Below are 207529 nucleotides of genomic sequence, written 5' to 3'. Positions count from 1 at the left end.
ACCTTGAGCCCACCTGCCTTGGCCTCCCAAAGTGCTGGGACTATAGGCATGAGCCACTGCGCCAGACCCAGGGTGTTGTTTTAATCTGATAATTTATAGTAATTTGTTATTAGGAATTTTTGCTTGTTCGTTTTTGTTTAGAGTCTTGCTATGTTGCCCAGTCTGGTCTCAAATTTCTGACTTCAAGCAATCCTCCCACCACAGCCTTCCAAGTAGCCAGAATTACAGGCTCATGCCATTGTGCCCAGTTTATTAGTAATTTGATATGTAGTAATTTGATACTAGTGTAGCAGCAATAGAAATCTAATACAAAAAGGCTTTCAGAACTTTGAAAACTTTCCACTAGAGGCCACAGAGCATAGTTATGATCACCCGCTCTGGAGCCAGACTGCCTGAGTTTGAATCTAGCTCAGCCACTTTTTAGCTGGCTAATGTGTACTCTTAAGCAAGCTATTTAACCCCTCTGTGCCTCAGTTTCTTCAACTGTAAAATGGGCATGATAAGAGTACTCCTATCCCATAGGTTTGTTGTAAGGATAAAATAAGTTAATAAAGTGCTTATAATAGTGCTGATGGATGTAACAGCAACCATATATATATATAGATAGATATGCTTGCTATTTTTCCTTTTCCTTTTTCTTTTCTTTTTTTTTTTTTTTTTTTTTTTTTTTTTTTTTTTTTTTTGAGATGGAGTCTCACTCTGTCTCCCAGGCTGGAGTGCAGTTGTGCAATCTCAGCTCACTGCAACCTCCGCTTCCCAGGTTCAAGTGATTCTCCTGCCTCAGCCTCCCAAGTAGCTAGGATTACAGATGTGTGCCACCATGCCCGGATAATTTTTGTATTTTTAGTAGAGACAGGGTTTCACCATGTTGGCCAAGCTGTCTCGAACTCCCAACCTCAGGTGATCTGCCCGCCTTGGCCTCCCAAAGTGCTGGAATTACAGGCATGAGCCACTGTGCCCGACTCACTTGCTATTATTATTCCATTGCCTTTTAGCATCCTGTTTTAGATGAGAAGTCTATGAGCTGATTTGATGCTCATTCTTTGTAGTTTATCTGCTCTTTCTCCCCAGATGCTTTTAGAATTTTCTTTTTCTTTTTAAGGTTTAGAAATGTCACCAGGATGAGCCTAGTTAGGTATATGTCTTTGCATTATTTCCATTTGCCATTAAGCCCTGTAGACCTGAACACTCAGATCTTTATAGAGCTAATAATTATTTTGTGTGTGTGTGTGTGTGTGTGTATGTGTGTGTGTTTGACAAAGAATCTCGTTCTGTCACCGAGGTTGGAGTGCAGTGGTGTGATCACAGCTCACTGCAACCTCGACCTCCTGGGCTGAAGCAATTCTCCCGCCTCAGCCTCCTGAGTAGGTGGGAATACAGGTGTGCACCACCATACTCATCTAATTTTTAAAATTTTTTGGTAGAGACAGGGTTTTGCCACATCGCTCACGCTGGTCTTGAACTCCTGGGCTCAAGCGATCCACCCGCCTCAGCCTCCCAAGGTGCTGAGATTACAGGCGTGAGTCACCATGGCCAGCCTTTTGTCTCCTTAAAAAAAAAAAATTATCCCCTCTCCGTTTCTATGCACAGTCTCTGTAATGACTACTCTATTTATAATGGAACTCCTGGTTCACTTATTTATGTTTTCTTTCTTTCTTTCTTTCTTTTTTTTTTTTTTTTTGAGATGGAGTTTTGCTCTTGTTGCCCAGGCTGAAGTGCAGTGGTGTGATCTCGGCTCACTGCAACCTCCGCCTCCCGGGTTCAAGTGATTCTCCTGCCTCAGCCTCCCAAGTAGCTGGGACTACAGGCATGTGCCACCACACCTGGCTAATTTTGTATTTTTAGTAGAGACAGGGTTTCTCCATGTTGGTCAGGCTGGTCTCGAACTCCCAATCTCAGGTGATCCACCCGCCTCAGCCTCCTAAAGTGCTGGGATTACAAGTGTGAGCCACTGTGCACAGCCTTATGTTTTCTTAATTTTCCATTTAAAATTCACATTTCTTTTGATAGGAGATGGCAAGTGCCCATGGACTCTCATGGATGCTTCAAACAAACCTAATGTACTTCGTTTTGTTTTTTTTTTTTTTAAATCTGAACAATTTGATTTAAAATTTCGACTGAAGACTGAATATTTAGGAACAGGCATGAGATTTTTTTAAAAAGGATAGTATTGAACTGACATATGAAAGAATAATAAAAATGATTTAATATTGGTACCAAACAAATAGATTAAAAAGAGAGAATCCTAAAACACATTCATATATATTCAACTTTAATACCATGGTAGAATCAGTATTTCAGATTGGTGAATTTGTGCAAAAAGCAGATGAATTCCCAGATATCCTCCTAATCCAGACTGTGGAGCAATAGTAGTCTATTTTCTCTATCCTGACAGATAGAGTTTTCTAATAGCTCTTGATTTTCAGAATACAAATAGAGTAAAATTATAGTATGGCCACCCAATAGATTCATTTTGCCCACTGCCCATATACAGCCAATTTATCAAGACAGGGGAATTGCATCAGAGAAAAAGTTTAATTCACACAGAGATGACTGCATGAATTAAACCCTGTATGGGATACCAGAGTTTTCTTATGACTCAAATCAGCCTCTCTGAATTCAGAGGCTAGGGTTTTTAAACGGTAGTTTGGCAGGCAAGGGAATGAGTGCTGCTGACTGGTTGGGGACACAGTTGCAATGGTGTGGAAAATGGTTCTCATGTGGCTGAATCTACTTCTGGGTGGGACCACAAGGCCAGTTGGTAGATCCAGGTGGAGCCATCAGTTGTTAGAAATGCAAAAACCTAGCCAGGCGCGGTGGCTCACATCTGTAATTCCAGCAATTTGGGGGACTGAGCTGGGTGGATCACCTGAGGTCAGGAGTTCAAGACCACCCTGGCCAAAATGGCGAAGCCCTGTCTCCACTAAAAATAAAAAATTAGCTGGGCATGCTGGCGCACGCCTGTAGTCCCAGCTACTCAGGAGGTTAAGGAAGGAGAATTGCTTGATCCTGGGAGGCAGAGGTTGCAGTGAGCCGAGATCACGCCACTGCACTCCACTACAGCCTGGACAACAGAGCAAGATTCTGCCTCAAAAAAAAAAAAAAAAAAAAAAGGCAGCAAAACCCTGAAAATACATCCCAAAAGGCCAACGTTAAGTTTTATAATAGTGATGTTATCTGCAGGAGTAATGAGGGAAGTTGCGAATCTTGTGAGCTCTATAATAATGGCTGGTTGTTTGTGGCTACCCCTTAGCAGAATTCAGGCTCCTCTCATTCTGCTAGCCTGGTGGTCTTTCATCAGCTTTACAAAAGCAGTTTAGTTTGGGGAAAGAGCTATTATCATTTAAACTATAATCTAAATTTCTCCCAAAGTTAGTGAGCCGAAGCCCAGGAATAACTAAGGGCAGTTTGGAGGTTAAAATCAAGATGAGGGTTGATTAGATCAGATCTCTTTCACTGTCACAATTTTCTCACTGTTATAATTTTTACAAAGGCAGTTTCAATGGAGTACAAGTCTCTATGTTTCCCTTCTCTTCTCACTGCCAGCTCTGTTCTGCACCTTAAGGACCCTTGCCTGAATGTCACCTTGTCTGAATGTCACCTTGTCTGAATGTCACCTTGAATGAATGACACCTTGCATTGTGATCTTCCAGGAATGATGATCCTGTGAGGATCTTGCATGTCATCTTGCAAGAATGTTGCCTTGTGGGAATGACACCTTCCATGAGTGATGTCTTCAGTGAATGACACCTTGTCTGAATGTCACCTTGCCTGAATGTCACCTTGTCTGAATGTCACCTTGCCTGAATGTCACCTTGCCTGAATGTCACCTTGTCTGAATGTCACCTTGCATGAACATCCCCTTGCATGAATGTCACCTTCCATGAATTGCACCTGTGAATGACACTTTGCATGAATGTTGCTTTGCGAGAATGATGCCTTCCATGAATCACACCTTCCATGCATGTTGCCTTGCATTGATGTTGTCTTGCATGAATGTCCCAATTCTGTCCACACTCTTCAAAACAGCAGCCCCTTGGCCACTACTCGGGTGTTGACACCTGCAGAGAAATTCACCCTCAGAGAACAGATCCAGGGGAAGGAACCATATGGACCCTGAAAGTGGCCTCAGGGTTAATTGGGTAGGGAATTAGTGTCCAGGAAACTTGCAGCATGGTTAAGAAAGGGACTAGGGGGGAATGCGTGTGGAGTCAGTGAGCATGTTCCCTTGCCTGGCAGATACCCCATCCTGTGAGGACCTCTAAAGCACAAAGTCTAGGACAGGGGCCCCTCCTGGTTGGGGCTAAGGCAGCTCTGCCCATACGGTACAGTTTGCCCCAAACAGACTCTATTTATACCTACTGTCATGATGTACTTTTTAATAGAGCCTCCTTTCACTCATTAAAAATGTCCAAGTTTGGATGACAAATTGTATAGTCACTCCGCATGGAGACTTCAGTTCTATGAGGGCAGGAACCACATCTATCTGGCACCTACATAACATCTGGCACATAATAAAGGCTAAAAAAAAAACTGCTGAATGGATAGTTTATCTTTCATCCATATTACTGACAAAAAAAGTCAAACTCTCTCTGTAAAATATTTGAAGAGATTTATTCTGAGCCAAATATAAGTGAGGAATGGCCTGTAACACAGCCCTCAGGAGATCCTGAGAACATGTGCCCAAGGTGGTTGGCCTACAGCTTGGTTTTAAATATTTTGGGGAGACATGAGACATCAATCAATACAGGTAAGATATATGGTCTAGAAAGGAAGGACAACTCGAAGCAGGGGCTTCAGGTCATAGGTCAAAGATTTACTGCCTGGCAATTGGTTGAAAAAGTAAAGTTATTGTCTAAAGACCTAGAACCAATAGATGGGAATGTCTGGGTTAAGATAAGGGGTTGTGGAAACCAACTTCCCATGATGTAGAGGAAGCCTCTGGTAGCAGACTTTAGAGAGAATATGTTGTAAATACGTCTTGGGTGTTTTTTTTTTTTTTTTTTTTTTTTTTTTTTTGAGACAGAGTCTCACTGTGTCGCCAGGCTGGAGTGTGGTGGTGTGATCTCAGCTCACTGCAATCTCTGCCTCCTAGGTCCAAGCCATTCTCCTGCCTCAGCCTCCAGAGTAGCTGGGATTACAAGTGCATGCCACCACACCCAGCTAATTTTTGTATTTTTGCTAGAGACAGGTTTCACCATGTTGGCCAGGCTGGTGTCCATCTCCTGATCCTGTGATCTGCCCACCTTGGTCTCCCAAAGTGCTGGGATTACAGGCATGAGCCACCACCCCTGACCTTTTTTTTCAGACAAAGTTTTACTGTTATTGCCCAGCTGGAGTACAATGGCCTGATCTCAGCTCACTGCAACCTCTGCCTCCTGGGTTTAAGCTATTCTCCTGCCTCAGCCTCCCAAGTAGCTGGAATTACAGGCGTGTGCCACCACACCTGGCTAATTTTGTTTTTTGTATTTTTAGTAGAGACAGGGTTTCACCATGTTGGTCAGGCTGATCTTGAACTCCTGACCTCAGGTGATCCACCTGCCTCAGCCTCCCAAAGTGCTGGGATTATAGGCGTGAGCCACTGCGCCCAGTATAAACGTGTCTTATCAGAGCTGATTCTCTTTCAGATCAGGAAAAAGGCCTGGAAAAGAAACAGGATTCTCTTCAGAATGTGAATTTTCCCAAGAGACAGCTTTGCAAGACTACTTCAAGATACGGCGAAGAAACGTAATTTGGGGTAAAACACTTCAATTTCTTTCAGGACCTGTGATCTGTCATGTAATGCTATACTAAAGTCAGGCTGGAATTTGGTATCTTATTGTTACCAACAGTCTTCTTTGTCAGTCGTCACACCTGTTTTAATGTTAATGATGGTCAACTAGGCCTGACTTCCAAAAGGGAGGGGAGTGTAATGATGGGTGTCCGACTCCCGCTTCCCACCATGGCCTGAACTAGTTTTTCAGGTTATCTTTGGAATGCCCTTGGCCGAGAGGAGGGGTCCATTCAGATGGTTGGGAGTCTTGGAATTTTATTTTTGATTTACAATATGAAGTTATATTTGAATTTGTCATGAAGTAGGGATCTATCATTTTGTGTCCTCCAGCTGACCCAGTACCACGTGTAATCATTATTGTCTGTTACACAACGACAATATACAGGAAATACTGCCTATACCATGGTACAGAAGTTCAATAGATATGAATCTGTTTCGGGATTCTCTCCATTTGATTTATTTGTTCTGCACTAATATCATATTTTTTTTTGTTTAGCCCATTAGAGAATGTATGTTTAAACCATTATTATTTATATTATCTGTTTATATAACACATCTGTAGAATATTTTTCTTACCAGAAGTGTTGTTCCAGAAGGCAGTCGTGTCAACAGGGGATGCGGTGGAGGCCCTGGAGGAAAGAGTTTTCTAATAGCCACAGCTGTTCAGAAATAACAGGCTGGGCATAGTGGCACATGCCTATAGGCACGTTCCAGCGATTCAGGAGGCTGAGGTGAAAGAATCACTGGAGCCCAGGAGGTTGCTGCTGCAGTGAGCTGAGATCAGGCCGCTGCACTCCAGCCTGGGTGACAGGCTCTAACAACAAAACAAAACAAATTAAACCAAAAACCAAAAACCAAATGACTTAGAAAAGTGTACCTACAATGTAATGTATTAAAAGCAAAGTGTCAGATCTCCAACTCAGGAAGCCACGGGGGGAATTTAATTCTTATATAGCACCAGCAGCCATCAAGGAATTGGTGTGGGGGAAAATTTAGGTTTCCATTTAAATTTGGCAAAAACCAATCAACCAACCACATAAGTCTAGTTCCGTTCCCTTCTGTTACATTTACACAGTAACTCACTGGGCAAATTTATAATATATTTTTAGCTCACTTTTATTTTATAGAAGTGCTAAGTCAGCAGTTCTCAAAGTGTAGTCTACAGACTTTCTAATGAGAGGAAAACATTCTTTATTATTTGCAATTGTAACAGTGTTGCCATTTGTACCCAAACAATGGTACATGAAACTGTTGGTGACTTAGCACCAACTGAGGCTGCCGCAGCCAACTGTACCAGTAATTTTTGCATTCTCCACTGCCAAGCTCTCATTGTTGAAAGCAAAACCCAACCCCCACCCCACCAAAAAAACGCACCAAGTTAGCTGGGAGTGGTGGCACGCACCTGTAGTCCCAGCTGAGGTGGGAGGACTCGAAGAGTGGAAGAATACAAGGTTATAGTGAGCAGTGATTGTGACACTGCACTCCAGCCTGGGTAACAGAGCAAGATGCTGTCTTAAAAAAAAAAACAAAAACCAACCTTTTTTTTTTTTTTTTTTGAGACGTAGTTTCACCTTGTTGCCCAGGCTGGAGTGCAGTGGCGCAATCTTGGCTCACTGCAACCTCCACCTCTTGGGTTCAAGCAATTCTCCTGCCTCAGTCTCCCAAGTAGCCAGAATTACAGACATGTGCCACCACATCCCGCTAATTTTGTATTTTTAGTAGAGATGGGTTTCTCCATGTTGGTCAGGCTGCTCTCGAACTCCTGACCTCAGGTGATCTGCCAGCCTCGGCCTCCCAAACTGGTGAGATTACAGGCATGAACCACTGAGCCTGGCCAGAAAAGCCAGCTTTTTAATGTTGCTGATAAAACAGTAAAAATCATTGATTTTATTTAACCTCAACCCTTGGGTCCACATCTTTTTGTTACTCTGTTTTAAAAAATGGGAGAATGCATAAAATACTTTTGTTGCATACCAAAGTAAAGTGATTGGAGAAAAGTCCTTGACTGAGTTGCAAATCCAACTGCTTTTTCCATGAGACATCATTTTTACTTGAAAAAATGACTGACTGACAAACTGTGGCTATAGAACCGAATATCCCAGCCTTGAAAGGCATTTTGAAACCTTTGTCCCTTGGGCCAGGCGCGGTGGTTCACACCTGTAATCTCAGCACTTTGGGAGGCCGAGGCGGGTGGATCACCTGAGGTAAGGAGTTTGAGACCAACCTGACCAACATGGTGAAACCCTGTCTCTACCAAAAATATAAAAATTAGCCAGGCGTGATGGTGCACGCCTGTAATCCCAGCTACTCGGGAGACTGAAGCAAGAGAATCGCTTGAATCTTGAAGGCAGAGCTTGCAGTGAGCCGACGTAGTGCCATTGCACGCACTCCAGCCTGGGAGACAAGAGTGAGACTCCATCTCAAAAAAAAAAAAAAAAAAAAAAAGAAAAGAAAAAGAAACTTGTTCGTTTTCTTCCGAACCTCAGAATATAGCCTTGTATTTCAAAACTCTTTGTTTCTCTCCCTTTCCCACCAGGCAGTTTCCATGCACAGCACTTACTCGTCTAATTGCGTGTTTGCTTACAGATTCCAGGGGCCAATTTTAAAACAAACCAGGCAGTGTGACCTAGTTGCAGAATCCCTTCCCTAGAGGGAGTTATGAACAATTAGTCCCTCACCACAGGCCAAGTCAGTATGATGCAAACTGGATGTCCAGATAGGTGGTTCCTCAAGATAACCACGGGAAGGAGACAGGGAGTCCCCAAATCCCTTCACTCAGCCCAGAAGGTTGAGATGGCTTCTTTGAGGCAGAAACCTGGCCATCTCCCATCTGCTAGCATTTGATCAAAAAAGTTCCTTTCCTGCCAGGCGTGGTGGCTTACACCTATTAATACCAGCACTTTGGGAGGCCAAGGTGGGTGGGTCACTTGAGGCTAGGTCACTTGAGGCCTGGCCAACATGGCAAAACCCCATCTCTACTGAAAATACAAAAATTAGCTGGGTGTGGTGGCACACATCTGTAAACCCAGCTATTCGAGAGGCTAAGGCAGGAGAATCGTTTGAACCCGGGAAGCAGAGTTTGCAGTAAGCCAAGACTATGCCACTGCACTCCAGCCTGGGCAACAGAGTGAGACTCTGTTTCAAAGAAAAAAAAAGAAAAACTGTAATCCCAGCACTTTGGGAGACCAAGGTGGGCAGATCACGAGGTCAGGAGTTCGAGACCAGCGTGGCCAAAATAGTGAAACCCTGTCTCTACTTAAAAAAATATACAAAAATTAGCTGGACATTGTGGTGGCGGGCACCTGTAATTCCAGCTATTGGGGAGGCTGAGGCAGGAGAATTGTTTGAACCTAGGAGGCGGAGATTGCAATAAGCCAAGATCATACCATTGCACTCCAGCCTCAGCGACAAGGCAAGACTCTGTCTCAAAAAAAAAAAAAAAAAAAAAAGAAAAAAGAAAAAAAAATTGCTTTCCTTTCATCACACCTGGGTTCTCACGTTTGGCCTCTGTGTGGCGTGCAGCCAGACTTGAGCAGGTTGCAGTTATGCACACGTGGCTCCTTCACAGACATATTCTTGAAAATAAATGAAGTGAGCATGTCACTTTTTAAGGAAAACAATGGCAATCGTTTGTTGCCAATGAGAAAGCCTATGCCTTCAAGTGAAAACTGGAATTTTGGAAAACTTGTGTACGTCATGTTAGGCAGGAATCTAGACCCAACATGGTGGCATTACCCGGTGTAGCAGGCCTTTTGTTAAAGACTCCCTTCACCCTTGTACACACCCGCAGACTTACATGCGTCAGAGGTTCCGGCTGGGCAACCACACTCCCCCATGACCTGCGTTCCACAAGTTCGTAAATAGCAGTTTCGGTTAACAGTTTCCAAAGACCCCTTCCTCATGACCCTTACTCAACTCCTGCCCTAGTAGTTTCAAGACCCCCCAGGCCCTGTTTGCACAACCAGCTTCCCTACCTCTCGGGCTATAAAAAGCCCCTACCCTCCTCCCTCAGCGCGACTTCCTCGGCCCGCGCCTTTGGACCGAGGAACCTCGCCCGCGAATCCTAATAAAGGCTATTCTCACTGCCATTTGCCTTGTGTCTTCATTCCCGGTTCGACTCCAGCCTCAGTTTACCTTTACACATCATATAGAGTTTAAGAGCTTCCCACTACTTAGAAGCTTTTTCTGATGAGATCACTGGTGATAAAAATGTGAATTTCTTTTTCATATTGTATAACGAAAGGTGTCAGCATTTGGAAGATCTGAATACTTCAGTGAAACACTATTTTCCTAATGATGAAGGCATGATGGTACAAAATAATGCATTGGCAAAAGATCCATTCAAAGTACAAGATGGTCAAATGAATTTTAATGTAACAGAATTACGAAAAGTTCCTAAAAGCTCATGGATGTGGTTTCCGATTCCACAAGGCAACTAACCGTTTAGAAACTGCTTGTCATGTTTTGATGTGGAATTAAATAATAATGCCCTTAATTATCTAAAAATCTATTAAAGTATTTCTCTTTTCCTACTACATATTTGTGATGTCATGTTTTCTTTAACACCAAAAGAGCAAAACCAAAACAGATCCTGACACACTGAATGCAGATGCAGAAATGAAATTCCAGCTGTGGCCAGACACAGTGGCTCAGGCCTGTAATCCTAGCACTTTGGGAGGCTGAGGTGGGCGTATCACGAGGTCAGGAGCTCCAGACCATCCTTGCTAACACGGTGGAACCCCGTCTCTACTAAAAATACAAAAAAATTAGCCAGGTGTGGTGGTGGGCACCTGTAGTCCCAGCTACTCAGGAGGCTGAGGCAGGAGAATGGCGTGAGCCCGGGAGGCGGAGCTTGCAGTGAGCATCGCGCCATCGCGACAGAGACTCCATTAAAAAAAAAAAAAAAAAAAAATTCCAGCTATCTCCTATTAGGCTACGTATTAAGATGATTTGCCAAAATGTAAAATAATGTACTTTTCTGATTAACTTTGGGAATATATTTTTTATAAAAATAAACACAAAATGGGTTTACTGATCAATATTCTTTAAAATGGTTTTAATCTCTAATATAGTAAGTATCAAGAGATCTCACAGAGACAAAAGCTCTCAAAGTACTTTAGCAGTCCAGAGGGTACTATGACCAAAATGTTTGAGAACCGATGACCCAGGTAAATGCTGTGTAAATCCTCAAGTGATACAGACCCTGACACAGCCCATGGAGTCCTAAGTGTGTGCTGGTTGATTTCATGCATAGATGCATGTAAATCAGCAGGAGGGCTGGAAACTTGCTCACGTGACCCAGTTCACACGATTTATCTCCTTCCTAAAGTTCACTATGATATCGGGCTTTTTCATGACTATCCACCGTGTGCTTAAAAAACACACTGTATTAAGAACAACATAAATACTTGTTCTACAACCCAGGCAATATGGAAAGGGTGTCAAGAAGTAATAGGTTAATTCAGGAGGGGGTTTTGAAAACTCCTGAATGTAAAATACAAATGGCCTTAAAATGAATAGAGGTAGTGCTCCTAAGAGACCGACAGGTACTGTGTACCCATGTGGCCTCATGATCACTAGTTATTAAAGGGAAAAACTTGTTTTTTGGGGTGACTTACGATATCTACTAAATACTCTGGGAGGATCGTTATTAGTTTAAAGGAATGTTAAAAGGTGAGGAAACTAGTCGCTAAGAGAAATAGAAAGGCAAGCCACACACTGGGTAAAAACAGCCATGACAATTGTATCCGACAAAGGGCTTTTATGCGGCTTATAAAGGACTCCTACAAATGAATAATAAAAAGACAACCCAATTAAAAATAGGCAAAATAGGGTATTTCACAAAATAAGATGTATAAATGGCCAGTAAGCATATGAAAGGTATGCTCAATCTCTTCAATCACCAGAGAAACGTAAATTAAAACCACAGGATACCACTACACATCTAGGAGAATAGCTGAAATTGAAGACTGACAATACCAAATATTGATGGCGATTCCGAGTAACTGGGCCTCCTGCTGGTTGCTGGTAGGGGTATAAAATGATACAACTGCTATTGAGAACTGCTTTTTTTTTTTTTTTGAGACAGAGTCTTGTTCTGTTGCCCAGACTGGAGTGCAGTGGCACAATCCGATCTCGGCTCACTGCAACCTCTGCCTCCCAGGTTCAAGCGATTCTCCTGCCTCAGCCTCCCAAGTAGCTGGGACTACAGGCACGCACCACCATAACCAGCTAATTTTTGTATTGTAGTGACGGGGTTTCACCATGTTGATCAGGCTGTCCTGGAACCCTAGACCTCAAGTGATCCAACTGCCTTGGCTTCCCAAAGTGCTGGGATTACAGGCGTGAGCCACCATGCCCAGCCGATAACTGTCAGTTTCTAATAAAGTGAAACATGCACCTACTCTATGACCTAGTGTTTGTACTCTGTGGTAGGTGCCGAAGAGAAATGAAAAAATATGTCCACAAAACAGGCTTGCAGATTCACAGGTTTATTAACAATAGTCCCAAACTGGAAACAATCCAAATACCAACAAGAGAACGAATAAACACATTTGTACAACATACTACTACTCATTAATAAATTACGACTCATTACTGACAGGTGCAACACGGATGAATTTCCAAACGTCATGTTGAGAGAAACAAGGCAGACACGAGAAAGTATGTATGACTCCGTATCTATGAAGTTCAAGGCTAGGTACAACTACCGTATGGTGATGGGAAATCAGCACAGTGGCTGCCTCGGGGGTAGTGACTGGAGAGAGGCGTGAGTGAACTTTCTAGAGCAATGAAAATGTTTTACAATATCTTCATTTGGGTGATGGCAACATGAGTGTTTAGATTTGTCAGGATTTATCAAACTGCCTAGTTGAGATCTGGGTAATTTTGTTGAATATAGACTATAACAATGAAAAAAACCTGAGAAAGTGATTGATATTCTCAGTGATGGGTGCATAGGTGGTGCCTTTTAAACTTGTAAACACATGCTACATATGTGATAGACTTTTTTTTTGGAGACAGAGTTTCACTTTTGTTGCAACGGCGTGAGCTCACTGCAACCTCTGCCTCCAGGTTTCAAGCCATTCTCCTGTCTCAGCCTCCCAAGTAGCTGGGATTACAGGTGCCTGCCACCACCCTTGGCTAATTTTTGTATTTTTAATAGAGACAGGGTTTCACCATATTGGTCAGGCTGGTCTTGAACTTCTGACCTCAGGTGATCTGTCTGCCTTGGCCTCCCAAAGTGCTGGGATTACAGGCGTAAGCCACCTCACCTGGCCTGTAATATACTTTTTAAAAAAAAGGTGAGAAAAAAACATGGCTACCTAAAAGCTTCGTATCTAGTACTAGTCAGATATGTGGATATGGAATCCAATTTTTAAGAAATGCAATTAAAAGCTCATCAACAAAATAAATCAACGTACTTTATATATTTGTTCACTCCTCTGAGTAACTAACGGACCTAATAAAACTGAATCCCCATGCAAGCAGATTGCATTCATCTTTAGGTTAAAAATTTTAGGCTGGGCAGAGTATCTCATGTCTGTAATCCCAGGACTTTGGAAGGCCAGGGTGGGAGGATCACTTGAGCCCAAGTTTGAAACCAGCCATGATTGTGCCACTGCACTCCACCCTAGATGACAGAGTAAGACCCTGTCTCAGAAAAAAAAAAAAAAAAATTTATATATATATATTTTTTGGAGATGGAGTCTCACTCTGTCGTCCAGGCTGGAGTGCAGTGGCATGATCTCGGCTCACTGTAACCTCCACCTTCCAAGTTCAAGCAGTTCTCCTGCCTCACCTCCCAAGTAGCTAGGACTACAGGCAGGCACCATCACGCCTGCTAAGTTTTGTATTTTTAGTAGAGAAAGGGTTTCACCATGTTGACCTATTTTGTGAGGATGCCATCCATGCACAGAAAAACTATTATTTGCAATTATTATATAGGATTTAACCACTGGGAAAACCCAACCTTTTTTTTTTAGTTTTGCTATTTTTATGCTAATACTTAATTTGTTTAAAGCCATTTTGATTAATGGACTTGTTTAAATTTAATTTGCCTCAGTTTCTTCTATGAATTCTGCTTTTACTGACTGGAAATACTTTGGGTGACTATTTCTGCGGAGGCTTAAAAGAAAACTACATTTTAGGTACAAAGACGACTCCCAAGAAGCCACTTGAAGAATGATGAATTACAAGATATTTTAACCACTAAACTCACACAAGCTTTTCCATTACTAACAATTTTGCCCTAAATATTTAAAAATAATTTTTACAAATGGTGAAAATGCTTCCTTTAAACTTAAAAAGAGGACTATTTCATTGAGTTTTACAGAGTCAATTTCTTCTATATAAAAATTTGGGTTTTTATGTTTTAAGGTATCAGAGACAATAATTTTTCTTTTTGTAAATGTACTTAGGTCTGCACTCAATTTCTAGAATAACTGTCTAATTGTTAAGTCCCATTCAAATGAGCTTCATGGGGTCTTTGACATGTTTCCAGTTAAGAAGTTTGTAGCATGTCTGATACAGGCAATCCTGTTTTACTGTGCTTTGCTTTATTGTGCTTTGTATATATTGGCGCTTTTTACAAATTGAAGGTTTGTAGCAACCCTGCTTCAAGCGTCTATTGGTGCTCTTTTTCCAACAGTATGTGCTCACTTTGTTACCATTTTTTAGCAATATTTTTAAACTTATGTACATATTTTTAGACATAATGCTATTGCATACTTAATAAGACTATAGTATAAACAAAACTTTTATATACACTGGGAAACCAAAAAATTCCTCTCGACTCGCTTTGTTGTGGTATTTGCTTTACTGTGATGGTCTGGAACCTAAAGTATATCTGAGGTATGCCTGTACTTAAAAATTCACTTGTGAGACTTGTCATTATTAAACAGATTTGAACTTGAAAGGCTAATTCTTCAAAGCCTGTTTCTTTTCCCAGGATGAATATTTCTGCAATTTTGCTAGCTGCCCAAGTAAAGTTAAGTAAAAAACAGTTAGCACACATTTCACTCTTATTTTTTCTATAAAAATATAACTCTTTATTAAATAACATGCACAAATATCAACTAGTCATTAAACAGATATTTAGAACAAATCGTAAAGAAATACAAATCCTTAGGTACAATTTAGTATCTTGTTCATGATATTTGAAGAGTTTAAAAAGAATCACTGATTAAACTGACCATCCTTTATTTCTTTCTGAATCCAAAACCTTTTCAGGCATATACTCCATTCCAAATTTTTTGCTAGCATTTCAGAGCTTCAGAATATCTTTAATACCAAAAGCCCTTACCTACTTATTTGATGATACATTTCCAATGAGAAGGCATTAACTTTTCTTTTAAGCTATCATTAGCTTTGAGTCTCAGTACAAAGGAAATGTGTAGAAGCAGAATCATGGCAGAGAGCCTCCAGCTTTTTGAGGTACCATTGAAGAAAGTGAGAACTGTGGTTAAGACTAAAAAGCTGGGATGACTAAAATTCACCAGATTCCTTCTTGCTCGCTTTTATCTTCTAAAAGGTTATTCTGTTTGGTCCAACAGTGCTATTTCCCAGCCCTCTGGTTGAACCATCAGAACAAATGCCCTATAAACTTACCCCTCTCTGATTTTCTATAACTTCAAAGTTCAATTATCTGGTTTTTGATTTTTATGATTTGCCACAGTATCCCATCAAATTTCCTTTTTAGGCAAAAGTATAAACAAACTTTGCAGTAAGTTCTCATATTAAAAAGTATTGCTTTTATAAATTAGCTTTTTAATGTTCCCAGGCTTAATAAACTTAACTTCAACAGAACCAGTGCTTCGAAATCTACCCTGCCTTTCTGGCCCAATTTATGCAATAAAAAAGGCCAAAATCTCTCATCTAAATTTCTAAATAAAACTACATCCAACCTTCATAATAAAGTCCTTGCACTGTGTATTTGTTTTTTTTACATGTGCTGCATTATTGCGCATGCCAAGTACAGTAAGAATTAAAATATAAATTGACGTAAAAATTCAAAAATCCCTAAGCTTAATATGTACCTTTGCACTCAAAAACATTTACATTCTCTCCCATTAGCTGGAATTTCCAACTTCCACTAGATCACTTCATTCCGCACATATTTGCTTCACTTTTCTCTATTGGAACTGAAAACATTCAGTATTATAGTTCAAGAAAGTACTGTGGAAGATTTTGCAAATTTTACCTCATATACTTATGATAAATTGTACACTAACCTAATTTCCTTTCAAAAATGTCTAACAAGTTCAGCAGCAGATTTCAGACCTGAAATATTCCTGAATATTTAATTTACATCATGTTATAGGAGAAACTGGATTTTTTTCTAAGTATATTGCTAATTTATTATAAAACAGCATACCAAGTTTTATTTCAATTATAAAATTTTGCAAATTATGTTTTGCATCTTGATACAAGGAAAAAAATAGAACATATTAACCTGTTTTTCATAAACATTTCAGAGACTGACTGGAATATTCCTATATTTCTTTTACTTATTTTGACTACCAAATATCTTCTTTTGATTTGCATACTTGGTTTTTATTTTAAAAGTGCAAAGGCTATTAAGCTTAAAACATTAAGCAATGTAAAAAAGTTTTACAATGATTTAACATGACCAATAAAATTTATTAAACATATTTACATATATTCACAGATTCTTTCATAGTTGAATATTAAAATAGACATTTACAATTTCAGAATTTTCATTCAAAGGCATTTATTTTTTTTCCTGGGGAAACAGGCTCTACTGTGAGATGAAAAAAGAGCTAAGTTTCTTTGTATGACTAAGTCTAAATAATATGTCCAACACAGTAAGTCACAGGTCTACTAGAGGAGACTAGTATGAAACGCCTCACACTATTGCAGGCACCAATTATGAAGAGTTAAATTATAGGAAGCATGCAATACAACTAAGCCACATCTTTGCAGTTATGGTGATGAAAACAAGCTAACTGAAACACATGCATGCCGTATTTAAAAGTTTTCTACCTGTACACACTACTACTACACTCCATACAAACCACAACTTTGGTCCAATAAAACAGGAGACAAAACAGTTTTACAGGTATTTCTTTGTACATGTTTTGACTACCAATCCCTTTGTATACAGTTTGACCATTAATTACAAGATTTACATCTGCACAATATGTATAAAATAAGTTATTAAAAAGGAAGACAATATTAAAACTTTCAAAAAGAAAACTGTACAATTAATTTACAGATAATAAACTGAAGAAATTTTGTGCCAAGTTTTTCTCCCACATTAGAAATTATTTGGTAGGAACTGAACCTTTTAGTTTATTGATATTTTTTTAAATAAAACCTGAAAGAGATGTGAATACTAGTGGTTATTACTCAGAGTGCTAACAACTTCCAGCGCTGTTAGCAGATTCTCAACTTTTTAAATATCTACCAGTCTGCCAACATGCTCTAATGCAATAGTTACCTTTCCCAATATAAATAATAGTTTTCTATTAGAAACTGTGTTTGGATCTAAGATCCAAAATAATTCTCATTTTTTATAAAATGACAGTGTTTACTACATAACCAACTATAATCGAACTTTACTAACAATTGTAAAGGCATGAGTATTTTTGTCAAAAGGCAGTATTCCACAGTATAATGCCTGAGCATCACCAGTTTAGCACAAGATCATCAGGAAGTACTGACTGCTATATAGGAGTCAATTCAAAGTCGTCGTTAACATCAACAAGGGGAACATAAAACTCCTGGATTTCATAAATGCTGATAGATTTATAGGTGGCAGGATCAAGTTCCTGGAGTTTGAGCTGCCATTCTAATCTCTGGACAGCATTTAAAGCCGCAGCTTCATGTTGTTGCCTCATTAAAAGACAGGTCTATTTAAAAGAAGAGAAGAGTTACTTGATTATTCTGTTAACTTTGCTTTGTTTAAAAATTAATCTCATCCAGTTTCTTTAGGGACTAAGATGGACACATCAGGAGCATAAAAAGCATTTGAATTACAAGTCCATTTCTTTCTTTTTTTTTTTTTGAGACAGAGTCTCACTATCTCCCAGGCTGGAGTGCAGTGATGAGCTCTTGGGCTCACTGCAACCTCCGCCTCCTGGGTTCCAGCGATTCTCCTGCTTCAGCCTCTCAAGTAGATGAGACTATAGGCATGTGCCACTATTCCCAGCTCACTTTTGTTTTTGTTAAAGATGGGGTTTCACCACGTTGGCCGGGCTGGTTTTGAACTCCTGACCTCAGGTGATCTGCCCACGTGGGCCTTCCAAAGTGCTGGGATTACAAGTGCGAACCGCCACACCCGGGCTACAAGTCCATTTCTGTTTCATCCTGTTTGTACACACATACCAACTATTTGTGGGTCTGCAACTTCATTTTCATCTTATACAGCAGGGGTCCCCAACCCCCAGGCCATGAACTGGTACCAATCCATGGCCTGTTAGGAACTGGGCCACACTGCAGGAGGTGAGTGGCAGCGAGCAAGCATTACCACCTGAGCTCAGCCTCCTGTTAGATTGGCAGCGGCATCAGATTCTCATAGTAGCTCAAACCCTACTGTGAACTGCACATGCAAGGGTTCTAGGTTGCGTGCTCCTTATGAGAATCTAATGCCTGATGATCTGAGGTGCAAGTTGCATCCCCAAACAATCCTCCCAGCCCAATCCATGGAAAAATTGTCTTCCACCAATCTGGTCCCTGTTGCTAAAAAGGTTGGGACTGCTGTTAGAGATTTTAATTTGAAATTATTATTTCAAATTATGAGATTTCAAGTTATCAAAAGAAACATGAAAATCTAGGGGGAAAAGACTTCTGAAATGATTCAAAATCTCAAATAAAATAATTTATAGATTTGAAAATAATATTCCTTTTGTTACCATTCTCCTATTCTTTTATATGTTCAAACTATAACTAGACAGGTACACTGGATAATAAGCATGAAGACCCACACTGGAAACTGAATCTTCTGTGGTAATTTCCTCTCTCATACTACAGCTAGTCCTTAAAATGGACTTGTGGTCTTTATCTTTCCAGTTGTGACCCAGTGTGAGGATTCATGACTAACCGGTATTTCCCCTCCTAATTATTTCTTCCTTATACAGCTGTAGAGCTTTTTTTTTAAGAAGGGGGAAACATTCATTCAAACTGACTTCTAAACATACATACCTTTAATTTGTCAAATTTATCATCCACATCTTGTAACCAAGACATGAATTGTCTTGCATTAAAGCGATCCCTCACAGAAGTTTTACTGTCATCAGACTAAAAGAGAAAAGTTGAATATTATAAAATACAATAAACTACTTTAAAATCTATATGCCATTATAGTATTTTTATGGGATATGCCCCTTTCTTAGTAATGATGAAAATATATTTTGAAAAATATATAAATTGAATACTGTTGAAGTTTGGTAAAGCTTTTATTTCCACATTGTGTAGACAGATTGGCTATTAGAATTCTTGGGATGGTAGTTTAATTATTAACTAAAATAGATTCCTATTGCTCTAAGTTAAAGACGTTTCACAAAAAGGCATGTTACATTAAGTACTGTGCCTGTGACATTATTACTGTATAATCAATTACAGATTTAATTTTAATGTTATAGTTTACTATCTGTAGGGACAAAAAGTATCCAGTTGGGAGAGAGCTGCCTTTGAGGCCAAAATTTCTTCCAGGACCAATATCTGGGGTGCTTATGAAGAAATTCTTTATCAACACTTAAGAATACCAGTTTTGGAATTAACACACTATATTCAAATTTTAGCTCTGTATCTTATTATGTAATCTTGAACTAATTATACAGCTTGATTCTTCTACTCTGTAAAATGTAGTAACAGTACCTCTCTCCAGCTTGTTTTGGGAATGAGAAGTGTCTATAAAGCCCTCATCATAATGCTTAGGTACACAGGAAGCACTCAATGCGGCACTCACTCCCTCTATTACTACCACTACTAGCGCTGTCAGTCACTTCCAGGCAGCAGGTAGCCCCACGCTCACAATTTTTTTTTTTTTTTTTTTTTTTTTGAGACAGAGTCTTGCTCTGTACCCAGGCTGGAGTGCAATGGCGTGATCCTGACTCCACCTCCCAGGTTCAGGCGATTCTCCTGCCTCAGCCTCCCAGGTAGCTGGGATTACAGGCATCTGCCACCACACCTGGCTAATTTTTGTATTTTTAGTAGAGACGTGGTTTCGCCATATTGGCCAGGCTGGTCTCGAACTCCTGACCTTCTGATCTGCCCACCTCGGCCTCCCAAAGTGCTGGGATTACAGGTGTAAGCCACTGTGCCTGGCCACTACTCACATTTTTAGTCGTTATAATTTCTTCCTTGGTCTCCAGGTTAGATGTTTTGACTATTTAAAACGTATATTGTTGGCTCTTTTAAATATTACAAGTTTATTTATTTATTTTTCTTTACCACATTTCAGGTGCTCAAACAAGTTTATTTTGAAAAGGAAGAAAAGGTAAGAGAGTAGACTAATGGATGATCCAAGCCCCTACCCAAAGAAAAGTAGACTTTTTTCCCTTTAGTTCCTTCCAAGGCTATTCCCATAGGAAATACGCATGCTACCTGAGACCTTCTACTCTAAAGCCAGCTGTAAAAGGGTAGATAACAGCTCCATATTTAAGTAAGTCACCAAAAATGCAGAAATGTTTTTAGCCTAAGTTTCTCTCTGTCAAGAGAATACACTTCACATTTTGGTATCTCATCAAGCTAAATTTCTTACCCCATGTCAGACAGGTAATGTGTGCACGATGCAACAAGGTTTGAGAGAGGCCTGTCACACACAGTGTGAAAACCCAATCATCAGGCTTATGATCCACAAAAGGATCTCGGCAAGCTTAATTTAATCTAAAGTCAGGTGGTCTGGATCACTAAGAAAATCTGGGGCAGGGTAAAACGAATTACTCAAATTCTCAAAATCCCTTCATAGCTGAAAATTTATACTGTTCTAGGAAAACACATTTTTAAAAAAATTCTCTTTTTAATCTATATGATACTGGGCATTCCTCAACTCTGCTATATTTGATTACCAATATGTTTTCATCTATTTTAAATCTTATCAGAAATTCCTTAATGTTTTTGTCTAACAGTTAGTTTCCCACCTCAATTTCCAGGTCTGTTATGAATTTGTTTTTATTTTTAACGAATTTAATTAATTACTTTATTTTTAAGAAACAGGGTGTCGCTCTGTCACCCAGGCTGGAATGCAGCGGCGCAATCACACCTCACTGCAGGCTCCAACTCCTTGGCTTAATCCATCCTCCTATCTTAGCCACTGGGGGTAGCTGGGGCCACCGGCATGTGCCACCGTGCCAGGCTTTTAAATTTTTGCGTCTTTTGTCATTTCAATGAGTTTTGGGAGAAAGAAGAAAACAAGAGGTATGTATGTTTACTCAACCATTCTGAGCTAGAAATCTTCAAGAGACTTTTCATTGTAGCTTAATTATAAAGCTCAATTTATATTGCTCTAAAATTCATTTCATTACTCTATGCCTGCTCAAAACTTGAAAAGACCTCAAGATACCACTGTTTAGTCCAGCCTATAAGAACATGGTTAAACTGTTAATTGCAGTTATTAAAAACCATCCATTCTTCCCTTTAAACATCTTTAAATATGAAAGTTATAGAAAGTTCCTCAGTGGCCTCTCCAGTGCCTATTTCTTTAACACACAGTTCTTTCTGAAGAGATTCAATTATTCACGTTAATAGCGTCCTCAGATATCTCTGAACACTTTCATTTGAAATAAAAGTTGATGCCTTAAAGTTTTTTTTCTTTTTGTTTTTGTTTTTTTTTTGAGACAGGGTCTTACTCTGTTGCCCAGGCTCGACTGCAGTGGTGCAATCCAGCTCACTGCAGCCTTGACCTCCCAGGCTCAACAGATCCTCCTACCTCAGCCTCCTTGGTAGCTGGGACTACAGCTGTGCCCCACCACACCCGGTTAATTTTTGTATCTTTTTGTACAGACGGGGTTTCACCATGTTTCCCAGGCTGGTCCTGAACTCCTGAGCTCAAGTGATTGCCCACTTTGGCCTCCCAAAGTGCTGGGATTACAGGCATGAGACACCACGCCCATCCGGTGCCTTAAGTTTGAAACCTACCTATCTAGTTCAATCTTGATTTTTTCATAGATGAGAAAAATAAAGCTCAGAAGAGTCTAAAAATATTTTTCTGTGATATACCTTATTATCCCTTGTATTACTAGCTTATTTCCTTAACACAGCATTTCCTAGTCTGTTTTCAGGTGATAATCCTTCACTGTTTATTATAAAAATTTTAATCATTAAATTCTTTCTTTTCTGGTTTATGAGCCATAAAAAAATTCTGAAAACTAGTATGACTGGTTCTGAGTTCATGTAATTTATATGTAGCAGTAAACTTTATTGAAGGTATTTCTCCAGTCTTCCACCATTTATGTATTCCACCAACATTCAAAGTTAAACCAGAAGATTCGCTGTTTTTAGGACTGTCACAACCTAGAAGTACCATCTAGCTGCACTATTTTCAGTGTACAACAGCTTTCTAGCTGCCTGAAGGTCAGAACTAAAGGTATAAACACTCACTTTAGAAACAAATTACGTGTACCTATAAGGGCACTATCCTAAACGTACAGGTGTTTTGTGATCATCTGCTTTTATAATAGAAACCTAATGTTTACAGTGCTTTAGAAAATGGAGGACCAGTTGATCTGGAAGTACTCTGGCTTGAAAGAGTTTTTCTTCTTTGACCTTAATGATTGTTGAATTCAAGTTCTTTCCATGGAAATAGATTCTAAAAACAGCCAAGTTGCATTTTTTTCAGAGCATTCCTTCTAAATGTATCAACAAACATTTTACCTGAGAGTCCAATGGTACATTGTATACTTCAGCATCCAGCAAAACAGTACAAGCACTAAATGGCAGTGTTTGATTTGCCAATGTTCTTGCAGCTCTGTAATGAACTCGCAAAACTTCTTGTTCGTTGGATACAATGAGTTTTTCCTAGTTGAATAGAGAATTAAAAAAAATAAATTCTTGAACAGTTTTTTTTTTAAAGAACAATCTTACTCTCTCGCCTAGGCTGAAGTGCAGTGGTGTGATCACAGTTCACTGCAGCCTTGACCTCCTGGGCTCAAGTGATCCTCCCACCTCAGCCTCCCTAGTAGCTGGGACTACAGGGGTGTGTCATCAAGCCCAGCTAATTAAAAATATATATATATTTTTAGAGACGATGTCTCACTATGTGGCCCAGACTGGTTTCAAAATGCTGGGCTCAAGTGATCCTCCCACCTCAGCCTCTTAAAGTGCTGAGATTACAGGCGTGAGCCACTGTGCCTGGCCTCTTCTCACTCTGTCACCTAGGCTGGTGTGCAGGCATGATCATAGCTCACTGTAATCTTGAAATCCTGGGCTCAAGCAATCTTTCCACCTCAGCCTTCTGAGTAGCTAGTACTATAGGTGTGGACCACCACACTTGGCTAATTATTATTTTAAATTTTTTTTGTAGAAATGGGGGTCTATGTTGCCCAGGCTGGTCACCATCTCCTGAGCTCAAGTGATTCTCCTCTCTCAGCCTCCCAAAGTGCTGGGATTACAGGTGTGACCCACATACCTGGCCCGCATATTTTAAGTGATTTTATCTTATTTCAAAAACAATTTGTTAGGCCAGGCATAGTGGCAAGACCACATCTCTACAAACACACACACACACACACACACGCGCGCGTGCGCGCTAAAGAACCCAAATTTCAGAGTAGTCTTTTCTTCACAGCAGGCTTAAGAAATTTGAGAACTCCCAGTGTTTCAAAAGTAGAAATATATTCTCTCTCTCCGAAACTAGCAGTTTCTCTATTTTAAAATTATTTTTCAAAGTATGGTGGTATAAAATAGTGGCTTTTAGTGTATTGACCAAGATGTTCCACCATCACCAGAACATTTCCATCACTCCAAAAAGAAACCTGCTACCCATCAGCAGTCACTCCTCCTTCCCCGCACCCCTTCCTCTATGCTCCTAGTAACCACCAACCTAACTTTGGTCTCTATGAATTACCTATCTTGAACATTTAATATACATGGAATCATACAATATGCAATATGCGGTCTTTTATGATTGACTTCTTTCATTTGGCATAATGACTTCAAGGTTCATCCATGTTGTAGCATGCATCAATACTTTATCCCATTTTATGGCTGAAAAATACATTCTGCTGCATGGATATACCACATTTTATTTATTCATCAGTTGATAGACATTTGGGCTTGAAGGGTGGCAGAAAATGCTACCCCAAAATATGCCTCTTTGGCATAAGGATTATTTTGAGCTAAAGGCAATTTGAACTCAGCAGGTTCAAGAGTGCTCTGACCTCCCCTTTCTACCTGAAAGCCAGAGATAAAACTCCCATGGGAAAGATGGTCTCCTGAAACCAGGAGGAAAGAAACATTCTTATGACTAGTGACAGGGAGTCAAGGCCAAGAGAATTCTGTACAAACAGACCTTGTTAAAATAACTTTCATCTTCCTTTAGCCTTCCAGTGGATTTTAGTTACTTTTCCACAGCCGCCTTTCTTTCTTCAACCTAGCATAAAATCACTCAGGTTTTGCCAGTTCTTTGGCTCCTATGTGACATAAATCTTATATGAAATAAATCTGCACATTTTTCTCCTGTTAATCTACGTCAGATGAAGTAAGATAAAAATCACTTAAAACATGCTGGCCAGTCACGGTGGCTTCCGCCTGTAATCTCAATGCTTTGGGAGGCTGAGGTGACCTTAAGGCCCAGCTGGAGATCTTAAGATGGTGGAGGTCAACTTTTGCCTCCCCTACAGGCTGTTTACACTTTGAGGCTAATATAAAAAATGCTGCTATAAACATTCACACTCAAGTTTTTGTTTGGATGCATGTTTTCATTTCTCTTGGATAAATAAGTAGGAGTGGAACTGCTGGGTCATCTGGTGACTCTCTTCAACTTGTTGAGGAACTATCGAACTGTGCCACAGTAGCTGTGTCATTTCACATTCCTATCAGCAATGGGAGGGTTCTAATTTCTTCACATCCCCACCAGCACTTGTTACATCTGTCTTTTCGATTACAGCTATTCTACTGGGTGTGAAGTGGTATGCCTTTGTGTTGGTGGCTTTTTTATACTGAGTATTTTTATAGAAATAAACATACTGTATGATGACGTCAACTACTTGTAAACCTGACACACACAATAAAATCCTGCCTGAATGTATTCAGTGGGGCCCAAAACTAATTCTGTAATATGCAGAGTCACTCTACCACAAGATTCATAAAATGATCTAGGCAATCTTCCGCATTTAGCAAACTGAGAATTCCTGGGGTCCAGCTACAGATCCCAACCCATTCTAATCTTGGCTACAGATTGTGCCATCTGGTCCTAACTACATTCTTTGGCCTAAATATCAATGGGGATAACCCTGGGACCTGTGGCTAGCTAGAACTTCATGGAGAGGTAAAGTGACTCCAGGAACTTGCCAATTTCATAACAGATATCATTTTATTGGCCCTGTCTGGAAGGCTGGACTGGAGAATACAAAGAATGTGCCTAGTCTTCTCCTCCCCACCATGTTTCCCATTCTCTCCTCAACTCCAAGGAACTTTGGTCTTCTCCTGATGGAGAAAACAGGCCACAATATATCCAAATATGTGTTATTGCAGAGTTTTAATGTTTTCATAAATTCACGAAAAAAAGAAGCATGGTCCTAATTAACTTAATTCTTGTATGACAAACGATATTCAAAGAGGTAGGCCTAACACTTTTGATTTATTAAGTACAATTTAAAGTGCAACTTGAAGTAATACATATCCAAAACCTTGACTCAAAAGAAAAAATAGCTAGATGTGTCTTCCTAAAAAGTTGGCTGTAGTACTGTAGAGATTAAGAGCAATAACCAAAAATCCCTCAAAAGCAAACACCATGTGAGAAATACATTTTCTTTTTTTTGAGACGGAGTCCCACTCTGTCGTCCAGGCTGGAGTGCAATGGCGCGATCTCGGCTCACTGCAACCTCTGCCTCCCGGGTTCAAGTGATTCTCCTGCCTCAGTCTCCAGAGTAGCTGGGACTACAGGTGCCCACCACCACACCTGGCTAATTTTTGCATTTTTAGTAGAGATGCAATTTCACCAGGCTGAAATCAAGTTGGCCAGGCTGGTCTTGAACTCCTGACCTCAGGTGATCCACCCTTCCCGGTCTCCCAAAGTGCTGGGATAACAGGCATGCGCCACCGCGCCCGGCCAAGAAATACATTTTCTAAAGTCAGAGCCTCTCCCTCCTAAAATAATTGAGATGTTATTTTATTGTAAATGTTGTTTAACTGACAATCTAAATAGTACACTTTCGATCAGCATTCTTTTGTGTTTTTAAATCCCTAGAGCAAAGCCTCTCAAAGCAGCATCCTCTAAGGACAGGTTATGGGTGTGACAATGTATTGCTTCCTCTTAGTTTCTTGGGTGATAGAGTGCAGCATGGGGAAGTTCTGAGGAAATGGGCCAGGGACTCTGGCTGTAAACTTGGTTTGTTGATTTAGTACAGCATTCAAATGTTAGCATTTTCTGTGGTGAAAATGACCCTTGAACAGCGTAGCTCTTAACTTGAGGTCCTCAAACCCTCAAGAAACCTGAGGATAAAATGGGGGTAAGGTAGTCTTTAAACTTGGATTGGAAAAAATTATGTCTTTATTTTCACTCGCCTCCAATTGGCATTTCTTTCAATCATAAATATGTCTACAAACTACAGCAGAATCAGAGTATCTGTAGCTTTGTCATTCATAGAAATCACAAATATTTCTAAATTATTAATATATTATAGACATACTGATATTCTCCCAAATTTTTATTCTTCTTCAAAATTCCAGCAGTGGCTGGCCACGATGGCTCATGCCTATAATCCCAGCACTTTGGGAGGCTAAGGCAGGAGGATCACTTGAGCCCAGGAGTTTCAGACCAGCCTGGGTAACATAGTGGGACCCCATCTCTATAAATTTTTTTTTTTTTTTTTTTTTTTTAAAGAGACGGAGTCTCACGCTCTGTCGCCCAGGCTGGAGTGCAGTGGCATGATCTTGGCTCACTGCAACCTCTGCTTCCCAGGTTCACGCCATTCTCTTGCCTCAGCCTCCCGAGTAGCTGGGACTACGGGTGCCCGCCACCACACCAGGCTAATTTTTTGTAGTTTTAGTAGAGACGGGATTTCACTGTGTTAGCCAGGATGATCCCAAAGTGCTGGGATTACAGGCGTGAGCCCCACGCCTGGCAAAAAAAATTTTTTTTAAAATTAGCTGGGCGTGGTGGTGCATGCTTGTAGTCCCAGCTATTTGGGAGGCTGAGGCAAAATGATGGTTTGAGCCTGGAAGGTTGAGGCTGCAGTGAGCCATGATGATCACACCACTGCCAACCTGGGTGACAGTGAGACTGTCTCAAAAAACAGAACAAAACAAAATCCCTGCAGTTATGAGATTTGCTGCTACATGACACCTAACTGCAGTTCTGTGCAGAGATACTTGTATGACATAGCTGGCCAGGATCAAGCAATTTGGTAGTTAGTAGTTACTGAGCCACCAGACGGTGAAGTGGTTTGTTCTCACGTCGGTGAGACATTTAAAGTTGCCCTCGAGTATTCTGCAATTCTAAATTGTTTACTGGTCAAATACATGGAAGGTGTATCATTCTGTTATGTGTTAAAGTTCTACAAATTGCACAATTCAAATAAGAATTCTTAACTGTAAGGTGGCAAGACTTTCTGTAACCTGGACAGGTACACAGATGAATATACACCAGGTGACTTCAAACGTCTGATAGTTGAAATAGCTATTGATGTGTGTTATATTACCTAACTTCTTATTGCTGACAAATTGCTCATTGTCAATGGGTTATGCAGTGTTGTAAATTCTGTATTGTGCTTCTTTTATTTGTTGCTTCTCTTTGTAATCCTATGAATATTTTTTTATTTAAAAACATTCTGAGAAGAGGTTCCAAATTTCCCAGACTGTTACAGAAGTCCACAGTAGGAAAAAAGTTAAGAACCTGTGCCAAGAAAATCGATCATGTATGAATCAAAGAAATTATATACAAATTTTGTTTGCATATAAGTATGTATACATTTTTGTGAAGAAGGATCATAGTTTACACCACATTTTCAGAGGTCCTCAACCCTCCCCCAAAATTAAGAACATACTATATTTTGTAAATCCAAGTGAAATGACTTATAATTTCTACAAATACTCTGATAAAGGTTTTTCTTCCTGTAATTTCAAGCCAAGACTAACCACCAGAAGGCCGATAGTAAGGCAGACCTACGTGGACAAATAAGCATAGCCTTTATAAGTATTTTGCCCTTTTGCCCTGAAATAGCTGGAACCAAGCAACGATTCCAAAACTTGGAAATTCAAATACTCCACTAGGAATCCACTGTTATAATTCTACAAATTCAACAAATAACAAGATGACAGAGACTTACATATTAAAAATATATTCAACATAAATTATGGGAGCAGCAATCCTAAAATAGGCTTAAAATTTTTCCATCTAATTAAACACAAGATAAAACCAAACCATTTCTCAAAATGGTTCTAAATTTTAAAAATCCACTAATAAAAAATTAATGGCCATTTTAATGTATTGGTAAAAACCAGTTATTTTTAGCATAAGTACAAATTTAAACATTTCTTACCCTTTCAATACTGTGTTGCAAACGTAGTTTCATCCTTACAACTTCCTGTTGCCGAAAAAGCTCTTTAAGTGGATCTGATAGGGAAGGTGGTGGTGTAATCTAATTAAAAAGACATATATAGTTTAAAATACTAGGTTTTATTTACAATAATGGGCTATTCTTTTAAAATTAAACCCTTTTAGTGCATAAAAAAATCAAATTCCAATGTCCTGTGAATTAAATAATACAGCACTAATTATAGAACTAGTTGTTACTTCTGTCTGAAACATTGAGCACAGTTTAGATGTTTTGATTCTAAGGCCACAACAAATTTCAAACAGCAAATCAGAAGGACTACCAGACACATTTTAGATCATCAGTAAGTGTCAGCTCACAGACAAGGAGGGAAGGAGGGAGGAGTCGCAAAACCAGAAAAGCTGGTATAAACATGGAGGAAACACTCCTAAAGATTAAAGCAGTTCAACTGTATCTATATAGTGAGGTCTGTCTGCAGACGTAATATAATATCAAACACTAAAGTCCTGAGTGTTACACTTAATTCTTTTATAAAAGTAGATGAAATGGTCTAACGAATTTTTTTCAAACTTTATCCCACATGACTTTTGTCTATTCATACTCCAAAAAGCTTTTGGTTCATCTCCAATTTGATATTGTAGTGAACTGTGTTTTCTGGTAGATGCTGGAGGTTAAGGAAGCTGATTCAATCTATGCATGTAACTCCACTCTTAAAGTAAGATACACTGGCCAGGCACAGTGGTTCACACCTGTAATCCCAGCACTTTGGGAGGCTGAGGTGGGTGGATCATGAGCTTAGGAGTTCGAAACCAGCCTGATTAAATGGTGAAGTCCCGTCTCTACTAAAAATACAAAAATTAGCCAGGTGTGGTGGTGCATGCCTGTAATCCCAGCTTCTCAGGAGGCTGAGGCAGGAGAATAGCTTGAACTCAGAAGGCGGAGGTTGCAGTGAGTTGAGATCATGCCACTGCATTCGCATTCTAGCCTGGGTGACAGAGCAAGACTCTGTCTCAGAAAAAAAAAAAAAAACAAAAAAAGGGACATCTTGGCTGGGCATGGTGGTTGTCACCTGTAATCCCATCACTTTGGGAGGCTGAAGTAGGACTGCTTGAGACCAGTAGTTTGACACCAGCCTGGGCAACATATTGAGACACCATCAAAAAAAAAAAAAAATTAAAAGTTAGCTGGGTGTGGTGGCGTCCGCCTGTAGCCTCAGCAACTCAGGAAGCTGAGATGGGAGGATAGCTTGAGTCCAGGAGTTTGAGGCTGCAGTAAACTATGATTGTACCACTGCACTCCAGCCTGGGCAACACAGCGAAGCCCTGTCTCGTAAGTTAAAAACAAAACAAAACAAAAGATATCCAAGAGATGGCAAAAACCATCTGTGATCCCTAAATACTCTTTTTCTACCCCTTGGAGAATTTGTATTTTCCCCCTCTTATTCTTGCTTATAATTCCTGCCAGCACATTAGGGCAAAGGAAGGTATCTCAGTATGTTTTGGCAAGTTATAACACTTCTGGTTTAACAGTCAATTCTATATGAAAGTGGGACAACCAGGTATTTTCCACTTCTTGATGTAGTGCCACAGGAATTATAATACAACACCATATATGAAAAGCTCGACAAAAATCACACCTGGCTCTACAGACTCTACAATCAGCAGAGACTGAAAATATGTTAAATACAACCACAAAGACTCAATCAGCTGAATCACAATGTGGAAAATTCTACAGGACAAATAACTTACTGGAACTGATCATTTCTCAGGCCTCTAATAGAAGTAATCCATTTGTTTGATTTCTGCATCCTGTGAACTGCTTTAAATTTAGCATGAGTTATAGGTAGTTTGGTGCTGTTTTAGTTCTAGAAAACCATATAGGCCTCTAGTTATTTCAAGGAATGTAGAGGACGGATTATCTACTGTCTTAATACTGAGGTGCCAGAGAAAGCTTCCTCAAGAGAGTAAATGCCTGACCTGCATCTTATAGGAAGAGCCAGAGTTAAAGAGTTAGTGAAATGAGTCATGTGGGAAGAAAGGAAAAAGAGGGAGAGAGGTAATTCCCAGAAGAGAGGATGGCATGCAAAAACAAACAGAATGGTATCTGCAGACAACTCCAGGTTGGTGCAAAAGTAACTGGGTTTTGCCATTACTCTCGTCATCCTCATTTCACACCATTTTGTCCAACTTGATCTTCTAAGAACTTAAGATCGCAGAAGAGATGAGTGGGGGCAAAGTAATGCAGGCTACAGTCTACGCTGTAAATGTGCTTTTCTTAAAGTATGTTCCACAGAAGATTGGGCCCACAATTTCTCTTACAATTCTTTACAATCTTACAGTTCTGTAAAGATCCACAAAAATGCTTCCAAGAACAAGTTTGGAAAACACTGTATAAACGTACCCACTTAGAAAACTCCCAATACATCAAAGTTTCTGGTAAGTTCTGCAGTGAACCTATTTTTAGATTAATAGTGCTTCCCAAACTTACTTGACCATGAAAGCCTCCCCCATTTGCATAGGTGGTTTTTAAATAACATACTGTGGAAGAGGTATTACGTAGAACATGTTAAAGAGTTAAGTAATAGAGAACCATGAAAGGTCTGACAGCTTGCTGCTGTGTGTGAATATACACTATGGGGACAACACTGTAGGCAAGGAATTGAGGAAGCAGATTACTATTGTGTTAGTGTGAGATGGAGGAGGGAGTGAAGGAAATGGGTTGGTTCAAAAAATACTGGTGACTGGCCCAATAAACATAAACAAGAGGGAATACCTCAGAAGGACTTGAGGCTTAGTGTGAGAACTGGAGGGTGGTGAGAGAGGCCACAGGAGGGAACAGGAGAGGAGAAAGAGAAGCAGGTTATTGGGTAAGTTCAGCTCAGTGCTGACTTACTGAGTTTCTGAAGCTTATGGACATTCAGGGGGAGCTATGCAGTTACAAAAAAGAAGTCAAGGAGAGATATCTGGGCAGGATATTTAAATGTAGGAATCCTTAACATAGATCACATATAGCAGAAAGGGAAAATCACCAAAGAGATACGGAGGTTTTCTGAGGAAGCTTTCCCTCTGCTGTTTTCCTCCTCTATCTTTTAAGTAAATCATGCTTGGAGATTTTGTCTTTCAATATCCGGGTCCTAGGAGTCTTGACAATACTCCCTTGACAACTTCTCATGGATTCACTTTCATCATCCACTCTCGGAACCCCTTCGAGATTTCTGTAGTGTGTAATCAGTGGCCACAGCAGAGACTAGACTGTAACAAATCTCGTCTTCCTCCCTGTTCATTTGATTTTGGGGATTTGACCTGCAGTTTTACTCCCCTTGATTTCTTCTGGAAAAATGGCAGCATTTTGGTTAAATTATGATTAAAGTACTGGAAAGATAAACAAACCGACTCTGGGTATGTTTTACCATATTTGTTTCATTTTTTCATTTTTAGTTTTGCAGACATCTTGTTGGTCTTGAACTCCTGGCCTCAAGTGGTCTTTCCACCTTGGCCTCCTAACGTATTGGGATTACGGTTATCGTCATCAGGCCTGGCCTCCACTTTACAATCTCTAATGGGTTCTATAATTGGAGTACATAAATGTGAGGAAAGATTACTTTCAAAAATGGCAATTAGTTGGCTGGGAGGAAACAAATGGATAAAGCCATATTGGAAAGTAAGAAAAAGAATGTAGTGCCCACAAGATTTTTGTTACTCTGGTCTTTATTATTTTTCAAACTAAATGTTAAGTAAACGAGTTTCAGTCCAGTAAACTCAAACACACAGCATTTTATGTACAAGTCTGGAGTTCATATATTAGCTTGAATAAATACGACCCTTACAGTGATTTGCAGCTGTATAAAACAATGGTAACCACCTTAAATCTATATAGTGTTTTAAAGTTTTAATGGGCTTTGGCATATACTATTTCAACCTGCTGTGAAGTAGGGTAGACATTTATTCTTGTTTTACACATGTGAAAACTAAGGATCAGAGATGGGAAATGAATTATTTAAGATCACACACTGGGTCTGTAGCAAAATCCAGACTGCAGTAATATATGCGAATTGGAAATCTACAGCGCTTTCTATTATATTGTGCTGTGTTTTGCTACTTTAGTAATTCTCATTAAAAAATGAAAATTAAAAAAACCTTCCCACTACATCCAGGAATATTTCTCACCTCTGCTTATAGTCCCTTTTAGAACAATATTTGATACAGCTAAACTTCTAATATAACTAGACATATTCCAAGAATTGTTTCAAGGAAGTCAAACTTGAATTACATCACCTTTGCAAGAGTAAGAAAAGGTGACAGTACGAATATAACAAACACATTTAGGTGTTTACAATACATATGCAGATTCTATATAGTCTATGTGTATAAATCCCTGGATAAATTTATACAATAAATGTATACATAAATAAAGTCAACAGACTGATTTAAGGCAGCAACCTAATATGGTTCATCTGAAATGATTTTTACTGAAATTGTACAAAGTTCTAACTTAAATTTGTTTTTTATAGTTATACCTATATTTCAAGGCTATGTCACTACATATTATTTTGGCTAAAATTTCTTACTCTTTAAGGGAAAATAAAGTTGGGGAATGAAAGAAGAACGTTACTAGCTTTATATTTCTTGACTCATTAACAGACGGCTTTGCTGAAAGAATCTACCTACTAGAAAACTTCAAATTACCTATGTGGCTAGCGTTATACTTCTATTGGGCAGTGTTACAGGTGTATAGGAAGGGATGATGTTACTTACTGTGGGAATACAAATCTTGCTTAAGGGGTTTCCATCCAGGAGATATGATCCGTTAAATGTTACATATTCGTCATAATACTGAGGTGCTTGAGGAATCACACTACACAATAATTTGCGTTTTTCTTCTATTTTTTTCCTTATGTGCAAGTACTCAAAATATGGATTTGCTCTCTCTGAACTGTATGGCTGAATCTCATCTAGTTTCAGAGAATCTACAATGGCTGCCAGAGATTGCTGAGTTTTCTCTTTTGCTTGTAGTAAAGAGGGACTCACTTGCACAGGCTGAGGTACACGTGACACTTTCCTTTTCCGTGGATGGTGAATTTGTGGATCGTCATCTTCAGTTAATCTTATTCTTCCTCTAGGAGATGAGGATTCACTGTCTTTTTCTGATAATAGTGTACAGCTAGCAAGAATCTGTTTGCTTTGATTTGCCATTGTATTTGCTTTGTTTCTAGTCATTCTTTGAGGAATTTGGTTTTCAGTTTTATCATCTTCGGCATTTTCTTCTAATTCTACTTTAACTAACTGACCATATTTATGCATTTCTGGTTGAGCTGACTGTTGTGAATGGTTCTCCAGACTTGATAAAATGCTTTGTTGAGATTCTTCATCTTCTATGGAAAGCAAACACTTTTCACTTTCAGGACAATGTTTTGGATCTTGTTCATTTAGGTTTCCTTTTGGCATCCCTGCGTTCATTTCACATAAATCAGAATCACACCTATTCAAATGAGTTAAAACCAAACTCTCCAGTTTATTTTCTTTTTCATGTGAAATGACCTGAATATCAGTTGTGCTATTCTCAACTTCATGGCCACTGGAAGACTTGTAAGTTAGTTTGCTAAATGCATAATGTGTATTTAGCTGGGTAGAGGCATCATTTCCATTAAAGTCCTTTTCTGATGGTAACACAGGTAAAGTATAAGCCTTCTCAAAGTTTGGTGATGCTTCTTGAATAGTGCTGTCAGAGTACACTGGGACAAAGGCATCTGTTTTTTGAACATCTCCTAGGACAAAAGTATTTTCTGTATCTTTTGTAGATTCATTATCAGTATCTAAAACAGAACTACTAATCTGAACTGCATTTTTTTGCTGTAAAATACCTGGCTCTTGATTGGCAACATATGACAAAGGCATATGTTTAGAAATCGATTCAGCATCTGAAAGTGATTGGCTGGGGAAAGAGCAAGGCTGCTGTGAAGGCATAAAGGATGTTGGATCCTGAGCGCAAGAGTTTCCTGGCAGTTCAGTCTGGGGCAGGGATAAAAAATCAGCATTTTCTTTCAATATTTTATTTTCAGAATTACAAAAACTCTGAAGAGAGGATTCTTGATCGGGTATGTTAGAATTTGGGCAGATAAAGTCTCTAGTGCTTAATGTCTCTAGTCTATCAACAGGCATCTCCCATGACTTATTCTGGATCACACCAACCTGACTAGATGGCTCTAAATGCACTGGACTGTCCATTACAGTGCCCACTGGGGCAGTATTTTTGATGACATTTCTATCAGCTGAAACATATTTGCTGTTTGAAGCTCCAGTTGGAGAAATTGCAAAACCGGAATGTATGTTAGACACATTTGAAAGGTCTCTTTCAGGCACATTTGAGAATACCTCAGGTTTGGGAGAAGGACTAGTATCTCTTGGCACAGTTAATAAGCTACCTTGATTGCTCTCTTCTGATATTGTCTGGAATTGTTTTGTATGTTCACAAATGACAGAAGGCATGCTACATCTTCGAACTTCTACAGTAGGTCTCCCCTCGCTTATAATTAGTTTAACATCTTCTACAGAAGATGACCTAAGATGGGATGTTGAAAGTCTGTTTGCATACGGTGGTTTAATCCGCTCTGGCAAGTCAGCCAGGCTGTCCAATTCCCTTTCATGCAGGGCAGGAGATTTGGCAACTGACAAAAAAGGTGACTGGGAAAAGGACATTTGGGATTCTGAACTCTCTAACATAAAGTCAGAGTCATACTCAACTGGAGGCCTTGGGGTTGTCACTGTAGTATGGCAGGAATCTTCTGAACTAGCAACAGAAATCAAGGATACAGATCTGGAGCTGAGACCCGGCTTTTCATTTTCTGATCTAGGAGACCTGTTTAAGCTATTATCTGAAACAAAAGATGACTTCCCTAAAGTCATTACATTTTTGGTGTCAACAGATTGTGATCTGTTACTCACAGCATCTTTAGGTTGTTTCTCCTTGGTATATGCATCAGTCAATTCTGAACTCTTTGACCTAGTAAGTTCTTTATTTTTGGATTCAGTTGGTGTATGCTTTGTTTTTTCTTTATCTTTTATTTTAAGTTCTAAACAGTTACGGTTTCTCAACCGTTCCTTTTCTTTTTGTTTAATTTTTTCCTTATGTTTTTTGTGCCACTGCTCTATTTCTAGGTCTTTAAGGCTTAGCATCCGTTCAAAACTTGTCTGCATTAAATCATCATTCACTAACCTCTTTTCTTTAGGCCGCGTATCTTTTGACGCTGGTGATGACTTAGGTTTAGGCTTATCTGCTTCAGATTTTAGTCTGAGTAAGCTATTTAGTTGAATTTTATCTTTATGTTTGTCTCGTTCTTTGTATCTATCTATATCTTTCTTATCTTTTTCTTTTCCATCTGGAGTTTTCAAAGGTTCATCTTTTGTTTTTTCTTTAAGGGATAAGGGTTTTTCATGTTGTGCTTTATTACCGTCTACTATACTTGATTTTTTTTCTTCCTGTATGTGTTTGGAGTTAGTTATATTTACACTTTCTTTATCTCTAGATTTTTCCTTTTTATCTAGCTCCCTGTCTTTTTCTTTATTTTTGCCTTTTTCTGATTTAGTATACTCACTATTATCTGATGGTTTATTTTTTTTCTCCATCAAGTGCTTTTCTTTGCTTTCTGTTAGATGCCTCTCTTTTTCAGGCTTTTCTTTGTCATGTTTCCTATCCATCTTTTCTCTACTTTTCTCTCTGTCATCAGTTTTTTTAATAGCAGCAGTATTTTTGCTCTTCTCACTTTCTTTATGGCATTTTTCTGTGTGATGCGAATAGAGCTTGTCCTTTTCTTTTATTTTATCAACACATTCACTAAGATCTAATTTGTCTTTTTCTGACTTATGCTCATGTTTTATCTTCTTTTCTTTTTCAAAGTTTTTTCTTTCCATCTTCTCAATGTCCTTTTCTTTAGTTTGAGATCGCTTCTCAGGTTTTTCTTTACTTTCCTTTATATGCTTTTCTTGTTTTTCAATGTCTATTTCCTTTTCCACTAAATGAAGCCCCATGGATTCCTCAATGGCACTCATACCCAAAGTAAATTCTGAGTCTTTATCTGTGGGTATGTTTTCTCTCTCTTCTTTTAGATCTTTTATTTTTTCCTCCCTAAAGGATTTCTCGCTTTCCTTTTTAATCTTGTCTCGTTCCTCTTTAAAGTTCCTCTCTTTTGAGACATGCTTTTCCTTGGTTGATTTATCTTCTTTGATGTTTTTTTCCAATTTTGATTTTTTTTCTAATGTTAAGGATTCATGTTCCATATTTAAAAAGAGATCTTCAGTTTCATCACTTTTAAAAAAATTCTCTTTCCAAAATTCTCTATCAAATTCCACACTCCTCTGCAGTTCTTTGGCACTATCCTTATTTTTGTATTTTTCCTTTTCACCTTCAATTTCTTTTTTATGCTTTTCTTTTTCCCTCTCTTTATGCTTCAATTTATGTTTTTTTAATGTTTTACCTTCTTTATCCATTTTTTTCAGTGTGCAATCTGAATTTTCAAATGTTGGACTATGATCTTCATCCTTTATTTTGGCATTTGATTTTTCACCAAATTCTAAGTGGAAATCTTTCTGATGTTTGCTTTTTTCTTTATGCTTACAGGATTTTACACTTGAACTTTCTGGCAAGAATTCAGATTCTGTATTATCATACCGAACAAGATCAGGTTGTAATGACATTTCGGAACTTCCTGGTGATAAACATGTTTTAGTATGTTCTTGTTTTAGTGGTGTTGACTGTTTTTCACTTAATCCACAAGAATGTTTGGGAGATTTACCAGTCGAAATATGAAATAAATGTAATGAAGTATCATCTTTTGGGCTAAAAGATTTCCTAAAGTTCCCCTCCTCTCTGGTCTTTTCTGAACAATCTAGTCCAGTATTTACTGTCAAGTTTGTTATTCTTGTATTTTCTTTTCCTTCCTTTTCTTGCTTTAGCTCTTGGTTCTCTTTATTTTTATTCTGATTTTTCAATTTTCTTTTAACTTTGCCTTTCTGTTTGTGTTCACCTGAAACTACATATTCCTTTTTGGTCTGTATATCAGAATTTGATGTTTCAGGGATGACAGAACATGAAGTAGCAATCTTTTTATTCTGAAGAGCTTCTTCATCAGAACTTTCAGTACTTGAATATAAGACCCTAGATGGCTTTTGTTTTTTACTTTTAAATGATTTAGGATAGAAAGCTTTCTCCTGTTTTGCAAATAAATGAGTTTTTTCTGCTTCAGGTTCATTTTCTTTTCGTTGTTCTTTCCTAAGAATATGCCTATCATCAATCATCTTATTAATTTCTTCATCATCATCATCTTTGAACTCATACTCATCAAGGGCAGATGGAAGAGGTGCTTTACTGGGAAGTATTTGTTTACTTTCACAGATGAGAGAGTCTTTCTCTGTTTCAGAGTCAATATTTTCATCAACACTAGAAGGATTTACAGATTGAGCCTCTTCGGAATCTAGAATAAAAAAAGAAAATGTGGTGTTGGTCAACACACAACTGTCAGAAAAAAATTTTTTTTTTCTGAGAAAAAGATATAGCTTATACAATAAACACTTCAAATTCATAACCACTTCAGATTTATATGGAAATAATGTAATAGCAATATGTAAGAACTCTGATAGCGTTGTAGAACAGCTTTTCTAGAGAATATACTTTATGGTGAGGCTCCTTTTGACACTTCTAAAAGCACAGTGTATGTTAAAATCACAATATATAGTATAAACATATAGTCCTGCAGTCAACATAGAAGTGCATATCTCTTGTATATACTGATTTCCTTTCTTTTGGGTGTATACTCAGCAGTGGGATTGCTGAATCATACGGTAGCTCTATTTGTAGTTTTTTGAGGAACTTCCAAACTGTTCTCCAAAGCGGCTGCTTCCCACCAACAGTGTACAAGGGTTCCCCTTTTTCCACATTTATGCCAGCATTCATTACTGACTACCTTTTGGATAAAAGCCATTTCAAATGGGGTGAGAGGAAATTAGTATATGGAAGAGATAACTGCACTCCCATGTTTACTGCAACACTTTCACAATAGCCAAGATATGGAATCAATCTAAGTGTGTCCATCAACAGATGAAAGGATAAGGAAAATGTGGTTCATATACACAGTGGAATATTACTCATCCATAGAAAAGAATGAAATTCTATCATTTGCCACAACATGGATGGAACTGGAGGACAGTACTTTAAGAGAAACAAGTCACGCACACTAAGACAAATATAGCATGTTCTCACTCGTATGTGGGAGTGAAAAATTAAACTTATAGAAATAGAATGACAGCTGTCAAAGACTGGGAAGGGTTGTGGAAAGGGGGAGATGAGAGAGAGTTAATGGGTACAAAAATATAGTTAGATAGAATAAATTAGATCTAGTGTTCAGTAGCACAATAGGGCAACTATAGTTAATTATTTATTCCCTATTTCACCATAACTAAGAGAGGAATTAGAATGCCCCTATCACAAATAAATGATAAATGCTTGAGGTAAACCAATTACCTAGGTTTGATTTTTACACATTGTATACTTGTAGCAAAATATCACATGTACCCCACAAATTACATACAACTATTACGTATCCGTAATTAAAAATTAAATAACCAAAAACATACATATTTATATATACATTTATATACATACACATTTATATATATAACCCAGGGGTCTTGATTAAGGGGAAACATTAGCTAGTAAAATGTGTAAATTCTGCACATATGCACTTTTTTAGGAGAGAGAATATTTAACTTGAATAAGATCCTTTAATCCAAAACTGACTAAAAAACACTAACTTAAAGGGTTTAATTATATAAACATCACAAATTGTTTTACGTGTTTCAGAATATTTTTTGTATTTTTGGTAGAAATGGAGTTTCACAAATTGCTCAGGCTGGTCTTGAACTCCTGAGCTCAAGTGATCCACTCGCATTGGCCTCCCAAAGTGCTGGGAATACAGGCATGAGCCACTGCACCCATCACCCAGCCCTGTAAATTCTCTTAAGGGAGTTAAACATAAACTGAGAGATCCATGGTTTGTCATTTGTGTTCCTGATTTATCAACTTGAAGCAATGCATTTCAATTCAGATGTCTTTTTCTAAAGGTTTTTTTAAAAGATGCCTACTTTTTTTAAAACGAAAGAACGTAAATTCTAACATAAATAAGTTTTCCTGACACTAATGTCCATGATGAAAGCCGAGACATTTCTACAGCTGAATGACCCTCACATGGCTCTGGATCCTGGGACACACATGCCCATCAGACTCATCCCTCTGAACACTGGTTTCTCAGTGCCATCTGCAATGACCCTGTGTTGCTCAACCAGAGGCTGGCCAGCCTGTGGGCCTCAGCAAAGACCACTACACCTCCATGATGCCATTTCACTTGCAGACCACTTCCCTTTCTTTGCCTGAGCAGTCCCCAGTTTTTAAATTTACTCTAATCACTCAAGAACATAGCTCAACCTGGTCCTGGACTCTAGTGGGGCAGTAACTCTTCAAAAAAAAGTTTGTTCTGCCTTTCTTAGTAGATGACTACTATGGTGAGAAAATCACCTAAAATCTCCAAATCCTCAAATTCCCTTAAGTAAAAAATGGCTATGTTTATCATTACACTAGTTATTTTCCATTTTTCCAATTTTTAAAGTCTCTGCTATCTATAAATTTAAACCTGTATTTAATAAAACATTTTATACAATTATTTTTAACAAAACGCTCTTTAAAAATTTTTAATGTTGATCATCTCAATTTATTCTCAACAATTTTATTTGGCAAACTAGGAAAACAAGTGAGAAATAGGTTAAGCAACTGTTAAAACATTTTATTAAAATTTTTATTAAGACATTTTTTTTTTTCTTTTGAGATGGAGTCTCACTCAGCTGCCCAGGTGGAGTGCAGTGGCACAATCCTGGCTCACTGCAACCTCCACCTCCTGGGTTCAAGCAATTCTCCTGTTTCAGCCTCCCGAGTAGCTGGGATTACAGGCACCTGACACCATATCTGGCTAATTTTTGTATTTTCAGTAGAGACAAGGTTTCACCACGTTGGTAAGACTGGTCTCCAACTCCTGATCTCAGGTGATCCGCCCGCCTTGGCCTCCCAAAGTGCTGGAATTACAGGTGTGAGCCACCGCGCCCAGCCAGCATTTTTCTTCTCCGTGAAAAAAAATTAAGTTCTATCTCATTATTTAAATGCATTTAAATACATTCAAAAGTTCTTGTACATCTCAAGGCGGCTTCAGATATTTGCAACTAAAAGTGTAACATTTAAAGAATGGTGAAAATGTTATTTGAATTCTCTACTATCCTTAGGCTTAACTGTTCTCCTGAACCATCAATTTCCATCTTTTCTTGTATGGTATGCAAATGGAACTGCAACCAAACGAAGCAGATGTGGCTGATGTGGGGAGATAATAATATATAGTGTAAATCCCTCCCTCAAAATCTCTCAAAAAAATAATAGGCAGAGAGGTGCTGACACATGACATCTATTCTCATGTTGACATCTGACGAAGTAACTACATTTCACATGCCTAATAAGAGATGATTTAAAAACATTTGAATTGTACTAATTACATATTTTTAGAAAATATAATTATGACTGTCACATGTATTTCAGGGGTAGGTGATAATGATACAAAACTAAATATACCATAACTAAAACAACAACAACAAACAAACAAAAAAACTTATAGTCATAAGTTCCAGTCTTTACTTCCAATCTTTCCTCTGATATTCAACCTGGATATTCCTGGACTCCTTACAACTACCTCAAAAACAAGACTGAAAACATTCAACTCATTACTTTTCCTTCCACAACTGCTTTCTCTTACTGCTTAAAGTCAGTATTCCTCACCTCCGTGGCACACCAACCAATCCGGCTATTCAAATTTAAAAATCTCAAGAGTCATTTCAAACTCTCTCAATTCCTCAACTTCCAAATTCAACTGCTCAGAGTTTTCATTTCTGGACTCTCTTGTTTTTTGAGAGACAGGGTCTTGTTCTATTGCCCAGGCTGGAATGCAGTGGTACAATCGTGGCTCACTGCAGCCTGGGCTCAAATGATCTTCCTGCCTCAGCCTCCTCAGTAGCTAGAACTACGGGTGTGCGCCACCACACCCGACTAGCTTCTTTTTTGTGTGGAGATGGGGACTCACTATGTTGCCCAGGGTGGTCTTGAATTCCCGGCCTCAAGCAATCCTCTCACCTTAGCCTCCCAAAGTGCTGAGATTACAGGTATGAGCTACTGTGCCCAGCCTGGACTCTCTCTTAAATCCATTTTCTCTCTATTCCCACTACTATTATCTCAGCTCAGGGTCTCATCATTCCTTGGCTAGATCAGTAATCACCTTAAACAACAATGTGACCAACACTATCTATCATCTCTCTTCTCACCTGAGGGCTCCCCACTGTAGGATAACGTAAAAACTCTGACAACGATAAAGAACTCTCAAAATCTGGACCACCATCTCCACTATTACCACCATTTTCTTTTAAGGCTAGTCAAGTGAAGTAGTGGGAGTGGAGCAGCAACAAAGATATCTGTAACTAGTTGTAATCAATTAGCTGTAAATACCAGTGCACTCAGAATGGCCTCTACCACTATTTATTAAGCCCTATCATTAGCTGAGCAGATAATATATGGTCTTTACAACAGCTGTTATTATCCCCATTTAAGAGACGAACCGAGCTACTAAGTAGTTTTTCCAAGGTCACCTACAAAGCGATGCAGCCCAGAGTATTTTTGTCTGATTTCACAATGTGTTATACCATGACTCCCCTCTTTCATTGCTTCTTGCTATACATATTAGCCATAAAAGCGGAGTATACTTCCTCTTCCCCAAAATTCCATGCATATTTATGTGGGTTCTAATCAGTTTCTCTATTATTTTCCAACTTTTTAGGAGATATTTCAGATTAATGGTCAGGGAGAGGAGCAGTTCAGGAATTTATACCTATGTTAGTCCAAGTGCAATGGTGTTTAGAACTAACTGATCATAACCAGTTACAGATTTATTCTTTTTCTACTCCCACTGCTTCATCTGACTAGCCTTTTAAAAAAACGTACAGAGAGGAAGGGATTAGGGTAGTAATCTGTTGAGGGAAGGAAGATGGGAAGTAGACTTGTCTTGAGAGTGTATTCACATTGGAATTTACTTAGATTATGTTTATTTGAAGTGGTTTGGAAGGAGGTAAAGTTAACCTCCCAATCACTCCTTGGGAACATCACTGGTTTAGAATCATTTCAAAGGTATGCATTTCTACCACAATATCCCCAATGCATTCTATGTATTCTAGATGAGTAAGTGCTCACACACACACACATTATTTAGCTTTCTGTAAACTTATCAAAGCATCACTTTATTAAGAGCACCATTTATAGCACCCAGGGAATGAAACTTTCATATATGTTCAGTGAAGGATGAGAGGGGTGACAGTGTGGTTACTGAGGGAAAAAAGGCCCATTTATGGAATTTGGAAGTCTTCTGTAGAGAAGGTAACATCATTATGGTGGCTGTAAATTTCTCCTTTTGTTTTCCACATTATTCAAGCTACTTCCAATATAAGCCTGTGATCTACACAGAGAGACTTTCGTAATGTCTAGCACATAGTAGGTGCTTAATGTTAAATGTCCAATGAGTTTTAGAACTGTATGAAGACATGAAGAAATTAAGTGGGGGTGCTTATGGTGGGATAAGAGAGAAGTGTAGAAAGAGATACAAGCATCAAATACAAATTTATTTACCATATAATTTTGTGTAGTATCCAGGTGGCAACTACTGTCTGGATAATTCACTGCTGATGTTTCCTCTAAACTCAGCAATTTGAAGAGGTGCCAAATGTTTCATCCATATGCCATGATTTCCCATACTGCCATGTGGAGCACAGACACGCTATTTGATTTGCTTCCCATGCCATCCATAGCTATCATATAGCATGCGCTTTCACACGTGCACTGACTGGCCTGTCTTCCTACTTTTCTCAGTTGTTGAACATTTTTGCCAAACAAAATTTCTTATTTTATACAATGGAGCCACGTTTATATAGTGGTGTTCGTATAATTATTTGTACATGTACTTTATGAATATAAAAAAACTGCAGACACAGTAACACAATTAAGATAAAGGAGGAAATGATTAGGTAAAATGAATCTTTAGCCTCCTTCAGAAGCTCACTGAAAGACTGTTCAATTGTGAAGCAAAGGAAAATTAAAGAACGTATATGAAATACTTATGTCACTTAGAGAGACTGAGACACAGAGAGTCATTAAGTCTGTCAACATTTTGAGAAACATCAATGAAAAATAAGGTTTTAAAATCATGGCCAAGTCATTATGTAAATGATTTTAACAACTGTACAGCAAGTTAAGTCAATACTGAGTGCCAGAAATGTTTCAAAAGAAGTCCGATGTTCATTTCAGTCTTGACAAAAATTAAGAAAATCGATCAGAACCATTAAAATTATGATCTCATGTTAAGCCCCTGCAAAATCCCCACATGCAAGTTGTTCTTCCCAACGTTGAAATCACTACAGGTTGACTGTAAAAACTTGAAATAAGATAAGAAAACACTTGAATAAATGTGCTTTAAAAGAAGCTATGGGTTGGGCTCGGTGGCTCATGCCTGTAATCCCAGCACTTTGGGAGGTTGACATGGGCAGATCACTTGAGGTCAGAAGTTCGAGACCAGGCTGGCCAATATGGTGAAACGCTCTCTCTACTAAAAATACAAAAATTAGGTGGGCGAGGTGGTGGTGGTGGGCGCCTGTAATCCTTGCTACTTGGGTGGCTAAGGCAGGAGAATCACTTGAATCCGGGAGGTGGAGGTTGTACCATTGCACTCCAGCCTGGGCAACAAGAGTGAAACTCCATCTCAAGGAAAAAAAACAAGAACAAAAACAAACAAAAAAAAACTATGGAGATGCAATACTCAAAATCCTGACTCTGGGAAAACTTATCAGCGAGATTTATCACATTATTTCAACAGAAAATTGCAAGAACATAAGATAAAAAGGAGGGGGAGTATCTATAGATTAAAAGATACTCAGATATATCAACCAATTGCAATATACGAACTTTATTATTTCCAAAAAGCTTTTTAAAACACGTTTTTATGAGGCAATTAGAACAGTAACTGGGTATTTTAAGATAAAAATTGATTAGCCTAGATATAATATTGTAGTACACTTAATCACAATAACAAGCAGCTCTATAATTAAAAAAAATTTTTTTTTAGATAGGGTCTCTGTCCATTGCCCAGGCTGGAGTGCAGTGGCACGATCACAGCTCACTGTAACCTTGAGCTCCTGGGCTCATGCGATCCTCCTGCCTCAGCCTCTCAAGTAGCTAGGACTACAGGTACACATCACCACACCAAGGCCATTTTTTTTTTTTTTGGTAGAGACGGGGTTGGCTGTTGCCCAGGTTAGTCTCGAACTTGTGGCTCCAAGCGATCCTCCTGCCTCTGCCTACTAAAGTGTTGGGATTACAGGCACGAGCCCAAGGATTTTAAATTAGTTAATAGTAGGCTCTGTGGCAAAACAAACAAACAAAATCATTAATTTATTTCATTTTCAGCATCCTTTTTGCCCAACAGAAGGTGTAACAGTCAAACATAATGAAGAAATTGTCTTGGCACACTTCAAAATAGGTGTAATTAAATAAAATAAATATACACAAAATTCAAATTCCAGTTACATGCTAACAGCAGGATCATCTGACTCTGAACTTCTTATACTCAGTAACAATCAGCCTGGTGTAATGCAAAGTCACATTGGTTCTGGCATTAGCTCTAGGTTTGAATCTTTGTTCTTCCATGCAAAAGGTCAGTAATCTAGTATGAGGAATTAATACTCACAGGACTGTTGTAAGGATTAACTAATTTATGTAAAGTGCCTGACATACACCTGGCACATATACCATGCATATGGTAAGTAGTAACTCACTGCCTACAAAAAAGAGAAGAATGTATCATGTAAATTAAAAACTTTTAGGCCAGGTGCGGTGGCTCATGTGGTCAGGAGATTGAGACTCGAGACCATCCTGGCTAATATGGTGAAACCCCATCTCTACTAAAAATACAAAAAAATTAGCCAGGCATGGTGGCGTAAACCTGTAGCCCCAGGTACTCGGGAGGCTGAGGCAGAAGGATAGTGTGAACTCAGGAGGCGGAGCTTGCAGTGAGCCGGGATCACGCCACTGCACTCTACCCCGGGTGACAGAGCGAGACTCCATCTCAAAAAAAAAAAAAATTTAAATAACATACTTTTGACATCAAATACTACCAAATTCAATAAAGCACATATGTCAATGTTAAAAGGCCAAAGTCTAATCCCTTATTGGTTTAACACTGTACTATAAGATTGAAGACAGAAAAATTCAAGCTTGCTCTGGGCACTTATTTCACTTATTACAGGGCTACAATGGAAGTATGTGGTCCTTTAGAATAAGGGCAATGGAAACCATCAGTCTTTCAAATAAACAATGGAAATATGTAGATAGTAATTTTTCATGGGCAGGGAAGGAGAGGTACAGGGAGGCGTAAGGGGAAAGAAGAAGTAGAGTGAACCAAGAAACTTATTTTCTTATATCTAATATTTCATGTATTAGTGTTTGGTGGAATTTATACTATTATTATAAAAGTACTAGTCATAATTGACAGTTATTTGTGTAACATATTTTCCAGTACTCCTTAAAAGGGAAAGGAAAGGGAGTAGAGACAGCAAACAGGGGAGGGACACAATAATATCAACTTTGTTGCATTTGCTAACTACAATTTAATGCCAGTATATAATGTTTAAAAGTTTCTACAGCTAAGCAGAGAACTTTTCACTGAAAATAGGCCTTAGTAAAAGGTTAAAATGAATACTGTATTTATGCAAATCTATAAATTGTCTCATTCATCTAAGTCTATCTTATATGTCTAGAATACCACTATGTAATGTTAATAATACATCTGTCATGACCACAAAGCTAGTAAGTGGCAGAGCTATGTCTTCAAATCCAAGTTTCTCTGACTCTAAAACTGGTACAACCATTGTGCTATGTTACCTCCTAATATAGGTAAGACAAAAACCAAATATAGGTAAGACAACTGTATAAACATCCAAAAAAATGATGCCATACTTTGTAACCTTTCCATAAGTATTTGAATATTTTCTACTTCTATCTTGATGTCATGATTGAGTATACTGACAAAACAACCCTGCCACAAAAATCTAGGCTCTAGAACAAAGTCTTATTTTAAAGGAGATTTACTAATATTGATTTACATAAGAGTTCAATTAATGAGTTTTAAATTAAGAAAACAAAATGCTATGAAACATACTCACCTGAGATTAAAATTGAATTTCAAATATGAATTTTGTGTTTGTCTATTCTTTACCTGATTCTGAGATATTCACAACTCAGACATAAATATCTTGATTTACATATAAACTATTAATATAGTTTATAAAGAAAATAGTGATGCCTTGACCTTAAACAATTACAAACTAGTGATTATAAACTGGTCTTTTTATTTTTTTGAGACAGGGTCCACCTCTGTTGCCCCAGCTGGAGCATGGTGGTGTGACCAGTGTCCACAGCTCACTGCAGCCTCAACCTCCTGGGCTCTCCCACCTCAGTTCCCTACGTAGCTGGGACTACATGTGTGCCCCACCACACTTACCTAATTTTTCTTTTCTTTTTTTTTTTCTAGAAATGGGGTTTGGCATGTTTCCAGGCTGGTCTCGAACTCCTGGGCTCAAGTAATCTGCCTGCTTTGTCCTCCCAAAGTGCTGGGATCCCAGGTGTGAGCCACCACATCCAGCCAGGTATTCTTTTAACGGTAGAATTACTACTAAGAAAAACTACCTTTACATTGGGAATGGTATTTGTTTATATGGCCTTTTTTATTCAGATGGGCTAAGTGCATAAAAAAGTCCTAAGGTGTATTTTAGTGATTATTTTATTTTAAAATAACATTTATTGTGCTTCTGTTATAAAACTTCATATCAGAAAGTCACAAAAACAGAGAGATGGGTAAAAGAAAAGAATAAACACTACCTATAAAATAATCCCACCACCCAGGAGAAACATTTTTAAGCTTATTTTAAAGTATTATGCTTGATTTTATCTGAATTTAATTAACTTGGAAATAATAAACAGAACTTTTAAACCTTAGGCTTGTCCTCTTGGCCCTTTTAAATTACCTGATCTACTACTGTCATTTCAGAAAGCATGCTTATACTCCATGAGAAGTCCAAAATCATGCTATTATTTTAGCCTGCGTCATACTTACTGGAATTTTTGTATCTCTTCTTGTTCATCAGCACAAAAGGCCATCATATCATCAACAGCATGACACAATGAACTCTCAGAATCAAAATCACACAATACAAGTACTACGAGCTACTCTTTTCTTGATAACATTCTTCACAAAGTTCTCTGAAATTTTGTTATAAAATACATCGATTGCTTGTTGCTGTCATTCTGGAATTTTTTATCAAAATCTTGAGTTAGAGCTGGGCATGGTAGCACACATCTATAGTACTAGCTACTCAGGAGGCTTCAAGAGGAGGATCTCTTGAGCCCATCAGTTCAAGACCAGCCTGAGCAATACAGCAAGACTTCATCTCAAAAACAAACAAACAACAAACGGAGTTAAGCCTCCATGTCGTTTAGTTTTATATTTTGTGTCACTAAAACGCAGTATTTTTGAATAATTTTCCAGAAAAGGAATAGAAAGTATATCCAACGATGTTTTTAGCCTTTTTACCTGAGTGATGGTTGGCTGATGACAGCATTCTAGGTTTAAAATAACTCCCTTTGATCTAAAAGTCTGTCTTTCTTCAGTTGAGAGATACTTTCATTCATTCATTTTTTGAGACGGAATTTCGCTCTTGTTGTCCAGGCTGGAGTGCAGTGGTGCGATCTCGCCTCACTGTAACCTCCACCTCCTGGATTCAAATGATTCTCCTGCCTCAGCCTCCCGAGTAGCTGAGATTACATGAGCCTGGCTAATTTTTCTTTGTAATTTTAGTAGAGACGGAAACCGGTTTCACCATGTTTGTCAGGCTAGTCTTGAACTCCTGATCTCAGGTGATCCACCCTCCTCAGCCTCCCCAAAGTGCTGGGATTATAGGCGTGAGCCACTGCACCTGGTTCAGGACACTTTCTTCAATTTAAAAAACTATCTTCTTTCTAATATAAATAATGTATGTTTTGTGCATTTTCTTAAAAAACCATTTTCCTCATATTTCCAACATCTTTGTTTTCTATATGCTTCATATGTTATCAAATTAGATCTTCAGCAATGTCTAGTCTATTACTTAGTCCTCGACAGAATGTTTACTTTAGTAACCATGTATTATCTTGAATTCCAAGGACTTTCTTGGTCTCTGATTACCCTTTTTCACTGCAGCTTTTTGTTATAGTTGGTGGATCCACTGCCCTCTGTAACCTCCAAGGATACTAGCAACTTACCCTTTTGCTTCCTACATTATTTGTTTGAGGATCAACTGTTTTGTTTGTTCATGCTGTCCCTTCTTATCTGTAATCCACTTGATTTTCCTCAAATCTCTGGATTTCTTTTCATATTGATACAGGGAAAAATTCATTTTTCAGCGGTTTTGTGGAGAGTCTCCTCTGAGTGAGAGGCCTGTCAGTAGTGATCTCAGCTGAATCTGGTTCCCTGAACCAGCTGACTCTGAATTTCAGATTCTCTGGGGCATCACTGGGAGGAACATTTCACAACTGCAGCAGGACTCTTGTCTCCTATTGAGTGGTTCCTTTGTTACACAAACAGCTCACTAAAACTAATGTATTCAAGAATTATGTACATGTAACTGTTATTTATGTTGCCTAAACAAGTAACAGAAAAACGCACCTGCACTTTGGGAAACAAGTCTTTACAGCTTTCACATCCCCAAACTGATCGAGCAAGGTAGCTTCAAGACAGGAAAATAAAGCATGAGGTAATTTTACATAGTCTCTTCTAAATTTCCATTTCTAAATCTCAATTTTCTAAAGTAAAGGTTATGAATTTTAATTCTACTTTACAAAAGAAAAGTAGTCACAAACATCTGTTCAGAGATAAGTATGCCAGAAAAGAACTTATTTTCATTGTATTACTATAGTATTACATACTGGTAAAAGAATTACAGTTAGGACTTTAAGTGTGAGATGGGGAAGGAAGAGAATATAATCAATAGGTGAAAATACCTAAGTCTAAAAGCAAAATCTACATACAAAATAAAATCAAGTACCACAGCACTCTATGTACTCCCCTCAATCATACAATGCCTTTCGACTAAATTTTAACACAGAATCTGATTCTATAATTAATCAAGAATTTTTCCTCTGAAAATAAGACTTGTATCACTACAAAAATTTTGATGTTGCTAAAGGAAACTGACAAAATTACCCAGTCTCAGCTCTTCCATCATAAATATATACATTACATGAAGGTCCTTTTAACCCATGGCTAGACAAAACATTTTTCTGCAGACAGGATGAGATCACTAAAGCTGAACTCATTTTTTTGTATGCATGTATGATATTTTTAAGCCAAAGGTATTTTTTAGTGTTCTGCCCAAGTGTACCCTTTACGCAGAGTTTTAGTCTTAAATATTCAGCAATATCTCACTACTATAATTATGTGACAGACTCACTTTAAGTTGATAGGCACTGATAGAAATTCAGTTTCTAAGGAAAACACATCGCTAATATTTTAAACAAAAAAACTATTAGCTTTGGTATCCGCAATAAATAACTACATTTTTTGGGCAAATACATTTGAAATTTGTCTACTATATTTATATGAACTTCAAAGAAAGATATTTAATGTCTTATGTACCATAAAGTTTAAAGACTTACATTAATTTGCAGCCATCCAGAAAACACTGCAGCTGCAAGCACAATTTGCCATTTATTTTTCTGGTACGTCTGTGTGTGTGTGTGCGTGTGTATGTATACATATATACATGTGCAAGTCAAAGATGTTTCGATTTATAGACACTGCTAAAAGTGATTTCTTACAGTGTATGTTAATTCACGTATTCACAATTTCTTTCCTTTTTTCCTCTGCGTAACACTGACATGTATTTTTCTTTTGGGGAAAAAAAAAAAAAATCTACCTGGAATTTAAAACTCTTAGGCTTTGGAGCTAGCCTGATATAATTCATTTACATTTGTATGTGTTCTGTTTGCTTAAGACAGACGCAGAAGTTGGTGATATATACATTTAAAAAGTTTAAAAACTAAGATTCAGAAATCTGTGTGTAAAGCACACCACATACATTACAAAACAGAGCAGGAAAAATAAAGCATGCAAAACCCTTTAAGTGTTCGTTAAAGAATACCTCATTGCCCACCATGCTCTATGCTCAGCCCTCTGCACGTAATAGACACCTAAGTGCCTAATTTTTCTGAGCACTCGTATCACAGGGACACGTGACAAAGGTGCTGAATGCCAAACGATGCTTTGCTGCTATTCAACAGCCTCAGAAATAGGCTTAATCAGGGAGGCAGCTAATAGTCCTGGTTAAATAAAACAAGGTTCTTGGTTTACAAATGGATTGCAATTTTTTGTATGAAGCCTGAATTATTACCTAATACATACACTGGAAGCTACTAAGACGTCATTTAGAAAGGACAAAAATAAAATACTATTTACATTTTAACTACATGTTAAAAGAAAAATCTTGTATTCTAGGTATACTAATATACAAACTACTCTATAAAATGCTCTATCAAGTCTAGATTCCCAATGATCAAATTTGTTGATATACGTATTTGGACATACTAAAAACACCTAATGTAACCTCTTCTTGTAGTCTTTATGCTTCTAGGTTAAAAAAATTTACTTTAAAACTTCCTAATCTGACGCTTCTCCCAACTTATGGTTAACTGTTAACATCATATAATCCATTTGATAAAAAATTCTGGTATATTTTGACTTAAATAATTGGGTTTTTTTTTGATCTCTTGATTTATTAACTATTAAAACTCCATGTAAGTATGTACCAATAGTTGTATTTTCATAGTTCCTGAAATATAAAACTGACGAAATAAGTTGTACAAATTACAATATATTTATAATAATACAATTTACTGTTATAACACTGAGAAAAGTAGGCTTCAAAGGCCTGGTCATTTTTTTTTTTTTATTTTATGACACAGAAATGCACTCAGTAAACCAGTGGGTAACAACATATTACTGTAATTTCCAATCTCCTAATCTGTCTTCAGTAAGCTCGAAAAGTAGCTTGTCTATTTATTAATGAAGCATTTTCTTAAGTTGAAGTATGCAAGTGAGGAACATTTATAGGAGCCGCTTAATAAACAAAACCGGTTTAGACAAAGTAAGGTAGAAAATGGTGACTAGCTCTTTTGACAGTGACTGGCATTTTAAACTTTGTTCAGTAGACACTCTAAGTAATAAAACCAGTGTCTGGCAAAGTTGTTAACAAAATCTCTACTGGCAATTAACGAGTGTCAGAAAGTATGCGGGAGGGGTGTTATGTGACATAAGTTACCCACTTCTCCATTTCCACGATTATGGTTTATGAGCGAGATCTGGTTCTCTGAATATGACTGAGTTCTCACACAGTAGCAAGAAGCAATCATTTGTAGCAAACACTATTGCTGGACAGAATTTCTATACAGGAAGGTAACATGTACTTAGACTAAGGGAAAACGGCAGAAGTTAGGGGAAAAAAGACTAAATAATTGGCCGGGCGCGGTGGCTCAAGCCTGTAATCCCAGCACTGTGGGAGGCCGAGATGGGCGGATCACGAGATCAGGAGATCGAGACCATCCTGGCTAACACGGTGAAACTCCGTCTCTACTAAAAAATACAAAAAACTTAGCCAGGCGAGGTGGCGGGCACCTGTAGTTCCAGCTACTAGGGAGGCTGAGGCAGGAGAATGGCATAAACCCGGGAGGTGGAGCTTGCAGTGAGCTGAGATCCGGCCACTGCACTCCAGCCTGGGCGACAGAGCGAGACTCTGTCTCAAAAAGAAAAGACTAAATAATTACGTACATCTAAAAGTGCCAAACATTTATACACAAATAAGCTGTATTAACCAGGACATGTATTCCTGCAACAATATCATAAATGTCTGATATACATGATATAAAACTGCTACTCAAAGTGTGGTTCATAAAGATAGGCCAATCTGCAAATTATTACTGACCCATCATAAAGTAAGGAGCTGGTACCAAACATGGAAATCAATTATGTCACTAAGCACACTGCTTATTTTAGTGCACATTTTTTCCATAGTATTTTTTCCTTTCTGATGAAGGAAGCAATGCACTGACTGACATTCTGGCACAGGCTCCTTATCTTGAGGGCTGGTAACAAACAGTTAATGGAAAGGCTACTCTGAGTAGCACTGGCATAAAGCACAATGACTAATGGAATAAACCACATTTAGAATGCTACATACATGACACCCTCTTAGTTACTCCAAATTTATTAAGTTCTGAAATTCATAATTTTGGTTATTCTTTAACTTTCAACACTTAAAGTGTATCTGTCACATAGATGATGTGCTGTATTAGATTATGCTACTCGGCTTCATATATACAAACTTCTGTGGGCACTTACATGATTATACCCTCGTATGTTCTGAATTTAGATTGGATGAAGTTTGGTACAGTTAAATCTAATAAGGACCTCATGTAAATTAAGTAATAAATTTTGGGTATTTTCATCAGTCTTTTTCAGCAACTCCAAAATCTTTATATGATACTTACTGATGATTTTTGTATCATTCCTTGAGGGACTTTGACCAAGCAACAATTCAGGCACATTCACCATGTGGAAAATAAATATTCTGAAAAATCAATATATAGCTGATGAACACATGAAACAATCAAGATCAGTGAAAATCAAAAAGGTTCTAGAAGGTGTGTTCTGCACTAATTAAACATGTAAGTTCAAATAAAATACCTCCCTTCTTCCTTGGGAAAATTTGTTGCAGCACTTCTTTCTAAAAGCAAGTTTATAACAAAGCTGCTTTTCATAGCTACAATCTTCAGAAGTGACAGCAATAAAAGAATTAGCTGATTTTTGAGATTTCTTAATATCCAGAGGGCAGCCAAATATATAATATTTAGAAGAGCATAACAGTAAACATACCATATAAACATTTTTTACCTTTAAAATCTTATTTTCTTTCCTTTGAGACAGGGTCTCACTCTGTTGTCCAGGTTGGAGTACAGTGGTGCAAACACAGCTCATGGCAGCCTTGACCTCCCAGGCTCAAGTGAACCTCCTACCTCAGCTCCATCCCGAACAGCTGGGACTCCAGGTGTGTGCCACCATGCCTGGCTAATTTTTTATTTTCTGTAAAAATGGGGTTTCACCACGTTGCCTGGGATGGACTTGAACTCCTGGACTCAAGCGATTCATCCATCTCGTCCTCCCAAAGTGTTGGGATTACAGGCGTGAGCCACTGCATGCACCCAGTCTTAATATATTACTCTCTTACTTTCTCACAGAAGTTAATGCAATTCCAGCTATTATAATATTTATTCCAGTTTAGATTGGACGAAAACGTTCAAAGGACTCTTGGCTTTTAGCTGGAAGATGGATTTACAAATATTTTGAAAGCTGAAATTGACAGGAGTTACTGGATTATGTTTTCTCCATTTTCTTAATCAGCTGTATCCTCAGTACTTAAGCAATGCCTAACCTATAATGAGTGCTCAAAAACAGATGTTGAGTAATTGAAAGAAGGAAAAGGAAGGAGTTTAGATGACTCTCCAGTGTATGACTTATATGTGCAGATGAATGACGTTACACTAATTAAGTGAGAAAAAAACACGAAGAGGAGTGTAATGGTGGGGGTATGCTGATTTTTGAGATTTAGTTGAGGAAATCCAGGTGGAAATATTCAGAGAGCCGCCAAATATGTAAGTTTGAAGCTTAAGAGAAATGTCTGAGACAGATGTATTTGCAAATCATTATATAAATGGCAGTAAAAACTCTAAGTGTGGGTGAAATTTATTTGAGAGTATGCACCATGAGAAGAGGGGTCCAGAAAGTAAAAATGTTGGGAAAACCAACACAGGGGTGTTTATGGAAAGGAAATGAGGAAGCTATGAAGACCAGAATCTAGGAGGAAACTGAGAAGGAAGAGTCTGGGGAGCTGGATGAAAGCCAAGTTTGTCCCAGGAACCAAGGCAACAGAATTTTAGGAAGAATATGGTCAACGATGTCAAATTCTATGGAGAATTTCAAAGGATAAGGACTGAAATATGACTGCGGGATCTGGCAGTGACAGCAAGTGCAATCTCAGTAAAACTAGGTTCCATGCAGGAGAGTCAGTATACAATGTACCTTAAGAAGCTTAGTTGTAAAGGGAAGGGCATAAATGATTAAACAGCGATGCAGGGCAGAAGATTTTGCTGAGTCTTGTAAATATGTGTGTAAAAAAATTATCAATGATTGTGTTCGACTGTACTTCGACCCTTCTATCCATCCAAATCATCATCTCCTCTGCCACTAGCTCCCTAAGACATGTCTCCTTAATGGCCTGGTACACACCCTTACAGATTTTGCTCCATGCTAATTTTACACAAACATATGTACATAAACATACATACAGATTTTAAAAACAGTTCATCTTACAAAAATCAGACATAACTGTTCTTGATTTTTTGAACTCAACGATACTTTATAAAAATGTCTTCAAGTAACCTTACAACTCCAAGCACGGCACTGACATGTTTTTTTCATGGTTGTGCAATAGTTTATGGTGAGGCTATACACTGATTTAATCAACCAATCCCTTAGTGATGGCTATTATGTTTTGCCCCTAAAAAGAATGTTATAACAAACATAAGATACTCCCACAAGTTTGACTGCTAGATCAGGAAGCCTAAGTATTTTTAAGAGCATTTTTGTGATGGTAAATTTTTTACTTACACAAAAGTGAACAGAATGTTATAGAGACAATTTGTCTCAGCTCCAGTGACCATCAATCTTTGACCAGTTCACACCTCCATTCGCCCCATCCCTGTATCATTCTGAAGATCTTGTTCATATCCTATCATTTCATTGATATGTCAAGTATGTATCCCTAGGACTCCTGAGTTTTGTTAGCTGTTGTTAGACTCTTTTTCTAAAAGATGGTAAAATTTACATAACCTCCATTTTTACCCCTTTCCTTATTAGGTAACCATTTTATAAGTTGTTGGTTTATTCTCTCATTATTTCTTTTTTTAAAATGTGTAAGAAAATATATGTATTTATAGGCTTTTAAAATCTTTAAATGTTTGCAATTATCCTTTTACCCTGACAGATGAGTAATATCTCAGCCAGGGACAGGATTCTTATGTTGCAGTTCTTTTCTCTCGTAGTCTATCTTCCACTATTGCAAATCTGAAGTCCAGTGCCAACCTGACAGTATTTCTTTGCCCATAACTTGTCACTTCACAGCTAAAGAATTTGGCCAATGTATGTCAAGGGGTATGTATGTGTGTTTTCACCAAATCAATCTGAAGTCCACTGAACTTCAAAACTGATAGGCTTTTCTGGCTCAGAAAAATTTTCTTCTATTATTTGCATAAATATTATCTATCTTCCATCTGTTTTTCTCCTTTTTAAATTCCTATATTATTCACATTAGCTCTGTTATGTCTCCTGAATCTGTTCCTTAAGTCTTTTACCTTTTCTTTCATGATTCTCTTCCTATTTTTGCTCTACATTGTGAAGATTTATCTTACTTTAGTTTTCCAGTCTAATAATAGAAGTCTCCAGTTGAATAATTTGAAGTCTCCACAGTGACCATCCCCCATTTCATCGAGTTTTAAGCTCAGAAAAGTATTTGTATGCTGTACTTGAATTTTCTTAAGTGCCCATTTTTGTTGTTGTTTAAGCTGTTTCCTCTAGTAGTTTCACTTTGGTGGGTTAACATTCTGTTTGTTCAATTTTATCATTCTCTCACTTTTCTAGGCAATCTTGGAGGGTTGGTAAGCTCGTTTATTTTTACTGGATAGTGAAGAGGTGAAAATAGATATTAAAAGCAGAGTTGCCACCTTCACCATTTTTTCTATAGTTTTAGCTCCATTCATTATTTCCTTCAAATATCGATGTCAATCCTTTACCACTGCTATCTTTTTCTTCTTCATTCCCCACTTCCCCTGTCTCCTCTTCCTAAATTAGTTCCACTTTTGGATGGGTAGATAGTTTAGTGGAAGCCGTGATTGTTTCCTAAGCTAAACAAAAGAACTATCACTATTGCTGGTCTCTTCTCAAAAGCGTGGAAAACGTATCAGGCTTTTCCCTTAACATATAATCAAAAATTTCTCAGTACTAAAAAAAAAAGGTCCCTCAATATCTAGATATTATATATGCCATTTATCTTACCTGAGTTTTCTATAAGATTTTCCCAGAGAAGAATAAATCAACTATTAAACACATATTTCTCAGTCTTGCCCATTAAAAGTCTGATGTGCCTTTTAAATCATTTTTATTTTTTTCTACATGGTCTTCTTCTGTTTCTTTTCCACACATAATATCTGTTAAAGAACCAAGGCTGTTTGGCCTTCTCACAATCTGGAATTTGCTGATTGCATACTCTTGGTATAGTTCAACTTGCTCCGCTGAACTTGACATTTCCTGCAAATTGGTAGCTGGATCCTAAGGATGAAGAGACTAAGGTTTGATCCCTTTGATAAGGCTATAGCAGGAGTACAGTATATTCTTTCATCAGGTGTGCAAGAATATAGTATATTCTTTTTCTCTTTAGTGTTAGCAAGTGTTGATATTCAATGCTTAGATATATTAACTATGGCAAAATAGTCATATTTTAACTTTTTTTTTTAGCTGGATTAATATTATAAAGATACTTCTCCTTACCTATGATGAAATTATCCAGTGACAGAGTTCATATAATGAAGGCAAGATAAAGGAAATTTTTCTCCTCCTATTCCACTTTTGTTTTTGTTAACAGACATGATCTTTCTATGTTGCCCAGGTTGGCCTCAAGGGATCTTCCCACCTCAGTATCCTAAGTAACTAAGACTTCAGTTATGCATCATTAGGCCTAGCTATTGGCCTATTTTTTAAGATGACAAACTGGTTCTCTATCATCTTCTTGTGATGATGAATTAATTTTTAACTTATCATAAAGAACTAAGCAAGATGGCAGACTAGAGATAGCAGACACCCACCCTCTCCAGAGTGAGCTAAAATTACAAATAGGTAATCATACCTTGAATAGGTTATCTAGGAAGAGAACATTAAAGTCCAACAGAGAAGTCACAGGAAACACTTGAGGCAGAGAAAGGGAAGGAACCAAGCAGCCTACTTGTCTGAGATCTGCTGGCGGCCATGAGGGGCTCAATATTGGGCCAGGGGAAAGAGTAAGTGAGAACTTTAGTAGTCCACAACCCCATTACAAACGGCTGCAATCTGAACCACAGGAGAGCTCCTCTACCCACACCAACCCTGAAACTAGTGTGGGCAGTGATTTGGAGACCCTGCACAAGCACTGTACCAGACAGGGAACTTGCACTGGGTCACTACCCCATCTCCCTGCCCCTAGTACCTAAGCGGCTGGAGTTGGGCACCACCGCGAGAGCCCAGCTGTCATGGGACTTCATCATGTGCTGGGAACCATAGCCCCCGTATCTCCACATCCCAGGAGCTTCCACTGACACTCCCCCAGTCTCCACCCAGAGGGCTAGAGTGGCACAGTGCTGGCTGGACCCAAAGATGCTATGGGGTTTCTGGTACTCTAACTCAATAGAGTATTCTCCAGGGAAATAATGATGCACTGTACCAAAAGGGAAGCCCGTGGGACAAAGGAAACTAAAGCACCAGCTTTCTAGAGCCCAGAGCTCCCTGCATACAGCTGTGAAAAGTGACCCCACCACCAGCAGTGGCACAAACTCTGTGCTCAGCCTTGTGGGAGTGAGACCCCCCACCTCTCACTAGTGGAGCAGCTTCTGTGCCTGGGCTCACATGTAGAGTGGGACCCCTTCTCCCACTCCAAACACCAATGCAGGCACAGCTGCTGCTGCTACACTGGATGTTGGGGTGAGCGAAACAGAGAGCTGCCTGTCTAGGCCTGTGAGTGGTGATTGTGCCCCTACTGGTGGCACGGCCTTTGTGCTGGGGCTTGTGTACGAAGGCTCTATTCCCTTCTCCATTCTGTGCAGCTCTGCTGAAGAGAGTGAGAGAACCTGAGAGTTGTGTCTGGGGCTGTGTGGTGACCCTGCACCACAGCCACTGCCAACACCAGCATTCACTACTTAGAATCCAGGGGATCATCCCACCACTGGCACTGCCCATACCACACTGGGACCTGAGAATCTGCTCACCTGCCCAGTCCACTGTGCCATTACTGGCATCTAAGCAAGCTACCTGGACGTCTAAGAACTGACCCACCTGGTCCTGCTAACACCAGTGCCAGAATATACTGGGCTGGGGCTCAGAATAAGCCATGTTCAGCCCACCACTGGCACCACTGGGGCCAAAGACTGGCCCACCCGACATGTCTGTCCCTAGCAAAACTTCACCGTAAACTCCCCTAAGTGCACCCTAAACTACCAAGGAAATCACAGACACCAATGACACTGTTTACAGCCAAAGAAAATCATACAGAGTACACTGCACTATCATACGCACTCCGAACCAAAGCCAAAGGGCCCTATCAAACTAACACCATTGACACATCCTTGGGAAGAAGCTCTCCCCTATGAAAGCAAATTCGAAAAGCTGGAAGAAGTGACTATTACACCAGATACACAGGTATGAATGTAGGACACAGGAAACATGAAAAAAGAAGGACACATGACACCCCCACAGTAATTCCCGATCAACAGATCCCCAATCAAAAAGAAATTCAAGAAATCCTGGGGGGAAAATTTCAAAACCATGATACGAAGGAATCTCAGTGAGATATAAGAGAATTCCAAAGATAATACAAAGAAATCAGAAAAACCATTCAAGAGAAGAATGAGAAACTTACCAGAAAGAGATCATAAAAAAGAACCAAACAAAAATTCTGGAACTGAAGAATTCCTTAAATGAAATACAAAATACACTAAAAAACTTCAACAACAGACTAGACCCAGCAGAAGAAACAATCTCAGAACTTGGAAACAGGTCTTGGCCAGGCACGGTGGCTCATACCTGTAATCCCAGCACTTTGGGAGGCCGAGGTGGATGGATCACTTGAGGCCAGAAGTTTAAGACCAGCCTGGTCAACATGGTGAAACCCTCGTCTCTTTTAAAAATGCAAGAAATTATCCAGGTGTGGTGGTGCACACCAGTAATCCCAGCTACTTGGGAGGCTCAGGCACAAGAATTGCCTGGACCTGGGAGGCAGAGGTTGCAGTGAGGTGAGATCACACCACTGCACCCCAACCTGGGCAACAGAGCCAGATTCTGTCTCAAACAACAACAACAACAACAAATAATCAGGTCTTTTGAAACAACCCAGACAAAAATAAAGAAAGAAACAAAAAAAAAGAATGAGCAAAGTCTTTGTGATATATGGGATACTATAAGCAATCAAATATATGAATTACTGGTATCTCCAAAGGTGAGGTGAGAACAAAAGGGATGAAAAACCTATTTATCAAAATAGCAGATGAAAACTTCCCAAGTCTAGCAAGAGATTCAGACATCCAGATGCAGGAGGCCCAGTGATCCCCAATGCAAAAAGGTTTCCACAGCACATTATAGTCCAACTGTCTAAAGTCAGTAACACAGAGAAAATTCTAAAACACTAAGAGAAAAGTATCCAGTCACCTACAGAGAGGCCTCCCTGCACCACCGTGAGACTAACAGCAGACTTCTCAGCAGAAACCTTATAGGCCAGGATATAATAGGAAAATAAGTACTGAAAGAAAGAAACTGTCACTCAAAGATACTACATCCAACAAAATTATCCTTCATAAACGAAGGAGAAATAGAATCTTTCCCAGACAACTAAATACTGAGAATTCATCACCACTAGACCTGCCTTACCAGAGATGCTCAAGGGAGTCCTAAACCTGGCAGTGAAAGAACAACAGTTACAACCATGAAAACACCTGAAAATATAAAACTCACTGGTAAAGTAAATACACAAATGAGGAAGAGAAAATAACCAAATGGTAGTACCACAGAAAATCAGCAAACAGTAAGGACAACCAAGACAAAAAGGAACAAAGAATAATACACAAAATAACCTGAAAACAACAACAGAAACAAAACTTCACATATGAATAAAACTGAGTGTAAATGGGTTAAATTCTCCACTTAATAGATACAGACTGGCTGAATGGGTAAAAAAACATGATTCAACTATATGTTGCCTATAAGAAATGCATTTTACCTGTGAGGACATAGATTGAAAATAAGGGGATAGAAAAAGATATTCCATGCATATGGAAACCAAAAGCAAGCAAGAGTAGTTATAATTATATTGGATAAAAAATATATATATTTTTTGAGATGGAGTCTTGCTCTGTTACCCAGGCTGGAGTGCAGTGGCACAATCTCGGCTCACTGCAACCTCCGCCTCCCAGGTTTGCACTATCCTCCTGCCTCAGCCTCCCGAGTAGCTGGGACTACAGGCGCCTCCCACCACGCCAGGCTAATTTTTTGTATTTTTAGTAGAGATGGGGTTTCACCGTGTTAGCCAGGATGGTTTTGATCTCCTGACCTTGGGATCCGCCCATCTGGGCCTTCCAAAGTGCTGGGATTACAGGCTTGAGCCACTACGCCCGGCTCGGATAAAATATCTTTAAGTATAAAAAAGTTTAAAAAAAGACAAAGAAAGTAATCATATAATGATAAAGAGATCATTACAGCAAGATAATATAACAATTCAAAATAATATACGCACCCAACACTGCAGTACCCAGATTTACAAAGCAAATACTCCTAGATACAAAGAAAGACTCCAACACAGTAGTAGTGGGGGACTTCAACACACCACTCTCAGCATTAGACAGATCATCTAGATAGAAAATAAAGAAACACTGGACTTACACTGGACTTCAGACGAAAGGACCTAACAGACACTTTCAGAACGTTTTATCCAACAACTCTGGAACATACATTCTCATCAGCACATGGAACATATATGACTGACCATGTTAGGCCACAAAACAAGTCTCAACAAATTTTTAAAACTTGAAATCACACTGCATTCCACAATGGAATAAAACTAGAAATCAATACCAAGAGGAACTTTGAACACTACACAAATACACAAAAATTTAAAAATATGCTCATGAACGACCACTAGATCAATGAAGAAATTAGATGGAAATAAAAAAAATTCTTGAAACAAATGAAAGCAGAGGCTGGGCATGGTGGCTCATGCCTGTAATCCTAGCACTTTGTGAGGCCGAAGCGGGCTGATCACTTGAGGTCCGGAGTTCAAGACCATTCTGGCCAACATGGTGAAACCTCGTCTCCAGTAAAAAAAAAAAAAAAAAAAATACAAAATACAAAAATTAGCCAGGTGTGGAGGCACACATCTGTAGTCCCAGCTGCTTGGGAGGCTGAGGCAGAAGAATCTCTTGAGCCTGTGAGGCAATGGTTGCAATGAGCCGAGATCGTGCCACTGCACTCAAGCCTAGGCAACAGAGCTAGACTCTGTCTTGAAGAAGAAAAAAAAAAAAAAAAGAAGAAAGTAGAAACACAACATACCAAAACCTGGGGACACAGCAAAAGCAATGCTAAAAAAAGAGGTTTATAGCAATAAACACAAATAAATATTTCAAATAAACACTCTAGTGATACACACCTAAAGGTACTAAAAAAAAGCAAACACAATAAACCTCAAGCTAGCAGAAGAAATAATAAAGATCACAGCAGAACTAAACAAAATACAGAGACTTTAAAAAATGCAAAGGATATATGGAATGAAAAATCAGTTCTCTGAAAAGATAAACTGCTAACTAGACTAACCAAGAAGAGAGGAGATCCAAACAAAATCAGAAATAAAAAAGGGATATTACAACTGATATCACAGAAATACCAAAAATCACCACAGACTATTATGAACTAAACACAACGAACTGAAAAACCTAGAGGAAACGGATACAGTCCTGGAAATATACAACCTGCCAAAATCAAACCAGAAAGTAATAGAAAATCTCAACAGACCAATTCAGTAATAAAAAGTCTCCTAACAAAGAAAAGCTGGGGACCAGATGGACTCACTGCAGAATTCTACCAAAGAATTACTACAAAGAAGTACAAAGAATTACCAATTAGTACAAAGAAGAACTAACACCAATCCTCCTGCAACTATTCCAAAAAACTGAAGAGGAGGGGATTCTCCCTAACTCATTCTACAAAGCCAGCATCACCCTGATTCCAAAACCAGAAAAGGACACACCAAAAAAAGAAAACTATAGGCCAACATCCCTGATGAACAGATGTAAAAATCCTCAACAAAATATTAGCAAACTGAATCCAATGGCACATCAAAAAGATAATACAACATGATCAAATGGAATTTATATCAGGGATGCAAGGATGGTTCAAAACATGCAAGTCAATAAACATCATACATCACATAAACAGAACGAAGGGCAAAAAGCATATGATAATCTCAACACAAGCAGAAAACACATTTGACTAACAACTGATAATCAAATTCAGTAACGCTGCAGGATACAAAGTCAAAATACAAAAATCAGTAGCATTTTTATACACCAATAATGACACAGCTGAAAAAGAAATCAAGAAGGCAATCTCATTTACAATAGCTATCAAAACAAAACAAAACAGAAATAACTTTAACCAAGGAGGTGGAAGTTCTCTACAAGAAAAACTACAAAATGCTGATGAAAGAAACTGAAGCAGACATAAACAAATGGAAAAACCTCCCATGCTCATGGATCAGAAGAATTAATGTCATTACAATGACCAGGCTGCCCAAAGCAGTCTACAGACTCAATGTAATCCCTATCAAAATATCAATGTCACTTTTCACAGAAATAGAAAAAACAATCCATAAACATGTATGGAAACAAAAAAGAGCCTGAAAAGCCAAAGCAATCCTGAGCATACAGAACAAAGCTGGAGGCATCACTTCAAAATATATTACAGGGACTGAGAGAGCACAGCATTAGTATAAAAATAGACACAGAGACCAATGAAACAGAATAAAGAACCCAGAAATAAATCTGCATATTTACAGCCAAATGATCTTTGATAAAGCCACCAATAACATACATTGAGGGAAGCACACTCTCTTCAATAAATGGTGTTGGGAAGACTGGACAACCATATGCAGAAGAATGAAACTGGATTCCTATTTCTCACCACATATAAAAGTCAACTCAAAATGAATTAAAGACTTAAATGTCAGACTCAAAATTATAAAACTAGTAGAAGACAGCACGTGGACAACTCTTTAGGACACTGGTCTAGGCAAAGATTTTAGAGCTAAGACCTCAAACGCACAGGAAACAAAAACAAAAGTAGGCAAACGGGGCTATCAAACTAAAAAGCTTCTCCATAACAAAAAGAATCAAGAGGGTGAAGAGACCTCTTGAATGGGAGAAAATATTTGCAAATTACTCATCTGACAACAGACTAATATCCAGAATATACAAGAAATTCAAGTATCTCAACAGTAAAGAAAACTCCAAATAATACCATTAAAAAATGGGCAAAGGACTTGAAGACATTTCTCAAAAAAGATATACAAATGGCTAATATATGAAAAAATTCTCGACATCACTAATCATCAGGGAAAGGCATCAAAATCACAATGAGATAGCATCTCACCCCAGTTAGAATGGTTATTATCACAAAGACAAAAAATAACAGTTACTGGCGACGGTGTGGAGAAAAGGGAACCGTCAGTGGGAATGTAAATTAGTACAACTGCTATGGAAAACAGTTTGGAGATTTCTCAGAAAACGAAAAATAGAATACAATCCAGCAATCCCACTACCAAGTATCTATCCAAAAGAAAGGAAATCAGTACGTCAAAGGGATACCTGCACTTACACGTTTATCGCAGCACTGCTCCCGACAGCAAAGGTAAGGAATCAACCTAAATGCCCATCGATGGATGAATGGATAAAGAAAATGTGGTACATATATACACTAGGAAGGAAACCAGTCACACAAAGGAATGAAATAATGTCATTCGTGGCAACATGGATGTCATTTGCGGCAACATGGATGGAGTTAGTGAAGTCAGGCACAGAAAGACAAATACAGCATGTTCTCTCACTCTTACGTGGAAGCTAAGAAACTTAAGCTCATGGACATAGAGACTAGAATGACAGATACCAGACAATGGGAAGGGGATTGGTGGTGGAGAGTGGGGAAGCAGTGGATGTGGATACAAACATAGGGTTAGATGAAATAAGTTCTAATGTTTGATAGCAGATTAATGTGACTATACTTAGTAACAATATTATGTATATTTCAAAGTAACTAGAAGAGATGACTTGAAATGATACCAACACATAAAAATAACACTTAAGGTGATAGATACCCCAATTACCCTCCCCTGATCATTACACATTCTTTGCATGTAACAAACTCACATGTACCCCATAAATATGCAAATTATTATATAGCGATAAAAGGGGGAAATCATCATTATAAACTCATGGGTTTCAACGTATTTGATGGGTTTCAAACCATGGCAATTTACACTGTTCTTGAAGCTCACATTGTCCCATCTTTGGTCAACACAAAACTGCTCCAAATTGTCTCCTAACACCTTTCGGTAAGATCTTATATTAGTCTTTGATAGCTTCCCTGAAACCTGGAATTTTAAGATATTCCAAGCTCAGATATTTCCTGCCCCAGACCTGGAATCATCTTCTAAGAAATCTTGGTTTTCTTTTTGTAGAAAACATTTTTAGATCATAATCTGGGAGGTAGGAATGATAATTGCTATTTTAGTCATTCCTTTTAGTTATTTGTATATATATTTAATTTTATTCAGAAATAATTTCACACTCACAAAAAGTTAGAGAAATAAAAATACTGAACACTATATATCTGTAACCCAGATTTATCTAGTTAATGTTTTACCTCCTTGCTTTATAACTTGTTTTCTTTCTATATATATATGTATATATATTACATATCTTTTTCTGAAGTATATGAGTGTAAATTAAATGCATCATGGCCCTAAACCATATATACTTTAGTACTTCCTAAGACACAAGAATATTCTCTTGTCAGCACAGTAGTCAACTTCATAAATTTACACTGATATGACACCAATCTACTGTATATTTCCTTGTTAAATGATCTAATAATGTTCTTTATAATCATTTTTCCCCTCCAGGACAGGATCCAGTCTAGGAGCAGGTACTGCCTTTAATTACCATCTCGGGAGATAATCTGGCATATTTCTACTGCCTTTATTGGTCTCTTATGATAACTGCCATTTCTTAATCTTTCATTACATAAAACTGGCTTTATTTTTTTAAAAAAAGAACACTTCTCATGATGATGCATTCTCAGCTGTAATACTAATAAAGTGATGTTATATCCCTCTTAGGTATCCAATCTGGAGGCAGATACAGGCATATCTCCTTCCTTTGATGATGTACATAGAGATCACACAGTCTAGGTGTTGCTGGATTTCTCTACTATATAATCATTGGTCTATTTTTCCTCTACCCACCCTTTCTGATTTGAAAAGCGTATGTAAAAATCCACCTCCCAAGTTTATCGGCCATTAGTCATTATTGTCTAATCATGTTTACCATGATGGGTATAAAATGATCAGTGGAAGGGGCAGGAACTGACCAGGAAGGGGCATCAAGGAACTTTCAGGAGTGATGGAAATTTTTTTTTTTGAGATGGAGCATCGCTCTTGTTGCCCAGGCTGGAGTGTAATGGTGCGAACTCAGCTTACTGCAACTTCTCCCTCCCAGGTTTAAGTGATTTTCCTGCCTCAGCCTCCTGAGTAACTGGGACTACAGGCACGCACCACCACACCCGGCTGAATTTTTGTATTTTTAGTGCAGATGGGTTTTCACCATGTTGCCCAGGCTGGTCTTGAATTCCTGGCCTCAGGTGATCCACCCACCTCAGGCTCCCCAAGTGCTGGGATTACAGGCGTGAGCTACCACGCCCGGCCTTGGAAACAGTCTACATCTTGATGGTGTTGGATTACACAGGTGGAGGCATTTCAAAAACTCATACGTACATTATATTTAAGAATTGTATCATGAATATTGCAAAAAAATTTAAACTCTAGTTAATGAAATGCACGCTTAAGTACTTAGGAATGTCTTCAACTTATTACAAAATGTATCAAAAAATAATATGGATTGATGGATAGCTATGTGATAGTGTAATAAAGGAAACAGAGCAAAAGGTTAACAACTGTTAAATGTAGGTAGTGGGTGCAGGATGCTCATTATACAATTCTTGAGCTTTGCTACATGTTTGAATATTTTCGTAATAACATATGGAGATTTTTAAAAAAGTACTGTAAGTGGTTATGCTATAAAAAGCACAAATTTTAAGTGGGTAATCTGGGATAAATTTTCCTATGGCATCATATTTGGATTTCAAAAGTACTGAGTATCTAAGGTTGTGGACAGAGAAGTTAAGATGGAAAATCATTCGTGGCTAAAAGGTGGTTCTGCTGTTGATGAAAACATTGATTTCAAAATATGTGAACAGTTTTTACAAAATCATTTCAGGACAGAGTAGGGGAAAAATTAGTATTTCTACATTGATACATATGTTATCTCAAATGTATATATTTGAATACTTTTTTTTTTTTTAAAGATAGTCGGGCTCTGTCAACCAGGCTGCAGTGCAGTGGCACGACCTCAGCTCCTTGCAACCTCCACCTCCTGAGCTCAAGCCATTCTCCCACCTCAGCCTCCTGAGCAGCTGGTACTACAGACACACGCCACCAGGCCTGGCTAATTTTTGTATTTTTTGTAGAGATGGGGTCTCACCCTGCTGCCCAGGATGGTCTTGAACTCCTGGGCTCAAGTGATCTGTCCGCCTCAACTTCCCAAAAGTGCTGGGATTACAGGCATAAACCACCATACCCGGCCAAATTAATACTTTAAATAGATAACTATTTTATCCCTATATTGTTTATTTATTCAAATAGTTCACAAGCCTTTTGTGTTTTTAAAATCTTTATTTCCATCTGTTGTCTCTTAATTACTAAAGAGGTGTTCTTTTTTTTTTTTGGAGGCAGGAGCTTGCGCTAATGCCCAGGCTAGTCTCAAACTCCTGGGTTCAGCTCCTGGAATAGCTGGAATTGCAGGCACATGCCACCATGCCTAGCCCACAAGACTTTTTAATTTTTTAATTCTTACCGGAGGAAAATGTAGATTATCTTATACTTTGGTATATACGGTATATAGAAGAAACTTAACTATATCATTAGAAAAATTTACAAACACAATGACTACACAAGATACATAAACTTTAAAAATTATTTCTCTGCCCATTTTGGGGCATTTAAGTCATTCTAACTTTTTATTATAAGCACTAATATGTTAACAGCTTTACACACATATATATAGTCAGCACTTCTGTTTATATCTTTGCAGCACTTCTGGTTATATCTTTTTGAATTTTTCACACTTATTAACAAACGGTTTTCCAGAAAACACTCTCAACAACAGTGTATGACGCCAACTTCACTCCAAGCTCACCAACATCCGAATACTATTTTTTTAAATCTTTACCAATTTTATACGGCAGTTTTTATTCAAGCACTTCTGTATGTTAATTACTGTGTTAAACTGAAGACTGTTCTGCAGTTTTCTAGTTGTAGTCTTCCCTTCTCAAAGTATCAGGATTTTGCTGGCTTAAAAAAAAAGCTGCAGCTGTTTCTACTTTTATACCATTAGACCATTTAACAGTATGGCAACCTGAGTTTGCCTACACCTACCCCTCTCTCTGCCTTCCAATCTTTCTCCCTTCATATCCCTCTTTCTGTCTGTTACTGTCTGCTCTGTGTTGATCATTATTAAATTTTTTTGGTAACATCTATATACAGTATTCTGTTAAAGTCTGAAAAAATATTTTATACTTTTGTGGTTCTATCCATTTTCTTACTCATCAGTGACGTTTATGAATTTCCACTCATTTTTCCTTAACTAGACTTGCTAGATGTTGTAGTTAATCTTGTCAGAAAAGCAACTCCTGGTTTCATTCTGCTGTATCGTCTAGAAATATTAGGACATTTGTTTCTTTATATAATGCTTACAAAATTTGTTTTCCAGTCATTTAATTGTGCTCTTTATTATCTTGCTTTTCTCTGTGGATCTGCTTTTACTTCCTCCTCTTGATTTCTCAAGTTCATTTATTTTCATTCTTACCAAGTTTAATGAAGGTAACTATGAACTTTCACTGAACACAGAACAACTCTGGTCTCATCACATAAGTGCTAATGGTTATGTATACAATGTCTATAACTGAGACTTTCTACTTAATAAGAAACTGCATGTGCTGGGAAAAAACCACTTAAAAGTTTCCAACTAGTATTCTGTTTCTGGTCAATTTTATCTTGTATTTCTAACAACTTTTGCTTTATATATTTTGACAGTGTTATCTAGTGCTTAAGGCAGTACACTTTTCTTATTTTTTTCCCCAAACAAAAGCTACATTCAATTAAGAAGGCAACAATACATTTTTATCTTTGTTCATATGCTTTTATTATCACAAAATTATCTTTTGTCATGCGCTATTTTCTGACTTTAGTTCTTTGTCTAATGTCAATACTGAAATTCTTACTTTGTCTTCAAAAGCATTTTTATTTTTATTTTTTTTTGTATTTTTCATAGAGATGGGGTGAAAAACAATTAGCTGGGCATGGTGGCATGCCCCTGTAGTCCCAGCTACTCGGGGTAGGCTGAGGCAGGAGAATGGCATGAACCGGCGAGGCGGAGCTTGCAGTGAGCCGAGATCACGCCACTGCACTCCAGCCTGGGCAACAGAGCGAGACTCCATCTCAAAAAAAAAAAAAAAAGAGATGGGGTTTCACCATATTGGCCAGGCTGATTTTGAACTCCTGGCCTCATGTGATCTGCCCAGGTTGGCCTCCCGAAGTGCTGGGATTACAGGCATAAGCCACCACACCCAGCCCTGAGTTTACTATACTTTTATCATCACCTCTCAAACGTTGTTGTTGGTTTTAATTTTGTATTTAAATTTCAGATAATTAAATTTTTTCATTTTTCCCTTTTCAAGTATGATGATATTTACATTCAATTTGACAATATTTACCACAGTTATTTAAACATCTTGTTTGTAATCAGTGCTCACTGCCAAAAGTTTTAATTCCATGACTTCATTTTTTTTGTTTATAATTTGGCATCATCTCAATCAGTTGGAGTATATTTACAATTTGTGTTCAACAAGTAAAACGTTATATTCAGAAGGTGCGTTCTTTCAATTGCCTTTCCATGTGAAAGATAATTTAACTATATATCATGAAAATAAAGGGTAGAACTTTCTGCCTCAAAACTATAAATGATCCACTGCCTTCTGGCAATGGCTGACATTAAATGAGTAAAGTATGGTTTTTACTCCTTCATGCGTAATATAAAAGTAACATTACCTAATTGTTTATAGGAATAAACTTTATGAGGAAACAGAGACTGATGAAACTCTTTTTCATTGAATTTTGTCTGAAATATGGTAAACCCCTTCTATATAAAGACGACTTTCAACACAGTAAAGGTTTTTTTGTTATCTTCAAAACAAAAATTGTGTTTAAAAAAAAATTGTCCTTCCCGGCAACAATGATCAGAATTCAACCATCTAAATCACAAAAGTAAAACCACAGAGATGACTCGTTAACACAAGGACACCAGAAAAAGACATGAAGTGTTTGGTTAGTAGCTCTGTAATTTATAACAGAATGAAAAGAAGTTAGAGTAGCAGTGGTGGTAGCTACGCATGGGGAGAGGTTCTGCAGCAGGCTTAAAAGTAATAATGAGTACTTCAGCACTTTATAGAAAACAGAAATGGGGCAATGGCAATATGACTCCATTCACACAGGGTGTATGTAGTAAACACCTAGGTTACTAATTTCATCATTCTTAGCTAGTTAGCTGAGCATGATTCTAGCTGGCCAGCAATATTCTAAGGTATGCAAACATTTTGTATATTATAAATGAATCCAGAATGTTCTATCAAATATCATGTTAAATGAACGAGATGAATGTAGATTATCTGAAACAAACCTGTGTAACTTTCATCATCATCAGATAAAGGCACCTCTCTCTTTAGTAGCAACTCCAACTCCTCTGTTTCTGCTACATCCACTGGACGCTCCCCATGTTTATTAGCTTGAAATGGATTTCCACCATGACGAAGTAATAGCTTTACTATCTGCAACAATAAAAAGCAAGACGACTTAGTCCCTTCACAGACTGTATCACTGCACCCATTCTCTTGATAATACTCATAGTATCCTTCTGGGTGTTATCTCATTTACTCTGAATCCATTCCTCACCATCTACTCTAAATTTTTATTCTCTTCAAGATCCATTTTCACTGACACTCCCCTATCTGATGACCTCAACTACTACAAAAAAATTTCCTCCTTAAAATTTAAACTGGGTTACTTTAGCAATTAATCTCATCATTTTTTCATCCTGTTCCATCATAAAGTCAAATATTTATTGAGAACCTGTAATAACTACACTTCCGAGTTCTGCTAATAAACCAATGAACAAAAATAACAAGTTCCCTGGCCTCTTGAAATGTGTATCCTAGAAAAAGTTTCAAAGAAGTATTTCCCTTCTGCTTTAGGCTAATATCACTGTCAATGCTGTTAATCTTACTCTATTTCTCGTAGCCCAGGAACTGTAAGTATCATGAACTCCAAAGCTTAAACTTCAAGACCCTTCACTTTCATGGGTCCTTACAGGAGGATGCTGTATCTAATTTTGTAGTCATCACTTTGAAAGGACCTCTCTCCTTCTCTAACAAATTACATAAGCTTCAAGTTCCACATAACCAGGATCTGCCCTGTTAGTTATTATTTGTTTTTTCTTCATATCCTCTTCCTTTCATAGTTTTAACCTCTTTTTGGTTGGCTCCTTTTTAGAAGCCCATCTTTCCACAGTTCTTATTTCTTGCAACTTAAAAAAATAATGGCATTAAAGAAATGAAACATGGACAAAACAAGGAAACTTTGTTGAAACCTATATCCTCTTCCCCTAGCTAACCTTTCTTCTTCACTGTCAATCTCCTGAAAAGACATCTGCCCTTGCAGCTGTTACTTGTTGGTCCTTCACTCTTTCACCTACAACTCTGCTACCATCAATCTTATGGAATGGCTCTTTTAAGACCTGAAAAGATCTAAACCAATGATGGTTTCCCTATGATGCTGTCCTTGATATACTTTCTCACGTTCTAATATATATATCATCTCTTTGGAGAACTTATCCACTCTGAATGTGATGACAATTATGAGATCCACCCATTCATTCTCTTGTCTGTTTTCTCTCTCAGCCCTCTTGAGCTCCAAACCCAAACATTCAAATATTCATGGGATACACCCAACTGACTGTATGTGTATTTTAATACAAAAGCATAAATCCAACAGGATCTGAAAGGAGTTCACTAAACTTGTACTATTATCTTTTATCTATTTCCATTCTCAATAACTGCCACCAAAATTTACCCAGTCACTGAAGCCTTGAAGCCAGAATTTAGGAGTCATCATTAATTCTTTTTCACTCATACTCTACATCAAAGAGGTAGCCAGGTGTTATTGATTCTGCCTCCTTATCACCTCTTCTTGTTTTGATATTTTGTGTATTTCCATTAACACTGGTGTGTTCTATCATACATATAAATTCAAGTCTCTATTCTATCATACATAAACCCATACGACAATTCATTAACACATTTCTCCCCTTGGACTATAAGTTTCATATAAAATCAAGTCTCTATTCATCTCTGCATTCCGAGGACATAACTATGGTGTTTTCTGGTACTTAGAAAATATATCACACCTTTAAAAATACTTAAACGAATAACATGAAACAGATGAATATTGACTGCATTTACCATCAAAGGAACAATTTAAAACAAGATGCTGAAATCAGAAATTTGTAACGAATTAAGAATGATTCACAATGAATAAAGAAAAAAATTTTTCAAGATTACTGCAGAAAATGTGAAATGTAATAATGTGTAGAGAAAACAAATTACTCATACCAACTGTAACTGTTTAATTTTTATCAAATTACACATGCTTATGATTTTAAAAGATCAACTAGGTTTCCAAATCTGCTGGTGAAGAACAATTGTCCCTGATACTTATCTCCATATTCCAGTCATCTACCAGGGTGAGAGAGGTGCAATTACTGGGCTGTGTAAGATTGGGCAGAGGATGCGAGAGCTAAAAAAACCTTTATCTAATAGCTGTTCCCAGTCATATCTTAAGAAACACTTCCAGAGGTCATTGGTGCTACCAATTCCTAAGCTTTTTTTTTTTTTTCCTTTCTAGGATTCTGTGTTATAATGGCTTTGGTTTCAATTTTCTTGTCTCTTTTAAATCAGAGGTGGGCAAATTATGACCTACGGGCCAATCTGGTCTGCCAGTTAAGAATAGTTTTTGTATTTTTAAAGGACTGTTGAAGGAGAAGAGTTGAAGGAGACGGACGAGGTGAAGGAGGGAGTACGTAGCCTGCAAAGCCTAAAATATTTACTATTTGGTCCTTTATTGAAAAAAATTGTCAAACCCTGTTCTACATCAGTAACTGCTCATTTCTCCAATTTCCATCTTCCAAAATACTTGTTTCTTCTGTTCTTTGCCCTGGTGGGTCTACGTCCTTTGAAACTTCCCCTTACTGTCATTTTAGGGATTTGAGAAAGTAACTGAAAAAAAAAAATCTTCTAGTCATTATAAATAATACTGCAGTGGATATCTTTATGAGTTGAAATTTTTCCAATTTTAGGCTGATTTCCTTAGACTACAGCCCTAGATTGAGAAAACAGAATAAAGAATTTTGATATTGCTGAAAACTTTCTATCCCCATCAGGAATACATCAATAAATACTTATTACATGACTATGAAGAATCAGGTACAGCTGGTTCATTCATGTTACAAACACCCTAAATCAAATAATCAAGATTTTACAGATCATCCTCAAATGCAAGTAATTGTTCTTAAAGTTGCTTAAAACATAACAGTCAACAATTAGAAGTAGGTAAAAATGATGACAAAAGAAGATAGGTATCTAAAATAGAACTAGAAATAAGGCTAGTATTAAAATGTGTATTATGGTGAGGTGCGGTGGCTGACACCCATAATCCCAACACTTTGGGAGCCTGAGGCAGGAGGATCGCTTGAGCTCATGAGTTCAAGACCAGCCTGAACAACATAGGGTCTCCACAAAAAAAATTTAAAAATTAACCTAGCATGGTGGTGCATGCCTGTACTCCAGCTACTTGGGAAGCTAAAGCAGGAGGATCACTTGAGCCCAGGAGGTTGAGGCTGCAGTAATCTGTGACTGCACCACTACACCCTAGTGTGGGTGACACAGCAAGATGCTGTCTCCAAAAAAAAAAAAAAAAGGTGTTTTAGGAATTACTACACATTTACAAACAACAAGTCAAATATTGGGTTCTTAGTAAGCTATGTCAATCCTCTCTATAATAATTTAGACCTGGCTACAGAACTATTATATTTCTGCTTTTCCCATCTTAAAAACGCTTTATGGGCCGGGTGCGGTGGCTCAAGCCTGTAATCCCAGCACTTTGGGAGGCCGAGACGGGTGGATCACGAGGTCAGGAGATCGAGACCATCCTGGCTAACACGGTGAAACCCTGTCTCTACTAAAAAATACAAAAAACGAGCCGGGCGAGGTGGTGGGCGCCTGTAGTCCCAGCTACTCGGGAGGCTGAGGCAGGAGAATGGCGTGAACCCAGGAGGCGGAGCTTGCAGTGAGCTGAGATCCGGCCACTGCACTCCAGCCTGGGCGACAGAGCGAGACTCCGTCTCAAAAAAAACAAAAAAACAAAAAAAAAAAAACACGCTTTATGGATGGCTGAAGTTGTCATGACTACTACTGAAAGAAAGAAATCTAATTATTTGGGAGCAGCTCAGAAATACACATTATGGACATACAGAAATGAATTTTTCATGACTGTCATTCTTCCTCCTAAGGCACAAGTAAAAGGAACAAGGAGAAAATAGCTCTCAATAGCTCTTGAATGGTGACTCCTACTATCCTAGGCATGTTGGTAGGAGGAAAAGCCAAGGTCCCTCCCTCTGGGAAAAGACTGGAAATAGTGTGAGTCCTTGTAAGTACATGAGCTCAAAAGGTCAGCTTCTGGAAATATCTGCAGCTATGTGCATATTTAGAAACTTGTGTTCGCAGAAACCATGTCTTAGTCACAGGAACAATTCTTTAAAATTACACTTAGAAATCAGGAAACCTTCATTATCATATTCAAAGGAAAATCATTCATTCCTGGTAAACTATCAATAATATTTTTTAAAAGGGCAATATTTAAAATATCAAAGCGAGAAAATAAGTCAGTTTCCAATAAATTCAGAGGAAAGAGCAACGTACCCTACATGTTGTCAGGCCTGATGGATTAAGTTTTTGTCATTCTGCCTATCCTCGTTACCCATTCATCTACCTATCCATCTGTCTACAAGTGCATCCATGATGGATTTACTGAACATTTCTAGGTGACAAGCAGTTCCAGAGTAAATAACAGAAAACAACACAAAATGCCAGCATGCACGGTAGTATTTGCAGTCTAGTGCCAGAAACATGACACTAGACAAGAATACCACTAAAAAATAAGGTAGTAAATGCTATGACATGTTTGTACAAATCGCCAAAGCAGCACAGAGAAAAGAGTAGACCACTGGTAAGCAAGAATCAGTTTAGAAAAATTATTTATAGGCTACATTTTTCTTCATTCAAAGTAAGAGTTCTTTACTAAGAAACATGGAAAAATGCCTTATAAAAATGTAACTGAGAAAAATACCATTTTTAATTTTTGAATTTTAGGTGTATTTGACTGCACCCATAAAGGCAACTTTTTAATCTTTTACCCCTGATATTTCTAGACCATCTTAAATTTCAATGTGCATTTACATGTAGTGTCTTTTTTTTCCCTTCAAAGTATCAATTTTAGATAGGTATTATTTATCATATAATTTAAAGATGAGGAAATGGAAGTTCCGAGGAGGGAAGTAACCTGCTCAAGATTACAGAGTTAGTAAACTGGCCAGGCCAGAACTGCACTTGTATCTATCTTTACTCCAAATTCTATTTTTGTCTCAAAGTAAAATGCCTTTCAAAAGATAGGCAATTCAACACTGTACAATTTTTACTATATGTAATATAGTAAAATAAAGTATATATACACCCTTTAATACATCCAATTGTCTTATAAAAGAATGCCTTGAAATAAAAGTTTTGCCAAATTATTTAATCGACTATCAAATTAAATGGGTTTTATGAAAAGAAAATGCTAAATCTAAACCATGAACTAATAGTTAGAAAGTAGAAAAAAGGGTAAACAAAATATAGATGAGTTGATCAAGCAATGAGTGGAATATGACACAGATCATATGACTAAGAAGTAAATGAAATTACTTTGGGTTAAATTTATATTTTGAAAATGCGTATTATTGATTTTTTTCTATCATACTTACATCTCTGTGCCCACTACTAGCAGAATCATGGAGTGGAGTGTCATCATCTAATCCTTGTGTGTTAACATCTGCTCCAGCTGCTATAAGTATCTTAGCAACATCATAATATCCAACATTGCAAGCTTCATGCAGTGGTGTCCAACCTGAAGTTAGATTATTAATTTAATATGATTCACTTGCGCTACTTCAAAATAAATGCTTTTCATATACATACCTATGTGTGACATATCAATTCTAAAATTGCACATCATGCAAAAGAAAAAAGAAGTGATAAAGAAGCTACTAAAAATAAATATCTAAGAACAATACCAATTTACTGAAGGTTCATTCAAGATAATATTACAGTTGACCCCTTGAACAAGGTGAAGGTTAGGGGTGTTAACCCCCATGCAGTCAAAAATCCACATATAATTTTTGACTTCCCAAAATTTAACTACTAATAACTGACTGTTAATTGGAAGCCTTACCAGTAACATGAACAGTTTGACTAACACATATTTTGTATATATATTAAATATTGTACTGTTACAATAAAGCAAGAGAAAAATTATTTAACAAAATCGTAAGAAAAATCTATTATTAAGTAGAAGTAGATCATCAAAAAGGTCATCTTCATCATCTTCACGGTGAGCAGGTTGAGGAGAAGGGAGAAGAGGGGTTGGTGTTGCTGTCTCAGAGGTGGCAGACGGAGAAGAGATAAAAGTAAAGGTGGGAGAGGCAGGCACATTTGGTGTAACTTTACAAAAATACACTGTAATTTGTGTCTGACGTTTTTGCTTTTTCATTTCTCTAAAAATGTTTTAACACAGTACCACCGTCCTCCTTCCACTGTTTGCTTTAGTTTCAGTGCCTGGATCATACAAGCGCTCATGTTTTTTAAAAAAAAAAAAACTCAAAGCAACCTTAAATTATTGGAAACCTCTAAGGTCAATCTGTTTACTGGCATGGCTTCTTCTGTCTTCTTCCTCATCACCTGAAACTGGTTCAGAAGCACTCAGCTCCATCAAGTCACCTATTAATACCACTGATGTGCTATCTACTAGCTCCTCAATTTCTCCAAGATCCATATTTTGAAACTTCACCCCCTATCACCTTTTTTGCCATATCCACAATCTCTTTCATGATTTCCTTGACTGGTCCTGTGGTAAATCCTGCAACGTCATGTTCAACATCTGGACACAGTTTTCTCCAGGAGGAGAGCGCTTTCACAGCTTTTTCTTTAACAACGATGGCATCTTCAACGGTGTAATCCCTTCCAGACTTTCATGACATTCTATCGGAGTTCTCTTCTACAGCGTTGTGTAATGAGCCTTAAAGTGCCTTATGACCCTCTAATTAGAGGCTGGTTTAGAAACACTGGGTTTGCAACCCACTTCAATGCCTTTGGTGTTGAATTCATAGGGTTCTGGGAGGCCAGAGGACACTAAAAGATAGCCTCCTTCCCGGCAAAGTACTTCCTGACTTCGGGAAGAAATTAATGACATCAAACCAGAAAAGAGTTCTCATTGTCCAGGCCTTCTTGTTATATAACCAAAAGACTGGCAGCTGGGTTTATCTTTTCCCTTCAGGGTTCAGGGGGCAGTCCTGACCATAAACCCAGCTGTATTTACATAAAACAGGAGAGTTAGCTAATCCCTTCCTGCCCTAAATCTTGGTGCTTGCTTCTCTTCCTAATAAATGTCCTTTGTGGATTTTTCTTTTTCCCAGAATAGAGTACTTTTGTCCACATTAAAAAACTGTTCAGGCAGATATCCCTTCTCCTCACTGATTTTCTTAATGGTATCTGGGAATTCATCTGCTGCTTATCAATGGACAGAAGCCACTTCGCCTGTTATCTGGGCATTTTTTAAAAAACTAAACCTTGCTCTAAAATTATTAAACCATCCTTTTGCTGGCATTAAATTCCCCAGCTTTACAGATCCTTCACCTTCCTTAAAATTGTTGTATAAGATAACTTCACATTTTCTTCAATCTAACCTATAGGTACACCTTTTTTTTGTTTTTGTTTTTTTAGCAATCTTGCATCCACATAAAAGCTGCATGAGACAAAAGAATGTTTTACAAAAAAGTGCAAGGTTTTCAAACCCACTAGCATAGATGCAGCAATAGCTTCACAAATTTCCATTCCTTTTTTCCACTGGTCCTTATGCTGGATTCATTTATCTTCAAATGGCAGGTAACCACAGCTGTAGACCTCAATTTATTATTATCAAGTACATTATCAAGCAATTCAATTTTTTCTTTTAATGTCTTAACTTTTCTGTTTCTTAGGAGCACTTCTGGTATCACTAGGAGTACTTAAAATGGGTCCCCTGGTGTTATTCAAAGCTTACCGTATTCTACTAAACACGATGAAAAATATGCAAGAATCAGAAGTTTCACTGTGGCATGCAACTTACTAGAGAGATGAACTGCTTATGTGGAGATGATTTGTGTCAGTCACATGGTGTTTTAAGCAGATAGTCCCAACATTTGAGCTCACCACAAAGGCAACAGGAGGTAGCTATGCAATTATTACAAGAGTACAATATGTACTACGGTAAATTTTATGTAGTTATGATTTAATACTGTATCTTTATGTCAGCTTACAATTCTCCTGACTCTGAATGGTGCTATGTATAGCCTATGTTTGTATGCATATGTTTTAACTTTTTAGAACAGATTTGTTTATATTTTACGGTAGTAAGTGATAGAATAGTATCTAGGTATCTTTTATGCACTTATAATGTATTTAATTTTTTCCTATTTTCAACATTTCTAGGCTATGCAGTTCATCTGAGTTTTTCCAAGTTGTTCCAAATCTCGAAAAAATTTTCCAATATAATTACTGAAAAAAATCCACATATAAGTAGACTTACACAGTTCAAGGGTCAACAGTATTTCCACTGTGCTAAATTATTTGACAAAAGTATTAAATATTTAGGCTTCCAATAAATATAAGCTTGATATATTTTAAATAATTTAAACTATGAAAAAGAATATTAAAGGGGTGAAATATTAATAAGCTTGATTAGTGTCTTTCAGTAAACAAAACTCCTAATATCTTAAGGGCTTTATTCTGTTGATACAATGTTTTCTGGACTTAATACTTATTTTAACTAAAATTATTACTTTTGTAATTAAAAAGTTACATGTTCACAAAAGAAATATTAGATAAAAATACAAAGAAAAAAAAACTGTCCATAATCTTACCACCCAGATATAATAATTTCACGAATCCAACATAGTATCTACTAGCTCTCCCACATATTTATAAAACTTAGAAGAGTAACAACCTGCTTCCTCTACTTACTGAAGTGAAAATAATTACCTATGTCATTATACCTTCCTACAACATAGTATTGTACTAATCAAATATACTATAATTTCCTTCAACGAGTTCCTATTACTAAGGGTACAGATTATTGCTAGTTTTTAATTAGAAAAAATGCTGTAACAAGTATCATTACAACTAAACCTTCATGTTCATCCATGATTAACTATTTAAAATAAACCCTTGGAAGTGGAATTGTCAAATGAAAGAAGTATTTTTTAGGTTTTTGATAAATAATGTCAAGTTTTCCTCTAGAATAAATGCCATGCATTTTAAGTCTCATTATTTAAGGTAGATACTGTATATCACACCATTCCCCACTCACACCAAATAAAGACCTAAATTCCAGGTGTATTATAATAGGGCTACATGTAAAAACAAAAGAGAAACAAAATTTGAAAAAACAGAAAATATAAGAATAGTTTTATGATACAGAGAAAGAGAAGGCCTTCTTAAATAAAATACCAAACCAAGAACCCATAAAGTTCAATTGATATGATACATAAAAGATGAAAACTTTAGTACAATAAACACTGTAATGAGAGTGTATTCAATCTAAGACACAGACTGTGAAAATCTTTACATATTTGATAAAGAAAATCTAGACTAAATAAAGACTCTTGTAGGTTAAAAACAGTACTAAACCAAAAGAAAATGAGCAAAGGAGTGGATCCAACAATTCACAAAATACACATAAATTCAAAATAAACATAAGAAATGTTTACCATCACTACTGATCATGAAAATCCAAATTAAGATTTTTCATTCGTCAGACTGTTAATAATCAAAAGTTGATAATACCCAGTTTTAGTGAAGCTATGCGGAAAACGGCTCTTTCATATACTCTTGATGGTAGTATGAACCGATACAGAATTTTTGGGGGGACAATTTCCACTACTTCAGAAATTTAAAACATGTATCTCTTTTGATTTAGCAATTTCACTTCTACTGAAATACTTCCATAAATATACACAAAGATGTTTCTATATAGGTATTTACTACAGTATTGCCTTTGGAACGTATACCAGAAAATATTATGCAGCTATTAAAAATTAATGAAGGCCTACCTATCTATACTGACCGAAATATCTGTAAGACATTAAGGCAGACTGATACAGATGCAATAATTTCATTTTAAAAAGTTGATATGTAAGTAAATACTTTATATATATATAAAATAAAAATGAACTGAATGAGTAACCTCCTAGGTGTTAACAATAGTTCTATGGAAGAGAAAGAACCTGTGTGGGAGGGAGGGTAAGGCTGTGCAGTATGTGAAGTTAAAGAAAATTTTTGTATTGTTCTCTACATACTTTTACTGTTGAATTATTTACAGTAAGAATGTACTGGTATGCTACTTGAATACTGAAAATGAAAGTAACACCACACTCTTACAGTCCTCATGGTTCAAGCTAACAAATGTTCTTAAAATACTTGTGAATCAATCAACTACTTTGAAAACATATAACTCAATCTCATCTAGGGCAAAACCTAACTTGGATAAAGAACGATACAGCAAGTAATACGTTAACTAAAGTATAAGTTTAGTATGTAAAAATATGAGTAATTACTGACATGGAATTGCAGTAGAGATCAGGGGTTTTACGTGCAAACTCCAAAAGTTTTGTAATAAAGAATATTTTTAGAATGCTTTCATTTCAGCAAAAGGAATAAAAGAATATGGATTAAATTGTAATCAGGATCCGTTTAAATGTTAGTGCCTCAATAGTAGGTATTGAACTACTAGTCTTACCTGCAAAATCTTTCACATTCACATTTGCCCCTAAACTTATTAATTCTTTAACTTGTTTCACATCTCCTCGAATAGCAGCCATGTGTAAAGGAGTTTCACCACGTTCATTTCTTTTATTAACTTTATCTTTCTGTCGAGATGAAGAACTAGGAGTTTTCTTTTGGGCAGGTGTTGTTTGTGACGGATGATTTGGTGTGGAATCTGTAAGAAAGAAGAAAGTTAGCAGAAGTTCTAGGCTAAATATTTTGTATACTTACTTAAAGGTTTTTATTGGTAATATGCTAATCTCCTGAAACACAAGGAATACCTTCTCCCCCTAACAACCTAAACATTAACTTGGATGATACGTTTAGTGACCCAAATACACAGAGATCTTCCCTTAGGGCTATCAAATATCATGAGCCAATGAAAAAAAATGTTTTGTCAATTCATAAAATTGGTTTAAAATGATAAAGTATCAAATATGTACTCTAAAATGTTTGCTTAATGAATGATGTGATGAACTACGAAATATTTTTCCTAGGTATGTTATGCTATTATTCTAAGACCTACAGGAAGTGAAATTGAAGGCTGGAGTCCACACTTCTGACTCAGACAAAGCATTGGAGTTCTGTTCTTATATTATGTGTAAATCAAGGTCATGATGATTGTACTATGAAAATGAAAGAGAAAAGTTATAAAAAAATAAGGGCAGTCTGGAAAAGGGCCTTTAAAAACTGTACTTTGCCTTCTCATATTTTGATATTTGTTCTAGTTTCTATATTTAAAACAATAAGCTAAATTAGATGATGCCCAAAGTCTCCTCTCCAATTTCAAAACTACAAAAAAAACAAAAACCGGTTTCTTAATTAAGGATTCAAGACATACATACAGTGTTAATTAATTCTGAACATTTACAACTATCTAAAAGAAACTGCTCTAAGAGAAAAGAAATCTATGGAAAAGAAGTTTTTACCAGTTTAAAACCTAACATGATTAGAGCTCTAAGGCAATACCATCCTTTTCTCAATTTAAAAAAAAAAAAAGTGTTAAGATTCACCTTTTAGACTTTTTTTTTTTTTTTTTTTTTTTAGATGGAGTCTCGCTCTGTTGCCCAGGCTGGAGTGCGGTGGTTTGATCTCGGTTCACTGCAACCTCCGCCTCCCAGGTTCAAGAAATGAAATTCTCCCACCTCAGCCTCCCGAGTGGCTGGGATTACAGGCATGTGCCACCATGCCCAGCTGATTTCTGTCTCTTTTAGTAGAGACAGGGTTTCACCATGTTGGCCAGGCTGGTCTCAAACTCCTGGCCTCAAGAGATCCACCTGCCTCAGCCTCCCAAAGTGCTGGGATTACAGGTGTGAGCCACCATGCCCGGCCCTACCTTTTGGATTTTAAAGTACATTGTCTCAGTAATAGTTTCCTACGTAAGTTTTTCTAGAAATTTACACTCCCTAAGAGAAGGGCCTTATCTATCTTACTCATCACTGCTTAGAAGACTTTTTACATACCACAGTGGTATTCAAGAAATATTTGATGAATGAATAAATTTTAATATAATCCTTATAGTCAAATTATTTGTCAAGAGAATTTGCTTGCTGAATTTCTTAAAATCTAAAGACGTATCTAATGAATAAAACAATTAACCATAAACTTCAAGTATATCTGTATGATGGCAAACATCTTGATATTTCAAGTTTTCCACTTTAATTCTATACATATTAATACAGAGAGTTGACTAAGAATCACCCTTAAAAGGACCAACTGCAGAACAGTATAATAGTATACTCCTATTTATACTAAAAAAAATTAAAAATAAAAAAAATTAACCCATAACAAAAGATACATATTTGTATGTTTATGCCTAGAAAAGCCACACAAATAAAGATAAGGAACTGTTAACAGTGGTCACCTCTTGAGGGGAGGTGACTGGAGATGAAAGACTTTTACTTTTTATCTGTTGGTCTTTTAATTTATTCTAAGAAGGACAAAGGTTCACGTTATTTTAAAAAATCAGTTTTAACAAATGTCTTTCCATTTAACTATTAAATCAGACTTAAAGTCAAAGTCAAAATTTTACAGAAACAAAGTTTTTACATGGTAAAATGTCTTTAATTTGGTCACAGACTTTCCCACATTGGAGGTGGAAAAGGTAGGAGTAACCACAACGTACTCTATTTTTAAAAGCAGGAAGCCCTAAAACGTTTTTTTAGCAGTGACAGATATTAGATACACTTATGCTTTGAAATTATAATACTCAGAAACTCTTAAGAATTTAACCATGTCATCCCATTTTTTAAAAAGGGCAATACAGGAAAAACTCACTGAAAAAAAATATCTTTTTCAATACATTTCAGCATGATCTGTTATGTAACCCAGAGTCTTACATAAAATTGCTTTGAATTCAGGGCCAACAGAAATTTTCTCCAGACAAAAGTGATTTATTTTCTTGAATCAGTCAATGAGAACTATGTAACTCAAAATTTTTCCTCTGCACTTTTAGCTGCCAGGATGTGAATAGTAGTAACTGTCTCAGGCCAGCTGTCTGGATTTTATCTACCTTTTTCGCTCCCTTTTATAAATCAGCACGCTGTTTGGTTTGTTCCCTTTTTGTTTTTGTCCTGCTGGTAAGTCATCATCAATTATCTTTGGAGCACACAGTATATAAACAAACATACATACATGTGGTACAACACCTTAATTGGAAATGTGACATGAAATATGAAATAAACATAATATACTGCTGACATTTTTCCTTATAAAAGAATTCAGATCTTAATAAAATATGGCTTACACGTAGTGTAAAGAGCCCTACTCTTATATAGCTTCTACTTTAGCAGAGGATACAGATGATAAACTGTCACACAAATAATCATAAAATTACCACTGACTTACGAGTAATTCTGATTAAATCCAAGAAAGAATCAACATTGAAAGCAGTTAAAATAATTGTTTAGACTACAATTGTGTGAGGAAAACTAAGGATACACATTAACTCAATGATGGTAGGTATCACCTGGACTGTTGTCTCTTGCTGTCATCTGCATAAGAAGTGCCATCTGTTTTCGCTCAGAGAGTGGATAACCAAAAAGAATGCTAACTGGTGTGGATTTCTTATTTCCAGCTTCCTTTTTTGTTTTCTTCTTTTCTGGACCTTCTTTCTCTGGAATTATTAACACTATGTAAGAATTTGAAACAAATCCAAGTACTCAAAAGCAAGGGTAAGATGATCTTTTTGATAGATGCTGTACATATATATGAGAAATGTGTACAATATATGAACTAGTACTAGCCAGACAAAAGCACAATGGGTTTTATATTATATAAACAATTTTCTTCCTAACTGCTTTGAAAAACATATATTCTTAATTCTATTGTTTTCAGAAAATTAGTAATACTTGGAAATTTATTACTAGTAAAATTTTACCTTAATGACTTGTTCTAGTAAAATTTAATTCCTTGATTAACAGTGCAGACATTCTTTAGTATTACATCTTTGAAACCTCTTTTATTCAATTTTATTCATAATCGCTGATAAGCCTATATAGCAATGCTCCTTCAAATTACTTCCTTAATTCCAGCAATGATTTATACAATCTTCCAACGAGCTAAATATTTAAGACAAGTCTTATCACACAGAATAACTACTGAAAAAAAGTACTAAATCATTTTATTCCAGTCATAGGATAGCTGAACATGAAATAGTCAAAGCCAAGAATGTGCAAATTAAAGATTCTGTGTGGCTACGGGTTAACAGATCTTGCAAAGATCCAAAAATCTTCAAGGATCTTTTCAAAGAGATCTGACCCATCATCAAGTTAGCTCTCAGATTTAACTATCTGGAAAACCCATTAGCAATGCAGTCTGCATTCCCCATTAAGTGTCAGTACATTCAGACTGAACTGAATTCTGTAAGTAAGAGATCCATATGTTTGTCTTTTCTGTAAGACTCCTTTGGGAGTTAAGGCAGGTGCTCTGTGCAACCAAATGCAAAGGTCTGGCTATTACCTGTCCAGGCATCTATTTCTTGGGAAACCCTATACAAATATCTGGAATTTATTGATCCAGGATTGAGGGTACCTGCAAAGAGGAGCTGCAAAAATAAATAAGTAAAATAAAGAATATTTAAAAATAGCAAAAATGGGAGAAGGAAAGTCTTAGCAGTCAAAACAGTGCCTTTTTTCAAGCATATATGAAGAGCAGCTAAAAAACTCTAAAAGAAAAGCATGTTTTAAACTAGCAAGTTTAAAAAAACTAATTAAAACCTGATATTATTAGCAGGCATAAGAAATTAAAGTAATAATTCTTCCAGTGTGCCACTTAATCAGGATACTCTGTCACCTTTATGGCTGAGAAAAATCAGAGGTCCTAATTTTAAAAACTCTGCTGCCCACAAATCTTTCAAAATTAGACATTTCCTAAAAAGTTCATTTTCTTGAATATTTGATTTTGCATAAAAACAAAATTTCAAGACTTATTTAAATCGACTTTATTTTTTCCAGTATAATCTTTTCTTTTCATATTTATTTCATTATCATAAATGATCCAATTTAGTATAAATCCAATTTTAGCAGAGTACTTTTCCTAACTTACACTGTATTATAAAGCCCTAAACAGATCTTTGGAGAAGCCAATTTTTTTCCTGAAGCATATATGGATTTTTTCTCTTAATTTTCTGCATATCCTGGTTCTCTAGTATTTAGTAAGGAACCACAACTGTTGTTGTTTTAATGGTTTTCCATTTGAATAACAAATCTTTACCTATAATGAATGTATTTCTCTCCTAAAATAAATATATTTAACTTTGTGAAAATTTTATAGAAAATAGAAAAGATGTTTCAAAGACAAGAAATAAAATCTAGTAATAAGAGGAAACAAAAAATACTTAGCATCTATCCTCAAAATGTTTTCTAAATATTGGGGAAAATATCATATTTCTGTTTGTAAAACGAGTGCCTTTTTTTTGACTGCATTTTAACACAAGGTTTAAAAAAGCCAGTCAAACGTGAAAATGTAATATATATCCAGGCAACAGTAAAAAGATACTTATAAATGCATCATTAGAATGCCATGCTGCCAAATATTTAAAGATGCAATTATTTTGGAAAGAAATAAACAAATTGTATACATTCCAAATATTTACAACAAAAATTCGAATCAGATGCTAACATCCAATATAAACTCTATTTTCTTTGAGTTACCATAGTCATATGTCTGAGTTCATATTCTGCATGAGACAGGAAAGTAAGAAAACAGCAGCCAGTGTAAGGCAGCTAGGAGAGAGACAACTATACTGTTTGTCAAAACTGTGTTAGACTAGTATGTCCCAAAGTATGCGTTTTCAAGTTTAAAGCAGTCAACAAGACTATCTGGGATTTGTCCTAGAAATAATTTGTTCCCTCTGATCCATCGTAAGTAACAAATGATAATATACTATATATCTTATAAAGAGTTAGCTACTTCTCTTATCAGGAAGGTGATTCAATAATACTTAAAAAAAGAGCTACTTCTCAAGATTCAGTACCTGAAAAATGCATTTATTTGCCCTAAGAGACAAGAACTTTAAAGTTTAAATGCTAAGTATACTGACAAATGTGCTCGTTTAGCACAGTCTACTATAAACTTCCATTCAGACAGCCTAGGGATTTTTTTAAGAAAATATACATGAGATTCACTTAAGACTATTCAAAGCAAACAGAGAAATGGACTTTTCAGCGCTCCAACATTCTTTCAAGGTTTAGAGGATCTTCAGATATACAAAGATGTTCCAGTTTTATAATGCTGAAAATTAAGGCTTTCTTTTCAGGTCTTGTCAGAATAAATAGAAAGCTCAATGTCATCACATGCCAATTAAGTATTAAGTACCTATTAAGGAGAAGAGACAAAATTGTTTTTCTTAGGGAACTCGGTTCATAAACCTATTAGTGTCTCAGAAATTAAAGAATATAACATCTTCCCACAAAGCAGTCACTATAAGAATCAAACAATGGAATCACAACTCAAAGATGAACATAATTAAATCAATCCTGTTTACAATGTGCATACTTCAATTCTGAAAAAAAAATTGCCATTACTCTCTGGTTCTAAAATATCTACATGAATCTCTTAATTGAATGTCTGCATCTTTTGATTTCCAGCAATGATACTCAGATTTTGGATGGCTTCATATACATACAGCTCTTTCAGGGGCACTTTGGTGCTCAGAAGTCACCTTTTAGAAAAGCATGCATAATTCCACAGTAACTGACTGTAAATATGTGCCACCCCCCTCAATTTTGGTAACCAGGCACTACTGACTTATCAGCTCAATTAAAACTTTCAGGATAATTTGAAGAATAATTATTTGATTCTTCCACTGCCCCTACCCAACCCCACAAATGTATAAAATAAATAAAAAGTGTATAAAAACAGGTTTACTTTAGTTTTTATAGCTAAATGTCATATGCTGAAAACTAGACACTTAGACACCCCGGGACTAAAAAAATTAACATTTTTATTTAAATTCAGAGATAACAAAGTTAGTCAATTTAAAAAAAGATAATCAAAAAACATTTAACTAATTAGCTTTCACATACTAGAAAACACATTTACTCTTTAAGAGGACACAATACTTGTATATTCTCTTGTATTCTATCTGGAGCAATTCTATATGAATCAGTAACATATAACAACAGGTACCACAGCTTAACAGAGAGGTTGCAACACAGTTAGTGGTAATGCCATTTCTCTAGGTGACCTGGTATTTTAATTTAGTTATAGTTAAATTTAACCTAGGCAACAAAGTCAATAAAGGCTAATGAGTTCAAGGGAAAAAAATTGTATTAAACGTGTTTTTTAAAAAACATCACATGACTAAATGGTAAGATGACACTGTCTACTGAAATCAGTACACTTGGTATACCTTGTGAAGGGTATACAACAAAACACTTGGGTATCTTCCCATGGAGTCACTGCACTATGCAATACCAGGGGTTGACTTTCACACTGTCTTCTACATGAATGGTGTTCCCCACACCGTGCTGTAAAAAATCAGAGTGGAGGTATACAGCAGTCCTACCACAAGCTTCCCATAGCTTGTGTTGGATATGATACACTGAGTACCTCAGAGCAAAAATGGGAAAATGTGGTGTCACCCATGTAGTTCATTTATTTAACCAAAGATATCTATATACTGGTTTGAAAATAAGTTACTTATAGTACAATAATTAATTGTAAATGTGACAGAAACCACTGGCTAAACAGGAGCACCTGATAATCTAATTACCTGAGTATGTCCTGTAAGAAGATATAAGTCTCTCCCCCCAATTTTCACTTGTATGTCCTGGATCTGAATCTACAGAATGAGAAGAGACAGGAGAAGAGAAAAAAGCACACGGAGGGAAATGCAGAATTCAACAAACCAACATTTTTCAAAAGACCACCAGTTAATAAGCTGTCATTGTTTTGCCAAAAGATTATTTTTAAAGTAAAGCCAAAATTATATTTAAAACACAGGTTTGATCAACACCTAATATTTTAAATTCTTCAACAAAAATATCTTAAAGTTGGGAAATTCAATCATGCAGTTTCAATAACAGGTATTACTGATGTCATATATTAAAACATACTATCTTTTTTGAGGCTATGTATTTTTTCAACCTCTGAATAACAGTAAAAGCGCCAGTACTTTATCACTGGTTTTCTGTATAGAACTTGTCTTACGCTTTTTGTTCTATGAGTGCCAAAACTACTCTAGAGATAGTAGAACACTTTGGACTGCACTATCATCCTACACCACAGACCTTTCCACAAATATATACACTTCAAATGGTATAAATTACTACAGTGATTACTACTGAAGACCGCCTGGAAAGAAAGTAACCTAAATCAAAACAAAGTTTATCAGTTAAGAATATGGAATTCTGGCTGGGCGCAGTGACTCACACCTGTAATCCCAGCACTTTAGGAGGCCAAGGTGGGTGGATTACCTGAGGTCAGGAGTTCAAGACGAGTCTGGCCAACATGGTGAAAACCCATCTCTACTAAAAATACAAAAATTAGCCAGGTGTGGTGGCACATGCCTGTAATCCCAGCTACTTGGAGGCTGAGGCCGGAGAATCACTTGAACCCGGGAAGCAGGGATTGCAGTGAGCTGAGATCGTGCCATTGCACTCCAGCCTGGGTGACAGAGTGAGGAGACTCCGTATCAAAAAAAAAAAAAAAACAACAATTCATGACGGAGAAATATGAATATGGAGATCTGACTTTGGTAATATGGCCAGAGCAGATATTTTTACTTATAAATATATTTTGACTTACAAATGCCATTTCAACTCACAATATTATTGTGATCTTCATATCCTTAATTGACAAACTTTTTCCCAGGATCACTGTTACACAGTATTCATGATTTCAGTTAGGTATAAGTAACCAAGTGTTCAAAAAAAAAAACCAACTTAAGAGAACAAATAAACCCTAAGCATCGTATCTGAAAATTTTACAGATAAGCCTAAAAGTTTAGTGATGAGAAAGTTCACTCAACTGAAAGAGGAATCATCAGTAACATTTAGACCATCTCTAAAGTAAACAGGTAAATGGGCTGAATGGTAAAACTTTCAATGAACACATATTTCAAAATGGAATACATTGTTAGCAACTAAAAAATTTCATGAAAAATAGTACTTGACAAAGACAAGCAAAAAAATTTAAATAACCACCATAGATTGCAAAGCAAACCAGCAACCATTAAATTGTGCCAATAGGATTAAAAGAATTGTTGAAAGCAGATATTATTTTAATAGATTAAACCACAGTGAATAAACTAACCTTTCAATTATATTAACGTAGTTTAACAGTTCATCCAAATCTTCCTTTGGAAGTAAGCAACCACTCTGACCCCACATTGGCTTTTACTCAAACAACTATGTTTCTATTGGTGGCATTTGCATAGTCTACAAAGCTTTAACTCAGGAACTGGAAAATTAAAGCTTCTATTAACATATCCCTGTCCCCTTCCTCAACTACTTCCTTTTATGCTGTCCTAAGACTAAGCTGTATGAGATTACCACCGTTTATGAGACTGATACAAAATATTAAGTGCAAAGTAGAGCCACTCTCTTCCCCACACATGTTCTTCATAGCGAGGCAAAACAAGTGATACTTGCATTTTAAAACCAATCTTTTTAAGTTAGTATTTTGCTTGGGTTGCAAGGAAATAAGAGAAAAATACTAAAAATAATTTTAAAAGCCTGTACTGTATGTTTGAAACTTTCATAATGAAATATCAGGAAGGGGGCAGAGGTAAATGTATCATGAATAACTGCCAGGAAAAAAATCACCAAAGGTGATTATTCTTACTAAGCAAAGCACTAATTTTATCTATTTTAATATAGTTCCCAGAAAAATTGTATCTATCTGTTTTCTTTTCAAAAGAAGCTTCCTCTCCTCAAATTTGATTGAGTCACATTATAATACGGTAAACCCTTAAATGGCATCTAAAGTCTTAGGAAAACAGAACTAAGGCTGGCTGGCAGAGATTTTGTTAATAAAATTTCAACACATTCTACAACTGCCTCTATAGACTTAGTGAACACATCATACTGTGTTCTCTGAATTTTCTCATATTATCTTTTAAAAATGCCAAAAAAGGTTGGGCGCAGTTGCTCACGCCTGTAATCCCAGCACTTTGGGAGGCCGAGGTGGGTGGCTCAATTGAGGTCAGGAGTTTGAGACCAGCTTGGCCAACATGGTGAAACTCCACCTCTACTAAAAATACAAAAATCAGCCAGGTGTGGTGGCGCATGCCTGTAATCCCAGCTACCCACTCAGGAGGCTGAGATAGGAGAATTGCTTGAACCTGGGAGGCAGAGGTTGCAGTGCGCCAAGACTGTGCCACTGCACTCCAGCCTGGGTGAAACAGCGACACTCTGTATCACTAAAAAAAAAAAAAAAAAACCAAAAATATTAGTAAACTATTTGCCTACTAATAATGCTAAGAGGAAACAATTACTTAAAGAAAAAAGTGAAAGACATTCAATCTTTCTGATTATTTAAACATGCAAACTAAAATGACAAAGGACTACTGGTTTATCTCTATAGAACATCAGATTTATCAACCTAAAGAAAAGCATGTCCCCCAATGCTATCTGAGGTTAAAGAACATTCATACACTGCTGGAGGCTTTCTAACTAGGTATAATTATTTTGGAGAAACATGAAGAATCATAGAAATGTTTAACCCTTATAACACTGTAACCTTACTCCTGGGAATGAATAAAGAAACCACTCAGTGTATGACAAACATCACAATTTCCAAAGATGCTCTTGATGGCATTATTCACAACAAAAGAATTATAAATTTAGTTTGAGGGCCAAGAAGAGACTCTCTCATGTAGCCTCAAGACAGCTGTTTAACACTTTCACATTAAGAGAGTTTGGCTTTCCCTTGGACACCATAAGACTAGGAAAGAAATTAAGTATGATTTTGTGACTGATAATGCAGGAATAAAGTTCACTTAGGTGGAAACTGTATTAATTATTAAAGATAACAAAAGTTATCAGTTACTGGTTACACTATATATGGTGGCAGATATTATATGATACCTATACAACATTCATTCTCTTTTTCTTACCAGGAGTACCCCAGTTTTGATCAGAGAAACAATATGCCCGGCTGAAAGTATGATTTTTCAGACTCCCCTGCAACTAGAATAGCCTAACCAATCAGATGCAGAAACAAAAAGGCCAAATCTCACTGGGAAAAAAACACTTTTGTCCTTGGTCTTTTCCCTCCTACTTTCTACCCAGGAAGAAGCAATAATCTTGTGATTATAAGGCAAAATGATTAAGGATAAAGCCCATGTATGAGCTAAGAGTGGCACAGCATTAAGATGAAAAGAGATCAGAGCCTGAAGGCATTATTGAACTGCTATGCCAACCCTGTACTGCCTATGCTTGGCCTTCTTACCGCATTAAACTGTAAAATTCCTATGTAATTAAACCAGTGTTAGTTTTTGGTTATGTTTAATTTAGTTTTACAAGCTAAATTTACATGCTATGTCACTTGAAGGTCACAATTCTCTGAAACTGATACTATTATATGTACTTTTACAGATAAGGAAGCTGGGACTTACAAAGAAGTCAAATTACTGGGCCAACGCTTGTAGGGGTCTGAGGGGCAACACTAGTCAGATTCCAAAATCTTCAGTAATAAACAATGCCATGATTTACCTCTGCTACAACTAAAAAATTTATCCTGTCAATTCTAGAGTAGCAGAGAATGAAAGGAGAAGGTAAAAATTAGTGATAAAGCAATCTGATGTAGGTGTAAGAAATGTCTTTTAGATAAGCAGTTGCTTTTTACTTCCATAGGTTCAATGGGCCATTGTATATATTGGCTTAATGTTCCACAGGACAAAATTCATGGGAATTCTTTGACACAGTAAGACAATGCTAGTGATTTGTTGAAATAAATTAATTCAGAATGAACATAGTACTATGATAGAGCTACAAGGACCCACCGGCCTGATTTCAAATTATGTTGTAATTCATTCCCTAATTTTTTCTGTCTAGCCAAGCACTTACTTTTCTAGACAATGTTTTCTTTTTTAAAAAAATTAGTAAGTATTAAATAATTGAGAATTTAGGAAGTTTAAGACACATTATGATTGCCTCGCAAAATGGAGGCTAGGGATCTCTCATTCAGTAGACAGCATTGCTGCTAATCTGGGGTACCAGTGGGCTTTCCTTGGACAATGTTATGAATACCTCTTTTAAAAAGTAGTGACTTCATAAAAGTAACGTATGTCCATTATTTCAAGAATTCAAGCCATACGAAAAGGGCCAAGAAGAAAGTAACAGATACCCCACATCCAAGAAATAAAGTGTTAACCTCTGGCAAGCATCATTCCCAGCATCCATCTAAATAAATATTAATGACAAAGGAACTAGCAGAGACAGTAATAAATTTATGTAAGAACAAGAAAATAACACACATATGCTGTTTTGAAATAAAAGGCTTAAAGACTTATTTTAATCCAACATTTAAAAAAAAACTAAAGGCATTGCTTCTTCCTTATAAAAGATACTACTATAAAATATAAACAAAAATATAAAGAAATTTTAAATACAGGAACATTAAAAAGTTTATATAATCATTTTAAGAAACTATATACTTGTTTAGATAATATCAGTTAATCCCTTGCTTAGAGATAAGATGATATGCTTTCTCTTTATTCCCTACCCCTTGTTCTATTATTTCCTTAAGTCAAGGTTTAAAACATTTATATTTTGTTCTGTACCCAAAACACATTCAACAGGTATAGTTCCTACAGTGAAAAAAGTCTTATATTTAGACAGTCTTAATCTTTCCATGTGTTAATATACGTGTGCACATATATACACACAATAAATGTAAATACACAAATTACAATTTTAATGCAAATACCACATCCTGTTTCATAATCTAATTTTTTACTTCCAATATCATGATCATCTTCCCATATTATGTATTCTTCTACAGCTGGAGTACCGTGGCATGATCACAGCTCACTGTAGCCTCAACCTACCAGGCCAAGCAATACCCATGCATCAACATCTCAAGTAGCTGGGATTACAGGCGCACACCACCAAGCCTGGCTCAGTTTTTAATTTTCTTGTAGATACAGGGTCTCACTCTGTTGGCCAGTCCGATCTCAAACTCCTGGCCTCAAGTAATCCTCCTGCCTTGGCCTCCCAAAGTGCTGGGATTTCAAGTGTGAGTCACCATGCCCAGCCTTACAACATTATTTTTAAGGGTGAAAACTCTATTTCTTCATTGAATTTATCATAATTTAACAAATCCTGTATTAGTCAACACAATTCTCCTGATTTTTTTGCTATTATAAAGAAAGCTGAGGCCGGGCGCGGTGGCTCAAGCCTGTAATCCCAGCACTTTGGGAGGCCGAGACGGCGGATCACGAGGTCAGGAGATCAAGACCATCCTGGCTAACATGGTGAAACCCCGTCTCTACTAAAAAAATACAAAAAACTAGCCGGGCGAGGTGGCGGCGCCTGTAGTCCCAGCTACTCGGGAGGCTGAGGCAGGAGAATGGCGTAAACCCGGGAGGCGGAGCTTGCAGTGAGCTGAGATCCGGCCACTGCACTCCAGCCTGGGCGACAGAGGGAGACCCCGTCTCAAAAAAAAAAAAAAAAAAAAAAAAAAAAGGCTGAGATAAACATCCTTAAAAACAAATGCTTTCATCAATAACTATTTATTAGAGGCCAGGCATGGTGGCTCACTCCTGTAATTCCAGCACTTCGGGAGGCTGAGGCTGGTAGATCACTCGAGGTCGGGAGTTAAGAGCCTGGCCAATATGGCAAAACCCCGTTCCTACTAAAAATATGAAAATTAGCTAGGCAGGCACCTGTAATCCCAGCTACATGGAAGGCTGAGGCAGGAGAACCACTTGAACCCAGGAAGCAGAGGTTGCAGTGAGCTGAGATGGCACCACCGCACTCCAGCCTGGGCGACAGAGTGACTCTGTCTCAAAATAATAATAGTTATCATTATTATAATAAATGCCCAAAGAAAAAATTAGTCAAATGTTAAGAAACAATTTTTATATACATTGTCCTATTTACCTTAAACAAAGTATTTCTATAATTTAGACCCACTAAAGCAAATTCCTATGTCCAACCCGTAACTACTGGGTGATTCAGACCAAAAACAATTTTGTCATTCATCATAAATTGTATTTCTTTGACTACTACTGATGTATTTTTTCATGTATTTCTTTGCCAACTATAATTGTTGTTCTGAACTGCTTGTATTTTTTGGTCCATTTTCCCATTTTTGAGTTTCCTTTTCACACTTAAGAGATCTTTAAATACTACATATATTAAGGGTTTTGATAAATGCTGCATATGTTTCTCCCTTCTGTAACTTTATCTTCACAGTTTCAGCTAATAGTTTAAAATATAGCATACTACACAAAAAAGATCAACGTCAAATATGAAGTCTGATGCTGTATTTTTCATATGGGAAATATCACTTAATGGTACTGAATTCTACTTTTTTTTTTTTAAATTATATAAAAGACACTTGAATCTAAATAACACATTTTGTACTGGTACTAGGGAAATCCTCCTTAATGTTTTCATTGTGTGTGATATGTTAAACCAAAGACGTCATCTACTACTTTCCAAAATTTATAAATAAAGCCTACCAAAAAAATAAATACAATTGACCTTGAACCACCTAATTTTGAACTGCACAGATCCACTTACACAGGAATTTTCTTCTGCCTCTCTGCATCCCTGACACAGCAAGATCAACCCCTCCTCTTCCTCAGTCTACTCAGTGTGAAGACGATAAGGATGAAGATCTTTATAATGATACACTTCCATTTAATGAACAGTAAATATATTTTCTATTCTTTACGGTTTTCTTAATATTTTTTCTCTAGCTTAAAGAGTACAGTATATAATAATATAACATATGTCATCTAAGACTTAGTAAAGAAAAAAATAACAGAGTACACAAAAGATGTGTTAATTGTTTATGTTATTGGTAAGGCTTTAGTCAACAGCAGGCTATTAGTAGTTACGTACTTGGGGAGTCAAAAGATACACAGATTTGACTGTGTAAGGCGGGGAAGGATGGGGTTAGCGCCCCTAGTCCCCACATGGTTCAAGGGTCAATTGTGTTTTAAATTCATCAAAATTTTGTTTGGTGACAACATGTAACTTTTCAAATGGAAGAATAAGTGTTATGAAACAGTCTTACAGAGAGTTACAATATCCCAACTAAAGTCCAATAGTAGAAAAAAATGTAAGGGGGAAAGTGTATATAACCCAATTTTAGACATATGAATTAGGTTACATTTATTCAATACCTAAATTTTTATCTTCCTAAGTAACATTTTCTCCTTTATTTTATTCTAAATAAAATAAAAATCCATCTGATCTAATGACAAAGGCTCTCATGGAAAGATTATCTTGAAACTTTATTCCTTAAAAATATTAATATTCTTCAAATTTATCAAAATCTATTTTTTTAACAACTATCAGAAATATACTCTCATTGGAAAACAAAACCCAAGTAACGTAATTTAAAAATGACTAGCAAAGAAACTTTTAATATGCGAGAAGAGTTCAATCTTAAATGGCTGTCCAAAGGCACATAAGCACCTTTTTCTCAGCTAAGCGACCTAGTAATAGCTTAAGAATATCACTTAGGATGCTTCGGGGGGGGAAAAAATAGGTTCTGAATCTCTCAAAGAAACCAGTGTAGCTTAAAATGAAAAAGCACATGATTTCGTAATCACTGCAAGAAAGAGCAATCTTCAAAGTTTAAAAATGTCATGAGTGTTTAAGAACAATTTTTAATTCACACAACAGCAGTGGCAAAATACACAAAAGGAGACCTGGCTACCAAAAGCGTATACTACACGATTTTCTAAAGCTATGTTAGTATAGAATGTTTCAAAAATCTTATGAGTATTTTCAGTTTCTGGAGTCAAGATCATTTCTGAACTGACCATTAAAATGACTAGAAAGATATAGGCAGAATATAATCTACGTACGTAAACTCAGAATGGAATACTTTCTCTGAGGCTAAAACATTTTTAAGAACAGTTCATTATTAATATTTCATGCAATGACTAAAACTATAGTAAATACATACATTCAAGTTTATATTAGTTTCAAAAATCGGTTAGTTCAGGGCTAAAACACAAGCTAGTAATTTATTAGATAGCAATAATAAGAATCTCATCTGCTATGAATAACCGGGATTGGCTGATTTCAAGTATCAATTTCTGGTATGTAGGAGTTTTGGGAAACAAAAATGCTATGAAAAGCACTGAGGCAGTTTAGCCTCAATTTGTGTGTGTGTGTGATGCATGTTGCTAATTCATTTCTGAATCTAAAGTGCCTAAACTTCTTTGGGGTGTGACCTTATGTTCACAAAAGCTCAATAACTTTTTCTCAAATCTGCATATTCTATTGCCTCCTTATCACTGAGTAAATTTTAATCATTTGAGTGCTCCCCCCAAAATTAATTTCTTGATGAAGAAATTCACAATAAACATTCAAAGAGTAAGGAATAAAGAAAATTGTTTTCATCTCTGGTTAGAAACCACACTTGGCATGACAGATGAATTTCTGCCCCAAAATGATAAATCTGAAACAGTGAAATACAAATATTTCTCAATAAACTGGGATGTCAAGAGGAGTGGTGTACAAGAAACAAAAATCAGAATTAAAGAATGAACAAGATTTTACCAGAGAACAGCAAATTATTCTACCTGTGTCTGAATCTCGTTCTTCATTTCTTGATGGGCTAATGGTAAAAGGAAGTTTACGTTTCATGGATGATTTCTCTTTCATCTCCTTGCTCACATCACTTCGTTCAATTTTTGGAGTTTTGCTGTACGATGCAATCTTGTCTTTACTCTATTAAAAAGTCAAATAGAGTAAAGTTACATCAACATTAGCTAAGCAATACAGTATAGAAACCCCTCCTTACTGGGGAAAAACATACACAAAGAGACAGTGTTACATATCACTGTATTCAATATACTCAAGACTCAGCTTCAACAAGTATATTTTTTCCTAACCTGTTTCATATTTCCCTACTCTTATTTAATAACATAATTTTATATTTATTTTTAAATATTTTACGTTCAGGGGTACCTGTGCAGGTCTGTTATATGAGTAAATTGCATGTCACTGGGGTTTGGGGTAAAGATTATTTCATTACCCAGGTAATAAGCATAGTACCTGATAGGCAGTTTTTTGATCCTCTCTCTCCTCCCACCCTCAAGTAAGCCCCAGTGTCTGCTGTTCCCTTCATGCCCATGTATACACAATGTTTAGCTCCCACTTATGAGATCACGTGGTATTTGGTTTTCTATTCCTATATTAGTTTGCTTAGGATTATGGCCTCCAGCTCCATCCATGTTGCTGTGCAAAAAAACACGATCTCATTCTTTCTAATGGCTGCATAGTGTTCCACGGTGTGCATATACCACATTTTCTTTATCCAGTCTACTGTCGATGTGCATTTAGGTTAATTCCATGTATTTGCAACTGTGAGTAGTCCTGCAATGAACATACGCATGTATGTGTCTTTGTAATAGGACAATTTATATTTTTTTGGGTAAACAAAAATGGGATTGCTGGGTTGAATGGTACTTCTAACAACAATTTTAAAACAACAGTAAAACAAAATATCTTGAATAGAACCACTATATCTAGATGTAGCGCCAATGAATATGTAAATTTTAAAAAGCAATTCTGAATTGAATCAAACTGATGGTATTTTATTTAAAAAATAAAGTTGGCTGGGCATAGTGGCTCATGCCTGTAATCCTAGCACTTTGGGAGGCCAAGGCAGGGGTATCACCTGAGGTCAGGAATTCGAGACCAGCCTGGTCAACATCGTGAAATCCTGTCTCTACTAAAAATACAAAAAAGTAGCCAGGTGTGGTGGCAGGTGCCTGTAATCCCAACTACTCAGGAGACTGAGGCAGGAGGATCGCTTAAATCTGGGAGGCAGGGGCTTCAGTGACCTGAGATCATACCACTGCACTCCAGCCTGGGCAACAAGAGCAAAACTCTGTCTCAATAAATAAATAAATAAATAAATAAATAAATAAATAATCAATCTGTATCAGCAGTTCTCAAAAGGCTTCTTGACTAGCAGTATCAGCATCACCTAGAAACTTACTAGAAATGCAAAATCTCAGACCTACTGAATCAGAATCTCTGGGGCTAGGGCCTAATGATCTGTTTTTAATAGTCCTGCCACACGATTTTGATGCATAGTAAAGTTTGAGAACCACTATTATTTATCAATAAAGAAGAAAATATGTAAGGGTCACAGGAACCAAAGAATAATCTATCCAGGTCAGTAGATTACATATAATAATCTATCCAGGTCAGTAGATTTCTTAAATCAGAAAACCAGAAATGGATTTATAATTCAATTCAGAAAAATAATGACATACCAAATAAAAATACTGTGTACTTGCCCAGTCAGGTGAAGTGACCTATAGGTAATATGAAGTTCACTCCTATAATCAAACATCCAAATTGATACGGCACATCTAAAACTGGAGCATGACAACTCCTTTGTGAGAAATGTGCTTCATACTGATAACTAAGCCACACTGCCTTAGCAGGAGATCTTAAAAGAACATTCCCAAGCTATGATAAGAAGTGATATTTATCATGATTGTAGGAACTCTCAAAAGCAAATGAAAAGTAGATTCAGACTATAAAAGATACCAGTTTTCAATCTAAGATGAAAAATAAAGGAGAGATGAGGAGGAAAAAGGGGCATGACAAATTAATGTCATTTTTTTTAAAAACCAAAAGATGACTCTAAAAGAGCAAATGAATAAACAAATCTTTGGTGAAATCTAATAATGAAAATCAGAGAAAAGATTAAAAAAAACAACACTGAGATTGAGCCTGAATACAACTATAGAGGGAATATTAAAAAGTTATGCAAGAATGCTGTTGGCTGGGCATGGTGGTTCATGCCTGTAACCCCAGCACTTTAGGAGGCTGAGGTGGGTGGACCACTTGAGCCCAGGAGTTTGAGACCGGCCTGGGCCACATAGGGAGACCTTGACCTTGTCTCCATAAAAAAATTTAAAAGTTAGCCAGGCATGGTGGCATGCGCCTGTGTTCCCAGCTCCTTGGGAGTCTGAGGCAGGAGGATTGCTTGAGCTGGGAGGATTGAGGCTGTAGTGAGCCATGTCCTCACCACTGTGCTTCAGGCTGGACAACAGAGTGAGAATCTGTATCCAAAAAAAAAAAAAAAAAAAATGCTGTATTTAGTTTTATACTATTAAAAAACTTACAGACTGTAAAAATTCGGTAATTTCCTTGGAATATATGGATTACTAAAAATGAGCTCATGACAGGATGACAGGAAGGGAAAACCAGAATAGACCAATTACCATAGAAAACAGTAAATCAGGCTGGGTGCAGTGGCTCACATCTGTAATCCCAATGCTCTGGGAGACTGAGGCGGATGGATCACTTGGGGACAGGAGTTTGAAACCAGCCTGTGCAACGCAGTGAGACCTCACCGCCATAAAAATTTTTAAAAAACTAGCTGGGCACAGTGGCACACAACTGTAGTCCCAGCTACTCAGGAGGCTGAGACAGAAGGCTGCAGTGACCTATAATGCCACTGCAATCCACGCCGGGTGACAGAGCAAGACCCTGTCTCTAAAAAAAAAAAAGAGGGAAAAAAAGATAGATCCATAGTGAAACATATGTTTTAAAAGGCACCTACTCCAGAAGATTTTACAATAGAGTTTTAACCAAATAAACAAAAACTTCAAGAAACAAGTATTTTCCATTTCTTATAAATACCAGAGCACAGAAAGATTAGAAGTTACCCAATTCATTTTAAAAGTCTAAAATAAAACTGATACCAAAAACAGTACAAGATACAAAATTACAGACAAAAATTAACTTATGAACATAAATGCAAAAGTTCTTAACAGACTATCAAGCCAAATTCAGTGTCTCAGAATATATTATAATCAAGCAGGGCTCATCTAGAGAATGCAAGGATAGTTCACGGATAGAAAACCTCTTAATTCACTGTATCAAAACATTAAAGAAAACCAGATGATGGCAAGAACAAAGTGACAATAATAATAACAATAAATTCTACATTCATTCTTGATCAATTTCCAAGCTTTCAAGCAAAATCCTCGAGTTATTTTTTCACTTCTGCCAATGAAATGGAGCTTCAAAGACAAGGTGTTTTGCTTATAAAGTTGTTCAAAATGTAGGTTTTATTATATGGTGAGACCAACAAATCAGGATATTACTGCTATGGAAAAGATTGTTACTCACAGTTCCAAGGGGTGGGGGGCATGCCATGCCACATCATGCCACTCCAGACCACACAGGGAAGCATCAGGGTGGTTGGTCAAGAGGTAAAAGAAGAAAGATGAAATGTGAGCAAGAGCCTTTATTGTAGTTTCCACGGGAAAGAAAGTGTGAAGCAGGGTAAGCAGGCTTGGGATTGGCTACCTTGAATAATTTCCATGGGCTCTGGGGTATAGGAGCTGTTTCTCTAATTGATACCTGGTTCTGGGGTATCAGGACAGATGGCTAGTGGCCCAAAATGTGAGAGCCCAACAAAGTTGGGAATTTGGATGTGGGGTCTAGATAGGTCAGTCTACGAATGAAAGATGTGCTCACAGTGAGTTTATTATCTCTAGGAACTGGCTAGGCCTGGGAGGTGTAGCATCTCAATGGTCAGCAATGCCTGAGAAGTCAAAGCATCAGAAATACAGAAAATAACAAGACACAGCTAATACATAGGTTAACCAACAAAACTCCAGTAACTTGCCTTAGAAAATGAATCACTGTTATGAATAAAAGATTTAAGAATCACTTAAAAATCCCTTATCCCTTGCAGCTATATAGGATACAGGTCTGTGCTACAAAATGAGTTTAAAAAAAACCTATGTGATATCATATTGAAAGAAAACAGCATAGGAATATATGGAATATGTTCTCCTGTGCAATACGGTGATAAGTGTAACTATTCATAACTGCTAACTACTTGTTATGTCCTCTATAAAACTGTCCTTCAAGGCGTATTTGAACAAAGGGTTTCTGTGAGATTCTTAACACTTTAACTTTCAAAAGAAATATTTTTGATAGTCGTGAAATTTCTGTATTACCAAAGAGTAGAAATACTCTATCGAATTCAAGAGACTCTCATTAGCACATACTAGGCCCGTAACTCTGTTAGGTTTATTATCTTAAAACATTTCTGGAGTCTTTTCATTTAACATTATTTTCCCAATAACTGGCAACAACCATCATACATAATAATGAAAGCATCAATGGTAAGAATTATCTTCTATTAATTCTATTAAATGATGTATTGGTAGCCTTTGTCATCTCAGTAAGATAGAAAAAATGGTAAAAAATGTATCCAGAAAACAAGAATATATATACACACGTGCACATATATAATCAGAAAAGTCGGGAACAACATCAAGGCATACCTTGGAGATATGGCAGATTCAGTTCCAGACCACCATGATAAAGCAATTATAATGATAAAACAAGTCACACAAATTTTTTGGTTTCCCAGTACAAAAATTATGTTTACACTATGATGTAGTCTAGTAAGTGTGCAATACTATTATGCCTAAAATATATATATGCCTATTTTAATTTTAAAGTACTAAATATACTGAAATATGCTAAGGATAGCATGGGCCATCAGCAAGTTGTAACCTTTTTGCTGGTGGAGGGTCTTGCCTCAGGTTGATGGCTGTTCGTTGATCAGGACAGTGGTTTTTGATGGCTGGGGTGGCTATTACAATTTAAGACAACAATGAAGTTTGCCGTGTGAATTGACTTTCTCTCACAAGAGATCTCTCTAACATGCAATGTTGTTGACAGCTTTTACCCACGGAACTTCTTTCCAAATTGGAGTCAATCTTCTTTAACTCTGCTGCTGTTTTATCAACTAAGCTTATGCAATATACTAAATCCTTTGCTGTCATTTCAACAATGTTTATAGCATCTTCACCAAGGGTAGATTCCATCTCAATAAATACTTTATTTCCTCATCCACAAGAAAGATGAGCTATTTTTTCTCTTCTGCCAATGAAATGGAGCTTCAAAGACAAGTGTTTTGCTTATAAAGTTGTTTTAAAACTAGGTTTCAAGTCTGATTATGAGATTTCAGCAATTCAGTCACATCTTCAGGCTCCACTTGACTCTCATTCTCTTGCTTTTTCCAATCCCATCCACAGTTAGTTCCTCCACTAAAGTCTTGAACCCCTCAGTCATCCATGAGTGTTAGAATCAACTTTTCCAAACTCTGGTTAATATTGGTATTTTGACTTCGTCTCATGAACCACGAATGTTTTTAATGGTATCTAAAATGGTGAATCCTTTCAAGATGGTTTTCAATTTACTTTGCACAAATCCATCAAAGGAATCACTCTCTACGGCAGCTACAGCCTTACAAAGCGTATTTCTTTAATAAGGCTTGTTTGAAAAGTTAAAATTATTCCTTGACCTCTGGGCTGCAGAATGGATTGCACGCCAGCAGCCATGAAAACACATTATTCTCCTTGTATGTCTCTGTCAGAGCTCTTGGGTGACAGCTCATTGACATGTTGTCAATAAGCAGTAATATTTTGAAAATAATCCTTTTTTCTTAGTAGGTAGCAACAGTAGGCTTAGGCTATTCAGAAAACCACGCTGTGAACAGATGTGCTGTCATCAGGCAGTGTTTTTCCATTTATAAGCTACAGGCAGAGTAGATTTCACATAATTCTTACGGGTCTTGGTGTTTTGCAATGGAAAATGAGCACTGGCTTTAACTTAGTTCCTCCACTAAAGTCTTGAACCCCTCAGTCATCCATGAGTGTTAGAATCAACTTTTGTCCCTGCATTTGTCCCTAACAAGACAGTCAGCCTGTCCTCTGAAGCTCTGAAGCCAGGGATTGACTTCTCCTGTCTAGTTTTCAAAGTCCTAGATGGTATGTTTTTCCAATAGAAGGCTATTTCATCTATACTGATATCTGTAGTGTAGCCATCTTCATCAAAGATCACAGCTAGATCTTCTGGATAACTTGCTGTAACTTCCACATTAGCACGTGGTGCTTCATCTTGCACTTCTATGTTATGGAGACAGCTTCTTTCCTTAAACCAAACCTCATGAACCAACTTACGCTAGCTTCAGACTTTTCTTCTGCAGCTTTCAAACCTCTCTCAGGCTTCACAGAATTGAAGAGAGGGCCTTGCTCTGGATTGAACTTTGGTTTAAGGGAATATTGTAGCTGGTTTGATCTTCTATCCAGACCACTCCAAACTTCCTCCGTATCAGCAATAAGACCGCTTTGCTTTCTTATGGTGTGTTCACTTTAACAGCAGTTTTAATGTTCTTCAAGAACTTTTCCTTTGCAAAAGCTGTCTCAGCTTTTAACATACCTTCCTAAGCTTAATCATTCAGAGCTTTCAACTTAAAATGAGAGACATTCCACTCTTCTTTTTCACTTGAATACTTAGAGACCATTGAAATACAATTTCAAAATTGCTGTTTCAGGGAATAGGAAGGCCCAAGCAGGGGCGGAGCTGGGAGAACAGCCAGTAAGTGTAGTAGAACACATACAATATTAAGCTTGCCATCTTTTCTGCATATAGCTTGTGGTGCCCACAAAACAATTACAACAGTAACAAAGATCACTAATAATCATAATGATAATGAAAAAGTAGGAAATATGAGAATTATCAAGATGTGACACAGAAACAAGTGAGTACGTGCTGTTGGAAAAATCTTGCCAATGAACTTGCTCAAAACAGGGTTGCCACTAATCTTTAATTTGTAAAAAGCACAATTATCTGCAAAGCACAATAAAGTGAAGGGCAATAAAATGAGGTACGCCTGTAAACCAAAATGTTAACAGCTATCTATCAGTGGTGCCATTACAGTTGTGCTGGGACATACTTCTCTATGTCTCTCTTGCATTTTTGCACATCTTGCAAGCAGAAACACTAATTTCCTTCGTCCTGGACTATCTTTTCATGGGTATTTGTATGATAAATAGCCTAGAAAGACAGACACAGTGTCTCCCGCTAAAGCAAAGGACATACCTGTTTGCTGTCCAGTGTAATAATGTCTCCTTCTAGGGAAAAGTTCAGGCAGACTTACTGCCCATCATAAAAGATTTGGGGTTTCTAACCTGTAATACAACCCACTGCATATGCAGTTGTCATCTGCCCATCACTGCATCCCCCTTGTGAGAAGTGAAGCTCAGGGAACAGGCACACACACTGATACTCCGGCTACTGCTATTGTTGAGTAGCAAATATTCCCTCATCACTGACCTAGCAACTGTGTCTTCTGCCAGCATCCATGAAGCTAATTAGCTTACAAGTAGGGTAAAATCTCAGAACCTTCACAGTTGATGACAAGGTAATTGGTAATTTCTATTTTCATTATTCTTATATGTATTTGCTAATTCTTCACAACGAACATGTATTATAATACTTGGATAATAAAAAAAAATTATCAACAGTCACTTGGAAAGGAAATAATGAATGGCTGAACTACACTGATGACGAAAAGATACGAAAGAACTAGTCAGATGGTTAAAACGATTAACATCCCCTCTCACATTTTATGAATTTAACCAGGTTTTAGATTATCTTAACAGATTTTATAAAAGATCTGCTTTGCAAATTATAAATACTGATTTATAGCTAAAAGAGTAGTAGAGAAATTTCTAAACTAAACTAGAATCAATGGGAGGAAAAGATCACAGATGAGCAGTGAAAGGTGTGAATATTCTTGCCCAAATCCTAACTATTTTAATATTTAATGAGAGGACTTTACATAAAAATTAAATTGCTATAAAATACGATTATTTAAGTTATGCTCTACTTAAATGAATTTAAGGAGTGAAATTTGCCGGGCGCGGTGGCTCAAGCCTGTAATCCCAGCACTTTGGGAGGCCGAGACGGGCGGATCACGAGGTCAGGAGATCGAGACCATCCTGGCTAACACGGTGAAACCCCGTCTCTACTAAAAATACAAAAAACTAGCCGGGCGAGGTGGCGGGCGCCTGTAGTCCCAGCTACTCCGGAGGCTGAGTCAGGAGAATGGCGTAAACCCGGGAGGCGGAGCTTGCAGTGAGCTGAGATCCGGCCACTGCAGTCCAGCCCGGGCTACAGAGCAAGACTCCGTCTCAAAAAAAAAAAAAAAAAAAGGAGTGAAATTTTGGTTTAGGTTATTTTATTAATTTAGGACCTCATAACAGCAATAGTCTGTCATATTGAACTGTAAACGGGGTATCTACTTACCTAAGAGAACTGTTCAAAAAAATTAGAAAGGAATAGAGAGAGACAGGCTCCTGCTCTGCTGCCCAGGTTGGAATGCAGTGGCACAAGCATAGCTCATTGTAGCTTAAAGTAATCCTTCCACTTCAGTCTACCCAGTAGCTGGGAATACAGTTGTATATCACCACATTCAGCTAATTTTTTTTTTTTTTTGGTAGAGATGGGGGTCTTGCCCAGGCTGGTCTTGAACTCCTGGCATCAGGCAATTCTCCTGCCTTGGTCTCCCCAAAGCACACACTACAGGCACGAGCCACCATGCCCAGCCTCATTTCTAAAAATGTTATGGGGGAAAAACAACTTAGCAGAACCCAGAAGCTGGCTTCAATGCCACTCACTATGAAAAGACAAACAAAGAAATATGCAGTGAAAATATACACATGAATAATGGTCATACCTTCTACCCCCGACCCCAACTTACTCACTTTGTCTTAAAAACGAGCAGCAACATGGTCTACGCCTAGCATCTTTGGAATAAAAACTACAGCCCTTCCTCTCAAGGTAAAATAAGGGGTTAAATATTCACTAAAAAACTGAGGAAAATACCTCTAACAACAGCTTTTGACATCAAATTGCACTGAAATCCCAAAGCATGGCAATTTAAGTACAATGCATGTTGCTTTAGAAGAGCTTCTGATCCTTACCCAAACTAGTGATCTTGAAAAACATACAGTTAAACAGAGACTGAGAATAAATACATCCCTTTATGTAAGCCAAACATTTGTTAACTAGAGGAATGTAATAGTTTGTATTCATTCTTGCCATTTATTTTATAAATCCACTGATTAACAAGTATTGTTAACTTAACTAATGAATGTTTCAAATAGAAATATGTTAGTGAAATATTTGGTTTTTGCTATTGTTGTTACACTTTTAAGAAATCACACTTTTTTTCGCACCACTGCACTCCAGCCTGGGCGATGGAGCGAGACTCCATCTCAAAAAAAAAAACAAAAACACAAGAAAATAAAATAAAAGAAACTACAACTTTTAGGAGGGCAGTATTCAGGCACTAACTTATTTAGTGACAACTTTCAAAAGATACATGAAAAGTACATAGGAACAATTAAAGCTTCACTGAGTTTAGCCTTATAAATTCAAATGCAAAAAGGGGCATCAAGCAGCCCAGATGAATTTCCACAAATGTAACCTTCACTATACCTAAACATGCAGAAATAAAAGTTCTGATGCTTTCTTCAAGTCTAACATTGTATTCTGTCCCCATATCTCCACGCAAACTACTTTCATCAAGGTCATTTAAAATGATTCAATGGCCTCATCTTTCCTATTAAACTCTCTGTTGCATTTGGCAATGCAGACTCTCTCCTCCCTTAGCCATTCTCTGTGGAAACTCCCTTGGTTCTCTCTCTGTCCTCCTCTTCCTTTGTCTCTTTACTCCTCCTAAAATATTTGAATTCCTCAGAGTATATCCTCCTCCATTCTTGTGCCACTTTATACACTCTTTGTACACTCTTTTGCATACTTACTTTCTACAAATCCTCGTATATTTATTTCCAATCTACATTTGTTTTGAGTTCTTACACTCATATGTAACTGCCTACTAACCATTTCTACTTGGATGTTCCCAGGGCCAACTCAGTTCAGCAAGTACAAAGCAAATTTATTCAAACAACCTGTTCCTTGTCTTGAATTTCCTTTCAGGAAATAGCCCAATCATTAACCTAGTAATGGAAACAAGCATCAGAGTGGACTCAGACAATTTTTTCTCCATGCACAAGTTTAATTCATTCAACAGCTTTTTGATCGGCCAACTTCTCTTCATCCCGAAAGCCACTGTCCACACTGCCTCCTACTTATATTTAATTAAACAGTAATTTCTATGACCCTTCCCTCCCAAGTCACTGACAACAGAATAAGTTCCAAGATCCTTCACAAGGCACACAAGGCTATAATGAACTGCTTTTTGTCTAGTGCTAAACTCACCTCCCATCCTCCACAGGCTACATCCCAACAACTTTTTCATTTGCTGTTTCTTTCACTTATACTACCCTTTACTTTCACTTTCCTTCTGGTCAAATATGTATTCAACCTTGAGAACCCAGATTAAGTACCTATTCTACTGTTAGGCTATCCCTGAACCTGTTAAGTAGCATTCTCTCCTTTTTTCCTCCTCCCATCACTATACACTCAGTAGTTTCATTAATGAGCTTATTACACCGGCATAGCAGTTCGCAAATTATGGTCCCTGAGACCAACTGAGGAGATGTGCAAGGTCAGTATCTTCATAATAACATTAAGATGTTATTTTTTATCTTTCTCATTATCTCAAGAGTATATATTGGGGTGAAACTTCTAAAATTGATTGTGGTTGTGACTGTACAACTCTGTAAATATAAAAACAATTGAATTGTATACTTTAAATGTATGATATGTGAATTATATCTCAATGAAGCTATTTATTAAAAATGGCAAAATCAGCCAGGGCATGGTGGCTCACATTTGTAATCCCAACACTTTGGGAGGCTGAGACAGGTGGATCACTTGAGGCCAGGAATTTGAGACTAGACTGGGTGACATGATGAAACCCTATCTCTGGGCATGGTGGTGTGCACCTGTGGTCTTGGCTACTCAGGAGGCTGAGGTGGAAGGATTGCTTGAGCCTGGGAGGTCAAGGCTGCAGTGAGCTGAGATCATGCCACTGCACTCCAGCCTGGGCAACAGGGCAAAACTCTGCCTCAAAAAGGAAAAAAAAAATGGCAATATCAAGATATTCCTACCTAGATCAAAAAAAGACTGACAGAATTCATGGCTGAAGACTTGCCTTATAGTAAGTACTAAGGAAAATTCTTATACCAGATAGTAACTTACATCTATAGGAAGAAACTAAGAATACCAAAATCAGTAAATTTATGGGGAAACCCGAAACTTCATAAACACAGATTTCTCTTGTTTCTTTAAAAGATACATTTTGTATCAAACAATTATAACATTCTTTTGTTGGGTTAATAACATATCCAGATGTAATCGATGTTATATAAACAACACGAAGGAAGAAAATGGAGCTATATTGAACCAAAGCTGCTATATTTTACTGGAATTGTGTCAAGATCAACCTGTAAGTAGACTGTGATCAATTAGGATATGTATTATAATCTCTAGGATCAACATCTAAAATAATAAATCAAAAAACACAGTTTTAAAAAATCAGAGAAATTAAAATAGTACACTGAAAAATACTTAAAACCAAAAATGGCAACATAAAAGAGGTAACAAAAAACACATGAAATACATAATAAAGAGCAAAACTGTACATATAAATTATCATCAGATATAAGTCATATCAATAATTACATTAAATGTAAGTGGACTAAATACTGTAATCAAGGAGAGTTTGCCAATGCAATCGGGGGAAAAAAGTGGGGGAATAAAGGTAATCAAGCAAAACAAGAAATATCCAGACTGGAAAAGAAGTAAAATTATCTTTATTCACAGATAATATGATGCCATATGTAGAAAGTCCTAAGGAATTACAAATTGTTAGAACTAATAATTGAGTAAGATCCCAGGATACAAAGATAACTACATCAAAAATCAATTATATTTCTGTACTAGCAATAAAGAACCCAAAATAAAACTATCCATAATAGCACTGAGAGAATAAAATACTCACAAATAATTTACCAATAGAATGCAACACTTTTACACTGAAAACTACAAAGCACTACTGAGACAAACTGAAGATCTAAGTAAATGAAAAGATATTCCATGTTCAGGGATTGGAAGACAATATTAAGATGGCAATACAACTCAAAGTGATCTACAGATGCAATGAAAAAATTCAATAAAATTCCTTCAAAATCCCAGCAGGTATTTCTAGAAACTGACAAGCTGATCCTAAAATTTATATGAAATCATGAAGGACTCAAAACGATTTTGAAAAGAATAGTTTGAAAACTTATACTTGATTTTGAAAGCAGATTTGGGGTTGCCTGGAGGGTTTGGGGTTGCAGTGGAGACTGACTACAAATGGGCAACACAGATCTTTCCAGAATGATGGCAAAGTTCTAAAACCTTATTGTGATGATGGTTGCACAACTCCATTAGCTAAAAATGTCTGGGAACACCTCAGACATCTTTCCATAAGAAAATGGCTTTAAAAAAAAGACTTAAAAAAGCAAACAGAAAAAAAATTCAAAGACAATGTATAAAACCAGAGATAAGGAGAGACTAGGAATAGTGAGACCAGTTAGGAGACAAATTGCAGGAGTCCAAATGAAGGTTCTGAGGGTCTAAATTACGTAAGAATGAAAAAGGATAGATATAAAAAGACAGAATTACATGTCATTGACAATGACTAATAATAAAAATTTTTCCCTCTCTCAATCATTATTTCTTAATTGTACAATCTTAGTAATTGTGTTTTACTTAGTAGTTGTGTGTTCACCTTAGGGAATGATAAACAATCACTTCCCCAGGAATCCAATTTATTTCTAAAGAGCATAAATGGTTTGGGTTTACCCGGCATCCATATTGGTTTTTATCTTATGAGAAATTACTAAAAATACTTAATTGGGAGTCTTTTTCCCAGTTCAAAAAGTCAACAAATCTTTAGTATAATCACATACCTTTCTTCCATATGGTTTCTCTACCATATTGCTGTCACTGTCAGAATTTTCACTCTGAACTGGTTTTGTAAACCCAGATTTGGGCATTTTATAGCTGTTCAGCTAGCTGCTTCTTTTGTCAGTCTTCTCATCCTGGATCTGTAAAGAATGGACAGGTATGGGTTATCTGAATACATATACAATAGAACCTACTTGAAGTTTATGAACCACAGTTAGTTCAATTTGTTTTCTCTCTGTCTCTGGAAGATACCTTATTTTCTCAGAGAGGCTATCCTAAGCTAAAATAAGTTTTCACTTTATTTTAGCTTCTGATTCTCTTAGTCAAGTCCACTCAGCTTGTCGCCGAAAAGAAAGGAGAATTACTTTTATAAATATCTTCCCATATTCTCTAGACAAGTAACATCTCCAGCTTTGGGTATCCAGAAGTAGTGAAAGTGGAAGCCGTGACAAAACGTTTCTCTTTTCAGTAGGAATCCATAATGGGAGCTCCTAATCGATGCCCTTGTAGTTTTGTGTTGGTTTGGAAGTCATTTCTGAAGACCCAATCAAGAACCTGCTAGGTTTGATCAGTAATTTTACAACAACTAATTCCCTACATTAAATCCTTCCCGTTTAAAATCCCTAGAGCAGTTTATTTTTTTTACTGAACATCCTCAGCCATTTAGTCACTTTATCAAACTATTCACTAATATACTTCTATTGTACTGCAATTACCACTGTATACATTATTTTATTTCCAATTCGTTCAGCCTTCTCTTTCCTACTCTACAAGCTTAATAGGTCAAAGATTATCCCAAGAGCTTATGATTATGACAAGTTTATGACTGAATGATGCAGAAAAAATTCCGAGGGGTTTTACATGTTAAAGAGGAACCTATGAGGCTACAACTATGTTGCTGTCAGATAATCTATTACCTACATGTGGCAATTTAAAATTAATTAAAACGAAATTAAACTACCCACTGTACAATACAGCATAGATATACATTTATGTAATCACAGAAAGGTCTACTGCACAGCACTGGGCGAGATTGAGGCTGTTGGCCAAGGGGAGTATTACTTCGGCTACAACAACAAGCAGAATGACTGACAAGATTACTTTGAACTCTTTCATGCTATAAATCTCCTATAGATGGATATCATAGATATAACTCAGCTGTCATTCTAGTATCTACGTAAATTATTAAAACTCAGACACCTTGAACAGAATATTAGTAAAATCTGCTGTCCTGTTCGTGCTTTAAAATTTCTTTCGTTTTGACAGAAACAAAACCAAAACTCCCTTAAATAAATTGAGCTAATTTGTAAACTATCAAAACCATATTAATCTGGCAATAATTAAATTAGACTACATTACAATACAAAAAACTACCAAAGAAAAATTGTTCAGATCTTTCATTTTATAGAGGAGGAAACAAACTTGAAGAAATTAAGAAACATTTTTAACATTACACTCAAGAAGCAGAACTTACCTTGGGGCCATTCAACTGTTTCATTAACATATAAACAATCATTTAAACATAACACTGTCCTCAAAGCTAGCCATTGGTAAAGCGTATGGAGTTAAAGTTATGAGCCACATGAAAACAAAAAGACTGGCTCAAAAGCAAAACTGAGCTTTTGCTTTTGATATAAACATCAGCCTAAGTGAGACTGTGAAGATAAAACGATGTCTCCTTTGTAGATGAAGCAAAGCAAGTTATTAGTGAACTAAAGGAGTGCCAAATATTTTTTGAGAAAATTCTACAGGGCAATATTATACTAAATAGATTCTATGTAAAGAAAAGCTTATATTATTTCTCAATAACTACTTAGAAAAATGCCACCAGTAACAATAAAAATCACAACTGGATTCCAAAAATATTCCTTCAATCAACAAACATTAAGCATTTAATATTGAGTTAGCTTCTGGGTCCAAGATGTATACTGTAATCCCTAAAGCAATCACTATATAATAACTACACAAAAAGTAATACAAATCACACTAGGTAAATTAAAATGGAATATTAAAAAAAATACAAATAATCCAAAGGAAGGCAGGAAAAGAAAAACTGAGCAATGAAGAACAATTTTTAAAATGATATAGATCATTTATAAATTATAAAATGATATAGATCTAACCCCAAATATGAATAATTATATAAAACACAAATGGCTTAAACACACCAAAAGACAGAGAATGTCAGATAGGGAAAAAACCAACAAGAAGTTTGCTTCAAATATAATAGGTAGGTTAAAACAAAAGAATGGAAAAAGAACCCATGGAAGTACTTGAGTGTCCAAGTGCTTAGAAAGAAAGCAAGCTTGAGTGGCTATATTAACATCATCAACAAAACAGACTTCAGAACGAAGAGGGACATTATATATGACATATTGATAAAAGGGTCAATACACTAAGACAACATACCAATCCTACATATGTATGCAACCAACAACAGAGCTTCAAAATACATGAAAACAAAAACTGTCAACTGATAGACAAAACAGATAAATTCATAACTACAGCTGGAGGCTTCAACTATTATACTTTTTATTGACAGAACATCAGCAAGGATTATATAAGAACAGAAAAACACCATTAATCAGTTGGTTCTAATTGATATTTACAGAAATATCTGCTCAACAACAGAATACTCTTTCAAGGGCACACAGGACATTCCCCAAGATAGGCCACATTCTGTATCATAAAACAAACCTCAACAAATTTAATTAAAACCATACAAAGTTTGCTTGTAGACAACAAAGAAGTTAAACCAGGCCAACTATGGGAGCTCACACCTGTAATCCCAGCACTTTGGGAGGCCAAGGTGGGCAGATAGCTTGAGCCCAAAAGTTCAAGACCAGCCTGAGGACAACATGGCAAAACTCCATCTCTACTAAAAAAACAAAAATTAGCTGGGCATGGTGGTCTGTGCAGGTGGTCCCAGCTACGTGGGAGGAGTGCTTGAGCCCAGGAGGTTGAGGCTGCAGTGAGCCATGATCACGCCACTGCACTCCAGTCTGGGTGACAGAATGAGGCCCTGCCCCTGTCCCCGTAAAAAAAAATCAATCTTTATAATTTACTGTATTAATTCAAACCACAAAAATATATGACCATCTCAACAGATAAGAGAAAATGTGTTAGATAACATTCAATACCCATTACTAATAAACAACTCTCAGCAAACCAGAATTAGAAGGGAACTTGAATGCTTTCTCTTCTAAGATCGACAATGAGGCGTGGATGTTGAGTTCGCTTTTACCATTCCTATTCAACACTGCACTTACTGGCGGTCCTATATAGTTCAATAAGGCAAGAAAAAAAAGGCATACAGCTTGGAAAGTGGTAAAATGGCCTTATTTCCAGATACCATGATAATCTATGTAGACAAAGATATCTACAAAGAAGCTATTAGAACTAATACATGCGTATAGGAAGAACATAGAATACATGATCAATATATAAAAATTAATTTATTTCTACATATTAGCAATAAGCAATTAGAAATTACAATTAAAAATACAACCTACAACAGCACCAGAAATACTAAATTCTTAGGGATAATATAACAAAATATGTGTAAGAATACATGGTAAATATGTGAAAAACTTTTTCTACATACTAGCAATAAGCAATTACAAATTAAAATTAAAAACATCACCTATGATAGCATCAAAAACACAATTCTCAGGAATATAGCAAAATGTATGTAAGAAGACTGTACAATGATAAATACAAAACACTTCGGAAAGAAGTGAGAAAATATCTAAATACACAGAGAGATATGCCACGCTCATGAATCAGAAGACTCGATGTTGTTAAAATGTCAGTCTCTCCAAATTGCTCTATAAATTCAAGGCAATCCTAGTCAAATTTCCAGGATCCTTTTTTTTCTTTTTGGAAACTGACAAATTGTTTCCATAATGTATATGAAAATGTTAAGAACCTAGAAAAGTCCAAATAATGTTGGGAAAAAATTAATTGGTAGACTCACATCACCTGACTTCCATAGTTACTAACAAAGATACAGTAAGCAAGACAGTATTTACTAAAGACAGACTTATAGATTAATGGAACAGAATGGAAAGTCCAGAAACAGATCTACACATATACATCCAATCCAACAGATTTTCAACAAATCTGTCAACGTAATTCACTGGGAAAAGGATATATTCCTTTCAATAAATGGTCTTGGAAAAATGATATATCCAAATGCAAAAAAAAAAAAAGAGAACCTTGACCCTTACCTCACTCCACAGAGAAAAATTACCTCAAAATGCATCATAAACCTAAATTTGCCGGGCACGGTGGCTCAGGCCTGTAATCCCAGCACTTTGGGAGGCCGAGGCGAGCGGATCACGAGGTCAGGAGATCGAGACTGTCCTGGTTAACACGGTGAAACCCCATCTCTACTAAAAAATACAAAAAATTAGCCGGGCGTGGTTGCAGGTGCCTGTAGTCCCAGCTACCGGGGAGGCTGAGGCAGGAGAATGGCCTGAACTCGGGAGGCGGAGCTTGCAGCGGGCGGAGATCGCGTCACTGCTCTCCAGATTGGGGCACAGAGTGAGACTCCATCTCAAAAAAAAAACACACACACAAAAAAACACTAAATTTACGAGCTAAAACTACACCACTTCTAGCAGAAAAAAAGAATATTTTAGTGGCCTTGGATTAGACAAAGATTTCTTAAATAGGCAATGAAAAGCAGAAATTATGAAAGCAAAAAATGGATAAATTACACATCATAAAAACTTCTGCTCTTTAAATGATCCCGTTAAGGCATTAAGAAAATGAAAAGCCAGCCATACTGGGAGAAAATACTTCCAAATGACATCTTTATAAAGGACTTATATCCAGATTATATAATTCTAAAGGAATTATATCTGGAACATATAAATAACTCTTATGAATCAGTAAGATAACCCAATTTAAAAGTGAGTAAATGATTTTTTAACAGTTCAGCAAAGAACATATAGTGAATGGCAAATAAGCACAGGAAAAGATGTGCAACCTCACTAGTCACCAGGAAAATTAATGAGATGTTCTCACTCATATGTGAGAGCTAAAAAAAGTTGATCTCATGAAGGTAGAGAGAATGACAGACACCAAAGGCTAGGAAGGGTATCTGTGGACGGTGGGGGATGATGAGAGGTTAATTAAAGGGTAGAAACATAAATAGAAGAAATAAGTTCTAACGTTTGACATCACAGTATGTGACTATAATTAACAACAATAGGTTATATATTTCAAAATAGCTAGTAGACAGGAACTGAAATATTCCCAACGCAGAAATGACAAATACTCAGTGATGAACATCCTAAATAATCTGACTTGATCATTACATGTTCTATGCATAGAACAAAACATCAGATGTACCCCCATAAATATGTACAAATATCATGGGTCAATTAAACAATTAAATTTTTAAAATAATAAAAATGAGATGTCACCCACCGGAATGGTTAAAATTAAAGACTAAGAAGACCAAATGTTGGTGAGAAACTGGAACTCTCAAATGTGGCTGGAGGGTGAGAGGGGACAGGCAATGATGTATAGCGGTACGGCCACTTGCTAAATGAAAATACTTGGTGGTATCTTCATGTGGCTAAGAAGAGTTCTTCATATTCCTCCATTCTTTGTTTAACGATCTTGGTGGCTATTACACAGATTGCACTTCAATTTCCATGCCCTAAGGACTGCACAGAGGTATTAATACTTGTTCAGGGCTACTTTCCTGTTTAAGCCAACCAACTGCAAGCTCTACTGTAGACTTTGTTATCCAATGGCTAAATGATGCAGTTTACAGATTCTATCCTGCCTTCGAAGATGTTTCTTCCCTTAAAATTAGTAGGTTCTTGCTCCTTACAGACCAGTCTATGTATTGAACAGCAACTGACTGGCAGGATTATCGAACAGTAACTGACTTTCAGGATTAACATTCTCTAAATGTATGCTATTAGACCGTTTTCCACTCTAATTTACAGCAGTAAAATATATCTTCTTCTAAAACAAAATAACCCAGTATTCTTTTGGTGATGTTTTTCAAATGGCACTACTACTTGGGATCACTCAAGGGATACTAAAAATATATTGTTCAATATCACTGCTATTTCTAAATAATTTTGTTTATAATGAAGGCAAAACATTCTAGTTGCTATTCTGAGGTACCAAGATATACATACATGAAAAACTCTAGTGTAAACTAAACATCATTTGGGTGAAGAAGATGTACAGATGCCTTTTTTTTTTTTTTAAAGTATACGCATCTTAAGAACTGAGTTTGGGCTGGGCACAGAGGCTCACAACACCTGTAATCCCAGCACTGTGGTAGGCTGAGGCAGACAGACTGCTTGAGCTCAGGAGTTTGACAGCAGTCTGGGCAACATGGTGAAACCTCGTCTCTAGAAAAAATTTAAAAATTAGCTGGCCATGGTGGTATGTGCCTGTAGTCCCAGCTACTGGGGAGTCTGAGGTGGGAGGACTCCTTGAGCCTGGGAGGCAGAGGTTGCAATAAGGTAAGGTTGCACCACTGCAGTCTGGCCCGGGCAACAGTGCTACTCCAACCTGGGTGACAGAGCCAGAACCAGTCTCAAAAAAACAGAACGGTATTTGTCTGTTTTCTAATTCAGTCAAAACTATAACCAAAACTAAAATTTTCTATCATTCAAAGATATTAAGCAAACAGAAATGTTCACCTAGCTGTGACTCCTCATAGATAACCAATATCATTATCATAGCAATGTCACTAAACTAATGCTAAGTTATAATAACAAGACTAGCAGAATCAACACACACAACTCAAGACAACAGCAATGATACACAGATAAACATCCTTCTTGAAAGCTGAGGTAAGTGCAATACAACAAGTCTTGTTTGACAAACTTCTTACTACAATAACTAAATTGACTCTTCAGGAAACAAATAGTTCTTTTTTGTTCATGAATTGTCCTTCATCCTAAGGCTAACAATTTGGAGAAAATTTTATCTTAGCAGAGAGTACAAAATCACCTATAGGATGAGGTTGAACTTTGTCAAAAAGAGGTTTTGGCTGGGTGTGGTGGCTCACGCCTGTAATTCTAACACTTTGGGAGGCCAAGGCAGGCAGATTGCCTGAGCTCAGGAGTTCAAGACCAACCTGGGCAACATGGTGAAACCCCATCTCTACTAAAATACAAAAAATTAGCTGGGTGTGCTGGCACGTGCCTACAGTCCCAGCTTCTCAGGAGGCTAAGGCTTAAGAACTGCTTAAACCAGCAAGGCAGAAGTTGCAGTGAGCCGAGATAGTGCCACTGCACTCCAGCCTGGGTGACAGAGCAAGACTGTCTCAAAAAAAAAAAAAAAACACAAAAAACAGAGGAGCCTTTGAAAAGCTGATCAAGTGATCAAGAAGGACAGAAGCCTTGGGACCATTTCTGTGGAGGAAAAACTACTGAACACTGACAAAAGGAGAGAGAAATGGAGGAAAATCCAGTAACAGAGAAAGACAACTCAGACTATTTACAAGATAGGGCTGAGAGAAAAAAACACCTCTAGTTGCCAATGTGGCCTAGAGGACTACGGGGAACAGAAATAATAGAATTTGCAAATCTACATGCTACAGACATGGAGACTGCACATGTACAACACAAGTGAGTATCTACAGAAGTGTTCCAACTGCAGAAAGTCTATTTTGAGATCCCTTTACAGTCCTGCAGCATTTAGTGAGTTCTCTCAGAATCAATGCTTTAAGTGCTCTGGTCATATAAAAACTCAGCCAGGAGTGGTGGTGCACGCCTGTATTCCCAGCTACTCCAGAGGCTTAGGCAGGAGTTGCTTGAACCTGGGTGGTGGAGGCTGCAGTGAGTCGAGATCACACCACTGCACTCTAGTCTGGGCAACAGAGCAAGACTCTGTCTCAGGAATGAACAAATTAAATAAATAAATAAATAAATGTTTTGGTCTGTTTGCTCTAGTCACTATCTTCCAACTTAAGTTTGACTTGAAAATTCTTCATAGCAGTTTCACAAAGCACTGGGATTATTCCTCAGCTTCCACCTGTAAGACAAGAAGGGGGCAGGAGGGACCAAGACGGCCAATTAGAAACAGCTGCAGTCTGTGGCGCTCTCAGAGAAGAATGACAACAGCAAGTGAATTCAGCACCTTCAGCTGAAATGTCTAGGTTCTCACACCGGGACTGACTAGGAGGACGGCATGACCCACAGATAACAAAAAAAAAGCAGGGTGGGGCAATGGCCCACCCAGGAGCACTGGGGAGCCAAAGGAACCCCACCCCCAGCCAAGGGAAGCAGTGAGTGACTGTGTAACCCCACTCAGGAAACCATACTTCTCCTACGGATCTTTGCAACCATGGATCAGGAGATCCCCTCGTGAACCCAGGCCACCAGGGCCTTAGGTTCAATATACAGAGCTGTACGGAGTCTTGGCAGAGCAGTTGCTCAGGCTTACACAGAAACCCAGGAGTTTTACAGTCTCCAGCCTTGAGAATCCCAGCAAGGTGAGAAATCTACCCATAAACTCCCCTAGGAAGGGGGCTGAATCCTGGGAACCAAGCAGTGTCGTTCTGCGGGCCTCACTTCCATGGCACCTCAACCCACTGGCTTGGAATTCTAACCAGCCGGTGCAACAGGCTGCCTAAAATGGATGAGTTCCCAGGGTGAGGGGCGGCTGCCATTTCTGCAGTTCAGTTGACCCAGCTGTTCTAGCCTGCTCCCAAAAATCCAGGTGGTCCTGAAGAGGAGGAGTCCCTCACAGGGCAGCACAGTTGCTGTGCTAGACCATGGCCAGACTGCTTTTTTAAGTGGGACCCCAACCCATCCCTCCTCACTGGGTGGGGCCTCCTGCAGGAATTTCAGCAACTCCAGCCAGGGTTAAAGGAACAGTACTATCATCTCTCCCTGGGACAAGCCCCTAGGGGGAGGAGTGGCCAATGTCTCTGCGGTTCAGTTGACTCAGCCTTTCTAGGCTGGCTGGCTCTGGAGAGTCCAGGCAGTCTGGGCAAGGAACGCTTACTCCCAGTGCAGCACACCTGATCTCAACCAAAAAGCAGCCAGACTGCTTCTTTAAGCAGGTCCCTGATCTGTCCCTCCTGATTGGGTGAGACCTCCTAACAGGGATCTCCAGACACCTCCTACAGCAGTGTCCAGGCTGGCAACAGGTCAGTACTGCCCCCCATCCCCCTCAACCCCCCACCGGGATGGAGCTCCCAGGGGAAGGAGCAGGCTGCCATCTCAGCTGTTTCATAGCCTTCACTGGTGATATACCTACAGGTGAGGGAAAGACCAAGGCAAGTAGGGTCTAGAGCGATCCCCCAGCAAACTATAGCAGCCCTATGGAAAAGTGGACTGACTGTTAAAAGAAAAACAGAAAACAACAACAGCATCAACAAAAAAGACACCACAAAAACCCCATTTAAAGGTCAGCAACTGGCCGGGCATGGTGGCTCATGCCTGTAATCTTAGCACTTTGGGAGGACAAGGAGGGCGGATCACCTGAGATCAGAAGTTCAAGACCAGCCTGGCCAACATGGTGAAACCCCGTCTCTACTAAAAATACAAAAATTAGCCGGGCATGATGGCAGGTGCCTGCAATCCCAGCTACTCCGAAGGCTGAGGCATGAGAATGGCTTGAACCCGGGAGGCGGAGGTTGCAGTGAGCCAAGATTGTGCCACTGCACTCCAGCCTGGGCGACAGAGCTAAACTCAATCTCGAAAAAAAAAAAAAAAAAATCGGCAACCTCAGCTGGGCAGAGTGGCTCACGCCTGTAATCCCAGCACTTTGGGAGACTGAGACGGGCAGATCACGAGGTCACGAGTTTGAGACCAGCCTGGCCAACATGGTGAAGCACCATCTCTAAAGATACAAAAAATTAGCTGGGCATGGTGGCGCGTGTGCCTGTAATCCCAGCAACTCAGGAGGCTGAGGCAAGAGAATTGCTTGAACCCAGGAGGCGGAGGTTGCAGTAAGCCGAGATCGTGCCACTGCACTCTAGCCTGGGCAACAGGGCGACACTCTTTGTCTCAAAAAAAAAAAAAAAAAAAAAATCAGCAGCCTCAAAAATCAAAGGTAGATAAGTCCACAAAGTTGGGAAATAATGCAAAAAAACGCTAAAAACTCAAAAAGCCAGAGTGCCTCTTCTCTAAAGGACCACAACACCTCTTCAGCAAGGGCACAGAACTGGGTTGAGGCTGAGATGGTTGAACTGATAGAAGTAGGCTTCAGAAGGTGGGTGAAAATGAACTTGGCTGAGCTAAAGGAGCATGTTGCAACCCAATGCAAGGAAGCTAAGAATCATGATACAATGGAGGAGCTTCTAAATGGTATAGCCAGTTTACAGAGGAGCATAGCTGACGTGATGGAGCTGAGAAACACAACACGAGAAATTCACAATGCAACCACAAGTATCAATAGCAGAATAGACCAAGCACAGGAAAGAATCTCAGAGCTTGAAGACTGTCTTTCTGAAATAAGATAGACAAGAATAGAGAAAAAAGAATGAAAAGGAATGAACAAAACCTCAAGAAATATGAGACTATGTAAAAAGACCAAACCTATGACTGACTGGGATACCTGAAAGAGATGAGGAGAATGGAATCAAATTAGAAAACATACTTCAGGGTATCATCCAGGAGAACTTCCCCAACCTAGCAAGAAGGGCCAACATTCCAATTCAGGAAATCCAGATAACCCCAGGAAGATCAATCGCAAGACACATAATCATCAGATTCTCCAAGGTCAAAATGAAAGAAAAAATGTTAAGGGCAGCCAGAGAGAAGAGCCAGGCCATCTACAAAGGGAAACACATCAGACTAACAGCAGATCTCTCAGTGGAAACCCTACTAGCCAAAAAAGATTGGGGACCAATATTCAACCTTTTTTTTTTTTTTTCTGAGGTGGAGCTTCACTCTTCCTGCCCAGGATAGAGTGCAATGGTGTGATCCCAGCTCACTGCAACCTCTGCCTCCCGGGTTCAAGTGATTCTCCTGCCTCAGCCTCCCAAGTAGCTGGGATTACAGGCATGTGCAACCACACCCGGCTAATTTTTGTATGTTTAGTAGAGATGGGGGTTTGCCATCTTGGCCAGGCTGGTCTTGAACTCCTGACCTCAGGTGATCTACCCACCTCGGCCTCCCAAAGTGCTGAGATTACAAGCGTGAGCCACCGCACCTGGTCTCAACAGTCTTAAACAATTTCCAACCCAGAATTTCATATCCAGTCACACTAAGCTTAATAAGCAAAGGAGAAATAAAATTCTTTTCAGACAAGCAAATGCTGAGGGTATTCATCACCATCTTGAAGGAGCTCCTGAAGGAAGCACTAAATATGGAAAGGAAAAACTTTCCTATTTGGCAGACATAAACAAGTCTGCCAAATAACCAGCTAGCATCATGATGAGAGGATCAAGTTCACACATACCAATATTCACCTTAAATGTAAATGGGCTAAATGCCTCAATTAAAAGACACAGAATGGCAAAACGTAGAGTCAAGACCCATCAGTATGCTGTCTTCAAGAAATCCATTTCACATACAAAGACACACACAGGCTCAAAATAAAGGGATGGTGGAAAACTTACCAAGCAATGGAAAACAGAAAAAAGCAGGGGTCGCAATCCTAGTTTCTGACAAAACAGACTTTAAAACAACAAAGATAAAAAAAAGATGAAGACCATCACATAATGATAAAAAGTTCAATTCAGTAAGAAGAGCTAACTATCCTAAATACATATGCACCCAATACAGGAGCACCTAGATTCATAAAGCAAGTTCTTAAAGACCTACAAATAGACTTAGATTCACACATAATAATACTGGCAGACTTTAACACCCCAACGACAATGTCAGACAGATCAGAGACAGAAAATTAACAAAGATACTCAGGACCTAAATTCAGCTCTGGATCAAGCAGACCTGATAGATATCTACAGAACTCTCCACTTGAAAACAACAGATTATATATTCTTCTCATTACCACGTGGCACTTACTCAAAATTTGATCACATAATCACAAGTATTAAGAACACACTCCTGAGCTAATGCAAAAGGACTGAAATTATAACAAACTCTCTTAGAATACAGAACAATCAAATTAGAACTCGAGACTAAGAAATTCACTCAAAACACATAACTACATGTAAATTGAACAACCTGCTCCTGAATGACTCCTGGACAAATACAATTAAGGCAGAAATCAAGAAGTTCTTGGAAACTAAGGCAAAGAGACAACGTACCAGAATCTCTGGGATGCAGCTAAAACAGTGTTAAGAAGGAAATTCATAGCACTGAATGCGCACATCAAAAAGCTAGGAAGATACCAAATTAACAACTTAATGTCACAACTAAAAGAACTCGAGAACCAAGAGCAAACAAACACCAAAGCTAGCAGAACACAAGAAATAACCAAGATCAGAGCTGAACTGAAGAAGACAGACACAAAAAAATCAAGTTGGCTTCATCCCTGGCATGCAAGGTTGGTTCAACATACACAAATCAACAAATGTAATTCATCACATAAACAGAACTAAAGACAGAAACCACATGATTATCTCAACAGATGCAGAAAAGACCTTCATCAAATTCAACATACCTTCATGTTAAAAACTCAATAAACTAGATATTGAAGGAACATACCTCGAAATAATAAGAGCCATATATGACAAACCCACAGCTATTATACTAAATGGCAAAAGGTGGAAGCATTTCCCTTGAAAACCAGTACAAGGCAAGGATGCCCTCTCTCACCATTTCTATTCAATACAGTATTGGAAGTTCTGGCTAGGGTAATCAAGGCAAGAGAAAGAAAGAAAGTGCATTCCAATAGGAAGAAAGGAAGTCAAATTATCTTTGTTTGCAAAAGACATGATCCTATATGTAGAAAATCGCATTGTCTCAGCCTGAAAGCTTAAGCTGATAAGCAACTTCAGCAAAATCTTAGGATACAAAACCAACGTGCAAAAATCACTACCATTCCTATACAGCAACAAGCAAGCAAACAGAGAGCAAATCATGAATGAATTCCCATTCACAATTGCTACAAACAGAATAAAATAGCTAGGAATACAACAAACAAGGGAAGTGAAGGACCTCTTCAAGGAAAGTACAAATCACTGGTCAAGGAAATAAGAGAGGACACGAACAAATGGAAAAACATTTCATGCTCATAGATAGGAAGAATCAATATGGTGAAAATGGCTATACTGCCCAAAGTAATTTATAGATTCAATGCTATTCCCATTAAACTACCACTGACATTCTTCAAAGAATTAGAAAAAACTACTTTAAAATTCAATTGGTACCAAAAAAGAGACTGTATAGCCAAGACAATCCTAAGGAAAAAGAACAAAGCTGGAGGCATCATGTTACCAGACTACAGGGTTACAGTAACCAAAACAGCACAGTACAGTACTGGTACAAAAACAGACACACAGACCAATGGAACAAAATAGAGAACTCAGAAATAAGATGGCACACCCACAATCATCCGATCTTTGACAAACCTGACAAAAACAAGCAATGAAGAAAGGATTCCTTATTTAATAAATGGTGTTAGGAGAGCTGGGTAGCCACATGCAGAAAACTGAAACTGGACCCCTTCCTTACAATTTATACAAAAATTAACTCAAGATGGATTAAAGACTTCAATGTAAAACCCAAAACTTTAAAAATCCTAGAAGAAGATCTAGGCAATACCATTCCAGACATAGGCACAGGCAAAGATTTCATGATGAAAACGCCAAAAACAATTGCAACAAAAGCAAATATTGACAAATGCGATCTAATTAAACTAAGGAGCTTCTGCACAGCAAAAGAAACTATCATCAAAGTGACCAGACAACCCACAGAACTGGAGAAAATTTTTGCAATCTGTGCATCTGACAAACTTTTAATATCCAGAGTCTACAAGGAACTTACATTTATAAGAAAAAACAACCAACCCCATTAAAAAGTGGGCACAGAACACGAACACTTTTCAAAAATAGAATTCATGTGGCCAACAAACATGAAAAAGAGCCCAACATCACTGATTACTAGAAAAATGCAAATCAAAACTGCAATGAGATACCATCTCATGCCAGTTAGAATGGTGATTATTAAAAAGTCCAGAAACAGATGCTGGCGAGGTTGTGGAGAAAAACAAATGCTTTTACACTGTTAGTGGGAGTGTAAATTAGTTCAACTATTGTGGAAGACACCGTGGCGATTCATCAAAGATCTAGAGGCAGAAATACCAACTGACCCAGCAATCTCATTACTAGGTATATACCCAAAGGAATATAAATCATTCTATTATAAAGATACATGCATGTGTATGTTCACTGCAGCACTATTCACAATATCAAAGACGTGGAATTAACCTCAATGCCCATCAATAACAGACTGGATAAAGAAAATGTGGTAAATATACACCACAGAATACTATGCAGCCATAAAAAGGAAAGCGATCATGTCCTTTGCAGAGACATGGATGGAGCTGGAAGCTGTTATACTAAGCAAACTAGCACAGGACCAGAAAACCAACCACCACATGTTCTCACTTCTAAGTGTGAGCTCAACGATGAGAACACACGGACATATTGGGGTGGTGGGGGGAGACACACACTGGGGTCTTTAGGAGGGAGGGGTCGGGAGAGGGAGAACATCAGGAAGAACAGCTAATGGATGCTAGGCTTAATACCAAGGTGATGGGTTGATCTCTGCAGCAAACCACAATGGCACATGTTTACCTACGTAACAAACGTGCACATCCTGCACATGTACCCTGTAACTTAAAAGTTGAAGGAAAAAAAATTAGCTGGGCATGGTGGCATCCCCCTATAGTTGCAGCTACTCAGGAGGCTGGAGTGGAAGGATGGTTTGCACCCAGGAATTTAAGGCTGCAGGGAGCTATGATTGCGTCACGGCACTACAGCCTGGCAACAGAGTTCGAGACCTTGTCTCTAAAAAAAATTATAAATAAATAAATAATGTATGTAAATGTTCTCACTGCAACAAAATATGTAAGTATGAGCGATAATGAAAGTGTTAGCTTGGTATAATCATTATATATATATGCATATATATACACACACATACACACACATGTATACGCATATATACATATACACATATATATATACGTATCAACACATCACATAGTACTCCATAACTATATACAATTTTTTTCAATTAAAAATAAAAACAGAAATTGAAAAAAAAAGGACAAAAAGGGATCAAAATTAAAGTCTGTCTACAAATCTTTCACAACTAAGTTTTCAGATATACTTAGCTTTACCATGGCTACATACTGAGCAAGACGTACTCTTTAAGAGCTCATTTTTACTAAGGTACTGGAGGTCATGGAGAAGGATGGCTTCCCTCTGATTGAACTAAGGTAAGCGGGAGTTTTAAAAAAATTTAAGGGAAAAACACACACACACACACACACACACACACACACACACACAGGACAAGGCAAGAGGACTGCTTGAGCCCAGGAGTTCAAAACTAGCCTAAGCAACAGAGTAAGACCTCATCTCTACAAAAACAAAAAACAAAAACTAGGGGAAACCAAGGAGAACAAAACACACCAAAACTGAGTGATGGATGAATAATGACTACAGAATAAATTTACCCGAAATCTAAACATGGATGCAACAAGCTAACAGTTTATAAAATGATTTCTTTATCTCATTTCAATCCTATCTAAGACGACTTTTAAAGACAAATTGTGTTGGCACTGTTTTTAGCTTTGATTAGGTGCTCCTTGATTCATAACAACTGCTTCTAGAACATTACAATTTATTCTCAAATTTAATAAGCTGTTCTTTTAGGCTCATAACACTTGATAATGCAAACTTGCCTGGTTACCAGAAGCAAGTAGAATACTTTTTTAAAAAAGATACAGATCCCTACCTTCATTTTCAGAGCTACAGAATCGGAGTATCTGAGTAGAGTGATAAAAAAACACTTTTTAGAAAGCTCCATCAGTGCTTGCCACGGGATTGGGAAAACATGGAGTGACTGTTTAATGGTTACAAGGGTTTCTTTTGGGGTATGACTGTATTCTGGAATCAGGCAGTGGCAACAGTTGCACATCATTGTGAATATACTAAAAAAAACCACTGGATTGTATACTTAAAATAGTTCAGGCTGGGTGTTCATGCCTATAATCCCAGCACTTTGGAAGCCCAAGGTAGGAGGATCACTTGAGGTCAGGAGTTTGAGACCAGCCTGAGCTGGTAAGAACCCACCTCTAAAAAAATTATTTTTTAATTAGCCAGTTGCCTTGGTACAGCCTGTGGTCCCAGCTACTCAGGAGGCTGAAGTGAGAGGATCACCTGAGTCCAGGTAGCTAAGGTTGCAGTGAGCTGTGATCACGCCTCAGCCTCCCAAGTAGCTGGGACCACAGACTCACACCACCACACCCAGCTAATATTTTGTATTTTTGGGAGAGACACAGTTTCACCATGTTGCCCAGGCTGGTCTCAAACTTCTGAGCTCAAGCGATCTGCCCACCTTGGACTCCCAAAGTGTGGGGATTACAGGGATGAGCCACTGGGCAAGAATAAAAAAATATTTTAAAATAAGCTGCGTGTGGTGGTGGACATCTGCAGTCCCAGCTACTTGGGAGGCTGAGGCAGGAGGATCACTCGAGCCCAGGAGTTTGAGCCTGCAGTAAGCTATGATCGTGCCACTGTATCCTAGACTGGGTGACAGAGCAAGACTCTGTCTCAAATAATTTAAAAAAAGAAATCTGAAACTACTATACATGTATAAAGAAAATGAACAATTAAATATTAATAAATGGATGGTGAATAGAAGCCAGATTTCTTGCTGTTGGAGTGGGAGATTACAGATAGACAAGTCAGGAGAAGGCTAGAATGTGGTAATGGATTACAGCTGGAAATACGAATATACATTCATGTTTAGTTTAATGCAGATACAAAGTTACATAGGGAATTATAGATATGTATATAGAGTTAGTAATATACACATACACTTCCTTACTATGTCAGCTGGAGAGAATCCACAAGCTGCAACACCCCAGTAGCAAGAAGCACACCTAAAATGCAGATCTTGGTTATTAACCTTTCTCAGTAAAAGGAGAAATGGCTGATCCCAGGCCAAGGCAGGAAACAAAAGATAAGTCTGGATAATCTTGCACTTCCAGAAAGGAAGTACTCAAAAAGTATACATAAATAATAGTGATATGTCAAAGGCATACGGGTGCAAAGTGAAAGGGGTCCCAACAGACAATGTCAGAAAAAAACTGAGAAACAGAATATAGTAGTATTGGATTATAACCCAAGGTATCAACATCTGTAAGTCCACACTGATTAGTAAATTGAATGAGAGAGAAAGAGTAAGTCTTCCATGAAGAACTAAATGAGAGGGAATGAATAAATGAGAGAGAATGAGTAAGTCTTCCATGAAGAACCGCAGATAGTTTATGTAGACACCTCTTCTCAAGGAGGAACAGCATGGAAGTGTGGGCTGGGCAGAGTGACTTTCTTCCAAAGCATACAGCACGGAAAGAGGAGAAAAAAAGAGTAACTGTACTGTGGAGAAAGCTGACAAATACTGTATCAGCTAGGTGATCAAGGTTAACACTAATAGTGCTAAGTCATGTTGATAGTATGTACACTTGATGTAATGTGATAAAAATGACATTTTAACTCTGTGATCCTCCTCCTCAAAGCCATAACCCCAGACTAATCATGAGAAAAACTTAAGACAAATTCTAATAGTGGAGCATCCTACACTTACCTCACCGTAATCCTTAACACTGTCAAGTTCATCAAAAATAAGGGAAGTTTCAGAAACTGTCATGCCAAGAGCAGCCTAAGGAGATATGATAACTAAATGTAACGTGGTATCCTGGATGGGACCTTGGAACAGAAAAAGGACATCCAGTAAAAACTAGGGAAATCTGAATAAACTATGAACTTTAGTCAACAATCATTTATTAATATTGGTTTTTATTTGTGACAGATGTATCATCTCAATTGAGGCAACTGGTATAAAGGTATACAGGATACCTCTGTACTATCTTCATCGCTTTTCTGTAAATCTAAAACCTCTCTACTAAAGTCAAAAGTTTATTTTAAAAAGTTTCTCAGGAACTGCTGGTTTGGAAGCCATTAAGCAACGACTGCATCCTTTTCAGAGCAAGCTTCTACATCTCTAGTTACTTTACCTCATATTGACTTTGAGTCACTCACAGCCTTTATCTCTATCTCAAATCCTGTCCCCATCCTGGTTTCATGTCTATATCCCATCTTAGTCTGACCACTTAGGTTCTTTGACTTCTCAAGATTAAAAACCTTTTCTACTCCGCTTAAGCCACTTACTTTATTTTTGTTTTTCAGAATTTTTGTTAATATCTTTGGTCATTTTTCTGCTGTAGCAATCATTTTCCTATCAGTTTGTAAGAGAAAAACCGATGCTGTCATTTTTGTTACATATGTTTTAAAGCTGTGATTAAATATACATAACATACTGAGGCAGAAGAATCGCTTGAACCCAGGAGGCAGAGGTTGCAGTGAGTCGAGATCACGCCACTGCACGCCAGCCTTGGAGACAGAGCAAGACTCCATCTCAAAACAAACAAACAAACAAACAAAAAAAAATACACACGCACACACACAATTTACTATTTTAACCATATTTAAATACAGATGGTCCTCAACTTACAACGGTTCGACTTACAATATTTGGACTTTATAAATAGTACAAAAGTGATACGTATTCACCAGAAACAGTACTTCAATTTTTCAATCTTTACCTTTTCCTAGGCTATTGGTATGTGGTGTTACACGCTTTTGTGATGCTGGGCAGCTTCCAGTCAGCCACACAATGACAGGGGTAAACAACCACGAGATGATCGACACTTTATTATAAAATAAGCTTCATGTTATTTTGCCCAACTGTAGGCTACGTAAGTATGCTGAGTACATTTACAGAGGCGAATCTAAGCTATATGATGTTCAGTAGACTAGGTGTATTAAACGTATTTTGAACTTACAGTATTTTCAACTATTGTTTAGTTGGGATGTAACGCCATTCTAAGTCTAAAAGCACTGGCTAGAGTTCTGTGGCACCGGGTAACACCCACACTGTCATGCAATCATCACTATCATCTACCTCTAGAACTTTCTCATCTTTCGTAACTGAAACCCATTTAACAGTAACAACTCATTTCCCACTTTTCCCGGCTCATTTCCCACTTTTCCCAGCTCCTGGTAATCACCATTCCACTTTCTGTCTCTGTAAACCTACTCTAGGTACTTCGTGCACGTGCAATCATATGGTATTTTTCCTTTTGTGTGCTTAGGTTGTATCACTTAGCATACTGACTTCAGAGTTCTGACACACGCTGCAGCATGTGCCACAATTTTTTTCAATGCTCTCTACACAGCCAATACTTTTCTTTTTAAAGCTGAGTAATATTCCATTTACGAATATACCACATTTTGCTGAGTGGATATTGGGTTGTTTCTACCTTCTGGCTATTGTGAATAATGCTGCTATAAACATAGGTAAACAATGCAAACACATTTTTGATGCCTGTAGTTTTCTTGATAAATCCTTCCTTTGCTTTTAGATATAAAGCGTCTCTAGCTGAAGATCAGAATACATTCAATCTTATTTCAACTACTTTTGATGTTTAACTCTTTTCATCCACTTATCTACAATACCAACTTTTATTTTTAAACCACAATCTTACTCCTTTATATGTTAACAACTAAATCTCTTTTCAGGCTTTCTAGTCTATTCCACCACTACTCTTTCCATTCTTGTATCAATACTGTATTGTTTTTATTGTATAGCTTTCTAATACTAATTTTAGTCCCTCTTCACCATTTTTCTTTTTCAAAATTATCTTAATTCTCACCAAATGAAATTTCAGAATTAATTCTGACAAGGTAAAAATGTATCTGGGACAAAAAAATATAAAAATTAAACCACAGAAGTACTAGGGGGAAAAAATCCTTGGATAGAGAAAGCCTTTCCAAAATACAATATGAAAGTCAAAAGTCTTTTTTTTTTTTCTTTTTTTTAGACAGAGTCTCACTCTGTTGCCCAGGCTGGAGTGCAGTGGTGTGATCTTGGCTCACCACAACCTCCACCTCCCAGGTTCAAGCGGCGATTCTCCTCCCAAGTAGCTGGGATTACAAGCATGCAACACCACGCCCAGCTAATTTTTGCATTTTTAGTAGAGCTTCAGTTTCATCATGTTGGTCAGGCTGCTTTGGAATTCCTGGCCTCAAGTGATCCACCCACCCCAGCCTCCCAAAGTGCTAGGATTACAGGCGTGAGCTACCATGCCCGGCCTTAAAAGCCATTTTTTTAAAGTCCTAAATAAAAATTTAAAATTTCTACAATATAAATATCATAAACAGAAATCAGAAGACAAGTGAAAACATTTGCAACACTTACGAAAAAGAACAAACCAAGAGGTATAACAAAACAGTAAAAAACAGAAAACTCATTACCAAAAAAAAAAAAAAATCAGACATGAAGAACAAAGAACAAAAAACACACAAGTTAAATAAGCATACAGAAGTATGCAAACTCATTCACAGTTTTGAATCTATAAAACAATGACATGACTTCTCACTTAAAAGTACGACCAAGATTAAAACTGTTGGCAAGGGCTTGGGAAAACCAGCATTTTAATCCACTGCTGATGGGGATATAAACTGGGATATTCTCTTTGGAGATATATTTGGCAGAAACCATAAAAATTTAAATGCTCAGCCTTCTAGTAATTCTACTTCAGGGATTATCCTACAGGTGTACTTACACAAATATGTAAAGATAACATAAAAATATATTCAACAAAGTGTTACTATAGTATGCCCAAAACACTGGAAGGGAAATCTACATGTCCATTTATACCTGGTTAAACGAATTATGGCGCATTTTTATCCTGAAAATTATCTTCAAGCATTTATCCTTTGTGTTGCAAACAACCCAATTATACCTTTTTAGTTACTTAAAAATGTACAATTAAATTATTTTTGGTTATAGTCACTCTGCTGTGACAGCAAATACTAGGTCTCACTGATTCTTTCTACTTTTTGTACCCATTAACCCTTCCCACTTCTCCAAAAAGCAGCTTTCTTATTTTTTTAACCTCTTCTTTTCTGAAGAACTTGTAAATATGAGGAGTGCCTCAGCATTTGAGGCTAGGTCACTTTTTATTCACTAACCCAGGCTACCTAAATGTGTGAAGTTAGAAAACCTAATCCAGTCTCACGGCTTTGAATACCACTAATAAGCTACTGATTTCCAAATTTGTATTTCTAGTCCTAGACCTTCTCTAAAACTCCAGATTTGTGTATGTAAATACCCACTTGACATCTTCACATGGATATCTAATACGCATAACCAAACCAAAAAGGACTACAGAACTCTTGTCTGTTAATCTTCTCTATTCCAACACATGCCACCAACATCCATCCATCACTTAAAACAGAAATGCTGATTCCATCTCTAAAATATGCCACAAATTAAATTCATGTCTTCCCATCTCACTTGCTACCATCTTATTCCAAGCCACCATCATCTCTTGAATAGACTATTGCAAACACTTCCCAAATTATCTTCCTGCTTACATTCTTGTCACCACCTCCACCTTATATCCTATCTTCTACAGGGAGTAGCCAGAGTGTTTGTTGTTATTGTTGTTGTACGTTGCCCAGGCTGGCCTTAAGCTCCTGCCTCAAGCGATCTGCCCACCTGTTGCCCAAGCAGCTAGGAGTACAGGTAAATGTGCTTCTGCACCTGACTTGGAGTAATCATTCATTCATTCATTTATTGAGACAGGATCTCGTTCTGTAGCTCAGACTGGAGTGCAGTTGCATGATCATGGTGCACTGCAGTCTCGACCTCAAGTGATCGATCCTCCCACCTGAGCCTCCCAAGTAGCTGAGACTGCAGGCACATGTTACCACATCTATCTAATTTTTTATGTTTTGTAGAGACAGGGTTATGCCATGTTGCCAAGACTGGTCTTGAATTGCTGGGCTCAAGTCATCCTCCCGCCTTGGCCTCCCAAAGTGCGGGGGATTACAGGCTTGAATCACTGTGCCCAGCCGCAGAGTAATCTTTTAAAACTAAAAATGAAATTATATCACTGCCCTGCTTGAACTTTTGTATTGGTTTCCCATTCAAACTAAACTATGTATACAAAGCAGAATTAATGGAAAAGACATATGAAGAATTTTAAAAACATTTAAAATCCTCTTAGAGCTAGAAGACTGATAACATGCAGAACTAAGTAGTTACAAAAAAGAACCAATACAGAGTATGAACACACATGGGTTGAAATAAAGAACTCTTCAGATTAGGTATATAATAGATAAGCCAAAGAATGAATTAGTGAGCTAGAAGAACAAGTAGAGAAGACAATCCCAGAAGACATCAGGAAGGGATTAGGAAAAAAAAAAAAAAAATATATATATATATATATATATATATATATATATATATATATATAAAGGTTAAGAGATATAGAGAAACCGGAAGTGAAAAAATCCATATAACAGAATTCTCATAAAGAGAAGAAAACGAAGAAAACAAAATATTGGCAAAAATGACCAATATTTTTCCATAAAGAGAAGAACATGGAGAAAACAAAATATTTGAAAAAATGACGAGTAATTTCCCCCAAATGAGAAAAGGTGAAAGAACTGAGATTAAATTGACTGGAATACATCCTGGGACACACAGTAGGCTCCCAACAAATTCAATATTTGGTAAATGAGTGAGTAAACATGAATCCAAGGGCCAAACCAGGAAAATGAACTATACACAGACACATTATAATGAAACTGAAAAAGACAAAAGATTTCAAAATGTTCTCGAGAGGAAAAGAAATCAAATTGACATCAGAACTTCCCCAAAGTAATATCAGAGATAAGAAAACAATGTAGTGATGTTCCCAAAATGTTAAAGGGAAAATATTTAAAACCAAAATCATTACTTGAACTAAGCTACTGGTGATAGTAAGCTATCAGCTATACATGAGGCTTAACTAAAAATATTTTCAGACATCAAAAGGCTTTAGAAGGACATACAAATACCCTGTTTGAAAATCTGCTTTTGAGTAGGCACTCAAATAATAGAAACAAATCTATGGGCTGGGTACAGTGGTTAACGCCTGTAATTCCAACACTACGGAAGGCTGGGGTAGGAGGACTGCTTGAGGTCAGGAGTTGGAGACCAGCCTGGGCAACATTTGAGACCTGTCTCTACAAAAAAAATTTTTTAAAAAGAAATATATGAGGATATTATGTAATATATGGGAGTAACAGTGAGTTTATAATCTAATAAGTCTATTTCATACAAAAAGAAAAAGGACAAATATGTAAAAGAATACCCCTATCAATCAATATGGCTTCTGGGAAAGGGTAGGGGTCGAGGAGAGGGAAAAAGGCCACAGGAAAGTGAGAAAGCACTTAAAGGACTTATCTGGCTTAGAGGGAAAGTACACATTAAAATTTAAAAACTGTAGAAAATGAATAGAAATATAGGTCTCAATAAATCAAATGGATACCTTTGAAAACAAATGAACATTCAATCTATGTGACAGAAGGCAGAAAAAAAAATGTTTTTAAGTGTGGTAAATATAAAGTAAATAATTTCCAATATATATGTTACTAAAATAAATGAAATTCACTAATCAAGAGTCTGTAAGAGTGGATAAACAGAATCCAGCAATATACTTTAAAAGAAAGAAAGAAAGAAAAAAAAAAAAAAAAGCAGACCACAAAAGAAGACCAAAAATGGTGAAAATAAAAAGACAGGAAAAAGTTATATCTGGAAATACAAACCCAGGCTGGTAAATGGCCTTTCTGTTTTTTAAGGCCCTATTTATGAAAAATTGAGAGTCCTCCTGGTCTGGACTTTTACTCAAAGAGCCCAGTCTCGGCTTCCTGCCATTCCTGGGCCGATGGATTCCACTACTACATTAAAGCTCACACACTAAAGGTATCTTTTTATTTTCCCTATAGGACAAAGTTTCAACTTATGTTCTCTGTTATGACTGTGTTCTTTTTCATTTCAGGCACCTGCAGATTCCCCTTTCTTTAAATGTTTTATTTTTATCTAGCATTTCCATGTTTGAAAAAGAAGGGAGCATCTCCAGTCTATCCTTTTGTCCAGAAGTCCCTAAAACATTACTTTAGATTAAATACAACTGAGAGCAAGTTCAAATTATTTTTTTCTTTTTGTTTTTTAAGTATTGAGACCAGGTCTTGCTTTGTTGCCTAGGCTAGCCACAAACTCCTGGCCTCAAGCAATCCTCCTGCTTCGGCCTCTCAAAAGTGCTAGGATGACAGGCATGAACCAATGCACCTGGCCTAAATTACTTAATTTCATCATCTATATTATGAATGATAAAGTTCAATAAAAAGGCTATGAGAAGTAACTAAAATTATACCTTAGCATAGACCTCAGTGCATATAAAATATTCAAACTTACCACCCACTTTGTATTCTAACAGGAGAAAGTAAAGAGAGAACTCTGAGCATGGAATGCAAGTTCCTAACTTTCAGTTCCAGCTTCCATTGAGCTGCAGCCGCTTTCAGGGCAAAAATGCTTTCTTCGAAATTGATTTGAGAAAAAAAGACAACTAGTAGAGGACCAAATCACAGTAAACAATTTTGAATGGTCCTTAAGGGTCATTCAGTTAGGAAAGTGACCATCACTTTTCATGTAGTTTGATCTGGGAGCTTGAGGTCCAAGATTCTATTCTGAGATCTACTGAAGACTTTTTGGTTGACCTTCATCAGTTCTCATTATTTCTGTTTCTTCTTGAAAGTAAAATTAGATTAGATGACATTTAAGATCCTCTTGTTCCAAAATTCTGATTCTTGCATAAGAGGTTTAGAATGATTTCACTCCAAATTCTAGTATTTTTTCTATGAATGCAAAATGATACCTTAATTATTACATGTACTTACTGCTGTTTTCCTCACATGCAAAAAATAAACCATTAGACATAAACACTAATTCCTACTTAAACCGAGCAAACAGCTTAATTCCCTCACATTTTTAAAATGGTTTTGAAAAAAATACTGGAAAAGGCCTCAAAATAAATAGTGGTGCTTCTGAGATATCAACTGGACTTCCCTCCCTGCCTTAACTATTTAAGCCATTCAAGTGAGAATTCAGTCCATAAAAAGGGAACATGCTCTCTTTATCATATTTTCCTAAAGTAATGATTAATTTTCACCACCATGTTTTCTGGCAGTTATTCCATAACATTTTCCCACAAAAACCTAATGGCTGCACTCCAGATCAAGAAATTAGTATCCCTTTTTTTTTTTTTTAAATCACAAAATTGGCCGGGTACAATGGCTCACGCCTGTAATCCCAGCACTTTGGGAGGACAAGGCGGGCGGATCACGAGGTAAGGAAATCGAGACCATCCTAGCTAACATGGTGAAACCCCATTTCTACTGAAAATGCAAAAAATTAGCCGGGTGTGGTGGCAGGTGCCTGTAGTCTCGGGAGGCTGAGGCAGAAGAGTGTGAACCCAGGAGGCGGAGCTTGCAGTGAGCCAAAATCGCATCACTGCACTTCAGCCTGGGCAACAGAGTGAGACTCCATCTCAAAAAATAATAACAATAAATAAAAATAAATTAAAAAATCACACAATCACAAAATTTAACCACCAACAGCATGCAAAAGATGAAGAAAAAAGTACAGGCATCTACAATCTTTTACAATAAACTGTCCTCAATGATGTCCTTAAAACAATGTTCTTAAAAGTTCTTTAGGAATTTTTAATGGTCTATTTTATAAAGTTCTCTAAAGTTTTAACTTTACAATGGACATGTACTGCTTTTATCAGCAAATAAAAATTCTTTTAAAATAATAACATAGGTCCATTTCTACTTGATTTCCTCTGGAGTCCTAGAGCATTCTGGGTAGAACTCAAGAGGAAGTAAGACATGAGACGGCAGGTAACAGAGTGTTTCAGACGGTGGTAGATGAAAAGAGATAAAAGGTACTTACAGATTTTCTAACTCTAAAACCACAAGAGGGAAAGAAGCAAAAGATTTAGGACACAAGCTCAATCCATTAAATATAGGCTTCATTTTTTATTAGTGCTGCTAAATATTATACCTTTTAGGAATCTGAGCATGAGAGAATTCAGAAGACTATACAAAATAAATACATTACAGGCCAGACACGATGGTTCACTCCTGAATTCCCAGCACTTTGGGAGGCCAAGGTGGGCAGATCACCTGAGGTCAGGAGTTCAAGACCAGCCTGGCCAACATGGTGAAACTCCGTCTCCACCAAAAATACAAAAATTAGCCGGACGTGGTGTGCGCATGCCTGTAGTCCTAGCTATTCAGCAGGCTGAAGCAGGAGAATCGCTTGAACCCAGGAGGCGGAGGTTGCAGTGAGCCCAGACTGCACCACTACACTCCAGCCTGAGTGACAGAGTGAGACTCCTTCTCAAAAAATAAAAATAAAAATAAATAAAAAAATAAATCATTACAAATAGCCAATTTGCTTTAGCTATATGTCTATTATTACTTTCAAAATTCCACAAAGGTAAATCTATAGGATAGAGTTCTATATAAATAGTCCAATTACCTGAAATAATAAACAACCAATATCTAATAATCCTAGCCAAATCTAGGTAAAATACATTAGAAGGAAATTAGGAAAGTAGAAAATAAGCACTACAAGACTTGGGTTCTAAATGTAACTTGAAATTTCTAGTACACTCTTTGGCTTTCAGTTTCCTATTTTAAAACGATGTCCATTCCAATTCTAAAATTCTACCATTCTTTATCTCCCCCAGCCATCACTTTCCTTAATATAGACATCATGAAAACTATGTTCAATAAACACTAGTCTAAATGAACCAATTCTCCTTAAAACTTCAACAAAAATGAATGAAGTCTGTGATGTTAACTTATTTAAGTGTGGGTATTTCCTTTAGCTATCATATCCTAGTTTGCTCATGCAATTATTCTATCACTTAGCATTTACTAAACACTCAACATGTCACATAATGGAACTAAGATGAACAAAACACAATCCTAGCCTGAACAGAACTGACAGCTTTTAACACGAAAAAGACAATTTAATTACTATGCAGAATAATAAATGCTATGTAAGCAAGCACCCAATTTGGGTGCATTTGTACGGAGGTAGGGGTGGGGAATTACAAGAAGAGGGAACACTAAAATAGAGTCTTGAGAATGACTGAGGCAGGTAGATATAAATGGGGCTGGTGTGGGAGGAGGATAAGCATATGCACAGGTGTACACACATGCACACACAGAAGCAGACCACAATGAAGGAACAGCAAAAGACTGAAGCAGAGTGGGATAGAAAATGAGGCTGAAGAAAGCAGGAAGGGATCTCATCATGAAGCCCGTTGTCATTGTGTAGTCTGTTCTTTATGGTAACAAAAAAGGCTTCCAAAAAAGTAGTGACATAATTCGAGTAGTGTGTTCAGAAAGGTGCCCTTGGTGAAACTCTGAAAGATGGACTTGAGAGGAATTAGCTAAGACACAAGGAGACCACTTAAAGCACAATGACCAGATTGTGGTGGGAGGAGGGTCACAGGGGGCAGGGGTGGAAGAGTAAACAAGAACAAGAAGGCTAGAATGAAACCTAAGTTTCCGGCTCCAGCAATAAATAAGAAGTAAAATTGCTTTGGAAATAATTTAAATAAGCAATTAGCATTTATCTGTTGTATTTATCTTCGAATAGTAATAATACCTCAAATTTTTAAAAAATAAAATTCTTGTTATCTCATCAAATATTTACAAGACATTAAAGAGATGTTTTTGACTATGTGAAACACCTGATTATAGGGGATCACATTCTAACAATGCATTTAGAGTTTGTAAATAAATATGGGGAGTTGTATTTACAATTATCTATTTGCCTAGGGTATCTTATACATACATACATATACATACGTGTGTTTGTGTGTGTATATAGTCTCCCCCCTCCAGAATTGTTAAGGTAGGTATATAAAATATTCATCTGCAATTGATACGGTTGGCACAGATGACTTCTAAAGGTCTGAGATTTTTAAAATTAGTTGCAGAGTTTACTGACCTTCTGGCCCTAACAGGTTCTAAATTGCTGCAACTTCCATCAACCAGTAGAGGGCTGCAACAGCTCAGAGAAAATGGTTAGGCAGCTTTACTTGCATTTCTGGCACAGGGAGCAGAAAATACTACCACTGCTGAAAAGTAGAAACCTAACAGCCACTGTATTCACTTCACTGTCAACAGGGAAAAAGCTTACAGGTTCTAAAAGGATTCTAAAATTCTGAAAACTAGACACATCCACAATTAAGAATTCTGCCATCTCCTTTCTCTTCTAGCAAAACGGTAAACTGTTTGAAGGCCGAGTAAAATTTCACAGAATAAGTACGGGGAAAAAGTCTATCAAAATGAGTTGGCAATTCACCACTTCCTTTTAGACCTATTGCGCCACACAACTGATCTTCCTAAAATAATTATTTTGTTTCTTTCCTCTCAAATCTATACTTTATCAGTTTTGTTCTGCATATACTGGAATGTTGAAGTTTAGCTTTCACAAGATTTCTAGGTACATTCCTACCTCATATATAAATCTTATTTTCAACTCCTCTAGTCACACTGCTCTCAATACTATATACAATGTGCAACAGAGTTAAAATGGAAGAGGTCAGGCTTCATTGAATAAGTCACAGTTGAGATGAACCATGAAGAAACAAAAGGATTTAAATAGGTCTAGAGAAAAGGGAAAGTTCATCATGCTATTTTCTGTACCTTTTAAATTATCTAAAATATTCTAAATAAATTTTTTTTGTATTTTATTTTTGCCCCCTCTGCGGCCCCCTCCAAAAGATAGGCTATTGCAGCCAATCTTTGCAACATATCATAACAATTATAAATAAGGCTGGTGCTACTCTTAAGTATTACTCACAGCTTAATCCCCGAAAGTGCCGTCTCACTTTTACTGTTTTCTATAAAAATGATAGGCACATACTTTAGCCTTAAATGAAAGGATTTTTAATTATTTAAATAATAGATACAGTTTTAGCAGTGGTACATAAGATAAATGAGATTGGGATAGGTCATTAAGAAACCAGAATAGTTTACAATAATCACTGCCTCTGCAATATAAGCCTGAGATCCTAAAAACTATGTCCAAATTCTTGATGCAGTTGTGTAGAGCTGAAATCAATCCCTACAAGACAGCAATCCAAGTAACAAAGTATTTCTAACTTACATACAACATCATTTCCACCCTGATGCAACAATATGATGGGTTATAACACTGCTCAAATTACAGCTTAAAATTGACACTTCCATGACTATACTAGGACTGAATTGTTTGGGCCTTTATTTTAGTCTTGATCTGCTACCTTTTTCTTTATCCTGCTTACTCTCCAACATAAACCTACCTCCTACAATATACACTAGATTTCAGAACAACTGTACATTCCAGGGCATTCAAAGGAAAACACACTTTAAACTGGTTTAATGTAGCATTATATGTCACTGGTAGCTCTTCTAACCAAAGTCATTTAGAATTATAAACTGTTTTCCCTGACAAAGCATGTTGATGAGAAGGAGGAGAAATATGGTAATGAAGGACCAGAACAGAATAATTTCACTGTATTCTAATAGCTGAAAGAAAGTAGTATGAAAAAGCTGATACTCTGAAAATTCCAACAACAATGCAAAAGAATAAGCGTGTATTTGGTTGGTTTTTACTTTTTTTTTAGTTTTATGGAGATGGAAGCTCATTATGTTGGCCAGGCTACTTTCAAAATCCTGGCCTCAAGCAATCCTCTCACCTCTGCCTCCCACAGTGATGGGATTACAGGTGTGTGCCACTGTGCCCAGCCAAAACTCCTTTTTTTTGTGGATGGAGTCTCACTATTTTGGCCCAGGCTGGGCTCAAACTCATGCTCCTCCCACCTCAACCTTCTGGAGTAGCTGGGATTACAGACGTGCCACTGTGCCAGGCTTGGTTTTATTTTTAAAATAGAACACTTTCTGACATATAACCACACAAATGTTTTTGAATCAGAGGAGAAAAAGGCAAATGTCACTGATGGTGCAAATGTTAAGCAGGTTTACTAAAGGAATTGTATTATAAAAAGTAACGCCTAAAAAAGAAATTAAGGACTCTCTAAGAATCTAAGAGTTCTACAGCAAAAACTGAACCTACATTTCCAAGTCAGTGATTCTTGGCCTCTTTGAAGAGACCTATTTCAGTACCTAAAACACACAGGTCCTTTTCCCTGAACTTATATTTACCAAAAAATCCACAACTTCAAAATACACACAGAACCTCTTCCTAATTATGCATCTTGATTTTAGGTAATTACCTCTTCTTGCTAGATTTTAAGTTGCCCATAAACAGAGAATGCCATCTTCAGATATGTGCTTAAAACTGGGGCCTAAAACCTTAAGAACCTTTCTAAATAGTTACCTCCTATTTAAATTCTATACTTCTAGAATTACTTTCTAAGAAAATGCGTATTATATCATTTCCCACTTTGGAAATTAATTTTTATTAAGCCCCTCATCCTAGTAATTGTGGCTGTTCTCAACTGCTACCCATTTTTAGTCCCAGTTCATCCTCTTATGCCAGTCGGACCATCCTCTTGCCACTGTCACTGAGGTGATTCTCATTCATTCAATAAATATACGCTAACCATTTACAACATGATAGAATAGAGAACAAAACAGAATGATGTGTGTCTTTACACGGCTTACCATGTTCCTTTCCACATCAACTAGAAAGCAATTTGGATGATTAAGGAATAATACTATCCTCCTATGTGATTATGTCTGTATTTTGTTTCCTGAGTGTGAATTCTTAAAAAGACATATACTATAATATTGCCTTCACTTGTATCTTCCCAAATCCCTGCCTCAACAATGCTAAATGTAGTGCTGTACCTAGAGACATTCCTTTAAAAACTGTTAATTATGTGTTTAAAATTTCACTACATCCAGAGTCTGGCATGGTGGCATACGCCTGTAATCCCAGCTACGAGAGAGGCTGGGACAGGAGAATTCCCTGAGACCAGGAGTTTGAGGCTGCAGTGAGCTATGATGGCACCACTGTACTCCAGCCTGGGCAATAGAGCAAGAACCCATATCTAAAAATAAAACTAATAAAAACTTCATTATATCTACAGTACTTGTTCATTGTGGTAAAACTGGAAAATTCAGAAATGAGAAGACAAAAATTCCAAAGACTTTCAAATTCAAGAACCCATTACATTTTCAGACTGAATACTTCATGACTTTTCACTTTTTACTCCTTGTAAAAATCCATAATCATAATACAAATTACATATTTTTCCCCTAAAGTGTCTAAATTTATCATTTTATCTTTTCTTTCAATATCATCATCTTTGAAGGTGCAGTACTGAAAGGAAGCAATACAGTCACCATCACTTACTAGATATGTGTAACTTTAAATGATTTAACTTGAACCTTAGCTGCCTATGATCAAGTATGGAGTAGCTGTAACTATACCTCTGCCAGTCTATTAGCACTTCCTGATGAGTATGACTAAAGTGTGAGGCTACGTTTCCCCTATGCTCAAAAGATTCTGTTTTCTGCTACTCCCACCCTAACATCTGAGTATACAAAAGCTATAGGGAGGGGAAATTCTTAGACTAGGAGTGTGAATGGAATAATAAAAGAGCATAAAGAGTAGCCACCCCAGTAAGGGAGTAGTACTCTGGAGAGAGCCTGTTTCTTCTGGGGTTTCTGAAGGGGCACTGGTGCTATAAAATAATATTTGTAACATATAGAAGACTAATAATCACTAATATATAAAGATTATGCAAAAAGAGGTTGGAAAATTAATAATCTTTTATTACAGTCTTTAAACAATAGCATATAATAATTGCATGCTGTAAAACTCTAATAAAAATGTTAAAATGTTATTTGTTTAAATCATTGATTGCTACTCCTAGAAGTTTTGAGTAAGAAAAAAAGAAAAATGGCCAAAGGATATGATGTGTCAAGTCACAGTAGAGAAAATGCAAATGATTATTTTCTCATGCGTTAGCTAATGTAAAATGAAAGTAATATAATTTTTAAGTTTAACACCACAAATATAGGTATGTAAGTATCTATGTACGTATAGATTAATTTTGAATGGGCCCTTCCAAGAAAGAGCGCTAGTGCCTGAAGGAAGAGGAGGAGCCTCAAAGGATGATAAAGGACAACGGAAAGAATGAGTAAGCCAATTTGCTGTCAACCATTCTTGCTTACTTTCAATAACATGAGGACAAATAGAAACACAGTAAAGAGGGGGGTGGTGGTGGTGGTGTTTGGTCATATTCAACTGCAGCTTAAAGAGAATTCTTGGCAGGGAGCAACGGGTTCACGCCTGTAATCCCAGCACTTTGGGAGGCTGAGGTGTGTGGATCACGAGGTCAGGAGTTCGAGACCAGTCTGGCCAAGATAGTGAAACCCTGTCTCTACTAAAAATACAAAAAATTAGCCAGGCATGGTAGCGAGTGCCTGTAATCCCAGCTACTGGGGAGGATGGGGCAGGAGAATTGCTTGAACCCGGGAGGTGGAGGTTGCAGTACGCCAAGATCATGCCATTGCACCCCAGCCTGGGCAACAGTGTGAGACTTCATCTCAAAAAAAAAAAAAAAAAAAAAAAAGAATGTTCTTCACTCCTGATATGTTTTTACAAATCTTGGAAGATAAGCATAATTTCTGAAGGCTGAATAACCACTACTGGATGATCACGTCAACTATAAATACATTAGTGAATTGGACTGATCTTAAGAAAAAATTTCTCAAAGTAACAAACTTAAATTTATATAATTTATAAATTTCAACTTAAGTTCTTGAGTAAAAAAGATCCAGTTGGAGATATTCCGGCAACAATTTTCTGAAGTGTTTTCTTAACTAGATATTTAAGATATCTGCACTTACATGTAACATATATGAAGGTATCTAATAGTACGCAGCATACAGAAGCTCAAAAGAAATTCTTTTCCTTGATTACCAAGTAACTCCCAAGTAGTGAGAATTAAACTCTGGTAGAAAGGATTTATTTTAACTCAGTGGTTCCAAGACTAACATGGAACACTGGAATGCAAGTCAAGGCTTTATTCCTAGTTACAATATTCTTGTGCAAATTACGGTAGGAAATGTGTTATGAAATTTTAATTTTCTTATCTAATCGTCTTTATCATGATTAACCATTACAACTAAATTTTTTTTTTTTTTTTTTTTTTTGAGATAGCATCGCTCTGTCTCCCAGGCTGGAGTGCAGTGGCTCAATCTTGGCTCACTGCAACCTCTACCTCCCAGGTTCAACCAATTCTCCTGCCTCAGCCTCCCAAGTAGCTGGGATTACAGGGGTGCGCCACCACGCCCAGCTAATTTTTTTGTATTTTTTAGTAAAGGGGGTTTCACCATGTTAGTCAGACTGGTCTCAAACTCCTGACCTCAGATGATCTGCCAGCCTCAGCCTTAGTGAGCCACTAGGCGCCTGGCCCATTACCACTAATTATTAAAGCTGTACAAGGAATGTTTTTAATGTTTACCTCTACTCTGTTTCAGAAGAGGTAAACAGAATAGAAAGTTGTGTACAATTTGAATTTCGTGGGAGAAAATAAAAGTGCATGCCTCTCCTTTCTCTTCCTTTAGGTTTGCTAATGCTTCTCTTTCATGAGTGAATTTCAAAGGAATCTAACATTACTCCAGATAATTTTAACCTGGATTCAATCCATGGCTCAATATCATCAGATTACCTGACAATCCTTGTTTTGCCTTACTGAGCTGTGAGGTTCAAAAGAGAATCAGATGTAGAAAGCACTGTGTGAACTACAAAGCACTACAATTTTTAAGGTACTACTTTTCTTTTATCTTGAGAGTCAATATAGCTATTTCTAGGCAGAAGAGAGAGCCACAAATGGTTTTTGTTCTCTATTAGAAGTCAGAATGCCGACAAAACTCCTATGTGGGAGGAACAATCTGAAATCTGAAAAGCTATAGAGGTCTATTACAACTCTTTGCTATTGTTACAATAAGAGACTATATATCCAGGTAAGGTGGCTAAGACCTGTAATCTCAGCTACTAGGGATGGTGAAGCAGGAGGACTGCTTGAGGTCAGGAGTTCGAGACCAAGACTAGTCTGAGCAACATAGTGAGACCTTGGCTCTAAAACAAAACAAAAACAAACAAACAAAAAACCCCCTATTTATTTTAAAAGGTTAACAATTCCCCAACCTATGCATATTATTAGAGATTATTAATCTTATATTGTCAAAATAAGATAGATAACAGACACAAGGTAGTTAAAAATGTACTTATCGCTAACATTTGTGTTATTTTTCCCAGTTCTGGCCTAAATACACACTGATAACCAGAAAAGTAAACTATTACATATTTTGAAACAATTTTAGCCCAATAAACAGATGTTAAGGAATTGGCCAAAGATGACACAATTTTTTTAATTTTTAGAATTTTTTTAAAGTCAAAGAAAAAGAAATGACTTCCACCCTGTAACTTGCAGCTTCATAATCTACCTCCTTCAAGTTGGAAGTGTCTCCATGTTACAACTGAATTTTCTAAGGACTTATGTTTGAATTTAAGTTTCTTAGAATTTTGGAGGATCGCACTAATCAGAAAACCTGATCTTGGATACTGTTTTCTAAGCTGGACAAACTCAGCAAATTTTCTATTGCTGGATCTATTCCCTTATGAAAGTCCTAAATGAGTTTGGTTAGTTTTTTCTTCAGTCACTGTGACGAAAGAATGTCTCTTTAGAAGAATGGTATCAATAGAAAGGTGGAATTTGTTAGGATAGCCTCATATTATATGAACAACCATGGCCCTTTCCGTAGCTGGTAAGAATAATGTGCTCTGACAACTAATAAAAAACCACCACCACAGCAACAAGTATATCTGCATCTCATAAAAAGGGTTGCTGGCCTATGTTCTATGATTCCCATAAAGGTACTTCTTTTTTTTTTTTTTCTGGACCACCAAGAAGGTAGAATAGCTGTCCCCCAAACGTTTTTCACGAAATCTGAAATTTAAGAATCCCTGCCTTAAAACTCTTAGAAAACCAACTTAATTAGAGGCACAGGAGATAAATGGTTAATAAAACAGGACAATGAAATCTAATATTTAGTGTGTAAAATCTACACATCACATAACTGTTTACAGCCTCAGTTTCCTCTCCATTTTACAAGGTTATTATGAAAATTACCTAAAATGTTTCACTTAAAACGGAGATTTGCATATTCTAAGTGTTCAGCAAATATTATCTATGATTATTAGTAGCTTTATTTTCAAGACTATAAAAACTCCGATAATCTATGTAATACTACAATACTGATGTTGGTTTCCAGGATTATCAATTTAAAGCACTAAGAGGTTTCAAACTTAACAGCAAAGGCAAACAAAAACTGTTTTTAACACTTCTAAATATTTTAGATATACCAGATAACCTTAACATGAACTATTCAAAGACGAGTTTTTAAAGGAAATCATCTCCTGCTTTTGCGTATCTGAAAACTAGCAAGAGTCAAATAAATTAACATTGCTACTAAGATTACTTTCACTATTACTTTTAAAAAGCCATTGTCTGTTACAGAAACAGATTATGAATGCATGAGTATATATGAGAATATTTTCAAATGCTAAAGAAACTTCATATTCTCCAGGGAAAGTCAGATTAATAACTGCAATATTTAAAATGTTCATAAGCAGCTTAACTAAGGTTAGAACTAAGTGGGGATCAGAAAATGTATCTACAGGAGTTACAATCTGTAAAACAGCAGAAGATGAAAACAAAGCTAGGGCTATGCAAAAATTCAGGGATTTAAACACCTTGTTATGCTTTAACAATTGTATTTTCTTTAAAAATAACATCACCACGTTGTACAGAAGTTTACAGTATACAATGTGCTTTCTGTTCTCATTTGTTCCACAGAATAACATTAAATTATGCAGGAAAATTACTTTTGCAGGTTAAGAAGGCAAGGTTATTATTATTATTGTATTTTTAAAGTTGCAGCTGATAGAAGGCAAGGTTCTGAAAGTGAATGCGACATGTCAAAAATCATTGTTAGGAAGTGAGGAAGTGATAAATCAAGAATTTAAACCCAGGCCTTCTCACTTATATTTCAATGTCCTTTCCACAACTCCATAAAACTTCTGAAGAGGCAAATTAGCATCTTCACAGAAAGAAACCTCTCGGTCAAACCACAGGTTGTTTTTAACTAGCTGCAGACTAGCTTTAAGTCTTTTCACCTTCATTTTCTCATGTGTAAAAATAAAGGAAACGAATAAGAAAATCAGAGGTCCCTTCCAGTCCCAAGGATAAATCTCAACACTGTATCCTTTATAAGGCACACGCATTTTACAAATACATGTTGTTAGCAACAAATTCCAAGTTAGAAAGCAGTGTCAATAGCTCTTAAGCAACCTACAGCAATTATTGGACAAATTCTTCACGACCACGTGATACATGTTACTTTAACATGACTAAGTCTAAATACAGAAAGTAGTAGGACAAACCTCTTATGAACTAGGATGGAAATGACTCCATTAACCATCCTCTTTTTGGATTGAAATAATGGTATTAAAACGTAAGAATGGTTTAAAGAAAAGTTTACGTGTCAGCTAATAGCAAGAAATCAAAATACTTTTACAACCACTCTTAATATTTTTTTAAGAATAAAAATCTCTTCTCCAACGAAGTGTTTTCCAAATATCCTACCATTTCTCCAATCTACTTTAAAAGAGTATCAGTCATGTTTTCCAACTTCTATAGGGAAAAAGTAATATCGACAGCTTGATAAAAACATCTTCCTTTTAAACTCATTCTACCAGCTGGACACTAGTCTGCAAATAAAATTCAGGCTTTTTTTCCCCCTTCGGTATTAACAAACCAGTATAAGTCTGCACAATGTATTTTCAGCTAAATTCTTTCCTCGTCTGAATATTTTTGTTCTCTTTACTCCTAAAATATTCTTCATGGAATACACACCCAGAGATTTCCACTTTCCCAGTTCTGCGTAGTTCATGAAACTATTCCAATAACTAATTCTTAACAACTACTATGAGAACTATGAGATTAAGAACATTAAAAGTATCCTACATAAGTACACTTAACACTCATTTTCCTTCCATTTTAACATCTCGTCTATCTCTAACATAAAACACAGAACGAGTTAAACTTGACCTTAGCCAAGATGCCTGTAGAGCTTCAGAAATGTATTCAGTGCCTGTTATCAAATAAAAGATTCTTAAGCTAAAACCTATCTCCCCTTGTCCATAATCTCCAGGGGAAAATATTTCAAATCTTTAAAGGTTTCGCTTTTAACCCAAATTAAAGATTTTTCTCAACAAGATTAGTTAATATAACGACTTCATCTTACACAGTGGACACTATTTCATTTTGCTTTTAAGCCACTTGGCACCAATAGAGCATACGTTCGGCCAGTTCTGAGCTAATCTCCAGGAAAGGCTTTGTATAACAATTGAAGAAACTCAGATCTGTGCCCAAGATTTTCAACGTCCTACTTCAGCATATGTTTTCGTTTTTTTTGTTTGTTTTTCTGTTTGTTTTTGAAAAGGAGTTTCGCTCTTGTTGCCCAGGCTGGAGTGCAGTGGCACGATCTCGGCTCACTGCAACCTCTGCCGCCTGGGTTCAAGCGAATCTCCTGCCTCAGCTTCCCAAGTAGCTGGGATTACAGACAAGCGCCAGCACGCCTGGCTAATTTTGTATTTTTAGTAGAGATGGGGTTTCACTATATTGGTCAGGCTGGTCTCGAACTCCTGACCTCAGGTGATCTACCCACCTCGGCCTCCCAAAGTGCTGGGATTACAGGCATGAGCCACCGCACCCGGCCGTGCATATGTTTTTAATAAACAGTTAATTTATGTTAAAATATCTATTTCACTAGCCTTTCTTTATAATTTACACAAACCATTCTAAAATGAAAACGAAATACATGACGGAAGATGAAGGCTCATTTCAACTTTAGGATTAGAGATAATTCCGAACCATTACAATACACAGCACTGGATCTGCAACACACTTCACCTTAGTTCGCAGTTTAACCACGGGTGTCCAGTGGAAATTACAATCCCTGTGACAACACTGCTTTAAATGTTTCCTAAGGTTTCAACGAGTGCAACAGTAACTTCCTATCCCAGACAGCGTCTTACTGTTATTACTAAAACAGCTGTCAGCTAAGCTTCGGATACCTCTTTGTACAACCGTTGATTCAACGCTTTGGGATCTGGAAGGATGCGTCATTCCACATCACTCCTCAAAACGAGATCTAAGCACCTGACGTGCTCCAGGGGTCTTGAAGCATCTCAAGTGCGCACTTGAAAAACGATGAACCGCCTGCCCAATGCGGCAAGGTTAGATTACGCCGACATTTAAGACGGAACTGTAGAGTGGCAGCTGTTTCCCCGGACACTACTAAAGCAGCAATTTCCCCTTCTTGCTTTCATCCACCTCTCCCAGGACCCGGGTACCTCCAACGCTCCCGGCCCGAGCGGCCCCAGCAGAATCCCCGGCGTCGGCGCACGCCCGGCGGCTGGCGACGGGAACGCGCGGCGGGCCAGGCGCGCCCCCGCCCCCGCGGGTCCGACCGCCGCACGCCAGCGGCGCCCTCTCGGCCGCGCACACTCACACTCGCACGCACACGCTGCTCCGGCCCCGCCATGTTACGGGAGGCGGCGGCAACCCAGCCCCGACAGCCGCGGTGAGGGGCGCCCGCGCCCAGGCCAGCTCGCGGTCCTCCACCAGGCCCCCGCCCCGCCCCGCGCGGCGCCCCCGCCCAGTTGGCGGCTCCCACCTGCGCCACGGCTCCTCAAGACGCGGGGAGGGGCGGCGGCAGCGGCGGCAGGCGGGGCCCCGGCGGACCCGCGCCGGGGGGCACTAACGGCCTGTCACTGTCAGGCGGGCTGCGGCTCGGGCCAGGCTGGGCGGGCTGCGCGTCGGGGCCAGGTGGGGCGGGCAGGGCGCGTCCCCTACCTTGCTCTGGGGTGGGGAAACGGGAGCAGCGCAGAACTGAGGGGGTCTCCTCCCAGGCGCCGGGGACAAGCTCGAAACCGCGCCCCTCCTTCCTCCTTTCCTGTCGCCACGCCCCCCTCACCCGCACGGACCCGAGGCAAGGCCGGCGCAGGAGGCTTCACCCCCGGAACGAGTGCCTCGGCGTGGCCGTCGCTGTCGTTGTCTTCGTCCCCGCTGCAACCGCCTGTAACACCGCCGGGGCCGGGCTTGAAAACATCTCCGGTCTCGGTCCGTCTCTCACCACAGCCTCCTCGCTCCTAGGACAGGGCCGCCCCGCGATTGGCTGCGACGCGAGCACGTGACACCCGCGGACACGTGACTCCCGCGGGCACGGGACTGGCGGCGTGACCGCCCCGCCCCCCGGCGCCCGCCCCTCCTGCTGCTCAGCCAGGCTCCGCGAGCTGCAGGGCGGGGAAGCGGGACGTACCAAGCGGCAGGCGGCGGAGGGGTGCGGGCCGGAACTCCGCCCTTTGTGTTAGTCGGTCTCCACGCCCCACTCGGGCTAGTGTTACCGCCTCCCCGCCGCAGACACCATCCGACAAAGGAGGGGGAATCAAAGCCTGGGTGAAGAGGCAGGGCAGGCGCCGCTGACGCTGCCGGGCAAGCGGGCTCTGCAGTAGCATTTGTGGCGACCGTGGCAGTGGCTGTGACTGGAAGCTTCTGGAAAAGGCGGCGGCGATGAAGATCCCCACATAGGGTATACACCTGTTATTTTTACACGGGATGGGTGGACGAGCGTGATCCAACTCAGGCAAAATAACGCTGCGACCGCAGCTCGAGGACTAGGCGAAGTTCCCCAGCTAAGCCAGCGGCGGCCGCCTGGCCCCGCACCAGGCCGGAAAAGCTGCACCTGCGCCCAGAGCCCGCGGCCCCCCGCCCCAGGTGGAGCCCTGGGCCCCGCCCCGAAAGCGCGGTAGCGTCCACCTGCCCTGGGACCAGGGGATCTAGAGCGCGTCCCCTTCCAGCCACGCCTTCCAGTGGCCTCTTTAAAGAGGAATTCAGTGCACGTCCCCACACGTAGTGTTGGGGATTCGAGAGGGAGCTGCTCAGGTACTGGGAAGGGTGCCTGAGAAAAATTGACCGTCGCAGCGTGGCAACCCCGTGTGCTCACTTCCTTCTGGGCGCGTATTATTTACGCAGAGGTTAATCTGCAACAACAGAGTCCGTTTATGACTTACTGCATGCAGTTACAAGTTTATGTTAAACTGTCCTTTAGTCTTGATGAACTGAGGGTTCAGATGTGATCACAGCAGATGAAATGACATTCAGACCTGACAGGGACGGCGAGGTCCCATCAAATTACTATATAAAGCATAAACCTGCATTAAAGATCAGGAGTTTTCCCGTTCTTAGGTTCCCGATTTCTCCCACCTACAAATCATTAGGGTCAATAAGACTAGAAAGAGAGCACCTTACGGCTAGAGGTGGAATAGTGTTACATTTAATTTGGTTATTTATGATGTGAAATACAAAGAAAAAGTCGCCTATGAGAAAGTCAAGAGAGCTCCAGGCTAGGACATTTTCATTACTTTTTTGTGCCACTTGGAAAATTAACTCTTGTTTACCGTCTCTCAATTAAAAAAAAAAAAATTCTTAAAGATATACTTAAAAATAATCGTTATAGCCGAACGCGGTGGCTCACGCCTGCAATCCCAGCAATTTGGGAGGCTGAGGCGGGCAGATGGCTTGAGCCTGGGAGTTTGAGACCAGCCAGGGCAACATAGTAAGACCCTGTCTCTAAAAAAATATATGAAAATTAACCAGGTTGGTGGCACCTCTCTGAGGCCAGAGTATTGCAGTGAGCCATGATCACACCACTGTACTCCTGCCTGGAGACACAGCCTGTCTCAAAAAAAAATAAATAGTGAATGGTCTGTTTCAAGTACAAGTGACTTTGAGAAATCAAGGATAGATAAATCTAATATATATAAATTTATTCATGCATTAAAGCTGGCTAATCCTATTTGTAAAACTAATGTACTACAGCTAGTTTCTTAACACACAAATGGTTTTATCCTTTTCTCTAAGTTGTCATGTCCATGCCACTGCAGAGTATATATAATCATGCTTCCAATACCTTCACCCAGTTATGTTTTGTGTACTTGCAGTGTCCGAATAGCTAAGGATAATGTCAAAAGTGTTTTGGACCTTTCTTTTCTAAAAATGGTAATGCTTCGGTTGGGCACGGTGGCTCATGCCTGTAATCCTTGCAGTGAGCCGAGATTGCGCCACTGCACTCCAGCCTGGGAGACACAGCCAGACTCCGTCTCAAAAAAAAAACAAAGGTAATGCTTCTAGAGACTAGAGACAATTACCATATCCTCCTTAACCCTACAGTGCACTTGAGGTTCACCAGTTGGAAATACAGTAACCATTATGTGTTGTAAATACAATAATGTTTACAGGGACACTGACAAAAGTTTATAGAAAGATCATGTTAACTTAAAACTTGGCTGTGGCTAAAAATGGGAAAGCAAAACATTTGAAATTTGACCAAATTTTTACTTCACAGTAACCTGATCTTGATAAAAGCAATCTGGAAATTGAAAATGGGTGACACCAGAGTAACTGTTAACTAGATTATGTAATGTCTTCACAGTCATAGATAGAAGACTTTAAAATGGTCCTCTGTCATTATGACATAATACTTAGAGCTGCAAGTTGCTAAGGTTACCACGAGGATGTACACAGAGCAGAATAAACATAATATAAAAAGTTTATGTAGATTGGAAGTCCATATTTTATTTCTCTAGTGACATATTTACAGTTCAATATAAATTAAAGGCCTGCTTGTACACCAAAGCCAGGTCCCTTGGGTGGTTCAGTCAAAGAGGTAAGACCTCCAGCTGGCTCACAAGAGAAGCGTCCACTCCTGAAATGAAAAAGTAATATTAAACTATTAATGATTAACATTTTTAAATTGCTACTTAAATTGTAATTGTTATCTCACAAGAGCCCAGTTAAGTAACTATTTTTACCCCAAGAACTAGCATGGATTATTTAATTCACGCATTTCAAGTGATGCAAGATCTTCTCTTCCTAAATATGGAAAAACATCAGACTTCACCATAAATATAAAAAATACAAAAGTAGCACTAACAATAGTTCCTATTTACTGAGCAGTATGCATACATTAGCTCATTTAATCTTTACAATGCCATAAGACAAGTGATACTGACTTTATTTTACAGATGAGAAACCAAATTTGGGAGATTCAGCATCTACCCAAGAATCAAAGCAAAGAACTATGGCAAAAATACCCAACCCCAGAGAACATTTTTAAAAACCATGTTTTAATAAACTAGAGCACTGTATTTCTTATAATTGAATTTTATTTAGATCGAGATACACAGTCACAGTGAATACAGGGAATATACACACTTATATATTGTATTTGGAAACAGAAACTGGATTCCTTGAGGAAATATGATTTGGGACAATGTCTCTTAGAAGCAGCGAAGTCAAAATCAGTTTGTATTTATGTATTATAAAGACTATATTAGTAGCAGTAATTTTATGAAAAAAGTTTCCAAACCAGGATGGCCACAGCAGCCACAAAAGGAAGCAAACAAGAACAAGTCCTGATGGAGCAATTTATGAAGACAGGCAGCATAGAGGGAGAAGAACCTGTCTGTCAACCCCACACACACTTTCCCAGGTAATTGCTCACCTCTGCCCTGTCTGACCTCTGTTTCTAGAGCCCAGCTCAGCGCTTACCATATCATGTCACCCATCCACCACTATTCCCTGGCTTTGCTAATTTACCTGTTCCTGCCACAGATTTACCTAAAGAACTTGTTCAGTTTATATCTTTTCAACCCCCTCTGGCTTTGCCCTTCACATTGTGTCATCAATCCTTTAAGTCTGTTCTTTACAGCCCTAGGAAATCATTTTTTGTTGGAGCCTGGAAAGTGACACCACATAATATTTATAAGATCTTTCAAGATATCACAGCATATAATACAAGTTACTAAGTAATGAACAATGTCTACAAAGTCAGAAATCAGTTAATATATTTGGATTACAGGTCTTGTTCACTACAAAAACAGATCAAAAAGCAGTCGTATATTGTAAGAGCCTGAAACTTGTAGAGTAAGCAGCAAAATGATACTTAACTTTAAAAAAAAAAAAACAAAAAACAGTATTATGCAATTTTAAAATTTTATTTATTTTTGAGACAGGATCCCACTTTGTCACCCAGGCTAGGGTGCAGTGATGCAATAAAGGCTCACTGTAGTCTTGACCTTCCAGGCTCAGGTGATTTCTGTCACCTGAGCCTCCCGAGTAGCTGGGATTACAGGTGTGCGTCACCATGCCTGGCTGATTTGTGTATTTTTCGTAGAGACGAGACTTCATGTTGCCCAGGCGGGTCGTGAATTTGTTGGCTCAAACAATCTGCCCACCTCAGCCTCCCAAAGTGCTGGGATTACAGGTGAGCCACTGTGCCCGGCCTGTCATTTTTTGTTATCTATTGATAGGCACCACTGCTGCTCTTTAAATGCCAATGAAATTATTTTGGAGAAACTTTATTCACCTTTACTAGGTTTCTTCTTATGGTTTAAGCTCAGCTACCTGTTTTCTTTTCTGCCTAAAACTTTTCTCTTGATCAAATGTCAGAATGGAATAGGATTTGAAAGTTTCATTTTAGGCGTCTTCTGAAAGCTGAGCATTGGGTATCTTAAAGTGTCTTACCAGTTTGGATAGATACGGATCTTCTAAAATTAATAAGCTCCTTAATATCGACACACAGTTTTTCAACACAAAGGATCAATTTAGGAAGATTATAAAAACTGAAGTTTCCAGAACAATAAATGGGAGAATTAATCGTAAGTACTTCCTGAGTTCTTCACAGGATTATACAATTTTATATATGGAAGTAATTTTATTTTATTTATTTATTTTTTTGAGATGGAGTCTTGCTCTGTCACCCAGGCTGGAGTGCAGTGGTGCGATCTCGGCTCACTGCAAGCACCACCTCCCAGGTTTACGCCATTCTCCTGCCTCAGCCTCCCGAATAGCTGGGACTACAGGCTCCTGCCACCAGGCCCAGGTAATTTTTTGTATTTTTAGTAGAGACGGGGTTTCACCATGTTAGCCAGGATGATCTCGATCTCCTGACCTCATGATCCGCCCGCCTCGGCTTCCCAAAGTGCTGGGATTACAGCGTGAGCCATCACGCCCGGCCGGAAGTACCTTTAAAAATAATTTGGTCGTTTCCTAAAGTTTGTTCCATAAAATTACAATCCCATGGCATTGTCTAGAAAAACGGGAGTTCCAGTGATCCAGTATGTCTGGCTGTAAACCTCCCTTCCTTGCCATTCACACAGTATACCTTAAAATACTACAAAGGCTACAAAATCCTCCAATAAAGCCTATCATTTTGTTTAATCTACTAAAAATGTACCCCCCCTTTTCATCTGTAAACATGCTTCAGAACACTCAAGAGGCAGTGAGCTAGCCCTATCCACTCACCTGACAGCCACAATTTACACTAGTGTTTTTCACTTACTAAACAAAAAATGATTTTCCTGATATCTCATGCTTAAAATGCCATCTGATAATTACCTTGTCTTCACTAAAATTCAAAAAGTATGGTTCGTCAGTCATTTCAACACTATACGTATGTGTACCATTTTAACTCATTTGCATTCTAGAAAACTTGGCCTTTCTGTAAACTTTCATGGCTTAGTTTGTATACACAAATCACTTTATGAAAGTTTAGTGCTTATCTTTTTACTATTGCTGAGCTATATCCAGCACTGTCCCTACTTTTAGTATAAAAAACCAAAAGTGATGCTATTGTCTAGAGTCATCTACCAACCACACTGGAACTATAGCCTGGCTCTATATTTTTTACATCTCAGATATTACCTGCACCCCATGGAATTATGCAAAATTTAAAATGTCTTTATAAACTAAATATGCAGAATTAAAATTGGATTTAAAATGAGTTATAAACTAATCCACGCTAAAAACTTTCTACCTATTAGTAACCTGAAAACAAGTTTAGAATTTTTCAGTACTTTAAATTCACTGAAAATAAGAACAATCTCAGCACAAACATATTTAGTAATGTCAAGTTTAAGAGAGTACAGCTGACCCTTGAACAACAGTTTTGAACTGCATAGGTTCACTTATACATGGATTTTCTTCAGCCTCTGCCACCTCTGAGACAGCAAGGCCAACCCCTCCTCTTCCTCAGCCTATACAACATGGAAATGAGGACGAAGACTTGTATTATGATGCACTTAATGAAGAGTAAATATATTTTCATTATGATTTTAATAACATTTTACTTTTCTAGATTATGGTAAGAATACAGTCAATATATAATACAACATGCAAAATATGTGCTATGTTACTCGTAAGGCCTCTGGACAACTGCAGGCTATCAGTAAAGTTTTGGAGGAGTCAAAAGTTACACATAGATCTTCAATTGCATAACCAATCAATGTCCCTAATGTCCATAGTGTTCAAGAGTCAACTGTACTATCTTACCACTGCTTTAATATTTTCAGTGGTCATTCACCAACGATAATACAAAAGCAGTTTTGAACCACATATAGACATCAATCTTTCACTAATTTTGGCCAGGATAAGACCTGGCAGTGGTACTCAGGGATCAGTTACTATTGAAGCAGTTTAATTCCTCTCTGTTTTTCATTACAGAGACTCACCACTAGTACTTCTTTCAAAGAGCAGAGATATTTATTATTAAAATACCAATAAAAACGGATCAGACAGCTTTGGTTAAAGAGTTAACTATAACTGTATTATGGTTATTGCTATCCCAGTCTCTGTCATTATCCTATATATCCGAGATATTGGGTAAGTAAAGTGAAAAGTTCTTGTTTTCATATGCTGACAAGACATTCTAGTATTGCTATGTCCAAATAAAAGCTTTATATAATACAGCATTGGTGGATGCTTGCAATTATTGAAACCTACGTAGACTTTTGTCTGCTTTTTAAATGAGGTAGTAAGTAAAAAAAGTAGATTCAGACACTAATAATTTTAAAGTATCTGGTTCAAATCCAGAACACTATCAAGAAAATCTCAGTGAAAAACTATTCATGATTACTGATAAACAACATCCCTATTATTATCAGATGATGTTGAAAATGCTTAACTGAGTACTTAGTTCCTGCTTATTGTTAAAATACAATGTTATAGTACCTCATATTACAAATAACAGATTTTAATTTCACCCCAATGTCATCCGGATTTATAACTTTAAATACTACCCTTAATAACTGATGAATCCCCAATTTGCATTTCCAGCCCTAACCTATTCCAGGTTCATATCTACCTATCAGCACCACACCATGGATGTCTAGCAGGCATCTCAAACTTATGTCTAAAACAAAATTTGACTTTTCTTCCCCAAACTTGCCCTACCACAAATCTCCATTTTCGGTAAAGGAACCTCAGAGATGCTCAAGCCAAAAAGCTGGAAATCAGTCATAAATCCTTAGTCCCACACATCTACTAAATTCTAATCTCCACATAGCAACTATGACAATATTTTTTAAGATTGCTCATTCCATTCCCTACTGAAAACATTCCAACAACAGTTATTATTATATTTAAGATTCAGCCCAGATTACTGATCTGGGCCTGATCTCCTCTGACCCCTTCCACTGCTTTCTTTCTTGAGCACCTCACTACAGTCACACTGTCACCTTACTTTTCTTCCAGGACTTTGATACATCCTCTTTCCCCTGCCTGGAACACTGTTCCTTCCACTTCACATGGTTCCCTCTAGCTCTTCATTCAGTTCATGGCTCAAATGTTACCACCTCTAAGAGGCCTCTCCTCACTAAATTTACTCCCAATCTATCCCCTAACTCTGCTTCATTTTATTGTGTAGCCTTTTTATCACTCACATTATTACACTAGTCATCTGTTTCCATCACTAGAAGATGAGAACTTTATTTTGTTCATAATTGTGTGCGCAACCTAAAATAATGCCTGACACACACAGCAGGCACGCAAAAAAAGTTTGTGGAAAAAAAGACTGTTGAGTATGTAATGTAATGTGACATAACAAAGTAGACAAAGCAACTATCAATTTATGTGGCAGGACAGTAATAACTGTATTAATGTTGTGAACCATAGATCCCACAGTTCACAAGAAGCAAAGCAGAAGATTCTAAACACCAAAGTGGCCGGGCGTGGTGGCTCATGCCTGTAATCCCAGCACTTTGGGAGGCCAAGGCAGGCAAATCACTTGAGGTCAGGAGTTCGAGACCAGCCTGGCCCACATGGTAAAACCCCGTCTCTACTAAAAATACAAAAATTAGCTGGGCATGGTGGCATGTGCCTATAGTTCCAGCTGCTCAAGAGACTGAGGCAGGAGAACCGCTTGAGCCTGGGAGGCAGAAGTTGCAGTGAGCCAAGATCACACCACTGTACTCTAGCCGAGGTGACAGAGCAACACTCCATCTGGGGGTGGGGGGGGAACCCAACACCAAAGTTATGACTATAGAATTTAAAACATCTAATCAGAAGAGAGGGGCCATCTAAAGAACCCAAGTGGATTTCACAAGGAAATCTGCACTTGAGATATTCTTTAGAGTACCCAAAAGGTGAAAGAAGTTATGGGTTGAAGTACAAACCTAAGAATAGCATGAATTTATTTTAAAATACCTGACTCCTAAAAAGCAGGTGAAGCTTGTGGAAAATACTATGGAATTTGTACTTTTAGTGGGGGAAGAGTGTCTATTTAAAGCAAGAATAAGTAAGAGATAGGAGCACTAGCTAAAAAGATACTGTAATGTTAGATGACTAAAGATTTCACTTCAGTTGCCTCCATAAGGAGAATGATTTTTCACCAGGGAAATGATTTACCTCCTAAAAAAGGGGGTATACCCAAGCAAGTGAGGAATTAGGAAGAAAATGCCAAAACTCCTTAAGGAAATTCAATTCTATACGCTCAGGATGTTGAAAACAGTATGTGTTTCTTAGAAAAGAAAGTAATGGTCAACAGGGGTCAGCTAACATTTACTAAACTTAAGTTATCCTGAATCGACCTCATTTTCTCATTAAGTAGGGTATTATTAGTAGTTTTAGCAAACTATAGAACCACTCATACCCTCTTAGTAATTCTACTTCAGGGAATTTTTATTTATAATAAAGCTTAAGAAAAATATTTTAAAACTGGAGTAAGAGCACATCACAGCTGTTTTAAAACATTAGAATAGCCGGGCGCGGTGGCTCAAGCCTGTAATCCCAGCACTTTGGGAGGCCGAGATGGGCGGATCACGAGGTCAGGAGTTCGAGACCATCCTGGCTAACACAGTGAAACCCTGTCTCTACTAAAAAATACAAAAAACTAGCAGGGCGAGGTGGCGGGCGCTGTAGTCCCGGCTACACGGGAGGCTGAGGCAGGAGAATGGCGTAAAAACCTGGGAGGCGGAGCTTGCAGTGAGCTGAGATCCGGCCACTGCACTCCACCCTGGGCCATACAGCGAGACTCCGTCTCAAAATAAATAAATAAATAAAACATTAGAATACCGTATGGACATCAAAACCTCCAAATGTGCTGAGGGAAGAAAAAATTTATATATATAAACACAAAAAATTTGAGGGATTATGACTAAAACCATGCAAACATTTGCTAGTATTGAGAGAATTTTGAGTGATTTAACACTTACATATGGAATAAGGGTTTGTTTAAAAGTAAAAGTTCAAGTTCATAACTGAAAGTAATTAATATAACACAAGTATGGGATAGGAGCAACCTGGATAAACTGAATAGAAAAAGATCTATGTATTATGAAGTGCAGTTAATTGCATAATGTCTGTGAAGTAGGAGTTGATGTAATTAGGCAGAATTATTACAAGCATAATGTCTGGAACAAAGGAGGCAGTCCCATAATGCTCTGTGCTGCTCAGTATGTATCTCAAAATACCATGATTAGGCTGGGCGTGGTGGCTCACGTCTGTAATCCCAGCACTTTGGGAGGCCAAAGTGGGCAGATCATGAGGTCAGGAGATCGGAGACCTGGCTAATACGGTGAAACCCCATCTCTACTAAAAATACAAAAAAAAAGCCGGATGTGGTGGCAGGTGCCTGTAATCAACAGCTACTCAGGAGCCTGAGGCAGGGGAATCGCTTCTACCTGGGAGGCAGAGCTTGCAGTGAGCCGAGATGGTGCCACTGCGCCATTGTACTCCAGACTGGGTGACAGAGTGAGACACTGTCTCAAAATATTTTTTAAAAAAACATGATTAAGCATCACATTAAAGCATTAAAGTCACTAGCCAACTAGAAAACCCACAGAGGAGGGAGACCAAAGCTATGTCATATGAGAAAAACAATGAAACAATTGTGGATATTCCATCTAAGAAAAAGATACGGGGAAGACAGGGTAGCTATGTCAAATAACTGAAGAGCTGTCATTTGGAAGAGGTACTAAAATTACCTTTTGTTGATTCAAAGGGCAGAAATGGATTTTGAGGTAGAAATTAAGAAGGAGATAGTATTTGGGTCAATCTTCTATCAGTATGAACTTCTAAATAATGGAATAGATTTCTATTTGCAGTAAAATTTCCTTCTCTATAAATATTCAGATAGGTATCAGATGATTATCAGACACGGTTTTAGAAAAAAAAAATTCTTGCTGTAGATGACATTCATACAGATAATACTATCCAAAGCTCCTGCCAATTCCTATGAACTTAAGGTATAAAATTTTTTAAATTAAGTTTATGTGAAAGATTAATTTAGGTGAGCCACTAAAACTTCTTATATATAAATAAAGCATACCTTGGCCCAGGTTTTGGGATTTTGCCAGCCTTGAGCTCATCAATAATTTCTTCAATATCCTTAGGTGTCAAATCCTCCTGGAAAAAAATTAACAATAGTCATATTGAAATTACTTTCTTTTATATCAATATATTTATAGAGACAAGGTCTCACTATGTTGCCCAGGCTGGTCTCCAACTCCTGGGCTTATGCAATCCTCCTGCCTCAGCCTCCCAAAGTGCTGGGATTATAGGCATGAACTACCACGCCTGGCACAAAATTACTTTCTACTGCTGAAATCTGTAAATCCCTAATGCCAGTTATTTTATTGTCTGTCTCAGCTCACAAGATAGTTACCAAGGCATCAACAATTAAGTAACTCCTATATATAGTACACACTGCTAAATATAATATGCAACAAGAGCTGCAGCTGAAGAGGCAATACAGAATATTGCTTTGAATTGAAACATATTTGCATTTGAGTTCTGGCTCTATCACTTACTAGCTAGTAATCTTGGACAAGTTACCCAGCCTCCTCAAGTTTATTTGTAAACCTAATTCAGCATGTTTTTGAGGATTAATGAGAAAATATATAAAGTAGAACAATGTCAAGGTACATACTAAATAAATGCTGTATTCTTGAAGAAACAGTAAGGTACAAAGTAGCTGTAGTAACTTGTTAACTAGATGCCTAATATCTATTTCTAAAGATCTAACTACTGCTAACTGAAAGAATATCTATCTCAGACAAATCCGTCTACAGGCTACTATATTTAGACTTAACAATGCTTCACACAAAGCCTTGATTGTCTAATTCCTATTTAAATCAAGAAATAAGTACCCAGAGGCCAAATTCTCAAGGAAAACCAAAGAAAAAAAGTGGAACATCAAGCAAACTTGGCTTCAGGGTTTCAAAGCTTAGAGGGGCAAGGGGCAAGGGACCCAGCCAGCCCCAGAGAGTCTAACAGAAGACCATATAAGCTACACAAGTTAAGGTCCCCAAAAGCTTTAACCTCAGTATAAGGGTAAACTATCCCTCAAAGAAAACTGCTAGTCTGGAACCTTTCACACCAGAGGAACAGAGGCCTAGGGTATGAGGAGAGGGGCTTTTCTGGGGCCAGCAGTAGTGCCAGGAGCAAGAGAGAAAGCAAATCCCTTCTTAAAGAAAATCTACCTTAAGTACAGTCCCTCCAAAATTTCCATAAACAAATTTCTAAGAAATATGAGCTAACAAGGTATCTTGAATTAAAATGGTGATATAATTAGGGTAGCAAGCAATTTTTAAAGAAATAACTAGAAAATGCCATATATATGGATATTAAGAACATTTTTAGAAACTTACAGGTCAAAGGAATCAAAATGAAAAACTTAAAAATATAGAAACAATCAAAAACAAAAAAGACTGCAAAACTTGTGAGATCCAACTACAGTATTCAGAGGTATGATACCATCTCTATAAAAATTTTTTTAAAAGCCATATAATGTATTAGTATGGCTGCATACATATATAGACACAATTTATGATAATGATAAAAGATATCTCTGGGATAAAAGGAAGAGAAAAAGAGTTGGGATGGAGTATTTCACCTGTATCTGTAGCTTATTTCTACAAATGATGATAATAATATCTGAAGTAAAATGTGGCAAAATATTACTCTTAGTTAAGTCCTGATGGTTGGCTACACAAGGATTATTTTCTGTACTTATATTCAAATTATTAAATTTTTCATAAAGTTTTAAAATTTGTCTTCTGAAGTTAAATGCAAAAATGTTTAAAAAATTTTTTTAAACCTGGATATTTCTGGTAACCATTTCTTCTAAATGAATAATTCAGAAACCAACATCTAAGGACACAAGATCAAATATTTAAAATATTTCAAATATGAATCATACAACTTTAACTTATACATGAAATACTCACGTAGTAATTGTCATTTATTTGAACCATTGGTGCGTTCACACAGGCCCCTAAACATTCCACTTCTATAAGAGTGAAAAGTTTGTCAGGTGTCGTCTCCCCAACCTTTATTCCTAAAAATAGAAACAAACACTCTAAGGACCAGGTTATATTTTAATAGTGATTTGGTTAAAAAAAAAAAACAATTTTTACAGAGGTAAATTAAAAGTTTAAGACTATTAAGTTTTTAAAAAAGAGGCCAGGCACAGTGGCTCACGCCTGTAATTCCAGCACTTTGGGAGGCCGAGGCAGGCGGATCACGAGGTCAGGAGATCGAGACCATCTGGCTAACATGGTGAAACCCCGTCTCTACTAAAAATACAAAAAACTAGCCGGGCACAGTGGTGGGCGCCTGTAGTCCCAGCTACTTGGGAGGCTGAGGCAGGAGAATGGCGTGAACCCGGGAGGCGGAGCTTGCAGTGAGCCGAGATCCCGCCACTGCACTCCAGCCTGGGAGTCAAAGCAAGACTCCATCTCCCCCACTAAAAAAAAAAAAAAAAAAAAAAAGTTTTTTAAAAAGAAAAAACTCCTAGGCCAAATGCAGTGAGTGGCTCAAGCCTATAATCCCAGCACTTTGGGACGCGGTGGTGGGAGGATGGCTTGAGCCCAGGAATTTGAGACCAGTCTGGGCAACATAGGGAGACCCAGCTCTACAAAAAAATTAAAAATTAGTAGCTGGTCTGTAGTCCCAGCTACTCAAGCAGCTGAGGCAGGAGGATTGCTTGAGCCCAGGAGGTTGAGGCTGCAGTGAGTCATGATTGTGCTACAGTACTCCAGCCTGGGTGACAGAGCAAGACTCTCTCAAAACAAACAAACAAACAAACAAACAAAAAAAACTTTATGTAATTTTAACATTCAAGGAAGTTTTTAGTGGACTTGTTCCTTTAAAAGCAATCATATTTCAGAGGACACAGTGTTTGTTGTTATACAGAAGTGCATCAGGCTGTATTATTTTCATTTTGATTGCAATAATTAAACTACTAAAATCACAGTCACATTATCAGATTTGGTAAAGACTCAGAAAACTTCTAACGTCAAAGATTATTAAGGGATGTGAAGAAAATGGATAGTCTCATACATTTATGGAAGGCATTTGGGAAAAATACAGCAAAGTCTGACCCTACAATTCTACTTCTTGTAAACAATCTCAGTATACAACAGGACAAGTATGCAAAGATGTGTGTACATCAAAGTAATTGTAACGGAAAAATGAGGCAGGCCAAGCACGGTGGCTCACACCTGTGATCCCAGCAGTTGGGAGGCCAAGGTGGGAGGACTGCCTGAGGCCAGGATTTCACAACCAGCCTGGGCAACATAAAAGACCCCTCTCTACAAAAACAAAAATCAATTAGCTGGGCTTGGCAGCATGCACCCATAGCTCCAGCTACTTAGAAGGGTGAGGTAAAAGATCACTTGATCTTTTAAATGCAAAAATGTTTAAAGAATTTTTTTAAAACCTGGATATTTATGGTAATTGGAGGCTGCAGTGAGCCATGATTGAGCCACTGCATTCCAGTCTGGTGACAAAGTGAGACCTCAACTCAAAAAAAAAAAGAAAAAAAAAATGAGGCAGACATATATATTGTGCTGTAGAAATACAGCCAAAATAAAGTCTAAAAAGCAAGCATACATATAGTACATTTATATATTTAATAATTAAAATGATATAAAATCTACAACTAATATATCCAATTGTTATCAGGATTTATACCTTGATGGTTTTGAGGGTGGGGATTTTGAGCCAACTTCAGCTTTCTGTTTTATATATTTCAATACCACCCAGCTATTTTTACAACATGCACGTACTTTATATTCAATAACAAAATAGTACTTAATTTGACATATATAGTTAGAAGTGTAGCAATAGCAGTTTTCTAGGGGAAAGTGCCCGTTTACTTTTAAAATGCTACTATAATAACATCTGTTTCAAATTTCCCTTCCCAAAGCATTCTTACTATGCTTATATCTTATTTGTTCCATGACTTCTTTAGAAGAATATGAGGACAATAATGGGTCGCTTTTCAATATACCACATGCTGTCACAGAATAATAAGTGAAACAATTTTCTAAGTGAAACAATCTTCTAAACAACGAATATTTTATAACTTGTAGAAGCATTTCAAACACACTGATTAAAAATGAAAAGATTAAAAACTCAGCTTTAAGAACCAAGGAAGAATACCAAATAGGAAGAAATAAAGATGTGGAAACACAGATCCAGTAAGATGGCACAAGTTGGAAATTTTAGATGGAAATGTATCAAATCTAGAGAGACAATTCATTTTTTATCAGTGTTACAAATATCATGTATTCCCTACCAAGCTTTTTCTGAATGGCCTCCAGTATGCTGTCAGAGTTTCGAAGCATGCAGGGCGTAGTAGTGCAGACCTGAATGTGATACTTTCCAACTGGCTTTCGATTATACATTGTATAAAAAGTGGCTACTTCATATACTCTCATTGGAGGTACTTGTAAAACTTCTGCAACCTAAAATATTAGGACATTTAAAAATAAGATAATTACAATGTTAGTAATGGAGCTTTAATTATGTTGTACAAAGTATAATTTCAATATTGGCTCAATTTGGTAAAAACAGAAAAGTTCTTCAAGAGCAGAAAACATACTTGTCTTGGATAACTGGGAGATATAAACTCTTCAATTTTTGCAGACAATGTACTTACACTTAAACCATACAGAGCCCAAAAGTTAATGGAGTTAACAGAACTTCCTCCTTCTACCCTTCACCTCTGTAAAAGGATATTCTTTTTCTCTAAATCTTTAAGTCTTTCACTATTAAGAATTTCTACTTTGATCAAAACTCACATTTTGTAATCTGTCTAAATGGCAAAAAATTGACTGCCAAACCCCAATAAAGGAAGCAATTAGATTTTTAAAACCCTCACCAATTTTTTTCCAAAAAGCCTACATACAAATGGTACAGCAACAGAAAAAAAGGTTGAAAATCAAAGCTCACTAATTGGCCCATATTTTAAGTATGTAAACTCAAAATTTTATAACTCTGCATATATGTATACACATATTATCATACTTACACAATCACACACTCTTCTCCCACAATAATCCAAAACACTACTTCTATTTCATATCACAATACTCTTTTGAAAGTTGGATCATATAATCTAGTACTTTCTAACCCTTCACATCAAGACATTAATAGAAAACAATTGTTTTGACATTCTGGTGTTCAGAACTAAGGGGATCACCAACTCAGCATGCTTTTCTTAGGGCAAGTCTGTTAGGGAAAACAAGGCTTTCTAGCTGTTTGCCAGGGCCAGTCCTTGTCTATCGTAATTTATAATTCTGTCTACAACTTTCTAGGTGACCTATTAAGACTTACTATCTGGTATTCTTAGAAATTATACATATATCCATATTCTGATAAAAAAGAAGAGTGGGCATTTCAGACAAGTATGTTGAACTTTCTCATACTAGGAATTCTAAAGGAAATGTATTCTCAAAAGACGTCTAATCATGGCTCACTTGTGACAGATAAAGTAGTTGTGCTATTTCATTCGGCAGTTCTAAATCAAGGATGTATTCCCAAATCTGTGGAGCTCTCTATCAAAATATACATGCTGGAACCCTACCAAAGGAATAATTTAATAAATCTGGAATGAGACCCTGGCTAATTTGAAAAGGCTCCTTCCTGGAATTCTGCACATCTCCCTACACCTTAGTGATGGTTCAATATTAAGCTTCTGGATATTTTTTGTTGTAAGGTTGGGTGTTTCATGGGTTGGGGGAGGGGCAGTAACATTAAAATAAAAGTCCCAAATGTAAAGTGCAAAGAATCTTGAGTCTATTCCCTATACCCTAAACTTCCTGCTTTTCGCCCACACAAATCCAACCCTAAATATAATAGGACAATACATAAATACATATTTTTAAGAGATAGGGTCTCACCATCTTGCCCAGGCTGGTCTTAAACTCCTGAGCTCAAGCAATCCTCCCACATCAGCATCCTGAGTACCTGGGACTACAGGCATGCACCACCGTGCCTGTCTTATTTTTTTAATGTTTTCACTTTCAGTTTCTTATTTATTTTTAGTTTGCTCTGCTAACGTGACACTCAGCAAGATTTCCAACAGGCTTATCATTATTAAAAACATGATATTTTCAAAATAATAATAAAATTATAATTAGAAACATATACCTAAATCATTATAAAGTTGGCTATTTTAATTTTTAAAAAATGTTAAGTAACTTCTCAAGAAATATATAATTTATTGAAAAAATAACCACCTATGTTTAGTCAGGATAGTAACTCACTAAACTTGCTTTATAACATTTTTCATAGGGAAAAAATAGCAAGGATCCACACAGTGTTATAATACTATACAATGCAATAAAAGATCAATAAACTAAATCTAAAATTTGCATTTAGGATCCTAGAGGATAAATTGAGGATATTCCTATTCTATTAGAAAGATGATAGTCTAGCCTAACAGTTATAACAAAATAAAGTTTAGAAAGTGGTAAGAATGAAGTACAACAAAATCTCTATTATAGTCGGTCAAGTAGAAAATGCATTGATTTAGAAATGAATTTAGTCCTAGTACTACCGCTTAGAAATTGTAACATAATAGGCCGGGCACAGTGGCTCATGCCTGTAATCCCAGCAGCACTTTGGGAGGCCAAGGCAGGCGGATCACAAGGTCAGGAGATCGAGACCATCCTGGCTAACAGTGTGAAACCCCGTCTCTACTAAAAATACAAAAAATTAGCCGGGTGTGGTGGTGGGTGCCTGTAGTCCCAGTTACTCAGGAGGCTGAGGCAGGAGAATGGCGTGAACCCGGGAGGTAGTGACTGCAGTGAGCCGAGATCACTCCACTGCACTCCAGCCTGGACGACAGAGCGAGACTCCAACTGAAAAAATAAAATAAAATAAAATAAAATCGTAACGTAATAATTGGAAGAGATCTACCTAGTTCAAAACTTTCATTGCCAATGAGGAAGTTCAGAGAAAAATCAGGTGTCTTAGTTCTAAGTCAAAAATACTTTCCATTATATAACATGGTTTTAATAGTTGTGTGACTCTCATCAGAATCAAACTTTGTGTATGGCACTTTACAAATGATATGCTATAATACATCACCATACAAATGTAGTTATTTATATTAACAGGATATGAATAAACTTGAAATTTGGATTACTGCTGAAAACTATTAGAAAAAATGAATCTTACATGAATAGAGTAACTTCGTATAAAATGGGTCATCCATAGCATTTCTATAGGTCGATTCCAAAGTAGCATAAACTGTATAAACATCACATATTATACAGATTTTTCTTACAGCCTACAGCCAAAGATGTAAAATATTAAAAATCTTCAGACTGTTGAGCAGATCTTTTTTTCTGTGATTCTAGTGTTTAAATATTACATTAATTTTCAGAATATCTTGGTACTAAGTTATACACATTTGGAATCTTTTATCTTTCCTATGACCATTTCCTTCAAAAGAAAAAAAAAGCACATATACCCTCTTATATCATAATGCCTTCCCTATTTCCTGCAAGGTTAGAAATCACCTCTATGCATTAAGGGAACGAACAAAAACACAAAGACAATTCAAGGAAACATACAAATGGCTAAAGGGCTCCAAAATCCTAGATTCTGACACTGGAGATGATCAGAGCAATTTCTGTAAAAGGAAATTATCATACACAATCTCTTCTCTTTTGGAACTAAGGCAAAAATGAATCCAGTACCTTGTTCATAGCAGAGATGGGCAACCACCCATTCTGCCTTTGGGCTAAATCCAGGACTGGAAGAACAGCTGCTGCTTTATGGCCTTCTGGATAGTTTTTTACTATTGCCTCTATCCTCTGTGTAAAAGAAAGAACATCATTTTCTACATCTAGAAAATATTACCTATTTGGTACATTAATTATAATGTTAATTTAGCCATACCTTATAGTTTTCTGGTGTGAAATCAAATGGAGTATCAGGGTTATTTTCAGGAGTATCTCTGTGCTACACAACAAAAAAAGTTTTCCAGAATTATCCGAATTCTCTCAAGTGTGAATAACACTGTACATTACTATACTATTACTTATTGTTTAATCTCTCCATTTTAATTCCAACATGATATATAGCACCCTATCCTTCCATCAAAAAGAATGACTAAACACACATTTGATGAGTATGATTACCAAAGTAAAGTTAAAATTTAAAATTTTACAAAGGACCATTTAAAGAATAAGAGAAGTACCTTTAGGAACAAAAAACCCAAACAACAAAAAGTGTTATCCAGCTTCATTAGAGAATAAGATCTTCTGATAGAATTACCAAAACATTACCAATTATTGGAAGCCTTTATGAAATTAAAACACAAAATTTTAAATGTGAACATGTGTATTTTCCCAAAAGAGAGGGTAGCAGATTGTCAAAGGGATCTGGGATCCAAAAGGGTTAAGACCCATCACTTTAGGAGGGTACAAAAGGACCATCTCAAAAGAAAAAAGAAAAAAAAGCACCATCTCTTTCCCACGTTTTCCATAATAGCCAACAGCAAGAAGCTTTATTTCTTCTTAAAAGAGCAGACGCAGGCCCTCTTCAAAAACGGACAAGAAATGGCATGTCAACAGGAAATCAAATGAGTCACACTGAGATTAACACTTACGATCAATTAATGTTATGTATGTGTGGTGAATACAGAAATGAATCTCTTGATATGTTAACTCTCAGAGTTCTGCTTTTTAAAGGACATAAACCAAAAGAGGAAAGAAAACAGAAACTCTAGACAATGATCTCAAATATGTGGCCAATTTGATGATTGATATGTAGCAGGAAGCTACTTCCTACACCACTAACTCTAAATCATCACACAAGTCCACTATATTGCCTTTACTAAAACAAGAGTAATCCCTGAAAACTGCACCTTGTCAGAAAAGGGAGATACAGTATCTTATCCTTTCCAAATTGTGCAACTAATCTGGGGAGTTCACAGACTTCTATCTATAGTTAAAACTCCGGAAACTAAAAATATAAAGACCAGCTGCTAATCTAGTTACTACATTACTAAAACCCGTAAGTTTCAAACTAGTGTCATTTTGGGATTCAACAAGTTACAATCTTCAAACCCTCAGTAAGCCAACATGACTGAGAACACAAAGTGTGATGAGAATCAGGTTAGGGCTCACACAGTAATTTCACTGGAAGTAAATTCTTATTCCCAGAGTTTTCCTGGTACTAATTTAAATTCATGAGGTTCAACTGGAACTACACGTCTTTTGAAATGTAGTAAATTCAATTAGCTATATGTAAATTCCTACAATTTTAAACAACGGTATTTAAGATATTTTGGATTTTTACAATGGATTTACCCAAATTTCCAAGTCTTTTCTTTCCAAAGAAATGTAAGTAATTACTTACCACAAATAAAGCTCCTCCAGCTCCATTTTGCATAGCTGTCTTATGTAAATTCCTTACATGTCTTCCCTAAAATTTAAAATTTTAAGGAAGTTTAGTAAATCACAGCCTTACAAATTTTTTCATAAAGAAATACTTTAGGATTCATAATTTAAAACAATGGAATCAACTTATAAAAGATCTTAAGAAATATGGTATACTACCCTACCCATCTCTGTTTCAGGAGAGGTATTTTACAAATGGAGATTCAAAGGCAAGATTCACCCGCCTAACATCACACACACGAGTCAACAGGAGAACCAGGACAACCCAGATCTGCTGAGTTGTGTACCTTCCTGCCATGCTCTGCTGGCATGCATTTGGTGAATTAATGTACTATTAACTTCTTGACTTTCACTTTTGTCTGAATCAAGTTGGATGCCAGCTTTCACTTAGTGTGAAACATGTTCATAAACATGTTTTCATTCTGTACAAATGAGTCATATACTCTGTACAAATGAGTCAACTGTATCCTCCTTTTCAATCCTTTACTAAATTAGTTCTGAAACTCCAGCCGTAAAAAATAGTTTCTAGCCGGGTGCAGTGGCTCATGCCCGTGATCCCAGCACTTTGGGAGGCTAAGGCAAGCGGATCATGAGGTCAAGAGATCGAGACCATCCTGGCCAACATGGTAAAACCCCGTCTCCACTAAAAACACAAAAATTAGCTGGGCATGGTGGCACACACTGGTAGTCCCAGCTACTCAGGAAGCTGAGGCAGGAGAATCGCCTGAACCCGGGAGGCAGAGGTTGCAGTGAGCCGAGATCACACCACCGCACTCCAGCCTGAGCAACAAAGCAAGGCTCCATCTGCGGGGGCGGGGGTCGGGGGAAGAACAGTAGTTTTAGAAAACTATTTATGATGCTATGCAGACTGACAATGTTCAGTTGCTTTGGAAGGAATCTGATTATTCTCTCAGCTGCATTTCATTTCTCTTGGCCCTCCTGCTCCTACCCTCCACTCCTACCCTGTCCCCCACCCCAAGTATTTCAACTACTGTTCTGGATTCCTCCAATTTCTGAGTTCTGCTAACCACAGACGGCAGAACGCTGGGTTAAACCAACATGGAACTAGCAAAGAGTTGGACAATTCAAAGGCAAACATAGAAGAAAGTAAATGGAGTAATATAACACAATAGTATATTTAACTTTTCCCTAGGTCCAAATGGTATTTCAGTTGAAGAAATATTAATAAATTAAGTGTACATGGAACATCTGCTTTAATTAAGAAAAGACTAAGGTACACGATGTGAGACAGGTACAAAAGATGGGAGTGATAAATATCAATTTCAGGATAATTGGGAGGCAGGCAGGGATGCAGTCAGAGAGAGGTGCACAAGGGGGCTTCGATTGTGTTGGTTTTGTTTTGAAAAATTAACTGAAACTAAAATTTAGAAGACAGTCACTGTCATCTTAGCTCAGAAAATTTTTTTAATCTAATAACAATTTTTGAGTAGCATCAGTGAGTTACTGAACTAAATCCTGAGAGAAAAGACTGTATATTTATAATAAAGGAAGGATTAATTTTAAGAGGAGGGAAAGTATTCAATCTTCTCTTTAATTTCTGAACACTAAAATTTTCTGTTTATTGGCTTTTTATCCACTCCTTGCAGGTTGTCCTCAGGGCTCAGTTCACACTCCTATCTTCTATTCTCTATAAAGCCTCTGCCTCTGAGAACTCATCTGTTAACCCTACACTGATGAGTCTTAAATCTTGCACGTTTGATGACAAGAGGCTAATAGCCTGAAGAGATCATAAATGCATTTAAAAAATGAAAAAAATGAGTAAAGATCATGAACAAGTTTCACAGAATTCAAATTGCTTACTAGTAACTAAAAGCATGCAATTTAAAATAACATTACTAGCTATCAAACTACCAGCTCTACCAAGCTTGGTAAAGATAGCACTCCATTCTGTTGAACATATAGAGAAACAAGCACACTTAAAAATTCATATAGCCTTTTAGAAAGCAAATTACCATGAAATATGGAAAGCATAAATACGTGTCTTTTTTCTTTTCTTTTTTTTTTTTTTTAGAGACAGAATTTCGCTCTTGTTGCCCAGGCTGGACTTCAATGGCATGATCTCAGCTCACTGCAACCTCCGCCTCCCGGGTTCCAGCGATTCTTCTACCTCAGCCTCCCAAGTAGCTGGGATTACAGGCATGTGCCACTCACTATGCCTGGATAATTTTTTGTATTTTTAGTAGAGACGAGGTTTCTCCATGCCGGTCAGGCTGGTCTTGAACTCCCGACGTCAGGTGATCTGCCCACCTCAGCCTCCCAAAGTGGTGGGATTACAAGCGTGAGCCACTGTGCCCAGCCCCAAGTGTCCATTTTTTAACTTAGCAATTCTAACCTAGATATTTTTCCTATAGTACAAAATGAGGATAAAGCTGTACATGAAAACATGTTGTTCCTATCATGTTTATTGCAGCAAAAACACAACCTAAAAGCCCAATCTGAGCAGATTTTAACTAACTACTAATAATTCTGACACTAGAACGTTATATAGCTAACAAAAAAATTTTGTAAATATAATCACATAGAAACTGGAATCAGGGTTAAATAAAACAAAAAAGCAAAACTGCATAAATTACCTCAATTTACAGACACTGATTAAAAGACTAGAAGGCCATAAATAATTAAAAGTGCTTATCTCTTATTACGATGTTAATGAAATAAGGGACTCTATTTTATATTTTTATATTTTTCTCTATTTTCCAAATTTCCTATTAGCATGGATTAACTGGCCCAAAAAATCCTACTTAAAACACTCATCAGGTGTAAGAAAAACTTTTCTCTATTGTAAAACCTATTTCTCCTTCTAACCTCCCTGTATATCAAATTAAATAACACCAAATCTCTAAATTAAAATAGCTTCCATTTGGGATTAATATTTGATCCCTTTCTCATTAATCCAGGATCTGGCATGCACTTTTATTTAAAATAAAAATATAGAGATAATCTTGAAAATTATTCTTTAGGCCCATGTTGCTACATATTGGAAAATCTATTCTGAGGCATTCTCCTGCTGACCTTTGAAACTCTGGACATGCACATGAGTTCACAGACATATTTCTAAAAGTGGTTTAAAGTCCAAATCATTGAAGACAGACTACTGATTGAGAAGGGTCAAGATAAAGTAGCCAAATTCTAGGAAAAAACAGACTTTCAGATTTTTTATAATTGTTGTTGAGAACTTGGGTTTAGATTACCATTCTGCCACTTACTAACATCTAACCTTGCACAACTCACTCAATTTTTTTTAAGCCTCAATTTCTGTACCTATAAAACAGGGTTATCTTCTCATTGGACTATTTTGAGATTTAAGTCAAGTTTCTCTGAAAGTACTATATAACCTATAAAGCATTATAACCTGTTTAACTGACGTAAGGATAAAACATTTAATAACTAAAAAAAAATCCAAACAACTGCATTTTAAAAACTACACCTATTTGTAAAAATTGTGCTGTTAGTTGACTTTATCAAAGAGTTACTGTCAAACACAACATACTGCCAATATTCTTGCATTTGCACATAATTAGTTTTTCTTTATATCCACATATATAAGGCTTACAGTTTTTCTAGTGAATTTATAATGTATTTGACGGTTAAAAAACCATCTACTTCTCCACTGAAATTAACTTATAAATTTCTTTTTTAGTTAAAGAAAGTGGGGAAGGAGGAAGAAATAGGCTGGTAGAAAGATTTCTGTGGGTCTCAGGTTTGTGCACATTTTGTGAGCAGCAGTGCTGAACAGCTTTTGTTTCAGACTATCTTTTCAATTATTTTTGTAGAGAATATCTTCTCCTGGGGCAAAAGCTGAGTGAGTTTTCTTACAGACAGGGTTTCCCAAGCTCAAGGTCCCTTAGCTGTGACGCACAGCATTCACCTGGGCTGTTCCATATCACTCCCGCTGTACCAGGACAAACCACAGACGAAACCCCCAAGACACCGAGTTAAAGAAGGAAGGGCTTTATTCAGCCGGGAGCTTCAGGAAGACTCACGTCTCCAACAACTGAGCTCCCCGAGTGAGCAATTCCTGTCCCTTTTAAGGGCTCACAACTCTAAGGGGGTCCATGTGAGAGGGCTGTGATCAATTGAGCAAGCAGAGGGTACGTGACTCGGTGGGGGCTGCATGCACCGGTAATTAGAACGGAACAGAACAGGACAGGACAGGGATTTTCACAGTGCTTTTCTATACAATGTCTGTAATCTATAGATAACACAACCAACTAGGTCAGGGGTCGATCTTTAACTACCAGGACCAGGGTGTGGCTCTGGGCTGTCTGCTTGTGGATTTCATTTCTGCCTTTTAGTTTTTACTTCTTCTTTCTTTGGAGGCAGAAATTGGGCATAAGACAATATGGGGGTGGTCTCCTCCCTTACCATTAGATATGAATGTCGGGGAACTAACATGAAGTTCATGCTGCCTACTGACCCAGGATGCTGCCCCCTGCCAGTATCCATGAAACTGAGGCAGGTTAACTTGTTAGCTTACAAATGGGGTAAAATTTCAGATCTGTCAAAGTTCTTTTTAAGAAAGTCAATAAAATCTAGAAATGTGCCAGTTTCCATTTTTTACTGCTTTTTCTATCAAAATATCTCAACAGAGACATCATAAAAGAAACCAGTAACAGCTGCTGTCTCTAAGCAGAGGAATCAAGGATCTGGAGTGGGAAGAAAATCTAGTCTTTACTGCCAGGAGAATATTAAGCACTTTACATGAAATACATCTCTTAATGCTCTCAAGAACCTTATGAAGTACACACTGTTATTATTCTGTTTCTACAAATGAGGAAACAGGCTCTGGACCTGGGCTTTTAATTGTTTTGTTACATTGTCTCTCCATACATAGAGTATTTATGGAATATTAGATGACAGTGATACATCCCACTTTCAGAGGTATTAGAATGTGGAAAGTTAGGATGTATCATGGGTTAACATATATAATATATGCAACATATATTTTTTATAATACATATTCTTGTATCCCTACTCTGTACTGTTTTTTATATATATATATACTATAATATGTAGCCTTGCTTACTGTTTGAATTTTTTGCCATTATATGTATTACATTTAAACTTTTAAAAACCAATGAAGGGCTGGGTACAGCGGCTCACACCTGTAATCCCAGCACTTTGGGAGGCCAAGGCAAGAGTGTCACTTGAGGTCAGGAGTTCAAGACCAGCCCAGTCAACGTGGTGAAACCGCATTTCTGCCAAAAAATACAAAAATTAGCTGACTGTGGTGGCGCACACCTGTAGTCCCAGCTACTCAGGAGGATGAGGTGGGAGAATTGCCTAAACCTGGGAGGTGAAGGTTGCAGTGAGCTGAGATCATGCCACTGCACTCCAGTCTGGGTAACAAAGTAAGACCCTGTCTGAAAACAAAACCAACCAAAAAACCCAATGAAGTCTTTAGTTCTGTCCCTGTCTTACCATCACCACTATTTCAGACATTATTTCATGTCTGTACATTACTGTAAGTCTTCTAGCTGATCCCTTTGTCAATTCAAAACATCCTGTCTAATGTCACCAAACTAATCTTAAAAATACCATCCTTCTGGCCAGGCACAGTCTGTAATCCAGCGCTCTGGGAGGCCAAGGTGGGCGGATCACAAAGTCAGGAGTTCGAGATCAGCCTGGCCAATATGGTGAAACCCTATCTCTACTAAAAATACAAAAATTCGCAGCATGTGGTGGTGCACACCTGTAGTCCCAGCTACTTGGGAGGCTGAGGCAGGAGAATTGCTTGAACCTGGAAGGTGGAGGTTGCAGTGAGCCGAGATCGAGCCACTGCACTCCAGCCTGGGCGACAGAGCGAGACTCTCTATCAAAAAAAAAAAAAAAAAAAAATCCTTCTGATGTTGAGTGTGGTGTAAAAGACAACCAACACTAAACACGTTCTAGTATAGGAAGTGTCAATTTCAGCATTTCTAAAAAGCACATTTTCCACATTCTAGCACTCTGAAGGTGGGATGTATCACTGTTATCTAATATTCCATAAATACCCTATGTATGGAGAGACAATACAGCAAAATGGCTAAAAGCTCAGCTCCAGAGCCTGTTTCCTCATTTATAAAAAGAGAAAAATGATGGCATGTACTTCATAGGGTTCTTGAGAGCATTAAAAGATGTACTTCAGGCCGGGCACAGTGGCTCACGCCTGTAATCCCATCACTTTAGGAGGCTGAGGCGGATGGATCACCTGAGTTCAGGAGTTCGAGACCAGTCCAGCCAACATGATGAGACCCTGTCCCTACTAAAAACACAAAAATTAGCTGGGCGTGGTGGTACGTGCCTATAATCCCAGCTAACTGGAAGGCCAAGGCAGGAGAATCGCTTGAATCCAGGAGGCAGACGTTGCAGTGAGCCTAGCACACGCCACAGCACTCCAGCCTGTGCAATAGGGTGAGACTCCATCTCGGGGGAAAAAAAAATGTACTTAATATAAAGTGCTTAATATTCTGCCTGGCAGATGGTAAGTACTATATTAGTGCTGGCTATCATTAGCTATTATTATTAGAAGTACTACATGTCAGGCACTAAGCTTTTTATACATTATTTAATTCTTAAAGTTTCCTGCAAGGTGGGTATAATTTCCAGAAATTTAAACGAGTTATGCAAACTTCTCAAGGTTAGGTCACATCACTAATTATTGGCAGAAATTATGTTAGATCCTAGGGCCACATGACTACAAAGGCCATGACCTTATTATTAGCCACTTGACTATTTGATGCCATCAAAGCTTTAAAAGAACATAGTAGGTCTAAGAAACCAAGGAGTTCAAGGAAGAAAATTAGGCCTCCATATATACAGGCAGGCAGATAAGAAATGAAAAGCCCTGCCTACTTGGCTTACAATGCTCCTGTTAAGAGAGAAAGATGCAAATTATTTGATCTTTTTTTAATCCTTGCCACCATTCTCTTCTATTCCTGCAAAAAACCTGAATGTATACACACTAGCATAACATTTGAGCAACTTAATTTCAAAGTCTGAAGTCGACCTCTTCAAAACTGCGTTAAGGGCTGAGACAATGTTTATAAAATAAAAGAAGCTGGCCAGACACGGTAGCTCATACCTATAATTCCAGAACTTTGGAAAGCCAAGCCCCGTAGATCGCTTGAAGCCAGGGGTTTGAAATCAGCCTGGGCAACACAGTGAGACCCTGTCTCTACAAAAAATACAAAAATTAGCTAGGCATGGTGGCACACCATGAGGTGGGAGCATTGCTTGAGCCCAAGAGGTTGAGGTCGCAGCGAGCCATGATCATGCCACTGTACTCAAGCCTGGGAGACGGAGTGAGATGCTGTCTTAAAAGAGTAGTAAGTAAACAAACAATAAAGAAAGAAGTAAACTAAATAGTGAAGATAAACTGATAAATCTTAGCGCTGTTTTTTTCAACTGGCACAAACTGTTACTCATCCCTATCAAGTTATAGGTGGCCTGAAAATGGCTTTGAAAATTGTTTTTTTGTGTGTTTAAAGAATATCACCTATTTTACATTCATTGTAATGTCTATGTCAGACACTTTCAATAAAGGAATAAAATATTAAAAGTTCTCATTAACATCTTTACACTACTTACTGGGCCATTTCAATTTTGTTTCACTTTGAAATAAAGAGGCATTCCAGGACCAGGCTTAAAACTGGAAAAAACAACTTAGCTAGGCTGGAATGATTCAAAGATTAAGCTGAGTTCCCACCCATCCCCTTCTCTGACTACCTATAGTCTTTTCTCTAGAATCTGGCTTCTCATTGGACTCTGAAATGTCTATACCTCAAGAAATTCCAATTGAGTTCAATTGAAAATGCAAGTAACTTCCCTTTTTTAAGAAGAAAAGCATGGAACCAAGTAACTTTTTTAAGTAAATAAGATCATAGCCTAATATACAACTGAAAATTATCAGTGGGTTTGAATTCTAGCTTTTGTGTGTGTGTGTTTCAGTAAGAACAGAGATTTAAGCAGGCCAAAACAGTGGCTGCCTTTGCATTGGATTCAAGTAAACTTGAGTGCCTCTGTTTTAAGCTCTTCTACATACTTTTTTTCAATTCCTAAAAAATCTGTAGTGAGTCATCATTTCCATTTTACATTTAGAGAAACTCAGGCTCAAAGACAGTAACTTGCCCCATACCGCACATTTAGTGACAGCTGGATTTTGAGCCTAGGCTCTTTGAATCTAAGGACCCTGTGCTCTTTCTACCAGCCTTTCCCTTTCACTGTCACTGGCAATACCAACAGCTCAAAATGACCAAAATTAAAGTTTTATATTCTCCCCAAGAATAGGATTCCTTCATTGTTTTTTCATGGGCTCTACTCTTTTTCTGAATTTCTTCTGTTGTTCAAACAATACTACCATCCTACGAAGCTCTCCTTTCAGTTCTATCAGACACTTGCATTACAGAAGGACCCATCCAGCTAACAGAAGTTAATAAGAGACTCAGAAGCCATAAGACAAAACTGACAGAAGCAGTAATCTAATTAGAAAGATAAGACTCCCGGCGCGGTGGCTCACGCCTGTAATCCCAGCACTTTGGGAGGCCGAGGCGGGCGGATCACAAGGTTAGGAGATCGAGACCATGGTGAAACCCCGTCTCTACTAAAAATAGAAAAAATTAGCCAGGCGCAGTGGCGGGCGCCTGTAGTCCCAGCTCCTCGGGAGGCTGAGGCAGGAGAATGGCGTGAACCCGGGAGGCGGAGCTTGCAGTGAGCCGAGATGGCGCCACTGCACTCCAGCCTGGGCGACAGAGCGAGACTCCGTCTCAAAAAAAAAAAAAAAAAAAAAGATAAGACTAAGGTCAGGCAATTCAAAAACTCTTTTTTTCCCCCTTATCAGAGGCCAGCTAAGGCAAGGAATATATCTTTTAGACGATCCCTAATATTTACAGATTAAATCCACCAAGATGTGTATTTGCCTATGCAAGAGTCACAGTGTACACGTGAAACATCTCCGGTGAATCCAAAGTGGTCTGAGGTCCCTCCCTCCGTGCTTTCCTCTCACTGTTCACATCATCTGCTGACTTGTTACCTACAGCCTTCCCCATTGCCAGTTCAAGCAAGAAACTGAAACCTCCTCAAAAAGTCAGCGTCTGTAATACATTCATTCAGACTAAGTATTTTTACATTAAAAAAAAAAAAATCCTCGAGGCTGAGTGCAGTGGCTTATGCCTGTAATCCCAGCACTTTGAGAGGCCAAGGCAGGTGGATCACCTGAGGTCAGGAGTTTGAGACCAGCCTGGCCAACATGGCGAAACCCCATCTCTACTAAAAATACAAAAATTAGCCAGGCATGGTGGCATGCGCCTTTAATCCCAGCTACTTGGGAGGCTGAGGCAGGAGAATCACTTGAACCCAGGAGGTTGCAGTGAGCCAAGATCACGCCACTGAACTCCAGCCTGGAGGACAGACTGAGACTCTGTCTCAAAAAAAAAAAAAAAAAAATCCCTGAAAACCAAAAGTTTTTCAGTGCATTTTATTTTAACAAAGTTGATGCTGGGTTAATAATTGTGAAATCTATTTCAAGGATAATCGTAAATACAAACGCTTACTCTATGTCAGATTTCATGGTATAAACTTTACAAATCTACACTATAATTCATTTAATCCTCTCAGCAAGCCTACCAAGTAGGTATTATCTTATTTTACAGGTGAGAAAATTAAGGCTCAAAGAAGGGGGAAAAACTCTCCCTAGATCACACAGCTAAATAAATGAAATGCCACATACAGATTTTCCTGACTTCAGTACATGCCTTAACCACTAAAATTTAAGTTTTGCTGTATTTTCAGATAGACATAGGAGGACTTTTACAAACATCCTCCAAGTAAAATTCCATCAGTAACTTAGCTAAAAATGTTATTCAGGTTAAAACGTAAGTAATTTTTACCATACTATGAGGGAATTAACAAATGTAATTTGGCTAAATTTTATATTATAGAAAAGCTGCACGAACAGCCCAGGTATTACAGGCACTGTGCATTACAGATTAAGATAACAACATTAATGATTCCGGTCATCTTGACCATACATTAAAGAAAACATTCTTTAAATCTAAAATCCCACATGGATACAAGCAACAACCAATTGTTCTAAGGACAAGAATAATTTATAGAAATGAAACGCCCATCCAGTGGACCTGGGGTTCAGTCTCATCTCATGCACTTCACTGTCCTTGTATATGTAACTAGCTATACCTACAGCATTATCTCAACTTACACCTTCCACTCATCCATCATGACCAAGGTTAACCTCCTCCTCTTACCCCTTTAAAGCCCCTAAACCTCCATCTCTTTTCCCTAAGCAAAGTGAAATCATTTCCCTAGTCTGCTTACACTGGTACACCTTTTATTATTAGAGTGCCTATTAAATTTAAATATTCACCATACATAGTGATTTCCCTTAGCAACTTCAATTGTTTCAGCAACTTCAGAAAGGTAGATTAAAAACAAAACAAAACAGGACTTGCAAATAAACCCAGCCCTTACTACTGTGTGATCTTGGGCATTTATTTGTCCAGCAATCTTCATATATCTTACATATAAAATAGGGTAACACCTAGCAAAATATCCCACAGATAAAGCCACCTTCCCCCTAACCAAAATGTGTGTAAACTGTCTTTAATGTTTTGTTGAATGTCCTACAACTGATTTATAACATGCTTCCCAAACTGATTCAAAAACTACTGACAAGGTTCCCCATTGGAAAATCAGACTGACTTTCACTTAATAGGTTATACACTATGGTCAATAGACTTATAATTTATTACTCAACGTACTGAGCACTAAGGTACTCAACAGTGCCCAAAGAGAAGGGAAAGCCAACTATTTATAACTTTGAAACGGAAACTGAGTTCGCGTCTCTAATAAAAAGGTCACGTCTCTAATAAAAAGGCCTACTGAACCTCCCTGCATAAAGTTTGTTCATTCTCTCTCTCCTTAAACTGCTAATTTATCACTATGGCAGGCAGAATAATGGTCTCCCAAAGATAACCACATCCTAATCCTGGAAACCTGTGAATATTAGTTTACACAACAAAGCAGAATTAAGGCTGCTAATCAGCCAACCTTAAAATAGGGAGATTATCCTAGATTAGGTGGGCCCAATGTCATCAATCACAGCATTCTTACAAAGTGGAAGAGGAAGGAGAGTCAAGGAAGGACATGTGATGAATGCCTGAAGTAGGGTCAAAGTGATGCATGTAAGAACTAGACCTGCCTTTGCGGGGTTTGGAGATGAAAGAAGGGATCAAGAGCAGCCTCTAGGAGCTGGAAAAGCCAAGAAAAGAGATTCACCTCTAGAGCCTCCAAAAACGAATGAAGCTTGGCCTACACTTTAATTTTAGCCCACTGAGACCTATGTCACTTTTAACCTACAGAACTGTAAGGTAAAAAATGTGACGTTTTATGCCACAAAGTTTGTGGAAATTTGTTACAGCAGGAATAAAAAACTAAATGTTTTGGGGTGTTTTTCCTACATTAACTTCTTTAGAGTCCTTTGAGTCACAATGGAGATACACTGGGAAATTACAAAATCAAGTTTAAGAATCTCTAATGGAGAGTGAGAGACTTCGGTGGACATGGCTCCCAGCGTGCCAGCGGCAGAACCCGAGTATCCTAAAGGCATCCGGGCCATGCTGCTGGGGCCTCCTGGGGCCGGTAAAGGCACCCAGGCACCCAGATTGGCTGAAAACTTCTGTGTCTGCCATATGGCTACTGGGGACATGCTGAGGGCCATGGCGGCTTCTGGCTCAGAGCTAGGAATAAAGCTGAAGGCAACTATGGATGGTGGGAAACTGGTGAGTGATGAAATGGTAGTGGAACTCATTGAGAAGAATTTGGAGACCCCCTTGTACAAAAATGGTTTTCTTCTGGATGGCTTCCCTGGGACTGTGAGGCAGGCAGAAATGCTCGATAACCTCATGGAGACGCGGAAAGAGAAGCTTGATTCTGTGATTGAATTCAGCATCCCAGACTCGGCTGATTCACCCCAAGAGTGGCCGTTCCTACCATGAGGAGTTCAACCCTCCAAAAGAGCCCATGAAAGATTGCATCACTGGGGAACCCTTGATTCGTCGATCAGATGACAATGAGAAGGCCTTGAAAATCCGCTTGCAAGCCTACCACACTCAAACCACCCCACTCATAGAGTACTACAGGAAACAGGGGATCCACTCTGCTATCGATGCATCCCAGACCCCTGATGTCGTGTTCGCAAGCATCCTAGCAGCCTTCTCCAAAGCCACATCCTAGTATCAGACGGCCAGGCGAGACTACACCACTGCTCATCACCCCGCGGCGTGATCCCTGCTCGTAGGTGCTGGGCAGAAGGGAAGGGTGGCCAGGGTGAGGATGGTGAGGGAGGGCTGGTGAGGGGCTCAGAGGAATACTGGGAACAACAGCAGTGTTATTGTAGTGTGGCAGTTTCTTTTATACATAGGTGGGAGTTTTTAAAGTGTAAGGGAAAAATTAATTTTTTAAAAAATACCATGCTTGGAGGGTGGGGGTAGAAATAGAGAGATACAGTATTGTTTCTAAGGAATCGGGTTTTCATTTACTCTGGACTGGTGAAAGTATTTTTTAACGCCAGTGCACTAAGACGTCAACTTTTATCTCAGAACCCCATGGGTTCCAGACCAAGAGTACAGGAAATCAAATTGTTGTCCTGTGTGTCTATAGCTTGCAACAGGGAGGCTTTGATTACTGACCCTGGTTCCACACACTGTAAGATCAAAAAACCGTCTCCACATTTGAAAGAGACGTAAGGTGTATTCACAGGGATGGTGGCTCAACAAATCAAGCATACTGGAATCAAGGGGAGGGGGAAGGGAATGGAATGGAAAGGGAGGCTGATTCCCTTCCCCTGACTTACCACTGATTTACTAGGCTACCTACTCTCATGAGTAACCTCTCACAGCTACCCAGCACATGCCACAGTCCTATGCTGCTTTTATCTGCAGTGTGTGAAGGGACTCTTTTAAATAAATGAGCAAGTGTCCTAAGCTATGTCATCCAAAGATTGTCCTTCCTTTCCATTATCAAATCCTGTGACTGGGATCACTCAACAGCACTGTGATGTATTATTTTCACTGAGGTGCCTTTCTTAACTGACCAAATGCTGCTTTGTTTGGCCCCTAAATCAATAAAATGTTAAAATTTGTATTAAAAAAAATATATCTAATGGAATGGGGAAAACATTTCATTGTACAAAACTTAAAATTTGGAAGGAAAAGTGCCACCACACAAGATGGCATACTTCTAGTATGGCTAAGTAGACACTGTCAGGGCAAACCACTGAATAATAACTATAAACTCTGGACAAAATATTTTATAAAAACAAAAGCTTTCTGAAGGCACTGGGGAACAACCAAACAGCCAGACACAGAAGGGGAGTCTACATGCATAAAAAGCCAATGAGGTTTTTATTTTTCCTTTACATCTTTTAGCCAGAAGGCAGGCCTCACTTAGAGTTTAGAACAACAACAGACATGGTAAAGTGGGAAATCCCAGAAAAGGAAGAGTCAGAAAGGGGGAGGAAGTCCTATACATTCGGTATATAAATTCTACAGGAATCTCTGGCTGAACCCTGAACCATGCATGTACATGCTGCAGACTCCAAGGAACCTAGCTAAAAGAACAGAACCAGTATTTGATCTGCTGCCCACAAGGGATATGGATAGCAACAACAAAACACACTATTTGGAGGAATAAAACAGGATCTAGAACCTCTACAACATTATCATTCACAAAATTCAGCATACAATCCAAAACTGTTCAACATATGGGAAACAAACAAAAAAGGAAAACACATTTTCAAGAAGAAAGAATCAACTAGAAACTTCAGGACAGCTATAATCATGCTTAAAGACATAAAGGAAAATATCCTCAATGAATGAAAAAATACACAATACAGATGGTCCCTGACTCACAATGGCCTGTGGTGCAACTTCCCAACTTTACAGCATGATGAATATTCAGCATGCTCCTCGATTAAGTCCAGATAACCCCACTGTAAATTGAAATTTACATACTTTCAATTTACAGTGGGTTTAATCAGGATGTAATCTCATTGTAAGTAAAGGAGTATCTGTAATTGAAAATGCCACCACAATCCTCTCACCTTCAAAACTACAGTAGCAGCTTGGGAATGAGGCAGTGGTAAGTTCTAAAGTGGCATCAACATTACAGAAAAACCATGGGCAATTACTGAAGAAGGGAATAAACTTATTCTGATTATCTATTACTCCATAATTTATAACTTTTAGTCAATTACTACAATCACCTATGAGGTATTATCTCACTTTACAGAAAAGAAAAATGAGGCTCAAAGAGATTGAGATGGCTCAAGGTCACACAAACTAGTACTTAATTCTGGCCATATTTTAAGCAACAATGAGCTGAAAAGCCTCTTCAAGAGAATGGCAGCTAGCAAAGCAGAAATTAGAATAGGCAATTTATTTGAAAGCATAATCATTAAAAGTTTCTCATTTAGGCCGGGCGCGGTGGCTCACGCCTCTAATCCCAGCACTTTGGGAGGCCGAGGTGGGCGGATCACCAGGTCAGGAGATCGAGACCATCCTGACTAACACGGTGAAACTCCGTCTCTATAAAAATACAAAAAATCAGCCGGGCATGGTGGTGGGCGCCTGTAGTCCCAGCTTCTCGGGAGGCTGAGGCAGGAGAATGGTGTGAACCCGGGAGGCGCAGCTTGCAGTGAGCCGAGATCGCGCCACTGCACTTCAGCCAGGGTTACGAGCCAGACTCCATTTAAATAAAGAAAATAATAAATCAATAATAAAAAATAATAATAGAGGTTTCTCATTTAGGAAAGGAACTTAGGTAGATTTTTCTTGTACTTTTCTTGATACTTGCTCGGTTTAATGTGAAATCCCACTACTTGTGAAAGGTTAGAAGGGCCTGGTTATATAAGCAATAGAACAGCCTCACAATGGAATGCTATGTAGCATTAAAATGACAGTATAGAAATGTCTACTGATAAGGAAAGCTGATCAGAATACATTACAAAAAAGCAGGCTACCAAACAGTATAAATAATATCTTCCCATTTTTGTAAAAACTAATTATCTGTAAGGTCTGTTAAGTGTAGACATCAAAATGTTAACAATGGTAATTTCCAGGTTGACAAGACAATGGATGATTTTTATTTTTTGAGCTTATTCTATGTGCTAATCTCAATACTGTTTTTCCTATAACGTATTACATGTGTAATAAAAATTAAACTTATTCATCAACTCAAATATTTATTGTGTACATACTGCATATCAGGTACTATTTGTTTAAAAAAAGCGGGGACGGAGAGCGGAGCGGGAGGGAGACAGAGGGACAGAGGGACAGAGGGACAGAGGGAGAGAGGGAGAGAGGGAGAGAGGGAGAGAGGGAGAGAGGGAGAGGGAGAGTTGTAGAAACATTAAACCTGATTAAAATGGTCCTCCACTACCTCAAGTTGCTCTTTTTCATTGTTAAAACTGCTTTTCAATTTATACTTCTAGCCCCTTTGCCTCAAAAACAAAAGAAAATCTACAGGCACTCTTATTTCTATTCTTTCTACCATGTCTGACGCTCATCATCTTTCACCTAGCATTCTGCAAGAGCCTCTTATCTACTTAGTCTCCCAGTTTCTGGGTCCAAATCAAACCCATTCCACCCTCAGTCCTATCCAGTGACCCAACCAAAACAGAAACCAGATCTTATTTCTGTACTCTAAAACCTTTCACTGACTCCTTACTGCCTCTAAGATAAAATCAAATTCTTTAGTATGGCACGCAAGGAGCTCCAATATCTGGCCCCTGTCTCTCCCTTATTTCATTTGGGAACACACCTTACCTCCAACAGGAGAGGTGGCTTCTCATACATACCGATCTTTTTCTTGCCAACAAGGCTTTTTTAAAGTTGTCCTTTCCACCTAGAATACCCTCTGACCCCATGCCCAATCTGTTAGTACTACCTTCAGGAAAAATCTTATGCACCTTGAAACCACATTGGATGACCCTATTCACATCTCTAATACTGTGCTTTTACACTGTCTCATATTTATCTTAAAGTTCCTCTTACGTGAGACTATCAATTCCAAAAGAACGGGAACTAAGTCTTTTCCTTATCTGTAACATGAGGAAAAAGTAATACCAACCTCAAAAATGGGAATGTAGATATTTAACTCAGTGCTTGGCACACAGAAAACAGTTATCAAATGACTATCATTATTATCCACACTGTTACCTAGAGCTCAGCAGTGCATGACCTACAGTAAGACTTCAAATGTTTACTGAAAGACTGAACTCTGCAAAAAGGAATATTCCCATTTTACAACTGAAGAAACTAAGGAAGATTAATAGGACAAAGTCATAGAGCCACAAAAGGCAGTTAAGCTACCATCCAAACTCGAGTCTAACTCTAAAACCCTGAATTCGTTCTCAACGAACATACACTATCTCCCTCTTGCTGAGAAATGACTTAACCTATTTTACTCCTAGAAAACAAACAAAACTAAGGCTTCTTTCCAGTATTACTTGTGTAACAGGCCCTGTTGTTATAATCGACATTTCTGGAATCTGCATTTTTAGATTAACATGAAGGAGTGTTTCAACTTCTCTGCAATTCAATTTCCTTGCCTACAATGAGATGTACTTGGATCTCAAACAGACCATATAACCTCTAAAATCCTGTGGTTCTTTAACTGGGTGCAGTTATTTGCGGCGCCGTTCTTTCAGAGTTAGTTTGATACCATTTATTTACCCAGCATTTCCGATATGCAAAGCACAACTGCAGTAAATCAAACATTGGTCACCCTTTTCCAGCCCTAAGGAAGTTCTCCGTAAGCCTTCACGAAGCAAGCCAGAGCTCTCCAGTATGCTGCAACCTAACAGCATCCAGGTCACTAGGCTTGAAATGCGAGGTGCCTCCTTCGGGGCGGGGGTCTTCGAAACTGATCTGGCCAGGGCAGGCCTAGATTCTGCGCTACAGCGAAATAGCAAAAAAACAAAACAAAACAAAAACACATCACCAAGCAGCCCCTCTTTTCTGTCCTCCTCGACCAAACTAGGAGTACACTTTCCAGTCTGGCAGCCCTCCCTCGAGGCTTCTCACTCACGGTGGGGCTGCAGCGGCCTCCCTAAGAGGGCGAAGGCCGCAGTGTCCTTGCTGCCGCCTGCAGGCCCGTGCAGAGCCCAGGGCTCTCCTGCGCCCAAAACTAAGGGAGACACAGAGAGCAAGAGAAGGGCGGCAGCAGCGCCGGGCTCAGCTCGAGCCTCCTTACCCAGTGGGCGGTGAGGCCAGCCGCCCTGGCCCGGAGCGCCGCGGAGAAGAACATGGCGGGCCACACTGTTCACCTTTCCCCGGCCGCGCCAGGCGAGAATCCCGAGCGAGCCCAGGACGCACAGCGTGCGCGTTCCCGACCCCAGGCCTAGGCGTCCCGGGCGGCACGCCGCTCCCTACGCCGAGGGGCGGTGGCCGACGGGAGGGAGCGAGGGCGCGCGGGGGCTGCTGGGGCCCTGTGGGCGGAGACTTCCCGGGGGAGGGGCGGGGACCAGCCCGTGCTCAGAAAGGGCGGTGTCCCACGGGCTGCCGCAGGGGTCCCGGCCTTGAAAGGAAGTGTGCCGGAGCTGCGCCCTGGGCTCCTGGGTAACGAAGCGCCCGCCTGGATTTATAGGGGTGAGCTTCCCCCGTGGAGAGCCTTGTGAGGTTTAGCCACCTCCTCTTATATTGCTGTTACTTAAAAATAAATTCGGGTTGCAACCAACTATAAATCTTGTTCTACATGTTATAAATTCAGAACACAGAAGGCTGCTACCCAGTGTGCTAGCCATAGACACCAAATGTCTTGGTTCCCATTCTTTTGCATTAGAGATATGTGCGACATATTTAGGGGTGAAATGGTATGATGTCTGGAATTTGCTTGAGAATAGTGAGGAGTGGGAGGTGAAAAATAAAGCAAGTTGGCCGTGAGTACGGCCATAGAAGCCGTATGGACGTTATTATTTACTATTCTCGGTACTTTTGTACACATTAGATATTTTCCATAATAAAGCTGAAAAAAAAAAAAACCCACTTCCTTCTTCATGTTTGTTTGGTTATCTCTGGAAATTCCAACAAGTATTTACTCAGTAACAGCTCTAATGTGCACAGCACTATTTCCTGGTGTGGACTACCTCTTGATTTTTTACGTCACTGCCTTCTTCTCTGGAGTGTCAAGTCCTGTACCCACCCCCTTTCTTTTGCCCATTTTCTTTGCTATAATAAACTTGTGAATAGTTTCTGGAACATTCACAGTAGCACAGGGATTTTTAAAATTTATCCCTCATTAGTCTAAAAACTCAGAAATATTCCATTGCAACCCCTATGAATCATATTTCGCAAATTATAGAATTCAAGACACGGAGGACTGCTGCCCAGTGAGCTAGAAATAGATACCAAATGCCTTAGTTCCCACTCATTTGCCTTATATTTTATGTTAGTTTGCCTCTCCTAAATCAGCTTCAGTATTTCCCTTTAAAAGGGAAAGACAGTCTGGCTCTTAAAGTAAGTGTATTTTGTTATAAAGTTACCTAAATACTTATACACCTGGCCGGGCGCGTGGCTCACGCCTGTAATGCCGGCACTTTGGGAGGCCAAGGCGGGCGGATCACGAGGTCAGGAGATCGTAAACCATCCTGGCTAACAGAGTGAAACCCCGTCTCTACTGAAAATACAAGAAATTAGCCGGTCGTGGTGGCGGGCACATGTAGTCCCAGCTACTCGGGAGGCTAAGGCCAGAGAATGGCGTGAACCCAGGAGGCAGAGCTTGCAGTGAGCTGAGATAGTGCCACTGCACTCCGGCCTGGGCGACGGAGCGAGACTCCGTCTCAAAATAATAATAATAATAATACTTATACATCTAACACTATTGTGCACATAATAGTTCTTACTGCTCTTATACAGCTAAAACCAAAACATATCACAAATACTTGATGGATGATACAGACATTATATGGATTCTTTTTGAATCTGTAATGGATGCTTTTACTGGATTTTATTAGGGCCTTCTCTGACTCCCAATCCAGATTAGTCCTCAAGATACCGTCCCAAAATATGCCTGCCCGCACTTTCACTACATTTATGACCAGATTATAACCTCCATGGATGGAGAAACCTGCCCTTCCCATATTGTTTGGTTCAGCAACTTGCACTATACCTGGCAAATGGAAGGCATTCAGTAAATATTTGTTGGCTGAATGAAAATCTTGCTTATAGTGCAAATATTGTGCCTACCTAAAAGGGTTAGAATTATGCTCATTTCGGCCGGGCGCGGTGGCTCAAGCCTGTAATCCCAGCACTTTGGGAGGCCGAGGCGGGTGGATCACGAGGTCAGGAGATCGAGACCATCCTGGCTAACATGGTGAAACCCCGTCTCTACTAAAAAATACAAAAAACTAGCCGGGCGAGGTGGCGGGCGCCTGTAGTCCCAGCTACTGGGAGGCTGAGGCCGGAGAATGGCGTAAACCCGGGAGGCGGAGCTTGCAGTGAGCTGAGATCCGGCCACTGCACTCCAGCCTGGGTGACACAGCGAGACTCCGTCTCAAAAAAAAAAACAACAACAACAACAACAAAAAAAACAGAATTATGCTCATTTCTATTTGTCTTAGGTCCGAATTATGCTTGTTTCTATGTGTATCAGTGAGAGTGCTTTTCACAACAAGTAACAGGGGATCTAACAAGTAGATTAAAGGATACTGAGTTCATCGTGTCACACGAAAAACAATTCCAGAGGTAAAGGAGTTCCAAGGTTAGTTAATTCAACCTTGCCCAATGATGTCTTCAAAATGTTTAGCAGCTTCCATCTTTTTACTCCAATATACTCAGCCGTGACTCCTATTATAGACACAAGATACCGGCAGCAGTTCCAAATATCATATGCAGATGACAACATTCCAAAGAAAAAGAACTCATCTCTAAAGTGTCCCAGATGTTCCTCCAGCAGACTTCTTGTCTCACTGGCTTACAAGACATAGTGGTTAAGAGGGAAGCTCTAGAATCAAACTATGGGGATTCAGCTGCTGCTTTCTAGCTGTGTGACTTTAGGCAAGTTAGTCTCTCTGGGCTTTGGTTTAATAATGGTACCTTCCTCATGGCTTTATTATGAGAATGTGAAAGGAAAATAAATCTCAGGACCCCCAAATCACTAAGCCGAGGGAAAAGACAAGCTGGGAACTATGTTGGGTAATCTACCTCCCATTTTTTTTCCTAAATAAGATAGCTACAAAGATAAAAAGCTACATACCTCCCTCACAATTTGCCCACAAGGAAATTCCTTATGGACGAAGGAGAGACGCAGCTCGATGTCATCCCTCTGAGGATCGCCTGAGACAAGAGCATATCTGATTGCTTTCTCTGCCCTATTGTTCATGTAAAAATGCAAATTCACTGAGCCAGACTAAATTTTGTATTCAGTGGAGGGCTGATCAAGGACTCAAAAGAATGCAAGCTTTTGTCTCTTATCTATTTAGGATTTGGAAGCTCTCCCTCAAGTTGTCTCGCTTTACCGAAGTGAACCAATGTACATCTTACACATATTGATTGATGTCTCATGTCTCCCTAAAATGTATAAAAGCCAACCACCTTGGGCACATGTCAGCAGGATCTCCTGAGGCTATGTCAGGGTGTGTCCTTAACCTTGGCAAAATAAACTTTCTAGATTGATTGAGAATTATCTCTTTTGGTTTACAAGAATGAAACTGAAATGGCATCACTGTCTGGGGTAAATATCCAGGGTTCGGCATCTCCCGCCAAGAGGATTAAGGAAAGGGACACGTGGGTGGGTTAAGGAGCTTAATAGGCAGAAGAAAGGGGAGAGGAGAGCAGCTCCTTGTAAGACGTCTGAAAAAGGGGGCAAGGGCGGACCACAGCAGATTTTATAAGCAGGCTTGAGGAGGCAGTGTCTGAATTATGTAGGACTCACAGATTGGTTTGACCAGGTGTGACGTGGGGAAGGCTGGTCTCCCAACCCTAATCTTATTATACAAATGGGCTTTCCACTTGGGCAGTGCCATCTAGTCTGCTTCTTACTGTACATGTGGCTGGCAAAAAGAGAAGATGGTGCTGCCACTTTGAACATGCCTCATCCCGGCTAGTATATTCCCATGGGCACAACTGCCGGAATTCACCTGTGCAAGCTCCTAGTTTGCTTGTCTGTGTCTGCAGCTCGATTTTACAGGCTGCTCTTTGTTAGAAAAGAAAATGATTGGGGGCTGTTTTTATTAAAAGGAAAACCTTACTGAGGACTCCCATACCCTCACTATCTGCCTAAGCAATTTCTTCTTAACTCCTGTATCGAAATGAGTTGATACCTTTCAAAGTTCTTTAAAAAGTACCTAGCACAGAGTAAACGCTTAGAAAGTGTTAGCCTTCATCATCATCATCACCATCATCAGAAAAAGACATTACAATATTATGATGATTAAGCCACTAATTAGAAAGGAGAATGGAAGGGCTAGTTTGGGGCCCATTAGCTCCTGAACAAAATAGCTCTGCCAGCAAGGAAGGGGCTGAAGAAGTAAATCTAGGTAGGCAACTAATGGGGTCATCCACAGTAGACCACCCTCTTTTTGAGTTCATGACCTATAGAGAAAGTGTATATCCCATTGGTGCCTGACACTAATCAAGGACTTACCAGTTGCCTCCAATTTCTGTTACCTAAGAGCAGAACCAAAAAGTGCAAAGAGTAATGTTTAAAACAGTAAGGATGAGTGCTAAGGGAGCGTCTAGCCTGTTAACACCTTCTTGAAGATGTTACAGAAAGTAAGATGCTTTTAGTTCAATTCAACTTTATTTCAATTCAACTGCCAGTAAGTGTGGCACCACACTGCTCACCAAGTCAAAAGACTTGTTAATGTCCAGCACAACTTTGGCTTATCCTTAGCCCAAATATTTATTTAGTGAGAAAGTCAGGATGAATATCTTTCAACATCCAGTAACGTAAGTTAATTTCTGGAGCCACTCCACTTAGAAAGTAACCTCATGTGCAATCAGCTATTCTCAGAGTCCTTAGGATAGAATTGTGGGAGCTGTTTGGAAAATTCATCTTCTTCCTCCCACTATCAAAGTCATTATTTCTGGGCACAGACCAGCATGGACATCGATGATTTCAAGTTACTGACCTAACCCTACATTGAAATTGTAGGGTTTCAATGTAGAAACCCTAGATTGAAATTGGCTTGATCATGTAATGAACCTGTAATGAACATCATGGCTGCCTGGTTTGATATATTGCACTATTCTAAGTTGGCACTAGTATCATAAGCCCAGGGAAATTGGACTTAACTATAATGGTCAAGCTGTTAAATAAAGAATGTGTGGGCGTTGGGGGTGGGGAGTGAGGGACTGGAGGCAGGGGAGCTAGGATAAAGTCTAGAGGGATGACCAAATGTGGGAACTTTGACTCTCTCATTCCTGATTTCTTTGCCATTTAAACCATCACACACGGGCACTATCAAGGATGTGGTATAATGAAAACCATGAACTTTGTAATTGGATTTGAATTCTGACCTTGTCACTTACTCACTTTTGTGAAGCTTTGGTTCTCAGTTTCTGAAAGTATAATTAGAACATTAAATCATTCAGTTTATGGAAAATGATGAACATGGTGCCTGGCACACAGTAAGAGTTCAGAAAAGCTTTGGTTTTATTTGGTGTTTTTTTTTTTGTTGTTGTTGTTGTTGTTGTTTTCAGTATCTAACAAGTTGTCCACTCCATCTATGGAACAGTTTAGTCAGATATTCTATATTGTGATTATCTCCTAAGTCACATCCTACTTATTAAAGCAGCCACAGGTAGATCGTGCACTCTGGCTCTCAGCATGCCCGCACATAACAATATTGACCTGCCTGCCTTGCTGGGTTTTCTAATGAAAAATGTGAGCTGCAGGCCCAGTCCTGCTTTGCAGGAAGAACTGAGAGCCAGTTGGTATAAAGTCAAAACTCAATGGAAGGGAAAGATGGAATAAGGTTACTGCTGGGTGTGTGTGTGTGTGTGTGTGTGTGTGTGTGTGTGTGTGTGAGAGAGAGAGAGAGAGAGAGAAGTATTTCCAGCAGGAAATTGGAGCATGTAAAGAAGAATGATCTGGTCACGTTGATAAACTGAAGTGTTAGACCCATTTCGCACTGAAGTGAGCAGGGACATGAGGTTGGCGAATGAGTTCTGCATGATTCTTCCAGATTCTTCTCAAGTTATTCTTGCATATGCAAGACCAAAAGGGAAAATGAAAATCAAAACAGCCAGTAACTTAACTATGTAGACTTCAAGAACAGAGTGTTTTAAAAAAATAACATAAGCAGAACGTCGCCTAAACCATTATCAGATTCACATCGCTCGTTACTTCCCCAACATGGGACTGATCCTAGCAGCTTCCGTGGCTGAAGTGAAATTTTCTGTCAGAATTGGATCCCTGCCTCCCTAGCAAGTAGTCAAAGTAATTAAACAACAATGAATGTAATTCTTGCCTGATAGATTTGCAGATTGCTGATCACTGTTGTTGTGGAGCTACATGCTCTCATTGGTGATGGTAGGAGTGTGATAAAATCAGCCTCTGGAGAGGGTAATTTGGCAATATGTATTTGGTTTCTTAATATGAATTTATCCCAAGGAAATAACTGAAAAAGTATACAAAAATGTTCATCACGGTGTTATTTGTAATACTGAAAACCTGGAAGCTATGTAAATGACATCAACAGAGAATTTATTAAGTAACAGTACAGCCATACAATGGGATATTGCTCTGCAGATTTAAAAATAATAATGAAGATCAATATTCATTGTAAAGGAAAGATGCCCATAATGTGTGGCAGCTTAATAAAAAAAGATTACAAAACATCACGTATAACATTACTACATTTTCTGTATATGCATAGGAAAAAATATGGAAAGGTAAAATGTTAATGAGAATTCTCTCTGAGTGATGGGATTAAAGGTAATTTTCATTTTTTTCTTTATGCTTTTTGTATTGCCTAATTTTAATTCAATTAACACATGCTATTTTATGGTAAGAAAAAATAAAGCTATGTTCATTTTGAGAAATAGTCTAATAAAGGAAAAACAAAAGTGAAAAATTTAATAATTCTCTTTTATACTCATTTCTTTTTAGTGAATGTAAACCTCTTTAGAGTATACTTCTTTTGACTGCTATGAATTTTTATTCAGGTTTGAATTTAGTGTATTGGGTAGTGTGGGCTGAGAAGAGGCAAACAGGCCAGTTCTTAGATTCTTCAGGCAGTTTGCATTCTAGACAGAATAGCTCTGGACTCCCTCCCTCAGACTGCTCCTTAAAATCCCTGTAAATATTTGAATTCATGTCTTCCTTGACCAGTTACAAAAATATTCACATAAAGTTTCTTTAAATAGTCCATTTTCTTGCACGTTAAAATTTTCCTTGACTAAGAAAAATCATAATGCATCTCAGTGGTTCATTTGCTGCATATGCTTGTGTAGCAAGATGTAAATAGTCTAAGCTGTATAATGAAAGAGTGGTCGGAGCAGGATGAAATTGGTCAGAAAAGACTTTCATTTATGCATTTACTATGCAAATATATGTTCAGCTCCTCTTATATGCCAGGCACTAGTGTACTGGAGATACAAAGGCAAGAGACCTAGCCCTTCCTGGGAAGACCTTACATGCTAGCAGGGAAAAGATTCTAGTGTATGTGCAACATGAATTGGGAACTTAGAGAGGAAGGAATCCCAAAGTCTTATTGGGGATGTCAGATGTGTGATAATCACAGGGCATGTAACACTTGAAGATTACACAGGAATTTGCCATAAATAGAGTTTCTTGGAGGTATGTTTTCACCTGAAAGAAATGAAAGATAAGCATTGCTAGAGAGCAGCTAGAAGGTCAAGGTGGCACATAACAAACCTAAACAGATTCTGATAATAAAGGTAACAGGAGACGTTGTTCCCCTTCTTCCTCTGGGGCCCACTTCCTGCCAGGTCATTTCAGTGCATAGTAACAGAGGCATGTGATGTTGGTGCCCAGGCTTTCATCGTCCTTTGTGGATGCTTTTGGCAGGGCCTCGCATACTGTGTGTGTTAATTGTTGTGTGCTAATGGCAAGATGACATACGATAGAACTTTCAAGCCAGATAATAAGGGGCTTTTGCTATCAGGGCAGTGGAAGGACAGGAACTGTTGTGTGGATTCTGAGATAGCCTGACTTGATGGACCCTGGTGTCAACATTTTAGAGCAGGAAAGACTAGAAAACATCTGGTCCGATCTCCTCATTTTATAGGTTAAAAAATAAAAAGTTACTGAGAATGCCAAGATCTTAGCAACCGCCTTCTTCATGAATAAATTATTGAGTGTGATAATTTTGTGTAGCGTTGCTCTAGTACGTCTCTATAAACCTTAAGGAGAAGATTTGTTTTGTTCATCTGGCTGGCAGAGAAGTCCTGCTTAGTTACCTAGCTCTAGTTCATGTGTTTCTTATGTTTATATAGTCAAAGGTCAAAAGCTGACTAAGAACAGACGAGTTCTTTCCTTTTGCATCATTTTTCAACTTCTCAAAGGGCTTAAAATAAACGATCATTTTCCACTATTTACTTAAGGGATTTGTTTTGCAGTATCCGTAGTTCTTGGGAACCCCCCCACCACCACCCCGTTGTAGTTATGAAGTGCACAATCTGATTCTTACTCATCTATCAACATCTAAGGAATGCTAGTGTTAATATGTATGGTCTAAGTCACCCAAAACGGAATAAGAATATTGAAATGGCCGGCGATGTTTGTGACTTTCCACAAGTATCTTACATGTATAGAATCAGGAAATCACTCCTCCTAAGACAGAGGTGATAGACAAATTTGTCAAAGGAAAGAGAGTCTGCCCTTACTTTCTCAGGGACCATACCTACAGCAGGGTGTGAAAGGCTGGCTTCTAAGATAACCATAGCAGGCCAGTTTGACTTTGTGTAAGCATATGACGCAGGGGAATGGAAAGTAGTAGGGTTAGCATCATTTAATAAACATGTACATTGGTTACAGAAATTCCAAGTTCAGCTAAAAGCCTCCAGCAACAAGTGTCATAGTGTATCTAAATAAGAAGAGTCATGAAACGCAATATGAAATTATCTATTAAAAGTATTGGCCAGGCATGGCGGCTTGTGCCTGTAATCCCAGTATTTTGGGAAGCTGAAGTGGGAAGATCACTTGAGGCCAGGAATTTACAATCAGCCTAGGCAACACTGTGAGACTCCATCTCTAAAAAAAATTTTTAAATTATCCAGGCATGATGGCATACGCCTATAGTCCCAGCTACTTAGGAGGCTGAGGCGGGAGGATCGCTTGACCCCAGGAGTTTGAGGCTGCAGTGAGCTATGATTATACCACTGCTCTCCACCTTGGGTAACAGAATGAAAGCCTGTGTCAAAAAAAAAAAATCAGTTTACTCCAACTGAGGCTTAATTGGGTTATGCAAGTAGGCTATCTTTGTGAATACTGATTTTGCTTAAAAATAAGAGAACCGCTCAGAATATGTTTGTCATTTTTATGGAATATCCCAGTAAAACAGTACATATGTGTATTGAAAGAAAGCTGGAAAGGAAAGAGGGAAGGAAGACAAAGAAGAAGAGAGAGAGAGAGGAAGTAGCTTATGGGAGCAGCTATGGCAGGGATCTGGCCTGCAGGAGTCTGATAACGTATCAGACAGGAGAGCACTGGGTTGGCAAATCCTGGTTGGATTTGGATGTCCAGGCAGCCAGGGAGTGATGAGAAATGTCATCAGCAGGGAGCCGGATTCTGGCTTCAGTCAGGGTCGGAGGGGGCTTTCCATCCTCTGAGGATGAGCTGCTGGGACAGAGTGGCACCCCAGTGCTTAGGGAGACTTTGGTGCTGAACATGAAACAACACATGGCCTCACGCAAAAGAAACGCAAGAAAGCTGAATCCAAGACCAGGCATAAAGACTGATGAGAGAGCAGCATGGGCTTTGGAATCTGAGAATCCTTGGTTTGAATCGGCTTCCTAACTTTCCAGAAGTGTGACTTGGGACATTTTGATTAGTCTTTCCGAGCTCAGTGTCCTTATCAGGAGAATGGGGACAGTGGTTCCTCCCTCACAGGGTTGTGGTAGAATTTTAATGATGTAAATATGAAGAGAGAACGCGAGGACAGTGGATCACTTCTATATCTGAGTAAACAAGGACGGCTCTGAGAGGCCACGCTTTCCACTGGAATCGGAACTTGCTTTGAATACAGATAGAAGATAATGATGTTCTCAGAAACATGATTGATCAAAGAACCCTAGCATATCCTTTCTTACGTTACTTCCTCGTACCAGGCAACCACTTTTGCTGAAGATGATGCTTTTCAGGCAGAAGGCAGAGGAAGCTGCGTGACTCAGACATCATCACCAGGGATGTTAAGCAGGCTGGCCCATCGCAAGAGCCAAGGAGTGTATGTGAGTGCGTGTGCATGCATGTGTTCCAGAGAGGTGGGGTGCAGGGGGTGGGATGGGGAGGTCTTCAAGGTGTCAGATCATGTTTTCGCTCCTGGGGAACTGGTATTACATCCATGTTGATGAGAAGAGAGGTTCAAATAATTCCTGCCTAAGGTTTGATGGGTCCTAGAGACTGGAAGAGGTCAAGGGTAAGGACGAAGAAAATAGCCCAACAATGAGAAGAGAAAGGTTGGAGAAGCTGTGGAGTACGAAGGGTCCAAAGCCAGATTTCAGTGCTGAGGCACTAAACATGCCAAGACCCCTGCACCTGGGGCAATAATGCCCTCCTGGGCCAGAGTAACATTCACAATGCTGAACTACTGGTAAGGTTCAGGTGCTAGCAAGTTAAGACGGATGCTGGCCAGCAGTACGTCAGTGTTTTCAGCCCTGGCTCCAGGGGTCTGCCAGATAGTACCAGGAGTACGTATCTATTGGTGCCCCAGGTAGTAATTACTACATAGAATCCGCTGAATGTTTTATTTTCAGGACTCACACACATGAGGCTAACTTTGTATTAGGCCTGTTAGAAAAGAGAGGAGGTTACAAAAAACACAGGAGCTTTCTCGGAAATGTGGCTATTTAAATAACAACACTAACTTTAAATGTCCTTAAACTGACGGAGAAATCTAGGGGAGAAAATTCTCAAGCTGTGTGTTTCTCAAAAAACAAACAAAAAACCCCCAAAAAAACAAAACCAAACTACTTTCCATATCTTTGGGCTGACAGATAATATTTTTTAATGATGTAGACTTCCCAACAACTTTTACAATACTGACAAATAAAATAGTGGCTAACAACTATAAATCAACACAGAACTCGATTTCCTTCGAAATCGAGCTGGAGGAAGGCTTAAGTCATTCCACAAGCCCCATTTCTGTGAGGCAAGGTCCAGTGAAGTCCCAAGGAAGTGGCTATGGTCTTGTTGTGGCTTCTCAACCTCCTAAACCCTCCCAGCTCTTGAATGGCAAAAGCCAAAAAATATGGGTCACTTTTACTGCTGCAACTGGCTCTAGCTCTAGCCACCCACACCAAGCCTGCAAGGGGCCTAGTAACACTGGGGAAGTGCAAGTGTTTATTTTTAAGTAAACAACTTTTTCTTTCCTAGTTTAATCAAAAAACCTCTGATAAGGTTTGGTTTTAAACTATATGCAAATATCGCAATCTCTGAAGAATTTAGCAAAGATTTATTTTTTTCACAGTCTCTTGACAGACACAGCCTTGAGTAAAAGAAAGCTGATTTTAAGAGCACACAAATCGGCAAAGGCATTTTAGTGCATAAATTCATAAATTCAACTGTGGAGTTGTACCTTGGTTTCCTAGTTTCTGCTTAAAAAATTATAAAAAGCAGAGTTAGGTGCAGTTTTCAGTAGATAGGCTCCACTGTGTGAACCAAGTCAGATTTCAATTCTTCATCTAAAGGTACTGATTGATGTTGTCAGATGCTTTCTGACATAGATCCCCAATCCAAGGGCCAGCAGGTGAGACAGAAGCAGAGATGGAAGAAAAACCTTCAAAAATTCTTTTTAGAAAATCCTCCCTTTTGGCCAGGCACAGTGCCTGTAATCCCAGCACTTTGGGAGGCTGAGGTGGGAGGATCACTTGAGCCCAGGAGTTCAAGACCAGCCTGGGCAACATAGTGAGATCCTGTCTCTACAAAAAAAAAAAAAAAAAAAAAAGTAGCCAGCCACAGTGGTGCATGCCTGTGGTCCCAGCTACTTGGGAGGCTGGGGTGGGAGGATTGCTTAAGCCTGGGAGGTGGAGGTTGTAGTGAGCCATGATCATGCCACTGCACTCTAGCCTAGGTGACAGAGGGAGGCCCTGTCTGAAAGAAAGAAAGAAAGAAAGAAAGAAAGAAAGAAAGAAAGAAAGAAAGAAAGAAAGAAAGAGAAAGAGAAAGGAAGAAGAAAAGAACTCCCTTTCATCATAACACATGTGTTGTTCATGCTAAGAGATGTTGTGTGTTTTGTATGTTTGTTTAAAGAAGTTATCTTTTGGGAAGTGCTATGGCTTGAATGTGTCCCCTCCAAAATTCATCTTGAAACATGATTCTGATTGTGGTTGTATTAAGACTCAGGGGTTTTTGGATGTGAGATGTGATTAAGTCATGAGGGCTTCCCTATCAAGAATAGATTCATGCCTTATAAAAGGGCTGGAAGGAACTAGCTTAGGCCCTTTTGCCTCCTGTCCCTTCCGTTATGTGAGGACACAGTGTTTGTCTGCTCTGGAGGATGCAGCAACAAGGTGCCATCTTGGAAGTGGAGACTGGACATTCAGCAGACACTGAATATGCTGGCACCTTGATCTCAAACTTCCCAGCCTCCAGGACTATGAAAGTAAGTTTCTGTTCTTTATGAATTACCCAGTCTGTGGTATTTTGTTACAGCAGCACAAACAGACTAAGACAAGGGGAAGAGTTCAGACCAACCTGACTAATCCTGTGTCCAATCTGAGTTTTTCTTCAAAATGCTTTCAGCTTATCTCAATGTGATCTTCCTCAGGCCGAAAGCTGTTTTATTGCTCTGGTGTGATCAGCGACTATTTTCAGGGAGTCTATGAGTGAGGTTCATGCTGGGCATCAAGTCGTGTTTTTTGCATGTCATGACTGTAAATGGAAATTGAAGTTAGAGCCCTGCTCCATCCCCATGCTGACTAGGGTACAGTTGCACCCGCAGGCCCTGCAGGTCCTCCTCCTGCAGCCCCGGAGCTCTGCAGCTCGGTGGTCAGAGGGCAGAGAGGAGGCTTGTGAGGATCTATGGCGAGGAGCAGCAAGAGTCTAAACACACCACTGTTATTTTTTGCAATATGTTTTCACTTATTTATTTATTTATTTATTTATTTTTGAGACAGAGTCTCACTCTGTTGCCCAGGCTGGAATGCAATGGTGCAATCTCAGCTCACTGCAACCTCTACCTCACAGGTTCGAGTGATCCTCCTGCCTTGACCTCCCTAGTAGCTGGAATTGCAGGCAAGCACCGTCACTGCCGGCTAGTTTTTGTATTTTTAGTAGAGATGGGGTTTCATCATGTTGGCCAGGCTGGTCTCGAACTCCTGACCTGAGGTGATCCACCTGCCTCAGCCTCCCAAAGTGCTGGGATTATAGGTGTTAGTAACCACCCCTGGCTGCTTTTATTTTTTTAAATAAAAGTGACATAATATTCAGATCAGGTCCATTTTGCTAACTTTTTAAATTACTTTCCTCCGCTTCTCTCCCCAGAGACAATAACTAATAGTTTCCTTTAGTACACGATTCTCTTTATTATTTTCTATGTATCCGTTATCAATATATATGGTGTTTTTACAATTAAAACAATTTTATCACACTATGGAAATATTTTTGCAACCTGCTTCTTTTTTCTTCTTAATGACTTTTTGGTGGTCTATGTTAATAACATCAATACCTAGAGCCCTAGTTCATGTTTTAAACTGCTGGGGGTTTTTCATTTGCTTTTTCTGGAGTACAGGCTGGAGTACAGTGGCACAATCATAGCTCACTGCTGCCTTGAACTCCTGGACTCAAGGGATCCTCCCACCTTAGCTTGCCGAGTAGCTGGGGCTACAGGTGCACACCACCACATCCAGCATCAACTGCTGTTTTAACGTTCTTGGGAATATTCACTTTATTTTTCATTTTCCTATTGATAGACTTCTAGATTGTTTCCAACTTTCTGTAGATGTCTTCTGCGCAAATATTTGCAAGTTTCTATAGAAAAAGATTTTCTGGGTCATAACATACATTTTTGTTGGATATCAGCAATTCGATATCAAAATGGCTGTACTAGCTTTCACTCCCACTGCTAGAATATGTAAGTTCCTATTGTCTACATCCTTTTCAACATCTCATATGTCTGGATAAATATTGTAGATAATCAGATGTATATACCATGGTATCTCATTTTAATTTTTTTCTCTAATTATAGTGAGGCTGAGCACACTTTTGTGATTTTGGTGATTTTGTTTTCCTTTTCTGCTTCCTGTTCATATTTTTGGTCATTAAACAAAAATTTTTTTTTGCTTAATAATTTTTTCCTTGCTTATTAATTTTTTCCTTGTAACTAATACTTTGTTATACGTGTTATACCTTTTCTTGGTTCTGTGGCTTGTTTTGTAACTTCAGTTTTAAATTAAGCTTTTAATTTTAGTGTCATCTACAAAATACAAGCAAATTTATAAATCTTTCCCTTTATGGGCCAGGTGTGGTGAATCAGGCCTGTAATCCCAGCACTTTGGGAGGCCAAGGTGGGCAAATCACTTCAGCTCAGGAGTTTGAGACCACTCTGAGCACTATGGTAAAACCCTGTCTCTACCAAATATACAAAAAAAAAAAAAAAAAAAAGCCAGGCATGGTGGTGCATGTCTGCAGTTCCATCTGCTTGGGAGGCTGAGGCAAGAGGATCACTCGAGCCCAGGTGGCAGAGGTTGCAGTGAGCTGACACACTGTGAGACCCCGTCTCAGAAAAGAACTTTTCCTTCATGATTCATGTCTTTTCTGTGTTAATAAAATGTGCTTAAACTAGTCACAATAACAAAGACATGGAATCAACCGAGGTACCTATCAACAGTGTATTGGTTAAAGAAAATATGGTACATATATTCCATGGAATACCATGCAGCCATAAAAAAGAATGAAATCTTGTTATTTGAAGCAACATGGATACAGCTGGTCATTATCCTAAGTGAATTCATGCAGTAACAGAAAACCAGGTATCACATGTTCTCACAAATAGGAGCTAAACATTGGGTACACATGAACATAAAGATGGGAAGGAACAATAGACACTGGGGACTACTTGAGAGGGGAGAGAGGGAAGAAGGTCAAGCTGAAAAACTACCTATTTGGTACTATGCTCACTACCCAGGTAATGCAATGATTGATACCATCATGCAACACACACATGTAATGAACCTGCACATCTAAATCCAAAATAAAAGTTGACGTTGGCTGAGTGTGGTGGCTCACACCTGTAATCCCAGCACTTTGGGAGGCAGAGGTGGGGAGATCGCTTGAGTCCAGGAATTCGAGACCACCCTGGGCAACACAGGGAGACCCTGTTTCTACAGAAAATAATAATAATAATACAATACCCAGGCCTGGTAGCTCACCACACCTCTAGTCCCAGCTACTCCAGAAAGTAAGGGGGAAGGATTGCATGGACCCCTGAGGTAGAGGCTGCAGTGAGCTGTGACTGTGCCTCTGCAATCTAGCCTCGGTGACAGAGTGACACCCTGCCTTAAAAGAAGACATTTTGCTTCATTCGAGGTCATGAAGATAATCTTATAATAATATAAAGTGTTCGTTTCATATATTTTCTACAGTTCTATCTGTAACTTAACAGTGAATAGTGTCCGTCATGGATCTAATAGTATTTATTTAAGTACAGGAAGCCAATTTTTTAAATGCAGTTATTTTTACAATGGAAATATCTTTAATGGGTCTTTCTGATGAAATAAATAACGATCATTGTTAAAATTCAAATAATAATTGGCTGGGCGTGGTGGCACAAACCTGTAACCCCAGCACTTTGGGAGGCCGAGGCAGATGGATTGCTTGAGCTCAGGAGTTTGAGACCAACCTGGCCAACACTGCAAAAACCCGTCTCTACCAAAAATGCAAAAATTAACAGGGCGTGGCTGTGCATGCCTGTAGTTCCAGCTACTCAGGAGGCTGAGGCAGGACAATCACTTAAACCCAGGAGGTGGAGGTTGTAGTGAGCTGAGATCACAGCACTGCACTTCAGCCTGGGCAACAGAGCAAGACTCTGTCTCAGGAAAAAAAAAAAAAATATATACACACACACACACACACACACACACACACATATATATAGAGAGAAATATATTAAAAATCACCAGAGGCCAGGCATAGTGGCTCACGCCTGTAATCCCAGCACTTTGGGAAGCTGAGGCAGGCCGATCACGAGGTCAGGAGATCGAGATCATCCTGGCTAACATGGTGAAACCCTGTCTCTAACTAAAAATACAAAAAAATTAGCCGGGTATGGTGGTGGCACATGCCTGTAGTCCCAGCTACCCTGGAGGCTGAGGCAGGAGAATCACTTGAACCTGGGAAGCGGAGGTAGTGGTGAGCTGAGATCGCGCCACTGTACTCCAGCCTGGGCGACAAAGCCAGAGCCAGAGCCAGAGACACCTGGGATTACAGGTGTCAGCCACCTCTCCTGGCCACAAGTTTTTTTTTTTTTTTTTTTTTTTTTTTTTTTGAGATGGAGTCTCACTCTTGTTGCCCAGGCTGGAATGCAATGGCATGATCTTGGCTCACCACAACCTCCGCCTCCCAGGTTCAAGCAATTCTCCTGCTTCAGCTTCCTAAGTAGCTGGGATTACAGGCATCCACCACCATGCCCAGCTAATTTTTGTATTTTTACTAGAGACGGGGTTTCTGCATGTTGGTCAGGCTGGTCTCGAACTCCCTACCTCAGGTGATCCACCAGCCTTGGCCTCCCGAAGTGCTGGGATTACAGGCATGAGCCACCGCGCCTGGCCCCACAAGTCTTTTAGTATCACATCTAGTATGCCAGGTACATCTCACTAAATGTTTTCAAATGAAGACCATTAGTACATCATCTTACAAATAAATTATTTTTAACTTTGTCATAGAAGTATGCAACGAAAAACAACCAATTCTTAGAAAAGCATGATGCAACTTACTTTGCTAGAATGTGAAACGGGAAATACCTGAATGACTCTAATTTGGAGGTTCTATGGAAGGAAGTCATTTACTGTACGTTGTCATCACTGAGAAACAGACAATTATCTTTCTCCTGCACATGAATACCATCTTTCAGGATGTTAATAGTTGCCATTCTTCATGAACTTCATAGTTAAATTCTTCCATGTGCACATTAAAATATATTTGATTTGTGAATTAAAGTATCAATACCACACATAGACTATATTTATCAACCTTTAAGATGAGAGTCCTTTTATTTTCTGCCCCCGGGTCTACTTAGATGTCAAATGAACACTGATGGGGTTATTTAGTTTTTATGTAGACATCCTACAATATATACAGTATAGGTTTTTGCAAATATATTCAGTCATCACTCATTTCTCTTCCAAAGTAGTTTAAAATGTTTTAAATGATTATTCAGTATAGAGTTCAGTTATAAATTGTGGTACTGTATGAAGAAATTTGGAAGAGCTATATAAAGATTAAGTCCTTCACCTCAAATATAGTCACATAGAGAAGCTAAATAATAAGATACATGTCTTATAATTTTGCCTTTTGTCAGTTCTGTGTCTTCCCCTTTTGACGCAACCTAAAACCAATTGTCAAGAAAAGGAAACAGCTACCGAAAAGCACAGCTGGTGCGTTAGTGGGACTGAATTCAAAGCACCAGTCACTCATGAATTTGTGTAGACACAGGTGGATCAGAAGGACTTCTTTTCAAGGCACATGCAATTTAGCCAGGCACTGACCAGCTCCAAATTCTCCTTAACCACTTGCTACCTGAATACCCGAGGCCCACTTGCTTCTCAATCCAAAATTAACTCAGGCTACTAGACTATTCTACTACCGTAACATGTTAAGTTTGGAAAACTGTTTTCCTCGAGAACACTCCCAAGGAGAAGAGCAAATACTGCTCATAAGTGTTTCTGAAACACCTTCGAGAGGTTTTTAGCAGGCAAACATTTTCCATCGTGTGAGTTTTTTTGGTGCCATCTGAGAGATACTGTGGTTTTCAACCAGCTTGGTGCTGTTACTACAATCACTTTACCTGACCTCTTTCTTTAAACAGGCATAAGGCGAGGCTGAGCTCATACTTTCAGGAAAGCCACTCTGCCACCTAAGCAGAACTAACACTGTTAGAAGAGCATGCAAATTGTAATTTAAAAAAATCCATAGGCCAGCAGTTTCTTTTAACCGCAGTGGCTTTTTTCCCCCTCCTGCTCATTCTGCTGATATAGCAGCACTGGCGTGCACGGCAAAGCTTTAGCTTTCTGCTCTAATTTGCTGTTCCTCTGATGAGAATTGTGCATTTGAGGATGCTTTGTTTCGTGTGTGTTGAGTGCTGCGCATCCAGCTGGATTTTAAGTTTCCGAAGGCATGGACCCCCTCCCTTTTATCCATTTCTTCTATAGGACCCAATATGGTGTTCTATTGTAGGTGCTCAATTACTGTATGTTGAATGAATGTATGATTGAATCAATGAGTGACTGAACAGATATTTCCAGTCTCCCATTTTGTAAACTCAACAGTGCAAACTGGATGGGATTAATTTTAATCAGAAAGGAAGGTGTGTGGCAATGCAGAAATAAAGTGATGAGTGAGAATAAGAAATAAAGATGAGATCAATATAACAAATATATTTATATATTATAATCAGTTTAATGAGAAATAAAGATGAGAATAAGAAACAGACTAAGGCAGGAGCTAAAGAGTTCACTAATTCCACAGTGAAGGTGGTTTGGATGTGTAGATGACTGAATCTATGCAGTGGAGTATATATATGTGTGTGTGTATACATGTAATATGTATCATAGATTTAAATACATATGTATTTATGTGCCAGTGTGGGCAACATGTCTCTACCAAAAATACAAATTAGCCAGTCATAGTGACACGTGCCTGTGGTCCCAGCTACCCGAAAGGCTGAGGTGGGAGGATTGCTTGAACCCAGGAGGTGGTGGTTGCAGTGAGCCGAGATTGCATCACTGCACTCCAGCCTGGGTGAGAGTTGAGATCCTGTCTCAAAAATAAATGAATAAAATAAATAAATAAATATGTATTCGTGTAATTATCTGTATACTTTATATATTATATACATATCTATGATGCATGATATATGATGTATGTATATGCATATATATTATATATGTGTATATAGGTATGTGTTTGTGTGTATATATGTGTATATGTGCATACATGTGTATATATATTTTTTAAAGAATTTATACCAAAGTTCCTCTTAGAGAACTATCTTTGTCTGGAAAAATGCCTTGATTAGCCACTTGTGGGTGGAAAGTAAGACCCTGGGGCCATTGGATGAAAGAATATAAGGTAGTAAAGTTATAGCTAAACCACTCCACGTCTAAACATCAACAATAATTTGTGAGTGGGAGTAGAACAGTCAAGAGAAGAAAGGGAGCCGGGTGCGGTGGCTCATGCTTGTTATTCCAGCACTTTGGGAGACCAAGGCAGGCAGATCACTTGAGGTCAGGAGTTTGAAACCAGCCTGGCCAACATGGTGAAACCCTGTCTCTACTAAAAATATTTTTTAAATGAGCTGGGTGTGGTGGCACATGCCTGTAATCCCAGCTGCTCAGGAGACTGAGGCAGGAGAATCGCTTGAACCCAGGAAGCGGAGGTTGCAGGAGACTAGCTCACACCACTGCACTTCAGCCTGGGTGAAAGAGCAAAATTCGGAAACTGGTCTCAAAAAAACGAAAAAATTAAAAAATTAAAAAATTTAATTAAAAAAAAGGCGAGGGGAGAGAAATTAAAGATATAGAGATGGGATTATACAAGGCTTTGCCTTGGGAAAGTGGTTTGGAAGAAATCAAAGAAAAGAGGTTACATTCCAGGACAAGATTGTCCCAGAGCAGAAAAAGATGACAACAGCAGAAGTAGACACCAACACAGGCGTGCATTCAGCAAGGGCAGAATTGTGGAACTGGAAGTGAACATGGGTCTGCAAAACCTCAGGAATTAACATAAACCCAGGGAAATCATTAGACTTCTTACAGAGCTTGGGAAGAAGGTTTAAGCACATTTTAATTAAAACTTAAAAGGTACTCTTACTGGCCAGGCACAGTGGCTCATGCCTGTAATCCCAGCACTTTGGGAGGCCAAGGCAGGTGGATCACCTGAGGTCAGGAGTTCGAGACCAGCCTAGTCAACATGGTGAAAACTCGTCTCTACTAAAAATACAAAAATTAGCTGGGCGCGGTGTCAGGCACCTGTTATGCCAGCTACTCGGGAGGCTGAGGCTGGAGAATACCTTGAACCCAGGAGGCGGAGGTTGCAGTGAGCCGAGATCACACCATCGCACTCCAGGCTGGGGGACAGAGCCAGACTTCATCTCAAAAAAAAAAAAAAAAAAAAAGAAAGGTACTCTTATCTCAATTTATGTCTCCGATTTCCTTAAAACCAGATTTAGGGCAAGTAATTTGGAAACCCTCTCCTCATTCCAACCAATAAGTTTCTAATACTATCTTCTTAAAGCCCTGAGTTACAAAACAAAGGAAAACAAAACAAAAGCAAGAAAATGAACAAATAAACAAAGTCTACATCCTCTTTCAGGGGTTGTTAGCGATCGATATTGGACCTGGGAAGACATCACAAGCAACCACAGTCCTGATTCCAGTGCCAAA

General features: G+C 38.3%; 2 protein-coding genes, 1 long non-coding RNA gene, 1 other non-coding gene and 1 pseudogene across 10 annotated transcripts; 2 read left to right on the top strand and 3 right to left on the bottom strand.

The window, feature by feature from the left end:
- Positions 1-17393: 17393 nt before the first annotated feature.
- ANKRD12 (ankyrin repeat domain 12) lies at positions 17394-150309 on the bottom strand. Of its 7 annotated transcripts, none has more exons than XM_073006472.1 (13): positions 149682-150309; positions 110556-110693; positions 97374-97521; positions 84126-84272; positions 81132-81332; positions 76066-76208; positions 70615-70762; positions 53200-53279; positions 33207-37918; positions 28438-28536; positions 22610-22753; positions 18938-19033; positions 17394-17646 (listed from the first exon to the last, which is right to left on the bottom strand). In XM_073006472.1, exons 8-13 carry the CDS (start codon positions 53261-53263, stop codon positions 17461-17463), a joined length of 5301 nt encoding a protein of 1766 aa, XP_072862573.1. In that variant the 5' UTR covers positions 53264-53279; positions 70615-70762; positions 76066-76208; positions 81132-81332; positions 84126-84272; positions 97374-97521; positions 110556-110693; positions 149682-150309; the 3' UTR covers positions 17394-17460. The 7 variants fall into 7 exon arrangements, with proteins under 7 accessions (XP_072862573.1, XP_007972842.2, XP_007972838.2 ...); XM_007974651.3 differs by lacking the exon at positions 53200-53279 and adding an exon at positions 88374-88442 and having other exon boundaries at positions 84132-84272; positions 149551-150308; XM_007974647.3 differs by lacking the exon at positions 53200-53279 and adding an exon at positions 88374-88442 and having other exon boundaries at positions 149551-150307.
- Positions 20503-20603, bottom strand: LOC119618706 (small nucleolar RNA U13). Its single transcript, XR_005235075.2, has one exon. It is a non-coding gene; the product is annotated as a small nucleolar RNA U13 (small nucleolar RNA).
- Positions 98712-100339, top strand: LOC140709018 (uncharacterized). The gene is made up of 2 exons (XR_012089340.1): positions 98712-98976; positions 99008-100339. It is a non-coding gene; the product is annotated as an uncharacterized lncRNA (long non-coding RNA).
- Positions 150310-152305: 1996 nt separating the features above from the next.
- On the bottom strand, positions 152306-187192 carry NDUFV2 (NADH:ubiquinone oxidoreductase core subunit V2). Its single transcript, XM_007974645.3, has 8 exons — positions 187002-187192; positions 169693-169758; positions 168229-168291; positions 168027-168143; positions 164615-164783; positions 162261-162370; positions 160361-160437; positions 152306-152461 (listed from the first exon to the last, which is right to left on the bottom strand). The coding sequence occupies exons 1-8, from the start codon at positions 187053-187055 to the stop codon at positions 152368-152370; spliced, it is 750 nt and encodes a 249-aa protein (XP_007972836.1). The 5' UTR covers positions 187056-187192; the 3' UTR covers positions 152306-152367.
- Positions 181272-183019, top strand: LOC103222751 (adenylate kinase 2, mitochondrial pseudogene; annotated as a pseudogene).
- Positions 187193-207529: the final 20337 nt, after the last annotated feature.

The sequence above is a fragment of the Chlorocebus sabaeus genome, chromosome 18 (assembly GCF_047675955.1).
Source record: "Chlorocebus sabaeus isolate Y175 chromosome 18, mChlSab1.0.hap1, whole genome shotgun sequence".
In the NCBI taxonomy this organism is placed as follows: Eukaryota; Metazoa; Chordata; class Mammalia; order Primates; family Cercopithecidae; genus Chlorocebus; species Chlorocebus sabaeus.
Note: the sequence above shows the minus strand (reverse complement) of the source record. Positions and strands in the feature narration are given on the sequence as shown.

What these genes read in the sequence shown, in the direction of transcription:
- ANKRD12 (XM_007974647.3), bottom strand. Translation starts at nt 110,642, where the DNA reads ATGCCCAAATCTGGGTTTACAAAACCAGTTCAGAGTGAAAATTCTGAC. An exon ending in GAATGTGAAAGATTTTGCAG is followed by an intron (nt 76,209 to 81,131) that starts GTAAGACTAGTA and finishes ATCTAACTTCAG; the next exon opens with GTTGGACACCACTGCATGAA. An exon ending in CTAGTAGTGGGCACAGAGAT is followed by an intron (nt 70,763 to 76,065) that starts GTAAGTATGATA and finishes TTATTGTTGCAG; the next exon opens with ATAGTAAAGCTATTACTTCG.
- NDUFV2 (XM_007974645.3), bottom strand. Translation starts at nt 187,055, where the DNA reads ATGTTCTTCTCCGCGGCGCTCCGGGCCAGGGCGGCTGGCCTCACCGCC. An exon ending in CTGGAGGAGCTTTATTTGTG is followed by an intron (nt 168,292 to 169,692) that starts GTAAGTAATTAC and finishes TTTGTTGTGTAG; the next exon opens with CACAGAGATACTCCTGAAAA. An exon ending in ATCCCAAAACCTGGGCCAAG is followed by an intron (nt 152,462 to 160,360) that starts GTATGCTTTATT and finishes TTTTCATTTCAG; the next exon opens with GAGTGGACGCTTCTCTTGTG.